Source organism: Orcinus orca, chromosome 20 (genome assembly GCF_937001465.1).
Source record: "Orcinus orca chromosome 20, mOrcOrc1.1, whole genome shotgun sequence".
Classification (NCBI taxonomy): domain Eukaryota; kingdom Metazoa; phylum Chordata; class Mammalia; order Artiodactyla; family Delphinidae; genus Orcinus; species Orcinus orca.
In genome coordinates, this window is record NC_064578.1 from 52,053,199 (window position 1) to 52,290,422 (window position 237,224).

General features: G+C 53.3%; 15 protein-coding genes across 57 annotated transcripts; 9 read left to right on the plus strand and 6 right to left on the minus strand.

Annotated features, from left to right (window-relative positions):
* Positions 1–3,216: 3,216 nt before the first annotated feature.
* Positions 3,217–18,567, minus strand: NOSIP (nitric oxide synthase interacting protein). The gene is made up of 9 exons (XM_004286182.4): positions 18,415–18,567; positions 9,269–9,441; positions 8,582–8,687; positions 6,575–6,656; positions 4,967–5,126; positions 4,759–4,877; positions 4,416–4,603; positions 4,192–4,300; positions 3,217–4,011 (listed from the first exon to the last, which is right to left on the minus strand). The coding sequence occupies exons 2-9, from the start codon at positions 9,336–9,338 to the stop codon at positions 3,940–3,942; spliced, it is 906 nt and encodes a 301-aa protein (XP_004286230.1). The 5' UTR covers positions 9,339–9,441; positions 18,415–18,567; the 3' UTR covers positions 3,217–3,939.
* PRRG2 (proline rich and Gla domain 2) lies at positions 18,552–24,735 on the plus strand. Of its 2 annotated transcripts, XM_004286181.3 has the most exons (8): positions 18,552–18,570; positions 19,286–19,351; positions 19,994–20,090; positions 20,282–20,457; positions 20,641–20,680; positions 22,614–22,749; positions 23,599–23,736; positions 24,152–24,735. In XM_004286181.3, the coding sequence occupies exons 3-8, from the start codon at positions 20,006–20,008 to the stop codon at positions 24,168–24,170; spliced, it is 594 nt and encodes a 197-aa protein (XP_004286229.1). In that variant the 5' UTR covers positions 18,552–18,570; positions 19,286–19,351; positions 19,994–20,005; the 3' UTR covers positions 24,171–24,735. The 2 variants fall into 2 exon arrangements, with proteins under 2 accessions (XP_004286229.1, XP_049559738.1); XM_049703781.1 differs by lacking the exons at positions 18,552–18,570; positions 19,286–19,351 and adding an exon at positions 18,788–19,236.
* On the plus strand, positions 23,881–52,276 carry PRR12 (proline rich 12). 4 transcript variants are annotated; one of them, XM_049703775.1, is made up of 14 exons: positions 23,881–25,593; positions 27,103–27,215; positions 28,197–28,358; positions 28,443–31,753; positions 32,265–32,910; positions 34,822–35,225; positions 43,254–43,370; positions 43,617–43,750; positions 44,051–44,529; positions 48,743–48,868; positions 48,967–49,064; positions 50,795–50,941; positions 51,045–51,140; positions 51,302–52,276. In XM_049703775.1, exons 1-14 carry the CDS (start codon positions 24,755–24,757, stop codon positions 51,446–51,448), a joined length of 6,819 nt encoding a protein of 2,272 aa, XP_049559732.1. In that variant the 5' UTR covers positions 23,881–24,754; the 3' UTR covers positions 51,449–52,276. The 4 variants fall into 4 exon arrangements, with proteins under 4 accessions (XP_049559732.1, XP_012394699.2, XP_049559734.1 ...); XM_012539245.3 differs by having other exon boundaries at positions 24,755–25,593; positions 32,244–32,910; XM_049703777.1 differs by lacking the exons at positions 43,254–43,370; positions 43,617–43,750; positions 44,051–44,529; ... (3 more) ...; positions 51,045–51,140; positions 51,302–52,276 and adding an exon at positions 42,678–42,770 and having other exon boundaries at positions 24,755–25,593; positions 32,244–32,910.
* A 4,466-nt stretch (positions 52,277–56,742) lies between these two features.
* RRAS (RAS related) lies at positions 56,743–60,920 on the minus strand. The gene is made up of 6 exons (XM_004286180.3): positions 60,634–60,920; positions 58,630–58,717; positions 58,412–58,514; positions 58,226–58,334; positions 57,158–57,276; positions 56,743–57,081 (listed from the first exon to the last, which is right to left on the minus strand). Exons 1-6 carry the CDS (start codon positions 60,784–60,786, stop codon positions 56,997–56,999), a joined length of 657 nt encoding a protein of 218 aa, XP_004286228.1. The 5' UTR covers positions 60,787–60,920; the 3' UTR covers positions 56,743–56,996.
* A 359-nt stretch (positions 60,921–61,279) lies between these two features.
* Positions 61,280–76,652, plus strand: SCAF1 (SR-related CTD associated factor 1). Of its 11 annotated transcripts, none has more exons than XM_033417202.2 (11): positions 61,280–62,524; positions 65,382–65,495; positions 65,744–65,801; positions 66,544–66,638; positions 66,915–67,048; positions 67,136–67,251; positions 70,454–73,276; positions 73,934–74,016; positions 74,236–74,454; positions 75,786–75,914; positions 76,221–76,652. In XM_033417202.2, exons 2-11 carry the CDS (start codon positions 65,388–65,390, stop codon positions 76,410–76,412), a joined length of 3,957 nt encoding a protein of 1,318 aa, XP_033273093.1. In that variant the 5' UTR covers positions 61,280–62,524; positions 65,382–65,387; the 3' UTR covers positions 76,413–76,652. The 11 variants fall into 11 exon arrangements, with proteins under 11 accessions (XP_033273093.1, XP_033273095.1, XP_033273087.1 ...); XM_033417204.2 differs by having other exon boundaries at positions 61,282–62,524; positions 66,948–67,048; XM_033417198.2 differs by lacking the exon at positions 61,280–62,524 and adding an exon at positions 62,556–64,986 and having other exon boundaries at positions 65,346–65,495.
* A 1,123-nt stretch (positions 76,653–77,775) lies between these two features.
* IRF3 (interferon regulatory factor 3) lies at positions 77,776–83,167 on the minus strand. 5 transcript variants are annotated; one of them, XM_012539243.3, is made up of 8 exons: positions 83,023–83,167; positions 82,022–82,194; positions 81,008–81,179; positions 80,851–80,921; positions 80,027–80,213; positions 79,527–79,907; positions 78,521–78,636; positions 77,776–78,011 (listed from the first exon to the last, which is right to left on the minus strand). In XM_012539243.3, exons 2-8 carry the CDS (start codon positions 82,184–82,186, stop codon positions 77,844–77,846), a joined length of 1,260 nt encoding a protein of 419 aa, XP_012394697.1. In that variant the 5' UTR covers positions 82,187–82,194; positions 83,023–83,167; the 3' UTR covers positions 77,776–77,843. The 5 variants fall into 5 exon arrangements, with proteins under 5 accessions (XP_012394697.1, XP_004286221.1, XP_033273100.1 ...); XM_004286173.4 differs by having other exon boundaries at positions 82,957–83,167; XM_033417209.2 differs by having other exon boundaries at positions 82,953–83,167.
* Positions 83,140–94,375, plus strand: BCL2L12 (BCL2 like 12). Of its 6 annotated transcripts, none has more exons than XM_033417224.2 (7): positions 83,140–83,158; positions 84,062–84,176; positions 84,392–84,534; positions 85,603–85,689; positions 85,777–85,868; positions 86,695–86,982; positions 88,833–89,044. In XM_033417224.2, the coding sequence occupies exons 2-7, from the start codon at positions 84,070–84,072 to the stop codon at positions 88,881–88,883; spliced, it is 768 nt and encodes a 255-aa protein (XP_033273115.1). In that variant the 5' UTR covers positions 83,140–83,158; positions 84,062–84,069; the 3' UTR covers positions 88,884–89,044. The 6 variants fall into 6 exon arrangements, with proteins under 6 accessions (XP_033273115.1, XP_049559736.1, XP_049559737.1 ...); XM_049703779.1 differs by lacking the exons at positions 83,140–83,158; positions 88,833–89,044 and adding exons at positions 83,249–83,383; positions 94,310–94,375; XM_004286177.4 differs by lacking the exon at positions 83,140–83,158 and adding an exon at positions 83,253–83,383.
* A 728-nt stretch (positions 94,376–95,103) lies between these two features.
* PRMT1 (protein arginine methyltransferase 1) lies at positions 95,104–105,880 on the plus strand. 4 transcript variants are annotated; one of them, XM_004286170.3, is made up of 11 exons: positions 95,168–95,264; positions 97,497–97,550; positions 98,112–98,213; positions 98,979–99,134; positions 99,277–99,340; positions 101,395–101,537; positions 102,457–102,544; positions 102,630–102,745; positions 103,634–103,784; positions 104,092–104,213; positions 105,564–105,880. In XM_004286170.3, exons 1-11 carry the CDS (start codon positions 95,229–95,231, stop codon positions 105,645–105,647), a joined length of 1,116 nt encoding a protein of 371 aa, XP_004286218.1. In that variant the 5' UTR covers positions 95,168–95,228; the 3' UTR covers positions 105,648–105,880. The 4 variants fall into 4 exon arrangements, with proteins under 4 accessions (XP_004286219.1, XP_004286218.1, XP_012394676.1 ...); XM_004286171.3 differs by lacking the exon at positions 97,497–97,550 and having other exon boundaries at positions 95,104–95,264; XM_012539222.3 differs by lacking the exons at positions 95,168–95,264; positions 97,497–97,550 and adding an exon at positions 97,733–97,878.
* A 391-nt stretch (positions 105,881–106,271) lies between these two features.
* On the plus strand, positions 106,272–108,423 carry ADM5 (adrenomedullin 5 (putative)). Its single transcript, XM_004286195.4, has 2 exons — positions 106,272–107,765; positions 107,970–108,423. The coding sequence occupies exons 1-2, from the start codon at positions 107,695–107,697 to the stop codon at positions 108,223–108,225; spliced, it is 327 nt and encodes a 108-aa protein (XP_004286243.1). The 5' UTR covers positions 106,272–107,694; the 3' UTR covers positions 108,226–108,423.
* Positions 108,424–108,952: 529 nt separating this feature from the next.
* Positions 108,953–128,976, plus strand: CPT1C (carnitine palmitoyltransferase 1C). Of its 5 annotated transcripts, XM_033417172.2 has the most exons (20): positions 108,953–109,196; positions 109,722–109,784; positions 109,878–110,032; positions 115,064–115,203; positions 116,440–116,611; positions 116,743–116,844; positions 116,927–117,064; positions 121,431–121,508; positions 121,776–121,850; positions 121,955–122,039; positions 122,476–122,671; positions 122,786–122,968; positions 123,669–123,774; positions 125,452–125,568; positions 126,317–126,481; positions 126,724–126,858; positions 127,496–127,648; positions 128,113–128,226; positions 128,347–128,439; positions 128,664–128,976. In XM_033417172.2, the coding sequence occupies exons 3-20, from the start codon at positions 109,892–109,894 to the stop codon at positions 128,841–128,843; spliced, it is 2,373 nt and encodes a 790-aa protein (XP_033273063.1). In that variant the 5' UTR covers positions 108,953–109,196; positions 109,722–109,784; positions 109,878–109,891; the 3' UTR covers positions 128,844–128,976. The 5 variants fall into 5 exon arrangements, with proteins under 5 accessions (XP_033273063.1, XP_033273064.1, XP_033273065.1 ...); XM_033417173.2 differs by lacking the exon at positions 126,724–126,858 and having other exon boundaries at positions 121,743–121,850; XM_033417174.2 differs by lacking the exon at positions 126,724–126,858.
* Positions 128,977–131,779: 2,803 nt separating this feature from the next.
* LOC101278392 (ferritin light chain-like) lies at positions 131,780–132,497 on the minus strand. Its single transcript, XM_033417282.1, has 3 exons — positions 132,396–132,497; positions 132,072–132,230; positions 131,780–132,025 (listed from the first exon to the last, which is right to left on the minus strand). Exons 1-3 carry the CDS (start codon positions 132,495–132,497, stop codon positions 131,780–131,782), a joined length of 507 nt encoding a protein of 168 aa, XP_033273173.1.
* Positions 132,498–142,788: 10,291 nt separating this feature from the next.
* On the minus strand, positions 142,789–156,709 carry TSKS (testis specific serine kinase substrate). Its single transcript, XM_004286167.3, has 11 exons — positions 156,540–156,709; positions 156,081–156,294; positions 148,383–148,478; positions 148,093–148,176; positions 147,677–147,760; positions 146,823–147,103; positions 146,159–146,353; positions 145,129–145,302; positions 144,317–144,452; positions 143,096–143,220; positions 142,789–142,964 (listed from the first exon to the last, which is right to left on the minus strand). Exons 1-11 carry the CDS (start codon positions 156,707–156,709, stop codon positions 142,808–142,810), a joined length of 1,716 nt encoding a protein of 571 aa, XP_004286215.1. The 3' UTR covers positions 142,789–142,807.
* AP2A1 (adaptor related protein complex 2 subunit alpha 1) lies at positions 146,231–200,224 on the plus strand. Of its 8 annotated transcripts, none has more exons than XM_049703369.1 (26): positions 146,231–146,367; positions 146,688–146,836; positions 163,511–163,700; positions 176,803–176,871; positions 177,002–177,144; positions 177,585–177,778; positions 188,155–188,284; positions 188,809–188,910; positions 190,304–190,412; positions 193,425–193,575; positions 193,884–194,052; positions 194,205–194,342; positions 194,481–194,663; positions 195,136–195,233; positions 195,404–195,635; positions 195,751–195,918; positions 196,001–196,164; positions 196,482–196,547; positions 196,891–196,947; positions 197,053–197,135; positions 197,239–197,327; positions 198,529–198,653; positions 198,742–198,858; positions 198,957–199,026; positions 199,256–199,390; positions 199,783–200,224. In XM_049703369.1, exons 2-26 carry the CDS (start codon positions 146,717–146,719, stop codon positions 199,858–199,860), a joined length of 3,180 nt encoding a protein of 1,059 aa, XP_049559326.1. In that variant the 5' UTR covers positions 146,231–146,367; positions 146,688–146,716; the 3' UTR covers positions 199,861–200,224. The 8 variants fall into 8 exon arrangements, with proteins under 8 accessions (XP_049559326.1, XP_049559328.1, XP_049559321.1 ...); XM_049703364.1 differs by having other exon boundaries at positions 146,245–146,367; positions 146,533–146,836; XM_049703365.1 differs by having other exon boundaries at positions 146,245–146,367; positions 146,533–146,836; positions 197,239–197,318; positions 198,520–198,653.
* On the minus strand, positions 200,007–205,285 carry FUZ (fuzzy planar cell polarity protein). 3 transcript variants are annotated; one of them, XM_004286165.4, is made up of 11 exons: positions 204,989–205,282; positions 204,608–204,729; positions 204,245–204,329; positions 203,955–204,023; positions 203,628–203,732; positions 202,607–202,804; positions 202,365–202,460; positions 201,913–202,019; positions 201,755–201,819; positions 201,599–201,673; positions 200,007–200,492 (listed from the first exon to the last, which is right to left on the minus strand). In XM_004286165.4, exons 1-11 carry the CDS (start codon positions 205,097–205,099, stop codon positions 200,266–200,268), a joined length of 1,260 nt encoding a protein of 419 aa, XP_004286213.1. In that variant the 5' UTR covers positions 205,100–205,282; the 3' UTR covers positions 200,007–200,265. The 3 variants fall into 3 exon arrangements, with proteins under 3 accessions (XP_004286213.1, XP_033273122.1, XP_049559449.1); XM_049703492.1 differs by lacking the exon at positions 200,007–200,492 and adding an exon at positions 200,512–201,319 and having other exon boundaries at positions 204,989–205,285; XM_033417231.2 differs by lacking the exon at positions 202,365–202,460 and having other exon boundaries at positions 204,989–205,276.
* Positions 205,286–211,199: 5,914 nt separating this feature from the next.
* On the plus strand, positions 211,200–229,617 carry MED25 (mediator complex subunit 25). 4 transcript variants are annotated; one of them, XM_004286160.2, is made up of 18 exons: positions 211,200–211,419; positions 211,515–211,560; positions 211,786–211,910; positions 218,561–218,659; positions 219,078–219,198; positions 219,454–219,616; positions 219,746–219,876; positions 220,116–220,203; positions 220,299–220,492; positions 220,928–221,056; positions 221,471–221,556; positions 221,634–221,691; positions 221,788–221,895; positions 224,119–224,307; positions 224,637–224,708; positions 224,836–225,054; positions 225,308–225,491; positions 225,944–226,075. In XM_004286160.2, the coding sequence occupies exons 1-18, from the start codon at positions 211,286–211,288 to the stop codon at positions 226,039–226,041; spliced, it is 2,244 nt and encodes a 747-aa protein (XP_004286208.1). In that variant the 5' UTR covers positions 211,200–211,285; the 3' UTR covers positions 226,042–226,075. The 4 variants fall into 4 exon arrangements, with proteins under 4 accessions (XP_004286208.1, XP_033273146.1, XP_049559331.1 ...); XM_033417255.2 differs by lacking the exon at positions 225,944–226,075 and adding an exon at positions 227,806–229,617 and having other exon boundaries at positions 211,227–211,419; XM_049703374.1 differs by lacking the exons at positions 211,786–211,910; positions 225,944–226,075 and adding an exon at positions 227,806–229,617 and having other exon boundaries at positions 211,282–211,419.
* Positions 229,618–237,224: the final 7,607 nt, after the last annotated feature.

Below are 237,224 nucleotides of genomic sequence, written 5' to 3' on the forward strand. Positions count from 1 at the left end.
ACTCCACTGGGAATGGCCCACAGGTCACGCATTCTGCTGTTGATAAAATTGGGTCATTTCCAGTAAGTGGCTATGACAAGCAGAGGTGCTGTGAACATTCTAGTTTGTGTTTTGTTGAGCCTGTTTGTATGTGTGTTGGTTGCAGAGGTCAGAGTAAGATTGCCAGGTCATGCAGTCACCATTCTTTAGTTTTACTACGTTGCCAAATCGTTTCCCCAGTTTCCATGCCTACCAGCATAGTAAAGAAAATTCTAGTTTCTCCACGTGCTTATTGAGAACTTTGGGAACTTTGGAACTGTTTCTGCTTTTAGTTCTCTGGTGACCCCTGACACCTCCAGATCAGTGATGGAATCCACCGGCTTCTGAGAGCCAGCCTGGGAGCAGCAGTCAGGTGGGGTCTCTTGACGATGTCAGATCTTCTGATTTTTAAAACATTGAGTTATAACTCGTCTACTAGAAAATTATTAACCCTTTGAAATGTACGATTCAGTGATCTTTAAATTTACGAGGTTGTGTATCCATAACCATCATCTGATCCCGGAACATTTTCATCACCCCAACAACAAACCAGGACTGACTGACTTTCTTTTTCTTTCTTTTCCTTTCTTTCTTTCTTTCTCTTTCTTTTTTCTTTTCTTTCTTTCTTTCCTTCCTCCCTTCCTCCCTCCCTCCCTCCTTCCTTCCTTCCTTCCTTCCTTCCTTTCTCTCTCTTTCTTTCTCTCTTTATTTATCTGGCTGCACCATGTGGCATGTGGAATGTTAGTTCCCTGACCAGGGATCAAACCCATGCCCCCACTGTAGTGGAAATGCAGAGTCCAGGGAAGTGTGGAGTCTTAACCACTGGACCGCCAGGGAAGTCCCAAACCAGGACTTTAATTAGTCACTCCCCAATTCCCTCCTCCCTCTGGCCCCTGACAACCAATAATTTACTTTTCATCTCTATGAACTTGTCTATTCTGGACATTTTATATAACAGGAGTCATACAATATGTGACCTTTCATCTGGCTTTTTTTTTTTTTTGCGGTACACGGGCTTCTCACTGCTGTGGCCTCTCCCGTTGCGGAGCACAGGCTCCGGACGCGCAGGCCCAGTGGCCATGGCTCATGGGCCCAGCCGCTCCGTGGCATGTGGGATCCTCCCAGACCAGGGCATGAACCCATGTCCCCTGCATCGGCAGGGGGACTCTCAACCGCTGCGCCACCAGGGAAGCCCCTCATCTGGCTTTTTACTTAGCATGATGTTTTCAAGGCCCATGTTTTAGCGTGGATCAGAATTCCATTCCTTTTTATGGCTGAATAATATTCCATTGTATGTCTCTAGCACATTTGTTTATCCACTCATCAGTTGATGGACATCAACTGGGTTGATGGGTTGTTTCTACACCATTAGTGCTGCCAGGATCATTCATGTAGAAGTTTTTGCATGAACATGTTTTTAATTTTCTTGGGATCCCTAAGCTGATTTTTTTAAGAGAAATGGAAATCTACTCACACAAAATGCCCTGCCCCTTTTCTGCATTTTTAAATTTTAATTCATATAAAGTCCACTCTCTTTGGTGAATTTTGACAAATCATCTTCATACAACCATCACCACAGTTAAGATTAGAACAGATCCATCCCCCCTCCTCAAACTCTTGTTAACCCTCCTTGTAGTCAATCCCTCCCCCACCCCTGGACACCAAGGATTTGCTCCCTGTCTATATAGTTTTCGCTTTCCAGAAAAGTCTCCCCAATTTAAAAATCTCAACAAGTAATCACAGTTGTCCTAAAGTACTGTTTGTGGCTGGTTGAGGCTGGAGCCACCAGTGGGCACACCCCACCAAGCCCCACCACGCCCATTTCTTGCTCTGAACATCATCTATTTTTAAATATTTATTTATTTACTTTTGGCTGCGCTGGGTCTTTGTTGCTGCGCATGGGCTTTCTCTAGTTGCAGCGAGCGGGGGCTACTCTTCGTTGCGGTGCGCAGGCTTCTCATTGCGATGGCTTTTCTTGTTGAGGAGCACGGGTTCTAGGCATGCGGGCTTTAGTAGTTGTGGCACGCAGGCTTAGTTGCTCCGCGGCATGTGGGATCTTCCCGGACCAGGGCTCGAACCCGTGTCCCCTGCATTGGCAGGCGGATTCCTAACCACTGCGCCACCAGGGAAGCCCCTCTGCTCTAAACTCTAGACCAGTGTCTAAGGAACCTCTGTTGAGAAAACACAAAATTTGTCTCCACTTCCCATCCCTCCCTTCTCCTGCCACAGCTTCAGCTGTGGTCTGACTCTTGCTTCCTCTCCTTGTTACCTTTGAAATCTTAAAGAAAACCTATGGCTTAGAGTGAGGACCTTGACTCACACCCCACCCCTCCCCGCAAAGAGTGTCTCAAAGGGCCTGTGAACTAAAGAGCGGCATTTAGGCTCCTTGTGGAAATCCAGAATTTCCAATCTTGCACCTTTAAATCTTTATTTGGGGTGGGGAGTGGTCTGTACCACACATAAACAGGATCCTTGGGGCGGGGGGACTGAGAGAAAAGACTCGGGGTGGTTGAGAGCTCTTAAGAGGACGGGGATTGGGGGTGTTTAGAGAAGGAGGGAAGATCTCTATCATTCTGGGTAAAGGGATGGGGTGGGAGCTTGCCAAGGTCGAGAGGTCTGTGGGTGGCAGTGTGGGAAACCTAGGGGAGGAAGGGTGCAAAGGATGTGGAGGAGGGCAAGACTGAATGAGGCGGGTGCAGGTATCTGGAGGTGGCTGACCTCTGGGTGAACCTGGGCTCAGCTATGGCCTTGAGCAGTGTGACTTTGGGCAAGTTGTCTTCTCAGCCTTGGTGGGCTGTTCTGCAAAATGGGTACAAGCATCCTCCCAAGACAATGGGACTGGGAGCCCAAGAGTGGGGCGTGAAGGCTCTTAGGGACCAAGGGAAGGGTCTAGAAGCGTCTGAGGGAGGAACTGCTGGGTTTCCGGGGCTCCCCAGGGTGCAAGGATGACCCACCCTCCTGCTAACAACTTTCCCGGCGGCCAGACGCACCAACTGGTCCTGTACCAGACAGGGGCTTGCCCAGCACTCAAGGACACTCTGAATCTCGCCTGGGCATTGGATGAGAAGACCTCTTACCAAAATGAAAAGGTAGAGACTGTTCAATGAACAGAACAGTACTTGCACGGAAATCTCTTTGGTTGAAAAAACTCATGTGAGAAAGACCTGGAAGGACAGGACCTGGGTATCGCTCAGAGAGTCAGGACTTTTAAGACTTTATTTTTGCAGTCTTTGCTTGACTGTGTGCTCTGGTTCTCCACACTGCACAGGGCCTGCTTTTGTGATTCAATGGTTATTAAAAACATAGCTTTAAAGGCCACCCCTGCCCTCCTAGTCAAGTCTGAGCTCCAGGCAGGTCCACTAGGCCTGGGTGCTCTGAACTCCTCCCTCGTCACACCTGCCGAGTGCTGCCTCCGGGACTTTGCACTTGCGGTTTCCTCTTCCTCTTCACCCTCCAGCCTCCAGGTGGTGGGGGAGGGAGCGTTCCTGACTGCCTTCTCTAGACAGGGTGCCGGCTGTTCGCTTTCTCAGTCACACATAGCACTTCATTTCCTTTGCGTGTCTTATCAAACTTTACCACGGGAGACGCCGCGTTCCGGGTCGCCTCCTGGGCTTCAAATTTGGTTTAACTCAAAAGAAAGTGCGGGGACTTCTACAGTCCGTTAAAGTGGCGCCCTCCTGTGGTCGCGGCCCAGACTCCGACCTCTGGCCACTCTGGCCACTCAACCCATTTAAAGCTGTGCGTTTGCATTCGATTCAGATATTACTCTTAACGTGAGACCACAACCAAATATTTTTAGCCCACGCTTTCAAAGCGCAGTCATTCCTGAGCTCACGCTGTCACCGGGCTCTGGCGAGGTGAATGACGGCGCCACACGGCCTGTCGCGTCCAACAAGCCCATTTATTTGGTTTACCGCGCGCTCAGGCCTGCATCACCGGCCGGGACTTCTCGGCCTGCAGCTTCACTCCGGAGCCCGCGAAGCCCGTGCCGCCCTAGAGGAGGAGGAGGAGAGGCGGCGGGGAGCTGGGGTGCCGTGGGGGTTCCCTGGCCCGCGAGGTTAGGTTGGGCCCCGCTCCCTTAGTGGGGCGGGGCCTCGGTAAGGGGGCGGGCCCTCTGGAAGCAGGTCGGGGTTACCGGAAGGCTAGGGGACAGGGAGGAGGGGTGCCACTCACCCGCTGCAGCACGATGATGTCGCGGTCCGTGAGCTTCTCTCCGGTCACGGGGTCCACCATGTCCTTGCGAATCAGCTTCTCCACGCACTCCACGGTGACCACGGCCCCACTGCAGTGAGGGTGAGTGTGGGGCACGACGATCAGAGGCTCCGCCCCAAAGAGAGAGCCGCACCCCAAGCCCGCCCCGTCCCACAGGTCCCCAGGCTGTCCCCCAGGTGACTCACGAGGGCCGCAGGACGGCGCACGGTGTGGCGTTGCTCAGGCTGTCGCGGGTCACGGCACACACGTAGCGCTCGCTGCGCGTGATGAGCCCCACGCGGTCCACGGAGCTGTCGAGCGGCGTGAAGCGCACGGGCGTCAGGTCGGACATGCGCAGCGGCTTCCCGGACATGGGGCAGGTCACAATGCGCGACTGGGGAGCAGGAGGGGGGCCGAGTCAACAGGCGGGGCTCGAGCCAGGCGGAGGGAGGATGGGGGTCCCTGTGAGGGAGGGGAGGGGCCCTCAGGACCCTGGCCCTCTCTGGCAAAGCGGGCACACACAGGCGCTTGCTGGAGTAGGGGGCTCACCGGCTTCTCCAGCTTGGTGGCCTTGGCCTCGGGGGTCAGCGATGGGATCCAGAAGCTGGGCAGCGCTTTGTCCTTGTCCTTGCCTGTGGGGCCCGCACTGGACCCGGGTCTGGCATCATCTGCAGGGGGGAGAGGGGTTCGGACGCAACCAGGGAGGCACCTGGCCCCGCGGGAGCCCCACCCACTTGCATGTCCACTTCTCTCTCACCTGGGCAGTCCCCGGAGGCGGCCTTGGGCGTGAAGGGGTTGAGGGGCCGGCTCACGATGGCCGCCTCCTTCTCCAGGAAGCCCCGCACCTGGTCCTGCGCGGCCGCCCGCCGCAGCCCCTTCTGCTCCTCACGCCGGGCGCCCCGCTGCTTCTCGTAGGCCTGCGGGCAGCCAGGCAGGAGCGAGCTAGGCATCCTCCTGTGGCTTGTGAGTTTGGGGCACCCTAGGTGGGGGCTGGGGTGCCTCCTTGAATTTAAAGGTGGGTGAACCGGAACCCATACAGGGGAGGTTCCTGGCAGAGGCTCTGTTTGGTGGAGGCTGGTGACTGCCTGGGTGTGAATGTTTAATCGGCTGCACAGTTATCCATGGTGTGCCTCTGCTGCCTTTCCCTGTCCCTTCACCAACTGTAGGACAGTTAAGCCATTTCCACTTTAGCTGGTTTGGGACTCGGTGGTCAACAGCTTGGCTGAAGCGGGACTGCCAGAGCTCAAACCCTGCCTTTGTCACTGATTAGCTCTGTGGCCTCCAGTAAGCACGGTGACCTATCCTGGCCTCAGTTTCTTCATCCGTAAAACGGGCTGACAATGGTGACCTACCTCGGAGGCTCACTGGGAGGGTTACACAGGAGGATTTTTTAAAACACTTAGCACCTGGCCTGGCACATAGTAAGTGCTCAATAAATGTAATTTGGGGCCATATGTTATTAATTATACAGTATATCTTATCACTTATCTATTATACAGTCCATACAGTGTAGACTCTGTCCCTGCCCTCAACGGCCCGAGTTCCAGGATAGCAGGGAGCAGAGAAGGTTTATGGAGCCATGAAGGCTCAGGCAGTGTGAGGGCAAGAGGAGACACTGCTCCAGCCACCGAGTGAGCAGGGAGGGAACGCTGACGCTGACTGATGCTCGGGAGGGCTTCCGATGTGGGCTGCATGATGAGGCGGCCACCAGGCTGGGTGGAGGACCTGGGCAGAGGGGAAGCCACGCACTCCAGACCAAAAGCTCAACAAGAATCTGGCCCCCAGTGCTTCCTGAGCTCTGGAAAAGCCGGCAGGACAAGGAGGGAGACAGGGTCCCTCCTAGCCACAAAATGAGCTCAGCAATGGAAGGTGGGCCTGGCTCCAAGAAAATGCCTAAGAAGTTCTTATCTGTGAGCATTTCCCGCATGCCCTGCAGTGCCCTCTAGTTTGGCCCTGTCAGCCCATTTTAGAGACAATAAAACTGAGGCCCAAGGAGATGAGCTGGCATCCACTCATTTACCAAGTATGTCCCGAGAACCTAGGGCCTTGGGGTGGGTGAGAGCCCCGCTCCCTGCCCCTGGGGCCTGTATCAGACAGCCACAGGTAGAGTCACAACTGTGACAAGTGCCAAAGAAGAGGCGACAGGGGCAGGCCCTCAGGGCCCTGGACTAGCAAGAGGCCAGAGGAGGCAACACCTGGGCTGAAATCTGGAGAACGAGAAGAATTTAACCAGAAGTGGGAGGGGATGGTGTGCCCGGCAGAGGGAACAGCACAGGAGAGGCCTGGGCGGGGAGGAATTTAGATGGGAGGCCCAGCATCAAAACCACCTACCCACGCCTGCACCCCCTTCTCCCAGCCCAACCACCTTCATCTGCCGGGCGATCTCCTTCTTCTGGTGCAAAATGTACTCTAGGATTGCCTCCCGCTCATACAGGTAGCCATCGGGGCTGCAAAGAGAGGAGGGGATGAGAAAACATGGGCCTGGCCCAGGCCACATGGCCAGAGATTGACAGTCACCTGCTGAACATCAGCTCCCTGCCCAGGGCAACCACTGAGCGTCTTCTAGGCAGCTGCTCACTCAGGGCTCGGCTCAGCTCTCTGAGGTGACCGCACTGTTTTAACTCTCCCGGCTTTATAATGTCCTCTGATGCGCAGGCAAAATCTCGCACTGTAAGCGGTCAGCTCAGCAGGCCTGGGCTGTCCAAACCCTGCACATTCCAACCAAAGGACTGGCTCCTGGGAGGGCACCTCTAGGCCTTGGAATGTCCTGCCTGTTAAGAGTGTCTCTTTTTGCCTGGGAGGTTGGGACCATGTGGTGTGAGCTGGACCTCTGGAGGGGCTGAAGACCAAGGTCAGCCAGGCCTAGGTGACTAACCTCCAATAAAAACTCTGGACGCCAAGGCTGGAGCGAGCTTCCTGGTGGGTAGTAACTGCTGCTGCGAAAATTAAGCGCTTTCCTGCGACTCCACTGAGAGAGGCAAAGGAAGCTTGTGCCTGGTCTCTCTGGGACTCTGCCCCATGTGTCTTTTCCCACTGCTGCTTTTATTTATTTAAAAAATTTTGGGGGGGCTTCCCTGGTGGCGCAGTTGTTAAGCATCTGCCTGCCAATGCAGGGGACACGGGTTCGAGCCCTGGTCCGGGAAGATCCCACAGGCCGTGGAGCAACTAAGCCCGTGCGCTACAACTACTGAGCCTGCGCTCTAGAGCCCACGAGCTACAACTACTGAGCCCGTGTGCCACTACTGAAACCCGTGCACCTAGAGCCCATGATCCACAATAAGAGAAGCCACCGCAATGAGAAGCCTGCATACCACAATGAAGAGTAGCCCCCACTCGCCGCAACTAGAGAAAGCCCGCGCGCAGCAACAAAGACCCAATGCAGCCATAAATAAATAAATAAATCTATTTATTTAAAAAAAAATTTTTTGGGCCATGCCACGCGGCACGTGGGATCTTTTATTTTATTTATTTTTGGCTGCGTTGGGTCTTTGTTGTTGCGTACGGGCTTTCTCTAGTTGCGGCGAGCGGCGGCTACTCTTCGTTGCAGTGGGCGGGCTTCTCATTGCAGTGGCTTCTCTTGTTGCGGAGCATGGGCTCTAGGTGCGTGGGCTTCAGTAGTTGTGGCTCATGGGCTCTAGAGCACAGGCTCAGTAGTTGTGGTGCATGGGTTTAGTTGCTCTGTGCTATGTGGGATCTTCCCGGACTGGGGATCAAGCCCGTGTCCCCTGTATTGGCAGGCGGATTCTTAACCACTGCGCCACCAGGGAAGCCCGGCATGTGGGATCTTAGTTCCCCGACCAGGGATCAAACCCACGCCCCCTGCACTGGAAGCTCGGAGTCTTAACCACTGGACTGCCTGGGAAACCACCCCCATTGCTGGTTTTAATCTGTAACCTTTTGCTGTCATAAGCTGTCATTTGAGGATAACTGCTTTGCTGAGTTCTGTGTGTTCTTCTAGTGAACCACTGAACCTCCCGGTGGCCTCGGGGACCCTGAACCACGATCTACTTTCATCGCGATGTCTACAAAATGGACCAGTAATTGAGCACATATTTAGTCAGTGGACTAAGTACCTTCTACCCATTATCTCGCTGAAGCCTTTGCCAGACGCTAAGAGGTAGGTAACAGTAAGCACTCCACACGTGAGCTGTTATTATGGGCTAGCAACTTTCCAGGAGCCCTACCCTCTATTGTGAATGTATTCTTTTCCACACCCCGTGAAGCGTACTAGGATCATGCCCATGTCTCAGAGGAGAACACTGAGGCTGCGGGAGGGTAGGTGGCTTGCCAGGGCGCCCTGGCTGTGCAGTCCCCTCCTGGCGATTCCCTTGCCCTCGTCACCCTGACCCGCCCACCCGCGTTCCCAGCTTACGTAACAACAGGGTCGTGGCACGGCTGCAGAGAGAGGCAGCAGCAATCGAAGTCCTTGACGGCATCCCGGCTCAGTCGAATGTTCTGGGTGCCGTAGCCTGAGGCCGCTGGGGACAGAGAGAGGCAGAGGGATGGAGAGGCAGGAGATGTGCCCTTCTCCAAACCCGGAGAGAAAGGCACAGAGAGGACCCCGAGGTAGGGGGACTCAGAGAACAGGCAGTCAAGAGCTTGGGCTGTGTGTCTGCGTTGGGGACAGGGCTGCACAACCCACAGGAAGGCGTTCATCCCCAGAGGGTAAGTGACAGACAGGCCCTGTCCCTGAGGCAGCTCGGGGAAGAGGCTCGTAACTGACTCCCCTCGGGCCTTCTGGCTCTGTGACCAAGCTCACGCGTCTGTACCTCTCTGGGCCTCCGTTTCCGCCTCTGGAATATGGCCTGACAACAGTGATTCCTTCCTCAGCGGGTGTCTGGGAGGCTTAGCATGGAAGGCACTTAACGCAGTGCCCACGACAAGGCAGGGAGAAGGTTGCTGGCTCACGTGGGCTGTTACGTTTCCGGTCATGACCATCAGTCACGTGGCTGTTACTTACACGGTCGGGGGAAAGACACATGCCCAGAGAGCACAACCAGAGGAGCAAAGTAACATGGGGACTTCAGGGTCCATTTGCCCCCTCCCCCAAACCCAGTACCTGTGTCCTTCTTCTTCTCATGGTAGGTGTAGACGGCCCCCGCCGTGCAGTTCTTGCCGTGGCGCGTCATCCTGGGGGGTAAGGAAGGGGCAGCTGCAGGGCTGTGTGACCAGAGGGGGCCCACGCAGAGAGGACTGGACCTTTCTGGCCCCCGATCTGATCTGACGGGAAAGCTGGGAGTGGGGCAGGGGAAGAGAGTTTTGCACACGTTAAATGGTTAAGAAATGCCTATACCTCCCAAAAACAAATATGGCAGTCAACCCTGAAAAAGACCTGAAGTTTGCTTGTGGAAGTGGTGTCGGAAGGGGTACACGTTGTGAGTTACGGTGAGGTGGTGGAAGGAGGGTTATCTGATGGAAAGTTCTAGCACCAGATGTGGTCGGTGGGGCTCGTAACACGAATGGGGAACTGAAGCGCCCAGTAGATGTTCTGGATGTGTTGAGCGTGTCCTCTGTGTATGCCTACACGCTCATTTCAACCAAGCGCACCTGGCTTCATTTAGGTGCAACATGCCTTATGTTCAAATTGTTCCCTAATGTATCCATTGCATTGGAATAAATCTCGAGTTTTCAAAACAAGTGTTAGAGCAGAACTGACTGTACACGGAATGCTGGCAAGTCAACAAGAAAAACCCAGCTACCCCAAGAGGAAAATGAGCCGAGGATATGAAGAGGCGATTTACAGAAGCAGCTCAAAGACTAACAGGTAGATGGAGAGATGCCTCCAATTCTCCTCACAGGAAAACCACAGTGAGACACCACTTTAAATCTATCACTAGGCTGGCGGGCGAAACTTTGAGAGCTGGATAAGATAGCTGGATAGGGTGAGGGTGGGTGATAGGAATCCCCTCAGGTGATGCTGGGGGAACACAGGCTGGTGGTACTTCAGCAAAGTGAGTGCAGGCGATTCTGCACTTGGGCGTATGTGCCCCAAAGGCGACAGCACTAGGAAGCATGTGTGAAGATGTTCACAGTGGTGTTATTTATACTGGAGGGGAGTCAAAGGCAACTGAATATCCCGCCCTCGTGGAATGGATAGTGACTGCCCGTCATGGAGACCACCCAGCAGTGAGATGCAACTGAGCAGGCGTGTACAGAGCATCGTGGGTGACGTTTTTTCTTTTGGCAGTGCCATGCAGCTTGTGGAATCTTAGTTTCCCGACCAGGGATTGAACGCTCACCCTCGGCAGTGAAAGCGCAGAGTCCTAACCACCAGACCAACAGGGAATTCCTGTGGGTGGATCTTAAAAACACAATGCTGGGTGAAAAAAGTAAAAAATAAAACAATCTGCACATGAACAAAATGATGCATTTTAAACACCTGCAAACAAAAGATGATGCCTATAAGAATGATTGCCCATGCAGGGGAGGGGACTGACTGGGGGATAAATAAGAATAAATGGAACGAGAAGGAGGGGTTAGGTGGATCAAAGGAATAAGACCGGCCTGGGCCTGAGTCCAGGTTGGCCCCCTGCTGGCTGTGACTCTGGACTTGTGATCTCCTCTCTGAGTCCTTTGGTAAGAAGTGGGGAGAACCATAGGATCTAGTTGACACGACTGGATTGCTGTGTGGACCAAATGAGGTCATACTCAGAGCATGGCATATGGAGTGTTCAGGAAATACTCTCTCTGGCTCTGTGGCTGAAAGGAGGATCCAGAAGGTGGGGGAGGGAGGCACAACCAGGAGCACCCACAATGTGAAAGGCAACTTCATCTTATTTCCCGGTTCCGGATGCTCTCAGAAACTTGCCTTTCACTTTCAAAACTCAAACACCTCTCCTTGAGCTACAGATCTCGCACTCCCCCTACTGGCATCTTCCTCCCAGAAACCCATTTTTTGTTTTGTAGGTATATTTACGTAGAATAGATGCACAGACCTTAAGGATGCAGCTTGATACGTTCTGACAATTGCATACACCCTCGTAACTACCCGCCCCAATCGAGATGCGGAACATTTCTGTCACCCCAGCCGCGGCCACTGTGCTGATTGCAGAAGGTAACCTTGGTGAAACACCCCAACTCCACCCACCGCCCCTCCTCCAGCTTCCCCTCACCCCCAGCTTTGGAGCAAGCCCAGCACCTGCTGCCACCCAGCTCACCTGCCATCCCCCTCCTCCGCCCTGGCCCCATGGCTTCCGCCCCAGCTCCCCCCTCCCCACTGGCACTCATGAAGGTCGAGTTCACCTCCTCAGGGACAAATTCCCCACTCTATTCTTAGTTGTCAACTGCTTTGACCCTCTGCGGTATTTGGCACTGGGCTGCTTGTCTTGTAGCCAAGTTCTTTGGCTTTGTGGACCGGGACATTTTCCCTCTGAGAGAGAGAGAGGAACCGCTATAGATGGAGCATTTCATTATTTTGCCAGGCGGTCATGGGAATAATCCCAAGGGACACTGCTTGACCCCTGACCCCCAGGCCAACTCTCAATCATCCAACCTCGGCCACCCTCTGAGGTCCGTCCCACCCCCATCTCCACTTTGGAGAGGGGCAAACTGAGGCACAGAAGTGAAGCCATTTGCCTAGGGCAGTGGTTCTCAAAGGAAGGTCCAGGGACCCCAGGGGTCCCTAAGATAGTTTCAGGGAGTCCACAAAACTATTTTTGTAATACTAAATCATGTTTGGGACTTCCCTGGTGGTCCAGTGGCTAAGACTCTGTGCTCTTGATGAAGGGGGCATGAGTTCGATCCCCGGTCAGGGAACTAGATCCCACACGCATGCCGCAACTAAGAGTTTGCATGCTCCAACCAAAGATCCTGCGTGCCGCAACGAAGATCCCACGTGCTCCAACTAAGACCCAGCGCAGCCAAATAAATAAATAAATAGAAAGAGAGCGCTCTAAAAATAAATAAATAAAACAAATGCGTTTGCCTTTGTTCCTCTCCTTCTCTCAAGTGTCTAGTGGGGTTTTCCAGAGGCTGTGTGACTTGTGCTTGTGCACCCTTGGGTTTTAAAAATGTCTGTTATATTATGCGGGGTGAACAGAGCCAGGTAGAAAAGGCCACGTGTTGTTGATTCCATTTATATGAAAGGTCCAGAATGGGCAGATCCATAGAGACAGAAAGCAGATTGGTGGTTGCCACAGGCTGGGAGAAGGGGGGACCGGGGGCGGGGGCGTGCAGTGGCTGCTAAGGGGTATGGGGTTTCTTTCTGCAGTGATGAAAATGTCCTGAAATCAGAAAATGGTGATGGTTGCAAAAACAGTGATTGTACGGAAAACCACGAATTGTATACTTTAAATGGGTGAGTTTTGTGTCACGTGAATTATATCTCAATCAAGACAGTTTCATGCCTGTTTTCCTTTCTCATATGGCAAATCGCTTTTTCTTTCGGCCATGCAGCGAGGCTTGCAGGATCTTACTTCCCTGACCAGGGATCGAACCCAGGCCCTCAGCAGTGAAAGTGCCGAGTCCTAACCACTGGACTGCCGGGGGAATTCCCCTGATATGGCAAATCCTGATAGACAGAACTCCCACAGACAAAAGGTTTTTGGAGTCCTTGATGACTTTTAAGGTGCTGAGACCAAAAAGCTTGAGAACTGCTGACTAGGGTTGACCAGGGGTCAGCAGGTTTACTGTCTCCTCAGTGAGGAAAACCTCAAAAGAGAAAACAGAACTACTACCATCTCACGTCACTAGCTTTTCAGAGAGGCCACGTCCAAAGTAACATCAGCTGTTATATATCCTCCTTCCCATTTTACAGAGGAGAAAACAGGCTCATGAAGTCCCCCAGCTGGGAAGCGGCAACAGAGCCAGACTCGAACCCAGGCAGCCGGGCTCTGGAGCCTCACCCTTAACCATGTGACAGCTGCAGTCCTCCTGGGGAGGTTACAATCCAAGAATAAAGGCCAGCTCATTCCCGTTCTCCTACAAAGTCTTCAAAATCCAGAGTCTAGTCCACTCTCTCAACACATCTCAATTCAGACACGAAAGTTCCATTGCAGAAACTTGTCCTGTATTTCGGGTTCATAAAATTTACAGGAGCAAATGTACATTCACACGCCCTGCTTGTGCCAAACGTACTTAAAAGTTTTCCAGGAATTGAATCCAGTATCGGTGCTTGAATTTAAATTAATTTAAATGAAATGATTAAAAAACACAGTCCCTCGGGGGCACTAGCCACATATCAAAGTGCCCCACAGCTTCTGGGGACTCGTGGCTACTGTGTTTAAAAAACATGACCACAATACCATTAATGCATTAATAATCCCTTCACATCCTTTACTATCCAGCTGGTATCCAAGTCTCCCTTATTCTCTCCCGACTGTCTTTTTCTGCAGTTGATTCTTCTGAATCCCGAATCTCTTGGGATCAGAGAACCCTCTGAGAACTAAAGGATGCTACGAGCCCCCTCCCTTTAATAGCGAGGGTCACGCGGATGCTGCAGGCCGTCCCAGGCGGGCGGAGACCTGTGTTAAAGGAACCCAAAGGGTCGATTACACTCGAAATCACAGACACAAACAGGATGTGTTGGAAGCAGGAAAGAGGGAGCTCCCTAAGAGCAAAAGCGAGGGTCTGAGATGTTCTATGAATAATGACTGGTATTTATTTAAGAGGTTTGGTGAACCTGGCCCTGTTCTAAGTATTTTATACATATTAACTCCACCAGACGCCACAACCCAAGCAGTTGCTACAAACAAGGAAACAGAGGCAGGGAGAAGGTGCCCAAGGTCATGCAGCCGGGGTCTGACCCAGGCATGAGTCTGTGGCCTTCACCACCCCTGATGCTGTAGCCTCAGGCACTGTGCTGACTCTCACGGTGGAGTGGGGCAGCTCCTGTAACCCTGGACCTTCCCCCTGGAAATCCCGTCCCCTTCCTCCTCCCAGGCTCCATCAGGAGTCGCCTCTTCTGGGAAGCCTGAGTTAGGCATTCCTGGTGCTCTGACAATGCCCTGATTTCCATCCATTATAGCTGCCACCCCTCAGAATTTCTCCCCCCAGACTAGAAGCCCCTAGAGGCGGGGGCTGGGTTGGACTCCAGGATGGGTCCTGGCACTGCATGGCACCTGGGGGGCACAGAGATGTCAGATAGGATGTTAACCACTTCCAACCCTACGGCCGGGAGAGGTGTGTAATCAATGAATGAATCATCCATCCAATCAATATAAAAGCACTACAGGAATAGAAATGACCATCACATCCTTCCAACATTTATGCACCAGGCCCTGGGCGAAGCGCTTCACAGTTCTGAACGCATTCGGTCCTCGGGATAACCTGCGAGGTAGGTTCTCCCCATTTTAGAGGTGAGAAAACAGAGGCCCAGAGGGATTAACTGATCTCTTCCTCAGTCTGTTCCTTGACAGAGGAGCCCTGGTGAGCTTTTCAAAAGGGAGCTTAGATCACGTCACTCTCTTCTACTGCTCCTTGGATGTGGCTCAAGGTGAAAAACAGCTTGGATAAAGAAATGTGGGAGGAATGAAAGAATTGGAAAGCCACCATTTTGCAACCCCTGATGACATAACTGATTCACTAAGGCACCTGATGGCAACTGGACATCCGCAGGGTGCTGATACTTGCTAGCAGAAAGGAGAAAAACATAGCTTTACAACGGCGTGTCTGTGCTGTTCCTACCTGTATCAGTCAGCTAGGACTGCCAAAACAAAATGCCATAGGCTGGGTGGCTTACACAACAGACGATGATTTTCTCACAGTTCTGGAGGCCAGGAGTCTGAGATCAGGGCGCCACCATGGCTGGGTTTTGGTGAGGCCTCTCCTCCTGGCTTGCAGATGGCTGGCCACCTTCTGGCTGTGTCCTCACAGGGCGGAGAGAGTGCTTGCTCTCTGGTATCTCCTGCTCTTCTAAGGACACCAACCCCATGGATTAGGACCCCACTCTTATGACCTCATTTAACACTAATTACTTCGGGAAAGGTCCTATCTCCAAATAGTCATATTGGAGATGTAAGGTTTCGGGTGGGGCTGGGGACAAACGTTAAGTCTGTAAACACTACCTGAAGCCCCCGATCAATCTCACCGTCCCTAAAAGTGGGACAGCCAGGTGTGAAGCTAGCAGCGCTGAAGCCGCCATGCCAAGATGCCTGAAGCTAAATGAATCAAGCCTTTCCATTTAATTTCCTGATTCCAGGAAGCCAGAGGCTAGAGCAGGGATCTGCCAGAAAAGGCTAGAGAGTAAAGATTTTCACCTCTGTGGGCCACCTGCCCCTGTCACAACTACTCAACTCTGCCCTTGTATGGCAAAGCATCCGTGGACACTACGTAACTGAGTGGCCATGGCCGTGTTCCAATAAAACTTCTTTTATGGACACTGGTATCTGAATCACATACCACAAAATATTCTTCTTCTTCTGATTTTTTCCAATTTGTAAAATATTGAAGTATAGTTGATTTACAGGATTGTGTTAGTTTCAGGTGTACAGCAAAGTGATTCATATATATATTCTTTTTCAGATTCTTTTCCCTTATAGGGTATTACAAAATATTGAGTATAGTTCTCTGTGAGATACAGTGGATCCTTGTTGGTTACGGTCTTTTCCAATTATTGAAAAATGTTAAAAACCATTCTTGGTTTGCAAGCTGTACCAAAACAGGTGGTGGTAGCCAATCATCTGTCTGACAAAGGAATTGTATCTAGAATATATAAGAAATTTACAACCCAATAATAAAAAGACAAATAACCCAATTTAAAAATGGGCAAAGGATCAAAACAGACATTTCTCCAAAGAGGATATATAAATGGCCAATAAGCACATGAAAAAAATGTTCCACATCATTAATCATGAAGGAAATGCGGTCAAAACAGCAGTGAGGGACTTCCCCGGTGGTCCAGCGATTAAGACTTCGCCTTCCAATGCAAGGGGTGCGGGTTTGTTCCCTGGTCCAGGAGCGAACATCCCACATGCCTCATGACTCGTGGCCAAAAGAACAAAACATAAAACAGAAGCGGGGCTTCCCTGGTGGCGCAGTGGTTAAGAATCCGCCTGCCAATGCAGTGGACATGGGTTCAAGCCCTGGTCCGGGAAGATCCCACATGCCACGGAGCAACTAAGCCCATGCGCCACTACTACTGAGTGTACGCTCTAGAGCCGGCGAGCCACAACTACTGAGCCCGCGTGCCACAACTAATGAAGCCCACATGCCTAGAGCCCGTGCTGCACAACAAGAGAAGCCACCACAATGAGAAGCCCGTACGCCGCAATGAAGAGTAGCCCCTGCTCCCAGCAACCAGAGAAAGCCCGCGCACAGCAATGAAGACCCAACACAGCCAAAAATAAATAAATAAATTTAAAAGAAAAAGAAAAAAAGCAGAAGCAATACTGTAACAAATTAAATAAAGACTTTAAAAAGGGTCCCCATTGAAAAAATCTTAAAAAAAACAAAAACAAGAAACAGCAGTGAGATACTACTTCACACCCACAGGATAACTACAGTCAAAAAGTCAGACGATGGACTTCCCTGGCAGTCCGGTGGTTAAGACTCTGCTCATCCACTGCAGGGGACACAGGTTCGATCCCCGGTCGGGGAAGATCCCGCATACCACTCGGCATGGCCAAAAAAAAAAAAAAGTTGGATCATAACAAGTGTGGAGAAATTGAAACACTCAGACACTGAGGGTGGGAATGCAAAATGAAGCAGCCACTTTGGAAAAGTCTGGCAGTTCCTCAGAAGGCTAAACACAGAGTTACCATTTGATTCAGCAATTCCACCGCCAAAAGAAATGAAAACTTATGTCCACACTAAATCTTGTACACAAGTGCAAGCAGCATATTCACAATAGCCAAAAAGTGGCAACAACACAAATGTCCATTGACTGACGCGTGGATAAACAAAATATGGTATATCTCATACAAAGGGATATTATTTAGCTTTAAAAAGAAGTACTGATACATGCTACAAAATGGATGAACCTTGACAACATTATGCTAAGTGAAAGAAACCAGACAGGAAAAAGATTCCATTGATGTGAAAAGTCCACATTAGGTTAATCCATAGAGAGAGGGTGTGGCAATTGGGGAGGGGGGTGCAGCGGGAATAATGGAGGAATAAGTGAAAGGCCATCACCACTTCAAAGAAGCAAAAAGACAAGTTCAGATGGTGGGATGATAACGGAATAACTGATCCAGTTTCTTCAATGAATCAATTGCCAAGGAAAAAAACAGGGTGGGGTGGAGGTGAGACTGTTTGAGATTAAGAGCAATTTAAGAGACATAACAATGACTTGAATGGATTCTGATTCAAAAAAGTGAAACTTCTTTTTTTTAAAGGCATTTTTTCAGAAGGAGAATTTGATTATGGACAAAGTAACAGGTAATATTAGGGTTGCTTTTGTAAGTGTAATAGTATTGTGGTCATGGAGGAAAATGTCCCTGCTTTTTTGTGTGCGTGTGTGCTTTTTAAAAATTAAAATTTTTTTTTAAAGTTTAAGTATAGTTAATTTACAATGTTGTAAAAATGTCTCTGTTTTTTACACATGTATCCTGAGGTATTTACGGGTGAAATGTCACGATGGATAGGATTTGCCTTATATATTTAATCTTAAAAAATACCCAGCCAATATGTCAAAAAATATTAATAATTGGTAACTCTGGGCGATAGAGATTCTTCTATTATTCTCTCACTTTTATATAAGTTGGAACATTTTCATAATAAAATATTAGAGTGAAATTGCTTTAAGGACCCATCAAGACCCGAGTTCACACCGAATCAGCAACACCATCAGGAGGTGAACCCAGGACTGCCTGACCCCAAAGCTCCACAGAGGAAAACGTTAACCCAACAGCTACTCCGAGAGGGAAGCGGCTGTCAAAAGGGTGCAGGGAGGCCGCGGCAGGCGACTGCACAATCCTTCTCCGCCCTCCCCATCACAGTCTGGGAAACGGAGGCCTGGAAAGGGGTGCTTCTTCCTCAACTCTCACTCATTAGACCCCTAGGAGTCCCAGTCTCCTCTTTCCCCTGGGATTCCCGGCCCATCCGTCTGCAGTGGAACTAAAACTCTACTGAGAACTGCCGGCTGAAGGTTTGGCTACCTCCAGGGAGGTAGTCCGGCTTCAAACTTGGGGCGCCTAGAGTGCTCTATTAAGGATTGCCAGGAAGTCAGGAATTCAAAATCCTGTCCTAGCTCCCTCAGGAGCCCAAGACTCTTGCCCACCGGAAGGCGATCTCACTAACACTAGCCTTCCACCGCCTGGAACTCACCTCACGAACGACTCCTCCCTCGTCAGTAGCTACTTCAACTGTACCCCTACACCGGAAAGGAGCGCTGTTTTCCCTCTCCGCTCCGCTCACTTCCGCCCGGCAGAAGAGACCGGAAGTAGATCTGCCCCTATTTGCGGAGGTATCTCTTCTGGCTTGGTAAGTGCTCCCTTCTTCTCTTCCTTCCTCCGGAAACGTGAGTGGCAAGTCGAAGGTTCCGGTCAGTGAAACTGGCGTGAATAGAGGGCGTGCTTAGTATATACTAGGCGTTTCCCTGGGCGGGCGCTTTGCGTCTCCCTAAGCCTGTGTTTAAGGGCTAATCACTTCGCCCAGAGATTGTAAAGTCCGCTTACCAAAGCATATCATCCACTTTTCTGCTGCAAAATAAGAGACAATAGAGAAGGGACAACTCCTCTGTCCCCACTTTATAAATGGAGCAGTTGAGAAATCGGAAGTCAGAGCCGTTCTCAGGAAGCAGGAATTTACTACGGCATACCCACCTACCCCCAGGGACCAACGCACAAGTTTCCCGCCAGTTTCTAGATACCTAGATATCTGGAGACCTAGCTGTTTATTTCCCTAGCTCTGTCTGGCGAGCTCTCTGGGGGGAAATTGGATAGGAGGGAAGGGGGCGCCTAACCAACTCCCTAAGTGCCCCACGGTGTCGGAGACCCTGGCCTCCCTGTGGGGCTCTGGACCTTAGACCCTTAATCATAAGGTCCCTTTAAATACTTTGTCCCTTACCTGAGTCCCGCCCAGGGCAGGTAATCGCAAACCCCGCCCCTCTGGCCAGAAACCGGGATTTTGCCGACTATAGTTAACAAGGTAACCCCTCCTTCCTCTCCCCTCCCTTCTCCCCTGTCCCCCTTCACAGCTGGCTGCAGCTGGCCGAGGAGGCCCTGATTAAGGAGGAGGGGACAGTGCTCACAAGTCTAGGCAGGTAAGTGAATGTCCCTGGAGGCAGAGCTTGGCTTGGGGACCCTGGCTACCTGGCTCCCTGCTCTTCTGGGACCCAGAGGTTGGGGCCCCCAAACCCAGGAGTCCAGGACCGCTGCCCCCTCCCCCAGCTCCTGGACCCCAGGATACAGGCCTCTGGTTTTACCTCTTTGATTCTGTGGCTGAATGTGGCAATGGGCATAGAGAGGTGGATATACATGGAAATTACCAGGAAGAAGGAATCCCTATCAATGGACATGTTTATGAGCTCCTACTTTGTGCCAAAAGCCATGCTGGGGGCTGCAGACACAGCAGAAAAAAAGATAAAACTCCTGGCTCTGGATTCTGGAGGGACACTGCCTTTGCTGAAATCCAGCCTCTGAATCTTGCAAACTTTATGAACTTGGGCAAGTTCTTTTACTTCTCTGTGTCTCAGTTTCCTCCTGTATCAAACGGAGATAATAATAGCACCGTGGTGAAAATGAAACTGAGTTGATAGAGGTAAATGACCTTGAATAGTGCCTGGTCCAGGATACAGGCCACGTAAGTGTCTGCTATTATTATAATTCCTGGACCACAGGGTCTGGGCAGGGAGACCTGGCCTCATTCTCCAGGAGCTGAGGCACTTCTCACCTAACCACATTAGTGTCCACAAAATATGAGGAGCCACCGCTCTGTGCTGCTGCTGTACCTGGGACTGACCACCTGCCTGGACACCTCACCCAGTGGGGAGCAAGACCAAGGTGAGCGTTTGCAGGAAGAGCTGGAGTCCAGGCACAAACATCCACCTTCCTCTGGCCCAGGAAAAACCCTGCCTGCAGTTGCCTCCTCCCCCAGGACCCCATAGCTCTTCATCCCCTTAAGTTCTGGCTCCTTCATGTCCCCAGTCCTAGGAACCCTCCATTTTTCTGTCTCTTATGTCTTTTGGGTCCAGAAGTCTTCCTGGACTCCCCAGAGGCCCAGAGCTTCCTGGGCAGCCGTAGGCGGATTCCACGAGCCAATCACTGGGACCTGGAGCTGTTCACGCCAGGGAACCTGGAACGGGAGTGTCAAGAGGAGAGGTGTTCCTGGGAAGAGGCGCGGGAGTACTTTGAGGACAATACTCTGACGGTGAGGCCCTGGGGTCCCCGGAGTCCCTCTGTCTTCTCCAGGACCTGGGCTGGGGGGGAGGGTCCTGCCCCTCAGCTCCCTCTCCCCTCGTGCCTCAGAGATCATCAGGGCGGGCTGGTTTGGGGGTGTAGAATCTCCCAGTTGATGCCTCCTTTCTGCCTTCTCTCCTCCTGCCCATTCAAGGAGCGCTTTTGGGAGAACTACGTCTACAATGGCAGAGGAGGTGAGTCGGGGGAGCCCTCATTCTGTGCAACTAAGGCAGCTCCTTTCTGTGGAGGCTGAACGAACATCCCCCAGCCCAATCTCACCCCCTCCATGTTCCATGCTCCTGAGTTCCTGGATGGGGTTGGTAAAGAAATCCCCTCCTCTGAGACTAGAGCCCTTGCCCGAGGAACCCACCACACCTTATTCGGAATAGGTCCCATGTCCCCAGGAAGGAGGACAGTTGGAAGGAGAAGCTACAGCCTCAGGCTCAGAGGCCCTGGCCCACCTGAGCCCCTCTTTGGAGTCCAGAGCCCTAGCCCCTTCTGCAGCTTGGTTGCTAGCGGGGTTGCTCCCTAGCAACGGGTCTGGGCTAGGCCAATTGGTGGAAGCCTGTCTGTCCTCACCTGCCCGATCAGCCCAGCCGCAACCCCTCCTCTGAGTTCTGAGGCCCCATCGTGGCTGCAGCCTTGTTGCTAAGAGGGGGCTGCTCCTTAGCAACAAAGCCTGGCCAGGCTGGACCAAGGAAGACAGCAGCACTCACTACCTGGTTGGCTTCCCCTCCCCCACAACCCCATCCTGGCTTCAGCCTGGTTGCTAAGGAGGCCTTCCTCCTAGCAACCACACCTAGCCAAGCTCAGGACCCAAGGCCTCCTGCCCACAGGAGGACCCCCCTCCAGGCACAGGGCATCTCACCCCTGAGTGGCCTGGTTGCTAGGGGTGTTTCCACCTTAGCAACAGGCCCTAAGTCTGGGCTGAAGTCCTCACATTGGTTGCTAGGGGAGGTAACTGCTTTGCTACAGGCCTATGAAGGCCTGTTGGCTTCTCGAGTCCACCTGAAACATGTCGGAATCAGGAAGGCCGTCCCCCACCCCCGGCTTCCTAGTGCAGCTTTTTGCTAAGAGGGCTAAAAGCCTGAGGTTTACTGTTTGAGGAAAGTCCCCCCTGCCCAGTGCTAAAGGGAGTTTCCCCAGCAGCAAGACCTAGCAAGGCCTCACAAAGCCAGGGTCCTCCCTGTGCCCCACCCCCCTTTTCCTCAGACATGAAGCTTTGATTGCTAAAGGCGCTTCACCTTAGCCAAGGGTCCACATGAGTTCTAAACACCAGCAGTCTGTTTTTGAGGGGATGTCCCTACATTCCTCCTTGATAGATATATTGTTCCTAGCCTTCTGGTAAGGCCTTGCCCCTCCTTAGCCTGGTTGGTAAAAGGTATTGCATTCCAGAGGGGACGGGGTTGCCAGATAAAATACAAGACAGCTCCCCCCACAGCCCAGTTAAATGTGAATTTCAAATACACAGGAATAATTTTTTAGTATATCTCATATATTCCATGGGACATACTTATACTAAACAATTAGAATTCCCTGGCAGTCCAGTGGTTAGGACTCCATGCTTCCACTGCAGGGGGCATGGACGGGTTCGATCCCTGGTCGGGTAACTAAGATCCTGCATGACGTCTGCGGTGGCCAAAAAACAAGAAATTCACTGTTTATGTCAAATTCACATTTAACTGGGTATCCTCATTATTATTTGCTAACTCTGGCAATGCTCAGTATGGGGGTTCAGAGAGTTGGCTGTCTGAACTCCCTACCCTAAGTAAGCATGTCACCTGCAATCTTAGGAGGGTTCTCTCTCCTCTTAGAGAGACAATTGTCCTATTTTCTAGTCTCAGATGAGGTTATCCCAGGCCCTTTCTGCATTTAATTCATTGCATTTTTTGCAACCTATTAGGGGTTATTATTCCCATTTTACAGAGCAGGAAATGGAGGCTCACAGAAATGAGTGAGGTGAGTTGCCTGAGTTCACACAGCTAGGAAGTGGCCCCAGCTCTGCCTTCTTGGCCAGTCGTCTTCCCTCAGGGGAAATCTGGAAAGGTTTCCCCTACCTCAGGGGAAGGTATCTGGATGTTGGAGAGGGTGACAGCCCCTGACGCTGTGCCCTCCTCCCCCCCACAGGACGTGGACGAGGGGACGTAGCAAGCATGGCTGTGGGGCTGACAGTGGGCATCCTGCTCATGGTCCTGGCCAGCCTGGGAGCCTTTTGGTATCTGCATTGCCGTCAGAAACGAGGCCAGCAGCCCAGTCCTCAAGAGTAAGGGGGCTTTGGGGAGGAGGGGCTGGGGAGCAGGGAAGGGAGGAAGGGTCAACCTAAGGAGATGGGCCAGATTGGGGGCGGTTGGGCGCTGCTGAAAGATCTGAGGAGACCGTCATGTGGAGAGTGAGTCTGCGAGATTCTGTGTCCAGTTGTGGCATCTCTCTGACTATATCCACAGCACCTGGCACAAAGTAGGAACTCATTCAATATTTGCTGCCTGGCTGTCTTTGCAGTACCAGTTTTATGTGTGATTATCATTCTGTGGGTATTATATCTGGTTAGGCTGCAGCCTGTGGTCTGTGGGTGTCTGTGGGATGTCAGTTTCCGTGGTGACAAGGTGTAGCTGTGTTTGTGTGTGCCTGTGTCAGTTGTCTAGGTGTGTCTCTCTCAGTGGCAGGGTCGAAGAGAGGGCTTGAGCATTAGTCTTGAAGTATAGTGGGTCTAAAGGTTTCTAGGAAGAGTTTATTGTTAAGAGTGGATCTGGGAAATTTGTGGCTGAGTGTAGCTCTGTTGTGTCTGTCTGTTTCTTGTGTGTGTCTGCCTGCCTCTCTGCAGGGCTGCCTCTTTCTCCACGACTCTCTGCTTGTATCTGGAGCACATGTGTCTGTGAATGAGTCTGTCTCAGCAGTTGTTGATTTCTGTGGCTGCCTGTCCCTGTGCATCTATCTGCCTGTCACTTCGAGGTGCTTTTCTGTGTGTAGAGTCAGGTTGAAGGTGACTCTTTTTCCTTGGTCCATCTCCCTTCCACCTCTGTCTCCCCACCACCCTCAGTGTCTCTGTCTCCCTACCTCTTTCCTCCTTCTCCCAAGGCTCTCTATCCTGCTAACAGTGCCTTCTTGTCCCCAGGGCCGAGCTCATCAGTCCCCTGAGCTCTCTGAGTCCGCCGACGCCCCTGCCTCCACCCCCACCCCCAGGCCTCCCCACCTACGAGCAGGCGCTGGCGGCCTCTGGGGTGCACGACGCACCACCGCCCCCCTACGCCAGGTATGGGGCTGGGCTTCTGCCTGGGGGCGGGGCGCAGAGGGGAGGGCACTGCCGGAGGAGGGGCGCGGGCTTAGGGGCGGGATTTGGAATTTTGAGCTTATTATCCGGGGCGAGGCTTGGAGGGCGGGGGCGTGGCCTGAAGTGTGTGTGTGTGTGTGTGTGTGTGTGTGTGTGTGTGTGTGTGTGTGTGTGTAGTATTATAGGTGTGTTTGTGTGTGTGTAGTATTATAGGGGTGTGTGTGTGTGTGTGTGTAGTATAGGGGTAGGGGTGTGTGGGTGTGTGTAGTATTATAGGGGGGTGGGTCTTGTACCCAGAGGATAGGCTGAGACACCCAGGGTGGGTCGGAGTGTTCTTGGTTGAGGGGGCAAAAACAGCCGGGCTGTTTGACTCCCCACTGTGCCCCTCTCCTTGCAGCCTCTGGAGGCCGCGCTGAAGAGCTGTTTCGAGCTGTTTCGGAGTCGGGGTTCTCCGAACCGTGCCCCAGATTCACACCGGATTCCGGAAACCCCCAGGCCTCTTAAACTCCGGAGCTGAGCTTGGAGGGGTGATGGCAGTAGGGATCGTCCGGCCCGAGGCCTACCCTAACACATGTGTTTCCGCCGCCTACGGATACACGCAAGTTCCCGGGCAACGTGTTCCCGCGTCCCGGCGCCTCGCAGGCCCCCACGCTCTCCTAATGGTGGGGGTACCCACCAGCCCCGCCCCCGGGATAGGCGTGCGTGGAAACTCCGACTCAGGCGCGCAGTGCCTCGCAGACTCGCGTGTGAGTAGGTGTGACACGGCCATCTCCCTCAGTGTCACGGGCCACGGACAGGCAGAGCCCCGCCTGTGTACACGCGTGTTTTCGTGTGCTCCCCGTGCGCGCACGGGGGCACTCTGCAATCCAGGGAAAGGGTGGGGGGCATATTTGCAAGCGTGCTTGGTTGGGGGCAGGCGCACACTGCACCTGGGGAACTGGAGTTGAGCTCTTTCCCTAAATAAAAACCCTTTGGAAAAGAGACCCAAAAGAGTGAAATAATGCAAAAAAAAAAAAAAAAAAAACTGAACCGCGTTCCCGGGCGCGTCTGCGCACGGCAGAGCTGGCTTTCTGTACAAACGCTGCGCCCTACACCCTCAGGCCCTGCTAAAGCTCTGTGTCTGCCTCTCTCTCTCTCTCTTTTTTTTTTTTTCATTTGCACGGGATTGTGGGAGGAAGCGGAGCGCAGCCAGACACCCCGCCGCCCGCCCCCCCTTCCCCTCCCCCCTCCCCCAGCCGCCTTGTGCAAAGATGGCTGCACCGTGAGCGCAGAGGAGGAGGAGGCGGCGGCGGCGGCGGCGATAGAGCGAGCACCCAGCGCCCGCACCCACCCCGGGGCCGCCCGGGACGCCCCCTCCGGAGCGCGCGCCCCCCCTTCTCTCCTGCAAGCGCCGGGGCAAAGGCGGAGACAGCGGGGTCCCTCCTCCCCCCCTTTCCCTCCAGGGGGAACCCCCCTTCCCCCTTCGTTGGCTCGTCGGCTGCACCCCCTCCCTTGCCCGCCCCTCCGCCCCTCCGCCCTCCGCCCCTCCGCCCCTCCGCCCCTCCGCCCCTGTCCCCTCCCTCCCCCGCCCGGGGCCTTCCCGGGCCTTCGGCGGCTGCAAAGAGAAAGAGAGAGAGAGAGAGAGGGAGAGAGGGAGAGAGGGAAGGGAAAAAAAAGCAACAGCGGAGGGAGCGGCGGCGGAGGAGAGCGCGCGCGCGCCCCCCTCCCTCCCTCCCTCCCTCCCCCTCCCCCCAATTTCCACCGCGGCCAATTCATGGACAGGAACTACCCCAGCGCCGGCTTCGGGGACCCGCTCGGCGCCGGGGCGGGATGGAGTTACGAGAGGTCAGCGAAAGCTAGGTAAGGAGCCGGGGGTGGCCTGGAGGAAGGGGCCAAGAGGTGGGGGCCCAGCCCGGCCGGGCCCGCCCGGCTACGCGTGCATCGCAAACTCCCCTCCGGCTTGCAAGGGAGCGGCCTTCCTCGGTTTGCAACAACGCCGCCGCCCCAGTTTGCAAATTGCAAACTCCGCCAAAGCCAGCTCCGGCATGCAAAGGGAGAGATGCCGCGGAAAAATGAGGGTGCAAAACAATTTCAGACGGAAAGGCCTTGGGAAGGTGGGAGGGACTGGCGAAGCAAGGCCTGGATTTCCCCCCATCCTTGGATTCCCGGGTTGCTGACCCCTCCCCCTCGCGCCCTAGGTTCTGCTCTTGCAAAGGTGGGAAGGAAAAGAGAATTAGAACGCAGACCTGGGGGGCGCGGCCCCCCCTCAGGTCCTATTGTTCCGGGACTGCGCGAGGCCGCGCTACTCGGGGGGCCCCCCCAGAAATTCCGCGCGCTGAGTGGGCACGGGGCCCCGCCCCCTTCCTAAGCTGGGGTTTTGTGTAAGGTGGGGGTCCTGGCATCTGAGACACGCCCCCTTGAGCTCCCCCACCCTCAAAGACAGAATCCTAGTTGATGGCGAGGAGTGGAGTGTTTGACCTCTTGAGTCTGGGCCATGGATTGGGGCCGTTGCATAGGAAGATTAGGCTGTTTCCCGGGTGTGTGGTTGTGTGTGTGAGCGTGGGCCCAGTGCGTTATGTAGCTGGCAGCCTTTTCACCTGCGAACCTGCCCCTTTCCTGCTGTTTGTGTCACACCCTCACTCTTCACCTGCCCCCGAATCCTCCTCCCCCTATACACCTGGGTCTCCCAGCTTGGCTGGGCATGACCCCACGTGTGTTAGTATTCTCCATGTGGGACTCCTCGCTCTGTATCTTTCCACACAGTGAGTTGGATACTGGTTTGCACACAGACCTGGCTTTGCATGCCCCCATGCATTTGAACCTCAGCCCCGGGGGGATGGACGGTGTTCATGTGCACACTTGTGCCTCGTACTTTGCAGGAGTCCTATCCTCTGCCCACCTCCCATCCCTGCCCTGGGGAACAGTCTGTCTCCTGCTCCTGATTCGGTTTGCACCACCCCTGAGGTTCAGGGCCTCTGTGTTCCCATGTGTCTGAAGAAGAGGGGGCATCCCTTGGCCCCAGGGCCTTGTGTCACCTGCGGGGTGGGGGCTGTGGAAGCAGGTCCACATTTTCAACTTAAGGCACTTTCTCTGGCTCTTCATCCTCTCTGTGTCCTCCCTGTGCATGTCTGTGTTTGTAAATGTGAGGCTATCTGGGCTCTATTTACTGGGGCTCGAGTGGGGACCATTTCTGTGGCTCTTTAGTTGGGCACTCCGATTCCCTTGTCTTCTTTCCTTTAGGGCCCAAGGTTCCTTAGGATAGCCCCCAGTCAGCTGGAAGATTCTCCCCAACTCCCCAGGGGATTTGCTGAGTTCCCTTCTCCGAGGGTAGCTTCGGAGGATACCCTAACATCTCCTTCTTCCTCCCAGCTTGGTCTATGGCAGCTCCAGGACCTCGCACCCCGAGACGGACATCTTACACCGCCAGGCCTACGCGGCCCCCCACCCACTGCAAAGCTATGCCACCAACCACCACCCGGCAGGTACGGCCCCTGTCCCGCCCCGCCTGGCCCTCCCTCCGAAGCAAATGATTGGCTGCTGAAAGTTACAACCTTCCTAATTGGCTGTGCTCTCCGCTCTGGCCCGCCTCTTGCTACTTCTCCTCTGATTGGTTGTTCTGAGGCTGCTTAATTTCACGCCGGATTCGTCTGCCCCTGTTTCTGGCCCCGCCTCTTTTGTTCCAATTGGTCCCGTCGTCTCAGCCCCCAAATCCCACCTTCTCTTCCAGGCTTTTCCGCCTCTCCAGCCCACCCCAATCCCTTCCCTCTGGGTCTGCTCATCCTCTTGGTTCTCGGAACTCTTTCTTCCTGATTCCCTTTCTTCCTGATTGGCTCCGATTCTTTGGACCTCCCCTTTCTTCCTTAGATTTGCCCACTGCCTTATTCTTTTCTGTGGCCCTGCCTCTAGTGCCTCGGATTGGTTCCCTTCCTTTGATCCTGCCGCTCTCCTTCCTAGATGGATCAGCAACGGGGCTGTTGTCCAATTTGACCCTTGACCCTCTTGGTTGGCTCCTTCCCTTTATTCCTCTCTCTCTCTCTCTCTTTTTTTTTTTTTAAAATCTGGATTCTCTCACTTTGACTCAACCCCTTTTGACTTGTTCTCTGGTTCTTCTCAGTGGCTCCAGTCGTCCCATCCCTTCCCCTTCTTTGCTAGAATTGCCTAATCCTTTGGCCTCCCTTGGACCATAAGGACCCTCTGTGTTTTGCTCCCATTTTCTTCATGTATGGATTTTTCTACTCCTTTGTCTACTTTTCCCCTCCTGGGCTCCCTGCCCTTATGATTGCATCGTACCCCATCCTGCTTATTGTTTCCTTAACTTGTCTCTGCCTCCTTTCTCCTCTTTGAATCTGCCCCTTCTCTCCAACCCCTTTTCCTGACCCAACTTGCCTTTGGCCTGCTCCTTTTCCTTTTCAACCTTGCCCTATCCCCCACCTAGCTGACTCTACCCCCCCAACCCTCACCAGGCCTCTCTGGACTCTTCGACACCGGCCTCCATCACGCAGGCTCAGCAGGGCCTGACGCCTCCGTCATGAACCTCATCTCGGCCCTGGAGTCCCGGGGCCCCCAGCCTGGTCCCTCTGCCTCTTCTCTCCTCTCCCAATTCCGCAGTCCTTCCTGGCAAACAGGTAAGGCCATTGCCAGTCCAGGAGGGCCAGGGTGGGGCTGGCTTGTGGTCAACTCTGACCTGTGGTCTCCTCCCTCATCCCCAGCCATGCACACGCCAGGCCCCACGGAGCTCTTCATCTCAGGCGCCCTGCCGGGTTCCAGCACCTTTCCATCCTCCTCTGCCCTGTCGGCCTATCAGCACCCGGCTTCCTTTGGCAGCCGCCCCTTCCCAGTACCCTCTTCCCTCAGCCTCCAGGACCCCCCATTTAGTCCCCCAGCTAATGGGCTCTTGTCCCCTCATGACGTGCTGCACCTGAAGCCCTCGCAGGCACCCACGGTGCCCTCCTCGCTAGGCTTTGAGCGCCTGGCGGGGGGTGGTGTCCTGGGGCCCGCTGGTCTCGGCCCAGCCCAAACCCCTCCTTACCGCCCAGGCCCCCCAGATCCACCCCCACCTCCCCGCCACCTCCCAACTCAGTTCAACCTTCTGGCCTCCTCTTCCGCTGCTGCTGCTGCCGCCGCCGAGCAATCCTCTCCCCAGCTCTACAACTTCTCGGGTGCCGCCCCCGGCCCGCCGCCACCCGAGCGGGCCCTGCCCCGCCAGGACACCGTCATCAAGCACTACCAGCGGCCAGCCAGTGCCCAGCCCCCCCCACCACCAGCCCACGCCCTCCAGCACTACCTGAGCTGCGGAGGCAGCTACGCCTCCATGGGCCACCGGGCCAACTTGGCCTGCAGCCCCCTGGGCGGTGGGGAGCCCTCCCCGGGCGCTGGCGAGCCTAGCAAGGCTGGGCCCAGTGGAGCCACGGCCGGGGCATCGGGCCGGGCTGCGGGCCCCGAGGCAGCTGGAGGAGGTGGGGCGGCGGGTGGCGGTGGAGGTTACCGCCCCATCATTCAGTCGCCTGGTTACAAGACGGGCAAAGGTGGTTATGGGGCAGCTGCGGGCGGTGCCAACAGGCCCCCACCACCCCGTTCGACTGCCACGCCCAAATGCCAGAGCCTGGGTGGGCCAGCAGCAGCCTACGCCACTGGCAAGGCCTCTGGGGCTGGGGGGGCGGGAGGCCAGGCCTATTCCCCTGGTCAGCCCCAAGGGCTTCTAGGACCCCAGGCCTATGGGCAAGGGTTTGGAGGGGGTCAAGCGCAGGACTTGAGCAAAGGCCCTAGCTACTCAGGTGGGCCCCAGCAGCCCCCTAGTGGTCCCCCGCCTCCTGGCCTAGCCACATGTCAGAGCTATTCCCCAGACCAGCTGCAGGGGCAGCTATATGGGGTGCAGGGTGAGCCGTACCCAGGGCCAGCTGCCCATTCCCAGGGGCTGCCCACAGCCAGCCCCTCGCTCAGCTACAGTACTGGCCATTCCCCAGCACTCTCGGGCCATGGAGGTGGTTGGGGGCCCAGCTCCCTGGGGGGCGGCGGAGAGGCCAGCCCTTCTCACATCATCCGCCCGCTGCAGTCGCCTCCGGCCCCCGGCCGCCCTCCTGGAGTTGGCTCTCCAGGAGCTCCTGGCAAATACCTGAGCTCTGTCCTGGCCTCAGCCCCATTCCTGGCACCCCCAGGAGCCGGCAGCTATGCCGCCGGAGCAGGTGGCTACAAGGGCAAGGGGGATGGCTCAGAGCTACTGGCGGGCCCCGGCGGGCCTCCCGCTGAGCGCACCGAGGATGAAGAATTCCTCATCCAGCACCTCCTGCAGGCGCCCAGCCCCCCGAGGACCTCAGGGGCAGATGGCCTGGTGGGCGAAGATGGGGCGGCGGATGCCTCCAAGGGACTTGGGAGTGGCGGGGCTGGGGGTCCCCCAGGCACACCCTACGAGTTGGCCAAGGAAGACCCACAGAGGTACCATCTGCAGAGCGTCATCCGTACCAGCGCCAGCCTTGATGAGGGTGCCACGGCGGCCCTGGAGCTGGGCCTGGGGAGGCTGAAGGAGAAGAAGAAAGGGCCAGAACGGGGTGGCGAGACCCCCGAGGGGCTGGCCACCTCAGTTGTCCACTATGGGGCAGGTGCCAAGGAGCTGGGGGCCTTCCTCCAAAAGAGCCCTCCACCCCCAACTCCCACGGCCCAGTCTGCCCAGCCTGCCCCCCACGGCCTCCTCCTAGAGGCCGGGGGCCCTGACCTCCCACTGGTGCTGCCTCCCCCTCCCCCCCAGCTGCTCCCCTCGGTCCTCAGCCATGCTCCCAGCCCCTCTTCCAGTGCTCCCAAAGTTGGCGTCCATCTCCTTGAGCCGGCCGCCCGTGATGGGGCACCCCAGCCTCCCCCCCCGCCCCCCCCACCTCCACCACCCATGCCCCTCCAGCTCGAGGCCCACCTCCGCGGCCATGGCCTGGAGCCGGGTGCCCCCAGCCCCCGCCTGCGACCTGAGGAGAGCCTGGAGCCACCCGGCACCATGCAAGAATTGCTTGGGGCCCTGGAGCCGCTGCCACCTGGGCCTGGTGACACTGGTGTGGGCCCACCTAACACCGAGGGCAAGGATCCCTCGGGGGCCTACCGCAGCCCTAGCCCGCAAGGCACCAAGGCCCCCCGCTTTGTGCCACTCACCTCCATCTGCTTCCCTGACTCCCTGCTGCAAGACGAGGAGCGCAGCTTCTTCCCCACCATGGAGGAGATGTTTGGCGGCGGCCCCGCAGATGACTATGGAAAGGCTGGGCCACCCGAGGACGAGGGCGATCCCAAGGCGGGGCCTGGGCCGCCTCCGGGCCCCCCTGCCTATGATCCCTATGGGCCCTACTGCCCTAGTCGGGCGTCTGGAGCCGGTCCCGAGACTCCAGGCCTGGGCCTGGACCCCAGCAAGCCGCCTGAGCTGCCCTCCACCGTCAACGCCGAGCCTCTGGGCCTGATCCAGAGTGGGCCCCACCAGGCGGCCCCCCCGCCCCCGCCTCCCCCCCCGCCGCCGCCACCCCCTGCCTCGGAGCCCAAGGGAGGCCTGACCTCGCCCATCTTCTGCTCTACCAAGCCAAAGAAGCTGCTTAAGACGTCCTCCTTCCACCTGCTGCGGCGCCGTGACCCGCCTTTCCAGACGCCCAAGAAGCTGTATGCCCAGGAGTACGAGTTCGAGGCCGACGAGGACAAGGCCGATGTGCCTGCTGACATCCGCCTCAATCCCCGGCGCCTGCCTGACCTGGTGTCCAGCTGCCGCTCCCGTCCGGCGCTCTCACCGCTGGGCGACATTGACTTCTGTCCACCCAACCCTGGCCCCGATGGCCCCCGGCGCCGTGGCCGCAAGCCCACCAAGGCCAAGCGTGATGGGCCGCCCCGGCCCCGGGGGAGACCCCGGATTCGCCCACTGGAGGTCCCCACCACCGCCGGGCCAGCCTTGGCCTCCACACCTACTGATGGGGCCAAGAAACCCCGGGGCCGGGGCCGGGGTCGAGGCAGGAAGGCCGAGGAGGCCGGGGGCCCTCGGCTGGAGCCCCTGAAACCACTGAAGGTGAGGGGGAGCGAAACCCTGACGCTGGAGGGTTGGGACCACGTTTGAGGTTCTTGGGCACGGTAGGGGATGTGGTTTATCTTCCTAACACCCATGAGGAAATGAATCCGAGGGCTGGAATTTCAGGGTTCCACTGTTGCAGAGGTCTGAGAATTGAAACTTGTGTCTACAGGGAGGCGGGGGTTAGCGCTTGTATTCTTAGGTTCTAGATCCTGCAGGACTATTGATCAGGGGTCCTGGATTCCTGGGTCTTGTGGGAGGAGGGTCCGTGAGTAATGAGGGAGGGACCCCAGTCCTGTCATTCTGGAATCTGAGCAGAGGGGTCCGCAGGCATGAATTCTAGGATTCTACAGGCTGACACTCTGAGAATTTGAACTTTAGGGTCTTAACTGGGGAGAGGGCTGGGGCCCCAGACCCCTGGGTCTGAGGGAGGAGGGGGCTTGGGGCCCTGGGCTTGTGGGCCCTGACTCCCCACTGCCCCCATATCTAGATCAAGCTGTCTGTGCCCAAGGCCGGCGAGGGTCTGGGAGCGTCATCGGGCGATGCTGTGTCAGGAGTTGACCACAACAGCCTGGACTCCAGCCTCACTCGGGAGAAGATCGAGGCCAAGATCAAGGAGGTGGAGGAGAAGCAGCCCGAGATGAAGTCCGGCTTCATGGCCTCGTTCCTGGACTTTCTCAAGTCAGGCAAGCGCCATCCACCGCTCTACCAGGCTGGCCTGACACCCCCGCTCAGCCCCCCGAAGAGCGCGCCGCCCTCCGTGCCGGCCCGGGGCCTGCCTCCCCAGCCCCCCGCCGCGCCTGCCGTGCCACAGCCCCCACCCGCCGGCGCCTTCGGGCTGGGGGGTGCGCTGGAGGCCGCCGAGAGCGAGGGCTTGGGGCTCGGCTGCCCTTCGCCCTGCAAGCGGCTGGACGAGGAGCTGAAACGGAACCTCGAGACCCTGCCCTCCTTCTCGTCGGACGAGGAAGACTCTGTCGCCAAGAACCGGGACCTGCAGGAGAGCATCTCCTCGGCCATCTCCGCCCTCGATGACCCGCCACTGGCCGGGCCTAAGGACACCTCCACTGCGGACGGGCCCCCCCTGGCTACTGAGGCTGCAGTCCCCGGTCCACCCCCTCTCCCGGGGCTCCCCAGTGCCAGCAGCAGTGGCACGCCTGGTGAGCTCTGGGAAGGTGGTCTGGGGGCGGGGCAGAGGTTTCCCGACATTCAGGTCACCAGGTCTGGTTGTGTAAATCAGGCACTGTTCACAGTGCAGATGATTGACAGAGATACGCTTGTTTATGGAGGGTAACCTCTTACTTAAGGGCAAGCCTTTTGAGAAAGGGGCGTCTTTTTCTAATCCACCCACAGGTGCTAAGTGGACTGGCGGGGGCCCGAAGGTGGGCAGTGGAGAACACTGGGGGACAGGGCAGGCTATAAGTGATGGGGACAGGTGGGTGACAGGGATGGAGAGAGCTTTTAAAACTGATGGGGGACACGGGACCTGAGAAGGGTTCTAGGAGTTAGGGATGTGTAATAAAGGACAGAAAAGGGTCTGGGGGGCAGAGAGAGACTTGGGAGGGTTGTTTAAAGAGAAACGTGACTAGTTTCAGCAGTGACTAGTCAAATCTCGTGGGGGGCCATCGGGAAAGGCTGGGGGTACAGTCTGGTCTGGATGCTGTTCTGTCCTGAGAGGAGGGTTGGACAAGATTTGAGGGGCTTTAATGGGGGGGGAACAGAGGCATTGGGGGAAGAAAGAGGTGGCATTTGGAGGAAGGCATTTGGAGCAGTTAATGAGGAGGCTTGGGAGCTCACAGGAGTCTTAAGGAATGAAGTCTTCTGGAAGGTGGTAGAAAGATGGGCAGTGGGGAGTGAGACAGTGAGAGGCCGAAGGGAAGCACCAGGGAAGAGAGGAGAAACAGTGGAGGGTGCTAAGCAGAGTGCCTGGATCTGCCATAACGGGAGAGAGCATGGGGGGCGAGGGAGCCTTGGAAGGGTCAGGAAGGCTCATAGCTTGGAAGGACCCAGGGATGGAGCAAAAGCAGTCTGGGGAGTCAGAAGATCTCAAGGCGTTAGAGGAGGAATGTTACAAAATCTCACGGGGAGTTAGCGTAGCAGGAAGGAGAGGGTGTTGCCGATCCCGAGAGTGGAGAGCAGGCTGAGGAAAGGAAAGGGGAGAGCTTGGGTGGAGGAGTTCGAGACCTCTGAGCGGGAAAAGAGGAGGTAGAAGCACAGCAGCGGTTGAGGAACTGGGAGGAACATCGAGGAATGGGAGGTAAGCGTCAGACTGGGGCCCCAAAGCAACAAAGAGACATTTCAGGACTAAAATGGACATTGTGGTTGGGAGACAGTTTCAGGGGCTCAGAGTAGCCACTGGGGCTGGGAAGGGGTCTCAGGGAGGGAGTCAGGTGTGGCACAGTGGCGACTGGGGAGCTGAGTGGCAATAAGGGGCAGAGGGCTTGTTGGCACAGGGAGGGACATTCAGGGACAAGAGAAGAGGTGATGGGATGGTGAATGGTATTTGGGGACTAGGAGGTAGGGCAGGGCCAGGAGCTTTGTAGGCACTGGACTGGGGAGCAGAGGGGGAGTTGTTGATGGGACCAGAGAGGCCTCCTGGCCATTGTGGTGGGGACACTGAGCAATGATACTGGGATGCAGAGCTGCACTAAGACACACAGGGGGTCTTTGGAGGCTGGGGAAAGATGGGGAGGACCGGAGCGGCATGTCTGGGTAGGAAAGTTTATTAGGACCTTGGAGAGAGAAGTTAAAGGGTCCTGGGCTTCTGGTAGGTGTCTGGGGACAGGGGTGGGTATTGAAGGTCAGGGAGGGGTCAGACAGGAGCTTTGCAGGAGGAGGAAGGTCAGCAGAAGAGGAATAAAAAGTGGAGTTGGAGGGGGATTGGGGGCAGAAATGGATGCTAGGTGAAGAGCTCAGTTTGGTCAGGAGGGATGTTGGGGTGCAGGACGGGAAGAGGGCTGTGTTGAGACCCCCCAGAATAGGCTGGGAGGCCTTTCACTGGAAGCAGATAAACAGGTCTGGGGGGTCGGGGTTGAGTGGGGCTCCAGCCCTGATGCCCGTCTCGCCCCCAGAGCCCCCGCTGCTGGAGGAGAAGCCCCCGCCCTCGCCGCCCCCTGCCCCGACACCCCAGCCGCCGCCCCCACCGCCGGCCCTGCCCTCGCCACCCCCTCTGGTGGCCCCCACGCCCAGCTCGCCGACCCCACCGCCCGTGCCAGTCCCACCGGCGCTGCCCTCGCCGCCTGCCCCGCCGCCCCTGCCCACCGCAACCCCTGCCCCCCTTCCGGAGGAGCCTGCCGCCCCGTCCCCCGACGACCCCGAGCCGCCGGACGCCCGGCCCCTGCACCTGGCCAAGAAGCAGGAGACCGCGGCCGTGTGCGGGGAAACGGACGAGGAGGCTGGCGAGAGCGGCGGGGAGGGCATCTTCCGGGAGCGTGACGAGTTCGTCATCCGCGCCGAGGACATCCCTTCCCTCAAGGTGAGTCTCCTGTCGTGTCGGACAACTGGGCCCAGTGCTTTGGTCACTGGAGCGTTTATCGAGCGCCTGTTGGATGACAGGCCCAGTGCTGGGGGCTGCAGGTACAGTGATGGCTGAGGCAGCCCATCTCATCCTCCTGAGTTGACAGTCGTGGGGCTGATAGAGGAGGCCAGCTGGACCCCCGCAGAGGACTTGCACGCTTCTGAGATGTTATTTGGGTGTGTGTGTGTGTCACCGATAAATAAGGTAAACCCATTGTTAGCATTTATTGCAGGTATTTTTGCTGTGGGTGCTAGGGTTATACTAAGGGACAAAGCCGATGAGGAGGGCCTGATCTTAGGGAACTTCTAACACAAGCCAAGGGGTGCTTTAAAGGGAACTTGTGCCTTGTAGGTGGAAAGCTGAGGTATTGACGTGACATACCTATGAAAAGGCACACATACGACGTGCAGATGTAGTAGCCAGTGGTTTGGGAATGCTTGTGTGTCAGGCCACATCTTAAACACTTTATGTTGGGACCTCCCTAGCGGTCCAGTGGTTAAGAATCTGCGCTTCCACTGCAGGGGACGCGGGTTCAATCCCTGGTCAGGGAACTAAGATCCTTCATGCCATGCGGTGTGGCCGAAAAAAAACAAACACTTTATGCGTATTTACTACTTCCAGTTATTCTACACAGGGGTGGACACACTATGCCCCGCCCCCCCCGTCCCCCCTCCAGCCCCCTGCCTGTTCTTATAAATAAAGTTTTATTGGCACATAGCCCCACCCACTCATTTACATATCAGCTATGGCTGCTTTCCCCGTCCACTAGCAGAGTGGAGTAGTTGCAACAGAGCTTAGCTGATCCACAAAGCCAAAAATATTTCTTGTCTGTCCTTTTACGGAAAAAGTGTACTGACCTTTGCTGTACTTTGTTCATTGGACAGGTAGTTGGATCAGAGGATTGATATAAGTGCTTGACAAGGGTAGGTGACATCAGACGCCCGTGTAGTGTTTCTCACAGGGCATGAGGTAGAGCGAGTACTCGGTAGGGCTCACAGGGCATGAGGTAGAGCGAGTACTCGGTAGGGCTCACAGGGCATGAGGTAGAGCGAGTACTCAGTAGGTCAGCAAGCCATTATCACCTTGATGGTGACGCCAAGGGCTAAGGCCATTCTTCGTGTTAGTTACTGTCACTGACTGGGTAGCAACTAGGGGGCAGGAACCATGTTTGGTCTTGGATGTATGTTAACACGTTTAATTTCTTTCTTTTTTTAAAAGATTTTTTTTTCTTTTTTGATGTGGACCATTTTAAAATTTATTTTATTTATTTTTGGCTGCGTTGGGTCTTTGTTGCTGCGTGCGGGCTTCCTCTAGTTGTGAGTGGGGGCTGCTCTTCGTTGCGGTGCGCGGGCTTCTCATCGCGGTGGCTTCTCTTGTTGCGGAGCACAGGCTCTAAAGCACAGGCTCCACAGTTGTGGTGCACAGGCTTAGTTGCTCTGCGGCATGTGGGATCTTCCTGGACCAGGGCTCAAACCCGTGTCCCCTGCATTGGCAGGCAGATTCTTAACCATTGCACCACCAGGGAAGCCCTAACGTGTTTAATTTCATCTTGGGTGTTGTTTCTTCTAAGTTACAGATGAAAAAATTGTGGGGTGAATTCATTATAAGGATAGTGCATATTATTATACTTTTATTTTGTCTGTAGCTCGCAGCTCGTGGGATCTTAGTTCTCCAATCAGGGATTGAACCCAGGACCATGGCAGTGAGAGTGCCAAGTCCTAACCACTGGACCGCCAGGAAATTCCCTATCATACTTCATTATTAAGTGTGTTTTGCGAGAGGAACTTAGAGTGCTTTTTCCTATGTTACTTTCAATCTATTTTTTTAAAAATACTTTATTTATCTATTATTTGGCTGCGCCAGGTCTTAGTTGCGGCACGCAGGATCTTCGTTGTGGCACGCGGGATCCTTTTTTTAGTTGCGGCATGTGAGCTCTTAGTTGCGGCATGTGGGATCTAGTTCCCTGACCAGGGATCGAACCTGGGCCCCCTGCGTTGGGAGCACGAAGTCTTAACCACTGGACCACCTGGGAAGTCCCTTCAATCTATTTTATTGTGGGAAAAGTAGAGCAAATACAGTAACGGGGCTGTGTGTATCCATCACTTAGCTTTCGCCATTATCACCTCCTGGTTGGTTCTGCTTGCTTTCCACCCTGTCACATTCTGTGCTGTCCGCCCCAGCTCACCAATCCCAGACTGTATCTTTTCATTGTTACTTTGTCATCTTCGCAGTACGATATGATAGAAGAGAACATTCACAAGAGATATGTAAGTTGTCAAAGCAGAATGGTAGAGCGAAGGCTTACTTCTCCACTCCTCAGCCAGCTACCAGAACAATCCCAATGCCTTGAGTCTCAGTATCCCTCCCTGGCTAATCCTCCCTTCTCCCTCATAGTTGTACTCACTCTACTAGTGCCCTGTGTCCGTTATTTCATTTTAACTTCAAGACTTCTGAGGCTCTGTGGCCATCAGTCTGGAACAGGCGAGGGAGGTGTCAAACGAACAGCAGTGACAGGAACGGCTACCAGCTCTCAGGGATAGGATTTGGGGCACATCATATTCAGAATTTAGCTTAATCATGGTAACCGATACATGTCACGAAGTTTATCATTTTAACTATTTTTAAGTGTACAGTTCAGTGGCATTAAGTATATTCACGTTGTTGTGCAAACCTTCGCCACCACCTGTAAGTTTTATCTTTGTAATCTCCTTTCTTTATAGGGATTACTATCCCCCTTTTACAGAGAAGGGAACTGAGGCTCAGAGGATTAAAGTAGGCTTTCCAGGCTTTCACAGCTTGGGACCCACACCCAGTTCTGCTGGCCCTGGGAGCCCACGCTCTCAGCACCAGAGTCAGCCACTCTCTGTATATTCCACCAAACATCGATAGTGCTGCTGGGCGCCCAGCACTGGGCCAAATGAACAGGGCTCTGGGGTGGGGACCCTGACTGTCCCCAGTTTACAGATGAGGAAGTTCACGTTCAGGGAGAGGGAATCATTTGGCTGATGGGTGCCAAGCCGGGATTAGAGCCAGGGCCATCTGATACCACCTCCCAGCTGGCATGGGGCAGGGGAGGGGGCCAGGCAAGGACTCAGATGCTTAAAATACAACACGAGTATGTGTTCTGATGGGGGACTCACAGCCCCAGGATTGAGCCACTTAGGCAGATGAGGACTCATTCGTGTGTCAGGAGTCAGGGCAGGCTGGCAGCATGGTTATTATGGGCCCAGCTTTGGCGTTAATCTGATTGGCTTGAATCTCTGCCACTTCCGAGCTGGACTAGTGTTGACCCTTCCTGAGCCTCAGTTTCCTCATCTGTAAAATGGGGGCTGATGCCGTTAGTACCCCCTTCGTACAACGTGAGCACTCAGGCTTTACGGCTTGTCCAGTACTCTGACTGTGGGTGGCATGCAGAAAGTGCTCTATAAACTTTGTTTCTATTATTCAGTGATCTTGGGCAGATCTCTAGCGCAGAGTTTGGCAAACTTTTTTTTTTGTAAAGGGCCAGATGGTAAATATTTTAGGCTTTGCAAGCTCCGTAAGGTCTCTATCATGTATTCTTGGGTTTTGTTTTTTGTTTTGTTTTTGCTTTTTCACACTCCTTTAGAAATGTAGAAACCATTCTTAGTTCATAGCTCTATAAAAATGGGCCACAGGTCATAGTGTGTTCTAGAACAATGGCAGCCCGATAGAAACATCCTATGAGCCACGTACAGCGTTTTAAACGTTCTTGCATCCACACTTTTGAAAAGTTAAAAAATGAGTGAGGTTAGTTGTAGGGATGTATTTTCTTTAACTTAGCATGTCTAAAATGTCATTTTAACATGTGGTCAATATAGAAAAAGTTAATGAGATGTTTGATCTCTCTTGCTTACCAAGTCTTTGAAATCCAGTGTGTATCTTACACTCATAGAACATGTTGATGCAAATGAGCTGCATTTTAAATGCTTCAAGAGGCACATATGGGGAGGGGCTGCTGAATTGGACAGTGTAGGGTTAGCCCCCTCTCTGCTTCAGCCTCCCCACCTGGAAAATGGGAGTGATAATATTAACTCCCAGTCCTTGGAGATGTGGAAGGTTTATCAGGATGTAAATTCTGAGCATATAAGTTTGTTGGATGGAGAAAAGTATGGGGAGAGCAGGTCACGCAGAGAGAACAGTCTGTGCAAAAGCCCTGTGGTGAGGCAGGTTTATGTGATGGGTAGGGAGAGATGCAAGGGGTTGAGTGACTGGACAGTGAGCGCCGAGCCTGGGAAGGTGGGCAGGGTCCAGACCATCCTGTGGTGAGATCAGTGGGTGCCTGCTTGAGAATCTGCTCTGGGTTATCTGGCTGCTTCGAGGGCCCTGGCCAGCAGGGAGGTGGCTGGGGAAGTGTTCAGTCCTGATGACAGTCTGTCCACTGCCTTAGTTCTGTTACACTGACTCCCCTGTGTCTGATCCTGCAGCCTTCTCCTTAACACCAGGCTGGGTGCTTCTAGCTTACTTACTCACATCCTGCTACTTACTGCCCTTGTCTCAGCTTGTCACAATTCAGATTCCCAGAAGAGAATCTGATTGGCCCAGCACAGCATTTTGGGTCAGGATGGGGTTCGTATTATGCCTGTTGATTGGCTACCCCTTGTCAGGTCTCCTCCAATCAGCTGTGGCTTCCACTGAATGGGTGTTATGGGTGGGGCAACTTCCCACCAAGTGGAAGTGGGTGTGGTCAGTGACATGACTGACATGAGGAGAGGCAGGAAAGACGTGGCTTTGGGACTAAGTGACCCTGGTTGGGGAGCAGGCAAGGACGATGATGCCAGGGCCTGATGACTGGTGGATAGTGGGGATTCTGGGAGGAAGAGTGGTTTGGGGAAAGAAGCCAAGCCCAATTGGGATGTGGTGAGTCAAGGGCCCCACGTCCAGCTAGAGAAACAGCTGGATCCTTAGAGGAGGAAGATCGGCAGTGGGAAGAGACATAGGAGGGGGTGCCCTCCCCTGGCTGGGGGAGGGGGTGCTCTGATGGATTTTTCAGAAACTTCTGAGAACTGGAACAGGGAACATTATATCCACAGTGAGAGGGAAAAAGACACCCCTAGGGGGGCGCCCTGCATGTGCAGAAACCTGGAGGTCAGAAAGTCTGGGGCTTGTCTGCTGAGCTTTGAGGGTCTGGATGACCTGCTGGGCAGGGGTAGGAGAAAGGAAAGGAGACTGAGGCAAAGTCTCTATGCCAGGCTGTGGAATCTGCATTGGGGGCCCTGGAAGGTTTTGGAGCAGGGCAGGATATGTAAATGAGCTTTTCAGTCCTTGAAAAGGATTTGAAACGGACTTTTCAATCCTTGGGCCTCTGACCTGGTTCCCTGAGGAGCCAGGAGGGAGGATTGAGAACCATGGTATCCTGGAGGAAGGCACTTGGGATTGACATGCCCATATCCCTGTCTCATCCTGCCTCACTCTTGTCCAGTGAAATTTCAGCCAAGAACCTTTCTGGACCTCATGTTCATCAGGTTATTCTAACTCCTTTCTGTTCCCCTGGCTGATCTGCAGGATATGAAAAATTGTGGATGTAGAAGCATTTGACCAAAAACCAAGAATAGATAGCCGGTACTTGGCACTCAGGCTCCAGTGCTGCAGCTGCTGCCAGTGGCAGACATCACTAATCAATCCCACACACAAGGCTGCTGAGCCTTGTGCTCAGGGCAGCCGTGATCAGTTAGTTGGAGTTACCTGAATCCTGTTTATCACTTGACTATGGATTCTTTATTTTACTTATTTATTTTTTAAAAATATTTAATTTACTTTTGGCTGCATCGGGTCTTAGTTGCGGCATGTAGGATCTTTCGTTACTGCGCTCAGGCTCCTCTCTAGTTGTGGCGTGCGGGCTCAGTAGTTGGGGCATGCGGGCTTAGTTGCCCCGCGGCATGTGGGATCTTAATTCCTCTACCAGGGATCGAACCTGCATCCCCTGCACTGGAAGGCGGATTCTTAACCACTGGACCACCAGGGAAGTCCCAACTATGGATTCTTTAAATGCAAGGGCTTGTCCCTCATTCATCTCTGGGTTATCACAAAGCTCAGTGCATATTTCCCACTATGTTCTTATTATTTACTTATCTGTGCCTGTCAGTTGCTTTTTTCTAGAGCCACAGCTGTCACACACTTTACCTGGCAGTCCCTGGTCATCACCCAACCCCCTCACGGAAGATACATTCCTTCCTGGACTCATTTAGGTATCACTTCTTCGAGGAAGCATTCTTGGATTCAGACTGAGTCCAGACTCCTTCTTCTAGGCTTCTGGGGCACCTGCTGTTAGCACATTTATTACTTGTGCTGTTATTTTTTTGTGCCTGTGTCTGGTCCCCTGCTAGTCCCCTTACTCCCTGAGATCAGATGCTGGGTCTGACATCCTTTGGTTCCTGGTGCCCAGCTGGGGCACACAAGCCTTGGGGTGGGGATGGGGGTCTGAGTGTGCTGAGGGAAGTTGAGATCAGGGAGCCTTTGTGTCACTGTCCTTCCCTGCTGTGGACAGGCTGATGAAATAAATGGTCTCAGGTAACCCATCACCTGTTTATTCTTAGCACAAGCCACAACCTTACCCTGTTCTGTTTATTTGCTTGTCTGTCTTATTACCTCTGTAATGAAAACCCCAAGAAAGGCTTTGTCGATCTCGTTCACTGCCAAACTGTGGGACCCGACACTGTATCTAGAAGATGGTGGGTGGATGAGTGCTCAGATTTTGTCATTTCTTTGAGTCATGCGGATGGCTTGTGCCATCACACTGTATAGCTATAATAACTAAAACCTTGTAGCCCAGAATGAATGGCCTATTTGCAGCAACATGGATGGACCTAGAGATTATCATACTAAGCGAAGTAAGTCAGAAAGAGAAAGATAAATGCCATATGATATCACTTATATCAGGAATCTAAAATACGACACAAATGAACATATCCACAAAACAGGAACAGACTCACAGACATAGAGAACAGACTTGTGGTTGCCAAGGGCGAGGAGCCGGTGGGGAGGGAAGGATTGGGAGTTTGGGATTAGCAGATGCAAATTAGTATATATAGGATGGATAAACAGCAAGGTCTATACTGTGTACTATACTATACGTACTATACTATACTATACTATATAACACAGTGAACTATAATCAATATCCTGAGATAAACAACACTGGAAAAGAATATGAAAAAGAATATATGTATGTATAACTGAGTCATTTTGCTATACAGCAGAAATTAACACAACATTGTAAATCAACTATACTTCAGTAAAATTAAAAAAAAAAACAAAACAACCAACAGCATGAACAGCCTGATTGAGAGTATAGACGGTTCCCTGATGGTTCAGTTTAGGATTTTTAAACTTTATGATGGTGCAAAAGCGATACGCATTTGAAATTTGAGTTTTGTTCTTTTCCTGGGCTAGTGATATGCGCTACGATACTCTCTTGTGATGCTGGGCACTGGCAGCGAGCAGCAAGCCACCAGCTCCTGGTCAGCCACGCAGTTAATCGCAAGGGTAAACAACTGATACACTTACAACCCTCCTGTCCCCAGACAACCGTTCTGTTTTTTACTTTCAGTACAGTATTCAGTAAATTACATGAGATACTCCATACTTTATTTTTAAAGATGGGCTTTGTTTTAGATGACTTTGCCCAACTGCAGGCTAATGTAAGTGTTCTGAGCGCGTTTAAGGTAGGCTGGACTAAGCTATGATGTCTTTAGGGGTATTCAGTGCATTTTTGACTTAGGATATGTTCAACTTACGATGGGTTTATTGGGATGGAACCCCATGGTAAGTTGAGGAAGCTTTGCATCCCCAAATCTAAGAACCTCAGACAGCCAGAAGATACCTGTCAGCTGGAAGTTCGCTGATGCTTGTTAATGATGATGCCTTTTCTCTAAGGGAGTGTAGAGGGAGGACAGAGGGCCAGGAATTGGGATTGGGAAGGGCAGGCATGGGGGTTGACCCTGCGGGCCTTACTGTGCCCCTCCTCAGCTGGCGTTGCAGACGGGGCGCGAGCCTCCACCCATCTGGCGAGTCCAGAAGGCACTGCTGCAGAAATTCACTCCGGAGATCAAGGACGGGCAGCGGCAGTTTTGTGCCACCAGTAATGTGAGCCTGCAGAGGGGAGCGAGGGCTTGAGGGGCCCTGGGTTGGGTGTGTGGAAGCCACTGTCCCCCTCACACGATTCGGATTCACCTTGGGTCCAAGATGTGTCCAGAGCGGGGGGGTCTCCACCTCCTGGCAGGCTCTGGGTGGTTGCCATGGTGGGCCAGGGCAGGGGTGGGAGTCTTGGGTGTTGGGCTGCCTAGCTGGGGCGGAGGAAGGAGTTCCTCATGTGCTTCTTTTCCTCCATAGTATTTGGGGTATTTTGGGGACGCCAAAAACCGGTACCAGCGCCTTTACGTCAAGTTTCTGGAAAACGTCAACAAGAAGGATTACGTGAGGGTCTGTGCTCGGAAACCCTGGCACCGGCCCCCAGTGCCTGTCAGGTACCAGGGGGGCCGGGGGTCAGGTGGTGGGCAGGGCCAACAGGCATGGGGTGAATCATACAAGGAAATTTACATAACATAAAATTAACCATTTTAAAGTACACAATGCTTAGAAACAGAGTCGGGAGGGGGTGCAGAGACCCAGAGAGTGGGGCCCCCAGAGAGAGGGGGACAGAGACCAGCTCAGCAAAGTTCTGTGCTTAGAGCTGCGGGCTAGGCGGTGGGGGCGGGGGTACCCCAAGGAGGAGAATTGGGGTTTCAGGGGGTGCTGACTGCAGTCCCATCTATGTCCCCTTCCAGACGCTCTGGTCAGGCCAAGGGCCCCGCATCTGCTGGGGGCAGCTCTGCACCTCCCCCCAAGGCCCTGGCACCGCCTCCTAAGCCTGAGACCCCTGACAAGATGACATCCGAGAAGCCCCCAGAGCAGACACCTGAGACGGCCGTGCCTGAGCCCCCTGCCCCTGAGAAGCCATCCCTGCCTCGGCCCATGGAGAAGGAGAAAGAGAAGGAGAAAGAGAGGGCCACGCGTGGGGAACGGCCACTGCGGGGTGAGCGGGGCACGGGCGGCCGGCAGATTCGGCCAGATCGGAGCCTCACCACGGGACAGCCCGCCACCTCCCGGCTGCCCAAGTCCCGGCCCACCAAGGTGAAGGCTGAGCCGCCCCCCAAGAAGAGGAAGAAGTGGCTGAAGGAGGCGGCAGGCAACGCCTCGGTGGGCGGGGGCCCACCAGGCAGCTCCTCGGACTCAGAGTCATCCCCCGGGGCTCCCAGTGAGGATGGTAAGGCCATCGGCAGCCGTAGGGCTGGTGGTAGGGAGGCGACTCTGTGGCTTTCAGAAGGAGGCATGGATGGGGGCTATCCAGAGGGCTCCAGGTAGCATCAGCAAACAGTCACAGTAGTAATAAGTAAGTTAAAAGTAATAGCAGTAGCTAACAGCTGTATAGCACCTAACCACGTGACAGGCTGTCTTGTAAGTGCTTCACAGATGTTAACTTGTTTGAGTTTTTCACTGTGGTCCTAGGAAGTAGATACCAATATTATCCTCAAATACAGGTGAGGAGACTGAGACACCAAGAGAGTGCAGCACAGCTGGGATGTGACATCCCACCTGAGTTGGAATGCAGCCGCTGGAGCATCGCGCTCTGTTCTTCAACACTGCACTGTTCTGTCTCAGAATAGGCAGCTTCTGAGGGCTGAGGAGGATTGGGGACCAGCATCTATCGTGGGGACCCAGACATAGTGGTGTTCCCTGTGACTCCCTGCGTGACTCCAGGAAAGGGGCAACACCTCTTTACACCTCAGTGACCTCACCTGTAAAATGGGTTAATAATGAAGTAAAAATGGTATTCACAGAAAAGCACATAGGAGGGTACTAGCCTGTAGTGGGCACCAGGTGGGAGCTCCATTGCTTAGAATGATGTCTGGTTTACGATGACAGTAACAACAACAACAATATATGTAACATATGTAAAATAAATATAACAGCTGACTTTTATTGAGTGCTTACTTAAGTACCAGGCATCATTTTAAGCATGTTATACATTGGCTTATTTTATCTTTACATAAACCCTGTGAGGTAGGTGCTGTAAAATGATCCTCATTTTATTTTTTATTATATTTTTCGGGGGTTTTTGTGTTTTTGTTAATTTTATTTATTTTTTTATCCTCATTTTAAAGATGAGAGATCTGAGGCCCTGGGAGGTGACATGACTTGCTCAAGGTCACATACTCTTTCAGGTGTAGTGCAGGGATAGCTGTTGTAACAGAGGCTAGTCAAATGAGAGAGTCGGAATTATCTTTTCATCAAAGCCCTGATGAAGTTGGGAAGTTCTGATTAAGCGCCAGATCTGGGAATGGCCCACATCCTATCTTCTCTTATCCCATTGGCCGGAACTAGTCACCTGGCCACAGCTAACTGCAAGGGAGCCTGGGAAATGTAGTCTTTTAACTGGGCAGTTGGCTCAATCTGGCCAGGTGGAAGCAGTTAATGCTGAGTCAGGGGAAGGTGCTGGCAAGGGAGGAGCTTTACAAAAGGCCCAGGTTTGCAGGTTCTTTTTCTTTTTCTTCAACAAGTTTATAGCTCTAATTCACATACCACGTAGCTCACCTAATTAAAACCCATAGTCCTCTGGCTTTTAGTATAGTCAGAGTTGTGCATCTACCTGGCAGTCAAGCTTAGAACATTTTCATCACCCCAAAAGGAGACCCTGCTTCCTTTGGCCATCACTCCCCTTTCTCCCCACCCTCATCCCTAAGCAACCAGTAATTTACTATTTCTATAGATTTGACCATTTTGGACATTTCACCTAAGGGATATCGAACATACAGTGTGCAGTCCTTTGGGACTGGCATCTTTGCTTAGCATAATGTTTTTGAGGTTCATCCGTGTTGTGGTGTGTATCAGTACTTCATCCTTTTTTTTTTTTTCTAATTGAAGTATAGTTGATTTACAATATATTAGTTTCAGGTGTACACCATAGTGATTCAATATATTTATAGATTATACTCCATTTAAGGTTCTTATAAAATATTATCTATGTTTCCTATGCTGTACAATATATTCTTGTAGCTTACTTATAATTATACATAGTTGTTTGCAGTACCTCATTCCTTTTTATGGCTGAATACTATTCCATTGCTTGGATATACCACATTTTGTTTATCCATGGACTAGCTTGATGGACATTTGGGTTGTCTCCACTTTTTTGGCTGATGCTGCTATGAACATATGTGGACAGCCCAGAATTTTCTGAGCCTATGAAATGGGAGAAACTAAACTCTGCACTCTTAGGGAAGCAATTCCCCCGCCAAGGGTCAGTATCTTTCTTTGGTCCTGGGTCTCTCTCTGTTCACCCCATTTGACCAGGAGCCCCTCCTGGGCAGGATGAGCCTGACTCAACGTCTGGATGCCCTGAAGGTTCTGCCCAGACCAGGAGGTCTCAGAACCAGCCCTCCTGCTGGTCCAAGACTGATGATCCTCCATGTGCTAGAACCTGATGTCTCTCCTTTCTTAGATGCACAATGAAAGTTCTAGAAAGAGGCTGCAGTGATGTTCCCTCTCCCCCTTCCTTTAGTTCACTCTCATCTGGCTTCCTCAGCCCCTTTCTGCAGGTGTTAATTGAGCACATACTATGTGCCATGAACTGAGGGTTCCAGCAGTAAACAGAAAAGACAAAAACATGTATCCTCGTGGGAGCTTACAGTCTCAGCGGGGGAGTTAATCAGATAAATATGTTATGTAATAGAACACAAAACAATATGAAAAGTCATCAGTGTAAGGCTGGGTCGGATTAAAGGCAGTAGAGAAAAATAAATCCAGTAAAGAGGATCCAGGCGGGATCCTGGGTGATATTTGCGGGGGAAGGGGGAGTTGCAGAAGGCTTCTGGAAGTGACATTGGAGCAGAGATCCGAATGCAACAGGGTTGGGGTGGTGTGACTTTGGGAGAGAGAACATTATGGACTGGGTATGTCTGAGGATCAGGAAAGAGGCCAGCGGCTGGAGGAAGTGAGGCCAGAGAAGGAACAGGAGCACAGCTTGGAGAGACAAGGGTCCTGGGGCTTTGTGGCCCCACTGGCAGGATTTTATCACGAGTGAGACAGGAGCCTTAGGAGGGTTCAGGCAGAGGCTTGATGGGGTCTGACTCCCACGGCTAAATGGTCACTCTGGCCTCTTGAAACAGCTGTCAGCAAGGACCGTCCATGTGGGTAAATCAAGTGGACATTTCTCGTGCCTTTTCCTAAAGGATGTTTTGGGGTCTTCCCACACGTGGCTCTCCTGCTTCTCTTTTCTCCCTGATGCTCCTTCTTGAGTTTCTGGTGGCTGTCCCTCCAGTCCCATCCTTGGAGAATTCCCTGGTGGTTCAGTAGTTAGAACTCAGCGCTTTCACTGCCAGGGCCTGTGTTTGATCCCTGGTCAGGGTACTACGATCCCCCAAGCCACGTGGCACGGACCAAAAAAAAAAAAAAAAGAGTCCCGTCCTTGGCCTCATTGCTTGGCGTTCCATATCTCTCACTTGGCAAGCTCCCACAAATTCCGTGAGCCTCAGACTCATTTCTTCTCCCTGCCACCTTCCAGGCCTACGCCCCAGCAACTCCCTCCTTCCAGACCCACCGAGCTGGTCCTAGCTTCTCTATCTCGGACACAGCCCCACTGGCAACCAAGTCACCAGGCCAGACCCTCCCTCACTTCTGCTGCAAGGAAGCCCCCAGCCCTACCCCTCCGGCCCTGACTGCCCCCATCCCCTCTGCTCCTTCCCACAGCCCTAGCTCAGATGCTGGCCCTCCTGCCCCTCAATCTATGTATCCTGATCCTCCAGCCCTGGCCCAGCCTCATCCTTTCTCATCTGGTCCATTGCCCTGGCCTCTGGTCTCATCCCTCTGATCCATCCCCTGGCCTTGGAGTGGTCTCTCTCCACTTACCTTTGCCCGTCCCTGCTCATAGCTCTCCCATGGCTCCCTAGTACCCCTCCCTAAAAAAGGCCCTCCCCTTTCTACCTCATCTCAGAGGCCTCACATGGTCTGGCCTGCCCTGACTTGTGCAGTCTCAGCTCCCATCTCCTTCCTCAGTCTTGCCTTTTGTGACCTGATCTCTCAGACCTGATTCACTGGTTTGGAAACCAACTCATCTCTCAGACTTGATTCACTGGTTTGGAAACCAACTCTGCTGCTTCTTTAGACTTTACTGAAGCTACACTAAACTAATCAAACACAGTGGTCACCGGCCTGGAATACTCTTTCCTATCACTCAAGGCTCAGCGTGTGTGTGACCTTTAATAGCCTTCCCTGACTTGCCAGGCTGAGCTCATTACGGTACCTGTGATTCACCGTTAGAGTATATTGTCCTGGTGTTGGGGAGTCTTCCCCAGTGGACGTGGACCTCACTGAGGGTAGGGATTTCTCTCCTGGTCCCTGGAGCTTAGAATACTGTCTGCCACACAGGCGGCCTTGGAGAAAGTTGGAATGATGGGCCATGTCTCCCTTTCTTCCCCCAGAGCGGGCAGTACCTGGGCGTCTGCTGAAGACCCGGGCGATGCGGGAGATGTACCGGAGCTATGTGGAGATGCTGGTGAGCACGGCACTCGACCCGGATATGATCCAGGCCCTGGAGGACACACATGGTGAGCAGAGGCTTGGGGGCCCAGAGCCCCCTACCCCTCCTTTGCCTCCCATACATCGTGAGGCTGCATCTCTTCTGATACCCTGTCTTGCCTTTCAGACGAGCTGTACCTCCCGCCCATGCGGAAGATCGATGGCCTCCTGAATGAGCACAAGAAGAAAGTCCTAAAGCGGCTGTCGCTGAGCCCAGCCCTGCAGGTGCTTGGGGGGGCTTGGCCTGCGGCGTCTGGGGCCCAGAGCTCAGGCACAGAGGAGACATGTGCACGTCAGCCACTGCGCTGGTCCCCAGAGCATCAGGCCCTGGAAGGGCGATCGTTGGAAGGGTCGGGCTGGGCCAGGAGAGTAGTGGAGGCCGGGCTGTCTGGAGGGAGTCTCTGGGTTCCCAGCAGTCCTGCAAGCACAGATGGAGGCGAGCTGGGATCGCGCGGCGGGGTCATTGTCAAGGTCTGGGATGGGCTGCTAGGCAGGCCCAGCAGAGCGTGGTTGTGGAGTACAAGTTTGGGGACAAAAGGTGGACTAGGGCCTGGACCCAGGGCTCGCTCTGGGGCAGAGCGTTGAGTGGATTTTTTTTTTTTTTTTTTTTTAGAATAGAGTTTTTATTTTTTTAATAAATTTATTTATTTTATTTATTTATTTTTGGCTGTGTTGGGTCTTCGTTGCTGCACGCGGGCTTTCTCTAGTTGCGGCGAGCTGGGACTACTCTTCGTTGTGGCTTGCGAGCTTCTCATTGCGGTGGCTTCTCTTGTTGCAGAGCACGGGCTCTAGGTGTGCGGGCTTCAATAGTTGTGGTGCGCGGGCTCGGTAGTTGTGGCTCACGGGCTCTAGAGCGCAGGCTCAGTAGTTGTGGCGCACGGGCTTAGTTGCTCTGCGGCATGTGGGATCTTCCCGGACCAGGGCTCCAACCCGTGTCCCCTGCATTGGCAGGTGGATTCTTAACCACTGCACCACCAGGGAAGTCCCCGTTGAGTGGATTCTGATGGCTTCTCTGTCGACGTAATTCAGGCTCTTCGAATCTCAGGCTCGAATCCGAAGTCATCTATGTAATTTCCCTTCTGGGATGGGATATCACGGTGGCTCCGAGAATTCTGGGAGAGAACATTAATTTGGTTTTGAGAATTCTGATGGAGATGTTAATGTGGTGCTGAGAACTGGGGCGGAAGGGGGGGTAAAATGTTAGGATGGCTCAGAATTCTGGAATGGATTTTAGGCCAGCTCTGAAAATTCTTGCTGGGATGTTAGTCTGACTATGAAAACATGAGATAAAACGTTAATCTGGTTCTGGAATTCTTCGTGGGATGTTAGGATGCCTCTGAGAATCTTGGGATTGACTGTTCATCTGGCTCTGAGAAGGGGGGTAGGATATTACGCTGGAGTTAGGAATTCCACTGTAATGGGAATTACCTGGTGGTCCAGTGGTTAGGACTCCGCATTTTCAATGCCGAGGGCGCGGGTTTGATCCCTGGTCGGTGAACTAGGATCCCACAAGCCGCGTCGTGTGCCAACCCCCCCCAAAAAAAAAAAAAAAAAATTCCACTGTAGAACATTAGGATAGGTCTGAGCATTATGGGGTGGAATATGAGTCTGGTATTGTAATTCTGGGATGGACGTTAGCCTGGCTCTAGGGATTCTGGATTTCAGGCTGACTCTTAGAATTTTTGTAGGAGGTGATGGTGGCTCTGGAATCCTGGGCAGGATGTTAGGTGTCTCGGAGAATCTTGGGCTGGGCCACAAAACACATTATAAGGGTCGCCAGACAGGCCTAGGCTTCCCCAGGCCTTTGAGGAAACCGAGACTCCCAAGTGTCTTTCCTGATCTGCAGTTTCCTGGGGGAAACTGAGGCGTCTGATCACATGGGATCTGAGAACTGGGGGGTGGGTCTGGGGTGTGCGGGTCCAGGGAGGTCCCCCTGACCCCTCGGATTCCCGCAGGACGCCCTGCACACGTTCCCCCAGCTGCAAGTGGAGCAGAGTGGGGAGGGTTCCCCAGAGGAGGGGGCCGTGCGTCTGCGGCCGGCCGGGGAGCCCTACAACCGCAAGACGCTCAGCAAGCTCAAGAGGAGCGTGGTCAGAGCCCAGGTGCGGCGGAGCCCGGGAGGGGCGGGGCCGGGGGCGGGGCGCGGGGGCGGGGCCGCCCGGCGCTGAGCGGGGAGGCTGAGGCTTCTCCGCTTCACCTGCCCAGGAGTTCAAGGTTGAGCTGGACAAGTCGGGATACTACACGCTCTACCATTCACTCCACCACTATAAGTACCACACCTTCCTGCGCTGCCGGGACCAGGTGAGCCCACCCACGCCCCGCACGGGTCACCCTGGGATTCAAGCCATCGCAGGCTCCCCCCTGGACCCAGGAGTCCAGCTCCCAGCCCCCCTCTCCCTGGGACACTGATCCCTAGGCCCCCAGCCTCCTCCCACCCCAGCTCCATGTTTAACCCCCTGCAGACCCTGGCCATCGAGGGCGGCGCTGAGGACCTGGGCCAAGAGGAGGTGGTCCAGCAGTGCATGCGGAACCAGCCATGGCTGGAACAGCTGTTTGACTCCTTCAGCGACCTGCTGGCCCAAGCACAGGCCCACAGCCGCTGTGGGTGACCCCACCCTGGCTTGGGGGGGCCACCTCCATAAACCGAGAATTGGGACAGAACTGTGCCCTCAGGAGCTAACCCCTGGGCCCCATCGCTGGGGTGGGGTGGGGGGGTCATTGGTCAGGGTGTGTCCATGCTGCCCCCACAGGACAGGGTTCAAAGTTCGACTCCCCCCATCTCCCAAGCCCTCTCCACTCCCTCCCATTCCTCCCACTGTCCGGTGTACAGAGAAATTATTTATATATATGTATAAATGTCTATTTAGTAACGGTTTCCCTCCCCCACCTTGCCCCAATCCCCCCTCCATGGCATAGCCCCAGCCCCCTCCACCTTGTACATAATGTATAGGAAAAGTCTATGTATGGTTGAGGGGGGCGGGGCGGCTTCGGAGAGCTGGGGGACCCCTTCCCCCCAATCCCCCCCTCACAGGCCAAGATCTTTGCTAAAGGCCATTCCCTCCCCAGGGCATTTGGTGTCGGGTGGGAGGGGGAAAACACATCTTGTTAATTATTTTTAATCTTATTTATTGTAGATACCTAGGGCAGGGGGCTGGGGAGGTGGAGGGGGGAGAAGGGTCCCCTCTCTTTGCCCCTCCCACTCCTTTTCTACTGCGATTTGTCTGTGTCTGCCCCCCCCCGCCCCCATCCCATTGTCATCTGGATGTGGTTCTATTTTTTATCGGTCTCTTCTCCCCTCCTCCCTCTCTCTAACCCCTCTGCTCCCGTCTCCCCACCACCCTTTGTCTCTTGCTCTTTCTTGGGCTTCTGTACAACTCAACTTGTATACACTGTGTACACACAACCAGCCAAACGAAAACCCGACGGCAAACACTTTATCGGCTGGCTGGAGTGCCTCTGTCCTGCGGCATGTTGGGGGGCCAGGGGGTGGCATGGGCAGAAGGTCTGGATTCTGGAGCCCTGGGATGTGGTTGGGCTGGGGTCATTGTATCCATTGTGTCTTGCTGTGTAACAAATCAGCCCACCCCAAAACTTAATAACTTGAAAACAACAAACAGTTACCATCATCGGGTTTCTGAGGGTCAGGAATTTGGGAGCAGGTTAGCTGGGTGGTACTGGCCTGAGGTCAGTCGTGAGGGTGCAGTCATCATGGATTTGACTGGGGTTGAAGGATGTACTTTTAAGGTGGCTGTTGGCTGGAGGCCTCAGTTACTTGCCATGTGGACCGCGCCATAGGGTGGCGGTGGCTTGAGAGTCTTCCAGACATGGCAGCTGCTTCCCCCAGAGTGAGTGAGTGAGGGGAGAGAGCAAGGAGGAAGCCACTCAATCTTTATGTCCTAATCTCGGCCATTGTACACCATTGCTTCTGCCATACTCTTCATTAGAGGAGGGTCATTAAGCCCAGCATACACTCGAGGGGAATCAAGGTCTGCTTCGTGAAGGGAAAAGAATATGAATTTGGGGGTGTATTTTTAAACCAGCACAGGCAGTGATGGGTGTTGGGAGTTAAGCAGCTTTCTCTTGGCTCCCTGAGATAAGCTTGAGGGTGGGTCTCTGTTCTCAAACCGTGAAACTACCAGGTCACGAGTGGATTGGCATTTTAGAGGTCGGCCTGCAGAGTTGAATGTGGATTTCTGTCTTCTCATGCCTTCTTAGAGTCCTTGAAGAGCTTGTGGAGATGCAGACTCGTGGGCTGTTTCTCAGCTCTATTGAGTCAGAACCCATTTTTTAATAAAATCCTGGGAGGATTCTACCATACATTCAAGTTTGAGGAACAATGTTCTAGAATAAGGGTGTTAAAAATTTGGAGGTTGGGAATTACCTGGTGGTCCAATGGTTAGGACTTGGTGCTTTCACTGCAGTGGCCTGGGTTCAATCCCTGGTTGGGAAACTAAGATCCTCAAGCTACACAGTGCAGTCAAAAAAGAAAGTGTGGAGGTCAACTGGCAGTCTACTAGAACCCAGCCTGTAAGGTAGTGAGTAAGCCCTTGTTCTAGAGTCTGGACACATCCTCAAAGATAGACCATTGGTATTCTTTTTTTGCAGTACTCGGGCCTCACACTGTTGTGGCCTCTCCCGTTGCGGAGCACAGGCTCCAGACGCTCCGCGGCATGTGGGATGTGGGATCGTCCCGGACCGGGGCACGAACCTGTGTCCCCTGCATCGGCAGGCAGACTCTCAACCACTGCGCCACCGGGGAAGCCCACCATTGGTATTCTTGAACTCTGGACTTGGCATTGAAGATGGCTGGTCAGTAGGTAAAGACCAAACATGAGATTTAAGGGTGGATCATCAGGGACTTCCCTGGTGGTGCAGTGGTTAAGACTCCACACTCCCAATGCAGGGGGCTCAGGTTCGATCCCTGGTCAGGGAACTAGATCCCACATGCATGCCGCAACTGAGAGTTTGCATGCCACAACTAAGGAGCGGGCAAGTTGCACAACTAAGACCCAGTGCAACCAAGTAAATATTAAAAAAAAAAGGGAGTGGATCATCAGCGTTCTAGATTCTCTTCTGGGTGAAACTGAGGAAGAACCCCTGTTCTAGAACCTTGGATATTGGCTAGACCATGACCAATGTTATCAATTGTAGAGCCCTGGTTTTACAGGTCAGAGGAGTGATAGTAGCATTTGAGGACCACAAGAGAGTGAATGATGGGCCATTCACTTTCTAGAGTAAAGATGAGTCATTAACGTCCTTGAACTCTGGCTTGTAGCACATCACGAATGCATCCTCTGAGAGGGAGTGGCATGTTCAAGTCTCTGGACTGGGATGTTATATTGGAGCCAAAGGTTCCAGGATTGTCCCAGGTTAGAGATCCAGGGCAGAAATTGGATAATGTGCTCAGGAAGTGACTTGTGGGGACAATATCATCCCTTTGGGGACAGAATAACCTTGTGGTTGGCCTTTGGAATTCAGTTTACCAAATTTGAATCTCAGCTCCAGCACTGACCAGACGAGTTGGATGACAGCTTCTGTCGTCAGCTTTGTCATCTGTAAAATGGGCTTTTGTCAAGACAAAGGAAAACAATTCGTTTGAAGTGCTGTTCAACGCTTAGCTGCTGTTACCCATAGCAGGAGACCCTGGGGGGCTTGGTGGAGGTCCAAGAGATGGCAGGAGGGGGGAGAGGCAGAGGACGACAAAGATGGATAAAGAGAGGGACATTAAAATCCCAAGAGACTTGGAATTTTGACAAGCACTGCCAGGCCCAGGGGAGGGCAGGAACCAGAGACTCACAGGCGTACACGTAACCTAGGGAGATGCCAACGGGGCCATCCCAGCCTCTTTGCTGTTGTCTGATGAGCTTTGGCATGGTGGTGACTGCAAACCTTCCAAAAATGGCCTGCCAGCTGTCATGTGGGTTTTGTATGTGTGCCTTTTTTAGGGGCAAGCGGTAGCTTTCGTCACCTCCTCAGAGTGCCTCTAGGTCCTCTGAGAAATGGGGTGTCCCGGCCAAGAACTTAGCCCCATTAGACAGTGCAGAAAAGACTCAGGCCTTCTGCTTGCGGCATGTCAGCGGTGGGACCCTGGGGAGAGAGAAGTTGGCCTGGGACTCGCTGGTTCCTGTTGAGAGCTCCTCACCCCTGGCTGGGGCTTAGGTAGAGATGTCAGATCTTATCTGGGAGCTGATAAAAGAAAACATCCCCATCCCACAGGGGAGGGCCCCCACTGCACAGAGCTTCTGGGGGCGGTGGGTGGAGGGTGAACACGCAGCACAATGTAGCTGAGCCACGCTTATTCCCAGGGCGGAAGGTTGAACCCAGGCCAAGGATTCTGCGATAATGAAACCCGGAAAGGGATATTTAGCTAATCATTGTTCTAATCTGGAATACAGAGGGACATTCATGGTTCTGGGGCCGGAGAACAGTGGGGCCTCCGTCATTGCTCCTGGGCATTTAGTATGTCCCAGGCGCTGCTTTCATTCTCTAGTTGCAGATCGGGCTCCTAAAGGCCTCTGGCTCTGGGAAGTGGCTCTGTGGTCAGCCCCTCTTTACAGATGAGAAGACTGAGACACACCTGCCCAAAGGCACTCAGATGGGAGGGGGCAGCGCCAGATTTGAACCCAGGCAGCCTGCTGCTGCGGCCACGCAGGGTCATTGTCTACCCTAGAACCAGAAAGCGGGTTCTGGGGTGGGTGTGAAGGGAATATTTTGGGATTGAGGCCCGGAGATTCTGTTGGGACTAAGCAGATGTAGGGGTGTGGGAGCAGATCATTGGTGACAGTTATAAGGTGGAGGCCAGAGTTCCGGGGCACGGGGACATCTTGGTTGAGATTTCTGGCCTGGTGTGTCGAGTAGGTGTTGGAGCTCAAAGGTGGCCTGTCAGATGGGCCTGGAAGATAGGGGAGTGGTGGTCTCCAGTTCCGGCTCCAGCCTTCCAGGTTAGCAACTAGAGTACAGAATTGGGGGCCCTGATTCTCAAATTGAAGTGTGTTGTCACCTTATCTGCGGTGGCCTTAAGATGCCCTACATTTCAGGCCCCCCCAGGAGAGAGGCTCAAATGGGGTGCGTCCACACCGGCCTCCAGTTAAATTCAGGGTTTAGACTCAGATGTCAGCCCAACTGAGAACTTTCTGGAACAGAAGTTGCCAGTCGGCTGCTTGGACACCAGCCCACCTGTCCCTTCTCCCTCCTGCAGCCAAAACGTCTTTCTCAATATACATTGGAGGTGGGAAGCAGGTGGGCAGGGTTTGTAGCAGTTGCTGCCTGTCTCCAAGATCCCAAAACCTCCTAGAACACCACTGTCCCATAGACCTTTCGGCAATAATGAGAATGTTGTATACTTGCCCTGCCCATTCGGGGAGCTGCTAAGCCACATGTGAATACTGAGCTCTTGAAATGTGGCTAGTGTGATTCAGGAACCGAGTTTTAAAATTTTATTTAAGTTAAATTTAAATAGCCACATGTAGCTTCCGGCTGCCAGACTGAAAGGTGCAGTTCTAGAGCTTTCCGGGGGGGGGGGGGAATGTTTTTTTCAGACGTTAGTACTTCGGGCTGCATGTGGAATCTTAAGTTTCCCCACCAGGGATCGAACCTGCGACCCTGCAGTGGAAGCGCGGAGTCTTAACCGCTGGACTGTCAGGGAAGTCCTCCTCAAATGTTAATCTTCATCCCAACAAAATGCCCACAAAAACAGAAAAGGGTGCAGTCGTGCTGTTGGAGTGTAAGTGGGGGTTCAGACGCCTAGCTTGGCTTGTTCTGTATATCCCCCGTCCCTCCCCAAGCAAAGGGTCCAATGGTTCTCGGCGGATGGTGGTCCGTGGAGAAAGGCTTTAGCGTGTCTGCGCAGCCCGAGTTCACCCACCTCCCCTGCCCTTTTCCCTTTTTAAAAAGCACCTCCTGACCTTGGCAGTGACGTTTATTTCTCTGGGGGAGGGGAGTTATATACAGCAGTGACCCGGATGCCCGGGAGCCCTCACCCTGGGGCTCGGGTGGGGGAAGGAGGCGGTGGCAGAAGGCACACAGTGGTGATGGCCCCTGGAGGAGGCCAGGAATCACGGGTGGGAGTGTAGTGTTCCTGGGAGACCCAGATGGGGAAAGAAGCTCGGCGAGGGCAGCTGGTCCCGAGAGCTCGTGCCGGTTGCTCCTCTCCCGTCCCTACAGGAGGACGCAGGGGCAACCCCCGTCCTTCTTCCTGGGGGCGCTGGGAGGGCAGGGCGGGAGCTCTTGTTCCTGGTACTTCCTGCGGGAAGAGGCTGGTGAGTTTGGGCCGCAGGGAGGGGGGTGGTGGAGGACGACGGCAAGGGCGCACTGCTCACCGGACGGCCCGCACCAGCTGCTCGAAGGCCTCGTCCACATTGAGGCGCAGTTTGGCTGAGGCCTCGAAGTAGGCCACGTGGTGGGAGGCGCTGAAGGTGGAGGCTTCGGATCGGGGGACCTGGGGCGTGGGACACGGAGGAGTCAGGTCCCTGCTTTCAAGGCTGGTCCCAGGGACTTCCCTGGTGGTCCAGTGGTTAAGGCTCCTCGCTCTCAATGCAGGGGGCCCAGGTTCCATCCCTGGTGGGGGAACTAAGGTCCCACATGCCGCCTGGTGCCACCCAAAAGGCTGGTCCCAGCTGGGGGAGGCAGAAAGACACACTGTGTGCTCTAACTGGGGTTACATACAGTGAGGGCCCAAGAGAAGAGGAAAACGTCCAGGAAGGTCCTGGCGGAGATGCCCAGGGGGTTAGCTGGGCGCCATCTAAGTAAGGAATCGGGGAGGGCTCCAGAGACCTTCTCCTGCAACCGAGTTGTCAGAGAAACAGAAAAGTCAGGGTGTTCCCAGCAGAGGCCCAAGCAAAGTCCCAAAGGGTGGAAATCCCCAAAGGCTTAATCGAAAAGACGAGTTCTGTGTGAAAATCACACAGTCTGTGTGTATAGGGAAATGGTGAGAACAGAGAAAGGAAAGGACAAGATCATGGAGGGCATCAAAGGCCAGGTGGCAGAGCTGGGGTGCTGGGGAGCCATGGGAGGGCTGTGAGCAGGGGAGGGGCAGCCAGAGTGAGAGGTTGACTGGCGGGGAGAAACAGGAGGCTGAGGCCAGGGTCCAGGTAGGAACAAGAGGAGGGGACAGGACAGAACATTGGGGCTGGTTGACCCTGGGGGAGGTGCCCTTTTTTTCCATCCAGCTACCTCTCCTGAGAACGCCTGTGTGCAACGCTGTGGACTCAGAAGGTCCAAGGTGGGGCAACACGTCTAGTGGGGTGTGTGACAGTGGACCGAGGGAGCCAGAGGAGGATCCTGACATGAGGAGTCTCAGGAGGTGCACCAGAAGGAGCCTCCCAGACTGAGATGAGGTCCAGTCGTTCGCGGCGGGGGGGTGGGGGGTGGGGGTGGGTGTCCCAGACCTGGCGCTGTGTCTCCAGATCTGCCTTGTTCCCGACCAACACGATGGGGAAGTCATCTCGGTCCTTGACTCGGAGGATCTGCGTGAAGAGCTTGCCCACCTCGTTGAAACTGCGGATGAAGCCAGAGGTCCAGACAGCTGCTCACCCCCAGCGCCCCCCCTGCTCCCTACCCCCCGTCACTCTCACCTCTGCCGGTCATTAATGGCAAACACCAGCAGGAAGCCATGGCCGGCGCGCATGTACTGTTCCCGCATAGCACCGAACTCCTCCTGGCCAGCGGTGTCCAGAACTGCAGGGAGGGGAGAGGGGCCTCTGTGGGGACGAGGGTCCCTCCAGCCACCCACCTCCCCCCAAGCCTTCAGCCCTGCCACTCCCCCTCCCACCATCTCCCCTGCCGTCCTCACTGTCTAGCCGGGCTGGGACGCCATCCACCATGCAGATCTTCGTGTAGGAGTCTTCAATAGTGGGGTCGTAGTCAGACACGAAGTAAGACTGGTGGGGTGGGAAGAGGACACCTTTACTGCAGTGTCCCAGCAGAGGTGATGTAGCCCTGCCTCTGAGCCCCGACTTTCTCGGCCCCCCTTCTGGGTCTCTTCCCCTCTTTTGAGTCTGTCTCCCTCTCTCTGGGTTTCTGTCCCTTCCCATGGCCCTCCCCAGGCTCCTGTCTCTGTCTCGTGGTCCTGTTTTTCTGGTATAAAGTACATTTCCCACATCATGATTACAATCCTGGCTATGTGGCATTGAACGAATCACTTCCCCTCTCTGAACCTCAGTTTTCTCATTTGGAAAATGAGGATAAAAATAGCACTAGGCTTAATCCACTGTTTGTGAGATGCAGGGAAAATCCCTGTTCAGTATTTAATATATCCCCTGGGCATACTAGGTGCTCAGTTATTGAGAGCCACTGTTGCCCAGAATACCTTGCTGTCTATAGCTCTCCCTCCTCCTCCTCTTTCTCTTCCCTCTTTTTTTTTCTTCTTCTTCCTCCTTCTCCTCCTCCCCCTCCCCCTCCTCCTCTTCGGGCAGCTTCCAGTGTCTCCTCCCAGGGGAAGGTCCCGGTTCCAATCCGGCTGCGGAGAAGCTGCCCCGCCCGCAGGCCGGGCCCCTCCCTTCCTGCCCGCCTCCAGCCAGGCTTTGGGCCAGCTTTGGGTCTGCCCCTGGGTGCAAGGGGCCCAGGGCTGGGGCATTTCTTTACACAGACAGGGGCTCCCTTGCAGGTGCTGGCTGGGGTCTCTTGAGCGGGGGGGCCTCTGTGGTAGCATCTCAGTAGCGGACACCTTTCTAGGGTTTTTCTGAGGTGGGAGGATTTCCCTCGGGAATGGGGTGGAAGTTTCCTGGGCAGGGGTGGATTCTCAGGAGAGAAGTGGTGACTTGGCAGCTGGGGGTCTGCAGGCTGCATCCTGCCTGTTAGCGGGGGTGCTTGGCCCTGGGGGGATTAGGGGTGTATCTGCAAAATACATCAGGAGAAGCTCAGGGGTGAAAACTGGGGCCTTGGGAGCATTTGGGAGGTTTGTCATAGACTATAGAGTCTAGAGAATCTTAAAGACCCTGAGATACATTTAAGATATCAGAGAAACTCTCAAGGAGCAGGTCTTTCTAGGGGTGTCAAGAATCTGGGGACTTACTCCATGGAGATGATTTGGGGGCTAGCCAGAGTTTCAGAGAGGGGCTCGGGGAATCGGAGTGGAGGAAAACTCAAGATGGAGGAGTGGTGGGTTTTCCTTGGGGAAGGGTGGGGGTCTGGGTCTGGTGAGATAGGGGAACCCCAGAACTTGGGGTCTTAGAGTTCTCTGGAATGGCCAAGGGGCGGGATCTTTTTGAAACCTCTCAGGTCTGAGGGTGCCTCTCTCAGGACTGGGTGGTCCTAGACGGGCCTCAGGGGCAAAGCCTGGGCATAATTTCCAGTTTCTGGGGGAGGTCCCTGGGGGAGATTCCAGACTGAGGGAATCTCAAGGGCATCGGGCACAGGCATTGTCTCAGGTTCTGGGTAGCTCAGAGGGGAAGTTTGGGTCTGCGATTTTGGGGAGATGGTGCTCAAGGTTGGGGGAAGGCGGCACCTAGCGGGGTGGGGGCCCATGAGAGTGCTTAGGGTCTGGATGGGGTGACTCTTCTGGATTTAGAGTGCTCCCAGGAGGCACCCACGGTCAAATCAGTAGGGAAGCGGGGTCTTGGGTACTGGGGGTAGGGGTGGTGGGTCTCAAGATACAAGTACAGGAGGAATGTCCCTCATGTAGTGGGTGGAGGCCCTGAGGGGCTCAGGGTCACATCTGAGGGGGACTTTTTTAAGATTAGAAGGCCTCACAGGAGGGTTTCAGTGATGGATCGAGGGGAAACCGGGGTCTCAGGGATCCCGCAAAGGGCTCAGTTCTGGGTCCCGGGGGCACCCCCCCGGGGTGAGGGCCCACTACCTGGATGAACTGGATGGTCAGCGCGCTCTTGCCCACGCCGCCGCCGCCCACGACCACCAGCTTGTGTGTCTCGCTGGGTGGGGGGTCCCCGGGCCCCGGCCCCCCGCCCCGGGGCCGCCCCCGCCCTGTCCCGGACGCCGCCCCGCTGCTCATGTCGCCACCGCTGCCGCTGCCGCCGCTACCGCCTGGGGGGGAGCCGGGCGGGGCCTAGGGGCGGGCCACGCTAATAAGGCTACTGCATAATCATGAACTCCAGCAAGAAGGGCTAGTATCTCGGGACACTTAAAAAGGAGGCAAGGCCAGGGAAAAGGAGGAGCTATGATAATAAGAGTAGGGGAACGGCGGTCGCTGAGAAGGGGAATTCCAAATGGGGCGGGGACACGCTAATAAGAGAACTGGGCTCACCCCGAGCGGCGCCACGCGCTCTCGGCTGGCCGGCCGTCTGGGGGCGGGGATATGCTAATAAGCTCTCATTCTCTCTTCCCGATGGGTCGGGAAGATATCTCGGGGTGGGGCTATGCAAATGAGGAACCCCGTGATGCAGTTTCTCAGGGCACCATCTCCGAGGCCTCGTTCCAGTAGGCGGAGCTCGCGGACTCGCGCGCGGCCGTATATAGGCGCGCTCCGAGAAAGTAGCAAATCCTGAGGGGTAGCTCAACCTCCGTCCTGGGATCCTAGCCAAGCTCCCAACGCGGGCGTCTGGGCTGGTTGCTGCAGGCTCCGCCCGCTAAGGGACCCAGGTTTCCGGTTCCCGCTGTCCCAGCCAAGCGGAAGACAGACTGGGAGGGAAGATGGGGCCCTGGAGGGGGGACAGCGGGTAACTGGGCAGGGAGGGGCCGTGAGATCACTGCATTCCTAATCCATGAGCCAGTTCGCCCAAGCCGGGATGCCTGGATTATGCCTGGTCTAGGGTCAGGATTTCTGGGTCTTGAAGGAGGAGGAAGCTGAGAGCCCAGACCCCTAGGAATACCTAGGAGAGAATAGGGCTGGAAGCTTGGACTCCTGGGTCCCCAGAAGGAGGGGACCTGGAGGTCCTTACTACTAGGTTCGGTAAAGGAGGGAAGCTGAGGGCCCAGACTTTTGGATCCAGAGGTTGGAGAGGCTGGGGACCCAAAATTCTGGATCCGAGGGAGTTAGGATCGGGAACCCGAACACTCGGGTTAGTGTAAGGTAGTTGTTTGAGACCAGGAATGGTCTGAGGATGGCTTGAGGGCCCGACTCCTGGATTTAACAGGAAGGAGGGCTCGGCTTCTGAGTCCCAGGGAGGAGGGAAATGTGAGTCCGGACTCCTCTGTTCTGAGTGAGAGGAATCGGAATTTGGACTTTTTCTGTCCTAAATGAGGAGGATGCTGTAGGGCTGCGCTCCTTGGTTCTAAATTTAGAGAGAAATTGGTATCGGGATTCTGGGATCCCTAGAATGTGGGCGGGGCAACTCCCAGCCTGTCCTGTGTTGTTTTTTTTTTTTTTTCCTACGGCCCACTCCTTGGAACTACAACTCCCTCGCATCTGTCACGCTGACCGCTCTTTCCGTCACTTCCTTTTCCGCTGCTCTTTCCGCGCGCGTGCTGGGTACTTTGGGGCCTAATCGCGGCCTACCGCAACCCCGCCCACTTCACCCCTCACCCCGCTTGCTGTCCCCGCGCAGCGGAGGCGACGCGCGGACTACGCCTCCCGGCGTGCGTCGCGCGCACCCGGCCTATGTGTCCTATTGGTTGCTGGGAAACTGAGTCCGGAGCCTTCCCACCAGCCTTCACGGCACCGTGCTCGATACTTGAAGTCCCGGCAAGCTCGGCGGTGTTTTAGCTCCACCCCTCTCCTCCCTCTGCTCGCGAGCCCCGCCCCAGCCCGCCCCGCCCCGCGCCGGGGCCGGAGCCGCAGCCCGAGCGGCGGGGTAAGATGGCGGCGGCGGTCCGGGCCGCGGGGCTCGGGCCTATCGGGGTGGGCGGGGCGGAGTCGGGTCGCTAGTTGTCCCGGGGTCCTCCCGGCACGCCGCAGGGCCTAGAGGGCTTAGCGGGTCGGCCTCGGGCCTGGTAGCGGCGGCGGCGCCTGGCGCCGAGCGGAGGGCCTTCTGAAGGCCCCGGGACGCGTCTGTGGTCCCGGGGGGCATCTACGGGGCGTCCCCGAGAGGATTGGGGGCGTCCACAGGGCCTGGACTGAGACTGAAGCCTGCCTTCCATCATATAGCTGGCTTGGGTCATTTTTGTAGGCACTGTTGATCGTCTTTATGAGCTGACCGGAGGCTAGGGTCTGTTTAGAGGGTTCTGGGGCCATCTTGAGATCTTGAGATATGTCCCGGGGTGAAGGTGATCTGCAAGAGCTGGGGAGTATCTGCAGAGCCAACTATAGCGCCTAGGGTATGTCTGTTAGGGCTGGGAAGTGTCTACATGTGCTGACCTGAGGATGCGGCTCACCTACAGGGGTCTGGGGCCATATAGCTGGGCCTGGAAGAACTGTTCCAGGGATAGGAAGTCTTTCATAGATACCCAGAGGAGCGGGATGTACCCACGAAGGGAGAGAGGCAAATACTGAGATGTTCTGAGAGGCCTGGATGGGTCTCCAGCTGTCTGGGGAGTGTCTAGTCTGGGTGACAGGAGGCTGGGGGCAGTTAGAAGAACCTGGAACCATCTAGGTGGCTTTGAGTGTGACTGCAAATTCGAATGCCTTTGGGGGGGCCATATAATTGCATGGAGAATAAGACAATGAAGAGTATTGGAAAATTTGCCCAGCTGTATTGTACTTGCCCTTAGAAAGTAATTCAAATGCACAATGTTGAAAAATTCTGCATGGCCCTGGGGCTACAGAGAGAGTTAGAATTAGTCCTCCTTGGTCTGGGAAAGTCTATAGGATCGTCTAGACTCCTCTAGTGCTGTGATTTTCAAACTCTTTTGACCTTGATCTACAGTGAGAAATACATTTTTTCCTTGAGACCCAGTGTACACCGTCATATGAATTTCATACCCAAGTCCCATTAATTAGTATTTTCATTTACTTGTGATGTATTGTGAAGAATCTTCTACTGTGTTCGATTTGCTTTGATAACAAGCTATTTGTAAAGCACTGAACTGCTATCAAGTTTATAGTTTGGGAAACTGATCTAGAGGGACCTAGCAGCGTCTGCAGAGGCTTCTCAGGTATAAAAGACCTAAGGAGCCGGGGGTGTGTCTGCAAATCCCGGGGCATGTGTGAATGGGCAAGGGAGGATGTTCATTCTACAGAGGGTTTGGGGCTCTGTGGGTCTGTAGTCAGCACATCTTGATTAAGCTTCTCTTATGTGACAGCGCTGTTCTACATAGCGTGTGCTCCCCCCACCCCCACCCAGGTGCCGAAGAGCAGCGCCAGGGCTGGGAACTGTCCAGAGGGGCTTATCAGGGTGAGAGTTGTCTGTGGGAGTTCGGGAAGGAACTGCAGGCTCTTAGAGAGCCAGGAGGCAGCATGGGAGAGCTTTCTGAAAATCTGGTACGAGGGAGACCAGGGCCGAGATCTTTTTTTTTGGCAGGTATGCAACCGAGGGTGTAGGGGAGACCGAAGTAGGGGAAACCTGGGCGTTAAAGGCCGATGATAGGGCTTCCCTGGTGGTGCAGTGGTTGAGAGTCCGCCTGCTGACGCAGGGGACACGGGTTCGTGCCCCGGTCCGGGAAGATCCCACGTGCCGCGGAGCGGCTGGGCCCGTGAGCCATGGCCGGTGAGCCTGCGCGTCCGGAGCCTGTGCTCCGAAACGGGAGAGGCCCGTGTACCGCAAAAAATATTGTTACTCTGTATATAGCCCATGATAATTATTGTTACTCTGTATTGTTACTCTGTGTCAGGAGTCTGTCTCCTTTCAATTCTCACAGGCTTTCTCTGACTTAGATACTCCTATTGGGCCCACTTAGAGCTAAGCACACGGCGTTGAGGGTTAGGGGTTTTGAAGCTTTCTAGGAACTGTGGGACCAGATATTTATTGTCTTCAGAGTAGGAGACTTGACAGTTGCAGGGAAGCCTATAGCTGAAATCTTCGTATTTTCTGAAGCCCTAATCAAAATCCCCATCAGTCTGAAGAGTGATTTTTCACCTTCTGTATAACCTAAGAATTTCTGTGACATGGCAAAGCCTTGCGCCGCACTTCCACACAAGGGGCAGACAGGTGATCGGAGGGTGCTCCCTGCGGCGTCTAGTGGACAGCATTCCTGAAGTTCGTGTTTTCGTTTTCAAAGTGGCGTACTGGTTTTGTAGCTCATTCTATTATAGCTCCATCCTCTGTGTGTAAATACATTTTGTTGGGTCCCTCACCATCGAGGAGAATCGATGCTTTAGGAAGTGGCGTGGTGTTTGAGGCGCACCCAGCACACTGGCACGTATCTCGGTTTGGGAAAGGTGGGTTTATGAGACATCGGGGCAGTGTTTGAAATCACAACTCAACAGAAAAGAGTCTTGGCTCCCATGAAGGCAGGCTCCCGTGAGGTCTTAAAGGGGGAAGGTGCGGGAACTGGGGAGGGGTGTGTGGAAATAGGCCGGGAAGGCCTCCCTTTGGCAGAGGAGGCAACAAATTCAGACAAGGGAAGAGGGTTGCTCCAGTCCCTCTAGTGTCTGCACTGGGCCTGGTACTTGCCCGGGCCTGGGATGCGGTGGAGGAGAGGAGGGATGCTGAAGGGGATACAGTGTTGGAGGCCCCTGAGGTCTTCATGTCCGTCCTCTCCTTCCGCCACCTGGCACCACCGTGCCCTGCCCACCAGCCTCTACTCCAGACTCTCCCCCGCCTCCACCACCAGGTGACCATGGAGGAAGAAGATGAGTCTCGAGGGAAGACAGAGGAGTCAGGCGAGGATCGGGGTGACGGTCCGCCAGACAGAGACCCTACGCTTTCTCCTTCTGCTTTTATCTTGGTGAGGCAGCCAGACGCCTGGGGCCGAGGGAGGGAGGGGCCGGGAGTCCAGATTCCAGGGCCCTGACTCCTGGACCCTTGGGAAAGGAGGGGTTGGGGGGCCAGGACTCTTGGCCTGTCTGTAGGGTTTGAGTCTGGTTGTAGGGGTGTCTGGAATGGCTGTCTCCCAGCAGCAGAGCTTGTGACCTTCCGCATGCATCCCCTGACTGCTCTTTCTTTCCACCCCCTTCACCCTCACTTTTCCTTCAGCGGGCCATTCAGCAGGCTGTGGGAAGTTCCCTGCAGGGGGACCTGCCAAATGATAAAGGTATGACAGCTTCTGGTTCTTCCCAGCCCCCTGCCCCATCTCTGCATTCTTTCTCCTAATCTCATTCATATACGCTTTCCCGAGGCCTCCTGGGTGCCATCCTTGTGCTGGCACAGGGAGCCCAAGATGGGTTGGACTCTGTGGCCGTCTTGGAGGGGCTCACAGTCTGGCAGAGGGGAGACACAGTCCCAGCACAGAGGTAGCCCGAGGCACCGTGAGAGGGCAGGAGGCCCAGCTAAGCTGGTGTGGAGGGAGATGGGGTCCAGGAAGGCTTCAGTGAGGAGGTGACAGGGGACCTGTGTCTCTAAGGCTGTTGAGCATTGTCTGGTGAAGAGGAAAGCCTGATAGGTGGGGGCGGCACCAGCAGGCACACAGCACAGGGACCACGTTGCTGGACCGAGTTGTGGGTCTTTGGGGCTGGTGGGCAGAGGATGTTGGTGGGAAGGGAAGCAGGATTGCTCCATGGGGACTGGGTCACAGCAAGGCTTAAAGGCCAAGCTGACTTGTCTGGACTTCATCCTGAGGGTGGCTGGGAGGACAAATGGGTGAGAGAGTTGGTGCCTCAAAAGGGTGTTGGGAAGTCCTTCTGGGACCCAGGTTGGGAAGCGGTTGGATGGAGGCCGGGAGAGTAGGCAGGAGCTTGGTTCCTTTGTCAAGAGCTAGGCAGGCTCTTTTTCCTCTGCCAAGCAAGGTCTCTGCAACTAGTCCCCTGTCTCCAAACCCCATGCAAATCTCTCTCCAGATGGTTCTCGGTGTCATGGCCTTCGATGGAGGCGCTGTCGGAGCCCACGTTCAGAGCCCCGTTCCCAGGAATCAGGGGGGACTGACACGGCTTCTGTGAGTAAGAAGAGGGGGCTAGGGACCTGGACGTCTGGGGCTGGGGGAGGAAGCTCACTGGGGCCTGGATCCCTGAAATGGGGAAATGGAGTTGGGGACCCAGGCTTCTGTGTCTGGGGTGCTGATTGGGGGCAGTGTTGGAGGCTCTGAGGCCTGGTCCCTTGGGTCCTGGAGGCAGTCAGGTTGAGGAGTCAGTTGGATCCTCGTGTTCTCATGGGGTCTCAGATGTCTGGGTTACTGAGAGCTTAGGGCCTGTGTGGGCCCTCACACAAGCAGGGACAGGGTGGAGCCCCTCCTGGCCTATTCCAGGTGTTGGACGTGGCTGCCGATGGCCTCCTCGCGGGGCTGGTGAGCATCCTGGATCCCCCGGATACCTGGGTTCCCAGCCACCTGGACCTGCGGCCTGGCGAGTGAGTATCTGGGCAGCTGGAGTGGGAGAGGCCCCTGTCGTGGGAGTCGGACGCACCTCTGAGGCTCACTCATCCCCTGTCTTGCAGAAGCGAGGACATGCTGGAGCTGGTGGCCGAGGTCCGAATTGGGGACAGGGATCCAGTCCCCCTTCCTGTACCCAGCCTGCTGCCCCGTGTCAGGGCCTGGAGGACGGGCAAAACGGGTATGTGGAACCAGGGCTGAGTTGGCAGGCAGTCAGCCTCGGCGTCGCGTGAGCGTTAGCTGTTGTTGGTAGTAGTAGCGGTGCTGAGTACGTCATTTAGACAAAATCTGTACTGTCATGTCTTTCTCCTGTTAGACTTAAGTAAAGGTTGTATGCACGTGCAGATGTAATTAAAGTTAAAACTGATGTGAGAGCTACCATGTGGGAGCAGTTAGCGTGCGTCCGGGGCTTCTGAATATCAGTGTAACTGCGTTAGGAATTCGTCTCCCCAGGACGGGGGACTGTCAGCATCTCCGACTCCAGGAAGAGAAGAGTCTGAAAGAGGGAAGTCTCTTGCTCGAGGTGGCACAGCCAGTTGCTTAGTGGTGGCCCTGAGCCCGGGGCCTTCTGTGTGTAAAGTGCAAGTTTTTGACTTCTGCGATGTGCACCTGCCCGAGGGAGAGTCTGCTCCCTAGCCCTGCTGCACACGGTGGTAAGCCCCTGAGCAGTGTAGAGCAGAGGGTCTCAAACTCGAAAGGGCATCAGAATCACCACGGAGGACTTGTTAATCCACAGGTCACTAGGCCCATCCCCAGGGTTTCTGATGCAGCAGGCCTGGAGTTGGTAGGGCCCGGGAATTTGCATTTCTAACTAACTCCCCAGTGATGCTGCTGCAGATCCCCCGGGACCCTGATGAGAACCCTGGGTTTAGACTTCCCTTCTGCCACGTAATATCTGGGGAGGGGTGGAGGGGAGAGGAAGACGTAGCAGAAGGTCAGCGACGAGCAACTGTTCTGCCAGAGGCTTGCACACCCTCTGAACCAGTTCACGTTTTCCTTGTCCTTTTTTTTTTTTAAGATTTAACTTTATGTATTTTTGGCTGTGTCGGGTCTACACTGCTGCGCGTGGGCTTTCTCTAGCTGTGGCAAGCAGGGGGCCACTCTTCACTGCAGTGGTGGCTTCTCCTGTTGGTGGAGCACCGGCTCTAGGCGCGTGGGCTTCAGTAATTGTGGCTCACGGGCTCTAGAGCGCAGGCTCAGTAGCTGTGGTGCATGGGCTTAGTTGCTCTGCGGCATGTGGGATCTTCCTGGACCAGGGCTCGAACCCGTGTCCCCTGCATTGGCAGGAGGATTCTTAACCACTGCGCCACCAGGGAAGTCCCATCCTCGTCCTTTCTTTTTTCTCACAGATCTGGGGTGACTTACTTATCCTTTAGGCTCAGGGGACATGGTGCCTGGGGCCTACCATGCTCTTAGGGGGCCACCACACTCTTAGGGGCCCACAAAAGTATTTTCATTTCTTTTATTATTTTTTTAAATTTTACTTATTTATTTGGCCGCACCGCATGGCTTGTGGGATCTCAGTTCCCCAACCAGGGATTGAAACGGGCCTCAACAGTGAAAGCCCAGAATCCTAACGACTAGGCCACCAGGGAACTCCCTCTTCATTTCTTTTAAAACCAGAAGCCATAGGGGATAAGTAAACAAGTGAGTGGGACAGGGTTCCAATCAAATGTTATTTACAAAAACAGGTGATGTGTGGGATTTGGCCCTTGGGCTTTAAGTGCTATCCGTAGCTGTGTCTGGAACCTAATAGCTGTTTTCAGCAGGACTCTGGGGTTATGTTTTGGGTTTTTGTTGTTGTTGTTGTTTTAAAATATTTATTTATTTTGGCTGTGCCAGGTCTTAGTTGTGGCGTGCGGGATTTTTTTTTTTTTTTTTTTTTTTTTTTTTTTTAGTTGCGGCATGTATACAGGATATAGTTCCTCGACCAGGGATCAAACCCGGGCCCCCTGCATTGGGAGCACGGAGTCTTACCCACTGGACCACCAGGGAAGTCCCTGTGTTTCGTTTTCTTATTCCAAGTGTTTTTTGGTCTTCGTTTGGAAAATACTAAGAACGCAAGAAGAACTCACCCATAGTCCTTTAAAAAAAACCATTTATAAGGAAGCGGATGTCTCGAGTTTGCAGACTGCTACGATCTGCAGACGTGGTTTTTGCCTCAGGTGGTGGTAATAACAGCCCGGGTAGTCAGAGTTCGTGCTCAGCAAGTCCTTGAAGGCAGGGATTTTTGTCTCTTGTTTGCGGTTCTGTTCTATACCCCAAGCCGCGTCTGTCAGATTGATGATCAGAAAAAATGTGTTGAATGAATGAGCAAACTCCCCTTTTATAGATGAGGAAACCAAGGCAGACAGCAGTTGAGTTGCTTGCCCTCGGGCATATTGCGGGAGAGGGCTGGAGCCTGGGATCCGGGTGGGGAGGTGGCTCTGGTGCTGCCTTCTTAGCCCCGGGCTTCCCTGGCATTGTTCATGTGACCATGCCGGCGTCCTTGCTGGGGCAGGATCCTGGCAGTTACATGTGGTTGAGAGAGTGGCCTCCAGACTCTGATGTGTGTGTCTGAATCCTGGCCCCGTCATCCGCCCCGGGGGCAGCCTCGATCAGTTGTCTCCACATGTGTGACTTGTGGTGCTGAGACCGTGGAGTGCTTCGAAAGCAAGGTCTCGGGAGGGCGGACAAAATAACGGAGGACAGCACGATGCCTGGCCCGGTCAGTGATGTCTGAGTCCCAAGCAGATGTCGCCCCTGGGATGGGGCTCATCACAGAGTGGCGGGGGCACGGTGAGGACTCGGGCTCTCAGGGCTCACCAGCTCTGCCACTTTCTGACTCTGGAGAGGGAGTTTCACCTTCTCAGCCTCACGTTAGGCCTCCTGTACAAAGGGATAGATTCCCTCAAGAGGCAGCCGGCTCATCAGGCCAGGGCTTGACCCCTGCAGGTGATCCTAGGTTGGAACCCTGGCTCTCCCATCCCAGCCTGTGCCTCCTGCGGGAACATCACTGCTGTCATTGGTCAGGGCGGTCTTGGGCCGCAGGCCAGCTTACATCTCCGGTAGATATGAGAGTGCGGGCTCGGAGGCCACACTGACCGAGTTTGCATCCTGACTCCCCCCTGCTGACTGTGCTCTAGGGGAAGATGCCACAGCTCTCTGTGCTGCAGTTTCCTCCTGGGACCCCGGGTCGCAGTACCTACAGCGTGGAGCGTAGGTACTGTTGTTAGGAGCATCTTATGTGTTGACACACGTGAAGCACTGGAAGCAGTGCCTGCTGGTGTGGCGAGTGCTGAGCGAGGGGGACCAGCAGATGGGGTGCTGACCTGCCTGCGGGCCCCTCCGCTGCACTGGGACAGGCACCTGACCGCCACCCTGTCTCCGCTCTTCCTTTGCAGTTTCTCCGCAGTCTCACTCTTCTCGACCCACCTGTGCCCGCCACCTCCTCACCTTGGGCACTGGAGACGGGGGCCCTGCTCCGCCCCCTGCCCCCTCCTCTGCCTCCTCTTCGCCTTCCCCTTCCCCCTCATCATCCTCCCCTTCCCCGCCTCCCCCTCCACCACCCCCGGCCCCCCCGGCCCCTCCTGCACCCCGGTTTGATATCTATGACCCCTTCCACCCCACCGACGAGGCCTATTCCCCACCGCCTGCTCCAGAGCAGAAGTACGACCCCTTCGAGCCCACTGGCTCCAACCCCAGCTCATCGGCGGGGACCCCCTCACCTGAGGAGGAGGAGGAGGAAGAGGAGGAAGAGGAAGAAGAGGAAGAAGAGGAGGAGGAAGCCCTGTCCCAGAGCATCAGCCGCATCTCAGAGACCCTGGCGGGCATCTACGACGACAACAGCCTGAGCCAGGACTTCCCAGGTGACGAGAGCCCGGGCCCGGACCCCCAGCCCCTGCAGCCGACTCCAGCCCCTGGCACACCGCCCCAGGCCGACTCCACCCGGGCCGACGGAGCCACCCGCCGGCGCGTCTTTGTGGTGGGGACTGAGGCGGAGGCCTGTCGGGAAGGCAAGGTCTCCGTGGAGGTGGTGACGGCCGGTGGCGCCGCCCTCCCGCCCCCTCTGCTGCCACCGGGCGACTCAGAGATTGAGGAGGGCGAGATTGTCCAGCCTGAGGAGGAGCCCAGGATGGCGCTCTCCCTCTTCCGGGCCGGCGGCCGGGCCGCACGACCCCCTCCGGCGGCCCCGGCCCCCGCTGCGGCCCAGCCCCCGCCCCCGCCGCCCGCCCCCCGGGCCCCCGAGGGGGACGACTTCTTGTCTCTGCACGCGGAGTCCGACGGCGAGGGCGCCCTGCAGGTGGACCTTGGGGAGCCGGCCCCCGCCCCGCCCACCGCGGACGCGCGCTGGGGCGGCCTGGACCTGCGCCGCAAGATCCTGACCCAGCGGCGCGAGCGCTACCGGCAGCGCTCGCCCTCCCCGGCCGCCGCCCCCGCCTCCGCTGCCCCCACTGGCCCGCCCACCCGCAAGAAGTCGAGGCGGGAGCGCAAGAGGAGCGGCGGTGAGGCCAAGGAGGCCGCCTCGTCCTCCTCCGGCGCTCAGCCCGCCCCGCCGGCCCCGGCCTCCCCCTGGGACCCCAAGAAGCACCGCTCCCGGGACCGCAAGCCGGGCTCCCACGCCTCGTCGTCCGCCCGCCGCCGCTCGCGGTCCCGCTCCGCCCGCCGCCGCTCGCGGAGCACCGACCGGCGCCGCGGAGGCAGCCGCAGGTCCCGGTCTCGGGAGAAAAGGCGGCGGCGGCGGCGCTCGAACTCCCCGCCCCCGGCCACCTCCTCGTCGTCGTCTTCCAGGCGCGAGCGGCACCGCGGCAAGCACAGGGATGGCGGCGGCAGCAAGAAGAAGAAGAAACGGTCGCGGTCCCGGGGCGAGAAGCGGTCTGGGGACAGTGAGAAGGGCCTTGCCCCGGCCCAGCCGACCTCCGGCTCCACCTCCTTGGGCGGAGAGCGAGACAGCCGCCGCCGGGGGGCTGTGCCGCCCTCCATCCAGGACCTCACGGACCACGATCTCTTTGCCATCAAGCGGACCATCACCGTGGGCCGGCCGGACAAGCCTGACCCCCGAGGCCCCTCACCGGCTCCGGCCTCATCGCCCAAGCGCGAGGTCCTATACGACTCCGAGGGACTGAGCGCCGAGGAGCGGGGAGGCAAGAGCAGTGAGAAGGACCGGCGCCGATCTGGGGCGGCCTCCTCCTCCTCTTCCTCCCGGGAGAAGGGATCACGACGGAAGGCACTGGATGGGGGGGATCGGGACCGGGACAGGGACAGAGATAGGGACAGGGACAGGTCATCCAAGAAGGCCCGGCCCCCCAAGGAGTTGGCGCCCTCTTCAGGGCCCCCGCCAAAGCCACCTGTCAGCAGCGGCTCAGGCTCCTCGTCCTCGTCGTCCTCCTCATCCTCCCGGAAGGTGAAGCTACAGTCCAAGGTGGCCGTTCTGATCCGAGAGGGTGTCAGCAGCACCACATCAGCCAAGGAGGCCACGTCTGCTGGCCTGGGCTCCATCGGAGTCAAGTTCAGCCGAGACCGAGAGAGCCGCTCCCCCTTCCTCAAGCCGGATGAGCGGGCCCCTACTGAGGTGGCCAAAGCAGCTCAGGGCAGCACCAAGCCCAAAAAGACCAAGGTCAAGGCCAAGGCTGGGGCCAAGAAAGCCAAGGGGACCAAGGGAAAGACCAAGCCATCCAAGACCAGGAAAAAGATCCGCAGCGGTGGGGGCAGTGGCGGTGGCGGCAGTGGCCCTGCGACGCTGAAGAAGTCCAAGGCGGACAGCTGCAGCCAGGCGGCGGGAGCCAAAGGGGCTGAGGAGACTTCCTGGTCCGGGGAAGAGCGGGCAGCGAAGGCCCCTAGCACCCCGCCCCCCAAGGCGGCCCCTCCACCCCCTGCTCTCACGCCCGACTCGCAGACTGTGGATAGCAGCTGCAAGACACCTGAGGTCTCCTTCCTGCCAGAAGAGGCCGCTGAGGAGGCTGGAGTCCGAGGTGGGGCGGAGGAGGAGGAGGAGGAAGAGGAAGAGGAGGAGGAGGAGGAGGAGGAGCAGCAGCCGGCCACCAGCACGGCCACCAGCACGGCTGCGGCCGCTCCCAGCACCGCCCCTAGTGCGGGGTCCACGGCTGGCGACTCGGGGGCGGAGGATGGACCAGCCCCCCGTGTCTCCCAGCTGCCCACGCTGCCCCCACCCATGCCCTGGAACCTGCCCGCTGGTGTAGACTGCACTACCAGCGGTGTCCTGGCCTGTGAGTGTCCCCTGGGGGGGCCGGGGCACATTAGGGTGGACAGACAGGATCAGGGAGGAGGTCATGTGGGGACAAACTTGGAGGCAGTGGAGATACCTTGGAAGGGGTGGGTATAGTGACCAGGACTGGGAGGGCCTTGGGTGGGTAAGGGCCAGTCAGGGTCTGTCCAGAAGGCTCCACGGTGTTTGGGTGCACTGGGAGAGCACTGGGCAGATGGGAGCAGCGGGCAGCCAGTTGAGCAGAGACTGGAGGAGTGGGGTGTGTCCTGGGGTCCACCTAGAGGTAGACTGGGGTAGGCTTGGTAGAGGGACCGGAATCGGGGAGCAGGGAGCAGTATCCCTTACGGGATGGCAGGAGCCTTTGCTAGACTGCAGAGGTGGGGAGAGAGGCTACGGGGGCTCGGGACCAACTCGTCACTGTGTGACCCTGGCCACACGCCACCCCCACCCCTGCCCCCCACACACCTCGAGTCCTAAGAACATACAGGGTGGGGGCTGGTTCTCTTGGTGGCTGAGGCCCCTTTTCCCAGTTATGAGCCTGAGACCTTATAGCCTGTCTGGGGGCCCGGGGCGGGAGGTGGCACATGGCTGGGTGAGGGTCACCCTCTTCTCTTGCGTCAACTCCCGATCCTTGTCGTCCACTCTCCACCTACTGCAGTGACTGCACTTCTCTTCAAGATGGAAGAAGCCAATCTGGCAAGCCGAGCAAAGGCCCAGGAGCTGATCCAGGCCACCAACCAGGTGGGCTTCCTTGGGGAAGAGTCCCCGCAGCCCCTTCTCTTGTCCCCTGTTTCGGGTTAGGAGAGGAACTTCAGCTCCCAGCAGGCTTTGGGGCAAGGTATCTGCCAGAAGAGGAGCCTGTTGCCTCTGGGACTGTTGGGAAATCAGGGTGGGAATAGGGGTACATGTTCCGTCCTCCCCTCCACCTCCCTTTGCTTATCCTCCAACCTTTTCCCACAGATCCTCAGCCACAGGAAGCCCCCCTCAAGTCTGGGGGTGACGCCAGCTCCTGTGCCCACCTCTCTGGGTCTGCCCCCTGGCCCCTCCAGCTACCTGCTCCCTGGCAGCCTCCCCCTGGGGGGCTGTGGCTCTACCCCTCCCACCCCCACTGGGCTGGCTGCAGCGTCTGACAAGAGAGAGGGCAGCAGCAGCTCCGAGGGACGTGGTGACACAGACAAGGTGAACTGGGCTTGGAAGAGGTGGGTTAGTGGTGACAGTTTTGCAGAGAACGCAGGCAGATACTGAGATGCAGGGGCCCGAGGAGAATGCCAGAGACTGATGCCAGCAGATGAGGACTTAGATAAAACTGAAATCACTAAATTGTAAGGAACTAAACTTTCACTTGATTAGATGATTGGGAAAGCGGTGCTAGACAGGTTTTTAAAGAATTTCGTATAGAGATGGGATGGAGGTAGGGAGAGAAAGAAAGAAAGAGATATGGATATAAACACACGCATGTTTATACATATATCTACTACAGTCTACTCTTTGGTCATCTATACCTCTCTCACCCCGATCTTTTTGTGTAAGGGGGGTCGGGATGGTTTACAAACAAAAAATCAAGCATCTGTTCCTGGACGGAGGGAGGAAGAATGGGTGCAGGGCAAACAGGCCCCCCCTCCCCCCACTACATCTGGCTCCTCCTCCTGGGCCTTGGGGCTGTGTACCTTTTGGGTGGGTCTGGTTGCTGGTCGCTATGGCCCTGTCACCAGATGATGGCGCTGCTCACCCTTTTCGCACCCCACATACAGAGCCAGAAGGAAAGCAGAACAAACCCCCGTGTTATAAGCCCCGTATAAACGGAGGTGGGGCCACAGCTTTGATGTGTACTTGTCCATGGCCTGTGCCATGGGCTGCGGGACAGGGACAGTACAGGCCCTGAGACGAGCAGCAGGTCCCTGTTCCGCCAGTGAGGCTGCCCTGTCTGTTCTCTGCCAACGTCCTCTCTCTCCACATATGAGACGGGTGCAGGACACAATCCCTTTCTCTTGGCCGCATATTTAGAAACCCACTCCTGTGGGGCTAGGGAGGCCTGAAGAGTCCCCCCGAGGTGGCCGTGGCTCCCCCAGCAGCTCACCCAACAGTTGGCATTCGTGTTTCATGGGAGATATTGGCCCTGAAGGCTGGGGTGTCCTGCCCTTCCCAGGCCTCAGTTTACCTGCCCCCATCTTCTCTGGGATGGTAGGGAACAGCCGCCTGGCTCAGGTCTGTCTCCCTACCAGACTGTAAGGGCAGGGGACACATGGGTCCTGGTCATGGACTCCTGGGACAGCCCAGGGTCCAGCCTGGAGGAGATGCTAGTGACATTGAGAGGCCCAGGCCTGGCCTGGGGTCTGGGGCGACTGTAGCAAGGGGAGAACAGGGCAGACCCTAAGCAGGATTTCCACCTCTGGGAGTAGCTGGATGGTCAAGAAGTCTGAGCTGGTGGGCAGGTGAGTGGAGGTAGGGGTTCTGCAGTAACTCACCTGGCCTTTGCTGTCCCTTCTTCCCACTGTCGCCACCCCCGCCAGTATCTGAAGAAGCTGCACACGCAGGAGCGGGCAGTAGAGGAGGTGAAGCTGGCCATCAAGCCGTATTATCAGAAGAAGGACATCACCAAGGAGGAGTACAAGGACATCCTGAGGAAGGCCGTCCACAAGGTGGGGCCCAGAGGGGGACAAGATGCGCAGAGGTGGGGAGAGGATGAGACGGAGTGATGGACGTGAGCAGACAGGCGTACAGAGATGGGGAGACAGAGGGGCAGTGGGTCACTCTGGAAGGCGAGAGGGTGACAGGATGCCTCAAGCCCACCTGGGCCTGTTCTGCTGGCATCAGGGGGACAAGTAGGGATGTTGGCCTGGATTTTGGCGGAGGGGTTCCCATCCCAGTCCCCAGCTGTGCTCAGCAGTCCAGGTGCAGGGGACCATGGGGACTGGCAGTGACTGCAGCTGCCCCTTGCCCCCCAGATCTGCCACAGCAAAAGTGGGGAGATCAACCCGGTGAAGGTGAGCAACCTGGTGCGCGCCTACGTCCAACGCTACCGCTACTTCCGCAAGCACGGCCGCAAGCCAGGGGACCCTCCGGGGCCCCCACGGCCACCCAAGGAGCCGGGACCCCCTGACAAGGGTGGCCCGGGCCTGCCCCTGCCCCCTCTCTGAGATCCCCAGCCGCCCCTTTCCTCCTTCGCTGTCTCTCTGGAATTCTGGACATATTTATGGCTCTGCCTCCCTACGTCCCTCCCCTGTCAGTGGGATGATTGGGGGAGGGTTGCTGTGGGAAAGAGGAGAGCCCCCTGCCCAGCCCCACTGCCATCTCCCTCGCCCCAAGCCTGTGCCCATTGCCCCTCCCCTCTGTTCGTGCCCCTACCCCAGTTTCATTAAAGATTTCATGAAATGTTACCCCTGAGCCCCAGGACTTTTAGCCCTTTCTTTTCAGAGTCCAGTTTGGGAAAGGGTTGGGGAGGAGCCTTGGCCCAAGTGTGAGGGTGGTTAGCGGGGAAGTAGACAGTGTGACTTGGGAAAAGTGCATTCCTCTCACTGGGCCTGTTTCTTCGTCTATAAAGTGGGTGTTGTGAGGATTAAGAAAGACGCAGGCGGGTGAAGCACTTCGAACCGGACCTGGCACATAGGAAGCCGTTGCTACTGATACAGAGTGGTGGTGATGGGAGGGAGAGGTCCCTGCCCCACCTGACCAGTGTCTGCCCAGCTCAGGGCGTCTAGGTGCTATTTGTCTAACCTTGGAATTACCCCAGAAACAGGATCTTTGTCCTCCATTCAGTTTTTTTTTTTTTTACCAGTCCTATGAGGCTGGGGTGATCTAATTGACTCCCCCGAGACGGAGAGGGAAACTGAGGCATGGAGCAGCAAGGGCCACACAGTGAATCAGGGCTGTGCTGGCCTCCATCAGTCCCTGTTACCCAGAACCCAGGCACGGTGAGGAGAGGTGGGTGCAGCCAGGCTGCGGGGGGAGGGTGGGTTCCGATTGGGGGTAGGCTCAGAATTCCTTTACAACTGGCCCTCGCAGGCCCACATGGAGGGGAGCCCAGGGCCCGGAAAGGAGAAGGACTTGCCTGAGGTCACCTAGCAGGAGTTGGGAGGGGACCCAAGGCCCTGACAGGCAGGACAGGCAGGCGAAAGGCTCTGTGCTTACTGGACGTCGGCCTGAACTGTTCATAGGCAAGACGGGCGTTCCAGAGTGAGCCCCAGGGTCACCCTCAAAGAGTGGCACCCTTACAGTCAGACCTGGATTCTGACCTGCCTTGTATTTTCCTACTTGGTGGACTTTCCTCCTCTCTAAGCCTCAGTGTCTTGGTCTGTAAAATGGGGGTGACTGTCACCAACTCACCGGGCCACAGGGAAGAGGTAAGGAGTGTCAGCTGCCCCCTGCACAGTGCCTGGCCTTTATGCAGTGAGCACCTAGGATATGAGTGGCTTGCACAGATGGATAAACGGGCCTTAAGAAGGAATAACCCCCAACTTGGGTCAGGGCTGGCCCAGGGAAAGTGAACACCAGACAGACAAGTGATGACCATGGCCGGAGCCAGTTTATTGGTCGAGGTGGAAGTTGAGGGCTCAGGCCTCCCCAGTGACCTAGAAGTCCATGTCCTCGACCAGGTCCTGGAGGTAGGCCTTGTACTGGTCTGAGGTGAGGGAGAGTGGGTGGCTGTTAGAAATGTGAAGGTCCACAGTGTTCTCCAGGGAGGAGGCACCCCCTACCCGTGCCATGTCTAGCAGGGCTCTGAGGCACATGGGGACAACCTGAGGGAGGTGGGGGAGAAACAGTCAGGGGAAACACCCAGCACCGTCTACTGTCGGGGATGGGTTGAGTAGACTACAATTCCCGACAGCCGCCCCTGTAACCCAGGATGAACCGTTAGGCCCAGGGCTGCTGGGCGTTACAGTTTTCCCCATATTCACCACCAAGGGAGACCATAAATGGTTCTTAGGGCTGAGGCTGCTGAGGGGTTCCTGGAAGCTAGAGCTGAGCAGCTTGTGATCAGAAGGACTCCTGGGAGCTGTAGTACCTCACACAGGCTGCTAGGACTTGTAGTCCACCAACTTCCACATGGTTGGGAGAACGCAAATATAGGCTTTGGGGGTGAGGCCGTGGGAGGGACACCAGAAGCTCCTGAGGAGGAACTGGTACTTGCAGAGACTCTTAGGAGTTGTAGTTTCTCCGAGGGGACTGTGGGAGTTGTAGTTCCCAGAAGCAACCTCCTCCCTTTTAGGATCTACCCCTCAGCTCCAGGAGCCTGGGGCTGCAGTACCTTGACCATCACGAGCCTCTTGATCCATGGTTGGTCCTGGGGCCATGACTGCCCCACGCAGAACCAGAGGGTGTAGCGTGGTGAGCGTCTGCTTCCTTCGATGAAGGCAATCAGATCTGGGGGCCCAGGAACCTAGTCAGGGATGGGAAGAAGACCCTCTACCTGCCCCTCCCTGCTCCCCCAAAACCTCAGTAACATCCTCATCTTCCTCCCTGATCTAAAGCTCAACATATCTCTGCCACCATGACCAGGGGGTTATTGATTTGGGGAAAGTCCCTCCAGTTCTGGCACAAGCTGAAATGTTCCTCCTCCCTTCCATCGGGGCTGGGCTGGAAGGTAGGCCTCCACACACACCTCCTGGAGCCTCAGCATTTGGATGGGGAAACAGGCCCAGGAGGGGAGTCCACTTCCCCAAGGATGCTCAGTGATTCTGGAGTATAAGGTGGTTGGTGGTTACTGCTCTTTAACCCTTCAAGGCCATGCTGTCCAATATGTAGCCATTAGCCACCACGGCTATTCAAGTTTTAATTGTATCTAATTAAAATCAAATAAAACTTAAAAAACTCACCTCCTCATTTGCACTCACCTCATCTAAGTACTCAGTAGCCATTTGTAGCTAGTGGATACCATATTGGGCAGTGGAAATACAGAGCATTTGCATCATTGCAGAAAGGTCTGTTTGGAGAGCAAAGCCCTAAAGGATTTCTTTCTCCTGCATCTGTCTTTCCACCATAATTGTAATAAATGATAACGACTATGGCAGCTAATTCCCCGAAGCACCTTCTGTACGCTGGGCCCTGTGCCTCCTGCCAGCTCTGGGCAGGTGAGAGAGAGGAGACAGTCCTTAGACTCCACAGGTTCAGAGCAGTCCAGTCCTTCTCCCCACAGGTTCAACCACAAGCAGAGCAGCAGGGTCTGAATTCGATCCCAAACCTCCTGACCCCAGAGTTTTTAACCACCATTGCCTGCCGTTTCCACAGCAGAGCTAAGGCCCCACCTCACTCACCTGCTATGAAGGGCCCCATGTTGAACACGCCTCCTTCCCTGTCCTTGGGCACCTCACCATCAGGCCTGTGACCACTGTTGGGGAGGAGTTCCTCGCCCACGGCCCAGTACACACGGCAGTGCCCCAGCCTCTGGGCCCAGAGCCACTGCCCAGCCCTCCACAGAGCTAGTCCCCCGCCCAGGCAGCTCAGCACCCGCTGCACGTAGTCTGTCACGCCCCTGTCTGTCAGGGACGCTGCGGGGTCTGGCAGTCTTATTGGCTGCCCAGGCAGTGTCCTGTCCCCTGCTTCTGATCCCACCAGCCGCAGGCCCCCCGGGCAGAAGACAGTCTGCTGGAAGACTTGGCAGCCCCGGTAGAAGACGGTCACCTCGAACTCCCACTCTGAGCAGCAGCAGCAGTAATGTGAAGGGGAGAGAGAATGAGGGAACGTCAGGGGGCTTGCGGCCCAGCCCTAACCCCTCCCACCCCTCCCACCCCTCCCATCCACAGCTGGCGCTCACCTTCCCCGCTCACCAACAGCTGCTTCAGTGGGTTTTCAGGGGGTCCCGGCATTGGGCAAGGAGCAGGGACATCTAAGTTGGGGCCCAGCAAGAGCTGAGGGGGGTTCTCAGGGGCCATGGTCAGACTTGAGGGCCCTCCATCTGGGGCCAAGTCCATGTCACTCAGTAACTTCTCCAGAATGTCTTCCTGGAGAGGAAAAAAAAAAAAGGATCCAGGTATTTCCACAGCCTTTTCTGGAGACTTCCCATGGACCAAGCTTTGTGCTCAGCGATGTGGGGACCCAGAGAGGAGACAGACCTGAGCTTTGCCCTCAAGGGGCTTCTAACCTGGGGCACAGACAGTAAAGTATGTACAGCTTTGATGTATGCCGGGCACTACAGTGGCCTGAGGGGAGCAGCTAATTCCACCCAAGGATCTGGCTCTCTGCAAGCAAGACGCGGGCAGAGAGGGCTGGGAAGAATTTCAGAGGGGACTTCCCCTGGCACAGACATCAGCAAGATCAAGGAGAGGTTCTGAGTTCCCAAAATGCTGAGAGAACCCTGCACAGGGAGGAAAGCTATTAAATTCTAGAAAGGTGGATTAGGGCCTTGAATGCCTGTTGAAAGCTCTGAATTTTCTCCTGAGGATGCTGGGAAGCCATGGAGGGCTGTGGGCAGGGTGTGGGGGGCCAGGGTCAGCACTGAGTCAGGTTGGGGACAGACTGCATGGGACAGAATGGAGCCTGGGGTGATGGTGCAGGGGAAGAAGATGAGGCCTGAATAGGCCCATGAGGACGCAGAGAGGGGATGGGGCAGAGAGCAGGATGGTCGGGGCGCATTCTTACCTGGATATCAGAGGTACTGCATCTGCCATTGGTGTCTAGAGAGGTGTCTGGCTCAGCTAAGTTCCCAACTCCTGTGGAGAAAGGTGGGAAGTGGAGTGGGGGCGCTAGGGACAGTCGAAATCCCATCCCTCTAAGTGAAGCCTCACTTGCAGCACACCTGAGGTCACAAACTCATAGATCTTGTGCGGGTTGTGGGGGTCCTTGCTGTGGTCCTCTGCTAAACGCAACGCTTCCTTCCGGTTCAGGGCGGACCGGAAATTCCTCTTCCAGGTGGGCAGGTCCGGCTTATCCTTCCCAGGAGTGTAAGCACCACTGGCCTCAGCCCAGGCCTAGGGGACCAGTGGTACCAAGATAGTGGAGAGGATGACTTAGACCTTGCCCCAGGGGTCCCAACCCTGTCTCCTCTTGTCCTAACACCGTCCTCCCCCCGACACGTTCTAACTTGGCAAGGTTCCATCCCCAAACTCTCAGATTCTCTGCGCCCCGAATCCCCCTACCACCACCCTTCAAAAACCTTTGCTTTCTAAGCCAGCCTTCCAGGTCCTAATGAGTGTCTAACTCTGCCACCAACCTGCCCCAGGACACCCTCTGTAATAATAATAATAATAATTATATTATTATATATTATATATATTATATTATATATTATATATTATATATATTATATAATATATAATATTATATTATATATATTATATATATTATATAATATATAATATTATATATTATTATATATTATTATATTATTAATTATTATAATAATAACCCCGCCCCCTCGCACTCTAACTCGGCTTACCACCACCGGTGTATCCTAATTTGGTGGTAAGAAACCTCAGCTTCAGGGCCGAGTCTCGCCTCTAATATTCCAAGACCGGCCCCCAGAAATTCTACAACCAAGAGCCTCACCCCGGAGGCCCCGAACTCCCCAGGATGCATTTCCTTCACTTTCCCGATTCCGTTACCGGAACCTGGCAGCTCTAATCCTGACTGCTCTCCGACACCAGTTCGGGGATCCTACTAACTAAACCCCTTCCCGTTCTAACTCCACCCACCTCAGTCTGTCAGAATGAGAGCAGGCCTCTCCATGCTTGCTAATCCCGCCTTCTCGGCCCCGCCCCCTGGGAGTGCACCTCCGCCCCCTCGGAGTCCACCCCGCCCGGCGCGCCCGCACCTGGAAAATGCCGAAGTCCTCCAGCTGGGCATCCTGCCGCAAGCCGTGCTTCCAAGGGATGCGGAAGCGCGTGCGGCTCTCATCCAGCCAGGCCACGCCCTCCAACTGCCCCTGGTCCAGCTGAGATACCAGCCAGGGCAGGATGCGAGGCTTTTGTGTTCCCATGGTCCGGCCTGCGCGCAGAGAACAGGTCCTAGGTACAGGCGGCCTCCCAGGCCCACCCCGTGCAGGGGTTCCGCACCCAGACCTCCGTCACGTGCCACGGCGCAGGTCTCTCACCTATAGTTTACTGGGGTACAAACAGGAGACCTTCTCCCATCCTCCAGCGAGGCTTTCTAATTCAGCGAGAACTCCCTCCTCTCCTTTCCCCAGCTTCTTCTGTGTAGGTAGATACCTCTACCTCCCTCAATTGCGCCGGTGTACACCTTCCCTCTTCCATTGAAAGCCCGTTCTTCCCCCATCACCCAAGGCAGGTACTCCCACTTCCAGGGTAGAGCCCTCCCTCTAGTTATTGCAATACAGAAGCTAGTGACCTGTAGACCGCTACCTCCCGCAGTTACCCCACGGTAGACCCCCTTTCACAGTTCCACCCCGTCCCGATGATCCCCTCACCCATTCCCACCGAGGACCAACCACAATCCCTCCCAAACAGACAGCCTCCCTCCTCCAGGGCACGTCCCCACTTTCTAGAGTGGACTGCCTCCTATTCTTACAGTCCGTCCATCTCTCCCCTAGATCCCCCAGTGTAGACGCCTCCTCTCCGCTACTTCTACGTTTGTTTTACAGCCGATCTCGGCGCCAGTCATTGCTTCACTTTTTTCTTTCTTGCTTCACTTTCCCCCAGACTACACAACCGCCCTTCTCCACTGTCAGTGTAGACCCATCCTTTCTCCGATTCCTCACCTCTGGACGCCACCTACTCCGCAGTTACCTACGTTTCCTATGTGGTGGGTCGGGGCGCGCAGAGTGCTCCAACCACGTCTGTTTTGGGGGTTTCGTACCTCTCGAACTCTCAGCTGCACACCCCACTTCCGGTCGGCTGAGCTTTAGAGGTGGGGCTTCCTTTTCTATCGATTTCCTGAAATAAAAACGACTTCACAGTCGTATTGGTGACTCCAAAACCAAAGAGGCTGCTCGGTAAGCGCGGGCGTCGCCCCCCAATCCCATGCCCTTTTTAGGCCTTCCGACCGCGGGCATGCTGGGAACGTCACATGCAAATTAGGCGGGACCCAACGCTCCTCCCCTCTATGTTTGGGTCGTCACCAACCCGGCCCAGTGCGCAGGCGCGGGAAAGTTGAACTAAGAAAAGAAAGTGTATACAAGTTCAGTGGAGGAGGTGGCGGCGGCGGGGCCCGGGACCAGGTGAGCGGGACGTTAGCGAGGGCTAGGTGAGGAGGAAAGAAGAGGGAGCCGGGATCCAGGAGGGGGCAACTCAGTCCCGCTTCTCCGACATCCGAGTGTCCTAGGTCTCCCAAACGCTAGCCTCAGAGAATGGAACTACACCTCCCAGCAGGCTGCGAGGCGAACCAGTAACGGAGGGAGGGGAATGTTTGCTATGAAACCTGCTGGGATTGGTAGTTCTCGACCCTCTACGGACGTGAGCAGCTTGGCATATACCTTCAGAATCAAGAAGTCCCCAAGCCCCCTTCTCCCTCGGGGACTCAGAAGTCTGAGGGCCCCGCCCCCTTCTCTCTTAGCCTCAAGAGTTCACACCCCCAGCCCCCTTCTCCGAAAACTCAAGAGTCCAGGCCCCCAGCCCCTCCTCCCTTAGACCCAAGAATCCGGATCCCTAGCCTTCTCCTCTCCCAGGATCAAGGTGTCTTCCTTCTCATCCCTCTTCTCCATCTGGAGACTTAAGCGTCTGGGCCCCCAGACCCCCAACTCCCGTAAAGGACCTGGGAATGTAGACCCTCAGCCCCTTCCCTCTTTGGGGACTCACAAGTCCTGGCCCCCTCCTCATTCGGGGACTAGGAATTTGGGTCCCCAGCCTCTACTTCCCGCTGAACCCTGGAGCCCATCCTCCAGCTCCCTCTCTCACAGGTGCCCCCATGGCAGGCTCGGAAGAACTGGGGCTCCGAGAGGACACGCTGAGGGTCCTAGCTGCCTTCCTAAGTAGGGGTGAGGCTGCGGGGTCTCCCATTCCGACCCCACCCAGGTAAGAGGAGTTGCCCTCCTCCCTCAGGGAACGGCATTTGAGCTGGGCCCCTCTCCAACTCTTGCTCCTGGACTCAGTCTGTCTCCTTTCCCCCCCTCTTTATATCTGGCTCCACTCCTTGTCCTGGGGGTTGCAGGGAAAGGCCCTCAGTGGGAGGACAAAGGGACTGCTTGCAAAGGGCCTTTGGGGTCACTCTCTGAGGTCCCCTTCCCCAGGAGCCCTGCCCAAGAGGAGCCAACAGACTTCCTGAGCCGCCTTCGAAGATGTCTTCCCTGCTCCCTGGGGCGAGGAGCAGTTCCCCCTGAGTCCCCTCGGCCTTGCTCCCTGCCCCTCCGGCCATGCTATGGTTCAGAGCCTGGTAAGAGATTTCCCTCGATCACCCAAGAACTGGCAGCTTTGATTCTTAAAGCATAGAGAGGATAAGAAACTAGTTCAGGACCACTCAGCTAAGGGGGTAGCTGTGGGGGATCTCCAGCCCCTACCCTCACCCCCGACCCCCAGTTGGTTTACTATCTGTCAGTTCTGTGAGCAGGCTTCAGGAGGGCTTTGGGTGCCTTTCTTTCTTTCTTTCCTTTTTTTTTTTTTAACATCTTTATTGGAGTACAATTGCTTTACAATGGTGTGTTAGTTTCTGCTGTATAACAAAGTGAATCAGCTATACATATACATATATCCCCATATCCCCTCCCTCTTGCGTCTCCCTCCCACCCTCCCTATCCCACCCCTCTAGGTGGACACAAAGCACCGAGCTGATCTCCCTGTGCTATGCGGCTGCTTCCCAATAGCTATCGATTTTACATTTGGTAGTGTATATATGTCCATGCCACTCTCTCACTTCGTTTTAGTGCCTTTCTATTTGTTATCTCTCTTTCTACACATGCTTCCTTGCCCCTAAGACTTTTGTAGCCACCAGTACCCCCAATAGGGAGGCAGGAAACCTGATTTCCAGTCACAATTCCCTGGCTGTTTTGGTTACATAAGTCCTTTTCTCCAGTAGCAAAGTAGGAATGGGGGGGGTGGATACTGGACTTGATCAAGAGTGACCAGTAGGTTTCTTCTCATATGTGATCCTGGGTAGACAAGCAATGGCTACTGGGAGTGCTCACTTGGAGAGGATTTCACAGCTGGGGAGAAGAGTTCTGTGATGAGTTGTTGCCTGAAATGGGCAAGAGATAGAGTGGTAATAGCTGGAGTGCCATGTGTTTGCCTTCCTTAGATGGGATAATCTTCAAGGTCCAGTTCGGCTCAAACCTTCGAAGTCCAATTTGGGGAAAAGTAAAAGGGTCTTTTACCAAGTTTGCTCACTGGGCCTCAATTTATCCCATTCTGAAATGGAAATCATTGCTACCTGGCAAGATGGTTGGGAGGAGAGAATCCCTAAGTTCTTCATGTCCTGAAGTCCCATCATTGGCTCTTTTCATCCCAGGCCCAGCTACTCCAGATTTCTATGCCCTGGTGGCCCAGCGGCTGGAACAGCTGGTCCAAGAGCAACTGAAATCCCCACCTAGCCCAGGTGAGGTGCAGAAGGGCCCTGGAGAAGGATGAGGGTAGAAGGGTCGCCAGGGTTCTGCCCCCAGCCAAATTCTCTTCTGCCCCCCAGAATTACAGGGTCACGTACCCACAGAGAAGGAAGCCCTGCTGCGAAAGCTGGTGGCCTTGCTGGAGGAAGAGGCAGAAGTCATCAACCAGAAGGTGATGGGTGGTCTGTTCCATCCCTTAGCTAGGATAGGAGTTGCGGCATGGTTCCGCACTGGGACCTGAAGCTGGATCTGCATTCTCATTGGATGGTCAGGTGGGGAGAAGGTGGGACAAGGCTTCAGTGAAGGGGTGAGTGACAGGTAAGCCAGGGCAATACTTTAAATTAGTGACTTCTTTGATCGTCAAAGGGGCGTGGCATGAAGGCAGAGGGGTGTGGCCACCAGAAACTGTTCTAGGAAGGAGATTGGAGGAGGTGAGTCGGTAAGGGAATGTCTGGTGATGGGAAAGGGAGGAGGGGGTAGCTTGAAGACAGCTGTCTAAAATCTGAAGCCCTGATTGACTATATAGGGACGTTGCTTAGAACATGGGGGAAATGGACTGCCGGAGGGAGTGTGGCTTGTGACTCTGTCCTGGAATCAGGTTGGGTCAGGAGCTTGGGCAAAGTGTATGGCCTTATAATATTCATTGTCTGGTAGAAGGCAAGGTTGCCGTCACAGGCTTGGCCTTCGGGGAAGCCCACAGGGGCGTGGCTAGAATGTTAGCATGCTAGAACACAGCTAATACAGGGCTTGGTCCTGATTGGCTGTCGAGGCCTTGTCAGGGGCGTGGCTTGGCTTCTCCGGTTCTAGGCCATCTTGCTGTGAGTAGTTTGGCCGAGATCTTATAGTCTCGTTTGTGATTGGCAGATGTGCTGGATAGGGGCGTGGCTTAGGGCGTCAGTTATATCTAGAGCTCTTGAAGCCACGCCTCCCAGCCTCCCATTGGCTGGCTACGAGGGTGTGACTGAGGCAGACCCTGCCTCTTCCTCCCCGCCCTACAGCTGGCCTCAGACCCCGCCCTGCGGCGCAAGCTGGCCCGCCTCTCCGCTGGTTCCTTCAGCCGCCTAGTGGAGCTCTTCTCTAGCCGGGAGGGCAACCCTCGCCCAAGCCAAGCACGCCCCTCGCTGCCGTGCCCCGGGCCCCCACCGCCTTCCCCGGAGCCTCTGGCCCGCCTGGCCCTGGCCATGGAGCTGAGCCGGCGCGTGGCCAGGCTGGGGGGCACCCTGGCCGGTCTCAGCGTAGAGCACGTGCACAGCTTTGCGCCCTGGATCCAGGCCCACGGGGGCTGGGTGAGCCGCTAAAGCCTCTCTGGGCTTCCCTTTACCTAACTGTAATTGTAATTGTATGTGTGTGTATTGGGGGGGAGTGGGCGGGGAGGCTCATAGGCTTCCTTTCAGACATCACGGGTGTTCTCCCAGCTCCACCATTCATCCGTTCTGTGTTTATTGAGCACCTAATGTACACGAGGCACTGTAGTGATCAGTGCAGATGCTATGCCCAGCTTAAACCACTCTGGTATACACTAACACTTATGAGCTAGAAACAAGCTTCTTCATCCGTAAAGGGAGGAGAATTGTACACCTACCTCAAAGGGTTATTGTGAGGATTAAAATGGGATCATCCTTGTAAGTACTTGACATTTATGTGAGTATCTGGTGACTGTCTGCCTGTGCAGCACTGCCTGCGGGAATGCCCTTTGCCTGGTATCCCCGTGCCTTGCTTCCTCTGCCGCTCTGCTCAGGTATCACTCTCAGCGGGCCCCTCCCTGATCCCCATTTAAAATCGCAGCCACCTCCACACCATCCCCTTACCTTGCTTGCTCACCGCTTTAAATCCAGTGCTGGGCTCAGAGCTGGATTAAGCTCCTTTGTACTGGCTGTGTGACCTAGGCAACTGTCCCCGTCTCCCTGAATACCAATCTCACGCCGCTCAATGGGCACCATCTCACTTACCTGCCTCATCACTGCCAGGCTCTCAGAATGTAAGCATTGCTTCATAGACTGGCAGGAGCTGGCTAGGTGCGTTTGAGGAGCAGAGAGACAGCCAGTAGGGCTGGAGCAGTGTGAGTGAGGGGGAGAGGGTGGGAGATGAAAGCAGGAGGGGCGGCCAGATCATGCAAGGCTTTAGGCCTTGTGGTCAAGGTAAGAACTTGCACTTTGACTCAGTGAGCCAGGAGTCCTAGGAGGGCTCAGAGTAGACGGATGCGAGCTGTCTTGGGTGGTCACAGGTGCCCTCTGGCGGCCGTATGGAGAATACTGTAGGGGGCAAAGACCCAAGGGGGTGACTGGGCTGGTCCAGGGAGAAGGTTAGGGTGGATCAGACCAGGGTCGGGGTAGTAGAGAATTCTGGATTTAATTTGGAGGTAGACCTGACAGATTTTGCTCATGGAGTGGATGGGAGACGGGAGTCAAGGATGATGCCAAAGATGCTGGCCTGAGCAGCTGCAGGGCTACATCTGATGTCCTCTGGAACCAGAAAGAGCAGAGTGGAGGCGAAGGTGGGGAGCAGGTTTGGGGAAGAGGCAGAGGTGATTGGAGGTGGTCCAGTTAAGGGAGAGAGACCCCTGAGACCTCAAAGCAACATATGCGGGACAGTCGATATTAGTGTCTGTAGCTCAGAGCAGAAGCTGGTTTATTTGTAAAATCATTTTATTTGTTAAGGAATGATAACAGGTAAGCTTGGCCAGGTACTCAGCCAAGAACTTTAGTGGAATGATCCCATTGAAACCCCACAACAACCTTACAGGATTCGATTATTATCCTGGTTTTATGGAGACTGAGGGAAAGTCCCTTATGCAGGGTGGGGGATTGGAGTTAGGGCTTTAACACAAAGCCAGGGCTCTTTATCATTAAAGCTCCAGGACCCTGTTTGTTCCCCTTCTTTGAGTCTCTGTCCACCCCCTCTGGGGCTCTGTCTCCCCCCGCCCCTTCTAGGACTCTGTTCCCATCCACCCCAAGTCTCTGAGCCTTTCTTGGGGTCTCCATCCCTCATCCCTGTCCACCTCTCTCTGGGTCTCTTTCCCCTCCCCCTCTCTGGTTCCTTGCCTTCCCTGTCTCTGCTCTCACTGGGCTGGTGTGGATGCTGCTGTGAGTGGAGGACGCCTCTCTGCTCATGGGGCTCTGCCACTTTTCCCTTCCAGGGGGGCATCCTGGCAGTTTCACCTGTGGACTTGAACTTACCCCTGGACTGAGCCTTTCCTCAGAAGCTGCTACAAGATTGGACCTCATGTCCCTGCACTCTTTTTCCAAGCCTTCCTATTCCACTCAGGGCTGTGGGGTGGTGCCCACCCTCTCTGTTTTTGCCAAAAAAAAAAAGTTTAAAATGTTTTGACATTAAAAACTTTTTAAAGTATTTAATGATTTGTCCTTTCACTCAAGAACTAAAGTTCTACGTAGAGGAGATTTGGTTTGGAGACCTCTCTGGTTTATAAATTGAGGAAAGAACCAATTCATTCATTCTAGAAATATTTATTTGGGGCACCTAAAGCACCTGTCACCTAAATATACAGCATATTTGAGGATACCTGTAAATATGATTCCAGCTAATTATATTTTTCCCCTATTGCATGATTTATTTATTCCAGCTAATCCTGTGTTGATAGTCCTGGAGTCTTTCTAGCTATTTCCAGAAGAAAGCTATGACCTTTCTTCACAAGACATCCAGAACACCACCTTCTTCTCATTTTTCTCTTCACACAGCTCCTTCTGAGCCTTTTTTGCTGGTTTCTCCTCATCTGCCTGTTCGCCAGAAATTTGTCACCTTTTTGGGGCTATCACCTCCTTCACCGAATTATGTTTGTAAATGCCTAAAATGAAACGCACAGGATCACAAAGGAAGCCAATTACAGTCGAGCCTCAGTATTCGCGGATCCTGTATTTTTCGAATTCGCCTACTCGCAAACATTTATTTGTAGTCCACAAACTAATACTCACGTGCTTTCGCAGTTGTTGGCAGGCGTGCTTGTGTTCAGAGCAGCAAAGGATCTGACTCGCTCGATGGGCACCTTTCAGCTCAGATCAGGCGAGGCAACTGCGCCTTCTTGTCTCAGCTCTCACGCTGTATACAAGCGTCCTTTCTGCAATCTATTTAGTGCCACATTTTTCACATTTCTGTGCTTTTTTGTGGTGATTTCTCTGTTTGAAAGAGCCCCAAGCATAGTGCTGGAGTGCTGGCTAGCGTTCCTATAAGTGCACGAAGGCTGCGATGTGCCTCAATTAGACAAGCTTCGTTGTAGATAATTTTTGTTGCACTGCTGTTGGCTGTGAGATCACTGTGAATGGACCAACTCTATATTAAATAACGTGTCTTTAAACAGAAAACACCCAGAAAACCTGATTATATGTTGATGGGTTGGCAAAAGTGTTGTGACAAGATGCTCGTGGGAGCTTGACCCTGTATCTTCCCCAGGATCAATGGCTTGGTGTTTGCCAGTTCAGTGTTCACAGCGATGTAAGGATATAACTAGCACAAATAATAAGATTCGAGTGTATGTGGAAATAAAGCTTTAAAGGATGTAACTAGCACAAATAATAAGATTCGAGTGTATGTGGAAATAAAGCTTTCAAGATTTTTTAAAAAATATTTATTTTATTTGGTTGCGCCGGGTCTGTAGTTGTGGCAGGCGGGCTCCTTAGTTGCGGCACACAGGCCCCTTAGTTGTGGCATGCGAACTCCTGGTTGCGGCATGCATCTGAGATCTCTTTCCCTGACCAGGGATCAAAGCCAGGCCCCTGCATTGGGAGTGCGGCCTCTTAACCACTGCGCCACCAGGGAAGTCCCAAAGCGTTCAAGATTAATATAAAAATTAGTGGCCTAATAATACGCATGCCGGGCTTGGTGGCGCAGTGGTTAAGAGTCCGTCTGCCAATGCAGGGGACACGGGTTTGGGCCCTTTTCTGGGAAGATCCCACATGCCGCGGAGCAACTAAGCCCGTGCGCCACAACTATTGAGCCTGCGCACTAGAGCCTGCGTGCCACAACTACTGAAGCCTGTGTGCCTAGAGCCCGTGCTCCACAACAAGAGAAGCTACTGCAATAATAAGCCCACACACCGCAATGAAGACCCAATGCAGCCAAAAATAAATTAAATAAATTAAAAATAAAAAAATAAATAATAGGCATGCCTCCTCATTAACACATTCATTAAAAACACCTAGGGTGGGTCTCATAACCATGATTTCTAAATAGAACAGGAATGACATTTGGAGGCAGATTAGTTATTACCGTAACAAGTCATATATATTTCGTGGCTTATAATAACACACTAATCTCAGTTTCTCTGGGTCAGGGGCACGGGTGCAGCTTAGTGGGGTGCTTGGCTCAGGATGGTCACATGCTGCTATCAAGGTTTCAGCTTCAATCTCATCTGAGGCTCGGGGGCCTCTTCCCAGTGCATGTGGTTTTAGCAGGACAATCTGTGGCCTCACCTGATTAAGTCAGGCCCACCCAGGAAAATCTCCCTTTTGATGAATTTAAAATTAACCAATTTGAGGGACTTCTCGGGTGGTCCAGCGGTTAAGACTCTGCTCTCCCAGTGCAGGGGGCTCAGGTTCGATCCCTGGTCAGGGAACTAGATCCCGAATGCTGCAACCAAGACCCGGCACAGCTAAATAAATAAATAAATTAATTAATTAAAAGAACTAACCAATTTGAAGCCTTAATGTCATCCAAAAACTCCCTTCACCCTTGCCATATAAGGTCACCTAATCAAGGGAGTGACATCCATCTCCTTTGTCATATAACCCAACCTACTCCTTGGTATGTAACACCAGGAGGCAGAGATCATGAGGGCCATCTTAGAATCCTGCTGACCACAGGAGTATCTACAGCAACTGTCATGTGACATGCAAATTTCTGTGATTTATATTGCGGAACCAGGCACAGGAACTAATCCTATTTTGATGTGTTGCCCAAATTCTCAGTTGAAGGAAGGACCGAGTTCCAGTTTAGCAAGAGATGTAAGTTTCTACCATCACAGCTCGTGGACACTTGACTCTCCAGTTTGACTCAGGTCTTCTAGCCACACTTCTTTTTTTTAATTTTATTTTTTTTAATTTTTGGCTGCATTGGGTCTTAGTTGTAGCATGCGGGATCTTCATTGCGGTGCGCGGGCTTCTCTCTAGTTGCAGCGTGTGTGTTTTCTCTCTGTAGGTGTGGCACGCAGGCTCCAGAGAGCGTGGGCTCTGTAGTTTTGTGGCATGTGGGCTCTCTAGTTGAGGCGCGCGGGCTTAGTTGCCCCGCAGCATGTGGGATTTTAGTTCCCCAACCAGGGATCGAACCTGCATCCCCTGCATTGGAAGGCAGATTCTTTACCACTGGACTGCCAGGGGAGTCCCTCTAACCACACTTCTAATCACACCAACTCCCCGGTAATCTTGTCCATTCCGTGACCTAGTGCAGCACTGGCCAATAGAAATATAATATGAACCACATGTGTTATTTAGAATACACTAGTAGCCCCATTAAAGCAAAGTAAAAAGTAACAGGTAAATTAATTTTAACAATAATTTTTATTTACCCCATTTATCCAAAATAGAATCATTTCAACATGTAATCAATATAAAAAATATTAATGATATATTATAGATTCTTTTTTTTACGTGAAGTCTTCAAAATCTGGTGTGTGTTTTACAGCCGTAGCAAATCTCAGTTGAGACTTGCCATGGTCCATTGCTCAGTTGTCCCATGTGGCTGCCATCTTGGAAAACGCAGAATTTGACTCTGACGACTCCCCCAGTTTTGCCTCCAGCTCAGACTTCTCCCCTGTACTCTGTACCCAATGACATTAGGTTATTTCCTAGTGTTGTAGAGAGTTTGTTACAATTTTTTGTTCTTCATAGCAACACAGAGCAAAAGTAATTGGGTTAAAATGCTTGGAAATCAGAAAAAGAAAAAAAAGGTAAAAGGAAACAAACACCCTGCTGAAACATTTGGAGAAATAGAAAAGGAAAAAAAAAAAAGATCCATGCAACATACAATGTAGGGTCAAGACCTGGGCTCAGATAACCAATTAATTGGAATTCATCAAAACGAAAAACTCTCTGCTTTTCAAAGGCAACGTTAAGAAAATGAAAAGACAGGTCACCGATTGGGAGAAAAATTTAAAGTAGATATACCAGGCTTCCCTGGTGGCACAGTGGTCGGGAATCCGTCTGCCAAGGCAGGGCACACAGGTTCGAGCCCTGGTCCAGGAAGATCCCAAGTTCCGTGGAGCAACTAAGCCCCTGCGCCACAACTGCTGAGCCCACGTGCCTGGAGGCAGTGCTCCGCAAGAAGAGTCCACCGCAGTGAGAGGCCCGCGCACCACAGTGAAGAGTGGCCCCCACTCGCCACAACTAAAAAGAAAGCCCTCGTGCTGTAGCAACGACCCAAAGCAGCCAAAAATAAGATACATAAATTAAGGGGGAAAAAAAAAGTAGATATACCTGACAGAGACCTGTATCCAGAATCTATAAAGAACGTTTATGATTTGTGAATAAGAAAACAACACTGTTTGTAAAAATACACAAAAGACTTGAGCAGACACTTGACAAAACAAAATATAGAAATGGCCAATAAGCACATGAAACGATGCTGAACAACACTGGCCATCAGGGCAATGCAAGTCACAACCAGGAGATAATCTCTTAATACCTACAAGAGTCATTAAAATTATAGACTGATTTTTTTTTTTTTTTTTTCGGTACGCGGGCCTCTCACTGATGCGGCCTCTCCCGTTGCAGAGCACAGGCTCCGGACGCGCAGGCCCAGCGGCCATGGCTCACGGGCCCAGCCACTCCGCGGCATGTGGGATCTTCCTGGACCGGGGCACGAACCCGTGTCCCCTGCATGGGCAGGCGGACTCTCAACCACTGCGCCACCAGAGAAGCCCCTAGACTGATTTTATGACGTGCTGGAGGGGATGTGGAGCACTAGAACTCTCTTGCATCACTGATAGGAATGCAAAATGGTAGAACACCATGGGAAACCTTCGAGCAGTTTCTTACAAACATACACCTAGGGGACTTCCCTGGCGGTCCAGTGGTTTAGACTCGGTGCCTCCACTGCGGGGGCCATGGGTTTGATCCCTAGTCGGGGAAGTAAGATCCTGCATGCCGCATGGCGCAGCCAAAAAACCAAACAAACAAAAACAAAACAAAACAAAAAACCCATACACCTAGCCTATGACCCAGCCATGTGCTCCTAGGTTTACCCAAGGGAAGTGAAAGTGTACGTCCACAGAAGGACCCGGACATGATCGTTCATAGCCACTTTATTCATACCAGACCTATGAAAACCACCCAGATGTCCATCAACAGGAAAATGTGATCCATCCATACAATGGAATACTCCTCAGCAGTAAAAAGGATTGGACAACCATTATATTCGACATGAACGAATCTCAAAAACATTATGGTGAGGGACAGACACAAAAGAGCACATACTGTATAATTCCATTTATACGAAATTTTAGAAACGGAAAAGCTGCACTATAGTGACACAAAACAGAAAGTGATTTGCTTCTGGGGTTGGGTGGGGGAGGTGTTGACTAGAAAGAGTCGTGAAGGAACTTTCTGGGTGACGGATACATTCCACAAGTTGCATTTATCTTCATTCAACTAGTAACTTTTTCTGCAGGTCCAGGAAAGCTTCCTGGAGGAGGTGGCGGCTAAGCTGTGCCCTAACTGACGTATAGGAGTTGGCCAGACGAAGCGGGTGGGTGTTCCCGGCAAGGGTGGGATTTGGCAAAGGCCAAGTGGCTTGAATGGAGTCACTGGGTTTAAAAAATTTGGAACAATTAAGTAGAGGGTTAGGGGTTCAATGCCTCGACGCCTGAGTCCTATTCCTGACTTGCTTCGGGATCCCGGACATGACCTCCCTCTCTTTGGGCCTCTCATTGCTTCATTTTTCCCTCAGGAAAATGGGCACGAGCTCCCTTATTCCTCCTGGATTTCCCACAGACTATGAGAAGCCGCCGAACGGATGATGAGTGACAGTTCGTTTGAGCCAATCGCTGGAGCCTAAAGCCCTGCCTTCTTTTCTCGTGGGCCAATCGCCATGTTCTCCTTGAGGCCGGCCGCTTGGCGGAGGCTGGCCAAAGGCCTCGTGACGTCACAGATTTGATAAACCAATAGCAGCTATGAAGAGGCGGGTCATTTTGGTGATAGACAGCTCTATTTCAAGATGTCCGCTTAGCGCGGGGTCCGCCGGGAAGCTTTGAGGCGGTGCTGGGGGAGTAGGGGCGGGAACTCCCGGTAGATTTTGCCCAATCATCAGTCGTACTTCTTGCGACAGACAGGCAGTCTTTCCCATCCCGGTCGACTTATGGGGGCGGGGTTCGGCACGCCAAACTGGGCGGGCCCCTCGACTTTGATGGGCGTCTTCTTCACCCAATTGCTAAACGGTATCCCCAGACGGGTCGCCTCCATTGCCAATGAGATCTCCAGGCGGGGTCGCGGTGGGCGGGCCTTGGACCCTCCGGTATAAGGCGGTCCCGGGGGAGTGCGGAGAAAGGGGGGGGTCTCGGCGGCCGGAGGAGGAATAGGCGCGGGTGAAGATGGCGGCAGCCGAGGCCGCGAACTGCATCATGGAGGTGAGCGCCTGGAGCGCCGTCAGGGGCAGGGGGCAGGGGGCGGTTTGGAGGTCGGTATTTTATGCCTCCGTCTTGGGGAAGGGGCTCTAAGTCGCCGGATTGGGGCTGAAAGCCCCCAGCCGTACGGAGGGGGCGTCGCATTCTCCGGATATGGAGATACCGTTTGAAGTGCGGGTTCCCTAGCTTTCGGGGGCCTGAGGCAGCACGCCGCTCCGAGGGTCTCCTGCCCCCTTCCACGTGGAGGAGGGCTGGGGGCGCTTCCGGCCTGGCCCCCACGTGGCCGCGGCGCGGTGGGTGGGGAGGTGGTGTGCAGTGCCCGCTGGCCCGGCGGGTTCCACGTGCGGGACAAAGGCCCCGCCCCCGGCCGGGGGAGGGGCGCCCCGGGGGGGCGGAGAGGAGGCTCTGACCCTCCTTCTGAGGCCCCCTGACCCCCTCCCCGGGGATCGTGACAGGCACCTCGGGATGGGACTTACTTGGGGACCTCCGCGAAGTAAAGAGTCTCTTGGGAGGGGCAGTGTATCTCGACTCTCAACAAATCCCTTCCCGGACCAGGGCATCTGTTCAGGCATCCGTCCAGGTTTCCTGCACTCTTGCGTTGAGATTGTAGGAAGACGAAGGATTGGTTCCCTCCGGGCCCCCCTCCCACCCCCTGTTTCCTGTCCCTGGATTCTCCCCTCTTTGGGAGCTAGGGGGATGGGGCATGCCCCTGTGACCTCCCTTTGGTTGGTGGGGGGGGGCATCTAGCTGAAGGAGATCCTTCCGGCTTAGGCCCTGTGCACCCCCTTGTGGCCATTTCTGGGTGTGTGGGAGGGACATCTTTTTCATGGGGCGTGTCCCAAAGCCCACCTCCCGTCGAAGCCCTCCCGGGCTAGGGGAGGGAGAATCTGTACTGGGAAGGGGATGTGAGGAAATGGACGCAGCGAACTTTACCCTCTTCTGGAGCCCGTTCTCTCCCTGGGGCATTTGTGAGGGTGGGAGTTGACCTCCCCTTTCCTGAGGCCCTGTTTGAGGGTCCTGAGCCTGGTTGCCTGAAATGGTGTCCCGTGAGGTTTGATTCTCGTGCAGTCCTATGGGGCTGGTTCCGGTGCTGTGTTTCAAGCGCTCTGGGGGCTTGTTTGGCGGAGGTATCGGCGGTGTTGAGAAATGCGCCCCGGTGGGAAAATCCTCTCACCAGCAGCTCTTCTTAATCCGCGTCATTCACTGGCTTGGGAGGATAGAGGTGGGGCTTGGAGTCCAGGGGGTCATGTCTGTGATTTCACGCTTCTTGGAGCCTAGAGGGTGGTTACATCAGGAAAAGCTGTAATCTGGTGGAGTCTCCCTACTCTCACCCCTTACCTTGTAAGCAGTCTCTGGAATGGGAGGTCGGCTCCCAAGATGCATACCTTGGGGGGCAGCCCCTAGGGGTCACTCCAATGACTCCTATCCCCCTCGGCTGTCTCCTGGACCAGGGCCTGTGTGGGTGGAGGAAATATCTTCCCCAGAGGTTGCCCCAGGACTTTGCCCCACACCTGGGGGGTTTCAGGGCCTGGGATGGTTGTTTGAATGGAGGGTAGGTGGGCTTGAGGGTCCAGAGTCTGGCCTCCTCCCTGGTATTCTACCCTCCTGGGTAGCGGGTGATAATCGAGGAGGTTGGCTCTCACTGGTTTTGTTTGGGACTCCCTGAGTCCAAGGCAGGAGCTAGCGGCCGGGGTGCCAGCTCTGGTGGGGGCGTCTGTGTGCCACACCTCCTTTCTGGAATCCTCTCAGACGAGAGACTGGTTTGCGGAGGTGGCAGGTGCCCAGTGGGTACACCCTGCCAACCACCCTCCCCCAGCTACTCATGGCACCCCAGGATGGGGGTTTGTGTCAGGAAGTGTCACCTAATCTGGGGGGATTAGGTGATGAGGGGGAGTGACAGCTGGCAGTGCCTGTGTGCCCAGTGGGTGCCAGTTCCTCTGGCCTGGATGGGGGAGGTGTGTCATCAGGTGCCTGGCCAAAGAGGGGCAGTGTGGGTGCAGGCCACCATCTCTCCAGCCACAGCTGGGATAGAACCCCCCTTCCCCTTCTACTCCCCCCCCACCTGCCCCGCACCCTTTTAAAAACAGCCTTGCCTCTTTATTTGTCCACTCTCCTCAAAAAAAAGCAAAATTGTAGGAAATACCTCCTTGTCCCCCAAGAGCCCGGGTCCCTTGGCCTGGCCCTCCCCTAGTCACTCCCAGTAGCTAATCCTTTCTCCCTGTTACTCTCTCCTAGAATTTTGTAGCCACCTTGGCTAATGGGATGAGCCTCCAGCCGCCTCTTGAAGAAGTAAATATCCTTTTGTGAGACCCTTCCCCACATATACATATCTTGTCACACATCAGGCCCTTTCTAGTGGTCTTAACTATGATCCCTCCTGCTTCAAATCAGTTTACCCTGTGCCCCGGAAACACTTAGTACAAACTCCCTCCAGGTTTGTGGCCCCTATCTGGCCTCCCCCAACACTGTGGCTACTTCCTTAACTCCATTTCCAGCCCCCCCTTTGTCCTTCCCTATGTCTGTCCCCGTTCTGCCTTCCCCTCTCCTCCCCTCCCCAGCTGTGGGCTGAGCTAGAGACGGGGGCAGAGAGACTGGAGAGATGGTAGGCGTGGCTGAGGTATCAGGGGTGCTCTCCTGGATGGTGCTCTGGGGGGGTCCTGGAAGAGGAAAATGGGGTGTTAGGTTTGGGGGTTCCTGGGAGAGGCAAGATGGCAGGCGGGGCCTTTAGGGTTGCCATGGTACGGTTTGGGAGGGTGGTTCTATACTCCAGGGAGAAGTAGGGACCTGGAGGCTTAAGAGTCTGTGGGGAGCCCCCAGGTTTGACCCCTGTTCCCATCCGCCCCCTCCCAGGTCTCCTGTGCCCAGGCAGAAAGCAGCGAGAAGCCCAACGCTGAGGACATGACGTCCAAAGATTACTACTTTGACTCCTATGCTCACTTTGGCATCCACGAGGTGAGTATGGACAGACAGCTCATAAGGCTGCTGCATCTTCAGGGGGGTTAATGTTTGGGAGGGCTGGAACTTAATTTCCAACGCATGCGCACTGCCTTCCCTGGCAGTGGGCCTCCCCTCTGCGCATGCGAGGTTCACGCTCCAGGGTCGCCTCTCCCAGCCGTTGCCTTGGAGACAGAGGTTAGCCTGGCTCTCTGCTGGGCCCCTCTTGGGAGGCTGGGGTGGGAGCGCGCATGTGTGCCTGAGACTTTAGCCAGAGTTCAGGGCCTGCCGGTCTCTGCCGCCCTCTTGTGACCGGCGGCGGGATTGTCCCCCAGCTGCTCGTGCCCAGTGTGCTGAAGGCTTCTCGATCCTTTTGCACGCGATGGAGGCCGAGGTCCCAGAAAGCAGCTGGGATGGAATTGTGAAGATTTTTCTTTTTTTAATTGTTATAAAATATACATAACAAAATTAACCATTTGCAAGTATGCGGTTCAGTGGCATTAACTTACTGAGGACTTTTTAAAGCCAAGGCTCACAGGGGCTTAGGTGGCAATGGTAGAACCTAAGGTGGCTGATATGGGAGTTTAATCCACCCAGTCCGATTTTACAAATAGGGAAACTGAGGCGTATGGAAGGGAAATGACTTGTTCCAATGGGACTAAAGCAAGTTAGAGGTCTGAGCTCTAGCTCTCGAAATGGTCAGTGTGTTGGAGGCCAGGGCACCCTGTTTTACAGTTGGGGATGCAGGCCCCCTCATGATATCTTTGTACCCACCCCCTCCAGGAAATGCTGAAAGATGAGGTCCGCACCCTCACGTACCGAAACTCCATGTTTCACAACCGGCACCTTTTCAAAGACAAGGTGGTGCTGGACGTGGGCTCGGGCACAGGGATCCTCTGCATGTTCGCTGCCAAGGCCGGGGCCCGCAAGGTCATCGGGGTGAGTGTCCTAGGCAGCAGGCGGGCCTGGGCCTGGGGACGGACAGGGGGCCCCTTGGGGCTCAGGGATTGGGTGGAGGGGGATGGGGACTGAGGGTGGGACTGGGGGGGGCTCTCACCCTCCCTTCTTCCTGGGCCCCCAGATCGAGTGTTCCAGTATCTCTGATTATGCGGTGAAGATCGTCAAAGCCAACAAGTTAGACCACGGTGAGCCCAGGAAGAGAACGGGTTGGTGGGGAGGGAGCGGGTGATCCCAGCTTCCCCGGGGCCCTCGGCAAGGGGATGGGGGCCACTGAACTCAAATTCAGGCGTTCCTCCTCTGTGGACTCTGGGCTGCCGACAGCCCAAGAATCCAGCCTTCTCAGAACCCACCACCTGACAAGTCATCTTAGAATCTGAGTGCAGAAGTCGCGAGCTCAGTGCCTCAGTCTTTAGAAAAGGGGGGAGGGGGAGCGGGGCAAGAAGCAGTCTTTCGTTTTTTCAGTGAGTGTTAGAGTCACGTGGTTGGCATCTGAGGGCCTGTAGTAAGAAGTCTCCTACCTGCCTCTCAGCCGCCCTTCTCTGAGTGCAGCCAGTGGTCCCTTCCGGAGAAGTCTGTACCTATGAGCAAATATACGTGTGTGTGTGTTTCTACGTTCATGTGCTGGTTTTTGACACAGATAGCATTTAATACATATTAATACAAGTCTTCTGCCTTTTGTTTTTTTCACCTGCTTATCATGTGGTTTAACACTTCTCACGATGTTGAGAGGATCTTGCTTTTTGATGGCTGACATCATCTGTCTACACATACACCAGCTTTCTTAACCAAGCCCCTGGTGATGAGCATTTAAGCTTCCTAGGTTTCCATCCCCCTACGTGTAACGTCATTGTCATCTCATACAAACTAGTGTATCTGTGAGGTCAGTTCATAAAAGTAGGATCGTGTGGGTCAAAAATGGAAGTTGGGCAGACACTGCCAAATTGTCCTTCCCACCTGCAAGGTTTGAGGGGCAGAGAACATGGGAAGATGGTGGGTTTTTCAGATGCGAGGGCTCTTGGCATTCTAGAAGCTGAAGGGATTTTATTAAAAGAGACTAATATAATGCATCCCCAAGTACCCATTACTCAGCTTTAAATATCTCCTTTTGAAGCAAATTCCGACTGTATAAGTACTGCTGCGTGTGTCTCTAATAGATAAGGCCATTTTAAAACCATGACCTGGGCTTCCCTGGTGGTACAGTGGTTGAGAATCCGCCTGCCAATGCAGGGGACATGGGTTCGAGCCCTGGTCCAGGAAGATCCCACATGCCGCGGAGCAACTAAGCCCGTGTGCCACAACTACTGAGCCTGCACTCTAGAGCCCTTGAGCCTGGAGCCTGTTCTCCGCAACAGGGGAAGCCACCACAACGAGAAGCCCACACACCGCAACGAAGAGTAGCCCCCTCACCTCAACTAGAGAAAGCCCATGCGCAGCAATGAAGACCCAACATAGCCAAAAATAAATAACATAAATAAATTAAAACAAACACACACACACACACACACACACACACACACACACACACACACACACACACAAAACATGACCTGGCGGTCCAGTGGTTAGGACTTGGCGCTTTTACTGCCGGGGCCGGGGTTCGATCCCTGGTCGGGGAACTAAGATCTCACAAGCTGCAGAGTGCAGCCAAAAAAAAAAAAAAAAAGACCATGACTGTTAGCGGGAAAATCTTTTTTTTTTTTTAATTTTTCTTTTTTTGAAAAACAAAACAAAACAAAACCCTCGCATCAAGGCCTGACTTTTAATAGATTGCAGCGAGGGAGCTGCTCTGCTGAGTATGAAACCCTGACCCAGAAGCAGGTCGTCTACGAATGGTTTAGCAGCTTCCCCACGAATGTGCAGTGCGTGATGGGCGAGGGGTCAGCCACCTTTCTGACTGCGCCTCGTGTCCCAGGACGAAGGGCTCTCCGCACCGGGCCCTAGGCCTGACTGTTGGTGGCAAAATCTTAATGTCACCTAATACCTAATCCACGTAAAGTTTTTGCTCCTACCTCAAAAATACCCCATGATGAATGAATTTTAAAACTGAGTTAACAGGGTGTGGCTTCAGCTCGCGGAGTTCTTTGTAGATGCCCCAATACAACCCCCAGCCCTTCCTTGAGAAGACAAGGGCGGTCCCAGTGGGGTCCCCAGGCCCTGGACCATCCCCCATCCCCCCCAAGGGAGGTGAGCAGATGGGCCTCCTCTGGGCTGGTGGCATGTGTCCTTGTCTGCCCCACAGTGGTGACCATCATCAAGGGGAAGGTGGAGGAGGTGGAGCTTCCGGTGGAGAAGGTGGACATCATCATCAGCGAGTGGATGGGCTACTGCCTCTTCTACGAGTCGATGCTCAACACCGTGCTCTACGCCCGAGACAAGTGGCTGGTGAGGCCCCCAGTGGGGTGGGAGCAGCTGATGCAGGCCAGGGTCCTTCGGCTGTTTTGTTGAGCATATGTCAGGGTCTAGGCAGAAAAGGAAAGCCATGCTAGGTATTTCCCACAGTAGCAGTGAATACAGGGGATTGAATACATCTACACAGATGTTAGGAGGCCCACAGCCAAGACAGGGGAGCCAGTACTGGAAGCTAGACAGGGACAGGGAGATGGTACAGTGTCAGGAGAGTTAGTGCCAGGAAGAGAACAATAGCAGGGCATAGGGATAGGGAGGGACTGGGGGGCTGTGGTCCCAGGTGCTCAAGTCAGAGCAGGCCTCCCACGGGAGGTGACTGAGACCTGAACAGAGGATGGGAAGGAGCTGTGTGGGATCTGAGTGGAAAGGCACACTGGGCAGAGGATTTCAGCCAGTGCATAGGTTCTCGGGCAGGAGTGCACCTGCTGTGTGTTGAGCAGCGGCGAAGTTGTAGTGGAATGAGGATCTGGAGGAGCACTGGGGGGCGAGGGGTGGGAAGCCAGGGCGGGGGCCGGGGGGGCCAGGGGGTGAGGCGAGGGGTGGAGGGGCCTGTGCAGATCTTGCGTGACCCCTGAGAGACTTTGCTTTACTCCTCCGGGGAGTGGGGGCGGGGGCGTGCTTCTGAGGATTCCTCAGGACCTCTGAAGGACAAGGTCTGACTTAGATGCTCCTGGGAGCCATCAGGCAGCCATCCGGGGAGCAAGCCGAGGGCTGAGGCTGGGGACCGGTGAGGGGGCCGCTTCAGGAGTCCACGTGGGAAATGTTGGTAGCCCAGACCAGGGCGGGGGCGGAGGTGGTGGATAAAGAGACAAAACGGGCAAGGAGACAAAATGGGGCAGCGTTGCCGAGGCCCCGCATCCTTCATGCCCTTGCCCTGCTCCTTTGCACTGTGCAGGCACCCGACGGCCTCATCTTCCCGGACCGAGCCACGCTGTATGTGACGGCCATCGAGGACCGGCAGTACAAAGACTATAAGATCCACTGTGAGCTTGGGGCCTGAGGAGCCCAAGGGGTGGGGCAGCTTGGGGCCGGGTGCCCCCACGGGCTCACCCCTCCCCTCCTCCCCAGGGTGGGAGAACGTGTACGGCTTTGACATGTCTTGCATCAAAGATGTGGCCATCAAGGAGCCCCTGGTGGATGTGGTGGACCCCAAGCAGCTGGTCACCAACGCTTGCCTGATAAAGGTGAGGGGGTGGGGTGGCTGGGTGTCCCACAGGGTCAGCCCAAGAAGGGCCGGTGCGTGGGACCTCAGTGCACAGAGTGCTTGCTTGCCCGAGGTCTTGTGAGCCTGATGGATCTGCTGGAGGTGGCGCTAGACGCCTGGAGAAGCCACTTCAGTTAAAGAGCTTTGTGAGCCAGGCATGGCCCTTGGGTTCCAGAACAAGGCAGTGACATAGGCTGGCCCTGACCCCAAGGCACACCTCCCGGAGGGCACGTCCGCCCAAGGCAGGCAGCTAAGACCCCAGGCAGGGCCACCAAATGCAGAAAGCCCAGCACCACGAGTGAGTTTATACACACATGGGTCCCCGATAAAGACTACCAGCAGCCATCATTTTTTGAGGTCTCCCTCCCGACCCACAGTATCAAATCTTGCTGGGATGCTCATGGCGGGCAAACCTGGGTGGAGGAGGGAGTTTGTAGAGGGAGATGGCAGGGCAGACGCCCTGACTGGGCGAGCCTCCATGGCCTGAGTCAGGAGTCACGGTTTTGCTTTGAGTGCACCGGGGAGCAGTCAAAGGATTTTAAGCAGGGATGTGACATGATCTGTTTTTAAACTGTCACACTGGCTGATAACGTGGAGTAAGGGATGTGGGGGGAGAGGGCGGGAGCCACGGAACCTTGTTAAGATGCTGCCGCATCGGAGGCGGGGATGGTGGCCAGGGGCAGGGTACAGGCAGTGGAGAGGGGAAAACGGGCGGTTCTCTAAGGACCAGTAGTTGTTGTAGGAGGTCGAACTGTTGGATTCGGGCTGGAGTTGGGAGAGCAGGGAACAGGGCATCCAGCGGGGCACCCCCAGCTTTCCCCGCTGGGCCGGAGGTCGGGGAGTGGAGCTCACGAGGCTTATCCCGCAGGAGGTGGACATCTACACTGTCAAGGTGGAAGACCTGACCTTCACCTCCCCCTTCTGCCTGCAAGTGAAGCGGAACGACTACGTGCATGCGCTGGTGGCCTACTTCAACATTGAGTTCACCCGCTGCCACAAGAGGACCGGTTTCTCCACCAGTGAGGCGGGGCCCTGGGGCAGCGGGGGCCCAGGGGCCGTGGGGCATGTGACAGGCGTGGCCAGAGGGAGCCACGGGGACACCGAGGACCCGGGTTCTGACGCCGGCTCTGCCAGCCAACCTGAGCGTGCGGTGCCTCCGCTTCCCCAGCCGTGAAACAGCCCCTCCCAGGCTTGACAAGGGTGAAGGGGCCACAGTCACCGCTTAGTTGGTAGTCACTGGCCGCTGGGGTGTCTGGGCAGAGGGGAAGGTGTGGACTGGGAAGGTTAGGAGGCGGGTGAGCCCGGCTGACCCGCCTCCCCCGCCAGGCCCTGAGTCCCCATACACGCACTGGAAGCAGACGGTGTTCTACATGGAGGACTACCTGACGGTGAAGACGGGCGAGGAGATCTTTGGCACCATTGGCATGCGGCCCAATGCCAAGAACAACGTGAGGCTCTGGGGGGGGGGTAGACTCAGGCGTTTTGGGGCCCCAGCACCCCTCAGCCCCAAGCCTGCCAGCCAACCTGGCTACACTGTGCTCTGACCTCATCTGTCTGGGGGCCCCCCAGGTCTGTCTATGGACCACAGTTTTATTGAGTACCTACTAGAAACCAGGGGGCCCTGGGGCCCCAGTGGTGATCAGGCTGAACCCCTGCCCTCCTGGCACTCATGTTCTAGACACAGGACAGTCACATGGTAAATGCCAGCGGGAAGTGAATTCTGTGTCCAGCTGGGAAAGGGGCCGGCAGGTATTTGAGCAGGTGGGGGCGGGGCCAGCGGGAGAGCTGACAGGATATCCTCGCCCAAGTATGGGGGTGAGGGAAGGAAAGGAGGGCCGTCTCTTGCCCTGCTTTTTTCTCCTGAGTACCTGGCAGGACGGAGCTGCCATCAGCCTGAGACACAGTGGGGAAGCAGGTCTAGGGCAAAGTCAGGAGCTTCTGTGGGGCCAGTGTGGGTGTGCCCGCTTTCTAAGTCAGGGATATGAGAACCGGTTTAAGCAGCTATTCTCAGCCAGGGATGATTTTGCCTCACCCACCCATGTCATTGTCTGGAGGCATTTTGGGTGTCAACTGAAGAAGGGGTACTGCTGGCATCTAGTGGGTAGAGGCGGGGGAGCTGCTCTATCTGCAGCGCACAAGATAAGAATCCCCCCACAGCGAGGAGTGGTCCAGCCCTAGATGTCAGTAGTGCAGAGGTGGAGAAAACCCAAACTAGAAACTGAGAGACCCAGAGAGGGAGGAGGAAGCTGGGAGCCAGGGGTGAAGTGCAGTGAGGACTGAGGGCAGAAGTCATTGAGGTCATTGGTGACTTTGCCCCAGTTTTTCCAGCGTGCTGGGGGTGACGGGCACAAGAGGGTTGGCGTCCAGGAAGCCTTGGAGGAGAGGAAGTGGGGACGGTGGGGTGGGACCACAGAGCTTTTTGAGAGGAGGAAGTTTGCTTCTTGTAAAAGAAGGAGAAAATAACCTGCTGATGGGGCTGGTTTTGATGGGGGAAATCATGATGCAAGAGTCAGCAGCTGAGCTCTGCCACCCCACCCAAGGCGGGGGGCGTGGCTGGGTTCTAGGTGGTTTGAGGATGTCACATGGAGCTTCTCACGGGGAGTCAGGTGGGGTTCAAGACAGATGCTGGGAGTGGGACCGGCAGTGTGGGGTCTCTGGGGAGGGTGTGTAGACAGCCGGGGGGCCCACGGCACCTCAGGTGGGCTGGGGTGGCCACCCCTCCCTACCGCACCCCCGCTGCCCTCTGTCTTGGCCTGCCCTGTCCCAGGTTCCCCCTCACGCCCGCACTCTCCCCACAGCGCGACCTGGACTTCACCATTGATCTGGACTTCAAAGGCCAGCTGTGCGAGCTGTCCTGTTCCACCGACTACCGGATGCGCTGAGGCAGCATCCGGGTTCTCCCACCCCGGCCAGGCCGGCCCTGCAAGGGCCCAGGGGCTGCAGCGTTCTTAGGCAGTTTCAGGGCTCCCCCTTCCTCTCCCTCCCTCCCACAGAAGGGGGTTTCTGGGGCCTGGGCCGGGGCGGGGCGGGGGGGTTGCGGGCACATCGTGACTGTGTTTTTCATAACTTATGTTTTTATATGGTTGCATTTACGCCAATAAATCCTCAGCTGGGATGGCTCAGCTTCCTGGGGGCGAAGTGGGGTTGGGGTTCCGTCCTTAGGTGCTGAGATGCCAGGCACCCGGAGCGTGGGGACAGCGCCTGCTGGTGGCTGCCGGTCTCTGTCACCACTTCTGTGTCTCTTGGTCTTACTATACCTCCACCCCACCCCCGGCCGTCTCTGGGGTTCCACAGCCCTGCTCTCAAGTCTTTGGCCCACCTCTGCCCTCAGGTCACTCGCAGGGCCTTCTCCACTGGCTCTCGGGGTCTGTTCCCCCCACCTCCCTCTCGGGCCTCCTGAGGCCCTGGTCCCTCTTGTCCCCACTGGGCCAGACTTCTGCTCCCAGCTGCCCTGCTGGGCTGGGCGAGGGCTGGGGTGTGGGTTCCCGGCACAGCTGGGCCCTTAAGTTCCCCAGAAAGCTCTCTCTCCCGCCTTCCCCCATCACACACATTGTTCCTCTCTGGCTGTTCTTTCCTGTCCAGGACCCTCCAAGGCCAAACCAGGGCTGACTGGCAGTGACTACTGCCCTGCCCTCTCCATCTGGGGAAACTGAGTCGGGGGGGGGTGATGGAGGGGGATAGAGTTCTTTTATTTATTTTTGTGTGCATTGGGTCTTTGTTGCTGAGCGCAGGCTTTCTCTAGTTGTGCTGAGTGGGGGTTACTCATCGTTGTGGTGCGCGGGCTTCTCTTTGTGGTGGCTTCCCTTGTTGCGGAGCATGGGCTCTAGGCACGCGGGCTTCAGTAGTTGTGGCTCACGGACTCTAGAGCGCAGGCTTAGTAGTTCTGGCGCATGGGCTTAGTTGCTCCGCTGCATGTGGGATCTTTCCAGACCAGGGGACCAGGGCTCGAACCTGTGTCCCCTGCATTGGCAGGCGGACTCTTAACCACTGCACCACCAGGGAAGTCCGGGGATAGAGTTCTTTGTGGGGGTGGGTGCCTGCTACCTCCCCCATCCTGGCTCGGAGCTCGGGGGGGTTCCCACCCTCTGCCACACTTTACAGAGATGCACATTGAGGCTCCACTACCCTGCTTCACAACTCCCCAGGGGCTGTCTTTTCAGCCCCTGCTGCTGACATGGTGTCTCCATGTGCCTGCCCTTCCTTTCTCGAGTAGCTGGTCCCCCAGGTCTCTGTCCACACGACCTGGATCACCGGAGACGGAATCCCAGGCTTTTCTTTCCATGGCCCTCCTACACCTGCTTCAGTACAGCTGGAGCTCTAGGCCTGCTTGCACCCCACACCCGTCTACACCTATTCCTCTTCTACCAGGAGGGTGTTAGGGCTCAGACTCTACAACTTCAGTTGGCTGTCTTTGCCACCTGTCCCAATTGCCAATGTCCCACATTGCCCAGCCCCCTCTCTGGAAGTCGCCTGTCCCCTGAGACATAACGCTAGTCTGGTCCCTGACAGAGATGTGGGTGAGTTCGCATCTAAATAGCCTAGCGCTTCCCCGCCCCCACCCCTTTCCTGGAAGCCATAAGCTGCGACGTCACTTGCAGGTGTCAGCTGCCCCGCCCCTCCTCTCTCCGCCTTAAAGGGGTCGCGTCTCCCGAGGCTTCCCAGGGGCGTAGATAGCACCTCGGCGGGACCCGAGAGGGCTCCGTGGCCGCGGTGCGGGAGGTGGGTGTCCGGATCCTAATCCTGCCCTTCTGGCGTGGTGTGGCTCTTGGCCTCCGTTTTCTCGGCCTGAGAAGTGGGGACGCCCGGATTCCTCGCACTGAAGCAGGCGCTCAGGGGGCATTTTCCAGGCCCGGGAAGGGGGTGGGGCAGCAGCCCAGAGGAGCCGCTTCACCCACCGGTTTCTCGGACCCCGCCCACCCCACCCCCACGATGACCGCCCACATCCTCCTGCTGTTGCTCCTTGCCTCCTCCACCCTGGGGGACCCGGACTCCGCGGGCAGGTGAGAAACGCCGGTGTCAGCGGGGACACAGCCGGAGGGAGACCGCGAGGGGCGTGCGACCTCTCTAGGCGGTTTTCCACTTCGGTGGAATCGGAAGTTGATCAGGAAACGCGCCCGCCAATCTCGGAGTTCTGGGTCGCCCACAGGGCTCCATTTCTCGAGTGGATTGTTTGAACCCGCTTTTCTCTCACGCTCCATCCCCAGGCGGCCCCAGCGCCAGGTCTCCCAGCAGCACAGGCACCTCTGTTCACTGGGCACGTGCCAGACGCACCGCCTGCCAGAGATCATATACTGGCTCCGCTCTGCCTCCACCAAGGAGCTCTCAGGGAAGGCGGGCCGCGAGCCTCAGGATCCCCACAGCTATGGGCGCCGCCGGCGGCGTGCGGCCAGACTCCTGCTGCGTCTCCAGGACCCCAGCCTGAGGCAAGGAGGCCAGCGCAGTGCCCGGCTCTCTGGGTGATGTTGGGCACATCTCTGCTAGTCCGCTGGCTTCAGTCTACCCATCTGTGTATCGGGGCCGTGACCCCAAGTTTCTTTTCCCCTAACTCCACCTCCTGGGCTCTCCCCAGGCAGCGACTGGGCTGGACCACGTGCACACCGGACCCAGCATGGACAAAGAATATTAACGTCCAGAGCTGAATAAAACGGGAGTTCCATGTTTCAGTCTCTGCTTGTCTGTGCCCATTCTGGCCTCCCAATCTGAGCTCGGTCCCTGAGCCCCTCACCTTTACCCACGCACTTTTCCCTTCACGGAAGTCCCTCTGACTAACTTGAATCCAATCTGCTGTAGCACCTCCACGCCAGCTTAATCCCTGCAGCTGCATCTTCCGTGGGTGGTTTTGGTGGGCCGACCTGACCCCAAAGCAGTCCTCCCCCCTCTCCTGGGTGGTAGGGCTGAGATTCACTCTGGCTCCCACGCGCGTGGGCTGTGAGTTCCAAGCTGAGCTTCCTTCCTCAAAGAGAAAGAAGAGAGACAAAGAGTGGACTGGAGAGCCGAAGAAACGGGTTCGGAGGAGAAGTGCTGCGTAGAACGGGGGAGGCCCAATGGTGGAGAATCAGGCGGGTAGGAGTCTGTGGGCTGGGAATCGAACGGAAGGAGGGGATTGGACGCTGGGATTCTAAGGGGGCGGGAACTGAGCGCGGGGATTGGAAGGGGGCGGGGATAGAAGATTGGAAGGGGGCGGGGTTAAAACCTGGGACTTGAATACCCGGCGAGGCACCCGTTAGACAGAAATCCGGGTTCCTGGATGTTGGATAGTTGGAGGCGGACAGGTGCTCCGGAGGCCCATCGACCAAGTCTTGGACTCACAGTCACTGGGATTGGGTATATGCAAGTGGGAGGCTTGAGTCCGGCGCTCTAAATCGGGGGTCGGGGGGGTGTACTCGGGCTTGGTCTCCAGGATCCGATCGGCGGACCCCTGACTCAGCGTGGTAAGTGCCAGACTGGAGGGGCCCGAGCTCCTGCGGGGGCTGGAGGATTGTGTCTTGGGTTGGGAGTGCGGGCCTCTCCATCACTTGTCCTCGACGCTCGCCTCTGCTCTCAGCCTCAGCATCCCTGCCCGCGAGGCATGCGCAGTAGGGTGCTTCCCCCCCCGCATCCCCTTCAGCCCGGGGGCGGGGGGAGGGGACGCTGGGCTACCCCAGAGCGTATGAATTTATAGAGAACCCCCACCCAAATCCCTCCTCACTCCCACCCCCCAGCCCCAGCCTTGGAATGGGAAGCGGAAATGGAGTGGACAATGCCAACGTCCGGCAGGTGTTCGTTTCAAATGGGTTTAGGACTAATGTTTTTCCCGAGATCCCGCAACTCACCCTGGACCGGTTTCCCGCCCCGAACCCCGAATCTTGAAAGGCCCTTGCGGGGGGGGGCACTGTCCCCGCACCATGTTCTCAGAATAGCCGCAAAAGGGCTATTATCCCGCAAATTATCCCTCCTGCCTTTCTGTGTGTTCACAGAGGTCCCCAACTGAAGTCCTCCCGATACCGGAGTCTTCGGCCAGGACCCTCAAGACCCCTCAGGTGGTTAGGGAAGGGTGAGCTGGCGTCCTATGTCCCTGGGTCTGCGGAGAAGGGGCTGGGGGTCTGGAGAATGACCCTCTGTCCTCCTCCCAGGGCTGTAGCGTGACATGGCTGAAGCGCACCAGGCCGTGGGCTTCCGACCCTCGCTGACTTCGGACGCGGGAGAAGTGGAGCTCAGTGCCCCGATGTTGCAGGAGATCTACCTCTCCGGACTGCGCTCTTGGAAAAGGCATCTGTCCCGTTTCTGGGTGAGGAGGGCTGCGGCTTGGTTTCCTTCCGGGAATCCAGTTACCTGCTTCCGGGATGCCTGAGGCTCCCTTCCGGCATCCTGGTGGTCCCACTTCTGGGATCCTGTCACCCCTTCTGGGAATTTTGGTGTCTCTTCAGGACCCCTTAAAGCCATTTCCGGGTTCTCTATGGCTCACTTCCGGGATCCTCAACCTCACCTACTGGGAACTGCCCTTTACCTCTTGTACCCACTTCCTGGAAGCCCTTCCCACTCTCCCCACACCCACAAACACAACTTTCACTCCACTTTCTAGAACTCAGTCCCCTTACCGTTCCCTTTCATCTCTACCTCTAAACGAGGTGCTTCCGATTCCAGAACCCCATGGCTTGATCAACATCTTGGGTAGCCCACACCCCAATCCTGAAGGCCTCCCTTTGCCATAGTCCTTACCCACTGGGTCTGAGAGGCCCCTCCTTGCCCCTGCTGTGAACCTCCAGTACCCTCTCCAATATGTGGCACACCCTCCCTACCGTTCTGAGATGTGAACCTCCACTGTCTGTATCGTCTAGTTACCCATCACCACAAACCCTGCTGCCCCAGCTCTGGAAAAGACAAACTCCTTGCCCTAGAATGCCCACATCTACCCAGGGCCCACCCAGGTCAGCCCGAGACTCCCTGGTTCTAGAACTCTGGCACCATCTACGTATGGAGTCTCCCTGCTGGTCACACCCTCTTTCTGTGAACACAGGTCTTGAACACCTATGGGGTCTGCCAGGACTGAGTTTGAATCCTGGCTCTGCCACTGACTAGCTGTGTGGCCTTGGGCAAGCGCGTTGCTCTGAGACTCAGGTTCCCCACGTGTGAAACAGGAGTGATGGTAGCACCTCCCTCACAGGACAGTTTTGAGTTCATGTAAGCACTGAGCCAGGTGCTTGGCCCGTGGCAAGTGCTGAGTAAGTGTTAGCTTTAGATTATAATATTGTTCGTCATTTACCGAAAATCTGTGGAGCATCTGTTAAGGGCCTGGCACTGTTTGGAGCACTGGGGACACGGCAGGGAGCAAGACGGACAGATCTGCCCTCCTGGAGCTCTTGATCAAGCTGGAGGAGAAGGCAATAAAGAAGATAAACAAGCAAACCATAGAGTATTTTAGGTGGTGACGTGCTATGGAGGAAGGTAAAGCAGGCAGGGAAGAGGGAGCATGGAGGTGTTATAATAAAACCAGGGGGCAGCCCAGGAGGATCTCTGGAAGCCGAGACATTTGAGCAGGGTGGATCACACTTCTGTGGCCATATTGGCTGTTAAAATGGTTATTAAAATAGAGATGTATCTGCTCCAGTGAATAAATAGCCACTAACCCAAACTCCCAGAGAGACCCCGCCCCTGGGACCCCCTGCACCTCAGGCCAACCCAGCAGCTAAAATGTTAACCTGTGGTTAAATACACACATTTATATATATACACATAAATAGACATTTAAACTAAGATCTAATTATATACAGAAAAATGCACAGATTGTTTTTAAGTGTACAGTCCTTGAATTTTGTAATATCTTTGTAACCTGTATAATACCTGTGTAACCAACTCCCCATCAAGACAGCACTGCCATCATTCTAGGATGTTCCTTCGAGCTCCTTTCCAGCCAGCACTCCCTACCTCACCCTCACTGCGAGGCAACCACTGTTCTGATTTCTATGCTTATAGACAGATTTGGACTGGTGTTGCTGTGTCGAATATTTTGACTGTCACCCCTGTATCTGAGTCACCTCTGAAGCTCTTTTCTGACTCATGTCACCTGTTGCAAATGGCCCCCACCAGATCCTCATATTAGTATTAATTGATAATTGTAATAATGACAACTCTTGCCTTTCTGTCACATAGCTGCCTCTCTCCCTGATGGTCACGTGGAGCTCTCACATCCTTCCTCTCCAGTCTGGGACCCCAGGAACCACCCTGAAGCCGTAGCTCCTGGAACTTGGTCCCAAGATGGGGGCTGTGCCATCAGCAATGCCAGAGCTGTAATTCCATAGACTCATTGCTAAACCTTTCTTTTCTTTTTTAAAAATTTATTTATTTTATTTATTTATTTTTGGTTGCGTTGGGTCTTTGTTGTTGCGTGCGGGCTTTCTCTAGTTGCGGTGAGCAGGGGCTACTCTTCATTGCAGTGCATGGGCTTATTTTGGTGGCTTTTCTTGTTGCGGAGCACGGGCTCTAGGCATGCGGGCTTCAGTAGTTGTGGCACGCAGGCTCAGTAGTTGTGGCGCACGGTCTTAGTTGCTCTGCGGCATGTGGGATCTTCCTGGACCAGGGCTCGAACCCGTGCCCCCTGCATTGGCAGGCGGATTCTTAACCACTGCCCCACCAGGGAAGCCCTAAACCTTACTTTCTTCACTTAAAAAATGGGAACCTTGACAGTCCCTGCCTCAAGGGATTGTTGTAAGCATTAGTTGTCTTAGCAGAAGGCCTGGCTCACAGAAGTGACCACTCCAGCATCGCGATTTTTGTCTTACATGCCACATAGGTGCTGTGTAGCCTCCACCATGTTAGTAACTTCTCTGAGCTTCTGCTTTCTCATTTCTAAAATCAAACTAGGTAGTAATGTGTCTCAGGCTCAGTACCAACCAAGCCCTCTGACTCTGTTGCTCATCTGGTCCTCATCAGGGCTTTTTGTTTTTGGCTGTGCCGCGCGGCTCGTGGGGTCTTAGTTCCCCAACCAGGGATCGAACCCGCGCTCCCTGCAGTGGAAGCATGGAGTCTTAACCTCTGGACTGCCAGGGAAGTCCCATTAGGGCCTTCTAAGGTAAGCCTATCATTAGTCCCATTTTACGGAAGCCCAGAGAGGTGCTTTCACTTTTCCCAGGTCACACAGCTGCTAAGATGCAGAAGTAGAGGCAGAGCTAGAATTAGCAGTCTGGCTCTGGAGTCCATGCTGAGGCCCCACCATCCTGGGGTGCTTTTCTAGAATGGATCTCAATATCTATGCCAAAAGAGCTGTTGTGAATTATGTGCAGTGGGTCACTTGGGCCAAGCATATGGCACGGCATCCGGCACTTAGTGGGTGGTTCATTGGCGGGAGATTTGAGTGTCATCTGAAATCATTTCCAAATGAATATGAAATTCTGAGATACGGCAGACTTCAGAGTTCGGTACCTTGTGGTTCATCCTGGTGCATTAGGGTCACAAGGCATCCCGGATGGTTTAAGTGATTGACAGTGGACCCTGGAGCCAGGGAACCTGGGTTCAAATCCTACCTCCACCACTTCCTGGCCATGTGGCCTTCGAGGAGTTCTTCAAACTTCCTATCTCCTCAGTTTCCTCACCCGTATGATGAAGATAATAATAATTTCTATCTTACTGAGTGGCAGGGGAACGAGATAATTTAATGACGCTCCTTGTACTTGGGAAGTGCTATGGAGACATTTCCTGTTATTAGGATGCCCCTGTTCTATTGCAATACAGAGCCCTAGATAGAAGAACTGAAAATTTCTTTTAAAAAGAAAATTAAACAACAAAAATAACCACATTTGCCAGTAACCTTTTCCTGCCAAGCCAAAGGGAGACTGCCAAGTAACTACATCTCCAGTGAGAAGTAGCTTAGCAACAGAGGGGATCATCATAATAATTACTGAGCACCTACAGTGTGCCTGGCTATGAGCTATGCAATTTACCATTCTGCTCCCCCCACCCCGAGCCCTCTGCTTTGTTTTTCTCCATAGCACCTCTCGTCATCCGACCCACTTCACTAAAGCCTTTACTTATGTAGGTATTGTCTCTATCCCCCATGAGAGCAGGAATCTTGCTGTCTTGTCACTGTTGTTGGACTGCAGTAAGCATTTGTGGAATATTTCCTCATCCAGCCCTTGTGACAGCCCTATGAGCCAAGTACTGGGATTGTTCCTATTCTACAGATGAGGAAACTGAGACAGAGAGGTAAAGTCACTTGCTTGCGGTCACTCTACTAGATAGTGACAGAGCAGAGATCTGAACGCAGAGGGTGGGGACTCCAGAGCCCAAGGTCTAAACCATGATCTCTGAGGCCTTCTTGGTTATTAAAATGTGGCAAGAGGAGAGGGAGTGGTTTCTTGAGCCCCGGTGGTGATACCAAAACCAACAGCAGCTCTTATCCCGGCTTAACCATGCTCTCTGTGTGACTTTGAACCTACGTGTTTTCTTTTGTAAAAAGAGAACATCTTAGTACCTACTTCACGGGGTTGTTGGGAGTTAATTAAAGAGTTAAGCCTTGCAAATGGCACCTGGCATGTAGTAAGTGCTCATTAAATGTTAGTCAACTCTTGGGGCTTCCCTGGTGGCGCAGTGGTTAAGGATCCGCCTGCCAATGCAGGGGACATGGGTTCGAGCCCTGGTCCGGGAAGATCCCACATGCCGTGGAGCAACTAAGCCCGTGAGCCACAACTACTGAGTCTGCGCTCTAGAGCCCACGAGCCACAACTACTGAGCCCACGTGCCACAGCTACTGAAGCCCGCGCGCCTAGAGCCCGTGCTCCTCAGCAAGAGAAGCCACCACAATGAGAAGCCCGCGCACCACAACGAAGAGTAGCCCCTGCTCGCCGCAACTAGAGAAAGCCCGCAGGCAGCAACAAAGACCCAACGCAGCCCAAAATAAATAAATAAATAAATAAAAATTTAAAAGGAAATGTTTGTCAACTCTAGCATGCTCCCCTGGGAGTCTGATTAGTTACCCAACACTTTGATTCATTCCTCAGTCATCCCATGGCCAGCTCCTAAGCTCTGGACCCTGCTGTATAGGGGATACCAGTTTGCTTTTTTGACAGTTTCACCTTCGGGGTCCTGCCTGGGAGTAACCTCTCCTCCAAGAAGCCCTCCCTGACCCCTTCAGGCTGAGCAACCTGCCCTATCCTATCGCCATTAGTACTCACTTCATTCTGGTCTGACCTCCCTGGGGGCAAGACCCAGATGTGTCTGTTCCCCACGGCGTCTGGTACACCCAGCTCAGTGCTGAATCAACATCTAAGAATGGTGCTGAGCAGATGGGATAATTGATTGAATAGGTGCCCTTTCCTCTCCGCAGAACGATTTTCTCACAGGTGTGTTCCCTGCTAGCCCCCTCAGCTGGCTGTTCCTCTTCAGTGCAATCCAGCTTGCCTGGTTCCTCCAGCTGGATCCTTCCTTAGGACTGATGGAGAAAATCAAAGAGTTGCTGCCAGACTGGTGAGGTCTCCCACTTCAGCCCAGTAACCTCCTAATCCCTTTCCCTCCACCCAGTAAGTTTCTCTATCAGCATGTATGCCCCTTAAAGAAAAGTAACCCTTGAGACTTACTTGGGGTCAGATAAATAAAGGTACAGACTCAAGTAAAAGGAGGTGATTTCCTCTCTTGTCTCTGTACATTTTCCATCCTGGCTGCTTCTTGCTAAAGGGGATGGTGGCAAAGTAGACAATATCCAGTTATGGTTATATATACTAATGGAAGTATGAACTCTGCTAATCTACAGTTGTGTAGTCTTGGGCAAGAGACTTCACCATTCTTGGTGTCAGGGTCTTCACCTGTAATGTGGGAATAATAATAATTGCTTCTTAGGGTGGTTGGAGTAATTAAACAAAATCATGCATGTGGAATATTCAGTACATTACTAGGAGGTTATTAAATAGGAGTGGTTGAATTACTATAGTTGTTGGGGAAGGTTTGGAAACCAGATGTGGGTGAAGTGGCAGGTTCTAACTCTTGGATTAGTCCTCCTGGGGAAGAAGGTTCAAACTTTGTGCAGACGGCCTCAAAGGGCAGATCCAGGATCAGACATAGAAATTTCTAGGAAGGCTAGATTTACCCACAGAGGGGAAGTGGCTTGCCCCGAGTCCTCCAGGTGGGATTTGCTCACAGCCTGTCTGATTGCAACTTTGCAAACATATTGATTTACTGTATCTTTAGACCAGCATTTCCTGAACTTGAGTTTGTATTGAAGTCACCTGGAAGGCTTGTTACAACACTGATCGCTAGCCTGAACGCCAAGAGATGATCATGGGGCCCAGAAATTTGCATTTCTAACAAGCTCCCAGGTGGTCCTGATGCTGCTGGTCCACGGGCCACACATTGAGAACCACTGCCTTACAGTGTAATTTGATCTGGTATATTTCACTAGAAATACCAGCTCTTATTTATTAAGCACCTGCCAATTTCCATGGGAAGTGATTTTAGAAGCTTGGTGTCTCCGCAGTCCTGGGAGGAGATGGTGGGTGTACCGAGAAAAAATCACACCTAGCACTTCACAAATGAGGAAACTGGACTTTTTCTGACCAACTCTAATGCTACAGGATATTCCTCCAACAGCTAAAAGATCAGAGTCAGAGTGTTAGGAACGGCAGGCGCTGGGTGGGGCTGGAGGCGAGGGGTGTTCTGAGGCCAGGAGACCCAGGCCTATACTCTTTTTCTCTACCCCCCCCACCCCAGGGGTGGACAGCATCACAGGCTTCGGGGGGTCCTGGCGGCCGCGCTGTTTGCTTCGTGTCTGTGGGGAGCTCTGATCTTCACGCTTCATGTGGCCCTGAGGCTACTTCTGTCCTACCACGGCTGGCTCCTCCAACCCCACGGAGCCACGTCCTCACGCACAAAGACCTGGCTGGTATGCGAGGGGCAGAGCCCTGCTCAAACTCTCTCTGCCCCATTCTCTCTGTGGGTTGCCACCCCGCTACCCCCAACACCTGGCTGCCGGGCTGCAGTGAGGAGTTTAATGAACCACTAATTTTCCGCCAGGCCCTGGTTCGCATCTTCTCCGGCCGCCACCCAATGCTCTTCAGTTACCAACGCTCCCTGCCGCGTCAGCCTGTGCCCTCCGTGCAGGACACCGTGCGCAAGGTGGGCCAGGTACCCGGGGATGGGGCGGGAGGCTGCTGAGCAGTGGGGTGTGACCTGCCGTCTTCCCCTCCTTGCCCCTCAGTATCTGGAGTCTGTCCGACCCGTCCTCTCCGACGAGGACTTCGACTGGACCGCGGCCCTAGCACGGGAATTCCTGAGGCTGCAGGCGTCACTGCTGCAGTGGTACCTTCAGCTCAAGTCCTGGTGGGCGTCCAATTATGTGAGTACAGCATCCTGTAGGCAAAGGTTCTGAGCCGGCCCTCCTAACCCTGCCAGTTTTTCGCCCCGCCCACAACCCCCAGGCCCAGCGGAGATTGGAGCTTCACTCCAGACATGAGAACATTCTGAGCCCCGCCCCCACGCTCCAATATTTTAAACCCAGCCCCAGATGGATCCAATATTCTGAGCTCCTCCCTCCTCTCCCATATTCTGGAACCCGTCCATCCTGTGCCAACATTTTTGAGCCCCGTCCCCCCGTGCTCCCGCATTCTGAGCCCGGCTCTTCAATAATCTAAGCTCCGCCTCCAGGGTCCGCCCACATCCAGAGCTCCGCCCCCAACCCTCCAATATTTAAACCAGAATTCCGGGCCCCTTCCAACATTTCAGCCCCTCCTCTGGCCTGCCGAGTCTGTAAGCCCCGCCCCCAGTTCTTGTTTCCTCTCCCCTGTCTGGGCAAAGACGCCAAACGGGCTTCTACTATGATTTCAGGAGCTAGAGCCCTAGAACGCACTCTGAGTTGAGATCCTTGGGAAACCGAGGCATAGAACCAGTAAGCGAGTCACCCTGTAAGCGGCTTCCAGGCCTCCCATTCCGTAGGAAGCCACAAATATCTGTCAGGCAGCATGTGATGAGGTGGAGGTAGGAAGAAGAGACAGATGTATCACTTTTTTAGATTTCACATATAAGTGATACCATATAATATTTGTCTTTCTTTGACTTACTTCACTTAGTATGATAATCTCTAAGTCCATCCATGTTGTGCAAATGGCAATATTTCATTCTTTTTATGCAAGCCTTAGTGGGTTTTTTTTCATAAATTTATTTATTTTTGGCTGCTTTGGTTCTTTGTTGCTGTGCACGGCTTTCTCTAGTTGCGGCCAGCAGGGGCTACTCTTCGTTGAGGTGCGCGGGCTTCTCACTGCGGTGGTTTCTCCTGTTGTGGAGCACGGGCTCTAGGCGCGCAGGCTTCAGTAGTTGTGTCATGCAGGCTCAGTAGTTGTGGCTCGCAGGCTGTAGAACGCAGGCTCAGTAGTTGTGGCGCACGGGCCCAGTTGCTCGGTGGTATGTGGGATCTTTCCAGACCAGGGCTCGAACCCGTGTCCCCTCCATTGGCAGGAGGATTCTTAACAACTGTGCCACCAAGGAAGCCCAACAAGCCTTAGTTTTAAGGGTTTTTTTTTTTCCCTTCATGCTCTTGGACCAGATTCTGCTCTTAAAAAATATATATATATACACATATAAATAATATAGCAATTATATAATATATAAATTATATAAATATGTGTTGTTTATTATATATAAATATTGTATATACACACCATATTATATATATTTCATTGTACCTCTAAGGCACTGCCAGTTATAACATATACCATTATCTTATGGACAACTAAGGGAAAATAAAGTCTAACACAGTGCTTTCTTATCACTTATTATATAGGTCGATCCTCATTATTCATGCATTCTGTATTTGCAGATTTGCTGACTTGCTAAAATGTATTTGTAACCCCAAATCAGTATTCATGGCACTTTCATAGTCATTCACGGACATGCGCAGGATGGCAAAAATTTTGGCTTGCCCGCCGTGCACGTTCCCAGCTGAGATGGAACAGGGCTGGAAGGAACCTGACCCTGATTTCCCCTTGGAACAATGGCTCAGTGTTCGCTAATCAGCGTTCACTGCCACTTTACAGGACATAACGACCGCGAGTAATAAGAATCAACTGTATACGTTAAAACAGCTCAGACTTACTTAGACATAGATTTGTATCAACTATCACTCCCAAGCAAGCTCAGAAAAACGGAAATGTAAATTGTAATAAATTGGCTTAAGCATCCCTAAGACTTTCACGCTCAGAATCCATCTCTTCTCAATTGCTTTTTGACTCAGACTTGTCCGTATCTTCCTACTTTCTGCACAGCTTCATCCTCTGTGTTGTCAGGAACACAGTAAGAACCTTGACAATGTAGCATTTCCTGAAAGATCCTATGATGTACCTAAAGCCATTGGTGCAGTGCACTAAAGTGGCCTTTATTAAACCAGATAAATTTTTGCTTTGCTTTGGAGATTTTCTTTTTTCTTTCTTTTTTTTTTTTTTGCTTTGGAGATTTTCTGATTCATCGCCACCTCCCCAACGCCCCTACCGCCCCACCCCTCCCCGACCTCCCATCCCAACAGTTGGGTTCCTGGAAGTTAAAATCTTGCTCCACAATGATCTCTAGGATTTTCTTCTGAGTCATAGACTTTAGCAAGCTTTGATGCTGGTGAGGCTTTCCTTTGAAAAAAATGGTACATGATATGCATATAATGTTACAAATTATTTATTTATTTATTTTTGGCCAGGCCACAGGGGCATGCAGGATCTTAGTTCCCCACCAGGGATTGAACCCATGCCCCCTGCAGTGGAAGTGCAGAGTCCTAACCACTGGACAGCCAGGGAATTCCACAATATTATACATATAGTATTGTAAAATACACAAATCTTACATGTACAGCTTAATGAAGTTTTATGTATGCATATAACCAGATAACCCCTGGCTAGGTCAATATATCGAACTTTTCTACCGTTCGCTGGAAACTTATGGATTTTTCCAGAAGATGTTGCACATTTCCGGGGAATGACAACTACATCCTGCCTAGTCTAAGTGTAAGGAAGTGTAGGATGCCATGAACGTTAAGACGCAAGCAAACATGTATGTCTTCATAGATTCTACGCGATTCTATGACATAGAAGAAAGAAAAACATCTAGAAAACATTCAAGTCCTCTCTGACTACCTCCCTTTAATTCTTGTTTCTCCCACCATTGCCTGTGAGAAACACTTTGCTCAGAGTCTTTTCTGAGTGTATATATACATATATTTATACCCAGGGAGATATATACATATATTTAAGTATATAATTTTTATTTATAACATATAATTTTAAAGTATTTAGTAATATGTTATATATCATAACACATTAATATTTAATATATATAAAACAAATATCATATATAATTTTAATTGTGATTAAAATATACATAATATATTGGGCTTCCCTGGTGGCGCAGTGGTTGAGAGTCCACCTGCCAATGCAGGGGTCAGGGGTTCGTGCCCCGGTCTGGGAAGATCCCACATGCCGCAGAGCAACTAGGCCCGTGAGCCATGGCCGCTGAGCCTGCGCGTCCGGAGCCTGTGCTCCGCAACGGGAGAGGCCACAACAGTGAGTGGCCCATGTACCGCAAAAAAAATAAAATAAAATATACATAATATAAAATTTGTCACTGTAACCATTTTTCAGTGTACAATTCAGTGGTACTAAGTACAGTCACAGTGTTGTGTAACCATCACTACTATCTCTCTCTAGAACTTTTTCATCATCCCAAACAGAAACTCTGTGTCCACTAAGCAAAATCTCCCTATTCTCACTTCCCCAAAGCCCCAGGTAACCTCTGTTCTACTTTGTCTCTCTGAATTGGCTTATTTTAGATTCTTCATAGAAATGGAATCATACACTATTTGTCCTTTTGTGCCTGAGTCATTTCACTTAGCATAGTGTTTTCATTGTAGCCCCGAAGACTTAGAACTTCATTCCTTTTTATATTAACATTCCATCATATGGATAGACCACATTTTGGTTGTCTACTCATCCAGTTGGTGAACAGGTTGGGCCTTAGTAGTATTTTTTTAAATAAAATGGGATAGTTTCATATATCTTGTTGTGTGCCTAGCCTTTTTCACTCTGCAGCCTGTCTTGGTGCTCATTCTCTGTCAGTAATGTAGATGTAACTTTTTAAAAAATTAATTAATTTATTTATTTTTGGCTGCGTTGGGTCTTCGTTGCTGCACACGGGCTTTCTCTAGTTGCTGTGAGCGGGGGCTACTCTTTGTTGCGGTGCGCGGGCTTCTCATTGCGGTGGCTTCTCTTGTTGCAGAGCATGGGCTCTAGGCGCGTGTGCTTCAGTAGTTGTGGCACGCGGGCTCAGTAGTTGTGGCTCACAGGCTCTAGAGTGGAGGCTCAGTAGTTGTGGCGCACGGGTTCAGTTGCTCCACGGCATGTGGGATCTTCCCGGACCAGGGCTCGAACCCGTGTCCGCTGCATTGGCAGGCGGATTCTTAACCACTGCGCCACCAGGGAAGCCCAGATGTAACTTATTTTTAACAGCTGTGAAGTGTTCCATAACACGAGGGTTACATGGTTTAGCTAACTGATCCCCCATCGATGGACTTCTAGGTTATTGCTAGTTATTGATCTTGATGCCTCCTTCATTGAGCTCCACCCTCCCTATTTGACATAGAAAAGTCTTGGGGGGCTCCCCTCCCCCACTCACCCCCCGTACCTTGACCCCAGCCACCGCATCTTTGTGTCTCTCTGCCCCACTCCTAGGTCAGTGACTGGTGGGAAGAATTTGTGTACCTGCGCTCCCGGAACTCACTGATGGTGAATAGCAACTATTATATGATGGTGAGAAGGGGAGAAGGAGGTTAGGCACCGGGCCGGGGATGGGGTTCATAGTTCCTGGGGTCTAGGGTTGGGGTGTCTGGGTAGAATGTGGGGTTTAGGGTCAGTGACCTCAATCACAATCTGGATTTCACCATCCTGCCTCTGTTGGGATCAAGACCTGTGTTTGGGGTCAGTGCCCCCATCAGAGGCAAACCTGACCCCAGGCGTTTTGCTATCCCCTGGACCGGCCCGCAGGACTTCCTGTATGTCACGCCCACTCCCGTGCAGGCCGCCCGTGCCGGGAACGCGGTCCACGCCCTCCTCCTGTACCGCCACCGCCTGAACCGACAGGAGATCCTGCCGGTAAGAGAGCTGCCCCCGCGGGCTGGGGACAGAGGCTGTGGTCCTGAGACCATGAGGCCACATGGGTCCTGGGAAGCAGTTCATGGGCCCATGACCTCCTGCAGACTTTGCTGATGGGAATGCGGCCCTTGTGCTCTGCCCAGTATGAGAAGATATTCAACACCACGCGAATTCCCGGGGTCCACAAAGGTGAGCCCCCTCTCCCCTCCTCACTGATAGAGGCAGAACAGTGTAGTGGCTAAGAGCACGCTCTCTGGAGCTAGCCTGCCTGGGTTCAAATACCAACTCTGTAACTCCCAAGCTGTGTGACCTTGGGCAAATTATTACCCTCTCTGAGCTTCAGTTTCCTCTTCTCTAAAATGGGGTAATAAGGGTACCTAGGGTGGTGAGGATTAAAGGAGTGTGTCAGACAGTGCAAGCCACTTGGTAAAGTGCCTAATAAAGGTCGTTATTCTTTTTTTGGGGGGGGTTATATCTGCTTTACAATGTTGTGTTAGTTTCTACTGTACAATAAAGTGAATCAGCTATATGTATACATATATCCCCTTCCTCTTGGACCCCCGCCCCCATCCCACCCATCTAGGTCATCACAGAGCACGTTATTCTTATAATGTATCACCCCTAGACCACATCCGCCACCTCCGTGACAGCAGACACGTGGCCGTCTTCCACCAGGGCCGATTCTTCCGCGTGGGGACCCACACCCAAAGCGGCCTGCTTTCCCCACGGGCCCTGGAGCAGCAGTTCCAGCGAATCCTGGACGACCCCTCTCCTGCCTGCCCCCACGAGGAGCATCTGGCGGCCTTGACCGCTGCTCCAAGGTGAGGGTCACAGATCTGGGGGCCCGGAGGCCCAGCCAGCATCTTGAGGTTGAAGGCTGGGTGGAGGCTGGGCAGGGTAGACAGTCAGCCGGAACTCAGGCACTCCCCCGACAGGGACATGTGGGCCCAGGTGCGGAGGTCCCTGAAGACCCAGGCCCAGGAGGCCCTGGAGGCCGTCGAAGGGGCTGCTTTCTTTGTATCACTCGACTCTGAGCCCGCGGGGCTCACCAGGGAGGACCCCGCAGCTTCCTTAGACGCCTACGCCCACGCCCTGCTGGCCGGTAGGGGCCACGACCGGTGAGTCAGCCTGGGGATTTGAACCCCACCCCACTTGTGACCCCAGACCCAATGCATTGAGACCTGGGGACCTCTGAAGCAGATAACCGCTAGACCTGGGACCCCAGATCCAGAACCACAGATCTAAGGACCACCAAACCCCTGACCTGGACCCTCAGACCTTGAGAAACTCTAGACCTGGGACTCCAGACTCAGAATCTCAGACCCAGTGACCCCAGATATGAGGATTAACAAATGCCAAACCTGGGACCCCTAGACCCAGAGACCTGCAGCTAGACCCCAAGCCTGGGGACCTCAGACTCAGAACTGCAAACTGTGGAATCCTCAGACCTTAATGCAGGCACCCCAAACCCAGGACCTCACACCTGGGACCCCGCCTACGTAGAGATCCTCAGACAACTTCCTTGATGCCCACCAGGCACCACTCTGAGTTCTGAGGCTCCTGGGAGAGTCCGCCTAAGCTCTCAGCATCCGTAAACCCTGAACTTTTTTTATTACATTCTTTCAAAAGCCCTGAACTCTCCAAACCTGAGACACATCTCAGAGACCATCAGTACCTCCACCTTCTTAGAGCTCCCCATACCAGGACCCCAGCCCTGATTCCTAGATCTCCCCACGGAAACCCCCTGAGTTCTCACAGAGAGCCCCCCGACGTCCCTCCTGGCCTCTTTGGTGAATACTCTGAACTCTCCCCCCGCAGCTGGTTTGACAAATCCTTCTCCTTAATCGTCTTCTCCAACGGGAAGTTGGGCCTCAGCGTGGAGCACTCGTGGGCTGACTGCCCCATCTCAGGACACATGTGGGAGGTATGGCAGCTGGCCGGCCCCACCCTGCGGGCTGCCCCCCCCACCCCCCGCCCATCTCCAAAGACCTTCTTCTCCAGCGCCTTAAGGTCAGAGGAAAAACGGAGGCTCAGAGAGAGGCAGAGACCAGACCAGGGTCGCCCCGCAGCAAAAAAGGGTGTCTGGGATTATGACCTTTCTTTCTCTCTCTCTCTCTCTATTTTTTTTTTGTGATACGCGGGCCTCTCACTGTTGTGGCCTCTCCCGTTGCGGAGCACAGGCTCCGGACGCGCAGGCTCAGCGGCCACAGGTCACGGGCCCAGCCGCTCCACGGCATGTGGGATCTTCCCGGACCGGGGCACGAACCCGTGTCCCCTGCATCGGCAGGCGGATTCTCAACCACTGCGCCACCAGGGAAGCCCTCTCTCTCCTTTTTTTTTTGGGCCGTGCCACAAGGCTTGTGGGATCTGAGTTCCGCAATCAGGGATCGAACCCAGGCCCCAGCAGTGAAAGCGCCAAGTCCTAACCACTGGACCACCAGGGAAGTCCCTATGACCTTTCTTTGATGAATGGGCATGTGGGGCTCAGAGAAGGGAAGTGATTTGCCCAGAGTCACAGAGCGAGAATAAGAATCCAGAATGCTCTGAGACCAGAGTGTGACCAACCGTATCATACTCGCACTGGGACAGACCTATCTCCCAGCTCTGGTTTGCTGTGTGACCTTCAGCAAGTTACTCCCCTCCTCTGAGCCTCAGTTTCTGCTTCATCAGGTGAAAAGGTTGGATTTTCTTTTATCTTTAAGCTCCACTCCAGTCCTGAGAACCTTAGCATCTCTCTTTTCTCTGTTTCACTTAGTACCTAAATCATAAGGGGTGGTGTCTGCACCCCACCAGTTTCCCAGTCTTCCGTGGTGCTGCATGAGGGGTTAGCTGGGATCCAGGGTGCGGATTAGGCATGTATGAGGGGAAGGGAGGTTGCTTCCAGATCTTGAGAGCAGCCCCAGGTAAGCACTGAGTCTTCTGTGCCTGTTTATTGTTTATAAAATGGGAATCTGCCTTTGATTATATTGGTAAATGACACTCTCAATTCAATTTAACCTCAGACCCTCAAGACACTGCCTGTCATCTGTCATCTCTGCATATTGACTTTGAACAAAGAGATGTCACATAGAGTAAGATAAAGAGAAATGGAAACTCTAAGGCATAAAGTGAGAGGTTCTTCTCATTTAATTCTAATGTCAAAATGGGGATCTTAATCCCTTCTTTCTAGGGAGAAATTAAGTGGGAGGCTGGCCCATAGTAGGTGCCCCATCAGGACTGATTTAAAACATTTACCCACCAGCAGGGCCTGGGTACCACTCAATCAGAAGGAATGCTGAGCCCTAGAAGCCCATGCTGTGCCCAGCTTTCTCTCTCCTGCCCTAGGATCATGGCGGGGGTTGTCTTGGGAGGGCTGGGGCAGCCACTGGTGGCTCTTTATCCGCCTGTCAGAAGTACAAGGGCAGTAAGCACCGAGTATTAGTATTAGCCTTGCTCTCAATGAGTATGACCCCAAGAACCCACCTGTGACCATCAGACGTTTCTGTTTCTCAAGGATTGTCCCTGACCCCCTTAAGAAGGGACTTAAGAAAAGAGGTCCCTGGTTAGATGTCCCTTGGTCCAGAGGGAGGAAGGGACTCTGACTGCTTCCGTTTGTACACAGTTCACTCTGGCCACAGAATGCTTTCAGCTGGGCTACGCGGCAGATGGTCACTGCAAGGGGCACCCTGACCTCTCACTGCCCCAGCCCCAGCGGCTGCACTGGGACCTTCCAGACAAGGTTAGGCCTGGTTTCTAGGCCTCTCTTGCAAGTCCCCAAATTCCTGGCTTTGACCCTAACCTCATCCCCACTGCAATCTCAACGGAAAAATCAACCCCATCCCTAACCCAACACCAAACCCACACCCCATCCCCCCAGAGCCCCAACTTCAAACCCCAACCCTATCTTCAGTCTAACCCCACCCCAACCACAACCCCAAATGCAAACCCACCCCTTACGAACCCTCTTCCCACCACCCAGCCCCATGCTCAACCCCAATCCCATCTCCATCCCCGATGTCAATTTAGTTCTATCCCCACTCAAACCCAACTTCATCTCCACACCAAACTCATCTCCATCCCCAACTCCATCGCTATTCTTAAATTCAATTCCATCTCCAACCCTAACCCCATCCTCAACCCTAGCCCCATCCCATACCCAACACTAACCCCATCCTCACCCCTAACCCCATCCCATACCCAACCCTAACTCATATCCCATCCTATACCCAGTTCCAACCCCATCCCCAGCTCCAATTCAGTCCTCATTTTCAACCCCATTCCCCATCCTATCCCTATCCCCAACCCCAATCCTATCCTGACCTTCACTGCCAGCCCCATCTTTAGCCCTTCAGCTCCATTCCCTTCTTTGTCCCCTTTTCCATATTCCACCCCAACCTCACTCCATTCCCCTCACTTCCAGCCCCATTCCCAGCTCTGACCTACCCCTATCTGTAACCCCTGGCCATTCCTCCCTCCTCCTCTGGCAGATCCATCTATCCATCTCTCTAGCCCTGAGGGGAGCCAAGACCTTGTCTGGAAACATCGACTGCCACGTCTTCCCCTTCTCCCACTTCGGCAAGAGCTTCATCAAGCGCTGGCATCTCTCTTCAGACAGCTTCGTCCAGATGGCCTTGCAGCTGGCCTACTTTCGGGTCAGTTGGGTTCCCGACCCCCACCCCCTCTCAGGACCTCAGTTCACCTGGGCCCCCAAGACCCGCTGCATTGACCCCTTTAATGACTTCTTGGTTATTGCCATGGTGAGTCCGCCATCTTGATTTCTCTCTCCCAGTCACATGTCCATGGGTAGGAGGAGCTGGAGGTCCAGACAGAGGGGGTCAAGTCCGTGAAGACTTCCTGGGCCTAGCTGACAGGCTCCTCTCCTCCTTGTCCCCAGGACAGGGGTCAATTCTGCCTGACTTATGAGTCGACCATGACTCGCTTGTTCCTGGAAGGGCGGACAGAGACGGTGCGTTCTTGCACGAGGGAGGCCTGCAACTTTGTGAGAGCCATGGAGGACAAAGAGAAGACAGTGGGTGTGGGCCTCGTTTGAGGCTTCAGTCATTTCCACATACTCATTCATACATTTACAAACTTTTAAGGAGCACCTTCTCAGGTCCAAGCTCCGTGATGGGACAGGGGAGGAACCAAGCCTGGTCTCTGACCTCAAGGAGCTCACTGATGGGGGGAGACAGAGGTAGTTCAGCACAGTGTGATACATGCTTTAATGGAGGTCACACAGAGGGCACTGGGGGAGCACCCAAGAGGGAGCCCTGGTTCCACAATGTAGGTCTCTTTATTTAACCTCTGTGTGACCTTGTGCCTTTCATTTGTACCATTCTTCATGTTCCCTATATAACCTCTCTGCTCAGAACCCCCCAGGCACCTCTGTTCCCTCTCCCCCCAACTTACGAAGTATTGTGGTTCAATGGAAGGAGTTTGGGCCCTAGAGTCAGACAGCCCTGGGAATCCACCTGATTCTGCCTTGCTGTGTGACCCTGGGCAAATGACTTCCCCTCTCTGTGCCTGTTTCCCTTCTGCAAAATAGAGTTGATATCTCTGCCTTGCAGGGATATTGCAAGCTAGGTTGAGGCCGGGGGTGTGACAGGCCTCAGCAGTAAGCCCACTTCCTGTCTTTCCATGACCTGTGACCTCCCCGGGGACCCCAGGACCCACAGTGCCTCGCCCTGTTCCGCTTGGCGGTAGACAAGCACCAAGCTCTGCTGAAGGCAGCGATGAGTGGACAGGGGGTCGACCGCCACCTCTTTGCTCTCTACATCGTCTCCCAATTCCTCCACCTGCAGTCTCCCTTCCTGGACCAGGTTGGGGTGCAGGGAAAGGGTTAAAGAGGGAAGTGGCAAACCACTGGAGAAGGGAGGCACTTCCGGGAAAGGAGGGTGATGTTGGAAAATGGAGGTATCAACAGAGGAGAGAGTTAGGGAGACCCGGGAAAGAAAGGGAGAGAGCAGAGAGGGAAAAGGGGCCAGGAAAGAGGGGCGTGGTTATGGAAAGAAACGCGAGGGGCGTGGCCAGAGAGGAGAGGGGCGGGGTCACGGCTTGAAAGGGAGAGGGGCGTAGTTGGGGGAGGGGGGACAAGGAGAGAGGGCGGGTTCTGGGAGAAGGAAAGAGGGGTGTGGTCAAAAGGGAGAAGAGCAGAGGGGTGACGTCAGGAAGCGGAGGGGCAGAACGGCACAGATTTAAGGGAAATAGGCAGTTCAGCCAAGGCGGCGCGGACTTGCCGGTCAGTTTGTCTTTATTGCACACGTGACCGACTTGTGTCCCTCAGGTTCACTCGGAGCAGTGGCAGCTGGCCACCAGCCAGATTCCTGTTCAGCAAATCCACCTGTTCGACGTCCACAGTTACCCCGACTGTGTTTCCTCTGGTGGTGGATTCGGGCCTGTGAGTGGACCTGGGCCCTGAGGGAGGGAGGAGGGGGCTGGGCATCCGCACTCCTACCTAGTGGGGGGTGGGGAGGGGGACCAGGGGCTATGTTGTTGCCCTCACTCTGTCCCTGTCAAGGCTGATGACCATGGTTATGGTGTTTCCTACATCTTCACGGGGGATGATGTGATCACCTTCCACATCTCCAGCAAAAAATCAAGCACAAGAACGGTGAGACTAACCCACCCCCGCCCCTTCCTCCCTCAGGACTCCCACTTCCCTGCTCTCCTAGGAGCGCAGACTCCCATCTCCCGACCATCCCATGATCCAGGAGTCCTAATACCCAAACCCCTCACCCCTCAGACCCAGGAACGGGGACCCCAGACCTCTTGTTTCTCAGCCCCTGGGAGCTCCTCTCCCAGCTTCTCCTGGACGTGACACATCTCTCCTTCCAGGACTCCCACCGGCTGGGGCAGCACATCGAGGATGCATTGTTGGACGTGGCCGCCCTTTTCCAGGAGGGGCAGCGTCTTAAGCGCAGAGGGTTAGGGGAGGATGACTCGGGGCACAGCCGTGACTCTCTCCCCTGCCATACCAGGGGCTCCAGGGCACCCACGACAGCCACTAACTTTTGACACCTTCCAGAGGGGAGCTGGTCTCACCAGGAACTAGGGGGAAGGTCTCTATGGCTGCGCTGGTGCAGGACAGAAGCAGCCTGTTTGGGTTTGGGAATCCCACATCCGGTCTAATAAAGATGTGTGCGCTGGGGATGTGGTGTCTGCCGTGCTCTCGAGCTGGGCAGGGATGGGAGAGGTGAGGGTCAGGGTAGAGGAGGAGAAAAGTTCCCATCCATCTCCAGGCCCCACCATGAATTCCCGGTTACAATCACCACATCAGATATAACCCCCAACACCTGCGCAAGTTACTGCATTTCCAGCTCTAGTCGCACCAAACCCAACCATTCGAAGCCCATCCCAGTCAAACAGCCCCACGAGCTCTCATGAGCTCAGTTGGAACACCAACTGCCCACCCTAAACTTTTTTTTTTTTTAATATTTTCTTGGCCAGGCTGCAGGGCATGTGGGTGCTTACTTCCCCGACCAGGGATCGAACCTGCGCCCCTTGCATTGGAAGTGCAGAGTCTTAACCACTAGACTACCAGGGAAGTCCCTGCCCACCCTAAACTTAAAGGTTGACATCTCCTAAATGAATCCCCCAGGATTCTTATTACTTCTAGAGGCTGCCCACATTCCTAGGTTATGACCCCATCTTCCATCTTCACAGCTAGCATTGCTGCATCCCTCTGTGGCTTTCTCCTCTAGTCATACCTCCTGTGACTGACTCCTGCCATCATCTTCTAAGGACCCTTGTGGTCCTTAGGGCCCTTGTAGTTAGACTGAGCCCACCCAGATAATCCAGGATTAGCTCCTAATCTTAAAACCAACTGATTAGCAACCTTAATTCCATCTGCGACCTAATTCCCCTTTGCCATGTAGCGTAACACATGCACAGGGTCCAGGGACTAGGAGATGGGCATCTTTGGGGGAACCATTGTTCTGCATACCACAGGGGCATAGATGAAACCAGACTGGCCACGAGTTGATAAGTAGTGAAACTAGGGGAAAGGTCATTGGGATGGGGATGGTTCATCATATTATCTTACTTTTCTTTTGTCATTTTAAAAAACTGACGGTATAGTTGATTTACAATGTTCGTTAGAGATTGTCCTACTTTTGTAGATGCCTAAAAATTCCATGACAAAGGGTTAAATGAGGGGGCTTCCTGGCGGTCCAGTGGTTAAGACGCCGCACTTCCACTTCAGGGAGCACGGGTTCAATCCCTGGTTGGGGAACTAAGATGCCACATGCTGTGCTGGGCGGTGGGGGGGGGGGCAAAAAAAAGTTAAATTCAAGGTTATTGAGCTTGAAAAAACAAAGAATTAAATGAGTGAAAATACTGCTCAGCTTTTTCCCTCCCTTGCTGATTATAAAGAACACCTCCCCACTCCAGCCTGTCCAATATAGTCATAAGCGGGGGCAGTCATAAGCGGGCGGGGGTGGTGGTGAATGTCACGGGGGTCTGACCCACCTGCTTATGCAGCTTATTTGTGTCTTCCGGTCCTGCTAATGCCTGATCTAGGATCCACCTCCCGATGGATCGCTGTTGTATCCGCCCACCCTGAAATACTTGGGGGTTCCAACAGAATAAACTCACGATGGGCCATGCTGGCTGCATGTCATGTGATAGCCTGTGTTCTGATCCTACATCTCTGTCGGCTCAGTCGCACACCAGGAGTTCCTCTGGAACGTGGTGCATGGCCTTGCTTCGCAACCCTGGGGTCGACACTGTGCTTTCTCTGTCGGGAGAATCCTTGGCAGAAACCGTGTGTGACATCTTTGCCAATCTACAGATATTTCTGGGTCCCATGACCCAATCGGCAGGGCTGCTTGCATTGCAGCTTGTACCTACTGCAGGTCTTTTCCTGGCCTGGGAGTCACTCAAAGCTAGAAGTCTTCCGTGTCCCCCCAAAAATGGATCAGAGCAGTATTTCCCAGTGTAGAATATGCTTCCTCCAGAACCTGAAGATGCCTGAGCCCGTAGGATGAAGAGCGTGGACTTCTTTCTTAGTGGTAAGATGCAGTATTTGTCCTTCCCTTTCCAGTAGGTACTGCCCACTCCTCAGATGCCTGGGCTCCTAAAACCTTCACTGATGTGATAGGTCCCTGAAACTTTGTAAAGTTTATTTCCCATCCCCTGGACAGCATGTGTCTTATCAATACCTCTAATGCACTTCCTGCTTCTTGTTTATCCAGTCTGATTAACGTGATATTGTTGATAGGATGAACTAATGCGGTGTCTTGAGGAACGTTTAAGCCAGCACTGTGCGCCACACATGTAATTAAAATTTGTTAACATCTCGTAAACTTGGCTTGGAGGACAATAACGTGAAGATGTCCATACTATCCAAAGCGATCTACAGATTTGATGCAATTCCTATCAAAATCCAGTGACTTTTTTAATCAAAATAGAAAAATCCAACCTAAAATTCATATGGAATCTCAAGGGACACTGAATAGTGAAAACAATCTTGAAAAAGAGGAACAAAGTTTGAGATCTCACACTTCCAGATTTCAAAAGTTATTATAAATCTACAGTAATCAAAACAGTGTGGTACTGGCATAAATAAAGGCAGACATACGGAACAATGGAATAGAGTAGAGAGCCCAGAAATAAACCCTGGTATGAAAGGTTGCCATGACCGTTCAGTGGGGGAAAGGACAGTCTTTTCAACAAATGGTATCAGGAAAACTGGATATCCATGTGCAAAAGAACAAAGTTGGAGCCTTATCTGATACCGTATACAAAAATGGACTCAAAATTAAAGACCTAAATGTAAGAGCTAAAACTTTTTTTTTTTTTTCTGCATAAAGCTCTTTATTTCCATTTGGTCCATGGCTGGGGAGAGGGCTCCAGTGTGGTTAACAAGCTGCCTACCGGCTTCAGAGAGGGGCTTCAGGCAGAAGCCCTGACACCAGAGGGGCTCCTCAAAGGCTGCTGGGATCTGCAGGCTCCTAGTCGTGCTTGAGGGTGAGCCTTTCAAAGAAATGCTCGCTCAGCCCAGCCTGGGGACCAGCCAGCTTGCGGAGGTCGATCAAGTGATCGCCCATCTTCTGGATGAATTTCACCTGCTCATCTAGGAAGTGGCTCTCCAGGAAGTCGCAGAGGTGGGGGTCTGCATGGGTAGAACCCAGGACATGCAGATCCACAAGGGCCTGGTTCAGGTTCTTCTCCGTGAACACAGCGGCTTCCACAGCGTCCTGGGTTTTACCCTACCACCAGGTCCTGTGTTTGACCCTACTCAGCTTGGGACAGCTTCTGCATGTCCTGGAAGAGGGCGCAGCCGCCATGCTGGTTTTGCATTTTCAAGAGACGCTCGGCGCCCTCGAGCTTCTCCTCGGCCAATTTGCAGAAAAAGTGGCCCACGCCCTCCAGAGTCAAATCCTCCCGGTGGAAAGAGAAGTCCTGCAGGAAGAGATGGCGGGAATAACGGTTAGCAGGAGGCGGGGCCAGGCATGCAGACTCCGCCTCTGACTATCCGACAGGACAAAGAAGGCCAGCGCGTGCGCAGAGGGCCGGAGGTGCGCAGCTGAGGGGAACTTGGGCTGGGGGCGTCCTGGGGACCCTCACCAGAGAGAGGTAGGTGTAGGAGGCCCGCAGATGCATGTTGACCAGGCGGTTGACGGCGGCCTCCACCTCGGTGGAATAATTCTGACGAATCTGGGAGCTCATGGTTGAGGAGTTAAGCCCAAAAAATGGTGTTGGCTGGTCCCATTGAGCGAGGATAGCTGAGTGGCTGATTCGAAGGTTGCGACTGGAAAAAAGGTTGGAGGCTGGTGGGAGGCTGGAGCAAAGGGGCGTCCCTGGGTCTGTTGAATTTAAACACTGTTGAAGCAAGAGACAGATCGGGACGGGGGGAGAGGGGCCGCAGAGCGCACTCTATTAAACTCTTGAAAGAAAACGGGAGGCAGGGACTTCCCTGGTGGAGCAGTGGTTAAGAATCCATCTGCCAGTGCAAGGTACAGGGGTTCGATGCCTGGTCCGGGAATATCCCACATGCTGTCGAGCAACTAAGCCCGTGCGCCACAACTACTGAAGCCCGCGCGCCTAGAGCCTGTGCTCTGCAACAAAGAGAAGCCATCGCAAGGAGAAGCCCGCGCACCGCAACGAAGAGTAAGCCCCGCTCGCCACAACTAGAGAAAGTCCGCGCACAGCAACGAAGACCCAACGCAACCAAATTAAAACAAAAAAAAAGGTTAAAATTGTAAACTTTATATTATGCGTATTTTGTCACAATTTATTTATTTGTATTTATTTGAAGTATCATTGATTTATAATATGTTAATTTCTGCTCTATATCAAAGTGACTCAGTTATACATATATACATTCTTTTTTTTTCCGTATTATGGTCTACTGGCTGAATATCAGCATGTCAATTTACTAATATTTTTTAAAATTGTATTTATTTTTGTCTGTGTTGGGTCTTTGTTGCTGTGCGGGCTTTCTCTAGTAGCAGCGAGCGGGAGATACTCTTCATTGCGGTGCACAGGCTTCCCATTGCCGTGGCTTCTCTTGTTGAGGAGCACAGGCCCTAGAGCGCTTGGGCTTCAGTAGTTGAGGCACGCGGGCTCTAGAAAGCAGGCTCAGTAGTTGTGGTGCACGGGCTTAGTTGCTCCACGACATGTGAGACCTTCCCAGACCAGGGATCAAACCCGTGTCCCCTGCATTGGAAGGTGGATTCTTAACCACTACACCACCAGGGAAGTCCCCACATATACATTCTTTTTTTTTTTTTTTTTTTTTTTTTTTTTGCTGTACGCGGGTCTCACTGTTGTGGCCTCTCCCGTTGTGGAGCACAGGCTCCGGACGCGCAGGCTCGGCGGCCATGGCTCACGGGCCCAGCCGCTCCGCGGTATGTGGGATCTTCTTGGAACGGGGCACGAACCCGTGTCCCCTGCATCGGCAGGCGGACTCTCAACCACTGCGCCACCAGGGAAGCCCCTGCATTCTTTTTCATATTCTTTTCCATTTTGGTTTGTCACAGGATATTGAATATAGGTCCCTGTGCTATACAGCAGGACCTTGTTTTTTATTCATCCTATATATAATAGTTTTCATCCGCTAATCCCAAGCTCCCAAATCTTCCCTCCGCTACCCGCCCCCCTTGGCAACCACAAGTCTGTTCTCTGTATCTGTGAGTCTGTTTTTGTTTCACAGTCATGTTGATTTGTGTTGTATTTTAGATTCCACATATAAGTGATATCATACGGTATTGGTCTTTCTCTTTCTGGCTTACTTCACTTAGTATGAAGTAAGGATGGACTCTAGGTCCATCCATGTTGCTGCAAATGGCATTATTTCATTCTTTTTTATGGCTGAGTAGTATTCCATTGTGTATATCTATGCCACATCTTCTTTATCCATTCATCTGTCGATGGACATTTAGGTTGTTTCCATGTCTTTTGCCACAGTCTTAAAAGTCAGCCATTGCATTTGCTCATGCCTGGGTCGAGTTGGACTCACTGGCCTTGCTGTGGTCATTGGACATTGGTCACTGCATCAGGCTGAAGTGTCAGCTGGGAAATGGGATGGCAGGACTCTCCCTCTCCATGGGGTCTGTTTCACGAGTTTCTCTCCAACAGGGCAGCCTGACTTGTTCTATGGCAGCCCAAGGGTCCCCAGGGCACAAAAATGGAGAAGCCAGGATTCCTTAAGCTTAGGTCTGGAACCATCCTAGCATCATTTCCACTGTATTCTTCTGGTTAAAGCACGTCACTAGGCCAGACTGAAAGGGAGGGACCTACAGAGGATATGAACACTAGGCTTTATGGCTCATTGAGCCTCTAATGAAACTGACTCCCCCAGCAGTTAAGTCTGTGTGCTCCTGCAGCCACTGCTGTGGGCTGGGGTGCGGGAGCTCCCTAGTTTCTGCTTTCATGATTGCAGGAGATAATAGCTACCCTGTAAGGGTGCTTTGGCAGCGCTGTTCTGAGAGACTTTCCCAGAGATGTAGCCCAGGGTCCTCTCCTCCAACCCTTCCTGACAGTTTCTGTCTTTATTTCCTTGTATTCAACCCATTCTGCTTAAAAGAACTAAGGTAGCTTCTGTTACCTTCCCTTGAATTTTGACTAACTTGTAAACATTGCCACCGAGGGCTTACTGCCAGGGGCAGGGGAGTATATTAGTTTCCTGGGACTTTTGTAGCAAAATACTACACACTGGGTGGCTTAAAGAGTAGGCCTTGATCGTCTCACAGTTCTGGAGGCCAGAAGTCCAAGGTCACGGTAGAGGCAAGGTTGGTTCCCTCCAGGGCCTGCGAGGGTGACTCTTTTCCAGGCTTCTCTCCTAGCTTCTGGTGGCTGTCTAGCAACTTCTGGTGTTCCTTGATTTGTAGAAACATCACCCCAATCTCTGCCTTTATGTCCACGTGGCGTTCTCCCTGTGTGTCTGTGTCCAAACTTGCCTTTTTATTATAAGGACACCAGTCATATTGGATTAAGGCCCATTCTCATTACCTCACTTTTTAAAAAAATTTTATTTATTTATTTTTGGCTGTGTTGGGCCTTCATTGCTGCACGCGAGCTTTCTCTAGTTGCGGCGAGCAGGGGCTACCCTTCGTTGCAGTTTGCGGGCTTCTCCTTGCAATGGCTTCTCTTGCTGTGGAGCACAGGCTGTAGGCGCGCGGGCTTCAGGAGCTGTGGCACGCAGGCTCAGGAGTTGTGGCTCGCGACTCTAGAGCACAGGCTCAGTAGTTGTGGTGCACCGGCTTAGCTGCTCCACGGCATGTGGGATCTTCCCAGACCAGGGATCGAACCCGTGTCCCCTGCATTGGCAGGCAGATTCTTAACCACTGCACCACCAGGGAAGTCCCTACCTGATTTTAACTTGATTACCTTGGTAAAGACTGTCTTCCCAGTCAGTCACATTCTGAGATACGGGGGTAGGGGCTAGGACACCAAAATATATTTTGGGGGGGACACAATTCAATTTATAACATGGAGTAACACTTTTCAGGGGAGAAGTTTGATGAGTTTCACAGATTTACCCCAGAGGGCTTATGCAAATAAAGTTCTTTTCAATTTTCTTCTATTTTTTCTAAGATCTATTTGGAATTTATTTTACAGTAATATATCAGAAAAGGATCTAAATTTTATATATTTTAAGCAATAACTCTGTGGTTTAATAAAAAGTATTTGGTCTTTGTCATTAATGCCTGGTGTAGGAGAGGGAAAAAAACACACCTCTTTTTCCTCTACCCTCTTATGTTCAGTGTATGGGGCAAATTAGACTGATAAAGACAGAGTAACAGGGAAAAAGTTTTATTATTAAGTATGCATGTGGAGGCCTTCATAGAAAAGTGAAGACCCAAAGAAGTGGATAGGCCTGAGAGCTTATATACCTTTTTAACAAAGAACAATAAATTGTGGAGATGCAATGTGACCAAAAAAAAAGTTTTAGGCTAGGGGTGATAAGTTGTGGGAAAGTGACTAGGATATATGTATGGGCAAAACTAATGGAAGATAAGACCCATCTTGTTGTCAACTTTCCATCTTCTTCACGGTCATAAAACTGCCCTGGGGGGACTTCCCTGGTGGTGCAGTGGTTAAAAATCCATCTGCCAATGCAGGGGACACGGGTTCGAGCCCTAGTCCGGGAAGATCCCACATGCCGTGGAGCGACTAAGCCCGAGTGCCACAACTACTGGGCCTGTGCTCTAGAGCCCACGAGCCACAACTACTGAAGCCTGCGTGCCTAGAGCCCGTGCTCCCCAACAAGAGAAGCCACCACAAGGAGAAGCCCGCAAACCACAATGAAGAGTAGCCCCTGCTTGCCGCAACTAGAGAAAGCCCGCGCACAGCAACGAAGACCCAACGCAGCCAAGAAATTAATTAATTAACTTTTAAAAACTGCCCTGGGAGAGGGGATTTATGCAAGTCTTCATTTCTCAGAAATTTCTGCTTTTAGTCAGATAAGAGTAGCTCTGAGAAGGCTTCTTTCTGCATCTGTTGATTCTCACTTGCCTCCAGTTCAAAATAATCCTTACGCCAGAGTGGTGTATTTTGCCCCTTCATTGCCACAGAGGTCCTAAAAATTCCTAAAAGACAATATTCCTTGGAATGTCTCAGTGATAAAAAGTGTTTTTGGTATGCTGGTGAGATGGCTCTGGGCTGAGGGGCCTCTAGGTAGCTTCAGGAGAGGGCCTGGTCTCCAAAAAGACCAAGCAGTGATTAGAGTGTTGGGACTGTCAGCCCCACCTTCTGGCCTCTTGGGGGTGGGAGAGGGACTGGAGATTGAGTTCAATCACCAATGGTCAGTGATTGACTCAATCATGTCTAGGTAATGGAACCTTCATAAAACCCCTGAATTGTTGACCTTCTGAGTTGGTGAGCATATAGAGGTGCTGGGAGGGTGGCATGCCCAGAGAGGGCATGGAAGCTCTGCATCTCTTCCCCCATGCTTCGCCCTGTCTATGCCTCTTTCCCCTTTGGCCCTTCCTGGGTTGTATTCTTTAGAATGAGCCAGTAATAGTAACTGAAGTGCTTTCCTGAATTTTGTGAGTTCTTCTAGCAAATTATTGAACCTGAGAGGCATGGATCATGGGAACTCCTGAATTTGTAGTTGGCTGGGCAGCACTGGGGGAAGACTGGGCACCCCATTTGCAGCCAGCATCTGAGGTCTTAACCTGCGGGGTCCGGGCTAACTCTGGAGGGTTAGTGTCAGAATTGAATTGAGTTGCTAGACATCTAGCTCGTGTTGGAGAATCAGAGAATTAGTGTGGAAAAACTATTTGATGTCAGGGGAGGAAAAAACTTTCACCCCCCCCAATAATATTTTGAATAATTTCACTATTCTTGGTTGCTTTATAACAACATATTTGTCAGATATTATTTTATATGAAATTTTAATATTTATCTTTTTTTAATCTATTTTTTAGATATATTTCTTTACTTATATTTTTTATTTTTGGCCGCACTGGGTCTTCATTGCTGCGCGTGGGCTTTCTCTAGTTGCGGCGAGCGGAGGCTTCTCTTTGCTGTGGTGCACAGGCTTCTCATCGCGGTGGCTTCTCTTGTTGCGGAACACAGGCTTTAGATGCACAGGCTTCAGCAGTTGTGGCTCACGGGCTCTAGAGCGCAGCCTCAGTAGTTGCGGCGCACGGACTTAGTTGCTCTGCAGCATGAGGGATCTTCCTGACCAGGGCTTGAACCCATGTCCCCTGCCTTGGCAGACGGAGCCTTAACCACTGCGCCACCAGGGAAGTCCATTTTATCATCTTTTTAATCTTCCTTCAGAACCACATGATTAGTGTTACCTTATATTTTAATATATTGGCTTTAGACCCATCTTATTACACTTCTGTAGAAAAAAAAAAATTTGCTTCTCTCATCTTATTTCTTCAGAAGACCTTTAGAATAATTGGATAAAATTCTTTAAAAAATAATCTCATTGGGATTTTGATTGAATTTGCATTAAAACCACAATGGAACTTGTATAGAATTAACATCAACACAACATTCAGACTAGCTATCCAGGAAAATAATTACTCTCAGGTATTCAAGCATGCTTTAAAAGATACATTTGAGCCTTAGGGGTACGGAATTGGATTACTCATAGCCGCTAGTCCTTGGCACGCACTACAGTTATGTGGGCACAGTTATTAAGCTATTATCTCTTGGTTTCAAATTCACTCCCTTGTGAATCTGGGACTCTGGGACACTGCAAACCGCACTTCTTCTTTGCCAACTGGCTGTGTTCGACTCTGCCAATAGGGGGCACCAAAGGGACTGTAGAGCCTGGAGGAAGCAGTGGGACTGGGCTCTTCCGGTTTGCTCTCTGCTTATTTCCTGTCAGTTTCTTGTTCTCATCAGCATCACCCAGCACAGCTTCTTTACCCCAGATGAGGCAGTTCCTTCCTGTAGCAGCTGCTAAATCTAGTTTGCGGTTTTTCCAAATCTTGCACACCCTCACAGATGCCAGCACCATTTCAGGGTGCTTCCAAGGAAGGTCCTAGTCCCTGGTGGTCCTCTGAGGTCAGATACACCTGCACCATCTGAACAATCCCCTCCTCCTCATGGTCTGAGTTTCATCTTCAGTGAGCCTCTCATCCAAGTGTTTAGTTTTCATAATTCTAACCTATATCCTTTGTTTTCCTGCACCAGGGGTGTTAGCTGCTTCCTGTAGTTACTACGACCGTGATAGCATAGGGCTCTCTTTCTGCCTTTTCAGTTACCTGGTTACCAACACTTCATACCTAAGTAACATTTCTTTATATGAAATCATCTCTGTGAAAATAACTGGTGTGATTTCTGTCTCCTGAATATATCTTATTTTATTTTATTTATTTATTTATGGCTGCGTTGGGTCTTCGTTGTGGTGCACGGGCTTCTCATTGCTGTGGCTTCTCTTGTTGCAGAGCAAGGGCTCTAGGCGCACAGGCTCAGTAGTTATGGCACACGGGCTTAGTTTTTCCGCGGCATGTGGGATCTTCCCGGACCAGGAATCGAACCCGTGTCTTCTGCATTGGCAGGCGGATTCTTAACCACTGCGCCACCAGGGAAGCCCTCCTGAATATATCTTGGCTGACATCAATATTGGCAAGAAGCAGATTGTCAAAAGATGGGGTTTGGAGGTGGTTTAGTTGTTTTTTTAGGATTTGAACGTAGCGATGAGCTCTTTGCCAAAAAATGGGATGCTAGTAATCCGTACTCTGCAGTGGCATCATGGTAAATCATATATTAGCATCCACGTTGACTGTGATGAGGTTCCAACTGAAATAAGTGACTTGGGGGATCAAGTACTACTGCAATTAACCTTTAGGGCACTAAAAATGGCCACAAGGATAGTGATATTCAGTTGAGTCTTTTACCATGTTTACCTTTTTTTTAATTTTAATTTTTAAAATTTTCTATTTTTTGGCTGCGCCGTGTGGCTTGCAGAACCTTAGTTCCATGACCAGGGATCTAACCTGTGCCCCCTGCAGTGGAAGCATGGAGTCTTAACCACTGGACTGCCAGGGAAGTCCCTCAGTTGAGTCTTGACTGCTGTGGCTCTTGGTGCAAAGAGTGACCTCAGGAAACAGATCCCCAAAATGGGATTCTGGGATTAGGTGTTCATCTGCTTGAACTTCAGTGAAATGATATCCGTGTAGGGGGAAAATGGGATTACAGTTATCCCTAGAATACATTCATTGTCTCTAGGAGGAATATAAAATGTTGTAATTCTGGTTCTTTTACCCATTAACTATGTATCCTTGTGTAAATAATTTATCCTCTCTGGACCTAGTTCCTCCTCTGTAGCTTCCTCAGTTCAGGCTGCTATAACAAAATTCCAGACACTGGGTAGTTTAAACAATTTATTTCTCACAGTTCGGGAGGCTGGGAAATCCCAGGGCAAAGTGCTGGCAGATTTAGTGCCTGGTGAAAAGCTTGCTTCCTTGTTTGCAGATGGCTGCCTTCTTGCTGTATTCTCACGTGGTAGGGAGAGAGACTGTCTTCTTAAAAAGGCACTAATCCCATCCTGAGGCTCCACCCTCATGACGTCATCTGATTACCTCCCAACGGCCCCATCTCTAAATACCACCCCATTGGGGATTAGGGCTTGAACATATGAATTTTGAGGGACACAGAGTCCATAGCACTATATAAAATGAGAATAATTATTCATCCTCTGAGAGATTTTAGATCCCCCAGTTCCCACTGTCTTGTTGGTACAAACAGAACCACATTAATAAATCTCATACCTGCTATCTTCAAATCTATAAATCAATTAGAGAGAAGTAACATCTTTATAATGACATCTTATAAACCATGAATATGGTATAATTCCCCATTTGTTAAGGTCTTTAACTTCTCGTAATAATATTTTAAAGTTTGATGTAGAGATCATAACTTATCTTTTGTTGGATTCCTAGACATTTTTTAGTTTTATGCTACTTAGAAATAGCACCATTGAAAGTTTTTCATTTTCTAAACTTTCATCACTGGCATACAGAGATAATTTTTTTATGTCACCTTTTATTCAGCTTCCTTGCTAAACTCACTGATTTTTAGTAATTTATAGATTCCGTTGGATTCTCTTTGATTATATGTACCGTTATGCCATCTCAGAATAATGATAGTTTTCTTCCTTTCCTATCCTATAGTCTCTCTTTTCTTACCTTATTGCAATGGTATTAGAAGAATAGGGGTTACCTTTGGGGTAGAAGGAAAGGGTAATGATTGAGGTTCAGGGAATGCTGGTCAGGTGTAGTTTCTAAATCTCGGTGGTGGTTACACAAACATGTCCACTTCATGAATTCATTGAGCTGTTCACTTTTTTTTTTTTTTTGGTGGTATGCGGGCCTCTCACTGTTGTGGCCTCTCCCGTTGCGGAGCACAGGCTCCAGACGTGCAGGCTCAGTGACCATGGCTCACAGGCCTAGCCGCTCCGTGGCATGTGGGATCTTCCCGGACCAGGGCACGAACCCGTGTCCCCTGCATCGGCAGGTGAACTCTCAACCACTGCGCCACCAGGGAAGCCCTGTTCACTTTTTTTTAAACGACTGGCTTTTTAAAAAAATTTATTTATTTTTGGCTGCATTGGGTCTTTGTTGCTGCGCACAGGCTTCTCATTGCGGTGGCTTCTCTTGTTGCAGAGCGCAGGCTCTAGGCCCGCGGGCTTCAGTAGTTGTGGCACACAGGCTCAGTAGTTGTGGCTTGGGGGCTCTAGAGCACAGGCTCAGTAGTTGTGGCGCACGGGCTTAGTTGCTCCGCAGCATGTGGAATCTTCCCAGACTAGGGCTTGAACCCGTGTCCCCTCCATTGGCAGGCAGATTCTTTTTTTTTTTTTTTTTTTTGTGGTACACGGGCCTCTCACTGTTGTGGCCTCTCCCGTTGCGGAGCACAGGCTCTGGACGCGCAGGCTCAACGGCCATGGCTCACAGGCCTAGCCGCTCTGCGGCATGTGTGATCTTCCTGGATCGGGGCACGAACCTGTGTCCTCTGCATTGTCAGGCGGACTCTCAACCACTGCGCCACCAGGGAAAACCTAAGCTGTTCACTTTTAACTTGTGAACTTTTCTGTTTATATTTCAACTGTACATTTAAAAATAGTATTAGTGTGGTGGTTTAAAATATATACACAAATTGACATTCTCTTAAAAATATGTCTGCAAATTCTTTGACACACCCTGTGAGTATGATCTGGACTTAGTGACTCAGTTCTAGTGAATATAAAAAGAGAAAATGATGGTATGCAACTTCGAAGACTAGGTCATTAAAGGCATCTTAGCTTCCTGCTTGTTCTTAGACTGCTTGCCCTGGGGGAAGTTAGCTGCCAAGAGAAACTGAGGCCTCCAACCAAAAGCCATGTGAATACGCCATCTTGGAAGTATAACATCCAGCCCCAGGCAAGCCTTCAGGTGACAGCAGCCCCAGCTGATATCCTGACCGAAAACTCTTGAGGACCCTGAGCCTGTACCATCCAGCTATGCCACTCCCAGATTCCTGACCCTCAGAAATGTAAGATAATATGTTATAAGCAGCTAAGTTTTTTGTAGGGGAGGGTAGTTTTTTTACACAGTGGTAGACAATATCATTATCTAGTAAAAGTCATCCTAAAAAATGTTGGCTTGACAGGCTCAAACTGCACCACAGAACCTTATTTCTACCCCCTGCCTCCTTTTCAAAGAATTGTACTGGACTTCCCTGGTGGTCCAGTGGTTAAGACTCTGAGCCCCCAATGCAGGGGGCCTGGGTTCGATCCCTGGTCAGGGAACTAGATCCCGCATGCCGCAACAAAGATCCCGCATGCCGCAACTAAAAGATCCTGTAAGCAGCAACTAAGACCCGGTGCAGCCAAATAAAAAAAGCAAATAAATAAATAAATAATAAAAGACAACAAAAACCCAAGAAACTAAAGAACTGTACCACCATCGACACCCTGTTGGCTGAGGACCAAGTCATAGTGAGCACAGAGGCTGGTGCATGGCGCGTGTGCAATTTTACTGGCCCTCTTCTGGTGCCGAAAAGGAGATGGAATTCATGCCAGCATGAGGGGCCATTTATTGCTCAGGGGTTGGGCCCCCACGTTTTGGGGGAGTTCCCCCATCATTTCCTCCCCCCATTGTCCCCATGGACCCCTCGAGTGGCAGGTTGCTGAGTTGATCGTGGAGAGAGCACATCTTCAAGTGTAGATAGTCCAGAGCGGCCACCTTCTCCCTGTAACGAGAGAGTGGGCAGTTAGTACTCGGGAGGCCCGATGCCTCGGGGCTGGTATGGAAGCCGGGGGTGACTCAAGCCCTTTCCGCAAGACCTCACCCTCCTCCCATGCCCTCAGCCTCCTTCCTCACTCTGGCTTCATCTTGTCCGTCAGCAGCAGGTTCTTGGCCCGCAAGGCTTCGTCTTGGGCCAGCCGAAGGGTGGAGCTCAGGGCCTCTGCCCTGACATGTTTGGCCAAGGCCTGGCGCTCCAGCTCCTGGGGAGAGGAGTGTAGGTGCTGTTAGGCTTGCTGGACTGGGCTGGGAGTGGAGGGGGATCTGGATCGTGGAGGGCAAAGGGCAGGGTCCCCTAGGGTCCGCATTCCTCCCCCAGAGTATCCCATCATGCCTTGAGCCTGAGGCTGACCCCAGCATCCCACAGTGCACTGGGCCTCCCAAGTCCCATTGTGCACTAGACTTGTGTCTGTCCCACTATCTGTCCCCTACTGCACTGGCCTTCTTTGTCCCTGTAAGCAGTAAATCAGCATCTATCACATTGTCCCCTAATGCCCATGAGCCATCATGCATTTGATGTCTGGGCCCCGGTATCCCATCACATGGGGATCATCTACATCCCATAATTCACATTATGCGATGTGACCCCCAGCCTCTCAGTCACAGTAATAGTCCTCAGTGCTCTGGTTCCCTATATCCCACAATGTACCAGCCCCCATGTCCTATCATGTCTTAGTCCTCTAGATCTGCCACATGACTGTCTGTTACTGTCTCTTTTGTCTGTTTCACCCACTACAACTCATATCCCATCATACATTAGGCCAATATCCCATAATATACTAGATCTCTATGTTTCAGAATGTACACCAGCCTCAAGTTCCATCAGTTATTGGGCCTGAGTCTGTGTGCAATGCCTCACGAAGAGCTGTGGTTCCATTTCCCATAATGCATTAGCTTACTGTGACCTGCTATTCGCTGGGTCCCCTCTCTGATCTCAGTGATCCCATATAATGCATTGCCTCTCTTAAGTCTCATAGAAAATCAGGCTTATATTCCATGAAGCTATAGACTGGTGTTTGTCTCCTCTGTCCCACAGTGCACCAGATCCATGTCCCATCATGCTTTGGGCCCATATCCATCACCCAAGCTTCCATAATGATTGACCTATGGCTCACTAGACACCAAACAGCTCCCCTCTCACCCCGTCCCGAAGTATTAGAGCCAAGTGTTCCCCCAACACCTCCTGCCCACAGCTCATCCTTCCCATCCTGCCACACACCAGAAGTGTCCTTGTGCCTGGGGCTCCCCCGCCCTGCCCTGACCAAAAAGTGGGGCATAGTGGCCCATGGTCCTTGGTACCAGAATCTTCTTGTGTAGCCTCTGGCAGCTGGGGCAGGCAGGAACCAGGCCCTTCTGCTTCACCTCGTCCACTAGCGGGGTCAGCGCTCGCTCCAGCAGCTGCTGCAAGAACTCCGTGGACAACTGCTGTCCCTGGCTGGGGGAGGGGTAGTCACCAGGTGAAAGAGGCCTCGGACCAACTCCATTCCCAGGATACACCATGCCCATCTCCCCAGCCTCCACCCAGGTCCCGTTTCCACTATGCACCCAGGCAACCTTCCCACCATGCACTGGGCCCAAACTACAGTTCATCTGGTATGCTCTGGTTTCCACAGCGTGGGGAGATCTCACAGTGCCTGGGGATTTCCACCACACGGTCCTCGGTTCATCAAAAACTCACATTTCCCACAATGCACTAGTTAAAACCGATCCCATGTTGTATTGGAAATGCTCTGCACCCTTCCTAACACAGATCAAGCATGGTATCTGTTGACTTCCAACACCCCAAGGTCTCATTTCCCTACGATGCACTGAGAAAACCTGCCTCCCACCCAGTACCACTGCCCAGCCTTCCCACAATGCACTGGAAATCCAAAATGCTCGAAAAACATCAAGTCTTTCTTGCGTTCCACAAGACACTGACTTCACCTTGTGGGGAGGGAAGAAATGTGACTCCCATAATGCCGCGAGACTGGCCCATCTTGCAATACATGGGGATGCCCTGTCTCCCACAATGAATTTCCCTCTCCACTCTTGCTAAAGTCTCATCTCCTTCAATGCTTGGTCCTCAATACGATGCAGAATGCACCTGGAGCCAGGCGCTGCCCCCTTACCTGGCACAGCGGGCACAGGAGCCTTGGGGGGCCCGATCCAGGTTCATAGAGAGGTCAGACCCTCTACGAGAGCTCTGAAAGTGCCGCCCAAGCTCCTCCAGAATCGGTTTCACTGGGCTCAGCGCCTCCAGTTCGCTCCTCAGTGAAGCCACAGACACTGCTGACCGCTCCACCCTGTGGTGTGAGAGTAAACAGTACAGTGAGGTCGCTTCTCCAACAGTATACAGGCATCCTCCGATTTTTGAAAGTTCGCTTTACCCCACTTCATTTTTACAAAAGGCCTACATTAGTACCTGTTTTCACTAATCAAAAGAAGTCCGAAGAGGATTTGCCCTTTTATGCAAAAAAGCGCAAAGCATTTGTTTTGTAGCAAGCTGTTACAGAAGCAGGACACGCTCCAAGCAGCGAGAGTGGCGCCACCAAGCCCCTTCTCCGAGAACTACACTCAGTATCTCAGCACCAAGCCACCATAGCTTTGAACTGTGTTGTCTATGGCCACCTGTGCTTTATCTCAATTTATTTTGTGCATCTGTTAGCAAGATGTATTCTAAGGTAATTGCTTCTTCGCTTTATGCTATTTTGGCTTACCGAAGGTTTCACAGGAACTGCTCTACTTTTGGATGGCAGGGAAACCTGTAGTCCCAGCAAGGCTCCACCCAAAATTAGCCCAGCACCTCTGTCTCCACCCAGTTTTCAATACCCCGCTCTGCCTTGCCCCCTCTGCTCTGATTGGTACCTCCTTTTGCATTTTATTGTCGGGAATGTACCTCCCTGTTCTCTAATTGGTTTCCCCTGTTCCTGCTTGGCTCCGCCCCTTGTCCTTGTAAGGTGTGGAACTCACCTCTTCTCTAAGTGGCTCCGCCCCTCAGTGCTTCTTAGGTATAACACGCCCCTCCCTACTCTCTAACTGGGGTTTCCACCTGTCAGTATATGCGCTCCACCCGATTGGCTCCAGCTGATTGGCCCACCCCTTTCCCTCAAGGCTCCGCCCTCCCACCTCCCCGCCCCGTGCGCTAGTCTGGGTCCTTACATGGTGCACAGCTCTTCCGTGCGGCCCCGCAGCTCTTGCAGGCCCCGCGCGGCCTGAGCCTGCTCGCGCTGCGCTCGCTCCCACTGGCCCAGGAAGCTGTCGATCCTGCCGCCTAGGCCCCCGAGCAGCCGTAGGGCCTCCTGCACGGCCCCCTCCTCCTGATGCCACCGGGCGGTCAGTGAGGACACCTCCCTCCTGTAAGGGTAGAGGTAAGGAACGCGTCAGGGCTAGGTTTGAATACGCCCCCGTCCGCCGCGCCCCGCCAAGACCACGCCCGTGGCTCCGGACCCACCCTGTCCCCGAATTCTCCTGTCCTGTTCATTTATTGGGATCCTCTCATGTCCTCCAGAACCCTGCCTCTATCCCCTTATCAGGTATCCTGGCCTTCTCTCGGCCTGCCTCCCAGCCCCACATCAGCTCCTCCAGACACTGCCTCCTCAAGATACCGCTCGCGCCAACCCTGTCCCCCGGAGTTGGAGCCTCCAAAGACCTGCCACGTCCCAAAACCCGCCCACCTCATTTTCACCAGACGCGGACCCCCCTGCCACCGTGGGCCCTATGTTCAAAACTCGGTTCTTCGAAGTCCTGCCCTTCCGGGTCACCGCCCCCAGAACGCTCCTCTTCGAGGCTCCACCCCCTGGGCCCATCCCAGGATCCCACTCACCTCAGCTCCTCAAGGTAGGCAGAGACCTTCTGCAACTCCTGCTCGCTCACGATGGGGCCCTCCCCTGCCCGGGGCCCCATTCCCCAGCCGCCTGGGGCCAGGCCTCGCCGTCGTGGGGATCCGTCGGGGCTCCCTGGCGGGCTGGAGCAGCCTGGGGGCTGGGTGGCGAGGCCCAGGCCGTGGCGGGAGAAGCCAGCCTCCAGCTTCTGCTCCAGCCCCTGCAGCTCAGCCTCCTGCCTCCTGGGCGTCTCATCCTGCATCTGGAGGTAGCGCAGCTTCTCCTGGGCGGGGAAAGAGGGCAGGGTTACTGCGTCCGGCCCCTTGCCTCCCACCACTACCACCGCCTCCACCACCAAATCCGCCCAGTGAATTCCTGAGGCTGGAAAGTGAATGGATGTGGACACGGGATATCGGGAAGTCCCACCTGAAGTCTTGATGGACTCCCGCTTGCTGTTACTAGGGAGGGATGCCCCATTCGAAGCCCAGCTGGAGTCCAACTCACCTTGGACTGAATGGCTGCCTCTTTGTCTCCATCTATCCCTCCACCCTCACTCTAATCCTCGAAGGCATCCAATTCCAGTCCCTCCTGTTTAGGAAGAACAGCTGAAGCTTTTCCAACATTTTGGTGGGAAATGAGTGGGTATGTGGGCAGGACAGGCATTCCCACTCCAAGTCCGATACGAATCCCTCTCTCCGGGACTTGAATATGACTGTGCATGGAAAAGTATGACCATGAACATGAAGGGGCAGTGTGGTGGTGGTGGTGGCAGGGCGAGAAGTCCCACCTGAAGTCTACCTCAAGTACCTCGGTTACTTGAGTACCTTCCTCAAACCCTTAGACACCTCCCCCTTACCTCCAGCAGGGCAGAGTTCTGCTTCAGGACGTTGGTTTTTATTTCAGCATCTTCCACCGACCGGGTCACCTTCCGGCAGTTCTCCTGGGTCAGGACACCAGGGCAGGGCCCCTGCCTTCGCATTCCAGTTCCGCCTCCCAACCCTTACCCTCGCTATTTTCCATATAGCCTCCACCCCCCGCGTTTAAGGCACGCCGCCTCCTTCTGCAAGGTCTGCCTTCTGCTTATTGGTCTGCCCTTTCCCGGTTTGGTTCCCTTGGCTAAAGAAATGGTTCTTCCTCGGACCTCTGCCATACTCCTTTTCCACTTCACCCCACCTCTCTCCTGTCCACCACTCCATTCCTCCCCTCTTCCTCTCACCCTCTTCCTACTTCCACTTCCTACTCCTGCCCCGTTCCTGCCCCACAGCGGCTCACCTTGAGTTGACTACAGTACCCTTCTAGTTCTTCCGCCTCTTGCCGCCTCCTCTCTAGATTCTCACTCAGCACAGAACACTCACTCTGGAGCATGGAAGGGAGGAGAGGTTAGCCAGGGCCTCAAGGAGACACCCCGTGGGGAGGAGAGGTGGGAAGCTTCCTTTCCCTTCTGAGCCTCATTCTCCCCAACTGGGCTATGGGTGCATTGAGTTGGAGGATAGCTCTAAGAGGGCAACGTGACCCTGGAGGAAGAGGAGATGTTGCGGGAGGGGGCGGGTGGTCCTCACGACCTGCAGCGTGTGCACGTGCTGGTTAACCCGGGTGGTCTTTTCCTTCAAGCTGGTGATGGAATCTTTGGCGTGGACCAATCCACTGTTAACCCAGCTCTGGGGAAGAATGGGAGACAGGTGGGTCAGTGGGTGCGTGGGAGCAAACCCCAACCACAAGAGAAAGTCTAGAACTAGCTTTACACCTTCATTCTGCCCTGGAATAGCTGTGGAATTTGGGGCCAGGGCTGTGCCTCTTTGATTCTTGGTATAAAACCAGGGGGCAGCCTCGTTTTCTGCTTAGCGGATGGCAAGAAAAATAAGTAGGATCCAGGAGGGAGTCGGGGGTGGGAAGCTCAGACGTGGGGGAGAAGGAGGATGGTCTTAACTGAGATAAATGCCTTTGGGGTCCACATACATAAATAAGATAAACTGTTAAAACACATGCCTGTCTTTCCCCCCAGGCAGTGGAGAATTCCAAAGATAACCCACTTTCCAGATATAAGCACTCACGATGCACCAGGCCAAGCCCTTACCCGCATTTTCCTTTTTATTCCTCACAACCACACCTCTTGAGGTTATTTGCCCCATTTTGCAAGTGAGGGAAATGAGGCCCAGAGAGGGGATGTCCCTTGTACTCCCGGGTACACGAGACAGGAGGTGGCCTTGTCAGAATTTATGCTCAGAGCCTTTGTTTCAAACCATGACGCCATATGGCCTCTGTTCATTGCTACCTTATGTCACCATAAAATGCTTTGTGACTCCTGTCAAACAAACTGGCTCTGGAGGGATGAATATCTATCATGGATCTCCACTCTCCCATTCCCACATTTATAGAAGAGTTAGCCTGGTACCTCACTGCTCAGCCAAAGACGACAATTCCCAGCTGCCTTTACAGCCAGGTGTGGCCATGTGGAATATGAGTGGAGATAATGCAGGCAATTTCCAAGTCATGCCTTTAATAAAGAAAAGTAGCACACCTCCCTTTCTCTCTCCCTACCATGTTGATAGCTAAAGCCAGAGCAGCCATCTTGGACCATGAGATGGAGGACACAATATAAAAGAAGACTGGGGCTTCCCTGGTGGCTCAGTGGTTGAGAGTCCACCTGCTGATGTAGGGGACACGGGTTCGTGCCCCGGTCCGGGAGGATCCCACATGCCGCGGAGCGGCTGGGCTCGTGAGCCATGGCCGCTGAGCCTGCACGTCCGGAGCCTGTGCTCCGCAACGGGAAAGGCCACAGCAGTGAGAGGCCCGCATACTGCAAAAAAAAACAAACTGAATCCTCAACGCTGTGAAGCCGCCATACTTAATTCCAACCACTTATGAATACCTTTATACATGTAACCAAGAGAACATTTTCCATCTTGTTGAAACTATGCTACTTTGTACCTTTTTGTTACAGCAGCCAAACTTGTGGCTTAACAGCTGAGCCCCCAGAACACTGGAGCCTCTAACCTACTGCATTTGAAGAGACCTGCTATACTTGAGACATTTATGTGAGCAACAAACTATCCTGCTTCCACCAGCTATTTTGGTTTCTTTCACAGCTGTTGAACTAATACACAAAGAGAAAAGAGAGAGCAAGCTTTCTCCATTGTAAAATGGGAACAAATTCACATTTCTTGCATAACTGCTCTGGAGAACAAGTGTGATAAGAAATATTGTATTAAGGTGACATCAGCAAAATGGTGGAGTCAGGAACCCCCAAATTCCACCCCTCCAAACTGGCCAAAACTATGAGTCAAGTCATTGAGGGGATTATAACAATCATAAATATATATGCACCTAATAGAGCTTCAAAACACATGAATCAAAAACTGTTAAATTGGGAATTCCCTGGCAGTCCAGTGGTTAGGACTCTGTGCTTTCACTGCTGAGGGCCCAGTTTCAATCCCTGCTCAGGGAACTAAGATCTGCAAGCCCCACAGTGTGGCCAAAAAGAAAAAAAAGACACTGACAGAATTGAAGGGAGAAATTGACAATTTAACAGTAATGGTTGGAGACTACAATACCTCACTTTCAAGAATGGATTGAACAACTAGATCAACAAGGAGATAGAAGACTTGGACAACACTATAAACCAACCAGACCTAACAGGCACCTACAGAACATTCCACCCAACAAAAGAATACACATTCTTCTCAAGTGAAATTAAACGTTGTTCATATGGTCGAGGACAGACCATATATTAAGTGACAAAACAAGTCTCAATAAATTTAAAAGGATTTGAAAACAAAGTGTGTTTTCTGACCTCAATGACCTCAGTAGAATGAAATCAGGAATCAATAGCAGAACGAAATTTGAGAAACTCACAAATATATGGAAATTAAACAACACACTCATAAACAGCCAATGGGTAGAAGAAGAAATCGCAAGAGAAATTATACTTAGGAATGAGGGAAAATGAAAACATAACATACCAAAACTTGTGGGATGCAGCAGAGGCAATACTTTGAGGGAAATTTAGAGCTGTAAACACCTACATCAAAAAAGAACTTAAGGGCTTCCCTGGTGGCGCAGTGGTTGAGAGTCCACCTGCCGATGCAGGGGACGCGGGTTCGTGCCCCAGTCCGGGAAGATCCCACATGCCGCGGAGCGGCTGGGCCCGTGAGCCATGGCCGCTGAGCCTGCGCGTCCGGAGCCTGTGCTCCGCAGCGGGAGAGGCCACAGCAGTGAGGGGCCCGCGTACCGCAAAAATAAAAAAAAATAAAAGAACTTAAGATCAGTAACCTAATCTTCCACCTTAAGAAACTAGAAAAAGAAGGGACAACTTAACCCAAAGCTAGCAGAATGGAGGAAATAATAAAGATTAGAGTGGAAAAAATGAAATAGAGAATAGAAAAACAGTAGAGAAAAATCAACAAAACCAGAAGTTGGGTTTTGAAAAGGTCAACAACATTGACAAGTTTTAAGCTAGACTGACCATGAAAAAGAGGAAGAAGGCTCAAATTACTAAAATCAGGAAGGAAAGAGGACATTACTACCAATCTTACGGAAAGAGAAAAGATGAAAAGGGAACACTATGAACAATTGTATGTCATCAAAAATTGTATGTTTCATCAAAATATGAAAAGGGAACACTATGAACAATTGTATGTCATCAAACTTGATAATCTAGATGAAATGGACAAATTCCTAGCAAAACACTAACTCAAGAAGAGCTCGGACATCTGGATAGACCTGTAATAAGTAAAGAGGTGAGTTAGTAATTTTAAAACTTCCAATAAAAAAAGCCCAGATGGCTTCACTGCTGAATTCTACCAATCATTTGAAAAAGAGTTGCTGCCAATTCATCTCAAACCCTTCACCAAAAAACAAACAAAACAAAACAAAACAAAACACCAGAAAACAAACAAAACAGAAGAGGAGGGAACTAACTCATTCTATGAGGCCAATGTTACCCTGATACCAAAACCAAAGACATCACCAGGTAATAAAACTACAGATCCATATTCCTTCTGAAAGCAACCACAAAATTTTCAACAGAATACTAGCAAACCAAGTCCAGCAGCGTATAAAAAGGATTATACACCATGCCAAGTAGGATTTATCCCAGGAATGTAAATTTGGTTCAACGTGAAAATTAACCCATGTAACATTCCGTATTAGTGAAATATAGGGGGGAAAATACAATCATGTCAATGAATAGAGAAATAGCATTTGACAAAATCCAATGCCCTTTCATGATAAAAACACTCAACAAACTAGAAGCACAAGGGAACTTGCTCATCCTGGTGAAGGGCACCTACAAAAAAGAAAAAAATTTAAAACCAATAAAACCCACACAAAACCATGGTGGTTTAAAATATGCCCACAAAGTTTTTGAGGCTCTTTCAAAATGTGCAGCCTTATTCCTGTCACTTGAGTGTCAGCTGGACTTAGTGACTCATACCTAGTTAATAGAATAAGGCAGAAGTGACGGTATGTGACTTAAGAAATGAGTTCGTAAGAGGAACCATGTCTTCCTTCTTGCTCACTCTTACTCTGGAGAATGATAGTTGCCATGTTCTAAGCAACTACCTATGGAGAGGCCCGTGTGGCAAGGAACTGAGGCCTCCAACCAAGAGCCATGTGAGTGCGCCATCTTGGAAGCCCAACCTCCAGCTCCAATCAAGCCTTCAGATGACTGCAGCCCCTGCCAAAATCTTGACTACAACCTCATGAGAGACCCTAAGCCAGAACCACCCAATTAAGCCACTCCAGGTCTGTTGTTTTAAGGTCGGGAATCATTTGTTTCACAGCAATAGCTGTGATATTTTTAAACTGAAGACCCAACGGTCTTGGATTTCCCATAGGTAGCTGCTCTGGGAAACTAGGGGAGCAGGTTCTGGAGTCAACTCAGTTCTTCCACTTACTAGCTGTGTGACCTCAGGGAGGGGACCTCACCTCTCTAAGCCTCTGTTTCCCTACCTGTAAAATGGGGAGGGACTAACAACTACCTTCACAGGGCTGCTGTTGGGAGGAACACAGGCTAACCCAGAAAGGCCCTTGGTCAATACTTGGGAAAAGAGAAAATACAGCTGGGGTCCCTGGAGGTGAGTTTTAGCTTCACTGCTAGCCTTGGCTAAAAAAGCGAATGGCATGGTGGTCGTGGGGAGCCAAACCTGGGGATAAACCTCTCCTTGGCCATCCAGATGCCATGCAACTGGGCAATCCAATTCCCCACTCCGAGCCTGCCTCGGTTTCCCTTCTTGTCAAATGGGAATGAGGGTACCTTGCTCAGATGGTGGTGAGGAAAGGTCAAGAAGATGATAGGATCCATAAGCCAAGTGCAGTGATTAGTGTCAGCATCGTTAAACATAAAGACAACACGACAGGACCTACCAGGAAAGGGCTTAGCACCAAGACCCTACAGCAGCCTCAGGGAAATCTGTAGACAGCAGGACAACTTCCAAGCAGGGCTCAAAAGACCTGCTCTGGCCATTTCTACATGGAGGCACTGACCTTCCTCCAAAGCAATACTACCTCCTCAGTTGCATCCTTTGGCCTCATAAAGATGTCAGAGCTTAAGACAGGAGCCAGGGAATTCCCTGGTGGTCCTGTGGTTAGGACTCCATGCTCTCACTGCCAGGGGCCTGGGTTCAATTCCTGGTCGGGGAACTAAAATCCCACAAACTGCACAGCACGGCCAAAAAAAAAAAAAAAGCCAGGAGCCAAAGCTGTTTGCTTCACCATTCTTCTGCTGACCCTCCATCCAGTCTGGGAATTATCACTCTCTCACCCAGGGTCTCCATCGCTCCCAGGTTCTCTTCCTTTCCTCTCTAGTTCTCTGTCCCACCTCTCTCTCTGGTGTCCGTTCCTTCCTTCTCTGGGTCTCTGGCCCCTTCTAGCTCTGGTTTTCTGTCTCTGTCCCCCTCCCCAGGTCCCCATCCTCCTCTCTCTGGGTCTCTGTCCTCCTTTCTCTCTGGGTTTCCGCCCCACCCCCCTCTCTGCCCATCTCCAGATTTCTCTCCCGATGTAGCTCAGATGCTGTGTGCCAGCCTGTGTTCTTCCTGCCCACCTCCTCACGGTTCCTGCCCATACCCTAAGGTGTTGACTGACAGTACTTTTTCCATTTTATGGAGAAGCCCCATAGAGGCTGATGCTCCCCTGCAGCCCCACAGTGAGCCGCAGCTGCATCAGACCTTGATCTTGGCCGCCCAGGGCTCTTTCTCAGGCATCACAATCCTCTGGAGGATGTGACTCAGAAATAGCTCCGGTGGGAGGCGGACCTCTGCAAGTGCTGCCTGAGCGATGCTGGAAGAGAAGGGGAGGAAAGTGTTCTGGCGGGAGGGGACGCCTCCCAGGCCATCCATCCCACCTGGACTCTCTCTCTCTGCCTGCTGGCTTCTCTCCACCTGGTCCTCTTACCCTGGACCCTTGCCCAGCCTGCCTGCCTCCAATCTCTCCCCTCCAAATGTCTCCCACCCGGGGCCAGAGGCATCTTCTAGGGAAAGAAAGCATCACACTCGCTAAGCTTCTGGTCCTGACGCTGCTTCTTACAAGCTCTCTAACCTTGCAGGGGGTCACTCCACCTCTCTCTACCTCACTTATTTTTGTTTTCATCTTCCTTGCAGAACCTCTAAGAGAGGAAAACGAGAGCCCCCCCCCCCCACCGTAGGGATGTAGCACAGTGCCTGGAACATAGCAGATGCTCAGTAAATGGGTATGGAGCCCAAATGCCGTGTTGCTCCTGTCCCCTGCCCAGGAACCCTCAGTGGCTCCCCATTGTCCTCAAGAGAATGGAGAATGCCCACATTTCTCAGCCTCTGTGTCCTGTGCCCACCCCCTGCCAGCCTTACCTCTCCCACACACCACAATCTAGCCACAAGGACATGTTCCCCAGGCTCTTTTCAACTCCTGCCCTTTTGCGTATGCTGTTCCAGCTAGGTGGAACACCCTTCCCTGTATTCTGCCTTCCTTTATCTTCAAGATCCAGCTTGTGTGCTGCCTTTTCTAGAAAGCCTTCCTTGACCATGGTCGGCTGGGCCAAGGCCTTCTTCAGGGCTCCCACGGTGACCTCTACTGCCCCCAGCAATGCAGGTGCTGACTCCTAAGCCCGGCTCCACTACTTAGAAGCCGTATGACTTTGGGTATGCTAATTAACCTTCAAGGGGCTCAATATCTTCATCTGTGAAATGAGGATAAAAATAATAACTAACTATTCCGTGCATACAACTGACTATTGTGCTAAACATTTTACATGAACAAATTTCATTTCATTGTCATGACAACCTCATGAGATGGGTGCAATTCTCTCCAGAACTCTGTTTTGGGTGCTGCTATATTTCCTCTTCCTAGAGCAGTGCCTGGCACATTGTAGGTGTTTAAGAAATATTTCTTGAAGGAACAAACACATGCATCTCCATTTTACAGATGAGAGCACTGAGGCTCCTGGAACACAGAAAGTGCTCAGTATGTGCTAGTGAATCTTTTTTTTTTTTTTTTTTTTTTTTGACCATGCTGTGTGGCATGCGGGATCTTAGTTCCCTGAGCTGGGATTGAAGCCATGCCCACTGCAGGTTGGAATCCTAACCACTGGACCTCCAGGGAGTTCCCGCTAGGGAATCTTATTAGTATCATTCTGGCCGTGATTATTGTTAGTGTAATTCTCAGTGTCCATGTCAAGCCAAGTTCGGGGTCTGACCCAGGAGAAGCCTGGCAGGGGGTGAAGGTTGGTGGGAGAGTTAAAGGACCAAGCTGTAGCATTCTATGCTCTAGTCAGGAATTCTCTAAATTCTCCTAGGTCTTGCTCACCTCCCAGTTTTGCCCCACAGTCTGAGGTGGTCCACTCAGAGAACTCCTGCTTATCCGTCAAAGCCCAGTTCCAACACTGCCTCCTCCAGAAGTTTTCCCTGATACCCCTAGCCTGGTTTGAGGGGCCCTTTTCTGGGATCCCCAGTGTTACCTCCATTATGGAATTTGTCACCCCAGTCTGTATCTGTCACTCCCACCAGACGGGGGGCTTCCCTGGGGCAGGGACCTGGCCCGATTCCTATCTGTGACTCCAGCTTCACCCAGGACATTTGGAAGTGACTGAATGAACAAAAGACCAACTCGCAGGCAGCCGGCAGCATTCACCCTGGATGGAGCAGATTTATGGCTGACTGTAGGGCCTCAAAGGGTGACACGAACCTTCTCGTTCCAAATCAAGAAGACACCCCCCCAAACCCATCCTCAGTATTTGCCTACCACCAGGGGAGAACCCTCGTATTCCCCAGCCCGGCCGAGGGCCCGCTCACCAGTATTTCCGTGATGTCTGGGTCATCTGGAGCCCAGGGTGGGATGGGCACGGGCAATGCCATCAGGCTGCTGTCTTCCACAGTTGAGTCTGTCCCCGAGGAGTCGGTGAGCTCCATGGTGGCCAGGTTGAGCAGGGACACATTGGTGCAGGCTGAGGACCGTTTGAGGTTCAGGCAGCAGTGCATTGGCTCATAGGACATCCGAGGCTCCACCCTAGGGAGGAGAAACAGGCAGGAGGGTCAAGATGCCACCCCAGCAGGGTATGGCCCCTCCCACCTCCCTGTCTGCACATTCCTTACTCTCTCTGATTTCAACCTCGCCGCCTGCTTTCTTCTTTCTCCTCCATCCCTGCTGCCTGTTTTCCTCCCTTTCCACCAGCACCCACAGTGGGACTTGTGCTCTGTCAGAGGCAAGGGCTGGGTGCTGGGACCGCCCCCGACAGGGTGTGACAAACCCACCCGTGGAAGGACACAGCCTTCTTTTTCTTTGAGATCCCTTTGACTGGGCTGGTCACACCCCCAGGAGCCTCGGGGACCAGCTGGGAGCGACTCTCGACCCCCGCGGGGGGGTCCCCAGCCTCATGGATCTCTTTGGACTGCCAGATCGTCTTCACCACCACGCTCGCCATGGCCTGTGGAGGGCCCGGCTCCCAGGGGCTCCTTCCTCTGAGGCTCTCCACCTACACTGACCACTGACCCTCAAGGTCCCCTGTCCCCACAAGCCTGCCTCATAAAGGACCCAACCAAAGGGCCCCAGTAACGGGGGGGGGCACAAGGGTGGGGAAACGTGACTTGGCACGTTCCCCCGGGGGGGCTCAGTGAACTCTTGTTCAGGATTCTAATTCTACCCCGATCTGTCCCTCCCTTTCAGAAACACAGTGAAATTCCTTCTAGTCCAGAACTTAGAGTGGACGGACCCACTGGTTCTTGGGAGGGGTCCAAATTACCTTTCCCTGAAACTCACTGTGGGGTCACCCAGCCCCCCCATTCAGACTTACTTCATCATGTAATACATTGGATTTGTCACTTTCCCAGGATCTGCGGGACGATGAGGATTGAATACCAGCGCTGGAGGATCTTACATTCTACGGGGGGTTGGAAGGGGACAGGCAGGCAATAGAAACAAACCAAAAATACCAAATGTCCGAATGTGATAAAAAGTGAATCAAAAGTGGGTGATGGCCATGTGGACATTCGTCAAAGCTTGTAGATTTGCGCACCTGGGATCTGAGCCTCTTATTGTGTGTGAATTCTGCCTGTTAAAGGGTCTAAGCAAGCACTGAACTGTAGTTCATTATGTGCATGTTGAATATTTGGAGTTGTGTTAGACCCCGGGACTGCTGTAACAAAGTCCTGCAGACTGAGCGTCTTAAACCATAGATAGTTATTGTCTGAAAGTTCTGCAGGCCAGAAGTCCAAGGTCAAGGTGTCAGCAGGGTTGGTTCCTTCTGAGGCTGTGAGGGAGAATCTGTGCCTCTCTCCTAGTATCTGGTATCCTTAGGTGTTCCTTGGTTTGTAGATGGCCATCTTCTCCCTGTGTCTTCACACTATCTTCTCTGTGGAACTGTTTATCTCTGTGTCCAAATTTCCCCCCTTTTAAGAAACTGGACATATTGGATGAGGGCCCACCCAAATGACCATGTCTTAACTTGATCATCTGCAAAGACCCTATTTCCAAATAAGGCCAAATTCACAGCTACTGCGGGTTAGGACTTGAGCGTCTTTTGCAGGACGTAGTGCAACCCGTAACAGGGTTGATGAGTACTGATATCTGCAACTTTGTTTTATTCTGTTTTTTAATTGTTTTTTTATTGAATAAATTTGACTTTGTTGTTGTTGTTGTTGTTTTGTTTTTTGCCACGCTGCACGGCTTGTGGGATCTTAGTTCCCTGACCAGGGATCAAACCTGGGCCAAGTCCTAATCACTGGACTGCCAGGGAATTCCCAGACATATAGTGTTTATAAATTTAAAGTGTGTCTTACTTTGATACATTTATATATTATAATATGATTGCCATTGTAGCTATATTATCACATCATTATAGCACAATATTGTTATCTATATTCACTATACTGTGTATTAGATCTCTATGGCTTATTTATTATTTGTTGCAAGTTTGTACCCTTAAACAACATCAATCGTATCTCCCACACCCTATCTGCTGGTAACCACCATTTTAATCTTTTTTTACAGGTTAGACTTTTTAAGATTCCACGTATAAGTGAAATCATACAGTACTTGTCTTTTCTGTCTGGTTTATCTAGCTTAGCATAATGTGCTCAGGGTCTGTCCGCGTGGCTGAAAACAGCAGAGTATCCTCTTTTCTCACGGCCAGATAATATTCCATTGTGTGTATATACCACCTGGTTGTTTCCATATCTTGGCTATTGTGAATAGTGCTATTTGCAACTTACTTTGAATGCATTAAAAATACATGATGGGGAAAAAAAAATACATGATGGGGGCTTCCCTGGTGGCGCCGTGGTTGAGAGTCCGCCTGCCGATGCAGGGGACGTGGGTTCGTGCCCCGGTCCGGGAGGATCCCACATGCCGCGGAGCGGCTGGGCCCGTGAGCCATGGCCGCTGGGCCTGCGCGTCCGGAGCCTGTGCTCCGCAACAGGAGAGGCCACAACAGTGAGAGGCCTGCGTACTGCAAAAAAAAAAAAAAAAAAAAAAAAATTCATGATGGATTTGGACTTCCCTCGTGGCACAGTGGTTAAGAATCTGCCTGCCAACGCAGGGGACATGGGTTCAAGCCCTGGTTGGGAAGATCCCACATACTGCGGACAACTAAGCCCGTGCGCCACAACTACTGAGTCTGCTCGCCTAGAACCCGTGCTCCACAACAAGAGAAGCCACCGCAACGAGAAGCCCGTGCACGGCAACGAAGAGTAGCCCCCACTTGCCGCAACTAGAGAAAGCCCGCGCGCAGCAACGAAGACCCAACGCAGCCATAAATAAAAAAATAAATAAAATTAAAATAAAGAAATAAATTAGGATAACTTGGGGAAAAAAAAAAAGACTCCTGCGCTCCCAGTGCAGGGGGCTTGGGTTCGATCCCTGGTCAGGGAAATAGATCCTGCATGCATGCTGCAACTAAGAGTTCACGTGCCGCAACTAAGGAGCCGGCAAGCTGCAACTAAGGAGCCCGCCTGCTGCAACTGAGACCCGGCGCAAGCAAATAAAATAAATAAATTTTTTAAAAATTAAAAAAAAAGGGGCTTCCCTGGTGGCGCAGTGGTTGAGAGTCCGCCTGCTGATGCGGGGGACACGGGTTCGTGCCCCGGTCCGGGAGGATCCCACATGCCGCGGAGCGGCTAGGCCCGTAAGCCATGGCCGCTAAGCCTGCGCATCCGGAGCCTGTGCTCCGCAACAGGAGAGGCCACAACAGTGAGAGGCCCGCGTACCGCAAAAAAATAAATAAATGAATAAAAATAAATAAATAAAACACATGATGGATTGATGGATGGAGGAAGGGAAGGCCAGATGGACTTGTGATAAAGTGAGTGGAGTAAAATGTTAATGCCAGCATTGGGGCGATGGGGTATATGGGTGTTTGCTGTACAGTTGTTTCAACTTTCTGAATATTTAGAAATTTTCATTGTGAAATGTTGGAGAAGAAACTGGGTGATGGGGATGAAATGATATCATGGGGGGGGCTTGCTTTAAAATAATCCGGTGGGGGGTAGGGAAGTCAAATGCAGGGGATTATAAATGAAAGAATAAAGGTCATATGTTGATAACTGTTGGAGCTGGGTATATGGGGGTGCATTATACCCTTCTGCTTTGCAGGGGTATATTTGAAAATTTCTATAACGCATTAAAAAAATTTTTTTTGTGTTTTTATTTTTTGGCTGCGCCGCGTGGCATGTGGGATCTTAGTTCCACAACCAGGGTTTGAATCCAAGCCCCCTGCATTGGGAGTGCAGAGTCTAAACCACTGGACCACCAGGGAAGTCCCTTAAAATGTTTTAAATTGAAGTATAGTTGATTTACAGTGTTTCAGGAAAAAGCAAAGTAATTCAGTTTTTTATATATATATATATATATATGTATATATATTCTTTTTCAGATTCTTTTCCATTCTAGGTTATTACAAGATAGTGAATATAGTTCCCTGTGCTATATAGTAGGTCCTTGTTGTTTATCTATTTTATATAAAGTAGTGTGTACCTGTTAATTTCAAATTCCCAATTTATCCCTCCCCCCCTTCCCCTTTGGTAACCATAAGTTTGTTTTCTATGTCTGTGAGTCTATTTCTATTTCGTAAGTTCTTTGTATCATTTTTTTAGATTCCCCATATAAGTGATATCACATGATATTTGTCTTTCTCTGACTTACTTCACTTAGTGTAATTATCTCTCGGTCCATCCGTGTTGCTGCAAATGGCATTATTTCATTCTTTTTCATGGCTGAGCAGTATTCCATTGTATATATGTACCTCATCTTCCTTAGCCATTCATCTGTTGATGGACATTTAGGTTGCTTCCATGTCTTGGCTATTGTAAATAGTGCTGCTATGAACGTTGGAGTGCATGTATCTTTGAATTAGAGTTTCGTCTTTCCCGGATATATGCCCAGGAGTAGGATTGCTGTAACACATATTTTTTTTTTTAATACTGGATAACGTGTTCAAGTACGACACGGAGAGGTCACTTTATTTTTTTATTTCTTTATTTATTGGCCACGATGCTCGGCATGTGGGATTTTAGTTCCCTGACCAGGGATTGAACCCATGCCCCTTGTGGTGGAAGCACAGAATCTTAATCACTGGACCGCCAGGGAAGTCCCGAGAGGTCACTTTAAATCCGTAAATCCAGAAGTTCTCTCCTAAGAGGGGACATTGCATTGAGACCTGAAGGATGAGCCAGCCATGGGGAAAGCTGAGGTGGGCAGGGGGCAGGAATGAGTCTGGAGGGTCTTAATGGCCAAGAGGAGGCCAGTGTGTCTGGTGCCTTTAAGCTGCGGAAGGACACAGCTGACTGATGTTGCAAAAAGCACCCTGAGTGGCCAGGATGGAAGCAGGGAGAATGGCCAGGGATGTCTCTACAAGGTTCCAGGCAAAAGATGATGGTGATGGTGGCCTGCACCAGGTGAGGCAGTGGGGATGGGAGGAGGTGGCCGGCTTTGGGGTGTGTCCTGGCTTTGGTTTGGGGTGAAGGACGGGAGGGGGTCCGTCCTGGCAAGAGTGCCTGGGTGATTGATGGTGGGCCCAGCTGCCAAAATGGGAAGACTGGGGATGAGTGTAGTTTTTCTGGAGAAAATCAGGAGTTAATTTGTTCAGGTCAAAATCTTAAAAGCTATTGTGGTTCAACCCCTGAGCAAGTCGAGGAGCTCCTGGGGTTCCCTCTTAATGCTCCATCTTTTTTTTTTTTTTTTAAAGATTTGATTTGATTTTTAGTTTTTTGTCTGTGTTGGGTCTTCGTTGCTGTGTGCGGGCTTTCTCTAGTGGGGGCTACTCTTCGTTGCGGTGCGCGGGCTTCTCATTGCGGTGGCTTCTCGTGTTGTGGAGCATGGGCTCTAGGCACGTGGGCTTCAGTAGCTGTGGCACGTAGGCTCAGGAGTTGTGGCACGTGGGTTCTAGAGCGCAGGCTCAGTAGTTGTGGCGCATGGGCTTAGTTGCTCCGCGGCATGTGGGATCTTCCTGGACCAGGGCTCGAACCCGTGTCCCCTGCATTGGCAGGCGGATTCTTAACCACTGAGCCACGAGGTAAGTCCCAATGCTCCATCTTGAAACCAAAAAGGACTTGTCTAAGCCTCATCTAGAACCCCATACATGAACTTGTTCATGACATGGTCTTAAAACTTAGTAATGGGTCACCTCCTCAGCCCCTGAACCCCAGAATGGTCTTACTCAAATCCCGTCCTGTAATTTTTTGCTTTCCAATAATGGCCTTGTGGCTGCTGAGCGCTTGCGACGTGGCGTGGCATGTCTCAGCTGAGCTGTGCTATATGTATAAACACCAGATTTCAAAGACTTAGGAAGATAAGAATGTCAACTATGTTGAAATGATAATATTTGGGTATATGGGGTTAAACGAAATATATTATTAAAATTCATTTCACCTTTTCTTTTTACTTTTTTTTTTTTTTAACGTGGCAGGAGTATGCTGAAAACTGTAGTTGTGGTTCCCACTGTATATCTTCTGGGAAGTGCTGCTCTAAATGGGCAGGGATGAGTCCATGAGCTCCTGTGGGTGGCGCCACATCCACCCCCCACGCAGGATGGGACAGTCCCAGGGATTTTCAGGTTAGGGTGGCTCTTCCCAATCTCACTCCTCATGTGTGCCCAGAACGCCTCTGCTTTACAGCCAATCTTAAAAATTAACTTTTGGCTAATTTATGAGCTCTAGAGGGGGTTGGGAGAGGACTGAGTTCCCCCACCTACCATGACAGAACTTAGAAACAGGACATCTTTCACCCCACAACAAAACCCCAGAGTTTACTCTATCTGGCTCCTGGTGGGCTCTGGGTGAAGGGTTGGTTGAAGGTGGTGGGTGAGAGGGAGGTGGATAGTTAAAGCTGGGAAGTGGGTCGCTTTTCCCTCTTCCTTAGGGACAGAATTTTCCTGTTCTTCAGACTCTGGATGTCTCTCTTCGCATCCCTCGAAAAGCAGACTAGTACCAACCTCACTACTGATATATATATATATATTTTTAATGGCGTTATCCATACCCCCAGAATTCAGAGTGGATGTTCCCAGCACCCGTGACACTCCCCCAAGGCTCATTCCAAGAATACTAGGTTTCTGAGATTGGAAAAGGCTGGCGGGTGGGGCTTAGTTCCTCGAGGTGACAGAATGGACTCTTCCCGTTCCTTTTGCCCCAAATTTCTCTTTAGCCCTGGGCGTTGGAGTTCTGGAGGTTTTGCCTTCCCCAAAACCAGTCACCCAAAGGTCTCTGGGGCGCCAAGGGGTAGTGGTTGGGCGAAACAAAGCGCATTCACTGATTCCTTCCCTTTAACCAACGTTCTTCATTCAGTACCAGGTCCCCTTCTTGTTCAGGAGGAGCTCCAAGCCCAATTTTTTATTCGATATCTGTTTAATGGTGTTATGATTGAAAAGAAAAAAGCCATTGTATATGGAAAAGTGGTTAAAGGCCAAAATATAGTTTACATCCAGGCTCTACCACTTCTGAGCTGTGTGACCTTGGGCATGTCATTCAGGTCCTCTTCGGACCTCAGTTTTAACCTCTGCTTAATGGGAGTAGACTTGAATTACTGGGTCCTCCGCTCTGGGATACTTGGTCTCCGGACAAGTTTAGGTCGCAACATCTTGGCCTCTAGAGAAGGTAGGGGAAGGGGGAAGGGATGTCTTCCTGGAAGGAGATTAAGGAGTCGGGGGTGAAGGAAAGGGAGAAAGGAGAACAGAAAGACGCTTGCGCAGCAAATACCTCACGCTCTCCTGCCCCTCCCAACCCCTTCTCTGCAGCAGGGAATTGCAGGCGCCACTCCACCTATCCTAGCCCAGCCGAGGGACAACCTCCTGCTCCTTCCTTCTCTACGGATCGTCGCCCTCCTCCCGCCCCCACAACAGCCCAATCGGGGGTGGGAGTCGGACTGGCCCGGCGAATCCTCGACGCCTGCGGGGGCGGTCTACCCGCCCATGGGCCTCAATCAACGTAAGTCCCGCCTGCTCGAGCGCGCTCCCCCGCCTTCCTTCACGTCAATCCCTCCTTTCTAAGAGAGCGACCGGATCCAATCAGTATCGGAGCCGGCCGAGCGGAGGGGGCGGTCCCACTGTACGTAACCGAACTCCGCCCGTCTCTCGGGCAACGCCCCCACCCCCCCCTACGGATCGGAAATAGCGGGGCTCTGGGCCAATCGTAGCGGCGTGCCTTTGTCCAGAGACCAATGAAAGAGGGAGTGGGGATGAGCCCGAGTCTGAGCGGCAGTAATACAAGCCAATAGACGGCTGAGAGCTCAGGATGGCGGAGGGGAGGGGTGGGGCCGGGGGCGGAGCCGCGGCCTGCCAGCCCGCCTGCCTGCCAGCCCGCCTGCCAGCCCGCCCTCCCCCCTTGGCCGGCTCGGCTCCTCTGCGCTGCCTGGGGTCCTTCCCTCCCGGTCCCCGCCTGCCAGCCCCCGCTGTGCTGCGCCCTGCCCGGCCAGGCCTGGAGCCGACACCACCGCCATCATGCCGGCCGTGTCCAAGGGCGATGGGATGCGGGGGCTCGCCGTGTTCATCTCCGACATCCGGAACTGTGAGAGAGCGGCTGGGGGACACCGGGCGAGGGGGAGCGTGGGATTGAGGGATTCGGGGGTTACAGAGGGGCCCAGGGGATAGAAATCCATTGCGGTCTTAGAGTGAGAGGATAGAGAGGCCCCGGGGGTACTTTAGGGTGGGGGGGATGGGGGGGCTTAGGGTGTCATAGTGTGCCTCTTGAGGTGACGACACGGAGTGGCTAGAGGCGTCCGGGAGGGTCTTAATATAGAGGAGGCTAGTAAAGTCCCTGGGATGGGGCATAGAGTTGTCCCTGGGAATGGAAGAAAGGCTGGGGGATCGTATTAGAGATGGGGTTAGAGAAATCCCTGATGTAGCTAGAAAGGGAAAAGGGTGCATGGGTGGGTGGGTGGGGGTATCCTGTGGAGAGATAAAGTGGGAGGAGGCCAGAGAGGACTGGGAGGACGTGAAACACAGGAAGCCTAAAGGGACTGGGCTTGAGGGCCTGGGTGAGGGGGTGTCATAGAGGGGAAGGGACTAGGTAGGTCACCGAGGCTCCCAGCTAGTTCATAGAGAGGACTTGAGAATGACAGAAAGTCCCAGGGGTTTGGGGAGGAGAGACGGAAAGGTGGGGGCCTGTAGTGGGCCCCTGGTGAGGGATAGAGGGGCTCCAGGATGGAGGGTTGCTTAGGAGACATGGAGGGCAGTGGAGAAGGGGCTAGAGGGGGTACTGGGAGGAGCACAGAGGAGAGGCGCTGCAGGTGGAGAGTCTTGGGAGAACCTGGAATAGCGAGCTGGGGGGCCTGCAAAGGAGAGGACATTATAATGCGGGGTCTTGGGGTATGTGCCAGAATGGGGAGAGCCCAGATCTCAAAGAAGGGGCCAGGGGGCCTTAGGAATTTGTGGGGAAGAGATCTGGAAAGCTGGGGGGTGGGGGAAGCCTGGCCCCAGAGAGGGGTCATAGGTCAGGGAGCAGGACAGCCCTGAATCTGGAGCGCTCTCCCATCTGACCACATCAACATGGGGGCAGCCATCACCAGCAGGAAGAATGGTCGTGACTGTGGGAGGCCTGGCGCCAAGTCAGCTCCCGGCTCCTGCGAGCGGGTGTTGGTGTTTTGAGCTGCCAAAAGCTTCACAGGCTGTGTCCGCATGGGCTTTGGGGTCAGCCAGACTGGGGTTTGAGTGTGAGCGCTCTCACTCCCCAGCCGTGTGACCTTGAATGAGAGACTTCGCCTCTCAGTTTCCTCATCTGTCAGGAGGGACTGCTGATCACACCTTCCTGATGGGGTTGTTATGATACCGAATGTGGGTGAGGCCTTTCACACACTCCAGGCACTAGGTAGCTTGGCTACTGTTCTTGTTATTTGGCTGGGTCTGAGGAGCGGCCTCTGCTGGGTGCCCAGTGATGATTTTAGAATTTAGTAGGGATGGGAGGATCTGGCATGTAGTAGGTGCTCAGCGAGCAAGAGGGGTGGAAACTGTTGGGTCTCAAGTGGCGGAGAGAGGTTAAGTCTGTTATGAAAGGGGTGGAGCTTTGAGGATTTGTGGGTTGCGGGGGCCAGCTGTTAGCAGCAAGTGTGCATTGCCTCTGACACCTACCTTGCGACCCTTGGCAAGTCATTCAACCTCTTGGAGGCTCCCTTTTCTTGTCGGCCGACTCCCATTGATCAGAACATCTTGTCTCTGAAGGTTCGTTCATTCGTTTATTCATTTGACAAAAAGCTTTTTGATCACTCCAGTGTGCCAGACACTGTTCCGGGGACTGGGGCTATAACAGTGAACAAAAATTCCTGCCCCTGGGAGCACCCATGCCGGGAGGGAGATTAACAAGTAAACACAGAGAACCGCAGGGTCAGACGATGACTAGTGCTGTGAAGAAAAATAAGGCAGGCAAGCGGGGGAGGGGAGGGACCAGGATTGAGAGGGATCGAGCCCTGCAGACTTTGGAGGAATGAGGGGTCCAGGCAGGAGAATGGTGCATTCAAAGGTCCTGAGGTTGTAGCATGCTTGGTGTGGGTTCAGATAAATGCGAGGGGGCTTGTGTAGCTGGGGCCAAGAGAGGGAGGGAGGGAGAGCGGTGGGAGATAAGGACAGAGAGGGGACAGGGCTTCGTGGGCCACTAGGAGCACTTTGGCCTTTCTCTGAGCGAAGCTAGAGCAGCGGGAAGGTTTTGAGCATAGGAGGGACAGGAGCTGATTGATGTATTAAAATAGTTCCTCTGGCTGCTGGGAAGAGAACAGACCCAAGGAGGTCCGAACAGAAACAGGGAAGGAATTAGAGGGCCGTTGCAGGCATCCCAGTGAGAGACAGTGTTGGTTCGACTGGGGTGAGAAGGAAACGATGAGAAGTGTTTGGTTGGAGATAGATTTTGAAGGATCTGCAAAGGGATTGGATGATGGGGGCAGGACAGGAAAGAGAAAACAAGTGGGTGTCACTGCAGGACCCCAGAGGGAAGCCAGAGGACGGAGGGGAGACTCCGACTTGGGGGCAGTGGAAGTAGTTTAGCCAAATGAACCAGGGCTGGAGAATCAGGGCTTCCCCTTGTCCTTGGTTTTCTCATCAAGTGTAGGTTGAATGGCTGGTATGTTTCAAGCCTTATCATGGGCACTGGAGAAACAGTGGTAAATAGGACAGACTTTTCTGTACCCCCATGAAACTCCCAGCCCCTGAGGGAGACAGGTGCTGCATAAAAATCGCAGCTGTCCATCTCCCAAGCACTTGTATATGGATGTTCATACAGCATCGTTCATGATAGATAACCAAAGAGCGGAAGCAAACCCAAATGTCTGCCAGCAGATGGATGGCGAAACACAATGTGGACACCCACACGATGGAATAGTATTCAGCCATTAAAAAGGAATGAAGTACCGTAGAGGCTACAGCACGGATGAAGCTCGAAAACATCATTTTAAGTGAAAGAAGACAGACATGAAAGGCTACATATTGTAGGATTCCATTTCTGTGAGGCGTCCAGAATAGGCAAATCCAGAGAGACAGGAAGTAGCTGAGTGGTTGCCTAGGGCTAGGGGGTGGTGGAATGTGGAATGACTGCTAATGAGAACAGGGTTTCTTTGGGGGGAAATGAGAATGTTCTGGAATTAGATGGTGGTGATAGCTGAACAACACTGGATCTGCTAAAGACTACAGAATCGCACTATCACATGGTGAGCTGTGTGGTATGTGAATTGTATCTCAGTTTTTTTTTTAATTGAAGTATAGTTGATTTACAATACTGTGTTAGTTTCAGGTGTACAGCAAAGTGATTCTGTTATACATATATGTATATATTTTTTTCTCATATTCTTTTCCATCATGGTTTATTACAGGATGTTGAATATAGTTTCCTGTGCAAATCCTGGTGGTTTATCTGTTTCATATATGCCACTGTTAGATGATATATTAATTTTATTTTCTTTACCTAAATTGAGGAAGAAACCTAAAATCAAATCTAAATATATTACAGGGCATTCAGGGAGGTATGTTTTGATGCCCCTCAGAAAATTACCTGAAATTTACTTTCAAAATTAGATCTGCTTGTTTAAAAGCCCTATCCTGGCTCCTTTCTTGTTTGCATCAAGTTTTTTTTAAAGCGGAAAAAAATTGTAGCTGTCCTAAGTCCAGTGAGGTAGAGGGCCACAATGATGAGAGAACGGGGCCTCTGTCTGCTTGCGTTGCCCAGACAATGGGGAGGGGTTAGCCAGGCCAAGGGAAGGGGAAAAGAGCTGTGAAGGCAGAGGAACAGCAAGTGCAAAGGTCCTGAGGCCCCGTCGAGACTCTGTGCTAAGGCCTATGTGGCTGGTACAGAGAGGGATGGGATCTGACACTGGGGAGGTGGGCAGAGGCCAGGTTGGTGTTTGTCCCGAGAGCCCCGGAGAGGGTTTCAAGCTGGAGTGAGGGCAAAAGAAGGGATGAGGGACATGGATGAGGCCGTGCTCAGAGCTGAGCAGGTGGAGGACAGCGAGGAGTGTGGAGCCATCCTGCTGGAGGATCTGAAGGGCATAGTGGAATTCAGGGGGAAGGAACTAGAAGGAGATGAAAGGCAGGCTTTGAGAAGGAGAGCCAGGAAGGGCAAATTCTGCAGATAAGAAAGGGAGAGGTGAGGCTGGGCCCAGCCTGAGGGCGTAGTCCTGTCCTGTCTGGAGGGGGAGTCAGCCTCCCAGACGCTTATCTGACTGGGAGCTCCCTAAGGCAGGAGCTGGGGTTGCCTCCTCTCTAGGGCCCAGCTGCCCCCAAGCCCAAGGACAGTGTGAGTGAATGAATGGGAAGGGGGTTGCTGGGCTGCCACAGTGCCCCGAGCTCTCCATGAGGACACATCCCACTGCAAACTGTGACCCATTCTGTTTGTGGCGTCTCCCTCAGCCCCTGGAGTGCAAGCCCTGGTCTGATCCCTCCCCGGGTCCCCACTTCCACCTTCTGCAGGGCCTGGCCCGCAAGAGTCCTTGGGAGGTGTTTGCTGATTGAATGAATGAATGAATGAATGGACAAATCAATCTTTACTGAGCACTGATTGAGTGCTAGACACTTTCTAGGTGATGAGACTAAAACGGTGAGCAAAAGTCCCCTTCCAATGGTGCTCACATTCTAGCGGGGAAATGGACCAATATACAGGTAAATATGTAGTGTTCAGGTGTTCAGACAGGTAGCAGTGAGTGTTGGGAGGAAATAAAGCAGGGAAGGGGTGTCGGGGTGTAGGGATGGCGCTCTCATATAGGCTGCTCGGAGCGTCTCTCACTGAGCAGGTGACATTGGAGCAAAGAAGAATTTGGTGGGTGAATTGGCCTGCAGAATCTGGGAGAAGACATTTTTGGCAGCGCAGACAGCCTATGCAAAGGCCCTGAGGCAGGACTGTGCTTGAGGTATAGGAGGAATGCGGGGAGAGGGTGGGAGTTGTGGTCAGAGAGGGAACTAGTGGATCCAGTGACGACTTGTTTTTACACTGAGCCAGATGGAAGCCAGGGAGAGATTCAGTGCAGAGAAGGGACAGGGTTTGACTCAGCTTTTCACAGAATCCCTCTGGCCGCTGTGGAGAGAGCAGAAGGAATGAGTCCCACTTTGGTGGTGCTCCAACATCAGTGTGCCGTTGGGGACAGCGCCCCTCCCCCCACACCCCTGCTCAGGGCACTTAAAGGAACTGGCTTTAGGTTGTGAGTGGCATCCAGATGCTGGCAACAGACAGATCCAGGCCTGAGCTCCGTCCCTCTCTACCTGTGTGTCATCTAGTGACCTCGGTCCACAATCGCATTCAGCACCTCCCCCGCATCAGGACTGCTCTGGACCCTGTGTCAGGATGCTACAAGGGACGCAGCCACCCACCCCTGCCCTTGGGGAGCTGGCCTTCCCAGCCAGAAGCCGAGGGCTTACAGAGCAACATGTGCCCCCTTAATATGTTAGGCGGCAGCTCAGGGAGGTCTTTGCAGCTACGTTCAAGTAAGGGAATGACAGGGTGTGACTTGGTTGCTCAAGGAGAATATTTTCTCTCAGAGATGTTGACAATTTTGATAACGTCTAACCCAGGGTTGTCATGCGGCGATCCACATACGTACATTTTTTAAAAATTGAGGTATAGTTAATTTACCGTGTTATGTTAGTTTCAAGTATACAGCAAAGTGATTCAGTTATACGTATATATATTAAATACATATACGTATGTATATATATCCTTTTTCAGGTTCTTTTCCATTTGAGGTTATTACAAGATATTGAGTATATTTCCCTGTGCTATACAGTAGATCCTTGTTTATCTCTTATGTATAGTAGTGTGTGTATGTTAATCTCAAACTCCAAATTTATCTCCCCCCCTCCCCCCCACCCCTGCAGTTTCCCCTTTGGTAAACATAAGTTTATTTTCTGGGTCCGTGAGTCTATTTCTGTTTTGTAAGTCAGTTTATTTGTATCCTTTTTTTATATTCCACAGATAAGTGATATCATATGATATTTGTCTTTCTCATCTGATATTTGTTACTTCACTTAATATGATAATCTCTAGGTCCATCCACATATGTACATTTAAATTTTCCGTAGTCACATTAAAAAAGTAAAACCAGGGAAATTAACTTTAATATGATTTATTTCCTTTACCCCAGTATGCCCCAAATATTATCTGAATGTGTAATCGATATTTTTTCAATGATTAACAAGTCAGTTTATGTTCCTTTCTCAACTCGGAGGCTACAGTTTCTTTGGAAATATTTTCTCTGTCTTAAGAGTTCATAAAACTTACGGTTAAAAAAGAAGATTCACAAAGGGTCCAAGTCGTTCCAGACATACTTTTCCAGTGACTGAGTGGAGGATTGGTTTTTAATTTTTAACTTATTGCAATTAAATAAAATTAGGAATTCAGTCCCTCCATAGCACCAGCCAATTTTCAAATGTCCAGTGGCCACATGTAGCCAGTGGCTCCGGTGGTGGACCACGTGGGCCAAAATGTTCTGAACTTTATAGGGGTCCAGAGTCAACAAGCATCATCTCCCAGAGCCCTCTTTGAGGACTCAGGGCTGTTGGGACTTGTGTGGGAGGCATCGGAGCACATCCTAGTAGAGAGAAACTTTTGTTGCTTTGTATTGTAAACAGTTGTCTGGAAGGCAATGAAGGGTCTTGCAGTGAGGTGCCAGCCAGTGCCTGGGTTACCGCCATAAGCGCGTGTCAATCCCTTCATGGTAGTCCAGGTTTGTTAGGAGGCCTTTTGTGGCAGTGACAGCCCCACCCCGATGCCCCAGGTTAAATGCTTAGGGAGGCTTATTTCCCCTACCCAGAAGCCCCAAGGTCCTTCTGGAGCCGTCAGCAGTAACCTGCCCTGGCCTGTAGCAAGGGGGTGGCCTCTTTTCCACCTGCACGGCCCTCACAGCAACAGCTGCAGGCAGAATGGGACCCCCTGCCCTCCCATGGCTCCCCAGCACCCTCAGAAAAGCCAAGAGGTTGCACGGTCTGTCCCCGCCTGCTGTGCTAGCCCCCAGGCCTTTGCACAAGCTGGTCCTCGTGCCCAGAGCACACCTCCCCTTATTTCTGCTTGGTTCATTTCAGCCTCGTCTTTTGAGCCTGAAATCCCAGGAGCGGGGAATTCCCTGGCGGTCCAGTGGTTAGGGCTCCATGCATGCTTCCACTGCAGGGGGCATGGGTTCTATCGCTGTTAGGGAACTAAGATCCCACATGCTGCAGCGCGGCCAAAAAGGAAAAACCAAAAAAAATCCCAGGAGCTGGCCAAAAAAAAAAAAAAGTCTCAGGAACTGGGTACCAGGAAGCCTTCCTCCCCACATCTGATTCCAGCGTCCCAGCCCCCACTGTGTTTGTCTCTGTGAAAGTTTTCCCCATTGTCCCTGTCAGCCTCTCCAATCAAGGAGCAACCCCAGGGCAGAGCAGGTGTGACTCATCCCTGAGCTTGGCCCAGGGAATGTTTGAAGATAAAGGAATCTCTTTAAAACACCCTGAAATGCTTGCATGCCTCTTGTGACGGGGAGCTCATCCCCCTGTCGCAGGCTGGCCGAGTGATGGAAAGTTTCTTCCATGAGCCCAGTTCTCTTAGCTGCCTTCAGCCCCTTTCTCCCATGCGTTACCCTCAGCAGCGCCCAGGTGCTGTCTCTGGGCACCCAGGCTCTAGATATTTGCAGAGGTTATGTGCTCTGCTGGGATGCATTTCCTCTAGGGCCACAGAGCATTCTCTTTTGGAGACCTGATGCTTTGTTCTTTCTGTGAATTCTTTTTTGTAGCAAAGTATATTGGTGGTGCAGAAGACAATATCAAATAGACGTGGACAGTTTAAAGACTAAGGAAAAAACATACACACACAAACATATATTCTTTGAATATTCCTTACTTTAAATTTTATTTATTTATTTATTTATTTATGGCTGCGTTGGGTCTTTGGTGCTGCGCACGGGCTTTCTCTAGTTGCGGCGAGCAGGGGGCTACTCTCCTTTGCAGTGCGCGGGCTTCTCCTTCCGGTGGCTTCTCTTGTTGTGGAGCAGGGGCTTTAGGTGCGCGGGCTTAAGTAGTTGTGGCTCGCGGGCTCTAGAGCGCAGGCTCAGTAGTTGTGGTACGCCGGATTCATTGCTTCACAGCATGTGGGCTCTTCCCAGACCAGGACTCGAACCCTGTGTCCCTTGCACTGGCAGGCGGATTCTGAACCACTGCACCACCAGGGAAGCCCTAAAAATTTATTTTTAATTTTTACACATAGCAGGCACTAATAATATTTTTTATTAAATGAGCGAAATGTCTAACTATACCATAATAATTAAATAAATTACGGGATAATTCACTCAGCTATCATAAATTCTTTAATTAGGAAACAGATTCTCATACCATGATGGTGGGATATAAACTGGTTCATTATGGGAGAGCCATTTGCCTTCATATATCAGAAAAATTTGAAAATGGGCATACTCGTTGCTCTAAGAACTTTATTTCCGGGACTTTATTCTAAAAACAAATTACATAGTGTTATCATTTAGCTATAAAGAGGTGTATTGAAGAACACTTCAAATTAGCCAAAATTTATGAACTATGGCCATTATTTTTCTTTTCCATATTCTCTGTCATGTGCTTATGTTATCTTTGAATTTTTGGTTTTTTTGGCCACACCCCACGGCTTGCAGGATCTTAGTTCTGTCACCAGGGATCGAACCAGAGCCAAAGTGCCGCGTCCTAACCACTGAACCGCCAGGGAATTCCTGCATATTCTTTAAATTGTCCATATCTGTTTTATATTCTCTTCTACATCATTGATATACTTCACTATACAAATATATTAATATATATTTGTATACAAATATATTAATATATATTCGTATACAAATATATTAACTTGTATATTCACATATACATATATAGTGTATCTATAAAAAAAAGCTCACAGATCAGAAGTGATGAATTTTGATGAATTCATCATCAAAATCTGATGAATTTTCCCCAGCTGAACACAGCTGCGTAACTGGCCCCCAGGGTCAGAAACAACATCCCTAGCTCCCTGGCACCCCCCTCCCCACTGCTCAGTCATCCAACACCATAGGTTAGTTTTGCCTGCTTCTTGAAGCTTTTAATAGAGGTAAACGAAGGCCAGAGAGAGCTCTAGGCTCAGTAATTTAATTGCTGTTCAGATACCCGTCTATCTGTGGTAAAAGTTAGGCAGCCACCGTGTGCTATAGGGTCCATTTATAAAAGCTGTTTGGTTGTTTTTTCTCATCCCTACAGAATAGCTTTAAGGCAACTGATTAGAGCAATTGTGTGGTTATCCTCAGGTTAGGAGGAGAACGGAACCTGCGCACCAGTTTTGCGGAGCTGCCGTGCTGGTCACTGCCCCTGCCCTGCCCCCAGAGGGAGGTGCTGTCCTGACCCCCTGGCCACCCTCTGGTGGGCACACCTCAACAGTGTGACGTGGTTCTGGCTTAGTTCTCGCTGGTGAACTGTGCCTGAACCCTCCTCATCTTTCACGGCCCTCCTCAAATGTCCCCTATTCTTGGCAGCCACCAGCAAGGCCCCCGGGGGTGTCTGGGTGACCTCCAATCGTGCCCATCTCGCTCAGGTGTGGGGACAGGGCCCCGCTGCCTGCGCCCCACCAAGCCAGGAGTCCCTGGGGGAGGATCAAAAGTGCCAGATCTGCGTGGGTCCTGGGTGCCCAGCGTCGCCCCACTCAGGCCTGGCCCACAGGGCTTAGGAAACGTGTAATTAATAAATGAAGCATCAGATAGCCTCTGGGCCACACAGGCCAATTCAGCCTCATCACTGAGGTACTGGCCCTTCATCGCCTGGCTCCCAGAGACCTCCCACCCTCCCTGAGGCCTGGGAGTGGGTCACTCTGTACCTCTTCAGCCCCTTTTTCTTTCACATCTTCATGCGTTTCCTGAGCTCAGGCACTCAGTAAGCCTGTGGAACATGGGGTCACTACCCAGAAAAGTGGCAGACGCTGGCCCTACCCTCGGGGCTCTGGTGTGGTCTGGGGACAGCAGCAGACCCAGACACGCACAGCAGCGTTGAGGGAGGTGACCCGGGCAGTGTGGGAGCCCAGGAAAGGCCCAAGAGCAGCGTTACCCAGAGTGCAAGCCGCATGTGTGGTTTTTAACTTCTTCAGGAACCACTTTTTTGTTAGTAGAAAGTAGAACGGAATGGGCCAAATTAATTTTAATAATATGTTTGTATAATCTGATACACCCCCAATATTCTTTTTTAAATATTTATTTATTTATTTATTTTATTTTGGCTGCCCCAAGTCTTAGTTGTGGCACGTGGGATCTTTTTAGTTGTGGCATGCGGGCAACTAAATATTCTCATTTCAACATGTATTCAGTATTTAAAAATTTTTTTGATTAAAAAAATTTTAAACAACTAATTAATTATATTTTTAACTTTGTTATGAGATAGTTTACATTTCTTTTTTTTAATTAATTAATTTGGTTGTGCTGGGTCTTACTTGCGGCAGGCAGGCTCCATAGTTGTGGCATGCATGTGGGATCTAGTTCCCTGACCAGGGATTGAACCCAGGCCCCCTGCATTGGGAGCACAAAGTCTTAACCACTGTGCCACCAGGGAAGTCCCTACATTTCTTTTTTTTTTTTCCCACACTCAATCTTCTAAATCCCGTGTGTCTTTGCCACTTACTGCCCATCTCAGTTGGGAGCAGCAACGTTTTAGGTGCTTGAGAGCCACCTGGCTGATGGCTGCCGTATTGGACACGGCAGCTCTAGCGTCTATTTGGAACTGATCAGGAGGTGCTAATCAGAAGGGGCATCCTAGAGGAGGTGATAGCTGAAGTGAGGCTTATGGGAGCTTCCCCGGAAGTTGGGAGTAGGTGGTGAGGCAGGATTTCTAAAGAGAAAGAGAGCACATACCCTCGCTTTCTCCTTCATTCACTCATTCATTTGAACCTCCCAGTTGCCTGATGACACAGCCATGGGTCAGAACAGGCTCCACCATTCAGATGACCAGACATTTATTAAGCACCTGCTATATGCTGGGCACTGTTCTAGAAGCTCCCCTGTGATGCTTATAATCTGAAGGGGGAGCCGAGGTTTGACAGTAAAGGTAAATAAAATAGTTACATGGTGTGAAATGAGCCAGGGAAGACTTTTTTTTTTTTAATATTTATTTATTTGGCTGCACTGGGTCTTTAGTTGTGGCATGCAGGGTCTAGTTCCCTTACCAGGGATGAAACCCGGGCGCCCTGCATTGGGAGCACGGAGTCTTTTTTTTCTTTTCTTTTTTAAATTTATTTTTTAGAAATTTATTTTATTTTTGGCTGCATTGGGGTCTTCATTTCTGTGCGTGGGCTTTCTCTAGTTGCGGTGAGCAGGGGCTTCTCATGGCAGTGGCCTCTCTTGTTGTGGAGAACAGGCTGTAGGCACTCAGGCTCAGTAGTTGTGGCTTGCAGGCTCTAGGGCGCAGGCTTAGTAGTTGTGGCACACAGGCTTAGTTGCTCCGCGGCATGTGGGATCTTCCCGGACCAGGGATCGAACCCATGTCCCCTGCATTGTCAGGTGGATTCTTAACCACTGTGCCACCAGGGAAGCCCGGGAGCCCAGAGTCTTAACCGCTGGACCACCAGGGAAGTCCCAGGACATTTTTTTTAAATGATGGAAACAGAAGAAGAAGGCACTGACTTTAAAGAACTGGCCAAGAGGGAATTTCCTGGCAGTCCAGTGGTTAGGACTCTGCACTTGCACTGCTACGGCCCCTGGTTCGATATCTGGTTGGGGAACTAAGATCCCACAAGCCGTGCGGCATGGCCAAAAAATAACAATAATAAATAAATAGAGAATTGACCAAGAAAGGCCTCTTGGAGGAGGTGACAAGACCTGAGACCCAAGTGATGAGAAGAAAACTGGATAGATGGGCAGGTGGAGGGCACAGCACGTGCAAAGGCCCTGGAGGTGGGAAGGAGTGTGAATTGTCCCTGGAACTGACAGAGGCCTGCGAGGTGGGGACACACAGCAAGATGGTGAGGGGTGACACTGGTGGGGTGGCCAGGGCAGGGCCAGAGGGCTTGGTAGCCACGGGGTAGAATCCCCCCAGTGGGAAGCAAGGATGCCAGAAAGGAGGCTGCCACAGTGATCTGGCTGGGCAGGCGGAGGTGGGGAGCCGGGAGCTCAGGACCCAATGCCTGGCAACTGGCTGGAATTGGGAAGGTGCAGGCCCAGCAGTTTTCAGGAGGCACTGAGCTCTGGGGGTGTGGTCAGAGTGAGGGTCCAGGGGGCCAGCTCGAAGGCAGCCTATCTCTGCATTTATTCATTCATTACATATTTCCTGCCAGGGGCATATTTCAGCTGGGGGCTGGTGCAGTGGTAACTGGAGCCATGGGTGGGACAGGAGCTGGAGGAGGGAGGGAGGCAGGGAGTGCCCCAAAGTGTGTGCTGGGCTCCTCCTCTGGGTGGTAGGGACCAAAGAGCCAAGGTTCCCACCTCCCGGAAGCTCCCAGCTAGAGACAGGGCCCAGGCCTTGCCTCAGCCCCCTGGGCCTGGAGCCCCAGGGTGGGGAGAGTCTGCCCTTCCAGCCGGAAGGACCTTGCCCAGCAAAGTGAGGGCAGGCGGCTCAACTCTCTGGGACTCTCCTGACCTGTCCTGCCTTCTCCCTTCCAGGTAAGAGCAAGGAGGCGGAGATTAAGAGAATCAACAAGGAACTGGCCAACATCCGCTCCAAGTTCAAGGGTATGCTGGGGGCCCAGGCTCCTGGGTCTGTGGGAGGAGCGGGCTGTGCGCTGGGGCTGGGATACCTGGGACTTGTAGGTTTGATCCTTCCTCATTTTTACCTCCCCTTTCTTCCTTCCTCTGGCCCCAGGGGACAAAGCCTTGGACGGCTACAGCAAGAAAAAGTATGTGTGTAAACTGCTCTTCATTTTCCTGCTCGGCCACGACATCGACTTTGGGCACATGGAGGCCGTGAACCTGCTGAGCTCCAACAAGTACACGGAGAAGCAGATAGTGAGTCTGAGCGGGGAGAGGGCTGGGGGCCTGGACTCCTGGGTCTGAGGTGGAAGGGGCCGGGGGCCTGGATCCTGGGTCTGAAGGAGGAGGGGCCGGGGGCCTGGATCCTGGGTCTGAGGGAGGAGGGGCCGGGGGCCTGGACTCCTGGGTCTGAGGTGGGAGGGGCCGGGGGCCTGGATCCTGGGTCTGAGGTGGGAGGGGCCGGGGGCCTGGATCCTGTGTCTGAAGGAGGAGGGGCCGGGGGCCTGGACTCCTGGGTCTGAGGGAGGAGGGGTTGGGGGCGGGGACTCCTGGGTCTGAGAGGGGAGAGGCCTAGGACCTGGACTCCTGGGGCTGAGGGAGGAGGGGCCGGAAGTGCAGACTCCAGGGTTGAGGGTTGGGGTCTAGGGCCAGTTAACCACTATGCTCCAAGCCCACCACCTCCCTCTGCAACCTAGGGTTACCTGTTCATCTCGGTGCTGGTGAACTCCAACTCGGAGCTGATCCGGCTCATCAACAACGCCATCAAGAACGACCTGGCCAGCCGCAACCCCACCTTCATGTGCCTGGCCCTGCACTGCATCGCCAACGTGGGCAGCCGTGAGATGGGCGAGGCCTTTGCCGCTGACATCCCTCGCATCTTGGTGGCTGGGTGAGGCGTTGGGGACCCAGGTGGGGGGATGGGGTAGACAAGACCCAACCCAGTTTGAGGGTCAGAGAGGCTCTGTCACCTGCCCAAGGTCTCCCAGCCAGGCTTGGCACCACCGTGATTCCGGTGGCAGCCCCATGATTGTCTCTTGTCATCTCACCAAAGTGACTCGACAGTGTAAGGCAGCTTCCCAGCAAAGCCAGTGGGATGTCTATCTGATCGACCTTTAACATCTAGTAAAGAAGAGGTAATAACCTTAAGTTATGTCGGTGACAGCCCTCCAGAGCTTCTGCCTCTTCTCCATTCATTCATTCAACAAACATCTGTTGAGCGTATATGTGCGGGGCACCATGCTGATTGCTGGGGATGTAGCCATGACCAGAAACGGACATGGTCATCCTCCTCCCAGGATGAAACATATATTTTCTCTCAGAACCATGCTGTGGGGTGCAGAAGCCCATAGGGCATATAGTAGGCATGCCTGACCTAGCCTGGGGGATCAGGGAGGGCTTCTCAGAGGAAGTGGGATAAGGCTGAGACCTGGGTGAGTAGGAGGAGTTGGCTGTGGAACAGGGAAAGGCGTGAAGGGTGGTGGATCAGCCTGTGTGACCTTTCTGAAGCAGGAGGTTGCTCAGCAAACACTTCTTGAGCACCTGCAATGTGCCGGGCACTGTTCCGGGCATGGGAAGGCAGCAGGGAGCAGCGGAGACGGTCATGCCCATCCACGGGGAGCTTACATCTCGGGGGGAATCCAAAGAGCAAACACATAGGCAAAGAAGTGAGTTGAGTTCGGATAGTGACAGTTCCTCTGAAGAAAACAAAACAGGGTAGTGGGGGGCAGCAGAGATGGTGGGGAAGGCTGCTTAAGTCAGACTCATCAGGGAGGGTCTCTGCAAAAGGTGACATGTAATTTGAGACTGGAATGATGAGAAGACAGTCATTCAGAAATGTTGGAAGGTATCTCCTCACACCAGTCAGAATGGCCAGTCACCAAAAAATCTACAAACAATAAGTGCCGAAGAGGGTGTGGAGAAAAGGGAACCAACCCTCTTGCGCTGTTGGTGGGAATGTAAATTGGTACAGCCACTGTGGACAACAGTATGGCAGTTCCTTAAAAAACTAAAAATAAAACTACTATATGACCCAGCAATCCCACTCCTGGGCATATAACCTGAAAAAACCATAATTCAATAAGAGTCATGTACCATAATGTTCATTGCAGCACTATTTACAATAGCCAGGATATGGAAGCAACCTAAGTGTCCATCAACAGATGAATGGATAAAGAAGATGTGGCACATATATACAATGGAATATTACTCAGCCATAAAAAGAAACGAAATTGAGTTATTTTTAGTGAGGTGGATGGACCTAGAGTCTGTCATACAGAGTGAAGTAAGTCAGAAAGAGAAAAACAAATACCGTGTGAAAACACATATGTATGGAATCAAAAAAAAAATGGTTCTGAAGAACCTAGGGACGGGACAGGAACAAAGATGCAGGCGCAGAGAATGGACTTTGAGGACACGGGGAGGGGGAAGGGTAAGCTGGGACGAAGTGAGAGAGTGGCATTGACATATATAGACTACCAAATGTAAAATAGATAGCTAGTGGGAAATAGCTGCATAGCATAGGGAGATCAGCTCGGTGCCTTGTGACCATCTAGAAAGGTGGGATGGGGAGGGTGGGAGGGAGACGCAAGAGGGAGGGGATATGGGGATATATGTATACGTATAGCTGATTCACTTTGTTACACAGCAGCAACTAACACAACAATGTAGAGCAATTATACTCCACTAAAGATGTTAAAAAAAAAAAAGGTTGGAGTAGTGCTCCAAGCAAAAGGAGCAGCACGTACAAAGGTCCTGAGGTAGGCATGAGCTTTGTACATTCAAGGAACCAAGAGATAGTGTCTCTGGCTTGACTGTGGTGAACAAGTGAGAGAATAAGGGGAGTATGGATTTATTCTAATTGAAATTGGGAGGCAGTAGGTGTGTTTTGAGCAGATAAATGACATGCTTGGCTTTGTTTTTTTATTTTATCTTTTTAATTTTTATTTATTTATTTTTAATTTTTGGCTGCATTGGGTTTTTGTTGCTGCACATGGGCTTTCTCTAGTTGCGGTGAGTGAGGACTACTCTTCATTGCAGGGCTTGGGCTTCTCATTGTGGTGGCTTCTCTCGTTGCAGAGCATGGGCTCTAGGCACGTGGGCTTCAGTAGTTGTGGCTCATGGGCTCTAGAGTGCAGGCTCAGTAGTTGTGGCGCATGGGCTTAGTTACTCCGCGGCATGTGAGATCTTCCCGGACCACGGCTCGAACCCGTGCCCCCTGCATTGGCAGGCGGATTCTTAACCACTGCGCCACCAGGGAAGCCCCTGTTTTTGTTTTTTTTTAATGTTTTAAAATTTTATTTATTTATTTATTTATTTATGGCTGTGTTGGGTCTTTGTTTCTGTGCATGGGCTTTCTCTAGTTGCGGCGAGTGGGGGCCACTCTTCATCGCAGTGCGCGGGCCTCTCACCGTCGTGGCCTCTCTTGTTGCGGAGCACAAGCTCGACGCGCAGACTCAGTAGTTGTGGCTCACGGGCCTAGTTGCTCTGCGGCATGTGGGGTCTTCCCAGACCAGGGCTCGAACCCGTGTCCCCTGCATTGGCAGGCAGATTCTCAACCACTGCACCACCAGGGAAGCCCGCCCCTGTTTTTTTTCGGCTACTTTATTATTTATTCATTTATTTATTTATGAAGCCTCTGTATTTTTAAAAGGTCACGAACCTGGTGTGGGAGAAGGTAGGACTTGTATTTCTGGCAGCTTGTGGGCTAGATTCCTGCCTGAGGGTCTCCCCAAAACGCAGTTATCAATGTGGGTTAAAAGAGGAAATGAAATATTCTTCAGTGTATTCATGAGCTAGCAAGAAAATAAGGAGACACACAGGCCACAAGCGAAGAGGAGCCTGACACCCAGGGAGATGAGCAGAGTGCCTAAGCTGGATTTTGCTTGGAGCATTTGCTGACCTGGATGAACTTAGGTATTGGTTTTGGGGCCCTATAGCCTCTGGGAGCAGAAGACAAGCTGGTTCAAGCAAGGGCTCCAGAGACTACACTTCAAAGTGAGGGTGACCTAGAAATAAATCCCCTTAAGGTCTATAAGCAAAAGTATCCTTTTTGAACTTTGGCATGGAACAGCCCACACACTGGTGTTCAGTCCTATTTTCCCCTTCCTGGGTCATCCATAGAAACTTAAACCAAACTTCAGCTTAAGTGACACAACCTGCTAGTACCCCAGTGCCTGACAGAAGCAAACAGATCTTTTTGGGAGCAACCCACTTTCACCATAGGCCTCAATGATTTCCACAGATGAAGCTCCAAGTTACATGAGTAGCTCACAGTCGAAAATCACTAAGCACAAGACGCAAGGCACCATGAGGGAGAACCAGCAGAAAGAAAATGGAAAATAACAGTTGGATTGGAGTTTTCATACAGAATGTAAGATGAGTATGCTTAATATGTTTCAAGAAAAAAGAGAACCATTTAAAAATGGAACGAAGTGTAAGCATTTTTTAAAAAGAAATGGACAACATTTAGATTTAAAAAAAAAATTAAGTGGTCTAGTTTAGCAGCAGAGTAGACAGAACCAAAGCAAGGATTGTAAATAGGCAGAAGAACTGGAGAAATTAATCAGAATGCAGCCCAGAGAAACAAAGAGATGGAAAAATTCAAAAGAGAGGTTAAGAGTCAAGGGAGATAAAATCTAACAGCACTCTTTAGAGTTCTAGAAAGAGAGAAGGGAGAGACTCATAACATGACACAGTGTTTGAACAGATTATGGCTAAGAATATACCAGAACCAATGAAAGAACATGATCCTTAGATTCAAGTAGCCTAGAGACTGTCGGGGGCGCCAAGCGCGGTAGCAGGGAGACCATTGAGATGTCTGTTGCCGTCCTGGGCAGAGCTGACGGTGGCTGGGACCAGGGTTGTTGCAGAAAATAGTTACTAGAGCTGTATGTTTTGGAAGGAAAGACGACAGTACTGATTGTATATGGTGTAAGAGAGAGAGAGGAGTGAAGTTGAACAGGTGGATGAATGATGAAGGAGGGAGTGGGGGAGAACCAAGTGAAGGAGGGGGAGGATCCAGAGCTGGGTTTGTCCATGTTAAATCTGAGATGCCTAGTAGACAAAGTCAAAACAAATAAGTAGGGACTTCCCTGGTGGTGCAGTGGTTAAGAATCTGCCTGCCAATGCAGGGGACACGGGTTCGAGCCCTGGTCCGGGAAGATCCCACATGCTGCAGAGCAACTAACCCCGTGCACCACAACTACTGAGCCCGTGCTCTAGAGCCCGCGAGCCACAACTACTGAGCCTGTGCGCCACAAATACTGACGCCTGCACGCCTAGAGCCCGTGCTCCGCAACGAGAGAAGCCACTGCAATGAGAAGCCCGCCAACCGCAACAAAGAGTAGCCCTTGCTCAATGCAACCAGAGAAAAGCCTGCATGCAGCGAGGGAGACCCAGTGCAGCCAAAAATAAATAAATTAATTTTTTTAAAAAAAGTAAAACTAATTTCATTTTTTTTTTTTTAATTTTTGGTTGCACCGTGCGGCATGCGGGATCTTAGTTTCCCCACCAGGCATCGAACCTGTGCCCCCTGCAGTGGAAGCTCAGGGTCCTAACCGCTGGACCGCCAGGGGAATTCCCCATCTAATTTTAATATTTTAATCTCACCTGATCCATCCAGAATCATTTTGACATTGGATCAACATACACATTATCCAATATTTTTTGCGTTAAGTCTTTGAAACCACTGTGTAATTTACACACATGGCATCTCAGTCTGGACTCACTCCATTCAAGTGCTCGGTAGCTTCGTGTCGCTGGGGGCCACCAGATGGGACAGCGCAGGGTGGATGGTAATGAAAGCCACGGGCGGATGAGGTCCCTCGGGCAGGATGTGACCAGAGAAGAGAAGAGACCAAAGGCTGGGGTGATCCAGCGTGTGGAAGTCTGGCCAGGGAGAGGGAGGAAAATGCAGAATGGGCTGTGGCTTGGAGCTTGGGGAAGAAACTTTCGCGGAGGAGGGAGTGGTCCGCCATGGTGAATGCCACTGACAGTTCCTTTAAGATCAGGACAGGCAGCTGGCATTGGCTTGGGTGAGTCAGGTGGCCAGTCACCCTGATTGGGGAGAACTTGGCACCTCTGAGGGCTGAGAAAGAAGCCAGTGTGACAAACATATATGAGCACAGGTGATGTCCCCGTTTCACACAAGGGCAGGGCCCTGCCAAAGTCACAGGCCACGCTTGGCTTGTCTGACTATAGGCTGGGCTCTCAGCACTGGAAACTTGACCTTGACAGTGACTGGGGCACAGAGGAACTGTTTCTATGTTTTTGATTTTTTGTTTTGTTCTGGTTTGGGCTGCACCGCGTGGCTTGTGGAAATTCCACGGCCGGGGACTGAACCTGGGCCACGGCAGTGAAAGCCCAGAATCCTAACCACTAGACCAGCGGGGAACTCTGGGTTACTGTTTTCTTAGGTAGTTTTTTTTTTTTTTTAATTTGAGGTAAAATTCACATAACATAAAGGTCACCATTTTAAGCACTTTAAAGTATACAGTTCGGTGGTCTTCAGTCCATTCACAGTGTTGTTCAAGCATCCCCACTATCTAATTGCAGAACATTTCCATCACCCAAAAAAGAAGCCCTGTGCCCATCAGCAGTCATTCCCCAGACCCTCTCTTCCCAGCCCCAGGCCATCTCTAATATGCTCTGTGTCTCTAAAGATTTGCCTGTTCTGGACATTTCAGATAAATGGAATCACACAGTATGCGGCCTTTGTGTCCGGCTTCTTTTCTCTTGGCATAATGTTTTTGAGGTTCATCCCTGTTGTAGTATGTGTCAGGGCTTCATTCCTTTTTTATGAGCCAATAATAACATTCCACTGTATGGATGGACCACAATTTATTTCTCCGTTCATCACCACGTTTCCACCTTTCGGCTGTGATGAATAATGCATGCATTTGTGTGAACTCTGTTTTCGGTTCTGTTGCGGAGCTGCCTGGGCATGAAATTGCTGGGTCATAAGGTATTACGCCTTGTTTCAAAAAAAAAAAGAAAGAAAGAAAGAAAGAAAACAGCTGCGGTTGAATTTCCCTTCGGGTCCCTCATATCATCTCTCCATCTGGCGTTCCTCCCGGTGCCCTGAGTCTGATGGTGCTTATTCCCATGTACGTTTTGTCCTTTTACACCCAGGCACACCCCCCTATATTATGTAGCTTTCAACTTTACCTACATAGTATCACAATCTCTGTGTAACTTAACCAAGTTGATCAATCGCTCTTATTCTTTTTTTTTTTAATATTTAAATATTTATTTATTTAATTTATTTGGCTGCATTGGGTCTTAGTTGCAGCACGCGGGATCTTCGTTGCGGCATGCGGGGTCTTTCGTTGCAGCATGCGGGCTTCTCTCTAGTTGTGGTGCGCGGGCTCAGTAGTTGCTGCACGGGCCCAGTTGCCCCACGGCATGTAGGATCCTAGTTCCCTGGCCAGGGATCAAACCCGCGTCCCCTGTATTGGAAGACGGATTCTCAACCACTGGACCACCAGGGAAGTCCCCGCTCTTATTCTTTTATTTGGGATTCTCCTGGACGTTTCCTTACCTGTCACGGAGATGATAATAGAGTCCACCTCCTCAGAGGGCTGTGCTGAGGATTAAACGTGTTAATATGTAGAAGCTCTTAGAGCCTGGGCCAGAGGCAGGCCTCATGGGGTGTGAGCTATGATGATGATGGTGGAAAGACCACCATTCATGGAGCTCCGCTGTGGGCAGACCTTCTGCTGGTTTCTGGTTTTAATATGATCTTTCCTATGCCATGACCTTGAGCACGTGTGTGTGCCTTTCCCCAGGGCAGGTGTCTGGGAGCAGAATTGCTGGTCTAGGTCCGCATGCCTTACAGCAGCTACCTGACCAGGGGTAGCCCAGCTCCTTTTCTGACGGCCTGTGTCTGTGTCCACCCGTGGCCACGGCACCCGAAGGCTCCCGTCTCCCCAGCCTGGCCGACACACACGAGTCTGCCTAGCTGATGGGAGAACACGGAGCCACCATGTCCATGCAATTCATGTTTCTCCTACACATCCAGGAAAACATCTTTTCACCTGGCCTTTGACTCCTGCAGTTTCACCCACCCTTCCTGGGACCCTCCCCTGTGCTTCTGTTGAGTCCTTTCTGGGGAAATGTCACTGTAAGGCCCAGTCTGGGTGGTCGAGACAGCTCCTAGGACCCATTCTGTGCTTGAGGCCGCGATACCCAGGTTCACTTCTTCATCCGCCAATCTGTGGGGGTCCTCATTTTCCCCAGGAGGAAATTGCCAGTCAGAGAGGGTCAATGCCTTATCCCCAGATCACGCCCCAAGCAGGCGTGTCTGACCCCAGAGACTGGGGAGTGCTTTCTAGAACTGTTACGCTTCACACTGTTCGTGATGCTGGGACCTGGGTGCTGACCGGGCCGTGAACTCAGCCCTCTGGATGGGACACTGCTGGCTGCCAGGCTCTGTGCTAACCCAGTGCCTGTTCAGTTTCCTGTGGCCACTGTAACCCACGACCACAAGTTAAGGGCTTAAAGCACACATTGATTCTCTCACAGTTCTGGAGGTCAGAAGCCCACGGTGAGGCTCACTGGGCTAAAATTAAGGTGTTGCTAGGTCTTTTCCAGCTTCCAGAGGCTGCCTGCGTCCCGTGGCTCATGGCCCCTTCCATCTTTAATCAGCAGGGTAGCATCTTCTCTCTGATCTCTGTATCTGGCCTTGCATCTCTCTAACTCTGATCCTCCTCCTCCTCTCTTCTAAGGACCTTGTGATTACATTTAGGGCTCACCTGGGTAATCCAGGATCATCTCAAGATCCCTGATTTCATCATATCTGCAAAGTCCCCTTTGTTTTTGTTTTTTTGCGGTACGCGGGCCTCTCACCGTTGTGGCCTCTCCCACTGCGGAGCACAGGCTCAGCGGCCATGGCTCACGGGCCCAGCCGCTCCGCGGCATGTGGGATCTTCCCGGACCGGGGCACGAACCCATGTCCCCTGCATCGGCAGGCGGGCTCTCAACCACTGCGCCACCAGGGAAGCCCATATCTGCAAAGTCCCCTTTGAATGTAAGGGAACACATTCACAGGGTCTGGACATTAGGATGTGGACCTGTCGGGGGGGGCATTATTCAGCCCACCACAGTGTTTGACAGGCTTCCTCTCCTCTGAAGAGGGGAGTAGGGTTCCCATTTTATGAAGGACATTATGGAGGCTCAGAGAGGGAAGGGCGCTTGCCAGAGGCCACACAGCCCTGTGGGTCCAGGGCCACACTGGGTGTCTCGTTAGCATGTCAATTTCGTATCTGTTCAGTATCAAACTTGGGTCTCATTCAGCGCCCCACCAGCCATCTTGCCCCAGGTCCCCACAGAACAAATGGTCTCACCACTTGCCAGGTCCCTCAGGTCAGAAACTTGAGGGTCACCTTGTCCCCTCTTCTGTCTCCACCACCTCATAGTAAAAATGTATCAGAACAGAGCCACTTCTCACCTGCATGGCTGCAGCGGGGTCTGAGGCACTGTCGTCTCCTGTCATCTCCTGCCTGGACTTTTGCTGTCACCTCCCCCCCCGACCCCGCCCCGGCCTCCCACAGTCTCTTCTCCACACAGCAGCAGAGGGACCTTTTAAAAACATAAGTCAGGGCTTCCTTGGTGGCGCAGTGGTTGGGAGAGGCCCGCGTACTGCAAAAAAAAAAAAAAAAAGCAAGTCAGATCTGGGGACAGTGGTCCATAGTAGTACCTATTTTCTCGGTTTGTTGTGGAGATAAAATGAATGAGCCAGTGCCTGTACCAGGGCCGAGCAGATCGGAAGGGCCCTGGGTGGTAGCTTTTACTGCTGTCGCCTTAGTATCATAGCTTCCCTGCTTGTCACCTGCAGTGGCTCCATCTCCCGCTGGGTAAAAGCATAGTCCTCACCGTGGCCTGCAAGGCCCCACACGGTGTGGCTCTCAGCCCCTGCTCTGTCCTGTCTCCAGCCACAGAAGACTCCTCCAAGCTCCTTCCACACACAGGCCTGCCTGCCTCGAGGCCTCCACAGGCTCTTCTGTCTGCTGGGAACATTCTGTGCAGAGTTTTAGTCGTTTCTCTCAGTTTTCTGTTTACCTGGTGCCTTGTTAGTGAGGCCTTCATCCAAAATAGCGTCCCCAGGGACTTCCCTGGTGGTGCAGTGGTTAAGAATCCGCCTGCCAATGCAAGGGACACGGGTTCGAGCCCTGGTCCGGGAAGATCCCACATGCCACGGAGCAACTAAGCCCGTGCGCCACAACTACTGAGCCTGCGCTCTAGAGCCCTCGAGCCACAACTACTGAGCCCATGTGCTGCAACTACCGAAGCCCGCGCACCTAGAGCCAGTGCTCTGCAAGAAAAGAAGCCACTGCAATGAGAAGCCCGTGCACCGCAACGAAGAGTAGCCCCCGCGCCACAACTAAAGAAAGCCCACGTGCAGCAATGAAGACCCAACGCAGCCAAAAAATTAATTAATTAAAATAAAAAATTTAAAAAACAAAAACAAAACCCCAAAATAGCATCCCCGGAGTGCCTGCCCTAGTTTGCTCTGTAGCACTGAACCTGGACAGTATCTGTTGTAGGATGCCGGCTGCCCTGGTGAGAATGTACGCTCTGTGAGGACACACTGTTTTTGGTGTTTTTTTTAAGAAAGAACAACTTTATCTGATACTCTGTGGATTATTTATTTATTTTGGCTGCATCAAGGCTTAGTTGCAGTATGCGGGATCTTTCGTCGCAGTGCGCGGACTCTTCGTTGCGGCGCAAGGGCTTCTCTCTAGTTGTGGCACGTGGGTTCCAGAGCACGTGGGCTCAGTAGTTGCAGCGTGCGGGCTTAGTTGCCCTGCAGCCTGTGGGATCTTAGTTCCCCGAGCAGGGATCGAACCCGTGTACCCTGCATTGGAAGGCGGATTCTTAACCACTGGACAACCAGGGAAGTCCCTGTGAGGACACACTTTGGACAAGTTTGTCCACCATTCTGTCCACAGAGCCGACAGCAGTGCCTGGTTCCCAGTAGGTGCTCAATAAGTGGACGGTAACTGAATGAAGGTGCAGAGCCACGCTTGGCATTTTGCTCGGCCCTGCCCATGACCCCATGAGGTTACTGGGGTGCAACCCATTTTGCAGATGAAGAAACTGAGGCCCGATGGGCAGTGAGGGCAGCACCAGATGGGTTCCTGGGTCTGCCGGGCTTTTTCCGCCTCTTGTTGGACACCCTTCCTGGGAGGAGCGAGAGAGGAGGGGGGAGGTGTGCAGGGCCGTGGTCACGCTGACCCCCCCCTCCCACCCCACGTTGTGTCCCGGCAGGGACAGCATGGACAGTGTGAAGCAGAGTGCAGCCCTGTGCCTGCTGCGGCTCTACAAGGCCTCACCCGACCTGGTGCCCATGGGCGAGTGGACGGCCCGCGTGGTGCACCTGCTCAACGACCAGCACATGGTGAGACCCCTGCCTGGTGCCCAGGGACCCTGGACCCAAGACCCATCGTCCTTGGCAGCCACCTGATGCCTGGGGCCCCCCACCTCTGCCCTGATTCCCACCTGGATGCCTGGGGACCCCTCCTCTGCCCTGATTCTTACCTGAATGCCCAGGGCCCCCCACTTCTGTCACTGACACCCACCTGGATGCCCGGGGTTCCTGTCCAGTGTCCCCAACACCCGTCACTCACCCAGCCCCTCAGAAAAATCCCAGCCTCTGTTTCCGACACCCAGAGATTCCCCCATCGCCTGCCCAACCAGCACAGAGACACTGACCTCTGTCGCCACCCACAGTGCTCCAGTCCCTCATGGTCCCCAAGCCGTGAAACAGCCACCAGGACACCTGTACAAACCCAAGCGCACCCCTCAGGCCACCCCAGCCCCAAGTACTCCTGCGCCTCTCCTCTCAGAACCACAGCCTGGTCACTTGTCCCCAGTCTGACCCTCCCCCGAGGGCCCTGACCTGCCACTCGTCTGCCCCCACAGGGCGTGGTCACAGCCGCTGTCAGCCTCATCACTTGTCTCTGCAAGAAGAACCCGGATGACTTCAAGACATGCATCTCCCTGGCTGTGTCTCGCCTGAGCCGGGTGGGTGTGGTATCAGCGCCAGCTGCAGCGTCCCTGTCCCCTGGGCACCTCTCTGGTCCTCACTTTCCCAGAGAGACCATCTAGCTCAGTGGTTAAGGACTCAGGGTCAGAGCTGGGTTCATCCCAGCTCCGTCACTTCCTGGCTGTGTGGCCCTAGGCAAGTGGCTTCACCCCTCTGGGCCTCGTTTGCCTCATGTGTTCAAAGGGGATTATTCCAGTGCCTGCCTCACAGCATAGCTGCTGTGAATTAATCTGTATAAAGAGCACAGGGCCGGGCACACGATGAGCACCCAGGAAGTGAGGTTGCTCTCCTGTCTGTCTCCCTCTCGTCCCCCTCTCTTTCTTCTTCCTGCTTCTCCTGCTTTTCCTTCCCTCTTCTGCTCCTCTCACCACCTTCGCCCCTGTCCTGGGAACATGCCCTGAGGCCTCCTGTGGGCCCATCTCTGTGCAGGCTGACACTTGGGGACACGGATGAGTCAGACCCGAGCCTGCCCTCAAGGAGCTCCCTGTCCTGTTGAGGGGAGGGATGTACGGCAGGGCCAACTCAGGCACAGATTATCATAAAAGGGGCGGTGTGTGCAGTCGTGGAGGTAGCAAGGACGTTGCAGGCCCCCCAAAGGAGGCACTTCACGCAGCCTAGAAGTCTGGGAAGGCTTCCTGGTGGAGGTGATCCTTGCCTGAGTTGAGACTTGGAATAAATATAAATGTTTCCTGAGGAGGTCAAGAGAGGCCTGTGTTCTCAACCAAAGAGAACAACACACCAGCTTACTCATTCGTATTTTCATTCATTCACCACACATCCGAATTCTCTCGTGGGCCAGGCTTGGTGGGGGAGACACAGACAGTAACAGCGGGGGCGGGGCACCTGCTGTCATGGAGGCGGCTCAGAGCAGGATGGAGCTTGCTTCCTGGAGAGGGGTTTTCAAGGTGGCGTAGGAGTTTGTCGTGAGGAAAAAAAGTTGCTAATTCCCCCACCTCTTCCCTGATCCCTTCTCGTGTCTGACCTTGTAGTAGGCCCGGGGACCCAGGAATGGGTCAGACCCAGTTCCTGCCCCTGTGTATCTTCGGGTGTTGGGGGAGGGCCACAAGGAAGCACTCTCCAGGGAGCCGTGGGGTCCAGGTTCTAGTGAAGGCAGCCCAGGGCATTGTGAAGCGCAGAGTTGGAGTCCCCTTCACAGAAGGGGATCGGGTTGGCCGAGATTTCCTGCCCACCCAACGCCAGCTTTACTTGGAAAAACCGACCAGTCCCAGATCCAGCCAGTCACTCGCTGTGTGCCCGAGGCTTCCTCACCACCCTCCCTGAGCCTCAGGTTTCTGCACCATAAAACTGTCAGGTCACAGCCACCCCTCCCCGTGGCCCCACCCATGCCTCGCCCCCCTCCTCTGCCCCCAGATCGTCTCCTCGGCCTCTACCGACCTCCAGGACTACACCTACTACTTCGTCCCGGCGCCCTGGCTCTCGGTGAAGCTCCTGCGGCTGCTGCAGTGCTACCCCCCGCCAGGTACTGCCGAGCGCACCCGGGCTGGGGTCTGGGGCCTCCAACCCCATGGCTGGGCAGCGGGGCCGGGTGCTGGGGGTCTGTGTCAGGAGTCCTCTGAGGCTGCGCTGGTGCCTCTAGCCCCTGTTCCGAGGCTGCAGTGGGGGCAGCGCTGAGCCCAGGGCCCACGCTGGGAGGCCCCGGATGAGAATGTTGTATGAGGCTGTTGGAGACCGGTTGGGGGGGGGTGGGCAGCAGAGAGCAGGGCATCCTCCCGGCTCAGCACAGACAATGGGACAAATCGCTTGTTTGTTGACTCCCCTGCTGTGGGCCTGGGTCCCTGCAAAACCAGACTCACGCTCCAGCCCTGAATGCTCCAGCCCTGGAATGTCGGGGCTGTCATCGCATCTGTTACAGATGAGGAAACCAGGGCTTGGAGAGGGGAGGGCCTTGCCCAAGGTCACCCAGCAGGTCAAGGGGCAATTCCAGGCCATGCAGTGGGAGTTAGCATAGCTCTGCTAGGGGTTTTCATGCCCTCGTTGCTCATGGTCATGACCGCTGGTGTGGACGGAGGGTACTGCAGTGAGCTGGTACTGCACCGGGGTGTCCAGGTGCCCCCAGCAGAGCTGGCGAGGGGCAGCTGTCCCTGAAACAGACACACCGGGCAACTGAGGCTTGGAGAGAAGACATTGCCTTTCCAGGGCAGCGAAGGAAGAGCAGAGCCTGACTCCTGAATCTCTGCTCTAAACCCTTTCCCTCTACCACGTGGGCCGTGGCTCCCCCTGGGCTTCTGTATCCTCGGCTGTCTGACCTCACAGAGCAGTTTTGAGGGACCCTGTGCTGAGGTGCTTAGCACACAGTAGGCGCTTGATAAACCGGTGCCCTTCGATTCAACCAGGGTGCTAAGCACCTGCTGGGGGCCAGGGAGCTGGTGTGTAGCCCCAAATCTTCACAGCCAGCTGGGTGCGAGCGTGCGCGTGCGTGCACACACGCACACACTGTAATGGAGTGTATGATGTAGGTGACACCCAAGGCCCCTCCCAGCCGGTGAAAGCCAGGGATGAATTTTGTCATGAGGCCCTGGGGAAGCCTCGTCCCCACTCTGGGCCTCTTTTCTCATCCTGTAAGGAAGGGCATAGCTAGAACCTAAGCCCTCTTGCATCAAGAAGCCCCGCCTCATAATTTTGGGGTGTGCCCTGGGCAGGTACCTCACCAACTCTGATCCCCTGCCCTGTGAGAATTGCAGCCATTCCCCCACCCCACCCCCACCCAGTGCTGGGCAGGGAGGGGCTGCTCCAATTTGTTTCCAAGTAATTTATTTTTTATTCAGTTGCACCAGGTCTTAGTTGTAGCAGGCAGGCTCCTTAGTGGCAGCACGTGGGCTCCCTAGTTGCAGCAGGCGGGCTTCTTAGTTGCAGCTAGTGGGCTCCTTAGGTGTGGCATGCAAACTCTTAGTTGTGGCATGCATGTGGGATCCCTGACCAGGGATCGAACCCGGGCCCCCTGCACTGGGAGCGCAGAGTCCTATCCACTGTGCCACCAGGGAAGTCCCATAAGTCTCTTTTAATCTCGAAGAATTCCCCCTTCATTCCATGACATTGGCCTTCACTGCAACCTTTGGTTAAGAAAAATTTTGGACATAAGGATAACTTGGGAGAACAGTAAAATGACCACACCCAGATGCCCCTGACCCAGACTCAGCGGAGCTTTACCACTTTGCTGGATTTGCTCCCTTGTTCCCTCACTGTCTCGGACATCCAGTTGCTGAATTACTTGAAAGTAAGTGGCAGGGACTTCCCTGGTGGCTCATTGGTTGAGAATCCTCCTGCCAAAGCAGGGGACACGGGTTCGAACCCTGGTCTGGGAAGATCCCACAGGCCGCGGAGCAACTAGGCCGGTGCGCCACAACTACTGAGCCTGTGCTCTAGAGCCAGCGAGCCACACTACTGAGCCCACGTGCCACAACTACTGAAGCCCGTGTGCCTAGAGCCCGTGCTCCACAACAAGAGAAGCCACCACAATGAGAAGCCTGTCACTGCAATGAAGAGTAGCCCCCGCTCACCACAACTAGAGAAAGCCCGCGTGCACCAACAAAGACCCAACACAGCCAAAAATAAATAAAATAAATAAATTTATTAAAAAAAAAAAAGTGGCAGACATCATAACACTCCCCCTCACCCCAAAATATTTCCGCAAACGTTTCTTAGAATCAAGAACGCTACAAAACCGCAATGCTCTTATCACGCCTAAGCAGATTTAGAATAACCTTGGGGTCATCAGCTACCCAGGCAGCAAACTGCCCTAATTGTCCATAGCATTATTTTTATGGCTTAAAAAATACAGCCTAGGACCACAAATTAACTGATTACGTCTTTGTCATTCTTTTTTTCCATCTGGAATAGCCCCACCCCCACTCCCAGTTTTTGAAGAAACAGGGAGGTTTTGGGTTGCGGTGTGTCCCATGTTTTGGATTGGGCTGATCGCTGCCTGTGTCCTTTAGCTGGTTCTCTATCTTGTGAATTTCCCGATAGATTTGGGTACAACATTCTTTGCTAGAACACTTGACAGTTGTTCTGTCCACTTGGTGTTGCCTCACAGGTGAGGGAATGGCAGTTCCCGGGGTTTGTGTGAGCTCCTAGATGGCACCTGTCTCAGGCACTCAGACCCCTCCTTGGGAAGAGCCGGGTTTGGGCGTGTCTCTGGGGAAGGTTCCCGCAGCTTTCTTTGTTCTGTGAGACTCCTAAAGTGCATGAGTGCTGCGGGAGGGGAAACAGGGGCTCCCAAGGGTGGAGCCTCTGGCCCAGCAGAGTTAGAACGGAGCAGGACGAGAGCTCAGGTCTGGAGTCATGTCCTCTGTCAGCCTCCCCTGGTCACCTGGAACCCAGGAAGGACTTGGGGGAGTAGAGGCCCCAGCCTGAAGCTGCAGGGCTCGCACTCTTCCTCTGGAGGATGGGAGCCATGGCGTGGCCCCTGCCCCTGGCATGCGGGCCGGGCCGGCAGAGAGCTCAGCCCAGGGCGTGCCCTCTGGTTCCCCAGAGGACGCGGCCGTGAAGGGGCGGCTGGTGGAGTGTCTGGAGACCGTGCTCAACAAGGCCCAGGAGCCGCCCAAGTCCAAGAAGGTCCAGCACTCCAACGCCAAGAATGCCATCCTCTTTGAGACCATCAGCCTCATCATCCACTACGACAGGTGCCTGCCTGCTGGGGGGCGGGGAGCCTGGCCTGGGAAGGGAGGGCTGAGGGCCAGGAATGTGACTGCTAGCTAGGAGGGTGATGGGAGTGTGAAACGCTGCCCTGCCAGATCGGCACCGGGCCCCTCTTGAGGGGCGGAATTCCCGAATATCTGTATTTGGGCTGGATGCCCAGGTGTCTGGGTCCCCAGGGGACCCAGGGCAGGAGTTAAGAGCTGAATCAGCTGAGGCCCGGTCCTCCATCTCCTCATGTCATCTTGGGTGTCTTCCCTGCCCCCACCCCGGTCTCTTCCTCTTTTGCCGGCAGTGAGCCCAACCTCCTGGTCCGGGCCTGTAACCAGCTAGGCCAGTTCCTGCAGCACCGGGAGACCAACCTGCGCTACCTGGCCCTGGAGAGCATGTGCACACTGGCCAGCTCCGAGTTCTCCCACGAGGCGGTCAAGACCCACATTGACACCGTCATCAACGCCCTCAAGGTGTGACCTTTGGGAGCCTGCCCCCGGCCACACTGACCTGGCCTGTGTCTCCTCTGCTCCCTCAGAGAGGCTCTGGGGGTCAGAGGCCCTGGGGTGGCCGGCCCATGCCAGGAGGGAGCCTAGAACACACCCTACCTGCTCTCCTCCCTCAGACGGAGCGGGACGTCAGCGTGCGACAGCGGGCGGCCGACCTCCTCTATGCCATGTGCGACCGGAGCAATGCCAAGCAGATTGTGTCAGAGATGCTGCGGTACCTGGAGACGGCCGACTATGCCATCCGCGAAGAGATCGTGAGTCCTGGCAGGGGCAGGACGCCCAGGCTCCTGGGTCTCCAGATCGGGATGCGCTGAGCCCAGATGGGGTGAGTGCACACTCCACCTCCCCGCCGTGGGCACACTCGCACACCCGACCTCCCTCCTGGCTGGCAGGTCCTAAAGGTGGCCATCCTGGCTGAGAAGTACGCCGTGGACTACAGCTGGTACGTGGACACCATCCTCAACCTCATCCGCATCGCGGGCGACTACGTGAGCGAGGAGGTGTGGTACCGCGTGCTACAGATTGTCACCAACCGTGACGACGTCCAGGGCTACGCTGCCAAGACCGTCTTCGAGGTCAGCACCCCCGTCTCACCCCCACAAAGGGGCCACAAGGCAGAGCAAGGACAGCTGGGGCGGTGGGCCAGGTGGCCTGGGCCTCCATCCTGCTTCCTCCTCCTCAGAGGGGCCTTGGCCTCCTGGGGCCTTCCAGGGACACAGGGCCCGGGCCTCCACGGGCTCATATATATGAGGGTCAGCAGGGCGTGGGGTGCCTAATGTGTAGCCACCAGTCCCCAGGTCCCGGCAGTTTCTCACTCCCTCTGCCCCAGAAAAGAGGGCCCATTCTGCCCCGTTTTACTCCCTGTTGTGAGCTCTGGCCAGTCACTTAACTGCTCTGTGCCTCACTTTCCCCATCTATAAACCCACCCACAGCAGAGTCAGGAGGCTTCTGCAGTTAATAGGAGTCGAGGGCTCAGCGCCGCGCCTGGCACATGCTGAGCGCTCCTGAGTCAGGATGGTGCCACTCACCGCTGTCCCCGCCCCCCAGGCGCTCCAGGCCCCCGCCTGCCATGAGAACATGGTGAAAGTTGGCGGCTACATCCTTGGGGAGTTTGGGAACCTGATTGCTGGGGACCCTCGCTCCAGGTGAGGGGGTGAACGCACACAAACTCCTGAGGGGTCTGGGGCCCTGGGGTCCGCCTGCGGTCCCCGGAAAGGTCCCCCTGAGGGAGGCGGCACCTCTCATGGGGGCTTCTGGGAGAGGGTGGTGGAGCTGGCCACCTGCTGACGCGCACCCCCGGCCCCGCCCCCTGCAGCCCCCCAGTGCAGTTCTCCCTGCTGCACTCCAAGTTCCACCTGTGCAGCGTGGCCACCCGGGCCCTGCTGCTGTCCACCTACATCAAGTTCATCAACCTCTTCCCGGAGACCAAGGCCACCATCCAGGGTGTCCTGCGGGCCGGCTCCCAGCTGCGCAACGCCGACGTGGAGCTGCAGCAGCGCGCCGTCGAGTACCTCACCCTTAGCTCGGTGGCCAGCACGGACGTCCTGGTCAGAGCCCCAGTCCCCACGCGCCCCTCCTCTGCACCTCTGTCCCCTCCTCCTCCCCGGGACGCCCGTCCCTGACCTGCTCCTTCCCCCCAACCCCCCTGCCCCGACCCCGCAGGCCACGGTGCTGGAGGAGATGCCACCCTTCCCCGAGCGAGAGTCGTCCATCCTGGCCAAGCTGAAACGCAAGAAAGGGCCAGGGGCCGGCAGTGCCCTGGATGATGGCCGGAGGGAGCCCAGCAGCCACGACATCAATGGGGGTGTGGAGCCCACCCCCAGCACCGTGGTGAGTCCCGTGGGGCTGGGCTGCCGGGGCTGGGCCCAGCCATGCCGTCCTCTCTTTTCACCTGTGCCTGCATTCCCTGCAGTCCACGCCCTCACCCTCCGCCGACCTCCTGGGGCTGCGGGCAGCCCCTCCCCCAGCGGCACCCCCAGCTCCCTCGGGTGCGGGCAACCTCCTGGTGGACGTATTCTCCGACGGCCCGGCCGCCCAGCCTAGCTTGGGGCCCACCCCCGAGGAGGCCTTCCTCAGGTACCGCCCGCCTTGGGCCCAGGGCTGCCCCCTTTCCATCTGCCCCCTCCCAACTCCCCCCTCCCTCCCTGTCCCTGAGCCTCTGTCGCCCTGGCTGCCACCTCCCCCGGCCTCCTGCCTCCCTCTGGGCCACTCTGGACTCTCGGCTGACCCTGGCCACCCTGTGTTGTCCTTTCCCGTCATCACGTCTCAGCCTGCTCTTCCTTCTCTCCTTCCCTTCTCCCCACTCCCTCTCTCTTTGCCCTCTTGCTGCCTCTCTGGGATTGGCTGCTGCCACGCCTGTCTTCTCTTGTCTGCTCTGGGATTGGATGGCCCAGCGAGCTGGAGCCGCCTGCCCCTGAGAGCCCCATGGCTTTGCTGGCTGATCCAGCTCCAGCTGCTGAGTAAGGGGTGGCCTCAGGGGGTTGGGGGGCAGACTCCCGTGTCCCCAGGGAGGGTTAGGGGACTGGGAGCTCTCGTCAAGCTCTCCTGATGAGCTGCAAGGAATTGGAAGGGAGTGAAATCAAGGCTGTCTGATACAGGGTAGGGGGGTGCTGACCGTACCTGCCAGGGTCCTATTCCCACTAGAGGCAATTGCCAGTCTGATTCTGGGGCTCTTTGGGGAATCTGGGTATATGGGTTCTGGCCTTCTGTTCCTTCAGGGCTTGCAAGCTCTCACCACTAGCTCTGGGCCTTTACCTCTAGCCCCCCAAGCCCCTTCTCATCTCTCTCCTTTCCCACCTGCAGCCCAGGTCCTGAGGACATTGGCCCGCCCATCCCGGAAGCCGATGAGCTGCTGAATAAGTGAGTCGTGGGTGAGGTTGGGGAGGGCAGTGGGGACAAGTGGGAAGCACAGAGCAGGAGCCAGGCGAGCACCCGTCATCTTGAGCTCCCACCGCCCCCACCCAGGTTCGTGTGCAGGAACAACGGGGTCCTGTTTGAGAACCAGCTGCTGCAGATTGGAGTCAAGTCAGAGTTCCGGCAGAACTTGGGTGAGTCCAGGGGGCAATGGGGTGAAGTTTCAGGGAGACCTTGGCTTCGGGAGGGCATGGAAGGAACTCAGATGGAGCCCTACCTCTCCTCACCCCCCCACAGGGCGCATGTATCTCTTCTATGGCAACAAGACTTCAGTGCAGTTCCAGAACTTCTCTCCCACCGTGGTCCACCCTGGAGACCTCCAGACTCATATCCTGTCGGCCTGGCCCAGCCCCGCCCCTCCAGGTCCACCTTCTTGGCAGCTGGGAAGGAGATGGACCCAGGTCCAGACCCCTGTTGGGCCCTCTTACTTGAAAGCCTGAGCCCGTGGTACTTCTCTGAGATTTAGTGTCATCTGTAAGATGGGGTGGGCCTCTTTAACAGGACAGGAGATGATAGTGACATGATGTGATAGGAATGCAGGAGGTGTTACTTCCGGAATCACAGCTGCTCTGGGCCTCAGTTGGTCCCTGTGAAGCCCCTCCCGTGTCCTGACCTCGTCTTCCATCGGGGTCGACACCCGATTCCAGTGCCTCCTGCCCTCGAAAGCCAGGCCTGGGGGTCTTGTTGCCAACCACGGCCTTCTCCTGTGTGTCCTGGGCCAGTCACTTGGCCTCTCTGAGCCTTGCTATCCCTTCTGTGAAGTGTAGATCCTCCTCCTCCTTTTCACAGGCTTGTTTTGAATATCAGTGTGGTTCGAAGACCCTGGAAGGGTGGCTGGCATAAAGGAACTGCTTGAGCAGTGTCGTCAGTCCCCTGTCCCCCTTCTCTGGGCCTCAGTTTGCACAACTTGGAAATTAGAGTGGTTAGACCCTGAAACTGAGGACCTTTTCAGTTCTTTGGCTCATTCAGCATTTCCAGAGGCCTTCTGTAGGCTCAGCTCTGTGCTGGGCAGGGCCCGGGGGAGAGAGACATAAGACCCCGTCCTTGCCAGTGGGTTGCTGACACAAAGGCCACCATTTTGGTGAACCTACCGTGTGCCACACGCACTGACAAGTACTTGTGCTGGATGATTTCATTGACTGCTGAGGACACTACGTCCATTTCGCAGATGAGGCTAAGAGAGGTTAAGTGACTTGCCCATAGTAACCGAGGTGCTAAGAGCTGGGATTCAAACCCAGGTCAGCCTTCAGAGCCATGGTGTGACCTGTACCATAATGGAGGTGGCTGAGCCCACTATGGAAGGCCAGAGGAGGCACCTAGGTCAGAGGTTTGGCTTAGGAAGGACTTTGGAGCTAGGCCTTGTACGATGAGCCCTGGACGGCAGCGCCGAGCCCCTGAAGGGCCGGCAGGCTGGGGCTTCCAGGAAAGTTCTGAACCATCAGGTGGATGGTCAAGTCCCTTCCCCATCACCACCACCCCGCCCCCCGGGCCGCTCCTGTTTCTGGCTTCCTTGACCACGGGCGGGCACAGCTGGCCGTGCAGACCAAGCGGGTGGCCTCGCAGGTGGACGGTGGGGCACAGGTACAGCAGGTGCTCAACATCGAGTGTCTGCGGGACTTCCTGACGCCCCCCCTCCTGTCCGTGCGCTTCCGGTGAGTCAGGAGGCGGGGCGCTGCCGGGTAGGCGGGGGTTCCGGGGCGAGGGTGTGGTCTGACCGAGCCCTCCCTCCTCTCCCGCCAGGTACGGGGGCGCCCCCCAATCCCTCACCCTGAAGCTCCCGGTGACCATCAACAAGTTCTTCCAGCCGACGGAGATGGCGGCCCAGGACTTCTTCCAGCGTTGGAAGCAGCTGAGCCTGTGAGCCGCGGGGCGGGGGGGACGGAGCCAAAGCCGCCCTCAGGGTGGGCGGGGCTGGGGCTTCCAGATCCCTGACTTGAATCTTTCCCGGCCCCTAGGCCCCAACAGGAGGCGCAGAAAATCTTCAAAGCCAACCACCCCATGGACGCGGAGGTCACTAAGGCCAAGGTGAGACAGGCTAGACAGGAGAAGCACCGGGGCTAGTTTCCCAGCCCTGCCTCTCTCTCCAACTCTGGGATTTGGGGAGCAGTGGCTGCTCCACTTCTGAGCCTCTGTTTTCCCATCTGTAAAGTGGGGCCAATTTCCACTCCAAAGGGTTTGGGGGAACTGGTGCGCCACTGTCTGGGAGCTAACAGAGATCGGGCACCCTCTGACGGCTCCCCCCCTTCCTCCTCAGCTCCTGGGGTTTGGCTCTGCTCTCCTGGACAATGTGGACCCCAACCCAGAGAACTTCGTGGGGGCTGGAATCATCCAGACGAAAGCCCTGCAGGTGGGCTGTCTGCTCCGGCTGGAGCCCAATGCCCAGGCTCAGGTGAGTGGTGCTCTGCGAGGCTCCCCGCTTCGTGTGCATTCTCTGCACCCGGCCCCCTCCTGCCTCACTGTGTTCTTTGAATCACATGCCTCTGCTCTGTGGCCCTGTCTCCTCCCTCTCCTGCCTCCCTCCTGTCTCTCCATCCTCTGGTCTTCCTCTCCCTTTCCCTCCCTGACTTTCATCTCTCCATATCCCTTCCACCCTTTGTGGCCTCTTTTTTATCTTTCATCCTTTACCTCTGTCTTCCCTGGCCCTTCTGTCACCTTTCTGATCCCTTGATCCTTTTTCTCTCCTCTCATCATTTATCTGCCCTGTATCCCCCTCCCCCCCAACCCCCCACCCCGGGCTCTCCATCCTCTCTGCCTCCTCCCTGAGTCCCCCCGTCCCCCCAGATGTACCGGCTGACCCTGCGCACCAGTAAGGAGCCCGTCTCCCGTCACCTCTGTGAGCTGCTGGCCCAGCAGTTCTGAGCCCTGGACTGTGCCCCCGGGGATGTGGCCGGCACTGGGCAGCCACCAGGACTGAGGCAGCCGTGGTGGATGGGGCAGCGAGGGGACCTCCGCTGGTGACAGGGAAGACCCCGGGGTCGGGGGGTGCCTAGGACCTTCCTCCAGCCTTTTGTATTTTTATTTTTGTTCATCTGCTGCTGTTTACATTCTGGGGGGTAAGGGGGAGCCCCCTTCCTCCCTTTCCCCCCCGAAGCACAGAGGGGAGAGGGGCCAGGGAAGTGGGAATGTCCTCCCCTCCCACCCCACCCTGTCGTAGCCCCTCCTGCCCCCTCCCTGTCCAGGGGCTGTGTATTATTGTGAGCGAATAAACAGAGAGACGCTAACAGCCCCATGTCGTTGTCTGTGTCTGGCGCTCACGCCCAGGGGTCAGAGGAGTGGGGTGAGGGCATGCAGAGTGTGGGTAGCTAGGCCCCGCAGCCCATGCGTGGGGCTCTGAGCAGACAGCAGCAGCAGCAACCGCCGTGGCCCCAGCTGCAGGGCCACCAGTCGCCATCCTGTGCCTGGCTCCTCAGCCCCCGACACCAGGTAGCAGGCTCTCGGTACCTGCGCCCGATGGACCACCTCCTCCGCCTTCTCTTCTGGCTGCCCCGCCTCTGAAGGAAGGACAGGGAGGGCCAAGGTGACCAGTGGGGCCTGGACAACTAGGATGCCAACCTGCGGGGGCTACCCCCATCCTGGGCCTAAGTTTGACTCCTGACAGAGGAGAGCCTTACAGCTCCAGCCAGCTGTCAGGACCTGAGAAGATCACGGACTTTCTCCCCCTCTTCCCACCCAGCCTCAGCCCCCCACTTTCATGGGTACACTGTGTGTGCAGCCCTAGGTAATCTGCTTAGCAATACAGATCATAAACACGCAGGAGATGTTTCCCAGGTGCCGGGCGCTGGGCTCCAGGGAAGACCTCCCGTAACCCTTCTGAGGACCCTGCCCCACTTACAGGTGGGAAGCAGGTTGGGCGGTGGAGTCGCATAGCTCGGAAGGGACAGTCGTCTGCCCCTTCCAGGTGGAGCTTTTTACCATGTTGTTACACTCATCAGGGTCTTCGCTGGGGTGGTAGTGTCACTCTAGGTCCGCAGCCCATGCGTGGGGCTCTGAGCAGACAGCAGCAGCAGCAACCGCCGTGGCCCCAACTGCAGGGCCACCAGTCGCCATCCTGTGCCTGGCTCCTCAGCCCCCTTTGTCTCTCTGAGCCTCACAGGTCATATGTGACAACTTTTCCTTCCAGACCTGGGCTCCGTGGAATCTACCACCCCTACTCCACCCAAGACTATCGGCAAAGCATGTACTTGCAGCACTAGAGCAGGAGTGTGTGGATGTGGGAGCCAGGCTTGCCTGGCTGAATCGTGGCTCTGCTGCTTATTAGCTGAGCCTGTTTCCTCATCCATAATATGGGAATGATGACATAACAGGAGATAGCCCTCACCTATGAGGATGAAGTGAGTCAGTACGCAGAAAAGCACTTGGCAGGACATGAGGCCTCAGTGTTAGCTATTAGGATTAGCCAGGAGGTCCTGAAACCTACCGATTGGGACCTCCCTGCCCCTCTCTTGCCTTCCTGTCAGTGTGCACTGCCCAGTCCTCACAGACAGCCACGCCCACTTCGCAGCTGGCTTCTCCTACCAGTTTCCCCACCATCAACTTGTGAGAGCTGGGACTCAAGGGTCCCAGCCTGTGCAAAGGGGGAGCTGTGCCCGCCGCTGACCTGGTGGAAAGTGCGTGGCGGTGACCAGGGTGTAGAAGGAGCGGAAGAGGCGCCGACGCTGCTCAGAAGAGGGTTCTGAAGGGGGAAGAGGGACAGGGTAATAGAGAGCCCCTCCCCAGCCCACGCCCCTCCTGGCCCCGCCCTCCTCTCAGTCACCTTGATCCCCCCAGGGCTCCACCGTGAAGAGGCAACGTTTCAGTTCCAGGTGGAGGAGCAGCAGCCTGTGGGAAAAGAGGTGTCACGGCCAGAAAAGAGGGGATGAGGACCCCCAACCCACTCCCCACCTCCAACCCACTCCCCGGTCTGAGCCCTACCCAAGGATGTCCGTGTGCAGGGGGAAGCCCGCGGGCAGCGCTCGGGATCCCAGCGGCAGGCAGGCCCGCAGCGGGTCCAGCAGTGGCTGCCACCAGCGCTCCAGAAGCTGCAGGGGGCGTGGCCAGCGAGAGAGGCGGGGCCGGTGGGTGAGGTCGGGGGAATACCAAGAGAAGGCGGGTTGGCCAGGGCAGGGGAGGAGGACACAAGGGCAGAGGGCAGAGGGGACCGGGGAAGGGGCGAGGCCTGGAAGGACGCTGTAAGAGGGAAAGAGGGTCCGAGCTGCGGGGACGGTGATTGGAGCACAGCCCGAAGGGGGCGGGGCCTACGAGGGGCGGGGGCGGGACCAAGGGCAAGTCAAGCGTAAAGAGCGCACTCGCGGGTCAGGGTGCTCAGAGAAGGGCCGGGGGTAGCGGGTGAAATAGGGGAAGAGCGGGACGTAGCCCAGATTCACCTGTGCATCCAGCTGGCTGAGGGGAGGGCGCGGCCCGCAGAGCAGACACAGCTCCAAGCCCGGCAGGAGCGTCAGGGTCAGAAGCCGGTGCGGCACCTGAGGCAGCCCGCAGAGTGGGCTGGCCGGAGCTCCTCCCCTTCTCATCGCAAGCCCCGCCTCCTCGAGACAGCCTCCAGGTACCACCCCTTGCGCGCTCCTCCCCGCCCCCAGCTTCCCCCTGCCCGCCCCATCCACTCACTCACCGTGGGACTCCCGTGAGGCAGGTACACCGGGTAGTCGCGAGCGGCCTGCGGCGGCAGGGATCCCACCAGCCAGGGGAGCAGCACGGCTTCCGGCATCCCCAGCCGCCACCAGCTCTCTGTCGCTGCCACCACCCGGCCCGACACGACCAGGCTGACGAAGGCCGTGCCCGCAGCCTCGGCGAACCCAGAAAGGGCTTCCTGGGTAAGGGAGGCAGGCCGGCTGCAGGTCAGGAGACCTGAGCAGGGCCGACAGTGACTTCCCAGGTGCGTAAGGAGTGGGAAGAGACGGCCATACAATTCAAAGCTTGCCTGGTGGCCATGCTCATGTGTCCCACCCTCCCTGGGCCTGAGTTCCTTCACCTTCACATGCAGGTACCATCCCAAGTCACAGTGCGAAATTAAACAGGTAGGGTGATTGCTACATAGCCTGACACGTCCTACAGAAGCTAATACTTGTAACAGCAGCAGCTACGGTTTATCGCGTTGTATTATAGGCCAGGTAGGCGCAATCTACAACCTACTGAAGCTCAGAGAGGTCAAGTCACCTGCCGAGAGTCACAATGCTGGGAGGCAAGTCATGCCAGATGAATCCAGAGCAATATTTAAGGAAGGGGAGATAGAGATCTCCTAGGTAGAAGGAACAGGATGTGCCAGGGCAGGGAAGCTGGGAAGCTGTGGGGATTTGTGAGACTCATGAGGCAGCTGGGAGAGGGTGGACTGTGGAGTTAGTAGAGATTAGGGCGAGCAGGCTGGCGGGCGTCAGATTCCTCAGGTCCTCAACACCAGGCTGAGGGGCTGAGACCTTGTCCTGGGGGTGATGGAAAGCCACGGGCGGGCTGTGACCAGGGGAGGGGCAGGGGCAGCTCTCGGTGTAGAAAGATCCTTCCAGGGTCAAGGCGGGGGTTGGACTAGAAGCCAAAAGGATAGGAAGAGGTTGAGGCAATGGTCCAAGGGTAAGAGGATGGGGACTGAGCCAGGACCAGAGGGACAGTTTTAAGACTTTACAAGGCATTCCCAATACCTGCAGCAGGGACCCCTCTGGAGGAACCACACAGTCCACACACTGGGTCAGGTCCCCGATGAGCTCTGAGTCCCCAAGGAAGCTGTCGATGAGGCGGTAACTGGCCTAGCAGAGGGAAAATGAAGCCTAGGACCCAGGTGGTACCCAGATCTGCTGCCTCCTCCTCAGAAAACTGGCCCTACTGGGCCTTGCTGAGGGGTGTCAGACAACCAAGCTGCCCCCTGAACCCACTGGGTCAGGCTGCCCCGGGGGCTTCTGGGAACTGTAGTTCCCAAATATCAGTAACCAGGTATCCTAACTTCCCATCCTCACGTCCTGCAGCCTCACCCTCAGCTCCTTCTTCAGTCTCTCTACATTGCGGATATTGGTCAGCTCTTCAAGTCCCACAAGAAGAACCTAGAAGAAACATATAGGAGAGCAGGGGACCTGGATTACTGATTATAAGACAGGAGGGGCTGGGACTCAGACTCCTGTGTCTGCAGGAGGAGGAAACTGGGGATCTGGACTCCTTAGTCCGAGGCAGGAGGGACTGAGTTCTAGGATTCCTGGGTCCTGAGGGAGAGGGATGCTGAGAGTTCAGATTCCTGGGATTGGAAAAGAGGGCTGGGGAGTCTCACCATGGCCCCAAACACCATCTGGAGTAGTCTCTCCAGCCTCAGCTCCGAGGTGCCCTCCTCAGATGACAGAACAATGAGGGTGATGCTGTGAGAAAGGAAGGTGAGAAGGAAGAATGAGTCCAGGCCAAGGAAACAAGGCAGGGAGGAGAGTAGGGTCTGCCCTTGATCCTGGATGCCAGCTACATCCATGCCCGAGCACAACCTGCTTTTCATTCAGAGAAACTCAGGGATCAGAAAGGGTAACTGACTTGTCAAAGATCCCACAGCCAGGTAAACAGCTGGCGTTAGAGAGCTGGATGGCCTCAGGGTCGTCTTCAACAGGAGCTATCACCCTGGCCCTGCCCCCAAGCTACCCTTGGAGACCTGTCATGGAAGCTCTTCCACACCACGGTTGTGTCCTCCGTCTTCGCAGAGCTCAGCTGCACCTCGAGATTCTGCCCAAACATATGGACTCCATTGAGGGAGCCGATGACAGAGAATGGGAGCTGGGGAAAGATTGGGGATTTTAGACAGGAGCCCCCAAATTCCGTCTTCTATTGGAACCAATGACTCAGGTCCCCAACCCCCTCCTCTCTCTAGATCTCCTGGCCCCTCCTCTTCGGGGAACCAGGATCACTGGACAATTGCACCCTCGACCCTCCAAACTCAATTCTGAAACTTCCCCAGCCCCTACTCCCTTGAAGACCCAGAGTCCAAGCATCTAAACCCCTTCCATTTCGGAGATCCAGGCGCCCGGGGCCCCACCTGTTGGCGGGCGGGGGCGCCGCCGCGGCTGCTCCTGCAAAACAGAGGGACCCCGCTGGATGCCGCGAGGCACAGCAGATGTACGGTGCCTTCGGTCCCCTCCTCTCCCATTTGGAACCCCCGCTTCCCAGTCCCTCCGTGGGGACAGTCAATGCCCGCCTTGGAGCATGCCGGTAGTCACACGAAGTCAGGCTGCGGTCCGAAGCCGACAGAGGGCGAGATGGGGAGCTAACTGGAAGAGGACTGGATTCCCGCCTTCTTCATCCAACTCAAACCCCCATCAACTCCTATTCCAGCACCTCCCCCACGCCCCGTTACGCTCTCTTCCGCCCCAGCCGGAAGTCACAATACCCCTAACAAAGATGGCGGCTAATTTTACTTGCGAAGCTTCCTAGTCGCTCCTTGGAGCGGTTCGACTCTATTTAAGAGAATGAAGAGCCCGACTCGAAGGTAGGGACTGCGCCAAGGCGTTGCCTAGTAACCATCACGTAAACTAATACGTTTCACGTTCTAAATTGACAAAGAGCCGTGCCACACTCAAAGATGGCGACGGTGCCGAGGCGTTGCCTAGCAACCGCTTTGGCTTAGCTTTCCGTTTTGTAGTGGCAGCACTATGCCATACTCAACGATGGCGACAGTGCCTAGGCGTTGCCTAGCAACCACCATTCAGTCCTCGTTCTCTTCCAAGGCTAGAAACAGCTGTGCCCCTCTCAAAGATGGCCGCATGACGAATCCCGAGCACTTCCTTAGAGCAAAATCTCCCCCCTCACCCTCGAGGATGGTTTGGTCCGGCGAGCGTTGCCTAGTAACCCACAAATGGCATGGTTGTTTTTGCTGTTAGAAAAAGAAAGATGAAATCCTTTATTTTCCAGAATCGGAAAATAATATTATTTGTAATGAATTTATACATGATAGTGTATTGTGCAGAATGTGAAAATACTCCTCCCAAAATCCTTTCCCTAAAATAAAATCTTTACAGTTTAACACAGAATACTCACGTTTTCACAAATATGGTTACTGTGTTAATGTTGTTTTCAAACTTTCTTTTTCTCATGAAACCGTATAAATGCAATTCGTCTTTTTTTTTTTTTTTTGCGGTACTCGGGCCTCTCACTGTTGTGGCCTCTCCCGTTGCGGAGCACAGGCTCCGGACGCGCAGGCTCAGCGGCCATGGCTCACAGGCCCAGCCGCTCCGCGGCATGTGGGATCTTCCCGGACCGGAGTACGAACCCGTGTCCCCTGCATCGGCAGGCGGACTCTCAACCACTGCGCCACCAGGGAAACCCCACTTCGTCTCTTTTGAATGTCCTATTCTAACCTATATTATAGATGTAACAAAATAGATTTAGCCTATCCTATGCTGATATGCGTTAGGTTCTCACCTCTGTGTGTTTAAAGTGATGAAGTAAATCTTCATTAAGTTATCAATTTAGTCAGCTAGATTTTCTCTCTCTTTTTTTTTTAACATCTTTATTGGAGTATAATTGCTTTACAATGTTGTGTTAGTTTCTGCTGTATAACGAAGTGAATCAGCTACATGCATAGCTACATCCCCATATCCCCTCTCTCTTGCGCCTCCCTCCCACCCTCCTTATCCCACCCCTCTAGGTGGTCGCAAAGCACCGAGCTGATCTCCCTGTACTATGCAGCTGCTTCCCACTAGCTGTTTTACATTTGGTAGTGTATATATGTCAATGTTACTCTGTCACTTTGTCCCAGCTTACCCTTCCCCCTCCCCGCGACCTCAAATCCATTCTCTACGCCTGTGTCTTTATTCCTGTCCTGCCCTAATGGTTCAACAGAACCATTTAGATTCCATATGTATGTGTTAGCATACCGTATTTGTTTTTCTCTTTCTGACTTCACTCTGTATGACAGTCCATCCACCTCACTAAAAATAACTCAATTTCGTTTCTTTTTATGGCTGAGTAATATTCCATTGTATAAATGTGCCACATCTTCTTTATCCATTCATCTGTCGATGGACACTTAGGTTGCTTACATGTTCTGTCTATTGTAAATAGTGCTGCAATGAACATTGCGGCACATGACTTTTTGAATTATGGTTTTCTAGATCTTTTCTCTTTTGTGAGAACAGTTGCCCTCATTTATCCAAATATATTTACAAAATATATAGCAATATTAAAAAACATTTGTTTTTTTAATTTATTTTTAAAAATTTATTTATTTATTTTTGGCTGTGTTGGATCTTCGTTGCTGTGCGCGGGCTTTCTCTAGTTGCGGTGAGCGGGGTCTACTCCTCGTTGCAGTGTGCAGGCTTCTCATTGTTGTGGCTTCTCTGTTGCGGAGCACGGGCTCTAGGCACGCAGGCTTCAGTAGTTGTGGCACGTGGGCTCAGTAATTGTGGCTGGCAGGCTCTAGAGCTAAGGCTCAGTAGTTGTGGTGCATGGGCTTAGCTACTCCGCGGCATGTGGCATCTTCCCGAACCAGGAATGGAACCTCTGTCCGCTGCATTGGCAGGCAGATTCTTAACCACTGTGCCACCAGGGAAGCCCACATTTGTTTCTTTTAAACATGTTTTGTCTGCACTCTGGATTTGATTTCTAATAGTTGATAAGAAATATTAAGACATTTACCCTGCACATTAAATTACATTAAACTAGAGGAAAAACTGCATAAAATAACAAATGAACTAAAATATCAATTTCTCCCTGTAGTTCTATGAATTTTTTCTTTAGTCCACTTATATTTATTTTCTACTGATATATTTAGATTTATTTCTATTGTTTTATTTTTATATTTCTTGTTCTGCCTTTTCAACGCTTTTTTCCTCCATTCTTATCTTTTACTGGATTTTTTGTTTGTTTGTTTCCTCAGTTCATTATTTTCTCTTTCTTCTGGTTTCAAAGTTATACACGAATTCTCTTTTATTTTTATTGGTTATCCTTGAAACTTTACCTTACACATCTAATTCAGCAAAAAGTTAAAGATCTTAAACCCTCTCTCAAATAATACAAAGAGAATATAACACCTTAACTCCATTAAGCTCCCTCCCAGACTAACCAACTAGTGTTGTCAGCATTTTAGTTTTACTTTTTTTATGCCCTCGTTGAATATATCTCTTATTTTATGCAGGCAATATTTATTTGTAATTACGTAAATGTTTATGACTCATGTTGCTCTCCCTCTTCCTTCTTGTCTCTCAGATAATCTTTCCAGGTTAATTTAAAATTTTCCTACTGCCTGAAGTACTTCCTACCGAAAAACTGTTTCTCCCCTCACCCCATTTAAGGAACCGGCTTGCTCCCCCTCACGGAGCAAACAAGGGCACCTCTTTCTTGTTTTCGCTCCCTCCTGCTGCAGCAAGAGTCCCAATAAAGGCTTGCCTGAATTTCTTGTCTGGCCTTTTATCAATTTTTATTGATTAAAGAGTCAAAGGAGGCTTCCCTGGTGGCGCAGTGGTTGAGAATCTGCCTGCCAGTGCAGGGGACATGGGTTCGAACCCTGGTCCGGGAAGATCCCACATGCCGCGGAGCAACTAAGCCCGTGTGCCACAACTACTGAGCCTGCACTCTAGAACCCACGAGCCACAACTACTAAGCCCATGTGCTACAATTACTGAAGACCACACGCCGAGATCCTGTGCTCCACAACAAGAGAAGCCACCGCAATGAGAAGCCCGCGCACCGAAACGAAGAGTAGCCCCTGCTCGCCGCAACTAGAGAAAGCCAGCGCACAGCAATGAAGACCCAATGCAGCTAAAAATAAAATAAAGTTTTAAAAATTATTTAAAAAAAAAAGAGTCCAAGGACCCTGGTGGGTGACACATGGAACCTCTGGCCAATAGCCTGTGAAGAACTGAACCCTGGTAACGATGACAAGAATGAGTATGGGAGAAGATCCTTTCTAGTTGTGCCTCGAGGTGATTACAGTCCCGGCTGACACTTTGATTATAGTCTCTGAAGCAGGGGACCCAGCTAAGCCATGCCTGGATTCCTGATCTACAGAAACTGCGAAGTAACAATGTTGTTGTTTCAATCCACTAAATTTTGGGGTAATTTGTTACACAGCAGGAGACAACTTAATGTCCTTTATTTATCCTATTATTTTGCATATTGTGGTTCATTATGAACCTGACAATTCCAGTACCTGGAGGTGGGGGACCTTCATCTGTTAACTGTTGTTTCTGTGGACTCTAATTTCAGTCTTTACTTCTGTGCTGGTGGTCTTTGTGATATTGATCAGAGTCCTCTAGGGAGGATTCACTTCTACTTCTGCAGGTTGTCAGGAGTGTTACTATCCTGGAACTAGATCAGCTGCCCTGGACGGCTCTTGCTTAGCTGGGGAACTACACTGAAGTTTTACAAATCACAGCTGGCTTCAGGCTCTTGGTAATGCCAGTGCAGTCCTATCTGGGGCAGGAAGTTCGATTCCAACTGCATCTTTTTTTAAATTTGTTTCCTCTGTGGGGGAGGGAAGATACTTGAAGACTACCCATACCTCTTATGAAACCACCAATGTCACAAAAACAATGTCATATCACCTAATGTATCATAATGCCAGAAGCTGAAGTCCAGGCTAAAATATCTCATTGTTTAACTTATCGTTTGTAATACATTAATGGAAATGGTTAAAAATCAGTTAATGGAGCCAATCACGCATTCAGCTTATCTAAAGAAAAGTTTCCTTATGGTTAGGAGAGAATTTTAGGTACCATTTTAATCTCCTTACCTATTTATCATTTTGCCTTTCTCCAACTTACTTTTATCTTCCTTATAATTTTTTAAAATTTAATTACACTAGCATAAAAAAGAAAGGAGCTGCTTTAGATTAAAAGAAATTTAAGCCATCTAAATACGTGTTTGGTCATTGTTTGGATCTTGATACAAATAAAACAATTGTAAAAAGGCATTTTGAGAGAATTGGGAAAATTTGATTATGGATTTAAATGTTCAATGATACCAAGAAATAACACAATTTTGTTAGGGGTGTTAATGGCATAGTGGTTATGTGCAAAAATTTCCATCTTGTTAGAGATGCCTGTCAAGAATGTAGAAGTAAAATGATATGTTGGGATTTGCTTTAAAAGGGTTCATCAAAGAAAAAAGAAAAAAGGGATCGATAAAGTACATGTGACAAAATGGTGACACTGCTGAGTGCAAAGCAATGCACTCTTTTACCTTGAAATATATTGACAAACTGCATTGGAGCAAGTCGTTTTGGTTTCCACCCCCACTAGATCACCTCTGAGCCGGCTCATTTCACCCAAACCCTCCCACCCCAATGGACTTATTATTTCCAACTTTAATTAACATTACAAAGGTAAAATGCTATGTCATTGGACTCTCTGTTAGCACTTTTTAATTGGTGAAGATGAGCGGCTTGCAGATATTTGCTATTTTTAATATTTTTTGCGTGTGAGAAAAGCCTGCTTAGTTTTCTTCCCCATTAAAAAAATCAAGTATTTCTATTTTCCTTAGTTTTTATTGATTAGTAACATGTATTTATGTAGTTACAATGACTTTCCCAGTTTACAGTATCGTTTTCAACTTGGTTCATGGAGTCTTATGCAAACAGTTCAATATTTTACGTTCTCCGGCTTTGCTGTAATGATAAGAAAATCTTTTTCCAGTCTTCAGGATTATACAGGGTTATGCTTTCATTTGTTACATTTACATTTTTAATCCACCTGGAACGTATTTATGTTCTAGGCCAGTTTCTGGCTCTTCTCCCAGAAAACAACTAGCAGGTGTTGCTTAGCAACCTCCACTTGGGTTGGAGTTCGGCTTCTTTTCAGGGTGGGAAAAACAGCTGCACTCCCTTCAGAGTTGATTGCAACCTTAAAGCGTTGCCTAGTAACGCCGTTTCGGATGCTGTGATTGGACCCTTCACACGACCCCCCCATCCCCCCAAGCCAGAAAGAACTTAACTAGAAACCTAATCTCTCTTTTGGAAAACAAGGGCAGCGTACGCGTTGCATAGCAACCAGGTCTCCAGACCCTCCCATTGAAACTAGTGTCGGAATCGTCGCCCCGCTCAAAAATGGCGGCTGACGCACCGCTTTCAATATATTTCGCTCTCGACAGTTCTACCAATAATTCAGTCTTCCACATCAGGCCCCCGAAGGGGTTCGCTAGGTCCTTTTTGAGTCTTGCACACACTGGGTGCGAAGGAGGATGGAGATAAACCCACCAGCCTTGGGTGCCCCGCACAAACATGGCCGCTAGAGCGTCAACAGCGACGCAAGGCCGTCTGGCGCGGCTGCGCGCGCAGCGCAAGCGCATTTCCGGTCATCCCGCAGTGGCTACGGCGGCGGTGACGGTTGCGGCGCGGGGTATGGTCCCCGGGTCGGAGGGCCCGGCCCGCGCCGGGGGCCTCGTAGCTGACGTGGTGTTTGTAATTGAGGGCACGGCCAACCTGGGGCCCTACTTCGAGGGGCTCCGCAAGCACTACCTGCTCCCGGCCATCGAGTGAGTGCCGTTTCCGCGACTCCAACCCCGCCCTCCGACTTTAGTTTTCCACAGTCTCTTGCCTCACCCCGACCTTTCACCTCCGACCTTTACAGGTATTTTAATGGTGGTCCTCCTGCCGAGACGGACTTCGGGGGAGACGTGAGTCTTGGGACTCCTGAGTTTGAGGGAAGAGGGAAGCTGGGAATCCGGACTCCTGGGTCTGAGAGAGGAGGGGGCGGGCACATGGACTCCTGGGTCTGAGGTGGGAGGGGCTGGGGTCTGGACTCCTGGGTCTAAGGGACGGGGAGCTGGGAGCCCCAACTCCCCTGAGGGAAAAGGGAGCTGGGGTCCCAGATAAAAAATTTCTCTGTCCTCCCCTTCCAGTATGGGGGGACCCAGTACAGCCTCGTGGTGTTCAACACGGTGGACTGCGCCCCAGAGTCCTACGTACAATGTCACGCTCCCACCAGCAGCGCCTATGAGTTTGTCACCTGGCTCGATGGCATTAAGTGAGCTCTTTTCTGGGCTTTGGGAAGGGTTGGGGGACCCTGTGACGGACCGCGGAGGAATGGTGGCTTGGATTTGAGCTGCAGGATCCATCCCCTCACATTAGTTGGCTGAAAAGGACTGTGATGGGGATTGTGGTTTTATCCCTAAGTCACTTCTGTGGTCGGTTCTGTGTGCTTAGCTGATGTTGCTGTCTGGCTCGGAAGTAGAAAGAACTTCCCAGTCAAGGAGGCCTGTGGAACTCCAGCACCCACGTGTGATTCCTCCCTTTTCTGCCTGTTGCTTCTCATTTCTACTCTAGTTCTCCATTTTCAGGTGGAGGCATTGAAGCCTGAGTGCAAGAGGGGTGGCGCTAGGCCTTTGTGCTTTGGAGTGAATTGTGATAGTTCACATTGCAGGCTCTTGCAGGTGCAGACAGACTGGGGCCACAGCATGGCTCCACCACAACAGAACTCTCTGCCCCCTGTGTCTAATATAATTTGTCTCTAAAACGGGAAGTTCAGTAGTACTTATAGGTATCGTGTTACTTATTCACTATTGGGTAACAGATTAAAACTTAGCAGCTTGGGACTTCCCTGGCGGCCCAGTGGTTGGGACTCCACACTGCCCCTGCAGGGGGCACAGGTTGATATCTGGTTGGGAACTAAGATCCCACATGCCTGGAGGCGCGGCCAAAAAAAAAAACAAACGACTTAACCGGCCTAAGACAACAGACATTTATTATCTCATGTGGTTTCTGTAAGTAAGGAGTTCAGGGGTGGCTTCGATGGGTTGCTCTAGCTCAGGGTCTCTTGTGGGATTGCAGTTGCCATGACTTTGGGCTGCAGTCATCCAACAGTTTGATTGCGACCGGAGGATCCATTTACAGGGTGGCTCACCCTATGGCTATTGGCTAGAGGCCTCGATTCCTTGCCAGATGTTAGCCGTGGGGCTGCTTGAGTGTCCTCCAACAGCTGGCTTTCCTCTGCCTGAGCAATCCAACAGAAAGAGCAAAGAGGAAACCACAGAGCTTTTTATGATCAAACCTTGGAAGTCACACACCATCACTTCTATCACATTCTGTTTAGTACACAAGTCAGTCCTGTCCAGTGTTTGAGGGGGCGTGAATACTAGGAGACGAGGATCATTGGAGACATGGTTACAGTGACTTTGTAGGGATACTTTGTGAATTAAACGAGTTGATGCCTCTTTAAAACAGTGCCTGAGGGCTTCCCTGGTGGCGCAGTGATTGAGAGTCCGCCTGCCGATGCAGGGACACGGGTTCATGCCCCGGTCCGGGAAGATCCCACATGCTTGCGTACCGCAAAAAAAAAAAAAACAACAAAAAAACAAAACAGTGCCTGACACGTATTAAGTGCTACCTAAGCTTTTGCTGTTGTTTTGTGTTTTGGTTTCTTGGATTGCAGATGGATGATGGTAGTCCATGTCTCAGCACTCTTGGGAGGATCACAGGACCTGATTTTCATACTGTGTTCAGCTCAGGGTCTGGTCAGAGTTCATTAAATAACACCAGTTCGCTGTTACCTTTGTATGTCCCTGCAGCAAATGTTTGTTGAACACCTGCTTTGTTCCAGGCTGTATGCGCTGGACTGGGTGCTGCATGTTCACTGCAAAGTTGACTCTTAAGTTTCCCCCTCATGGTCTTTAGAATTCATGGTCAGGGTAGAGCAGGGTTTCTCAGCGTCAGCACTGTTGACCCTTTGGGCCAAATGACTCTTCGTTATTGGGGGGCCGTACTATGCATTGTAAGGTGTTCAGTAGCATCTCCGGCCCCTACCCCCCAGATGCCAGTGGCTACTTCCCTCCCCCAGTCTGACAAACAAAGATGTCTCCAGACGTTGTCAGGTATCTCCTTGGGGGCAGAATCCACCCCATTTAAGAACCTTTGGACTAGATTGTGGTAAGACTTGAATAATGTTGAATGGGGGGCTCCTTGAGGCCCAAGTCCAAGTCTGATGTTCCTCAAGTCTCTAGCACCCAGCACAGGGCCTGGCACAAAGGAGGCCTAAGGAAAACTTTGTTGAACAAGTGAGTAAATGAATGAATGCCCAGAATGCACTTCATAATCTGGTTCCCCCCCCCCCGTAAACTCCTATATAAACATCAAGACCTGACTCAAATGTCCTTTCCCTGATTCTGGCAAGCAGCCAGTTGCTCTCTCCTCTGACCCCATTGCTCCCAGGTGTTTCCCTGTCATAGCTTCACACCTCTGGACTGTGAATGTCCAGGACTTGGGTGTTTCTCCTGCTGTTTGCTTCCAGCTGGGGCCTGGGACCCAAGAGGCCTTAGGAGACCTTCGCTGAATAAATGAACGAGTGAAAGCTGTGGGGAAGATAATTACCAGGAAACCAAACCTTCTGGTGGGTGTCAGGAAAAGCAGTTAAACCCCCTTATTTAAAAATGTCAAGGGCACTGGGAAGATAAGAGGGAAATGCTTTCTGAATACTTTCATCCCATATTCACCCTCCCCTTTAACCGACCTAGAATACACTGTACCTATAACCAAATAAAAAAGCTTTGTGTGCTGTATGCTCACCGGAATCCTCCCAATCAGCTGATAAACATTTTAAGCCATTATTTAATATTCACAGTCGTCACTGTTTTATCAAGTCCTATGTAACTATCTAAATTCAGTTTCTGTGGCATTCGGGGCCCTGCTGTAACAGAGATCACGAAGAAAGTCAGCAAGTTTTGTTCACGCTTGGAGAAATCTTATCTTTTCCTGGAACATCCATCACTTATGGAACAAAGCAGGCAGTGTGATTTTTTTTTTTTCTTTTTTCTTTTTTGCGGTACGCGGGCCTCTCACCGTTGGGGCCTCTCCCGTTGCGGAGCACAGGCTCCAGACGCGCAGGCTCAGTGGCCATGGCTCACGAACCCAGCCGCTCCGCTGCATGTGGGATCTTCCTGGACAGGGACACGAACCCGTGTCCCCTGCATCGGCAGGCGGACTCTCAACCACTGCGCCACCAGGGAAGCCCAGCAGTGTGATTTTTGAAATGTCCTTGCTTTGGAGAGGTTCATTTCTGATGTTACATTTTCCTTTCTGACAAGAGGGGCGGTTCCCCCTCCTCCCTACAGCTAGTGACCCAGCATCAGAAAAGCTAGGGTAGGGACTTCCTTGGTGGCTTGCAGGGGACATGGGTTCAAGCCCTGGTCCGGGAAGATCCCACATGGCACGGAGCAGCTAAGCCCGTGCGCCACAACTACTGAAGCCTGTGTGCCTAGAGCCTGTGCTCCACAAGAGAAGCCACTGCAACGAGAAGCCCGCGCACCGCAACAAAGAGTAGCCCCCACTTGCCGCAACTAGAGAAAGCCTGCACGCAGCAACGAAGACCGATTGCGGCCAATAAATAATAATAATAATAAAAGATTAAAAAAAAAAGGATAGGGTAGAAGGAAAATAGCCCAAGTGTCTTCCCCATAGCGTTGTGACAGTGCGTTTGTGCATTCATTCATTCATCTGTGCCTTCATTCATTCAACAGATGTTTGTGGGGCAAATTGTTCCAGGCACCGAGGAGTCGGGGGTATGAGGCAGGCAAAGTTCTCGCCCTCTTGGAGCCAGTGTTTCCCTGGGGTGATGGGCTGGGCAGGGGTCTGGCAGTAGGAAGTCCCTGGTCAGAGCTGGCTGCTGTTCATGTTCCTTCAGTCCCTCTGGGGGGCTCCCGGGGCCTCTTGGCCCATGAAAATGGGTGGTGAGGACTCAGTGGTGTGACATCGGGCGGAACAATTGGGGGCAGAGGCATGAGGATGAGGAATCATTTTGTTTTTACTTTATGTTTATTACTTGAGGGGTTTATTTGAAACTTTATGATATTTAAAACATGTTTTGCAACTGGTCATGCTTTCTCCCATTCCCCATTTTTTTTTTTTTTTTTTTTTTTGGCCGTGCCACCCAGCTTGTGGGATCTTAGTTCCCCGACCAGGGATGGAACCTGGGCCCTCGGCAGTGAGAGCGTGGGGTCCTAACCACTGGACCGCCAGGGAATTCCCTCTCCCACTGCCCGTTTTTAAGGTTTTCTCATTTCTTGGACAGAATATTTGTTATGTGTCTCTCTCTGAGTTGGTACAAGATGGCTTATGCTTACTGTTCAATACGAAAAAAGCCAGCTTTGGGATCTCAAAGTGGTCAATCGCACTTTCCCTCGTAAATTATTTTTTTTAGAAATTGGGATGAAATTCACATAACACACAGTCATTTTATTTTATTTATTTTTAAATATTGATTTATTTTTTGCTGCGTTGGGTCTTCATTGCTGCGCGCCAGCTTTCTTTAGTTGCAGCGAGCGGGGGCTACTCTCTGTTGCAGTGTGCGGGATTCTCACTGCAGTGGCTTCTCTTGTTGTGGAGCACGGGCTCTAGGCGCGTGGGCTTCAGTAGTTGGGGCTCGGGGGCTCTAGAGCACAGGCTCAGTATTTGTGGTGCACAGGCTTAGTTGCTTCGCGGCCTGTGGGATCTTCCTGGACCAGGGCTCGAACCCACGTCCCCTGCATTGGCAGGCGGATGCTTAACCACTGCGCCACCAGGGAAGTCCAACACGCAGTTATTTTAAAGTGAACAATTCAGTGACGTTTAGTACATTCAAAATGTTGTGCAGCCACCTTCTCTATTTAGTTCTGGAACATTTTCATCACCCTAAAAGGAGACCCCGAATGCCTGAAGCAGTTGCTTCCTGTCTCTCCCCCTGCCCCCTCACCCCTGTCTCCTCAGCCCCAGCCATGAAGATGGCTTGATTTCTTCCAGCACAGGAAGCTGGCAGTAGGGTGGATCCAGAGTTGGTTCATTTATCGGGGTCTCCCCCAACTCTGCGCCATTCAAATTCCTGTGCAAACTGGAGTCTCGGTGGTGAGGAAGAGGAGGGCTGGGGAGTGGGTCGTGGGGAGGAACAGTGGTGTGGCCTGAGCACCCTGAGCGTGGGCGCAGAGGGCAGGAGTCTACACCGGGAAAGCGTTCAGGTGGGCACAGAGGGGGCATGCTTCGGTGGCTCACTTGCTCAGCAGGCATTTCCCAGGACTCTGTGTACTTTTAGAGCTGGCTCAGACCACTGGCTCTCCCTCACTGAGGGCTGCACCGTCTGGAGGGGAGGTGGGCTGTGGAAGGAAGCTTGACATTCGCAGTATTGGGGGACACGTGATGTGATTGAGGGTGGGCCCTGAGATCAGGTGGCAGGTGAGGAAGGCTTCCTGGAGGAGGATGACACTGGGCTGGGTGTCTGGTTAGGCAAGCAGGGTTTCTACCTGTGCCAGAAGGGGCAGTGGTACATGGTCTTGGGGTGGACAGCACAGGCAGAGGCCTGGGCGCGTGGCTGATCATGGAGTCCAGGGACACCCAAGAAGCTCTGGAGGACTTGCACCCAGAGAGGATGGAGTGGAAGGTGGACAGGGCCCCAGATGCCCAGCTGAGGGCTTGGCTCTATTCTGGCCTTGATGGCCAGGGTTGTATTTGAAGCCATTTGTTTATGTAACACACAGTTCCCAAGGCCTCCCTTGTGCCAGGCTTGGTGGGGTGGGGTCGGTGAGGCTGGCGACAAGGGAGGTCAGAGACCCCCGTCCCTGCCTTGTCGGGGAGACAGGTGCCGACACAGACACAGGGGCCACGGTTCAGAGCAACAGAGCCCTTAGGGCTCCCAGAGCGGGGCCCAGTCTGCACAGATGTCCCCTGCGGCAAAGGTTCAGCCTTGTGACCACGTGACCCGAAGAATCATGGTGACAACAACTGCAGTCTAGGAGAGGCCTGCCACAGGCCACACGGGGACAGACACTGGGGACCCCTCTGTAGATCAGCTGGGGGGAGAAGCCCAGATCTGTGTGTAGTCGTTTTCTGGGGCTGCTGTAACAGTACTAGAAACAAGGTGGCTTACAGCAACAGAAAGTTATTGTCTCGCAGTTCTGGGTCCAGGAGTCTGAGATGGGGGTGGGCAGGGCCGTGCTCCCTCTGGAACTTTAGGGGAGGGTGCCTTCCTTGCCTCTTCCAGCTTCTGGTCTCCCCAGACGTTCCTTGCTCTGTGGCAGTGACATTCTGATCTCCACGTGGCGTTCTCCCTGTGTCTCGTCACATCCACATTGCCTTTCCTCTGAGTGTGTCTGTCTCTGTGTCCCGAGTCCCCCTTCTTATAAGGACACCGGTCATATTGGATTAAGGCCACCCTAAGGACCTCATTGTAGCCTGTTTACCTCTGTAAAGACTCTGTTTCCAAATCAGGTCACATCCTAAGGTGTGGTGGAGGGCTAGGACTTAAGCATACCCGTTTTGGGGGACCCAATTCAACCCATAACACTGTGGGAAGACAGAGGAGGCCCCTGCACCAGGCTGGGAAGCTGGGGTGAGGCCAGGGCAGATGGCCCAGAGAGGGCAAGGTGCACAGGGACTGGGACACAGCACAGGATCCTGGGCTTAGAGTCCTGGGCCCTTTCTCTGTTCCATCCTCTGGTGGGGCCTCTTGCCAGAGGGACTGCCTTGCAGGAGATGACAAATGTCCCCTGTCCTCGTGCCGGCACTGGGGATAGAGCAGGAAACTCGGCAGTGTCCCCGTCCCAAGGTGCACAGTCTATGAGGAGGGATGGCGCAGGTTCGGGCCCTTCCAGGGTGGCCCAGGGGCTGGGGGCTGGAGCCGCAGGGCCCCCCAGGGGCTGACCGCCTGGCCCCCTGCAGGTTCATGGGCGGGGGTGGCGAGAGCTGCAGCCTCATCGCGGAAGGCCTCAGCACAGCCCTGCAGCTGTTCGATGACTTCAGGAAGATGCGGGAGCAGATGTGAGTGGCCCACGCCGGTCTCTGTCCGCCGGGCACGTAGCCTGCTTTGCCTGTCATGGGGCTCCACCCCCGGCCTCACTGTGGGGAGGTGGGTGGGCTCTGCATGCTGGACACGGGGCTGGGAAGCAGGCGGTGTCCAGACGGTGTTCTGATGAGATCACCTGGCCTGTGCCCAGTCTCGGTGTCCTCATCAAAGGGGAGCCAGCTCTGGGTCTGCTTCCTGCCTGCCCTGCTTGCCGGGCATCTTAGAGTGAGTCAGGAGGCTCTTCCGGGCCTCAGTGCTCTCAGCTGTGAAATAGGGGCCTGACTCCTGACTTCCTGTGGGCCGGAGGACTTGCACCTCTGCTGGTGCCGGCTCTGGGTCTTTTCTCAGGGCCCCTGTTGCCACGCGCTCCACATCTTTCCTTGTCCTCGGCAGCGGCCAGACACACCGAGTCTGCCTCCTTATCTGTAACTCGCCCCCGTACCTGCTGCCTGCTGTCGAGAGCACCACGTACTCTGGGTGCACGACGGAGACCCTCGTGCAGAAGATAGGGGAGGTGAGGGCTCCTGGGTCTGAGGGAGGAGGGCTGGGGCCTGCTGCCTTGGGCCACAGGATCGCCACAGACTCCGTGGCCAGCTCAGCTGGCTCCTGTGGGAAGAACTATAACCCAGAATTCTCTGGGGCAGCTAATACAGGTCTTGGGGTCTCCTGTCCCAAAGCCCGATGGGATTTGGTTTTAGGGCCCAGCAGGTGTGACAGCCAGGGCTTGGCCTGGTGGCTTTGTCCTGACTGCTTGTCCCCTCTCCTGTAGCGAGGAATCTACTTCTCCATCGTGTCTCCCCGGAAGCTGCCTGCCTTGCGGCTTCTGTTCGAGAAGGCAGCTCCCCCGGCCATGCTGGAGCCGCTGCAGCCGCCAGCAGACGTGAGCCAGGACCCGCGGCACATGGTGCTCGTGCGGGGGCTTGTGCTGCCAGGTGAGGCCCGGGTGCTGCTGGGGGGACGGGGGTGGGAGGGGCGTCCTCCCCGGCTTCTTCTTACTTGGATTTTCTTCCCGTCTCTCAATCCCCTTCTCGTGGGGCTCGATATCCATCCTTGGCTCTCAGTCGGAGGTGGCTCGGCCCCCGGCCCCCTGCAGCCGAAGCAGCCTGTGCCCCTGCCTCCAGCACCACCCTCGGGGGCCACGCTCTCAGCAGCCCCCCAGCAGCCTCTGCCCCCTGTCCCCCAGCAGTACCAGGTGCGAACATCACCGGGGAAGGGACACGCTCCTGGGGCCTTGAGGGAGCCCTGGCCCCTTGGGAGAGACCTAGCTGGATGTTGAGCCTTGGGGGTGATGGGTGTCTCCCTTGAGACACCTGGAGAGTAGAACTTTTAGGGTGGGGAATCATGTCCCTGTGGGGTGATGGGAGTCACGAGCTCCTGCGATATTGGGGCTGGGGAGGGTGGTCCTCACCAGCCCCTCCCCTCTACCGCCAGGTCCCTGGGAACCTGAGTGCAGCCCAGGTCGCTGCCCAGAACGCAGTGGAGGCCGCCAAGAACCAGAAGGCTGGGCTGGGCCCTCGCTGTGAGTCCTGGGCGGGGATGTGGCAGGGCGGGTGGGGGCAGCCGGGCCGCTCGCCACACACCTGCCCCCACCGCTTCCCTTGGTGTCTCCCGCAGTCCCGCCCATCAGCCCCCTTCAGCAAGCCGCTGCGGGAGCCGGTCCCCCCTACAGCCAGGCCCAGGCCCCCCCGCTGCCCCCAGGGCCCCCCGGCGCCCCCAAGCCACCTCCTGCTTCCCAGCCCAGCCTGGTCTCCACTGTGGCCCCTGGCCCGGGCCTGGCCCCCCCTGCACAGCCAGGGGCACCGTCCATGGTAGGTACCTGCCTTCTGGCTGCCAGCACAGTGCAGGGGAGGAGCAGTTGGCCTTTCTGAGGAGGGCCCAAGGGCACGTGGGTCTTGTTGTTCGGTGTCCTTGGGGGCTCGTGGAGCTTGTGCTGTAGGCAACACTGAGACTGCAGGGTCCGGGGGCAGAATCATGGGGTTTGTGGTTCCGGGTGGGTGAAGACTGTTCTCAGGAGCCCGAGGGCTCCTGGGAGTGCAAGACATCAGGGCCTTGAGAGTCTTTGAATCCTACAGGGTCAGAGCATTTATGGTCCCAGGCATGGCCCAGTGGTGTTCTGGGCCTGGGGGTGCAGAGGAAGGGACCTCCGTCCCGTTCTGCTTGTTGGTTTGTCCCTCTCTCAGGACACTTCCCCCCAGAAGATGGTCTGACCCTGCCCCATGGCCCTCCTTCCTCCCCTCTGTCAGGCGGGCACCGTGGCCCCAGGAGGGGTGAGTGGCCCTTCTCCGGCCCAGCTCGGGGCCCCGGCACTCGGCGGGCAGCAGTCAGTCTCCAACAAACTCCTGGCCTGGAGCGGGGTCCTCGAGTGGCAGGAGGTGAGTGGATCCATGGGGCCAGGCCTGGTGGGGTGCAGGGTTAGGCCGGGGCCCCCATGGGGTCGTGGGACTTGTGGTCCTGAGGATGGTTCCAAGGACACGTGGGATTTATAGCCCGGAATTCAGGATTAAGAGAGGTCTTGGATTCTCGGTCCAGGGAAGATCCGGGGGATGGTGGCATCTAGGGGACAGAGGGCTGTGGGATTCGGGGGCAAGAGGAGGAGCCCCAGCGTTTGTGGAATTTGAAAGCTAGAGGATTGTGGGATTGATGGTCTGGCGGAGGGGCCCAGGGCTCATGGGACTTAAACTGGGGTGGGGGTCCCGAGTTTCGGGGCTCCCAGGGTAGGGCAGGAGAGGCCAAGGGGATGGAGGCTCAGGGCCTTTCTCACTGTGACATGCCCTTCTTCCCCTCAGAAGCCCAAACCTGCCTCCGTGGACGCCAACACCAAGCTGACTCGGTCACTGCCCTGTCAGGTCTACGTGAATCACGGCGAGAACCTGTAGGTGCCTGCTGGGGGTGGGGCGGGCGGGAAGCTGGGGTGTGCGTTTCCTGACGCCCCTCCCGTTGTTGCCCCAGGAAAGCAGAGCAGTGGCCCCAGAAGCTGATCATGCAGCTCATCCCGCAGCAGCTGCTGGTGAGTGGGGAGGGGACAGCCGCCCACCCCCCCCCCCCCCGCCTCTGTCCTCAGGTCCCTGCTCCGCCCGCTGGCTCACGTCAGTGTCTCCCACAGACCACCCTGGGCCCTCTGTTCCGGAACTCAAGGATGGTCCAGTTCCACTTCACCAACAAGGACCTGGACTCCCTCAAAGGCCTCTACCGCATCATGGGCAACGGCTTTGTGAGTGGGGTGGGCGGGTGGGGGGGCAGGTGGCCACTCCCCATCTTCGTGGGCCCCAGGGAGCCACTTTTGATGGTGGGGCTGCCTTTGTGACCTCGGGTTTCTCAGCCTTAGCTTTTTTTTTTTTATAATTACAACAAGCACCAGGTTGAGGTCTGTTCCGTGTTAACACCCTTGACTCTGACGGGGCTTTGCTGGGTTGGCTTCCTGGGGCCAAGAACGACAGAAATGTATTCTCTCGCACTTCCGGAAAAGAGGAGTCTGAATGAAATCAGGGTGTCAGCAGGGCCGTGCTCTCTGAAGCCTCTAGGGGAAGACCCTTCCTTGCCTCCTACAGCTGGTAGCCCCTGGCGGGGTTGGCTTTAGGCAGCAAAACTCCAGTCTCTGTTTCCGTTGTCACATGGCTGCCTTCCCTCTGTGTGTTTCTTCCCTGTGTGTGTGTGTCTCTGTCGTCTTATGAGGACACCAGTCATTTGGACTGGGGTCTTCTTTAATGATCTCATCCTAACTTGTTACATCTGCAAACACCCTATTTCCAAATAAGGTCACGTTGACGGGTGCTGGGGTTTGGCACTTCAGCATGTGTTTTCGGAGGATACAGTTCAACTCATAACACTGAGGGAGGCTCTCTAAATAGAGCAGAACCGGTTAACGAGTACATCCTGTGGACCTGGCACTTTTCTAGGAGAGGGGACTTTAGGCGGATTACCTCATGGAATCCTCAGGAAAATTCTACAAAGAAGGTGATCCTGAGAGTTGGGAATACCTGCAACTGCAGATAGCAATACACCCAACCAGCAGAGTTTTTAGAGCAGATAGATGATTGGGGTGGAGGCTTACAACAGTTCACGCTTTCTCCTAGTCCCATGTGTGTCAGCTGGGCTCAGCTGGGCTAGTCTTGCTTGGGGACTCTTGTGGGGGTTACTGTCAGGTGGCGGCTGAGACTGTGGTCATCTGAAAGCTCACCTGGGCTGGAGGTGCAAGATGGCCCACTCACATGGTGAGGTCAGTGGGGTTCAGCTGGGCCTGGCCATCCGGGTGCCCACATGTGGCCTCCCCATTTGTCTTGGGCTTCTTCAAAGCATGGCAGCTGGGTTCTGAGAGGGATGTCCCCAAAGCGAGCACTGTACAAGCAGACATTCATTTGTGACACGTAACAGGACATCCAGAGGTGAGCAGCTCTCGGGATTACTTATGTAGCCCCATGACGTCAGGGCCAGGATCTCTGGGGTTCTCTTGGCTTCTCTCTAGTGGTTGTAAGATGGTTTTCGAAGCTCGAGAACTCTTGTTTGACTTGATGTAGGAAGGCAAGAAGGAGGCGTGGCATCAGCCGTGTATTTCCCTTTCTTTAGGAAAGCACTTTCCCACACTCGTGGGCAGGCTTCCCTTCACGTCCTGGGCCAGACCCAGGCCACTGGGCCACCCCTGGCTGCATAGGAGAGCATCGGGGAACAGGCACCCATGAGTGCACTGGGACCCAGACATGTTGCTACCCAAACGGAATCGGGGTTCTCTACCCAGGGGAGAAGGGCAGATGGTAGACAGCTAGCAGGGTCTGCCTCACGTGAGAAAGCAAATCTTACTTGGCCAAGGTTCTATAGGGGGGACCTCAGTCTTATCAGCCCCTCCTCCCCCAAGAGCCCACCTCCTGAATACCCTGCGTATTACGGGCTTACCTGACATTCGCTAATGTTTCCCGGGTACTTCCGTGCGTCCAGCCATGGGCAGGCTGCCTGACGTGTGTCGGCACATCCCGGAGTCACATCCCCTGTGGTGTTAGCGCTGCTACCCGCGGTTCTCACTGCGGGTACTGAGGCTGGGAGGGTGTGGCACCCCCAAGGGCCTCTTGGATTCCCAGTCAGTCACGTATCCGCCACCACCTTTGATCACATGATTCCAGTGTCAGCTCTCTGTTGAAGCCCCTCCCTCTCAGCTGTGAGCCCTCCCAGCCTCCCGCGGTGTGGCCAAGTTGGGGGGACTTCCTCTCTGCTCTCCTGCCCGGTGGTCAGCAAGTGCCCAAGTGAACAGGTGCCCAGCCTCGCCCTGTTCCTTTGGGCACCCAGCTCTCTGGAGCAGCCTCAAGCCAAGGCTTGAGTCTCCTCCACCTTTCAGAGCAGGAAGCTTGCCACTCCCGGCCTGTGGGGCCTCTAGAACCATCTGAAACCCGGAGGGGTGGGAGGCCTCCTTCTCCAGGGTGTGACCAGTTGCGATCCTCTCCCACAGGCGGGCTGCGTGCACTTCCCGCACACGGCCCCCTGCGAGGTGCGCGTGCTCATGCTCCTGTACTCGTCCAAGAAGAAGATCTTCATGGGCCTCATCCCCTACGACCAGAGCGGCTTCGTCAACGGCATCCGGCAGGTCATCACCAACCACAAGCAGGTCCAGCAGCAGAAGCTGGAGCAGCAGCGCGGGGTGAGCGCCGCGGCTCCCGGCCCCAGAGCTCACGGCCAGACCCCGCAGGGCCCTCCTGGGACTCCAGCGCTGGGCACTTACTCCTGCCAAGTTCAGCCCCGTCCCCATGTTGCCATGCACCATTGCTCTCCTTTTTTAGTGTTCGTGTCGGATCTCCAAGACACAGCCCCCTCTTGGGGACCTGGGAACATAAGGTTTACCTCCCAGACCTGCCCACCCGCTGCAGAAAAGGTCCCCAGCTCCTGACAGGTTCCCTCTCAGGGCGCAGACCCTCCCCGACATGGGGACGCCCCGCCAGCCACTGATCTGCTCCCTCTCTCCTCACACAGATGGGGGCACAGCAGGCACCCCCGGGGCTGGGCCCCATTCTGGAGGACCAGGCAAGGCCCTCGCAGAACCTGGTGAGGACAGGGCCAGTGGGGTCAGGGCCCGGGCGGGGGCGGCCCCAGAGGAGGCTGTGATTCTGGCCCCACCACAGAGGTCAAGGTGTCTGGGGGCTCTGCCCTCACCCCCGTCTCTTCCCGTCAGCTCCAGCTCCGCCCGCCGCAGCCCCAGCCGCAGGGTACCGTGGGGGCCTCTACGGCCACGGGGCAGCCGCAGCCCCAGGGTGCTGCCCAGGCGCCCCCGGGCGCCCCACAAGGCCCTCCCGGAGCGGCCCCCGGCCCGCCCCCTCCCGGACCCATCCTTCGGCCCCAGAACCCCGGGGCCAACCCCCAACTGCGGAGCCTCCTCCTCAACCCACCACCGGTGAGCTCTGGGGGCGGGGGGCAGATGGGAGCTGTGGGTCCTGGGCGTTGACAGTTTGATTCCTCTCATCTTGGAGGTGGGAGGTTGGTTTGATTGGAGGGTGTGACTGGCGGCCCGCCTGGCTCCTCCCCATGTGTCTTACGTGGGCTTCTGATAAGATTCCTTGGAAGAAAGACCAGAAGCTACCCGAGGGGCTGGGGGAGGTGGGGGCTCCCCACCAGGGCCCTCTGAGCTGCTTTCCTTGTTCTCCCAGCCCCAGACTGGGGTGCCCCCGCCTCAGGCCTCCCTCCACCACCTCCAGCCACCGGGGGCCCCTGCACTGCTGCCCCCACCGCACCAGGGCCTGGGGCAGCCCCAGCTGGGGCCCCCGCTCCTGCACCCGCCGCCGCCGGCCCAGTCTTGGCCTGCACAGCTTCCCCCCAGGGCTCCACTGCCAGGTAAGGGGGTTCGGGGGAGGCCAGGGTCCTGGACTGAGTATCCCAACAGCCCCTGGACTGGAGCCCCAAGACCAGTGACTTCTGGGAAGTAAAGTTCTGGGATTGAAGAATAGCGGGTCCCCCATGGCTCTTGGGGCTCTAAGGGCTCCTGGGGGACCAAGGAGGCAGGAGCTCTCCCCACCATTCCCCTCCTGCGTGTCTTCCTGGGGTTGCTGAGAAATGTAGTCTTAGGGCCAGAGAGGTATGTTGGGGGATGGGCTCCCAAAGGCTTAACGGGAAACAGACTATCTGTGGTCACATGGCGTCAGAAGGCGACTCTGTGGGTCCCCCCAGGTCTTCCTAGACCACTCAGTGCCTTGGGCTCCCAGAGGAGGAGGGAGGAAGCAGGTCCAGGGCCCTCCAGGGCCCCAGGGACTACTGGGAGATGCAGTCCCTTCCCCACTGCCCCCCAGGTCAGATGCTGCTCAGCGGGGGTCCCCGGGGCCCGGTCCCCCAGCCGGGCCTGCAGCCCAGCGTCATGGAGGACGACATCCTCATGGACCTCATCTGAACCCCCGACACCCAATAAAGTTCCTTTTAACACACGCCCCGGCTCCCGTCACTGACATCCCCCAGGACTGGGCAGGAGGAGACGGGGGGAGACACCTCTGTCCTTGTTCTCGCTTCAACAGACGTCCCTGAGGCCCCGGGCTGGTGAGGCCAGGGCCTTGGCGGCGAGTCAGGCGGTCTGGTGCAGCCTGGCTCCAGGGAGATGTGGAGGCAGCAGGCAGGGCCCCCAGGACCACGTGCACTCGTGGAGCTAGAGAGGGTACCAGGTGGGCCCGGAGGAGGCCTCTGAGCCAGCTGGGCTTGGCAGCATCTGTGAGAAGCAGGAGTCAGGGAGGCTGGGAAGGCAGGTGCTGGCGGTCTAGGTGCGGAGACCACAGAAATGAACGTGTGGGGGCAGGAGGAAGCTTGGGGTGGTCAGAGGAGCGAGTCCATCCTTCTGGAGCATGAGCATAAGGGAGGGGGGCCTAGAGAGGTGGGCAAGCACCAGGCGGGGACAGGGCTCAGGTTCCAAACCAAGCAGCTGGAGGCTTGTCCAGGGGATGCAGAAGAGCTGCGGGAGGCCACCAGCAGGGGCCAGGCCTGGGTCGGCTGGCTCTCAGAAAGCCCCCTCTGGGCTATGGGATGTGATGGGGCAGGACGGAAGGCAGGTAGGGGTCTGGGGCAGTTTCCCTGGGGAGAGGAGAGGCCAGAGGAGGGGCTGGGCCGAGTCGGGGGGCAGGAGGGGTGAGGCTAGAGACTAGTGTGCTGTGCGAAGAAAGCTGGGGGTGTACGGGTGGGGTTGAGGGCGGTGCCCAGGGCCTGGCCTGGGTGTGTGGTAGACAGTGGGCCTCCCTGAGGCAGGGAGCTGGGAGAAGGAGCCAGTAGTGAGTGTGATGGTCCAGGGACATCCAAGTGACCAAGGCCGTGTTGGGAGCTCAGGATGTGTGTCCTTAGTGACAGTATGTGTTTGGTGGTTGAAGACACCAGAATGGATGAGGTCTCATGTGGAGAGGGCAGGCTCCATCCAGGTCCCAGGCAGAGACCTACCTTCCAGGGCTTTGGACAGGGTGGACAGTGGAGCCATCCTGCTGATGGGAAACCCAGCAGGAATGTAAGGAGGATGTACAGGTTTGGGATGTAATGAGGCAAGGGGCCTCAGGTCGTCCTTAGAGAGACGTCCAGGGGACGGCTGGATACAGACACGTGGCTGGAGCACAGGGGTGCTCTGGCCTGGGGGCAGAAAATTAGTTGTCCATTGTCAGACCCTAGAGCAGTGTTGCTCAGAGCGTGGTCCACGGCTGGACCACCAGCATCCGCATTGTTTGAGATGCCGGTTAACATCAGATTCCCGGGCCCCGTCCCAGGAGAGAGGTTGCAAACTGGTGGCCCGTGGGCCACTCTACAGATGAGTTTTGTTTGGCCTTCCCTGTGTTAGCATATGTGGCATTTTTTTTCCTAACAAGTTAGTTGTAAAAATCAGGATAATTCACACACACACACACAAACACACACACACACAAAATCTGCAGTCTTGGCTTCTCTTGACAAGTCAGAAGATCTGGCACCCCTGGGCCCGCCCTTCTGCCTAGCAAACAACGGGCTGGAGCTGCCCCTTTCCATGGGGCGTGTGCTCTCTGGTTCGCCACAGTCCCCACCACTCCCTCTTGACTCCCCTACCACGAGGCAGGAGGCTGTTGCCTTTGGCATGGGGCTTGCACTGTTGTTGTTCCTGTGGTAGCGTTCGGAGACAGTGAAATCTTTCTTGTACCCATGTCTCTACCAAAAGTGGCAAAACGAAAGAGAGAACGAGAGGGCCACGTGTTTCGAGAGAAATGGGAGCGAGCCTATTTCTTTGTGGAGGTGAAGAGCATGCCTACGTGCTTAATATGCAAAAAAATCGTGTCTGTGTTGAAAGAATACAACCTGAGGCGTCACTATGAATCCAAGCACAGTAAGAGCTTCGACCAGTACACAGAGCAGACGCGAGATGCAATACTCAATGAACTGAAAAAGGGCCTCAAGTGTCAGTAGGGCTGGTTTTGGGAAGCGGACGGGAGCAGTGGCACGGCTGCCACGCACGGTTCCGGAATCATGTGAAAAGAGTCACCTGGGCATTCCAGCCTACCGACAGCGAGTTTATAAGGGAGCAGAAATGACGCCTCCCGAACAGAAACTCATGTCTGTCTGGACCATCCTTTAAGTCTAGCAGGCGTCTGCATCCCATGGGGAGGTGAAGAGAAATCCGAAGACTGACAAGTCCGTTGCTTGAATGAGTCAAATCAATAGTGGCCTTTTCTATCGCTGCTCATGAACTGTTACCACCCAGTTAGCTTTATTTATTTGTGGTGTGGAGAATCTCGATGTGACCGAAGAAATCTGTGACACCGTGCCAAGGCAGGCCCGACACCGGGAAGTGACCTGTTTTCTGTGTGTTGAGAGAAATGCACAGTTTCACGGAGACTGGTCAAAATGCCTGAGCACAGCTACAGACCATGGTAGTGATCAAACGATCAGTGTCACACGGGACCGACAGGGGACGCCTTGATCCAAGGACTCAGATCGTTGCATCATACCAGGCACTGACCTTACTAAGAAAGTCAACGGAACACAGGACACGACGTCCGTGACAGGCTCGTGTACCTTAACCATGGGCAGGCTGGTGATGAACTTGACGCAATGTGTTTTATAGAAGCTCTGTGACCTGGTTGTCACAGGACGTGTGGAAGCAGTCTGAACCGTTGCAGTCCATCCACTTGGTTCATTTCAGATGAGGCAGAAGCCACACCTTGGTTCCCCTGAGAAGGTCAGTCAGAGACTTTTGATCGAGGTTCCAACCCTTCTGAACACTCTCTTTTCTCCGCAAGGACATACACAAACAGCTACTTGAATGTATGATTGTGTTCACCCCGTCCTGGCAAAAATGGGGAAGTCGTTGGCAGGGAATATTCTGACTCCCTTTCGTTGCTGCAGTTGGTTTCCAGAAACGAAAGACATGGCCCAGACCACGTTCACCCAACTCGTGGTGTTAAAGACCAAATTCCCCCAAGGGCTCTCCACATCCAGACTTGATGAAAACTAACACTGTCCACTTTGCCTTTGTTGGTTAATGTCGATCGTGTGAATGCAGACCGCAAATAGTAGTTATTGAACGAACTACAGGGCAATAAGCTGCTGGTTCCTAAGTGGGTTCCACCGGAAGATGACAGTCCTACACCATTCTCCAGTAGTTGTCCTGCATCTCTGCGTTTGGAAGCGGCCACGCTTGTGAACAGCCGTTTTCCGTTACAAAACTGAATCAAGTTCAATATCGCTCCCAGCTTCAGGAGTCCAGGTTGAATTCTCAACCACCCATCCCACCATGACATCCAAGGCCTGACGTTGACATCTGGGGGCGGCAGGGATGATGTCGGCCTCCCGGCTTCAAGTCAGGGAGCAGAAGAGTTACGACAGAGAAAAAAAATTTTAGTAATTAAATATTTCTATTTTTCAATTTGTATTTTTTCAATTTTGGATTTGAAATATAAACTCCAGTATGACACATGTTTGTATTATGTTCCATGCATTCACCAGAGTTCAGTAAAGATTCCATTTGATTATATTTCTGGCCGTCGACTTTTCTTATACCTGGCAAGTGCACTCATTTATGTGGCCCACCTGGCTCCTGCCGGCATTTGAGTTTACGATCCCTGCCCTAGAACCGTCTAGAACCATCTAGAACTGTCGAAGCAAATCCATCCGGGGGCGGGAGGGAGGCTGGGCGTCGGCATTTGGAACAAGCTCCCTCGGCGATTCTGACGCAGATGAGAGATGGAGCAGGAGATCCCAGTGGCGGTCGAAGGAGGGAAAAGCGGGTGAGGTTTCCCAGGCAGCGTGCGTAGCAGGGGTTTCTGAAAACTCAGATGGCTCCAGGGACCAGGCAGGTGATGGAAATGTGTGACGCGGACGGGTGTAAGACGACAAGGATTGATGGGGACTGTGGCGAACTTGGGGAGTGCTTGCCCCGCCTAACTGCATTCAAATTAAAACCAAAAAACACTGTGAGGACCAAACAAAATCCGCTGGTGGGTCTCACGAGGCCGCCGGGCCGCCATTTTGTGACCTCTGGAAGAAGAAGACGCGAGGACAAAGGACAGAGGCCAGAGAAGGACCCACGTGTGCGAGTTGGGTGGGGGCCGGGAGACAGGAGGAGCAGGCAGGCACGTGTGTTCTGGAAGCCGAGTTTCTGAGGAGAGAGGGATCGACTGTGTCCAAAGCCGCTAAAAGGAAAGAAGACTAGCGGGGAGCAGCCCGTGCCGTTCCCACCAGGGTGGACGTTGCCCTGCAGGGAAACACAGGCTCGAGTCCATCTGGGACAAATTGATCAGACAAAGAAATGTTTCCAGTCACTGGTTTGGCCGTTGTGGGCCTATGAGGCCCTCTTGACCTCAGCACCCAATTAGAGGAACCAAAGGGACTGTCACAGTGTCATCACGGGTGCATATCATACACAGGGTGAGGCAGAAGAAAGCCCTTGGTTACGGGTGGGCCCGGAGAGTGGAGGTCTAGACACGGAGGACTCACCTCCACACTTCACAGCCGGGGTGTAGACAACAGCCTTTAAAGTACCCCCGAGAACCGGCCAAAACGAATAGAGCAAATCTTTCTGGAACCTTTTTCTCTGAGCACGAGGTACGGTTATAAAGCTGCTGCAGTGTAGAAGAAATGGTGCAAACCTTAGCACCTCAGTGTTTAGACTCCAGGTCCTGAACCAATGAGCTGTGTGGCTTTGGGCAGGTCCCCACGCCTCTGTGAGCCTCAGTCTCCCCACATGGCAAGTAGTGACTTCCTCGTAGGATTGAGTACCTGGCGGGCTCAGCACAGCCCTCCTCTCAGGAGAGCTGCTATTAGCCATGGTTGTTATCACTGGCCAGAACGTGCTCTTAGAGGGCAAAACTGCTTCTAAAAATGCATGCCCGTTTGTCAGTACCACCGGGGCAGCCATGAAGGCTGTAATTGGATGAGTGACTGGTTGGAAACATTTCATTTTTGACCAATTTGCTTTTGGACCATGCATTTAGAGCTGGAAGCAAGACTGGGAACTGAGAATTCTTCCACAGGAACAGATCTGGCAAAAGTGGCAGAACATAACTGAAAAAAAAACAAAAAACAAAAAAACACCGACACATTAACGGTTAGAAACCTGTCTTGGGTGAGAGCATGCCCCCCTACTACCTCTATAAAGAAAATTTGTGAGAGAAACGACACCTTCTAAAAAAGGTATATTTGTTTCAAGGTACACAATACTCACTAATATATATTTTCCCACCATCTTGGGTTTTTAAAAAATTAACCTTAAAAATTTATTGCGATACACAGGATTCTAGTTTCATAAAGGTGAAAAACCACTGAAATGTGTAGAATAAGAAGTGAAGTACCCTTTCACATCTCATTCTCCCCTCTCACCCCAAACACTGAGCGAAGCAGCATCCTCCCCAGAGGCAGATACGTCAGTTTGGCGTTGGGTGTACATGCATGCGGTTGTAGACACGTTTATAGTTTCTTAAATGTTTTATGTAAATGAGGTCAGTTTCTATATGTTCTTTATCTTGCTTTTCTTTCACTTGAGTCATGACCATTTGTTCACATCATTCGTTACATGAGGCTTTATGTCCTGTTATTAAATGGTTGCTTTCCCTAGTCCATTAAGTGGACAAATTCCAATCCCACAGACCATCCCGGCGGCATAAGCTGTCTGTTGATATGTAACATCACTCAGTGGCTTAAAACAATAAGCGTTTATTGTCCTGCAGTTGCTCTGGGTCAGGAACCCAGGCCCAGCTTAGCTCGGGCCTCTGGCCCAAGGTCTCTCAAGGTTGCTGTCAAGTGGGCTGGGGCTGTGGTCTCATCTGAAGGCTCCACTGGGAGAAGGCCCACTTCCAAGGTCATTCACATGCCTGCTGGCCAGATCTGGTTCCTTGCAGGTGCCTGGACACAGAGCCTCAGTTCCTTGCTTGCTCTTGGCTGGAGGTCTCCCTTGGTTTCTCGCCATGTGGGCCTCTTCATAGGGCACCCAAGATGGAACCCACAGTCTTTTTGTAACTCAGTGGTGGAAGTGATGGCCTGTCGCTTTTGCCGTATTCTGTTCATTACAGCTATCGCTAGGTCCAGCCCACACTGAGGCTGAGAGGGTAATACAAGGATTATAATACCAGGAGGTGGGGGTCACGGGGGCCGTCTTTGGGTAACTGTGTAGTTTTCCACTATTATCAAAAATGCCGCAGAGAATCAGCATATACGTACATCTTTGACCCCTCATTTGTGCAGGGATTCCTGTGTGATACAGTCCCAGCTGGAAAATTTCAAAATTGAGGCGTATGCCAGTTCTGTTTATTTGCCTTTTTAAAGATTGAACTTATTTTTTGCATAAAAAAACCTTCTATGGTTCACACTTGTAGAGGTTCCAAAATCAACCCAATGCATGGTCTCTCCCAGCCCCCTCTGGAGACCAGTAACCAATCTCTTGTGTGTTCTTTCAGAGATCTGAACGAGCAGGTAGAAGCAAACAGAGAAGTATATTCATTTTCTGGCTCTTCTATCCAGTGGCAGCCTGCTTTATATTTTTGTAAACAGCTTTACTGAGGTATGATTGAGTTTGGATATATGTATACACTCACGAAAGCATCACTACAATTAAGGTAGTCGGCATCCATCACCTCCAAAAGTTTCCTTGTGTCCCTTTGTTTTGTGTGTGTTTGTGGGGGGTGGGTAGTAAGGACACTTAACAGATTTATCCTCTTAAATTTAAGTGCACAGTAGAGTGTCAGTAATTATGGGCACTTTGTTCTACAGAAGATCTCTAGAACTTAGTCTGCTTTATTCTGTAGATTACTTTTTTCATCTGACAGAGTATCTTGCAGGTTATACCCGGGCAAAAAGCCCTCTGTCCCTTTTATTTGGCCATGCCCTACGGCATGTGGGATCTTAGTTCCCCGATCAGGGATTGAACCCACGCCCACTGCATTGGAAGTGAGGAGTCAACCACTGGACCACCAGGCAAGTCCCCCTCTGTCCGTTTTCATGGCCGCATGGTATTCCCCCTTGGAATACCACAGTTTTCTCAAATCAGTCCCCTATTGTTGGCCATGTAGAATGTTTCTGACCTTTTGGGGTGCCCATTTTATTTTATTTATTTTTTAGTGGGGTGCCCATCTTAAACTGCAACAGAACTGCCCAGTTGCTCCCTCCAAAAAATGCCTGGCACACCAGTGATTGTACCAACTCGTATCTTGCCAGTTAACCAGTGTGGATCATACTGTACTGGAAGAGGCTGGGCAGGACACGGCCATCTCAAGGCACCTTGCCTCTGACGGCGAGGAGACAGGCCTCTGGGCTTAGAGGTGGGCGAGGTCCGGGTTTTTCCAGTCTGGGAGTGTTTGGAACAGTACCTGTTGCGGAGGTAGGTGGTGGCTGAGAGGCAGACGTGAGAGGTGTCCCAGTGACGAGGACGGGAGGGTCCCAGCCCCTAGTTGATGGCCCTGGGTGGGCCTTGGGCAGGAGCGACAGAAAGTTAAGGTGTTCACGCCTAATGCCCCTCATTTTTTCCACCAACTAGGGACCAAGGGCTTCTGCTGAGATTAAGGACGAACCTGGGGGACTTCCCTGGCAGTCCAGTGGTTAAGACTTTGCCTTCCAATGCAGGGAGTGCAGGTTTGATCCCTGGTCGGGGAGCTAAGATCCCACATGCCTCACAGCCAAAAAACCAAAACACAAAACAGAAGCAATATTGTAACAAATTCAGTAAAGACTTTTAAAATGGTCCACATCCAAAAAATCTTAAAAAAAAAAAAGAACAAACCTGGGCTTGTGATCTCTCTCTGCCTCTCCTCGGCCTGTGACCTCAGGCTCCTGCCTCACTGGTCCTTGGTTTCCCTGTCCGTAGAATGGGATAATAAGATTGTCACCCTCATGGCCTGGTGTGTAAGTCTTCGGTGAGCTCAGACATGAAGTGCTTAGCAGTGTCTAAGACATGTTTATTATTATTGCTTTTCCAAGAGTGATATATTTTTATTTATTTATTTTTAATTTTATTTTTTTGGCCTCACTGCGTGGCTTGCGGGATCTTAGTTCCCTGACCAGGGATAGAACCCACGCCCCCTGCAGTGGAAGTGCAGAGTCTTAACCACTGGACCGCCAGGGAAGTCCCTCCAAGAACGATATGTTTTTAAATTAAGTGATACAGGCTGGCACCAGCTCTGACAACCAGTCTGACCCACTCTGGTGTGTATGGCTGAGGATCAACCAAACTAGGAGGTAATCAAGGAACTTTATACAATGCCAGGCAGGAAGCAGGGGCCAGTTGACATTGGAGGTCGAAAATTTGCAGTTCATTTGTTTGGGAAATACTTACTGGATGCCTGGTAGGGGTTAGGGCTGTGGCAGGGAAAAGGTGTGGTCCCTGCCTTCCTGTAGTTGGCAGGAAGAAATCAGGGAGCTCACCTTGCAGACCCTGTTCTCTCATATCTGTAAGTTGAGGCTCTCATAAGCCAACCTTGAAGGGTCCTTGTGGGAATTGAATGAGAACTCCCGGTTTCATGCTTAATGAAAAGTACATGCTATTATGGGTCATCCTTTGATAGGTACAACTAAAGGGAAGGGCACAGTAGGTAGAGGGGACAGTGTAAACGAAGGCCTGGAGACTACAGACTACAGAGCACATGTGGTGGGTAGACAAATAGGATTAAAGAGCCCTGTGTGTGTGTGTGTGTGTGTGGTCAGATCAGACTAATGTTAACAAATCCTTAAATCTCACTGGTTTAACAGAGGGTTTACCTCCCTCCGGCACTGCCCCACCATGATAGCCTGGGTCAGGCTGTTCCCTCTGGCGGCTCTTCTCCAACAGTGACTCGGGGGTCCTGCTGCTTCCGTTCAATAACCAAACCCTCTTTAGTCTCCAACACTGGAAAGAGCAATAGAGCAAGGGCACGGGGAGCGAACACTGGCTCTTACCGGCCTGGGACCGGAAGTGACGCTCGCTCGTGACGTCATGATGCTCATGGCATACGCTCCCACAGGTGAGAACTCAATCTTCCCCTCCTACTGCAGGGAAAGCTGGGACAGGTGGCTTCCTGGTGCGCCCCGGAAGGGGAAACGGGAGAGTAAACACATTACATAACCTCTCTAGAGGTGTGGAGGGTGTTCTACGGGGTTGTACACTTAGACCCAGAGAGCTGTGTGCTGGGTTCTTGGAATATAGCTGTGAATACGCCAGACATGGTCTTTGTCCTTAAGAAGCTCCCAGTCAAATGTGGGAGACACAGATAATTACAAATCATGATGAGAAAGCTTAAGGAAGAATGTATAGAGCTTGAAGAGTATGTATCAGGCAGACCCTTAATTTTTAAGAACATTATTTTGTAATTGCAAAAACAAAAGAGAAACTTCAAGGTAGAGATCACCTTACTCCCACTTTGTAGTATAAAGTGTTATTTGTCCATGTTGTGTTCATGTCCTTGTCTGTGCCACATACACATCTATTTGTACTCCCAGCTTGCCCTTTCAGTAAAAGCAATCAGACTGGTTAAACAGGATTATTTGAAAAGGACATTTCTATGTCAGGATAGGCTGGGTTATGCTGCAATAACAAACAACCCCCAAACTGCAGCGGCTTGAAATAGAAAAGGTGGATATTCTCACTCTCGCTACACGGAGGATCAGCTTGGAGCCCATGCTGAGAGATCTCAAACATTGCCAAGTGGCATGGGAAAGGCATAGAGTGCTCTGGTCTGGCACCAGTAATTAAATGCTCCAGACTGAATTCACATGTGTCATTTTTGCCCATACCTCGTTAGCCAGAATTAATTACATGGCCCCACTCAAATGTAGTGGGGTCAGGAAGTGCAATCTTTTCAATTGCTGGGCCAGTGGGGAGTTAGAAGAATATGGCAGATAGCATTAATGAACGTCTAAACACTTTAAATGTTTTATTTTCATCAAGAACATTTTAGAAAGACATTCATCTCTTCCCTCTATGTAGAACCAAGACCTTTTTGTTGTTGTTGTTTTTTCGCTGCACTGGGTCTTCGTTGCTGTGTGTGGGCTTTCTCTAGTTGCGGCCAGTGGGGGCTACTCTTTGTTGAGGTGTGCGGGCTTCTCATTGCGGTGGCTTCTCTTGTTGCGGAGCACAGGCTCTAGGTGCGTGGGCTTCAGTAGTTGCAGCACGCAGGCTCAGTAGTTGCGGCACACGGGCCCTAGAGCGCGCGGGCTTTAGTAGTTGTGGCACATGGGCTTAGTTGCTCCATGGCATGTGGGATCTTCCCGGACCAGGGATCGAACCCGTGTCCCCTGCATTGGCAGGCAGATTCTTAACCACTGTGCCACCAGGGAAGTACCCAAGACCTTTTCTTTAAGTATACGTCTCCCAGTTCTCATACAACGTCACATGCTTGTATAAACTGCACCCATAAACCACGAAGTCATTTATCATTTCCAGTTCTTTTTAAAAAGTGACCTGAGAGGGACTTCCCTGGTGGTGCAGTGGTTAAGAATCCACCTGCCAATGCAGGGGACAAGGGTTCGATCCCTGGTCCAGGAAGATCCTATATGCCGCGGAGCAACTAAGCCCGTGCACCACAACTACTGAGCCCGCGTGCCTAGAGCCCGAGCTCTGCAATAAGAGAAGCCACCACAATGAGAAGCCTGCGCAATGCAACGAAGAGTAGCCCCCGCTCACCGCAGCTAGAGAAAGGCCATGCACTGCCACGAAGACCCAGCGCAGCCAAAAATAAATAAATTTATTTAAAATAAAAAGTGACTTGAGAACCTAAAGACACTTATCAAGCAAACTGCAGGCTGGACCTTCCTAGGTTTTTATGAGCTTTTCCGTTTAATCATTTACGGTTGCTTTGCTTGCATCTAATTTGGCAGCATTTTATTTTTTTTTTAAGTAGCTCACTTTTATTCTTTCTAATGCAGGCAACCTGCTTTGCATACAAACAACTCTCTTGCATTAATATTTCATTTATCTGATAGGGTTAAGTTATTAACTTAAACATGGCTGGCATAAACAGGTTTGGTAACAGCTACTCCTCAGGAAGTGTACAGCTTAACAGATGGGAGCAGAATTGCTTTGTCATAATAGTAGCCAGCTAGGCTGGGTAGGTTTTACAGATAAATGAACAGTGGCTTGCAAACTGGCAAATTGGGTAAGCTAGATGGTTTCAGAGAGCT

Excerpts from the sequence above, each read along its gene's own strand:
- NOSIP (XM_004286182.4), bottom strand. The coding sequence starts at position 9,338 with ATGACGCGCCACGGCAAGAACTGCACGGCGGGGGCCGTCTACACCTAC. Across the intron at positions 8,688-9,268 it reads TGAGAAGAAGAAGGACACAG|CGGCCTCAGGCTACGGCACC; the intron begins GTACTGGGTTTG and ends CTCTGTCCCCAG. Across the intron at positions 5,127-6,574 it reads AGATCGCCCGGCAGATGAAG|GCCTACGAGAAGCAGCGGGG; the intron begins GTGGTTGGGCTG and ends GGCTGCCCGCAG.
- PRRG2 (XM_004286181.3), top strand. The coding sequence starts at position 20,006 with ATGAGGAGCCACCGCTCTGTGCTGCTGCTGTACCTGGGACTGACCACC. Across the intron at positions 20,681-22,613 it reads CGTCTACAATGGCAGAGGAG|GACGTGGACGAGGGGACGTA; the intron begins GTGAGTCGGGGG and ends TCCCCCCCACAG. Across the intron at positions 22,750-23,598 it reads CAGCAGCCCAGTCCTCAAGA|GGCCGAGCTCATCAGTCCCC; the intron begins GTAAGGGGGCTT and ends TCTTGTCCCCAG.
- PRR12 (XM_012539245.3), top strand. The coding sequence starts at position 24,755 with ATGCAAAAAAAAAAAAAAAAAAAACTGAACCGCGTTCCCGGGCGCGTC. Across the intron at positions 32,911-34,821 it reads CAGCAGCAGTGGCACGCCTG|AGCCCCCGCTGCTGGAGGAG; the intron begins GTGAGCTCTGGG and ends TCTCGCCCCCAG. Across the intron at positions 50,942-51,044 it reads GGAGCGTGGTCAGAGCCCAG|GAGTTCAAGGTTGAGCTGGA; the intron begins GTGCGGCGGAGC and ends TCACCTGCCCAG.
- RRAS (XM_004286180.3), bottom strand. The coding sequence starts at position 60,786 with ATGAGCAGCGGGGCGGCGTCCGGGACAGGGCGGGGGCGGCCCCGGGGC. Across the intron at positions 58,718-60,633 it reads TGACCATCCAGTTCATCCAG|TCTTACTTCGTGTCTGACTA; the intron begins GTAGTGGGCCCT and ends CCACCCCACCAG. Across the intron at positions 57,277-58,225 it reads ATCTGGAGACACAGCGCCAG|GTCCCCCGATCCGAAGCCTC; the intron begins GTCTGGGACACC and ends CCCACGCCCCAG.
- SCAF1 (XM_033417195.2), top strand. The coding sequence starts at position 65,295 with ATGTCCGTCCTCTCCTTCCGCCACCTGGCACCACCGTGCCCTGCCCAC. Across the intron at positions 67,049-67,135 it reads CTGGACCTGCGGCCTGGCGA|AAGCGAGGACATGCTGGAGC; the intron begins GTGAGTATCTGG and ends CCTGTCTTGCAG. Across the intron at positions 75,915-76,220 it reads TGAGGAAGGCCGTCCACAAG|ATCTGCCACAGCAAAAGTGG; the intron begins GTGGGGCCCAGA and ends CTTGCCCCCCAG.
- IRF3 (XM_012539243.3), bottom strand. The coding sequence starts at position 82,186 with ATGGGAACACAAAAGCCTCGCATCCTGCCCTGGCTGGTATCTCAGCTG. Across the intron at positions 81,180-82,021 it reads AGGACTTCGGCATTTTCCAG|GCCTGGGCTGAGGCCAGTGG; the intron begins GTGCGGGCGCGC and ends CTGGTCCCCTAG. Across the intron at positions 78,637-79,526 it reads CATGGGGCCCTTCATAGCAG|ATCTGATTGCCTTCATCGAA; the intron begins GTGAGTGAGGTG and ends CTGGGCCCCCAG.
- BCL2L12 (XM_033417224.2), top strand. The coding sequence starts at position 84,070 with ATGGCAGGCTCGGAAGAACTGGGGCTCCGAGAGGACACGCTGAGGGTC. Across the intron at positions 85,869-86,694 it reads CAGAAGTCATCAACCAGAAG|CTGGCCTCAGACCCCGCCCT; the intron begins GTGATGGGTGGT and ends CCCGCCCTACAG. Across the intron at positions 86,983-88,832 it reads TCCAGGCCCACGGGGGCTGG|GGGGGCATCCTGGCAGTTTC; the intron begins GTGAGCCGCTAA and ends TTTCCCTTCCAG.
- PRMT1 (XM_004286170.3), top strand. The coding sequence starts at position 95,229 with ATGGCGGCAGCCGAGGCCGCGAACTGCATCATGGAG. Across the intron at positions 99,135-99,276 it reads GGGCCCGCAAGGTCATCGGG|ATCGAGTGTTCCAGTATCTC; the intron begins GTGAGTGTCCTA and ends CTGGGCCCCCAG. Across the intron at positions 102,746-103,633 it reads CCAACGCTTGCCTGATAAAG|GAGGTGGACATCTACACTGT; the intron begins GTGAGGGGGTGG and ends CTTATCCCGCAG.
- ADM5 (XM_004286195.4), top strand. The coding sequence starts at position 107,695 with ATGACCGCCCACATCCTCCTGCTGTTGCTCCTTGCCTCCTCCACCCTG. Across the intron at positions 107,766-107,969 it reads GACCCGGACTCCGCGGGCAG|GCGGCCCCAGCGCCAGGTCT; the intron begins GTGAGAAACGCC and ends CTCCATCCCCAG.
- CPT1C (XM_033417171.2), top strand. The coding sequence starts at position 109,892 with ATGGCTGAAGCGCACCAGGCCGTGGGCTTCCGACCCTCGCTGACTTCG. Across the intron at positions 117,065-121,430 it reads CCTGGTGGGCGTCCAATTAT|GTCAGTGACTGGTGGGAAGA; the intron begins GTGAGTACAGCA and ends CCCCACTCCTAG. Across the intron at positions 121,851-121,954 it reads ACCGACAGGAGATCCTGCCG|ACTTTGCTGATGGGAATGCG; the intron begins GTAAGAGAGCTG and ends GACCTCCTGCAG.
- LOC101278392 (XM_033417282.1), bottom strand. The coding sequence starts at position 132,497 with ATGAGCTCCCAGATTCGTCAGAATTATTCCACCGAGGTGGAGGCCGCC. Across the intron at positions 132,231-132,395 it reads CCTACACCTACCTCTCTCTG|GACTTCTCTTTCCACCGGGA; the intron begins GTGAGGGTCCCC and ends CTCTTCCTGCAG. Across the intron at positions 132,026-132,071 it reads ACATGCAGAAGCTGTCCCAA|GACGCTGTGGAAGCCGCTGT; the intron begins GCTGAGTAGGGT and ends GGTAAAACCCAG.
- AP2A1 (XM_049703369.1), top strand. The coding sequence starts at position 146,717 with ATGTTCAAAACTCGGTTCTTCGAAGTCCTGCCCTTCCGGGTCACCGCC. Across the intron at positions 177,145-177,584 it reads AGTACACGGAGAAGCAGATA|GGTTACCTGTTCATCTCGGT; the intron begins GTGAGTCTGAGC and ends TCTGCAACCTAG. Across the intron at positions 177,779-188,154 it reads CCTCGCATCTTGGTGGCTGG|GGACAGCATGGACAGTGTGA; the intron begins GTGAGGCGTTGG and ends GTGTCCCGGCAG.
- TSKS (XM_004286167.3), bottom strand. The coding sequence starts at position 156,709 with ATGGCGAGCGTGGTGGTGAAGACGATCTGGCAGTCCAAAGAGATCCAT. Across the intron at positions 148,177-148,382 it reads AGCACGTGCACACGCTGCAG|AGTGAGTGTTCTGTGCTGAG; the intron begins GTCGTGAGGACC and ends TCCATGCTCCAG. Across the intron at positions 146,354-146,822 it reads GCCTACCTTGAGGAGCTGAG|GAGGGAGGTGTCCTCACTGA; the intron begins GTGAGTGGGATC and ends CTACCCTTACAG.
- FUZ (XM_004286165.4), bottom strand. The coding sequence starts at position 205,099 with ATGGGAGAGGAGGGGACCGAAGGCACCGTACATCTGCTGTGCCTCGCG. Across the intron at positions 204,024-204,244 it reads AGATGGTGTTTGGGGCCATG|GTTCTTCTTGTGGGACTTGA; the intron begins GTGAGACTCCCC and ends TGTTTCTTCTAG. Across the intron at positions 202,020-202,364 it reads TCAGCCAGCTGGATGCACAG|CTTCTGGAGCGCTGGTGGCA; the intron begins GTGAATCTGGGC and ends CGCCCCCTGCAG.
- MED25 (XM_033417255.2), top strand. The coding sequence starts at position 211,286 with ATGGTCCCCGGGTCGGAGGGCCCGGCCCGCGCCGGGGGCCTCGTAGCT. Across the intron at positions 219,877-220,115 it reads CTGTCCCCCAGCAGTACCAG|GTCCCTGGGAACCTGAGTGC; the intron begins GTGCGAACATCA and ends CTCTACCGCCAG. Across the intron at positions 225,492-227,805 it reads CCCCAGGGCTCCACTGCCAG|TGGCAAAACGAAAGAGAGAA; the intron begins GTAAGGGGGTTC and ends CTCTACCAAAAG.